The sequence below is a fragment of the Lagopus leucura genome, unplaced genomic scaffold (genome assembly GCF_019238085.1).
Source record: "Lagopus leucura isolate 7727_CA_CO unplaced genomic scaffold, USGS_WTPT01 Super-Scaffold_100029, whole genome shotgun sequence".
Classification (NCBI taxonomy): Eukaryota; Metazoa; Chordata; class Aves; order Galliformes; family Phasianidae; genus Lagopus; species Lagopus leucura.
Genome location: NW_024962280.1, coordinates 6,099,205 through 6,360,122, shown reverse-complemented (window position 1 = coordinate 6,360,122; position 260,918 = coordinate 6,099,205). Strand labels below are relative to the sequence as shown.

The 260,918-nt window shown below is 42.3% G+C and overlaps 5 protein-coding genes across 13 annotated transcripts in view; 1 reads left to right on the top strand and 4 right to left on the bottom strand.

Moving 5' to 3' along the window:
- The window catches only part of MFN1 (mitofusin 1), a 20,409-nt gene extending 15,750 nt beyond the window's left edge, over window positions 1–4,659 (bottom strand). Inside the window, exons 1-3 of one of the 3 annotated variants that reach the window (XM_042881086.1) lie at window positions 4,641–4,659; window positions 3,189–3,310; window positions 2,172–2,307 (exon numbers count right to left, since the gene is read on the bottom strand). In XM_042881086.1, the coding sequence (XP_042737020.1) occupies window positions 2,172–2,307; window positions 3,189–3,303 (251 nt within the window). In that variant the 5' untranslated portion in view covers window positions 3,304–3,310; window positions 4,641–4,659. Of the gene's footprint in view, window positions 1–2,171; window positions 2,308–3,188; window positions 3,311–3,574; window positions 3,591–3,750; window positions 3,793–4,640 lie in introns of those variants that run through there. The other 2 variants (XM_042881085.1, XM_042881083.1) reach the window with 2 other exon arrangements.
- A 1,031-nt stretch (window positions 4,660–5,690) lies between these two features.
- Window positions 5,691–10,924, bottom strand: ZNF639 (zinc finger protein 639). Of its 2 annotated transcripts, none has more exons than XM_042881087.1 (6): window positions 10,857–10,924; window positions 9,851–9,950; window positions 9,424–9,491; window positions 8,743–8,850; window positions 8,420–8,554; window positions 5,691–8,131 (listed from the first exon to the last, which is right to left on the bottom strand). In XM_042881087.1, the coding sequence occupies exons 3-6, from the start codon at window positions 9,479–9,481 to the stop codon at window positions 6,984–6,986; spliced, it is 1,449 nt and encodes a 482-aa protein (XP_042737021.1). In that variant the 5' UTR covers window positions 9,482–9,491; window positions 9,851–9,950; window positions 10,857–10,924; the 3' UTR covers window positions 5,691–6,983. The 2 variants fall into 2 exon arrangements, with proteins under 2 accessions (XP_042737021.1, XP_042737022.1); XM_042881088.1 differs by lacking the exon at window positions 10,857–10,924 and adding an exon at window positions 10,369–10,485.
- Window positions 10,925–13,239: 2,315 nt separating this feature from the next.
- PIK3CA (phosphatidylinositol-4,5-bisphosphate 3-kinase catalytic subunit alpha) lies at window positions 13,240–53,608 on the bottom strand. 2 transcript variants are annotated; one of them, XM_042881081.1, is made up of 24 exons: window positions 53,564–53,608; window positions 43,837–43,977; window positions 43,533–43,739; window positions 42,626–42,774; window positions 38,939–39,353; window positions 37,248–37,457; window positions 36,376–36,626; window positions 34,531–34,776; window positions 33,608–33,693; window positions 31,412–31,517; window positions 30,300–30,452; window positions 30,064–30,198; window positions 27,637–27,761; window positions 27,478–27,559; window positions 26,832–26,996; window positions 26,168–26,271; window positions 24,738–24,909; window positions 24,297–24,403; window positions 23,715–23,836; window positions 23,380–23,458; window positions 21,709–21,879; window positions 21,104–21,221; window positions 20,793–20,944; window positions 13,240–20,176 (listed from the first exon to the last, which is right to left on the bottom strand). In XM_042881081.1, exons 5-24 carry the CDS (start codon window positions 39,288–39,290, stop codon window positions 19,906–19,908), a joined length of 3,207 nt encoding a protein of 1,068 aa, XP_042737015.1. In that variant the 5' UTR covers window positions 39,291–39,353; window positions 42,626–42,774; window positions 43,533–43,739; window positions 43,837–43,977; window positions 53,564–53,608; the 3' UTR covers window positions 13,240–19,905. The 2 variants fall into 2 exon arrangements, with proteins under 2 accessions (XP_042737015.1, XP_042737016.1); XM_042881082.1 differs by lacking the exon at window positions 42,626–42,774.
- A 414-nt stretch (window positions 53,609–54,022) lies between these two features.
- Window positions 54,023–67,544, top strand: ZMAT3 (zinc finger matrin-type 3). 2 transcript variants are annotated; one of them, XM_042881090.1, is made up of 6 exons: window positions 54,023–54,101; window positions 57,350–57,675; window positions 59,496–59,615; window positions 61,368–61,534; window positions 61,647–61,747; window positions 62,603–67,544. In XM_042881090.1, exons 2-6 carry the CDS (start codon window positions 57,406–57,408, stop codon window positions 62,812–62,814), a joined length of 870 nt encoding a protein of 289 aa, XP_042737024.1. In that variant the 5' UTR covers window positions 54,023–54,101; window positions 57,350–57,405; the 3' UTR covers window positions 62,815–67,544. The 2 variants fall into 2 exon arrangements, with proteins under 2 accessions (XP_042737024.1, XP_042737025.1); XM_042881091.1 differs by having other exon boundaries at window positions 54,043–54,105.
- A 23,396-nt stretch (window positions 67,545–90,940) lies between these two features.
- On the bottom strand, window positions 90,941–206,497 carry LOC122185370 (calcium-activated potassium channel subunit beta-2). 4 transcript variants are annotated; one of them, XM_042881096.1, is made up of 5 exons: window positions 206,383–206,497; window positions 104,965–105,075; window positions 99,915–100,064; window positions 97,980–98,175; window positions 90,941–93,093 (listed from the first exon to the last, which is right to left on the bottom strand). In XM_042881096.1, the coding sequence occupies exons 1-5, from the start codon at window positions 206,418–206,420 to the stop codon at window positions 92,809–92,811; spliced, it is 780 nt and encodes a 259-aa protein (XP_042737030.1). In that variant the 5' UTR covers window positions 206,421–206,497; the 3' UTR covers window positions 90,941–92,808. The 4 variants fall into 4 exon arrangements, with proteins under 4 accessions (XP_042737030.1, XP_042737029.1, XP_042737033.1 ...); XM_042881095.1 differs by having other exon boundaries at window positions 99,915–100,085; window positions 206,383–206,495; XM_042881099.1 differs by lacking the exon at window positions 206,383–206,497 and adding an exon at window positions 169,448–169,581 and having other exon boundaries at window positions 99,915–100,085.
- Window positions 206,498–260,918: the final 54,421 nt, after the last annotated feature.

Sequence of the window (260,918 nt, the reverse complement as noted above, 5' to 3'; positions counted from 1 at the left end):
GAAAAAGAATAGAAAGTGCAGGAAAAAGAATAGAAAGTGCAGGAAAAGTTCATCAGAATAGCAGTTACAGCACCCTTTCTTGATATCAACATCTCCTGTCCAATCAAGAAAGCCAATTTCCATGTGCATAACTCATGCCATCCAAACAAGCCCAGCCTGTATCCAATCCAATTCTGCTGCACCAGAAAAAGCATCTAGCCTAAAACAATGCCTTAGATCAATGCAAAGCAGTTGCTAAATACCACCACCCTGTCCCTCAGAAGGGGCAGCCTGCCCTCTGCCTTGTGCCAGTGCTGGAATTCCCAGAGAAAAGAACTGATGGAAAACCTGTGTAATATTTCAGATAGAATGTTTTGATCGGGTAACAATTCAACATTCCTGTGTGCAGCAAAGCTAAGGGAGTAATTCCAGAGATGCTGGAGAAGGACATGAGGAAAAGGTTGCATTACAGGGACAGAAGAGGACTTAGTAGCCTCTGTGATGGCATCAACAGCGACTACTTAAAATGCCTGTGAAATTACCATCTCTGTAACTTAACACACTGCCCTCAGAAAACATCGATCTGTGCCAGTCAGGAAGGAACCAGTGCTTCTGATACAGCCTCTAAAGCATTAGATGTGGTGCAAAAGGAGCACTGTATCAACGTCCTGAGATATGCCTCCAAGTACTGCTGTCTGGGAATTCTCGTTACAGCCAACTCCAAACAATTTAATCAACAATAATCTCAACTTAATCAACATCTCCAAAGGAAGATGTAAAGCGGTGTGCAAAAAGATAATCAAATTTATTTCTTGCATGCAATCCTTATAATGCAAATGCTGTTTTTAATCATGGAACTTAGTCTTGTCCTTATTTCAGAAAGAAAAAGTAGCTCAATTAAATCAGTGTTCTCTTGACTCAATGCAACTGCTCACCAACTCAGCACCTCCACAAGGACGTGAAGTTCTCAGCAATGCCCCATTCTGCAGTAACCCTCACCCAGTAAGATTTGAGACTTAACTCTTACACAATGGCGTGAAGTAAACACGGGCTGTAATTTGTTAACTGAGCTACTTCCTCTAGCAGAAGGTTCAGGACTCACTACACAATACTTAACAAATTCATTCAGAACGTCAGAGGGAGAGTTCAGGTTAAGGTTTAATTCATCATCTCCTGCACTGAACTTACAAAAGCAACATTCACCATGTAGCACAGCTAGTAAATGCATTCAGCTTTTAACTTCATGAAATGCCAAGGTTCAGATACAGTTTACTTATCCCAGCTCCTCTCATCTTTTTTCTTTAAATAATGGAGCAACTGCTAGCAGAGTGAGTGCAGCCACATACAACACTCAGTGCTGTATGTACTTTTTTCAATACCAGCACAATTTTTTCAATTAAAAAAAGTCATATTCCAGAAAATACACGTAACCATTTAAATAATCTATAACTTTGAAAACGCTAACTATCACAGAATCACAGAATCACCCGGGTTGGAAGGGACCCCAAGGATCATGTAGTTCCAACCCCCCTGCCTAGCAGGGCCACCAAACTAAATATGCAAAGTATTTGATACTCATTCTGTAAAAAGACAGTGAATTCAGATTTTTCCTTGTTAAGGGATTCCAGGGCAGCAGAAATTCATGTCGTGTTCAGATTTATCTGCAAGCCATGTAATGCATTGTTACTATTTTCCCTAATAAGCACCACGCAGACCTATGGAACTAATGGCACAACCAGCACAGCAAGGGCCTCTAACACTGCCTATTTTTCTTCAGTTGCTTATATGTGGAAATGAACAGCTCCAATTTTTGTTTTTCAGCACTTACAATACACACCAACAGAAGTTCTTAAAAACAGTAGTTCAGTACAACAAACACTCTGAACAAACAAAGCCACCAAGTTAAACAAACAGAACATTCAGGAGAAGGCAACTAACTCTCATCTTCCTAAGTCAAATAATAGACCTACACAAAAAAAAACATTTTATGTAACCTACCCATAAAAATATGTAGCAAGACATACATAATTAAACTACACAAATAGAACAAGATGGTGTCACAGAAATGTTTAGCACCCATTAGGGGAGGAGTGAGCACGTTCAAAGAATAATCACATAATGAACTAATTCTGGTGCAGGTAAGTTACAAACACGGATGTTAAGTTCTGAAAGAGATCAAATTCATTCATTACCTGCCAAAAAATGCCACTTTCATGTGTCTCCGTGAAAGCACTTCACCGATGACTGCTAACTTCTTTTTATATGCCTGTATTTCTGCTAATTCATCTTCTGTTGCTATATGTTCAAGCTCTGGGTTCCTGTATGTTGCTACACATAGAAAAAAAAAACAACAAAAGCTATCACATACAGAATGCACACTCCGGGATACAAGACCTACATTATCAATACTTCGCATGACAAAGATATGTCTAAATTTTAATTATGCAGCAGTAGGAAAGCAAAAATAACTCCATGATGTGAGCCCATCATTTGAGAGTTCCACAGAGCACTCGGGAAATCATGTTAAATCACTACAGATGAATCAACAAACTCACTACTAAAGTTAAAAACGATCTATGTTTAAAGAGAATGCAGAGATCTCAGAATATGAACGGCCCTCTCCAGCACACCAGGCTGCATCCACGGGCTTACTGCCCGGCCTTTGTGACACTGCCTCCTTCAGAAAGCCAAACAAGGACTGCCATGGACACCAGAGCCAGGCTGGGCTGCCCTCTCAGCACAGAGCTCAGTGGAGTGATGAGCAACCAAGCTGTGTGGCAACGTGCATCTCCACACTGCTGAAACCTGTGGTGTTGTAACCACAGGTTTTTTACATCATATCTTTATGATCCACTTTCCTATCAGACAGATCAACCTGCTTAACAGGTAGCAGAGCGTGTCAATACTTTTCTTTGTGCAATGAACTGAAACGGGGCTGTAAGTGGCCCCAACCCAAATGAGGTAGCTCAGCTTCCACCATCACAGAAAGCAGCCAATGCCACACGATGCAGCCAGCTATTATTAGGCACAACCATCCCAGGTATGGCTACTAGCACAGCATTTCACTTTCCTCAAGCAAAAAGCACAGCGATGTCTGAAGGCATACATTCACACAAGCAGCACACAGATGTGTACCATAACACATGCTGCACTACCACGAAGTCACTTCAAAGCAATGGATCAGGCCTTACATCAAGTCAAAAACTGACCTTCCACAAAAGCAGCCCCCTCAGTGACGTAGTCCAGCAGCTGCTCAAAGATGGCAGTGATGGTCTTTTTGGCCAGCACGAAGTGCTTCAACGGGGACACGGCGGCTTCTGCCATTATGTAACTGTGAGGAAAGTTGCACGAAGTGACCGAAACACGCAGAGAGCCAGCGTCAGTGAAAATCAACGTGCTCTCAGCACACTGGGTAATTAAAACAAATCAGCTCTCAGGTAATTAAAATAAACAACAACATAACCGATGGAAGTAAGGCGTTATGCTGGCAAACCCTTCACCCTCCCCACCACTCACGCTGACAGCTGCTCACAAAGCACAGCTTCAGCACCGATTTCGTACGGCTCCGTACGGCTCGTTCCCAAGCACGCCTCACCCCCAGTCCTCCATTTAACCCCGCTCCCGCCCGGAGGTCACAGCCTTCTCCCTCGGCCAGGCCCGGGCATCACGGACGGGGCCAAACGAGGCCAGGCCGCAGCTCCCCGCGCAGCCCCGCAGGTCGGATAGCGCTGCGGGCCGAGGCCCCCGTTCCTCCTCAGGCCCCGCCGTTACCAGGCAACCGCCGCGCCGCCGGCGGGGCACCGCGCTGCCGCCGCCGCCGCCTCCTGCCCCGCCGCCGGGCCGCACACTGACGCCACTTCCACTTCCGCCTCCTCCCCCTCCACCTCCCGGCTCCGCCCGCGGGACGGAGCGGCGGCCGCCATGTTTAGTGAGGGGTCGCGGGGCGGCGGCCGCCATCTGCAAGGAGGGCGGAGGGGACGGCCGCGTGTGAAATGGAGACGGGGCGCTGAGGGGAAGTAGCCCCTCTCTGCCCTTTACAACTGCCAGGGCTATGGTTAATTTTTAAAATAGATATATATTTTTTGCCATAGCTTCTTCCCCAGACAGCAGTTTAGGTGCAGCCCAGTGCCAGCGGGAACATCTGCACATGAAAGCTGTCTCCAGCCCAGGCCATCCCGTAACCCCTCACAGCCCTCGGGAAGCCCAAGGAAAGCGCGGGAGGCAGGGCTGCGTGCCGGCAGCACCGCCCTTCAGTCAGACGCCGGTAGCTGAGGTGACGAACGCTTGTGGGCTTCATAAGCACCCGTCGCTTGTACGTTTGGGACTTCTGCATGAAACAGGAGGAGAAAGGCAGCACAAAGGACTGTGGCAATCCATAAGCACTGGGGAGAGAGTAGAGAAGCAGTAGGGCTCTGTGCTGCGGGTTCTTGCACTAAGAAATGGGATTTTAATCTTAATTCTTCCATATAAAGACATTCTCTCATTTGGTAGCCATTGTGCTCCCAGAAGCTGTGGTACTCGATGCCGATATTATAAGCCATAGGCTCAGATGCCTAAACACTAAGTGAACCACTTCCCAAAGCGACCCTGAGATTGAGCAGAGCTTCTTGTCACTGCAGCAGAGGAGCCCTGCAAGAAACAGCTGAAATGGAAAGGCTTACCGAAAAACTCCTGATCACTGCAGTTGATAGCTGTAACCCAGGACTGATCAATTAATGCTAAAGATGAATTCAGGGCCCAGCAGCACTAGGCATGCTCCGAGCTCAGCCTGGCTTTCCACCCAGCCCTGAATTCCCAGTGACTGCACAGTGCCCTCCCGGGGAACAACAGGCTGTCCCCACACATACAGTCATTCCTTCCAGCACTCCAATTTCTAAACACGTTCCACTCATGACCTATTTTTTCTTCCACTACATACCTTTCTTGTTTAGGCAGGCTGGTCATGCCTAAAATAAGCCTAAGTAACTTATTTCTGCTCCCTCTGTGGTGAGATGAGACCAACTGGTCACATACATTTCCATTTACTTTCTAATTACTTTCCATTTACTTTCTAACACCGCACTGCTGTATTTGTGAAATCCTATCTAAGTAAAACCTGAATGTATTTCTTATCCAGACACTGTGGTGTGCATTTTAGATTAGAATTTGCTTTCATACCACTCCTATAGCATATTCTTTTAATCCCCATTTTAAAGATTAGAAATTGACATATGTCAACAGGAAGCCACTCTGGAATCCTGAGTCACCAAGAGCAGGGTGGAAGAGAAGCTCAAGCATCCCCCCCCCCTCCACTCTGTTATACCCATATGAGCAAAATCAGCCTTCCACATATAGAACAATTCTTATTAGTACTCCATAACCTACATTATTACTACCATATTAAGCCAGGCAATATGAAATTAGTGATACTAGTGCAGACATTGCCATTCCCTATACAACAAACTAAAAAAAAAAAATACAATCAGGATATGATTGGGTTGTCCTTTTCAAAGATTACATGTAAGATTTGGTACTAAACCAGCATTTCAATACAACAAAAATAAGTCCTGCCTCCTGCTAAACCAGTATTAAATGGCTCCTTTTCAGATGTTCTGGAAATACTTCTCTAGACATCAGAAATTCCATAAACTCACTATATTCAGCCAATGTTTATAGCTGTAAAACTCCAGTGCTAAGTCCCTTGCACACTTGGGAGCTGATAACACTAAGTCTCACCAATCAGGAAATGTTTTATACATTAATTATGCCTATATAATACTTACATTAGACAATCTTACAAATTTACAATCAGTACAGAAACAAACTCCACCATTTTATGGATTACTTCACCCTGATAGCTAAACAGTCTAAATGATCTCACCCTTAATTACTGTACAACTATCAGTCACTGAGAAACACAGCTATGGACTGAAGCTTAAAAATTCACTTAGTAAGATTGTAATGCCCAAAGAACACTATCTATCTAATCAGAATAGCTGTACTAAACCACTTTTAAATGATTATTTTTTTTAAACCATACCAGTGTTTGAACCAGTACATTTATCACATACAGATTTAAAATCACTTCCCTCAAATTACTAGTCATAGAAAGCTAATTATAAATCTACAGAATAATTATGAACTAGTTTACTTACAGAGGCTTTCTCCAAATGAGGTTGGTGACATATTTCAGAGCTAAACTAAGATTTTAAATATGAAAGTTACACTATATATTCTCAGCTGGATCACTTCACACATCCCCTTAGAATTGCCGCTTAAAACCCAACCCAGACTGCACACAAGCAGTACATATGTCTCCTTTGTGCATCAAAACAAAGACAGCAACTGAAGGTAAATAAAAGAAATGGAAGTGATGTTGGCAGTCCCTATTAAATGTGTGGATGAAAGCATTGTTGGGACAGGATTTGAAGTTGAACACTGACCAAAGACTCAAACAAACGATGAGGTAGGATAGGTAACCTTGAGAGAAAGACGCACCAATTTTAAAAGCTTATCAAGAATACAAGGTGGTCAATACAGGCTGACATATGAATTTTGACATTCTCATGCTCAGGAATTTTTGGAACGCAGTTATCTTCAGCAAGCTGGTGCCATTTTCTAAAAGCGAGCAGTGCCCTGCTGCTGTGGAGGATAACATGAGTAGGAGATGCAGCTGAGATCAGTATGGTATTACTTCAGCATGGACGGAGAAGCTGGCTTTCCCTCTGTCATATCAAACTCCAAAGAGCTGCTGTTGTACCTTTCATGTGAAAGTGTGGGATAACAGTTGGAACTATTACGACATGCAACTATTCCCTGTCCCTCCCCCCAGAATGCGATCCATCCCACTGTACGTGTGATTATACCTACGGAAGCTCCTAGGAAAGGAAATTCCTAACACCAAGCCATTACACATGCTTCGTTGACATAAAAACATTATAATTGTACAAGTGCTATTAAAACTGTATTTAATATCGTGTTTTTAATTCCAATCCTAACAAGCTTATTGCAGGGAAAGAAAATAATCAAGCTGTCTCATGTATCTGAAGATGACTTAGAAGATCTTTTTCATTTCCAAATCTCATTAAACAATCAGTACATTTATGTGGCAAGTCTGTGGAATGCCTGAAATCCAAATGGGTTTTAAGGTCTTCAATCTGTCCTGTTGAATACTCACAGTACTGACACAAATAAATCCCTTCAGATAAATGAGAGCTTAAATGCTTGCAATACTCCAACATACCTGAAAAGCCCTTTCCACAGTCATCACAAACATGAGGGAATATTTTGGTGTGTTCAATAGCTACGTGCCTGTTGACGTTTGTATGCAGCCTGCTCCTAAAGCCACACACTTGGCATACAAAGAAGTTTTTGCATTTGTCAAAACTGATTTTGTTTATGAGGCTGTACTGTCCACGCTCCTTGTTATGATAGCTGTCGCTGAGCTCTATCAGTCGGCACGCGTGTTCATTCACCACGTGGCTGTGCAGATCTTCTGGATCGTTTGTTTCATGCTCACAGAATTGACACAAATACTGCTCGTCACAGCTGTGCTCCTGGAAGTGCAGGTACAGCTCGCTGCTGGAGGAGAACTGCATATCGCACTGCTCGCACCAATAAAGGTGGTCATTGAAGTGAGTGTCTGCTATGTGCTGACTCAGATTCTCAAATATCACCGTTTTGTAATCACAGTATTTACAGATGTATGGGTCCTCCTCGTGCAGTTTCACATGTTCAATGAGCTGCACTTTGCTGGAGAAGTTTTCTTTACAAACTTTACAGACATGAGTGTCCGCACACGTCTTATGCTTCAGGATCATGTGCTGCTTTAAATCAGAGAAGTACTTGCTGTTAAACTCACAGAGCTCACACTTGTACAGGCCGCTGCTGTTGGCTCTCAGCAAAGGCCATTTCTGCTGAGCTGTGATATTCAAAGCCTGGTTCTTCTCAAAGATTTTACAGGTTTCAAGAGGGATCTCCTCTAGGTCCTCAGCTTCTAGCTTCTCAGGTGACACAGTTTGTGTTTCTATATCATGGACTTCTACAGCATTAACTTCTGTTGTAGAAATTTCTACGGTTTGAATATCAAGAGGTTTTTCTTCTTCTGTAGGGCTGTCACTGAATATAGGTGAGTCACATATGTCTTTGCACATTCCATTATTAGCAGCTTTATCTGTAGGAGCAAGTAGATAATAAAGGTCAGTTTAAAAAACAAAATAAAACAAAAACAAACAACCCTGCAAAGAAGCTAGGTGTGTATTTAGTTGGTTGTAGAAGCCTATAAGTGCAAAAAGCAAATATTATCATTCAGGCACTGAGACTACAACTAACAAATAAATAATGTAAGCTAAAAAACCTTGATCTCTTCTGTCAAACCAGGAAAGTAAAGCACTTGTTACATTAAACACCAGTATACGTGGCTTCCAGCCTCCCAGTATGTAAGCTGCAAATGCACACTTACCTTTATCCTTCTTTTTAGGGTCTGTATAGTGCAACCCTACGTTTGAATGTGACCCACTCCACTGAGAAGTCCCAGCATGCACTGGACTCCCATCATCATCTGTGTCTATGCCCTGCACCGGACTATGGTATCTACCTGCAAAGATAAAAGAAGGATTTTTTTACTTAATGTAATTGATATAACATTCAGTCTAAGGGACATCAAATCAGAACAATACTCAGGAGACAACCACTATCTGTTTTGTTTTCTATTTATTTCTACAAATCAGAGCACAACACACTTAGTCAAGCATTACATAGCAAGACCCCAAAATGCACTCTTACCTCTGTTTTCAGAATACTTTATGTCTGGTTGTTTCATAGAACAAACACTGTAGCAGTGGTCAGAAAAAATCCCACTATTGTCTATATATTTAGGGGCACCTGAAGAATCTGTATGACAAAAAAAAAATAGAAAAAAAAAAGATTAACACTAACAAACTGATGTAGCTACATATGGATTCATTGTGCACTAAAATTCTCACTGGCTACGTTTTTACTTCTTGCTTTATGAGAACTCTGTGCTGGTCTGCTAAAGTTCCTGTTCTGATTTATAGCTTTCTGCTGCTGTCCCAGTGTTCAGAGCATCACATACGGTCGTTGCTGAACTTCTTCCTCTGAAACAGTAAAAGGAGCACAGCTAACGCAGTGCTGAATGCTTATGGACTGCAATGCTTACTGACCCCTTAATCCCAACTTCCAGGGAATTTTTCCCCTTGTTTGTCAGTAGAATCATCTCCACTTCATGGTCTGTGCAAGCTTTCCAACACGCAGGGAGTAGAGAACAAACCTGCTCAGATGCACAGACTGAAAGTGGCCTAAGAACAGAGCACACATGGTGGGCACCCTGCATGTTCAGTAGAAGGCATCTTAACCCACCTCTTGTATGTTACTTATTTTCCAGGTACAAACATAACAAGGCTATTATTCTGAGAAAAATTAAATGAATTGGAGCTCTAGGCTGACCTGAATATCGAGAAGGGTGCTGTGTCTTCCGTTTCCTCTTCTTAGGATGCTCATTCATTTTGAACAGTCTATGTTAATCATAAAATGAAAACATTCAAAAATTGGCTAAACTTGTATTTATCAGCTTATACTTTTCATGAAACAATACAAGTATTCTGAAACCCCAAACACCACACAAAGAGTTTTTCTTACATCCCCCTATTTATTCTGTTACAATTAAGAAAATATTAAAAGCACACAAATAACAAATAGTTCTGTATTCCTGCCCCAGGAGTAAGAAGGCTCACCATACAGACTGCAGCTGCTGCATAGTATGTTACAAGCAGCTCTCCTGCATGCTGCCTTCTGTCAGAGATTAGATACCCTGGGGCAGTGACCTTCAGAGACTTTCAGGCTGGAAATTAAAACAGAAGTGATGCCATCTTACCAAAATCCCACACTTTTCAGCGTCAGCAAGCAGAGCAGCTCGGAGGCTGACAGCTGCACTGCACCCAGGTACAGCAAGTACAGCAGCACGAGGCCTTCATCTGCAGAAGGACAGCATTTAATATAGTCTAATCATAAAATAAAGAAGAAACAGTCCCCCAGATAATCACATCAGAAACAAACACACAACTATTACTAACTGTAAGGCTGAAAAATACCACATGGAGTCGAAAGCAGTGCTCGGTTGGGAGCATCAGCGCTGCTGAGCGCACAGCCTGGGCTGTCCTTTGTCTGCGGCTCCCGAAGGGAAAGGAGATGACACCAAACCGGCTGGGCTGATGCATCGGCCCAAAGAACTGCAGTGCTGCAAACGGAACCCGAGGCGTTCCGCAGCATTAGGGCGCTCACAGGCCCAGCTTCAGAACCGAGAGAAAAAAACCACATCTCCTATCACGTTACCGACGTTCTCGTGAGATAGAACAATCGGTACGAAGCACGGCTTTATTGTAACGGGCCAACCTCAGGGCGAACCGCTTCAGTGCTGTATCGGAGGCATCGAACGCCGCCATCGCTTCGGTCGAGAGGGAAGAGCCCACAACGCACCGAGACCGCGGCAGGGCGAGGCCGCCAGCCCCGCCGCCCCTCCCCGAGCCGCGGCCTAGCGGGACCGGAGGGGCGGGGGCAGAGCGAGGCAGCAGCGCGGGCTCCGTGAGGGAGGGCCCAGCCACCAGCCGGCACCGGGAGCGCGGGACCGAGCGTGAGTCACGGCTGCGGCCGGCGGGATGCGGCCGACGGAGGGGGGAGGCGAGGAGGCACCGAGCCGCGGCTTCGCACTTCAAATGGCGCCGGGGACAGGGCTTAAAATGGGGGCGGGCGGGAGAAGGCGTTGAGCGGCCCCGCGCGGCGAACGGCCGGAGGGAGGCGGGCGCCCGCGGGTGCCACGCCGATCCCCAGGGCTCCGGGCGACGCCGCGGCCGCCCCTCCCGTGCCTCGCCGCCGGGACTCACCTTCCTCTCCGCGCCCAGCCCGCACCGCAGCCGCCTCCGGACGCGGCGCACCCCGCGGGGGAAGGGGCGGGGCGGGCCGAGCGGCGGCCGCCATCGCGGCGCCCCCTGGAGGGCGCGGTGCGGAGAGGAGGCCGCCTCCCGGCTCCGCTACAGCGGTCGGGCGGGGGGGTGGCGAGGGGCTTTTCCTCCGCCCCGTTATTATACGAGGAGCTGCTTCTCGGCTTTGGAGGCTGGCTGAGGGCCGGTTCTTCCGCACCAAAGGCTGGCGTCGTTGTGCTGGGCTTAGTTTATAAAATCCTACCTTCAGCCTTTTCTGACTTCCCAGACAGAGCTCTAGGGGCAGCTGATTAGGTTACCAACCGTGCTTTTACCATATGGTCACGCACGATGAAGGCAAGCAGCACGAATACAAGCACTGTGGTCCTTTTCAAAGCACATTTCTGAGGGCTCAGAAAATAACGCGATTCATCTCTCTGCTCTTGAGAATTACCAATCAAACAAGATTTTAGCATCACTGTCTGGTTTGTTCTGCACTGTTTATCTCAGTTATAGGAGCCTGGGTTTCCTCCAAGACTGGTTTGGATGAAGTCCCCATAAATTAGCTACAGCCATCCAGTTGGGTGGACGCTCACATATTTCTGTTCATGGCAAAGTTTCCTACGTAAATACCGTGAATATGAAAAAAAAAAACACTTTCCCTAGTGCCCAGTGGAGGGCAGCAACACAATCCGAAACCAACCCCTCCTCCAAAATAAAAAAAAAAACACCAAACCCAAACAAAACAAAAACCAAGAAAACCAAACCCACCCAGCCCTTTTCTTTTAATCCAGTCCTCAGTGAGACACAATCATGGTAGCCAAGCCACTTTCACATAAAGCACAATGTATTCTTTGTGTTTTGGCTGAATTTCTCTTCCACAAAGAACAGCACAGCCCAACCACACAACTAAAAAGGCAAGACAATGAAAGAACAAAACGTGAGGATCGCCTTTGAAGTCATAGATACAGTTCAAAGCTGTAGGCACCAAAAGGTTTCATCAATGCTTTAGAAAGAAAATTCATCTCGCTTTTGAAACTGCCACATTCCTGAGATCTTCAAACAGATCAGGGTCAGATTTAATCATGCTGAACTTGCTCTAACTGGAAACAGAAGGAAGCCCAGGTGGAAGTAACCTCCTGGTTTAAACAGGCAACACAGGTCATGTTCTTTTCAATCAGCCGAAGTAAGAATGGGGTAAAGTGTTTAATTAAACACATAGCACATGGTAACTTTTACCTACCTGTGGCAGCAGAGGCAGACTGCTGTTGGGATGGGAGGCACTTCAGCTTTGAGCTTGCAAGCTGCTGAGCTAGAATATCTTGTTGTGCAGCCAAGAGGTGACAAATCTAGGCATCTTAGCTCCTTGTAGGAGGACTTGTTCTTTCCTTTCTGGAAGGCCCCAACCTGACTCACATTTCACAGAGAAAGCAAGGGAGCTGTGGAGCATATGGGTTTCAGGGCATCCCTTAAGGTTTGCACCCAGCAGACAACACCACTGATCAGAGAAAGACAGCACTTCTTTATATTCTGCCACCTCAGTCAGTTATTGGATACGTGAGGAGTACAGAACAGATGTCAGGCACCTCTTTCAACATCAGGTTTTGCTGAGAATAGACTGGGTGAAGTCTGGGAGATAAATGCTCTCTCAGGCCGCCTTTCACTTTTATTGACAAAGGCCTCTCCATATAGAGCTCCATTTGTGCTCTGAAATAACTGAGTGAACCAAAGACACGTAGTGGTGACCTGATTGCATCCTGATGCATTCCTCATGCCTCCAAAAAGTCAAATCCTCAGCAAGAGAACTCAAATGCCTCCCACAGTAACAGTTTGTTGGACATTGAAGGCTAAAATAAAACACAGAACTTTTGCAATTCTATTACAAGCCCACATTCTCACACTTGTCAATGTATAATTTCCGAAATACGCTTCTCACTTTTTAAAAGTAAGCAACAGATACAAAAATGCAACCTAGTTTTTATTTTTAAATATAGTTTTGGTGATGAAATATCTTCATAGTTCTCAAAATTAAAACTGATCAACTTCAGAGAGGCTTTGCTGCCATTCTGCTGAAAGGCTTCCACACTGCCTGCTCTCCTCTCACAGCTTTGGGACAATATCTGAACTAAGTCACTTATTCAGTGTATGCAACAGTGAACACCATGTGCAGTTAAGACCTCTCACATAGCTATTTCCATAAATAAGGCTAATTTCAGTATTTTTCCCCACCTAAGATAACAGATGTAAGCATTTTCTACCTCTCTTCAAGCCTTTCCAAGAAGGCCCAAAATACCAAATCACACCTCCACAACTCGAGCTGCTATAAATTCTCATTTCAGAACAAGTGTACCAACCATATTATTTTAATTTAGTTTTTAGTATATACAGTAACACTCAAAAGTGTGATAAAAACCCCAAGTAGTATTTTTTTAATTAACAGCATGTGATACAGACAATGGAGATAAATAAAAAGACTTTTTACAGTTCCCCATGAACATGAACTACAATTAAATGGCACAGGCCAAAGTTTGCTTGTTACTTGAATAGCACAGCAGAAGGGATTTTTTTTTTTTTTTAAATGTGCTGCAAGACTTTCTCAGTACAACAATACATGCATTTTACTGCATATCTTAAACTTGCTTTGGCCCATAATTACTAAAAATGTCTTGTTTTCTAGCTATTATACCACAGGACCTGTATTACAGAATGACATACACATCCCAACATTCTCCCCCCACCCCCAATAGTGGTTATTTCAAAGATAACTGTCTGGTTTTGAAAAGGTATTCAACACTGGTGGGTGTTTATACTCTCTTTTTTGATGCAGACATGAACTGCCTCTAGCTTCAATAAAGCAGCATAAGCATCAAGAGAATACATGCTTCTGGGCTCTGTCTATGCAAAATGCCAGCAGAATCCCGGTCAAGGGAGGTGATCCCTGATCCTCTGCTCAACACTGGGGACACCAAACCAGCAGTGCTGGACTCCCCAGTAGAAGCGATGTGAACATACTGGAGCTGGTCCAGTAAAGAGCCATAAAGACATGGGATACCTACAGTGAGAGACTGAGGACCGGGATTGTTTAGACTGCTGAAGAAAAAGCTCAAGGGCACCTACACATACCTGCCAGAGGGCGTAAAGAAGACAGGCGAGGCTCTTCTTGGTGCCCTACATAAGGAGGTTAGGCAATGAAATAGAAGGAAATTCATTCGAACATCAAGAAAAAGCTTTTAGTGGGAATCCTCCTCTCCGGGGTGGACAGGACAGCCCGCTCTAGCTGACCCTGCATCAAACAGGGCAGTCAGACTGGATGATCTCCAAAGCAGGCAAAGGGATTTCGGTAGTGTATGTGGCTATTCAATTAAAACTCGTAGAGATGGAATGGGGAAAGGAAAGAGAAGATGATACTCCCAGATGATGAAGTTACACATTTATATTCACACACATGCTCAAAAAATAAAAAAAATATAAATGTACACCACAGTGGCTGTAAGACAAGAAGAATTCATCTCTTTCTTCCCTTCCTCTCCCTCTTGCCCCAAACAAAACAGTAAGACAACTCAGGACAGCCTGGTACAGTTGATAATTTAGACTTTAAAACACTATTACTAAATCCTGGGAATTGAGCAATATATTTAGACCAATAAACAAAGCAGAATTAGAGCTCAGCTGTAAACATACACATCTTGGACCTCATGGATTGAACTGCAGCAGACGTAAGAGCCTCAGGAGACAGAGATTCTGCTTGAATCAGGCTTTCAGTAACTTCAGCAATATAGTTGTCAAGTTTAACTGGGAGTAATTCTAATACTGGAACAGGTTCCTAATTAAATTGATTTGAACTAAACGGTTCCTAAACTATTTTACAGCTACTGGGGAATTGGCACCAGAACTTCAGGAGTCAAGATAGTATATTTTCTGGCCTCCCTCATGCTGAAAAAAAATTGTATCACATACAGAAATGACAGCAAGGACACTTAAGACATTAATGCGAATCAACGGGAAAGCTAACAGCATTGCTTAAATTAATCTTCTTTTGCAAATATTTTAAGTTGTTCTTAGACTATGGGCATGTCCATTTTCACAGAGAGGGGTGTTGGAGAAGGAAGGGGCCCACCTCTGTACTGTGATCTTGTACTTTTGATTTCTATCTCAGAAAGCTCAGAAGTAAAGAATGCTGTACTCTAAATACTGCATTAACAACAACTGTATTTCTCCCGAGTGTGGGTTCACAAGTAGGAAGAAGAAACTAAGAGGTTTTTTTTTTTTTTTTTTTAAGGTAAAAAGCAATAAACCTCAAAGTCCCACAGATAAAAGCCACTACAGACAAAATTACCACAGTTATGAATTAGAGCTAAAAATGCTAGTTAATAAAGAAAGACTATTTCCAAATAAAACAGTCAAGGATTTAATCAGGCAGCTAGTACCCATTCCTATCATAAAGCAGCACCCTTCATACTGAATCATATGAACAAGTAGTCTGGGACTTCAATATACACAGAGCCTAATTCTGATTTCATTTACTGTTGTGAATCTAGAGTGTTTCTAATGACATCTGTGTTCTATCTGCACACAGAAATCAGAACCTCCCGAAGACCAGGGCACCTAGACTTGGTTAGTGTATGCAAACTGAAAACTTCTATATGCAGTTTCTAGTTGGCTTCTTTCAAGAACACAGATTAAAAACCAACCCACACACTGTCAACTGCAGGGCTGAGTGGTGAGCTACCCATCAGTTTGGACAGAGAACTTTACCCTAAACTGAGACAACTTTCAGCACAAAAAAGATAAAAATTCATTATTTGTATGAAATGTATATTACAAAATTAAAATGGGGATTCAACAAACTGCAATGATATCTACAGCTACATAGTATTAAAAAAACAAACGAAAGCCATATAAAACCAACAATGAAAGTGTGGTTCTTCTTTCAAGTAAAACAAAAATTGAAAAGAAACCATGGAAATTAAAAAAAAGATCTCAGAAGCAGCAAATTACAATTCTCTCTGCAATACCACACCATTTTCATTACCTTGTAATATTTTAAAAATGTTAAAGACATCAATAGAACACTAATTTCAGTGGCTTCATTTTCATGTTTTTTTTGAATGGGCCCAGCCCACATCTGCAACCTGTACAGACATGCAGAACAGGAGGAACTCACAATTATCATTTAGAACAGGTGCTGGAACGTGCCATTATTAAAGGACAAATTACATGCCAGTCGTAGAATGACAAAGAAAATGCCTCAAGTTGTCAACAAACACATGCTACTGACTGCTAAAGGGCTTTTAACATTTTACATGGAAAGGGAAGCTGAAAAACCAAACCAATCCTCCAGAAGACCAGCAGCAGGGTCAGCACATACAGAGTTCTATACGAGCTCAGTAATTTCTAAATTGTCTTTAATATGCAGGCTTATCTTCACCACAAGATACCAAAGCATTGACAGTTTTGGTTTTATTTAAATGCTTAAATGCCTTCTCTCCCCTCCCCCCAATTTATACTGAAATTATGTCTGAAAAAACCTGCAAATGCACTCCTTCTGAACAGAAATTGTGCATAAGTCAGAGGTGCTTTTTGAGCTGCCTCCAGGAAAGCAAAGAATGCATTTCCGAAAAAAAACTAATCAGCAGCAACCTGCTTGATTTGTCATTAAATCAAACATGACCAGCTTCACAATTGATGAGGCTAGTCTTTAAAGTGATATTTCACTAATTTCTTCCTAATGCTTTGCAATAACACGTACTGCCCAGACCTGGGCTCCTTGCTCCAGCAGTTTTCTTACAAAGTTTTGCAGGAACAATGTGTTCAGATTTAACTCAAGCCCAGAACAAGCTGCTTAGTGTTTTGTGCGTTTGATACTCAGAATAAAGGGAACATTTTCCAATGTCCATGAAGTGGGAATAATTAAAGAAAATAAAAATTCCAATTCCAAGCAATCCAAAACAATCTAGAGCTCAGTTACAGGTGTTTTCACAGTCAATAAGCAGATCTTATTTCAGATATTGAGAACAGATGACATCACCCTATTTACATCAACCTAAGTCAACAGTAAATCCATTATCTTCAGTGAATTTATATCAGAAAAGTGGTGTAACAAGGTAAGGTAATTAGTATTAAATGCTTTGAAGCTGGAAAACCTTTTTTCCCCCCTGAAACACCAGCAGAATGTTTTCCAAATGCCCATCTTGGTTACAGTAGGAACAATAGCTTTACGCCCATGATCTTCCCCATTAAAAAAAAGACCAACTATAATTACCCCACGTCACAGTATGTCTATATCACTATGTTTCCTTTCTTTTATTACTTGATGCCCATATGAACTTCCACAGCTCATGCACAGCATTTAGTTGCAGTAAGTTTTGGAAACAGAGCCTGATTCCTCATACCTTTCTGTTTGTGCAAAAAGGGTGCAAAACACTGTATGCTTGAACTGAAAGACATTTATACCCATATTTACACAAGTATATCATTAAGAAGGGGTAAAGTACAAAAGAAGGTGGGCTCATAGGATGCAAAAGATTTGAGTTCTCTTTCCATCCTGGTTGGAAAAGTCCAACCATCCTCCTATATAAAAAAAAAAAAAAGTAAAACATTGTTTCATTAATAGATAAATAATGATCATGTAGCACCTAATGTGGCATTTGTGCAACAATTTTACTCTGTTAAATTAAGAGTTATAGCCAACAGGGTTTCAGATTTTGCAAACAAGACAGTTTAAACTCATTGAAACAAAGCCATGTTTTCAAAGAGCTACACCATTAGTGTTGACTGCAAAGTAATATGTACAAAAGTAATTTTGCTCTAGAAAGTATGCCCAAGGTTAGCAGGAGTAAAAATATTCATATGAAGAAAAAGGAGTATGTAACAGTCAATACAGAATAATGGGAAGTCTGTTGGACTACTCCAAAGGGTTTAGTAGAACTAAGGAAAAAACTTCACATTTCCCACACTAGTCCTGGAACTTCGGTAGTTTTCACAAAGACACCTTTCCCCCCCACAACATCGTCAAATATCTACGTGTACAGTAATTAACTGCAAGAGCTCGACTATGAAAGGATCTTCAAAAACCAAAATCCTGGCTTTGCAATCCCCAAAGTCTTTCATAACGTAATTGATTGCACATTTTTAAAATATATTACAATTTGCTAAATTAAGCCAACCACTCATTACCTCATCAGTACAGCCTGCACAAAGTACAGTTTATTTATATACTTATATTCTAATCTAACACCAGCTGTCAGCATATTTTATATTACATGTGGTATTGCACTTTTTGAGTGGCACCTCAGTGTGTGTCTGGAAGTGAGTGAGTTGAAACCCCGAAAGCCCCAGACCTTTGGAATTCACTTCAAGTGCTGCCAATCTAGCAAGCTTAAAATGTTAGGGCAAACGTCACCCTCAGAATCATGGGTTTCACTAATTAAAAAAACAAAAAAACAAAAACACAACCTTTTTAGTAGTTAGAAAAACATTCCTACCTGAAGCTGTGCATGAGGGCAATCTGACATCCGTTTTACTCTGAACAGTTTCAAAAAAGTGGTGCCAATTTAATTGATTGCACACATCATAATTGTGTTGGAGGACAACTAGATTTACAAATATATATTACACACACACAAAACAGACAAAGCTATAAAATGCTTGGTAGCTCCACATGCTTTGAGCTAGCCAACATATCTGCTGCATGTTGAACTGCTTATTATTGATCATATTGAAAATTTAAACAGCTATTTCTGATGTATCAGTTACTGGATTAAACAACCACTTCCAGAGCGGAGGAAGAAAGAGGAGAAATGATGGACCCAAAAGTTGAGGGTTTAAACATACGTTCCTTGAATAGCCAGCATATCACTTCAGTAATGTGAAGAGTGTTGCCCCAGTTTTTACTTATTGTTAAAGAGTCTTAGGCCAAGTTCACCTCTGGCATTAGTGGGAGTGCCTCCCACCATTTCAATGGCACTTGTGTCCTCTCTCACCAGGGCTGAATTTGGTCCTGTAACTGGTCACCTTCAGTAACATTAAGGGAAGTGGGACAGATAGAACTGGGCTGCAAAATTAAAAGAGTGAATATTGGACAAATCATGTAAATAAAGAATATATATTAATAATAGTTCCTATTATATAAATAGCCTTTATAAAAAAATAATCTTTCAATAATTTTAATAACTCACCTTTTTTAGGTTCTTGGAAAACATGTATGAAAAAAATCTATTCAGTTCAAGTTAGATTAAAGCAAACCTAAGATGAACACTACAACTCTTTGTTGCACTAAACCCAATTCCGACCATTCAGTTTCCAGGTTAGTCAGTTTTGGGGGATGATAAGAAAAGTTTCTTTGTGAAGGCATGAATTGCACCCCTAGAAATACTGAGCAGAAGAAACACCATACTGAATGGGCCTATTTCCTACTGTTTTCTGAAACTGTGCAGATGACAGACCCAGAAATCAAAGGATCATCTAAACCCTATGTATGTTAATGCCTCTGAGCACATTTAAAAGGCACTGTCCTCTCACTATTTTTTAGATCTTTGAGCTTAAACTCCTTCCCTTCAAACTACACTGCATTTAAATATTAACTACCACTTGAACTTTCTTTCAATGCTTCTCATTCCAGCAGTTTCTACCTGCTGTACCAGACCTAAGGTAATATGTGATGGACTCTATATTCATGCTGGCACTATTTTCTTTTTCCTTCTAATTTATCCTATCAAATGAAAAAAGGAAACATTCTTCCCAAGTTTACCTTTTTGGGCTTAAGGCATAACATGAAGTCACACATCATACTAAAGCTTAATTTTTGAAGTGTACAATTTTAGTGCTATCTGAAACCCTGTTTTACATTGTTTTTCAACAGTTGTCTGAATAGTTCGTCTTTTTTCTTGCCATAAGTTCTAATATCATTCATGGTTTGTGCAATTCCTATGCAACCAGTCTCTGCTGCTAACAGGTATTAACAGTGTAGTACCCACAAAGCGGGCTATTAGTTCTCGTGTTCTTCACTTTCATTTCAGTTCAAAGCATGTTGCTTTATTGTGTGGAAGATCCAGTCCATTTTTGTTGTCCAGCCACCATGGTGAGCATCATTCATTTGCTTCATGAAGTACTCAAGAGCTTCCTGCTCAGTTTTGTCCAATGCAAGGGTCTTTCGAATGTACGCAATATCATCAAAGGACTGCAGTTCTGGCATTCCTGAGCCAAGCATCATGGAGAAGAGATTTATGAACAGATTGGCATGCTGCCGAATTGCTAGATAAGCCTTGTAACACATCTCTTGAAACCTGCAAGAGATAGAAAAGAAAAACCACACCCACAAAGAGACAACACTCAGTATATTGCCTTGTTAGATGCATTTTCTTTTTCACCTCTAAAAAGATTTTCAAGCAACTATATACAGATAAAAGGTTGACATTCATAGTTTAACAAAATCCAACAAATGTTAAGAAAGACATTCTTATCTTCTTTTTTAGATTATTTTAACTGCTGTAAGACTTAGTATTGGTCAGACTGGTACAAGAGTCAAAATTTCCAGCCTCAATTTTCAATTTATGCAAATGTTCAACAACTCTAAAGGGGTACACAGAGCCTTTTACTTATTTGTGGCAACGTTTCAGATCATAAAGCAAGTTTCCTGATCAATTGCTGTGAACAGTGCTTCCCTGGTGATCATCAAGGAGAGATACACTTCTGTCCCACACTTCTATGAAGTTACTGTTCATCCTTAGCTACTCTTCAGAATGCACTGAATACAGGAGCATTTGCTCTCTTACAGCATTGAGTGTGAAATGTCTGTTTATGTGAAACAATTAAAGGTCACCAGAATTGCATTTTATGTTATTGCATGTTTATTGCACGTTACGTGTTATAGAATTTAAATGGTTTTAGAAAGGTACTTACCTTTCAAACTCCCTTGTTTTGGTGCATTCTTGGGCTCCTTTACTAATCACTATTAAAAAGTCCTGTGTTAAGACAAAGGGCACACGCTCTCTTTTGTAGCCAAATTTCTTCTTCTTGTGGTCAAGGAAGTGGCCAAAGTCAATGTGAAACAGCTTGGAAAGACAAAAAGGTGTTTTAAGATTAGTAATTCCTCATTTAAAGGATGTAATTGTAAAATTGCTCATCCCTCATATTTCAGTTTTTTTTTTAAACAAACATCAAATTTAAAGGTTATACTGGGCTATCTATGTACTTGCAAAAATAGATCTTACTTGTCCATCATCTTTCACCATGATGTTACTGTTGTGGCGATCACCAATGCCCAGTATAAAGGTAGCAACACAGTAGCCAGCACAAGAACGTGTAAACAAGTCAATAGCTGCATCATACCTATGGAAAACAAAGAAAACATATTGCTACATACACTCTAATAATACAAAATTATCAATTCATTTATTTAAAAGGTATGAACCAATTTTACCATTTTCACTCAATGCAGTAGACTAAATTCTAGACTTTACTGAAGGAAAAAATTCAGCATACACTAGACATAGAAGTACTTACAGTTAAGCATATGGAACAATAAACAAGCTGTTAAAATGACAGCCTGTCTTCTAAAGACAGGGACGAGCTTTCACTTGGAGGAACTACAGTTAAGCCACGTCACCTTAATTCTGCCTTCACCTTGCTTTACTGTTGAGAAGTCATACGACTACTCAAACTCATTAAATACAATGAAAATACAAATAGGACTATTAGGCAAATGAGAGCAGGGAAAAATACAGGCTATTTCCCATTTAGATACATTTTAGTTCTCTTGAAGCTTCCATCAAAAAGAGCAAGTGAACAAGGAAAACCCAGCAACAAGAAATCTCACATTTCTCCTTTGTTCTTGTCCTTGAGCCACTGATGCAAGGTATGGCTGTTGAACTGCAATGCTCCCTTTAAGCCTCCTTTACACTGAATCTGCATGATCGTATGAGAACTTCTCACTACCTCAATGAGTCCCACGCAGTCACCAATAGACAAACAACCGTAAGGCAACATCCTGTAAGAGAAAGGATTTTTTTTTCCAATAAAACATTTTAAGACAGCGAGCAAAAGGCGTTGCTTTATGATCTTGACTACTCAAGTGTTATGTTATTGACTTTAGGATATGAAAATCTGATTTAATGTTTTACAGGTGTGTTATATATTGTCACTGGTCCTGTGAAAAAAGCATAATGGGCATTAGTCCTGTAACATGTATCCACTGTATCCAAACCCTGTATCTACCAGTGTTACTCTTCAGTTTTGTATCAGGATAGAATTTTTCCTTAAACTTTTATTAATGCATTTTTGGAAGCCTTGAGAATCCACTGGAGAAGCCTCTTAAGAAAGCATGCAGGATAATTTGACAATATCTATTCAACTATATTAAAACTGAAATACTGGAGTCAGAACCTAAGCATTCAGAAAGTGAATTTTAGGACTTATGAAGTCCTTTGCAGAAGTAGCAGGTAATACATTGTGTTGCCAGCATGGAATGTTCAAAATGCGTTTTCAAGTAGCACCTGCACATAATACAAAATTGTAATTGGAATCTATAGTCAGCACCGTTATTGTTCATCCAGATATTAATGGACTAACTATACCCAGAAAGCCATTTACTCATGTGCTCTTCAGAGTTCATAAAGTACTCCGTAATCTGTAAGTGAAACTCAAAGGATAGACTCAGTAACTTATTTCTTTTAACAAGTAGATATTACTTGTTATCTCCCCCTTTCTCCCCTCCCCACAGTTCTCTGCCCCATCACCAAATCTGCATTTCTTGTCAGTTTCATTTGAAACATTTTTTCTGAGAGAAGTCAAAGCAGTCTTATTCAAACACTAAAAGTAACAACCATTATCATGTTTAACACCCTCTCTTAAAAGATTTCAGAGTCATGCTTCTAAGGAAACCCTTTTCTCTCCTGAACTTTCTTTCCTTATGAGGGTAAAAGTATCTCTCACTAATAGAGGAAAACAGCCTTCTAGCTACACTGGAACATCAGTTTTTTGTGATAAAAAAAAAACACACAACAGCAACACAAATCAGCAACAGTTAGTTTGATCTAAGAAACTGGAACACCAGTGCAGTGAGCAACCAAACCAGCAGCAGAGCTAACCACTGGTGTTGCCATGGAGGTAAGCTTCTCTGCTCTGGTTTATAAGTTGTTTATTTGCTGAAGACTGTAAGTTTGATAACCTATTCAAAGCAAATGCGACAGATACTATCAGCAGACTACAGGGTGGCTTGTTTGTGTGATTGTAGCCATTCCTGATATGTAGATCCCTCACAGCAACTTAAATGAGACAAACATTTTTCAAACCAGATTGGTAACTTCACAGAACCCAGTTGTTTAGCTAACTGAAAGTTATAAAAAATCCTCTTTAAAATATACAAAAGCATTTGTACTTATTGCATTTTACTTACTACCTTTGAGTAGTAGAGAAGTATTCTCTAGTAACAAACCAAAGCATAAACCATTAAGAACAGAATTGCTTAAGAATGACCTCTAATGCTTACCGAAGATCAAGACCTTGGTTTTGCCAAATGTTTTCCATAATTCTAATTATCTGAAGTGTCAGCATGTCTTGACGTAAGTCTAGAATAATCAAATAGATAAGACAGCAAGTTTCATAACACAGGATACTGTCACATCTTACTTCTTTTAGAAATAACCACTTTTGAGTGGTAAAGTGTAATAAGGTTCATATAGATGAATGGAGGTTTTATTCTCTCAAGAAAAGAATGGCTGGTAGGTAGGTGAGAATGAACATGAACTTGTGGTGGCAATTTTAAAGCTGTTTAAAAATACATAATATTAAAACATAACAATGGAATTGTCGTGTGACCCTTACCATCTCCATTTTTAAAGATTATCTCATTGTTCTGAAATAGCAATTCAGACATAATATCTGGGTTTTCCCAGTTTAACCACAGGGGTCTCTTTGCAGATGACATTATTCTGCACTCCTCAAGCCTATAAAAAAAGATATATATGAAATAAGGATATTTAGATTCTCATATTGTGTTTCCATGATACTATTACAATCTCCATTTTCTTCAAAATATTTGAACTGGTATCAAATTAAGTAATGCACGGAGAACTGAAGATCTACCACTGTTTTCATCTTGAAATTTACATTAGTAACTGCAGTGCTAGTCATTGGCTAGCCACAAGTGAAGAGTTAGCTACACTCATTTTTCCTTTGGCAGCAAGTGTTCCTTACACATGGAAAAAGGGCCACAGCTCTTACCATCTAACAGGAACAGCAAGCTATCATGTTGTTCTCTAATTTATTACATCATTGCACTGAAACTACTTCACTTAAATAAACCCAATATTTAGTATGTTAGCATTTAACTGTGATGTTGTTGATGTTAACCTTACTAAGCATTTACTTAGTTATCTGGGTACATTTCAGAACTGAAGACAATACCGAAGATTTCCTAGTTGATGAGCAGGATTAAGAGGAGAGATAAAGCCTTGTAAAGCATCCATAAAATCTGGACGTCTCATTTGTTCAACAAGAAACTTCATCTGCACCTAAAAAAAATTACATTCAGATTGTAAGAACACTGACTAAATGTAAAAGATGATAAGAATCAGGTTTCAGCTTTTGTTTTAAGCATGGTTTTGCACAATTCCACTATCAGCAACCCTGCTTTGCCACAGGTTACACAAATAAAAGCTCTCAACTCAGGTTCCATTAGCTTAAGAGACAGACAATAGCAAGGTGCACACAGAATACTACAGCTTCAAAGATACTACCTACTGAAGTTAGTAGTATAAATACGTTTCTAATTAATCCAGTAAAATAGTTCTAGTGATTCCTACGACTAAGTCACAAAAGTTTTGATGTGTGGACAGCTTAAAATACCTTCTGGGTCTCATCTTTCTTTTCCTGCTTGAGAATATCTGTGAGGTTAATCAACTTCTCCATAGCCTCCACCTGCCTGCTCAGATGCTTTAGGTACATTCCACACGCTCGACAATAGGACTCCAGAAGTAAACCAAACCTCTGACTTACAGTTTTATTGTGCATTTCAGACCTACACAGAGAGGAAGAACAGTTACAGCTTTAAGACAAGACCACTTACAGGTGCCAAAAAATGAAACTATACTGTAACACCTTTCTGAAGGCTGCCTATGGGTCCTTCCCAGTTACGTAACTTGTGTTGGCCTCCCACAACTCATCTCATTTTGACTTAACTGATCAGCAGAGTTCCTTACTTTTTACAACTAACCCAGCAGCTTTCACCCTTCCTTTTCTCTTGACCCCATTCCCCTTCTTGCTACATCCTGTCCTTCTCTGTTAACTTTATTCAAAATCCATGCTTGTCAAAAAAAAAAAACAACCAACCAACCACTAAGCCTCCAGTTTCAATTCAAGTTCCACCTTTCTAAGCAGTTTAATCTTCTCCTTCTGTTATTAATCCCAGGCTAGTTACTTTGTTCTTAACTACTCTCAAACTTCACATCATTCTACATCCCCTCATATAAATTAGTCAGCCAAGATATTCCATTATCCTTCGTCATTATTAAAACAGGTAGAAAAAGATTTCTTATTTCTATGTCTTATCTTCAGTGTTTCATCTTAGAACAGCATTTTCAGATGAGATCTGGATACAACTCAGAATGCTGAAATCTGAGTTCTATTCAGCCTTCTCAACAATAGAACTTACGAGAACCCCTGCTATACTTAATATAGAAGAACAGGGATATTTTGGCTATCAATCTCTGTGGTCTTTATAAGAATTTACGAACCATAATTTTTCAAAGGTTTATCTGGTCTAGTTGTGTGACTTGCTTTGGGCCTCAGCTATTTGTAAATGCACAAAGATGTTACAGCCTTCTAAAGACAAGTCTGCAGAGATAGGGATTTTTCAGGAACATTTTCCCATGGCTTTCTGGCTTAACTTCAGAAGTAGCTCAGTTTTGGAAAAAACTGCTCAGAAAGACTGGTGGAAGGTTCTAGAACAGAGATCTGTTGTAAGTTGTAAGCAGCTAATAATACAGGAAGCTTCCAGCCATCTTAGACACCCCTGCTTTTAGAGTAACTGCTATTAGAGGAAAGAATCAAAATGAAGCAGATGATATAAAGATTCCTAATCTATTACTAATTTGCTTTAAAAACTGCAAGGAATGCATTCTATTATCAAACTATGCATTCAAACTCTTAAAATAAAGTTTGCTTTTTAATTGTCGAGTAGTAATATTTCCCAAAAGAAAAGCATGTAGCATATGGAACTTTTTTTTTTTTTAAAGCTTGTAGGAATCTTGTCACTACTCAAGATTTATTAAGCTTACTTTAAATGCCAGAAGAAGAAGTGTCCTATCCGTTGATTGGTCAGTGCCTTCTTAAGTAAAAATCTCACCAGCTGATTATCTAAGTACTGTTCATATTTCAGAACCTAGTTAAGGACAAAGAAAATTCGGAAGAAAATTAGCTGCAGTTATTTTTGCTGAAGAGCATATAGATTAAGACAGTTAAATAAAACACAATTCAAGTTTGATATAAAAAATTTTTAGGCTGCCTGACCTTGGTATTTTGATACACACATTAGCATTTAAAGAATATCTGCTAACAGAGCGCACAGACTGCTTTTATTTCAAAAACTTACCATCTGATGCTTCCCATACTGTTACCAAATATTTTAGCTTCAGCATGCTTAACACTGTAAAAAAGATGCTTCTGTTTGTGTGTCACCATATGCAAGACAGCTGAAACAGTTGCCTGTTCCAGTTGGTAGAACAGTTCTGCATCTCTGCAGAATTTCAACATTTCATACCAACACCAGAAACCAGAGCACAACAGAAAAGTAACTTTCATATTTCAGAGCTCCTCCTTATGTAATTTGCACTGAAAACAGGATTCTTACATTTTCCACAATGTCTTAACTTTTCTTGTATTTTGAACTTGCATAATTATCAAATGTACATAAGGCATCAAGAATACCTAAGTGTTATATACCTGTACTAGCTGGATTAAGTACTGAGACAGCTTGTCATCTGTTAAGTACTTCTCCAGACACCGAACTGCAAAGGCTCGCACCATTGGATCTGGATAATTGCAATCCAAAAGCTCCATTGCTTGCTCTGGCTTGATTGGAGGCCAATCTTTCACCAAGCAGTACATCTGTGGACAATGAAGTCCAAGGACATTATATACATTCACATTGAAGAGGAAGATGTTGTAATACACACCCAATAGACAGTATAACCACACAAGCTGCTGCTGAATATAAGCTGTTTGTCACTCACTTCTAAAAAATAGTTTGGTATTAGTGCCAGTTTGACTTATTTTATCCACTCTAAAACTACAAAAACAAAATCTCATATTGAAATAATACTCAGCATCATAGCAAGGATTCCAGTAATGCCACCAGAAAAAAGCAAAGACTCAGATTGAACTTAAGAATGAGAACACAAAACCTTTCCTGGAACAGACAAATGGATTGCATACAGCAAATACAAAACAATCAACTAGTTAAAGAGGCAACTCAAATTATCTGTTTTCATTCAACATATCATAAAAACTTATGTTATTTTACAAAAAAAATCCAGATTTTAAAGCTTCTTCAGAACTTAAAACTTCTTCAGTGACATTCGTTTGTTACCTGAGCCACTTCATCTCTAGAATTCCATTTAACAGACAGAAGTAATTTGGGCAGAATTTCCGGGGTATTTACGCAATAGTGTCTGAAAAAGAGAATGAAGGTTGTTTGTACAAAATGTCATTTTTGTTTTGTGCATTCGCTTTTGTTTTTCCTCAGTACCTGTGGCTCCAGAGGAAGTCCTTCTCTTGCTCAGTGATTTCAGACAAAGGATCCCGTGTACATATGGCTCGCAGTTGCTCCTTGTCACTTTCTCTTAATTCATTGTCTCTAGCTATTCTATTACTCTGCAGAGAGAAAGTGGTCCATTAACCCTCCTCATTCTACAGTCATACAACGTAGAAGTACTCTCACAGCACAGGAACATTTATACGACACATTATACCACTTTGTTGTTTCCTTCTACTATAAGTGAGGACTTACAAGCTTAAAATAGAGAAATTGAAGACTAGGCCTTTGATTTTCTATAACTGCTTTTATTCACTGCTGGGACAGGAAGTACAGTTCACCAGTCAGCTTTGTGGAGAAATAGTAGTTGGCATGTGATGAACAACAGCAGCCTAGCATGGCACAAAATGAAACAGGTCACTTCTGTCTCCAGTTTTGAGATTTCTAAGAACTGCTGAATGGGCTGAAAGAATCAGAATTGAAAAAGCAGAGTACAGGAGGGTAAGGCTAGGTAAGTAAAGGTAGAACACTGTAGGAAAGCTTGCATAACAGAATGACGAGAAAACATTAGCCAGAACTGGTGTAAAATACTCCCTAAAGAGCAGAACTAGCTAAAATTTCAGCATGTACTAAGACTTCCTACTAGAACCAGCTAAGACCAATGACAGATATTGATACTACAGCTTAAATATTTCATAGCCAAGTTCAGTTTTCTTCTACATCTCCGATTTCTTACTTCATATTTATTTTTTGCAAAGCAACATTGAAATGATGCAATCTCTAACATCTCCATGACAGAATCAATTAAAAGGGAAAAAAGCTTAGGCTGCATTACTGTGTTTATACATAATAAAACTGTAACAAACAAGTCTGACACTTAAGATGAAGTATCCAAAAAGTTTCCAAAAATTACATGCAGATTGAACAGTGTTATTAAAATGAACTCATTTTGACTTCTGTACAATACTGACTTCTACAAAAAAAGAAAAAAGGAAGAACAATCAATTTTATTAATGTTCAAAATGTCTGAACTGTAGAATGCTTCAAGAATAGAGAGAAAAAACACACAGTAATGATCTCCTGTTCTACATTTTTCTTATTTCCACTAAAAATATACAAAGCAAGAATGAGCTGGGCTTTCTCAGCTAGTTTTATTGATGGTGATTTTCAGCTGACTGAACTGGTACTTTGGAAAAGAGCCATCTGCCTGGCTTTTATAGAAAGTCAAATAAACACCAAACAGAAACTGAAGAAAGGAACAATCTGAAGTTTTCAGACAAGAGACCAAGGCACCTCTTAAGAGGTGAAGTGTATTATTTCTAAGAATACAAGCAATACAGCAACAGTTGTCAGATTACAGCAACATGGCATATACTACAGACTCAGTTCTCTGTATTCACGTTCTCGTGACATGTTCAGTCCTATCACACAGGACAAAAATATTCCTGCCTTCAAGCTTCCATCTAACGCTATTACTTCAGAGCTTTTAGCACCTTTACCTGCTAGCACTGTGATAGTTGGCATCTCAGTGCACCAACATGCTCATTTATTAGCATTCTGAAGCACATGGACAGGACTCAAAAAAAAAAGAGGGATTCAAGACTGCTGTGTTGCCACATGAAAGTTTCCAGAACGTATTCTAAAATATGTTTATATATGCAGTGCAAGTAGCAAAGCTGGAGGCATTCAGTAAGGATTGTTTCATGTCCAAAGTAATAATGAACTTATATAAATTACACCTTATGCAGAGTGCAGTAATTGATTTTAAATGCAGTATAATGCACTTCATGGTAACCAAAAAGTATAGTTATGTTCTCTGCATTATCACAAACATCTGTATAGAAATCATACTTCAGTGACTGCTTGGCTAATTTTGACCGTTTCAAGCAAGCATTCTACAGCTTTCAGATAAGGCTGGGCAATGCTCAGTACTCTAGTATCTGATTTGAAATATATACTGTATTGCCTCTTACCTCCCTAACTAAAGGGAGCGCTAAGAGTAGCCATAAAAACACACAATACTTGAATATAGAAAGCCTGGGCCCTCAAACCTGAAGATACCGCAAATTTAAAGGGAACAATCACAGTACAGTTCAAACCTACCAAACATTTAAGAATTGGGAAAGGATGAGTAATGAAAGAATTTTCTGCAGATGAGCCTACAAAAAATGGAATTGCAATAAAGAAAACAGTATCAATGAATGAAAATTACAACTTTTCAGAAGTTAAACTGAGTAGTTCAGACACCTGAATCAATTATTTAAATATACCAAAAACATGCTTACAGTTAGCATGGTAGGACAGTTTCTTTTCTAAGAATTCTAAGATTAAGATAATCTATCACTAGCATACTGTGGAAAAAAAAAGCAGCAAATACTTTGATATTTTAGTAACTATTCTTGGAAAGCAAGTTCTTCTTACCAGTCCCGCATAGCTGTAATTAAAGCCCAGTTCACGTGAAATTGTCCAATTGGCATGTTCTTCAATCACTGTCATATCTGGAAACTTCACAGGATTGCTAAACCAATCAAATTCCAGCTCTAAACATGGAGTTTCCTATGTAAAGGGAATTTAGATTACTTCTGTTGAATTTTACTAACTAGAATATAGCATATTTTGAATATACATTCCTGAGGAGGCAGTTCACATGCACATACCTTATTCGGATTTGATCCAGTAACACCAATAGGATTCAACAAATCCTCCAGTCCATGGGGTACTGCCCAAAGATTCAAAGCCATTTTCCCAGATACAAGAGTGTCTGTGTAGTCAAACATGTTTATATTTCCCCAAGCCAATGGACAGTGCTCCTTAAAGAGGTTAAAAGGCAATTTTTCAGTTTCTACTTCTAATTATCAGATATACATTTTCAAAAAAGAAACATTAAAAAAAATAATAGGGATTCACCACAGCTTTAAATACTTACTAGGTCCCTCCCAACCAAATATTTCTTATTTCCATCTGTGCAGTAGAGAGATGTTATCAAAACCAAGTTATTCTGATCTATCGTAAAATAAACAGCAGGCTGCTTTCCACGCCTTTAAACTCTAGCTGATAGTAAACCAGCAGGTCAAGTAAAAAAGATAAAATTACGTTAACAACGAACGGCATGCTTTGAGTGGACTCCTTTGCTACTTCAAGCAGTTTAGGATGGGGAAGGACAGAAACAGAAACTGGACTTCAGAAAACAGTGAAGTACATAACCTTGCTATCATGAATACCACTTTGCATGGGCAATTGAAGCTGGCAGTAAGCAAACAACTAAAGTAGTATCATTATATCAGAAATTGCTTTGTGTTTCTTTTGGCAACACTTGTTCAGGTCCACTTTTGTCTGATAAGCCACATATCTAGCACACCACTTCATTGTTGTGGAACCACTGAAATTGATCTCTGACATCAAATCTCTGATTGTGAGTCACAAGAAACAACATTCTTATCTACGAGCAACTTGTTACATTTCCAGATTAGCAGAATGAAAGTTACAGAAGTTGTATTATTCCTATGTATTCAGACCTCAAAAGACTACCACTGAGTTTTCCGACCAGCAACACAGTACTGATATGATTTAGTGTTGAATGGGCAAGCTTCTTTCTGTGGTTTAAAATAACACTGACAAATGAATGATACATAAGAAAAATCCCTATTTTAATCAGATTCAAATCAAACATTGCATTGAGACTAATTACCAGAACAGCAATTGCCAAATATCTTCCCAAACTTTGCGTAACCTCTGCTTGTTAGTTTACTAAAGCTATGAAGCACTTTACCTCTTTAGCACCCTTCCGGCCTTTGACAGAACAGATAGAAAGGCAGAGCCGAGCAGCACGTGGAAGATCAGGAATGTACATGTCATACAACAGCCATTCATTCCATCTGCAACATTTAAAAAGCAGATTAAAACCAGCTGAAAGACACTGTGTTAGATAACTGCATGCAATCAACTGTTATACTAAAAACAATGTTATACCCCTAAAAATAATACTGTTAATTCCTAAAAGTAAAACAAGATAAAATGTAACAGAAATCTAATATTTCTGATGTCTGGCCACATTTCTCTTGTGCACAATAAGCACTATAAAGAATAACAATTTTATTTTTGCTAATATATTATGCTTGGTATAATTAGAACTTGACTGTAGAAAAATGTTTTAGAACTGCAATTTACAGAGCTAAGCAATAAAATGACACATTGCTAACACTTCTCCTAAATTTAAGGGGAATTGTTGAATATATGGATGACATTCCTCAGCAACAGTGATACAAAACAACACTGCTATAGCTGCATAAAGAAAGGAAAACCAAAATTGCTAGCAGCAATTGGACACTTTCCAAAAGCTTGCTTAATTCTACTTGACTGTATTAACTATGTTGCTTTTAAAATGGTAAATAAATGCAATACGAAGCAATTAGCAGTCAAAAGGCAAGGAACTGCAAAATCACAGCAGACTGAAACATGTTACCGCTTTAAATGACTGCCTATTGTATCACTAATTGGAATACAGTCTCATTTAGTTGTGAAAGTAAAGGTTTCCTCAAATCCTTTTTACATAATGACAGGTTTGCTATCCCACAAGCTTGTAATGCATTAGCAAAACAGTACTCCATAGAAGGAAATAAGCATTTTTTCACTGCACTTATTCCTTAAGCACTCCAGAGCCTGATACGCAGTCACTGTTTCTCCTACTTCATTACCATATAGTCCCTCCATCGTTATGTAGTAGTTTGAACATGAATAATCAAACTAGCGCTTTCATTCTGCTCTTGGCTCTGTAGTTCTATGATAAGACTGTTGAAATAACTCAGATATCACTCTATTTATCATAGTAATAAGAGCAGAGATTAGTTCTAGAGGAATATATGTTCATGAACTTCTTTAAGAAGTTCTTTAAGAAGAAACTTCTTTAAGAGGAAGGACTTCTCCCTCAACATGCACAACTGTGCTTTTGAACTGCTAAATACAGTTATTTTCTCAGTTGGAAGTAGCAGCAGCTTCCAAGGACACCATTAATTTTTTCTTACGTGTTACTTTCAAATATTATGTATCTGTGTTTAACAGCATCCATGTTTTCCAACCATGTCCTTGACCATCTTTCCCATAAAATTCTCCCTCAAAAACAGCTATGCTTGAACAAGAAGTTTAACCATCTGTGGGATAAGCAGGAGGATTAAGCTATTTTTTCTAAAAACCTGCATGTATCATTGTGCCCTCTAATGTTAATACCTAATCATATTTACAGTAAACACTCTGAAACCTCCAAAGACTTGAAGGCAGACAGAAAATGCAAGTCAGAACTTATTTTTGAACACACATATCACATCTAATCCTAGCGGATGCTAACATTTCACACCTCTTTATTCAGAGTTACAGGCAAAAATTCAACCTCTTAAATATTTGTTCTCTGTATGCTTACATACACTCATATAAAGCTTCTTTTTGCGCACTAATAGCACTTTAAAGTTCATGGGATTTATTTATTATTTTTTTTTAATGATAAAATTCACAGCAGGTCAAATCTTCTGGAAACAATCAGCCCAGACCTGGCAGTCACTTTCACATTACCAAATGATTCCCATCAGTGCTTCTGCTTTAGCACATGCTCTGCAACCACACTGGAACAAATGTGTGGATTGCATTACATCACATGGCCTCTTGCTGATGTTGGAATCTGAACCTGCAACTGGAACACCAGCTGTAGATCCAAAGTAAAAAACAGAGCTAGACTGCCCAGAGCTATGCTGATTTCATGGTACTAAACAGTAATTACATAGGAGTTTCAGAGGCAATCATGAATGTTTATGTAAAACAGACCTGGTCAATACAGGGACTATAAATGTTCTTCAGCTAAAGGATTGCCAGCAATGAGATATACCTGAATAATGTTACGCAGTGCCTTCACTTCTTCAATACTATAATTCATAGTGCCCCAAAAGTCAGGTTCTCTACAGTTTTTCTAGTATCTTACCTGGGATTAGAACAAGGTACCCTCTGAGTATTCACATTGTCACATAAAGGTTCTCCTCCATGGTAGATACCTGTTCTAACGTAGATCTGAAAGTAATGTTAATATCAGTACTATTTTTGAAACTCCACTATAAACAAAGTTTTCATTCCTATCAACATACAGTATGATTACAATACATTGCTTTCTCCTTTCTATTAAAGAAAACACCCATCAATACTTCACCTCAACAAACAAATAAGAACAGTTTCACCACCACTCCTCAACCCAAATTTATTCATGCTCTTCAAGTATGTAAGTATACTCCTATGGAAAAAAGAAAAAGGTTTTGATCTTTTTCCTCACTACTGTTGTAGAAGTACTTCTTAAAAATACACTAATGAACTTGAAAGGAACTTCGAAAAACAAATTGGAATGACGAATTCTTTATGAGCCAAACCACAGAGAGAAAAAAGACCAAATAAATTCTGGGTGAGGTAGAGACTTGCCATATGACTTCAGCAGGACTAAGCTGCACACGCCTTTTCTCACTGATCTTCTCATACCTCCCCTTCTAAGAACAAAGCTAGCAGCATGCTATCCAGCATCTTCTCGTCAGATGTATTCTCACTTACTGTACAATATGCTTGAATATGTTCATAGTTCAAAATGTGGAAGATAGCACATCTATTATGAACTCAGCTGAAATAAACTAGAGCACTCCTTTAGCTGTGTATCACGATCCATGCATTTTTCAGAAGTATACAAAAACATGTGGATTTTAGAACATGGCTCTGTTTTTCAGAATAGAGGGCTGAAATTTAAATAACAAAGTGGTCTAATCTTCTAGCATTAGAAATAACACCTCTTTTCTAATGTAATTATGGAAAAGAGAGAAACCGTGTGTGTCAAAAGCTACATATAATGCTATACAGCATTTGCCTTACCTTGTCAATGTCTCTAATGTTCACATTCACATAGGTTGCACAGAGGATTCTTATTCTGAGAGCACTGTTTATAGTCCAGAGCGATTTGGCTGTAGCTTCTCCATTCATGTAGGGTGTAGCTGTAGAGATACGCCTGGAGTAAGATGGCATTGTAAAGGTATCCAGTGGCAGCTGGGTATATAGACTTTCTTTAGCCATCAGCATCAGATTGGGCATGCGACCAAGCATTATACAACTTCTTATGTACTGTAAGAAAACAAAACCAAAATTTAGTATATTTTCTAAGCGCATGGTCCTGGTAATCATTACCTAAAAGCATTCAGAATAACATAAAAATAAAAGCATACTTAAAGAGCTCAGGTCTGTTCCTTTACGTAAATCCTTCAGTGTTTTTTGTTGCAACATTCAACAGTTTAAATACATGATGGGGTAAAATGGCACAGCAGTACTTCAAACAGATTTTTGGAGGCATGAACGATGCCTACAACAGTTGAAGGCTTAACTGCAGATACAGAACAGAGCTGGCAAAGACAAGTGTCTCGTAGGGCTCTTAAGCTCAGGCACAGTGCAGAGAACAGTTCCAGATTAGGGATGTTCCCAGAAGCAGGTTAGCTATCGTCTGCCTTGCATACTGCTGTTATAATGTACTGTACCAACCTAGCACATGTGCCTCTAACACTCCTAGCCACAGTTAGAAAAAGAACAGGGAACATGCAGAACTGTTCATTTTTTGTTCAGAAACTTTTCAGCTTTACCTCTTTACACTGATCTTGCCGCACTCAAGCCTGTATTGTGTCTGCTAAGGAGTGACTGCTGAAAGTATTTCATCTGGCAACAGTACTACAAAGTGTTAAGATAGGGTCAGCTCTGGACTGTAATTAGTAAGCTCTTCCGTGGCACAGAAAGGCATACCAGATACTTTTGAAGCAGCCACACTAGATCAAATAGGTTTAGTGTTTGATCTCATGACTGCACAAAATTAGTCACATATGCCTGCACTTCTTCCCCAGCTTGCATAATATTAAGTTCCTTTTCCCAGTATAAGGATCCCCCACCCCCCTTATCTCCTCCATAGCTCTGAAGAGCAGACTGTCAACCATTTTAGATAGAGGAATGGGAGCTGTTATTACAACAGTAGGTTTCTCAGAGAGATAGCAACAGCAGTCTGTCAGGAAATATACAGGGTAACATTGTCTACTTCAGAAAGGACTGCTCTCAGGCTCTTCTGCCAGTTCTGCTACAGGTACAACACTAAGAGAACAAAGGCACTGAAGGATGGGTAGCAACAAGGAAGATTTAACTGATAAATATGGTATTGGAAGTTTACCACTCCCCTTTCATGAGATCAAGAAGTTTACTGATGTAATCAACAGTAAGCCAAGAGAGCTTGCTTATTTTTTTTCCCCAACCCCTAAAGCAGGGAGGGAGAAGATTCACAGAGTAATGATTGCCTCATAACTCAACATCCAATTTAATTTCTTTTTGCATTGCATCAGCCCCATTCAAATGTTATTCATCTCTTGCCATCAGAAATGTAGTATACTTCTCAGAGAACCTACCACTGATTTATTGCTCACGTTAGAGCAAAGCTGCTACTGCATTTTTTTTTTTAAAGTTGAATGAATGACGTAAATTCTACTTTAAATTACCTTCCCTGGCCACATACTGAAGCACATACAGCAACAAATACACTCTTGAGTCAGATACATATAAGCCAATTACCCTAAAGAAACAGATTTTTACTTTCTTTGTTTTTGACTAGATATAATGAGACTGATCACTTTTCTCCCACACACATTAGGATTTTTTCAGTGTACTTTAAAATGAGTTCATTATGTTACTCACCTTATACTGGCTCAGAGGATATTTTTCTAGCAGGTATTCATCACAGCCGCACACTTTCAAAATATACTTCCCCTGGTACTCCAACACGCAGAGCTTCAGTTGTTCAGATGACAGCAACATACTTCGTGTTTTCTTCCTAATTGCTTCAGCAATAACTTGCTCAGGCACACAGTCATGATTGATTTTTAAGGTGTACTTCTGCTTATCATTGTTAGGTGAAACTATTACCCATATCACCACTATTATTTGCCCTAAAATAAATACAAAATGTTAGGCCTATCATTTTCAGCAAACCATCACCCCTTCACACCCTAAAGAAACAAAGCCACATAGAAATACTACTACAAGATGACAAAAACAAGATTCATAGCCCAATCCAAGAGAGGATTGATAACTTCTGCGAGGAACTAGATGCCTTAAGCTTATTTATGATTCAAGTGTAAATTCAAACTTTTATACCTTAGGATTAAGAATTTTACATCAAATACTACAAATGTTACATCAAATACTACTGACAATTCATAGAATCACAGAATCATAAAATGTCTGGGTTGGAAGGGACCTCAGGGACCAACCTCCAACCCCATTGCTACAGGCAGGGCCACCAACCTCCATATCTAACATTCAGCCTTCAAAAGAAAACAGTAGTAACTGTTCCATGAAATTACTAGAATAGCAAAAAAGTTACTTTAAAGTTTTGCTGCCTGCCTTTTGAACCTACATTCTATTAAGCAAGTTTTTCTGAACAACTCAGGGTTATGATACAGCTGCAGTGTATCAGATATACTACACAAATTTGCTTAAGTCACCAGTTGTGGTTTTTGATTTCAATCACAGAAAAATATTGTGCCTACAGTAAATATTTATCTTACCTTTATCTAGTTTATTGTATATGTGCTTGGGTAGCTCAGGTGAAGACTCTACATTTGGAGGACAGACATACAATGCTCTACTGTGCGGAGCATTGGCATCTCGAAGATCTACTGCTTCTTTACAAACATTAAGAATATTTCTTCTGAAATCTTGTACTTCAGGATCCTTAACCATGTCAAACTCACAGATGGGCATGCCAATAGCAAAACCTACAATGTTGCAGAAGCATGGAAAAATAATTACAACAGATAACTAAATTAAACTAAAGATTCCTTCTACCACTGCTTGAAAAAAATACATTTAAAGCAAAATACAACCTACAATATTTGTGTTAACCACTGGCTTCCACTTCATATACAAATTGATTTTATGTCATTCAAGAACAAAGCAGTAATCACAAAAAAGGTTAGAAGCCTGATACATTTTCACTGAAAATCCTGCAAACCTCAAATTACCACTTTCATTGCTAATAACTCTCAGGGAGGAAAAGAATCAGTAATCAACTTTTTTGAAGTCAGCAAATAAAGTTTTTTGAGTGGACCACAAGAGCTGTGGTGCCTGATTTTCTCTAAAACTCTGACAGGATCACTGATAACTATTAGAGCCATAATCAGCTTTGCTTACAACTCAATGACAGGTCTTCACATTTTTTTGTGAGCTCCCATAGCAGCCTAAGAAATAATGAACTTAACTCTTGGGCAAAGATTTGCGTATTCCTCTCAACTCTTCAGTCTCAAGTCTAACTACATTTGTTTTCATTAGATTACATTCCTAATGAGTGATTCATGCATGAATGCTCAAATTTGAAAACTTTCACTTTTATCTCCACACATAGTCAGGTAGCCACTACTCTCCCTGAGTTCTGACCAGGCTATGTTTCACAAAACAGAAATCTACCCATGATGCATTTACAATTATTAGATAATTTAACAATTAGGAGCACCCCAGAACAAGTATTTCCAGTTGATAAGTCTCTACCACTGCAGCATACACCTGTTAGAAACTAAGAAAGGCAGTATCCTTGCACTAACTGAATGTAGATACTTAACCTAGATACCAAAACACATGCTAGTTCTCCTGTGCCTCCTGGATAATGGACAAGTTCTGGGCTTCCCCAGAAATGATTCAAAACAATGTACTCAGGTGTTTTTATCATGATCCTTCCCACACCTACTAATGCTCTGTCTGAAAGGGAAAGGGGGAAGAAAAACACCTTGTTTCTCAGATTTTGCACTCTAAGCAAGACAAAGCAGTATTAAAAACTGTACCACTGCAAATGTAGCTAAATATTTGCAGTCAAACCCTCCTGTACCTTTCCTTAGTTATCACTGTTCCGTAGAATTCAAAACAAATCAAGATCTGCTTCCCAAATAAAACAAGTACAAAAAGGCTTTGCTCTGTACTAATATGAAATCCTGCTAACTGGTGACTACCAAAAATATGCACTGCTAACCTATATACAATTGTATATATATAAATATACATGTGTGAATGAAATAAAGAATAGTTTTACAAATATTGGCTTAACTATGATCAACATGTTGGGACATTTGGTGCAACAACTCTGAAATGTAATCTTTGATAGACGAAGCAAAAGGTAACAAATACAGCACATTGATTCTAGTGTTCTATTTTGAAGAGGAGAAACCAGTTAAGCAGATTAGCTATGTTTAAATACAGATAATCTCACCTATTTCTCTGTTAAGTATCTTTTCTTCTCTGTTACCTACTGGTTCAATGACTTTTAGGAAAGGCTGAAATAGCCGCAGGTCACAAAGTCTCCGTGTTTCATCAAAAAATTCTTCTCTTTCTGCTTCTTGTGTAACACTTACAAAAATGTAAGAAGATTCATCTTGAAGGAGCTGATAGAGAGGGTATTTTCTTGCTTCTTTAAAAAGTTCATGTTTGATAGTTAGTAATGTAGCCTCACGGAGGCATTCTAGAGTCACTATCATTCCGTTTGGGAGAAGACACTCCACAAGGATCCTCGGGGGCATCAAGTGGATGCCCCATAGTTCACCAGATGATGGTCGGGGCGGCATTTTTAAGTCTTTCAATAATTCTGTACTTGAAGTTTTTCAAGCAGTGATTCGTATGAGTTAAACCTACATAAAAATCAGAGATTTAAACATTAGTATTTTAAATACAAACATCAGAATGAATTTCAGATCAAAGCTTTTCAAACATTTCTTATAGTCACAGACATATACTTTGAGGTCATCATATGTTACTCAGATCTCAAACAGTGCATTACTAATAATCTCATTAAATTCAGCATTTGTATTATGAAAAATTCCTTATAAGAAAAGGCAATACCAGACTCCTAAATAACAGTCCATTATGCTCCCTCCCTTAGCCAAGTGTCCTGACAGCACAGGGCTAGGAAACTACTAGGCTATTATTCCAAAAGCCACACGCTACATATGTATGCACATAAAAAATAATCACGACCCCCCTATTCTTCAGTACTTCTTTTCTGAAATGTTTTCTCCTGAATTATGGCCACTTTTACCGCACTGCAGTTCTTAAGATGCAGAAGAACAAGAATATTTTCCCAAATGCACTGCTTCCTAAGTAACACTCAGCAGGAATAGGGTTTCTTTTTCCTTCCTTCCCCTCCTTTGTAGTTGCAGTTTGGACTTTTAAAATTATCAGCAAAGCATACTAAAGGGACACTGCAGGTTTAGAAAAATGCTTTTCCACTAACACTTCATACGTATTTAAAAGGACTAAGGGACTATGCTACTGACTTCTTAAAGAAGCTGTTTTCCTTGTCATTGTAATGGTCTCAGCAAAGCAGATGCTGAAATGGAAAGTTCTAAGCACACTCACAGTGTATTTGAAGAGTCAAACCAGGAAAGCTTTCAATTACAAAACATTACAAATGAACCCTGATAGAACCATTCAGAGCAACTTGAAAAACCATGAATTACTGCTAACTCAGCCTACAAATAAAAAGAAATACTGAGAAGGTTCAATGGCATCTTGTTTTTTTAATCAGGTAAAGCATAAGCAAGACACTATCTAAAATAATATGTTTTTATCTACACTTCTTAATTACAAGCATAGGTAAAAAGCACATTACCGTTAAGGTATATACCAGCATTAAAATACCAAGCAAGAATATGCAGTCGTAAGAACTTTTCTGTCCACATACACAAACAACAATAATATAGGTGGACCACAATCAAGTTAAGTATTCACAACACAGGCTGAGTTTCTACCAGCAGGTCTTTTAAGTTTGGTGCCACAACCCTGGTTGGGCCTTTCTGAACTGATGGTCACAAGGGCCCATCTATTCGCTGCCCAAGGCAGGTGTTCTCATTCTACATCATGCTGGCACCCACACTCCCCAAGCCGGCTCCTTGCAGGCTCAGCTGGATTAAAATGGCAAAGAACTACTCACTCTGCCCCTCTTGGTTTAGTTTCCACTGTTTGAACTGCCTTACTGAGAGACAGAGGTGAACACCGGGATCTATGCAGGGCAGAAAGCACTACTGCAGCAGTGCTGAGCTAACTCTCCTTCAGAAGTGATGGTTTCATTGCCAACCTTCCCTCCCTCCCCACCAATAATTGCCAACAAAGAAACTGAGGCAAAACTGTGAAACACACGCACATATTGAATCCTTCTGTACATCATGTTTTCAAAAGAAATGTAAACTTTTGGCTTTTGAGAAGATTATAAAGTGAAGTGCCAGCTCAAGATCGTTTCTTTTAAAAGCTTGAAAATGGACCAAAAAGCACAGCCCAAATATCTACACTGCCTTTAAGAGCAACTGCCCCAGAAGAGCAGCTTTTGTTTTAAATTGGGTAACAGACGTGCTGGGTCTGTGTGTAGTCGCTGTGTGCACATTCACTTGTGCATGTAAGCACGCCTCCAGGGTTTGGATTTGGAAAGCAAAAACATAAACAGAAACAGTTTTGAAGTACAGTTGGCAGCTTGCATTGCTGTGTACACTCCATATCTGGAAGGCTGCCTGGAATAAAGAGAATCAATTATGTTCTTCGACAGTCAAAGTATAATTTTCAGAGAATTCTGAAGTGATGTTATTTAGATCCAAGTAAGGCTCCATGCAAGCACTTCAAATGAACACTGCACCACCACACCTGCAATCCAAAAATACCTAAAACCTTGCTCCTGAGCCAAAAGCTTTGTCAGAAAAGAAAAGCTTGAAGGCATCAGCAGATCAGACCGCGGCCTTTTGAACTCATTACCGCCTTCCTGATGTGTTAAGCATCTTCTCCATCGCTAACCTTGCTAAGCTACTGACCTAACAGATTGAATTTTAAAACTCAATTCAAAAATAATCACTATATATGGAGGAAGGAAGAGGGAAGTTCATCAGCAGATTTCCCAAAATACTTATTTATACTCGCTTGATACATTTATCATGCTGATTTATATGATCTACTTTCTTATATGATACAGTGGAACTACAAAATTTAGTTAAAGGAATTCTAAGACACAGGCCTTCAAAATATGTTTCGGATGAACTCCAGTATGGTGGAGTTTTACCACCACACAATAGTGAATCATGCAGAACTGAGACAGCACAGTTAACTGAACTTCATTCTGTTGACTGTTTTATTCAGTTGCAGGCTACAGTTAGCTTTCTAATGCCTTCTCCATGACATACAAGTATGTTAACTCTGAAAATATTTACCAGACACTGAAGTTTGCTGCTACTACTTCTGAGAATTCCTTCCCTCTGAGGAATGGAGGTCAGTGGAGGAAAAATTCAGTAAGAGCTGTACCACACCCCAGTTAACAGAGGTTCCTAACCATAACACGTTCTGTGTTCGTAACATATACAGACTTAGCTTGGGACAAATGAACTCTAGTCAAAAATGCCCATATATTTTTCCTAAAGACATCTGAGCCTACTGCAGCTGTTACAGCCACACTATCACATAAAAACCTCGTGCATCTACAGCCCAGTAGGACACCCTGGCAGTGCTTTTTCCACTGCAAGCATTTTTGCACACAGCATTTTGTCAGAAGACTCTCAAGAGTCTTCTGCTGGTCTCAGTTCTATGCTAAAAAGGACTGTTATCCTTCAGTACAAATGGAATCCACATCATAAAAAACAGCAAATGACAACAGAGAAGTGATCTTGCATGAACTCCTCTATTAGAAAATCCAGACAACCTTCTTGCTAGGAGAACACTGATTTTTACAGATTAGATTAATTTTCACTGCAGAGACTGTCCACAGATATTCTACTAACTTCAGGTGGATGACAATATTTGGCTATTAAGTAACATGGGTTAACACCATTTTCTTCCCTGTTTTGTAAATTTCCTGTGGAATGGCTCTCTAAAGAGAGGAGCATCACCTAACATTAACACGTGTTTTATAAAGCAGATAAAGACTCACCATGCAAGTCTGTGGGCCAGTCCAGCAAAAAAATCTAAATCATTTTATTCACTTTAGGAGACTTATTCTGTCATCCACCAGCACCTTGTACTACTCTTCAGGCTTTGCAAGTAGGAAGTTCTCCTATTACGTACCACCTAATAAAAAAGCTAGCAAATACAGAGGGAAGAATCAAAAATGAGCTGTACAGAAACACCACATCAAAGGCATAAAACATGTGAGGCTTATGCAAAAAGATATGCATTCCAGTAACTGAAAGAGGACTGAATAATTTTGCATTGCTGTAAACATCAGCTAGTGTTTCAAAATCAATTCAGAAAGGCAGACTAAACACTCAATACAATTTTATCAGTCCGTACTTGAGACTGAATTAATCATTCTGACTTCTACACTTCAGTTGAAGACCACTGGTAAGACAAACCTCATTACATGGCTGTCATAAACAGGATGCAGTAATGTTTTATAATAATTTGCACTATCATCAGTATCAAAAAGTTGTTCAATAAGATGGCTATGTAAATTTTATTTCTTTGCCAGCTGGAAGTATCTTCTAGACTTTTTTTTCCCCCTTTTGTCATCTAAGGAAAAAAAGGAATCTGCTCATTAAGCAATCCAACTATGTTTATAGATTCCAATTTACTACACAGTTGTGAGTTCTATGTTCTGTTCCAAACCAGTAGAAGAACAAAGCTTTAGCTATTTCCCCACAGTTTTTCTGTTTGTTTTTTAGAAAAAAAGATTCTATGGAATCCCCAAAACTAACATCATGAAAAAGAAGTTGTGTGGCAAAAGTAACATTTTCGAGAACACCAACAAATCTACGTTCCATTTTGTTCCCAAAATCTCAAACTTTCAAGACCAAAATATTTTATTCTCATCTTTAGAGAACAGCTACTCCAGTGCTTACCATGAAGAAAACTGGGCCGGGCTGCTTGCCTAATTCTGCTGCTGTCCCAACCTGATGTGTGGTGATGGTGAGGCTGCCTCCGACGAGATATTTTCAGTCCCGTCCTTTTGTTCTTCCTGCTTGCCAAGCTGGCACTTCTCCAAAATCCAGGAAGACAAAGATGTCTGAAACTCCTCTATGACAACACTGTTACACACAGTAGCAGCGCTGCTTTGTTCATAACAGAAAGCAAGAGAAGACTGATGTAATGCAAGTAAATGAGTGTGAATTTCTTCTGTATTATTTACGTATGTGAATTTCTTACGTATTATTTTTGTCTTTATCCTTCCACAGAAGAGGCGCAAATACGCAGAATTTCTTATCTGATCACAAACAGCAGCTCAAGGGAAACAACGTGCAGAGGGATCTAACAACCAAAAACATCTTCCCAGCGTTTTGTTTCCTTCTGAAACAGAGAAGCAACGATATCAGTGTTAGCTGCAATTACCTACTTCTCTCCCCTTACCCCCAAGCAGCACCTCTGCATTGTTCTACACCAAGCTAGAAAAATTAACATTACTGCTGGTATTTGTAGAATTACAGCACAGAAGAAATACAAGGTCATTCTCTACTGTGAAGAGGAAATCTCACTAAGACTCTGCTTTAGTTTAGTTACATATGAGAAGATAGGCTTTATTAGATGTTTCTTTAAAGTTCTCTTGCATGCAGCTATCTTTTCATTTCTGAATCTAATATCCTTGGGTTCTGGTTGTAGTGACATTCAGACACTGTAAGTAATACCAATGATGAGATCATCCAGGAAAAAAAAGGAACTCACTACAAAGCATTGCTGGGCCATTCTGAAAAATTACTCGAGAATGATATAGGATCAGATATCAGAAGAAAGAACCCAAGATGAACAGTTGTTTTTTCATTTGCCTGGTTTTAAAAAAGCCCAAAGTATTACTACTTTTTTTTTTTCCTGTAAGAAAAATAAAACACCTTCATAAATCCTAGGGTTTTGGCATCACATTATTTCTATCCCCCCTTGAGCAGCCTCCCCCAGCCATGCATGCACACTGTTTACAGCATCACTATCTGGGAGCCATGAAAACAAGATGACAGGAAAGAAGCATTTGCAAGTTGCTGGTGACCTCTGCAACTCCCACCATGACAGTGCTTTTTCCCTAGGGAGCCTGTGACATACCAAGAGCACAGCATCTGTCCTAGAACATTTTCTTCCAGTTTAAGGCAGATTTCTTTTCCTTTGTTAAAGAAAGCCTGGAATTAAGACTTTTTAGTTCCAAGTCATTCAAGAATTCCATTTCTAGCTTTACCTCAAAGGATCTTGTATTTATAGAGGACCCACGGTCACACAGCAGTGAAGAACTAGTGAGGCAATGCATCTTCTCTTTCTGCTTCCTTCATGTACTTATTACTCACTGCTTCATGGCTGGGGGAGCAGTGGGATGGGAAGAACTCCCATCTGAGTGCTGGGATCAGAGCCGTGCTGTCAGGGTCAGCTGTGTGCTGGAGCCCAGGGAGCAGCACCCATGCTCTTCTGAGCTGTTTAAGCCAAAAGCCTTGAAGTTAGGCAGTAAAAAACAGAGCAACGAGTCACTTTGTACCACCAGTAGAAATAAGGCTTTCCTTTACTGTTTAAAAATAATCTATTTTGTGTGGGTGACAAGCATTCCTTACAAGAACTTCAGAGAGAATGCAAAGTAAAAGCACCTCTCTGTTCCTTGCTACAAACACCCAGAGCTTCAATTTCAGTTTATGTATGCAGAAGTCTTTTTTTTTTTGGAAATCAGTACAGAGCAACATCAAGAGAACTGGACAGACTCTTCCGAGTCACTGGGCTACATAGTAACAAATACTAGCACATATATGTACACACAGAAATACAAAATTCCACCTTAAATAATGCTGTTTGCTTTTCTTTCTGCTTCTTCCCATCCTCCCACCTTCCCGGGCTATTTGGAACCCAGACAGTAAACAGAATCCGTACAAACAGGAAGTGCTGGCACACAGACAAGGACAAGGAGCAGCAGAGCGAGCCCAGGTGCTGCACACTCCCTCCAGCCGAGCCCTCACCTAACGCCTGACTTTTAGAAGTAATTCCCTTTGCTGCAGCAAGATGAACCTCTAGTTCTGTTGAAAAAGAACTGCCCCCGCCTAGAAGGGCAGCGAAAGAAATAGTGACACTGGAGGCACCGCAGTCCTCAGACCTGCCATTCTGCTACAAGCAAAAGTAACAGCGGAGTCAGTCAGCAACTCACCCTATCAGCTCATTTGGAAATGCATGTTCCTACAAAAACTGGGCTGAGATAAGAACTTCTGTTTATGAATTTTAATTTACCTTTTCTCAGCAGAGGCACCCCATCAGCCCTTCCTCTCTAAGTAGAAGCTGAAAAAGCCAAACTCAATGTTGAGTTGTGACATATCATATACTATTCACATAACATTTCTTAGAACCAAGGCTGAAAGCAACAGTAAATAGAGATAAAAGGTTTCTGCTACACTGAAAGAATTGCTCCAGACCCCGAACACAGCTCATGTGTAAAATAAATAGGTTTTGAGGTGGCAGTGTTTCTGCAAACCGTGCAGATTTTCTGAAGTTAAATATAGGGGAATGAATGGGAGCACAGAAGCTTCTGTTTTGTAATCCAAATATAAGTTAGGTTTCCTCTTCTTCTACCTTCACCACCACAGCCACGCACTTGCAGAAGCATAGGCTTAGTTTCTGTAGACTTAATGGCTTCCTTTAACAACAAGCATTGTTTGCAAGTAACAAATCAACAGAAGATGGGATGAAGCTTTACTTCTGAGAGAGCTTTTACAAAGAACTGTGTGCCTCAGCAAAAGCCACTGGAGTTCTTGTTGTTGTTGTTGCTTTAAGCTTCTATACTAAAAACAAAACCTCCGCACATTTTCCACTGAGTTATTTCCTAACTTTTTAAAGCCATTTGTGGAAAGTTCATGACGGAATTAACACAAAGGCACAGCTCCCTAAGTGAGACATCTCAATTCTGCAGCTAAACTTTCTTGCTCTACAAAGGGCAGACAGTAACACAGTCCTCAGCACACTGTCCTACACAGACACAGAGCTGTAGAATAAGACAGCAGGCAAACCTATGCAGATCCTTGAGAACCCTTCCCTGCAGAAACTGCTGCCTGCTTCTTCACCAGCTACCACCCCAGAAGAGTACAATGGCTTTTTGAGAATCAGTTGAAAATAATAAACACTACTGACCGGTTTTGTATCACAAACAAGTTCATTGGAGAGTAACTAAATATTTGTTTAGCCATAAACAACAGCTCTGCTAATAGGTAAGGAGCAGGAACTTTCTGTAGAGGATTACTGATGGATCTTTGCTCACCACACCAGCAGATGGGGACTATTGGTACTTACCCACACACAGAGTGGCACAGCAAGACGCTGTTCAGCTGTGAAACATTTTAACACCAATCTCTTCTCCTGTGGGGCTTCACCTGTGCCCCTAAAGCTCATAGGTTGCTTAGGTGCACTGCACCTACATGTGTCAGAAGATGGAGGAGGGAGTCTCTATCTGAGGCAACTCTTTTGACATAATTACTGATTTTGTAAGTACATTTGCTTGCTTTATTTAAGCTGGAAATAAACCCAAAGTTTCTGTGAAGCCTGAAGGAGCACAGGTTCATCCTTGTTCAAACCATCAATGATGCTTGAATAAGACTTCTCTCTGCACTTCCACATTGAGCTCCAAGGTAACAATTATGATTCCTCAGACAGTAACATATTTGCATTTGTTTGTTTGCTCTTCCTGAACATATGACTCATGTTGACTATGTTGTCATTAGTCCTTGCCTGCTTCAGCCTGAAGTATGAGAACAGCTATGGTTAACTGCAACAAAGGGTTCTTCAGCCTGTTTTGATCAAATTTTCATCATTTCTGTATGCATCTGTAAGAAACATCTGCTTTGCAAACCTTGTGTTCTGCAAAGAAGCACTGCTGAGACACTGCGCTTGTTAGTGCATCTCCTTCTCCTATGCACCAAGCTGCTACCCGCATTGTTTCTCTAATGAGGTCAGGATACCACCCATTCATGTTTACTACATCTGAAAGAAACTGCTAATATTTGCCTCAATAGATACGTACAAATAACAGGAACTTTCCCAAGAAGTGACATGAACTCAGAGGCATTTGAACAGTAAATACCACCAACTTCTCTGCAACAATTTCAAGACTTCTCAACTCTCCTGCTTGGAAGGTCACTTTCACATCCATAACAGATTAAATGCTTTGACACTACAGCATGTGTTGCCTATCAGTACAATCAGAACTCTGTTAAAAGGGATACATTACAGTGACAGAACTTCCTTTTAGAAAAAAAAAAAAAAAAAAAAAAAAAAACCTAGTGAAGATTAAGCTTGTGTGATGTCCTGTTCTACCCCAAGGTTAAGTATCCTACATTTAATTTCAGTCCACAAAAAAACACCAATTAGGGAAGAGGAACCATATTGCAAGTTACCTAAATCATGGCTCACACACCAGGGCATCAAGACAACATGAAGCTGTTGTAATGATGGTTACACATCTCAAATCACCTTGCAATTGCTTGTGATATCATTCTGTCTGCTGATATACAGTAAAGGGTTTGGAAAAGAGGTGGTGAAAGAAGAGCTGAAGAGCTGGGTTGCAAAATAATTTGACAACGCATTTAAGCAAAGCCTCCAGAGTCAGGAATAGGTTTTGCTCTCCTCTTCAGGTAGTTTTCTTGCCTCCCAGTTCACATTTACATCCTTTACCTCTAGTTAGCAGTTATGCCATCTTCCTCAACACGTCAAAACATTCCAAGCTGGAGACCTAAATCAAGGGAGCACTGCTGAGCAGTGATAACTACCTGAGTGCTTCATCCTCCATTTCAGAGCAAGATGAAGAGGAATATAACTTAAGAGAATTTTACTAAAAAGCAGAATAATTAAACTTCACCTACTCAATTAAAATGCTGGTGTCCACTTTAAATGCTTCATTTTAGCTAAATACCATGTAAAAAAGAAATCACAACTGGTTAAGTGTATCCTCTACAGCAACAGCATCTCAGATAGATGCTAAAAGTTTTCTTGGGAAAACCACTTTGATTCTACAAAAAGTGCTCTTCAGTAGTACCTGACATTGAAATGGAAGATTGTACAGAATTGACAGAACAAAATGCAGTAAATTAATTGCTTTCCTTCCACCAGTGAAGACTGTCTTCACAAACTGGCAAGCAGAACTGGATGTTCAGCATCTGCATCAACTCAGAACCCAGTAGTTTTCACTCTCCATTATTAAAATCCAGCAGTAGCATTTGCTGGTAACTGCGTTCAGATTGGGAACATAAACACAAAAATGAAGAATAAGTGGTATATTTTATAGTCTAAGCATTTTAATGACCACAACGTACTTATTTTAGAATACTATTTGGAATGGAAGTATTTACTTCCTTTCCCAAAGGGAGGTTTATCTAGAAACTTCTTAAGTTAATATAATCAACATTAATTTTTTTATTTTTTTTTAAGCTATGCCTGTAGTCAAGAGTTCAGTTAATGCTTTCCAGCCTTAATAAAAAGTTACTTAATAGCACAAGCACCAAAGCTGCCTAACAACATATCTCACCACAGAAAGTATTTTCATAAAATCTGAGAATCAATTTATTACCACTTTACTTGCGTGGTAAAGCAGTCCTTACTCCCTGCTCATTATTCCTTTCTTTGTGCCTGTACCTGCAGATGTTTTGTGCTTAGCTTGCCTGCATCTCTGCAGCAATCAGCATCATTGCTTTTCTAGAAAGGCAGAGGCTTAAGTCCCAGGGCACAGAAATTTTGTTCTGTTATACTTGAATTAGAAAACAGGCAGGTATTTCTATTTGTGGTTAATTCATCTCAGATGAAATGCTGACTCTCAAACATTTCAGACCTGCTCAAGGCTTCTTGCATTTTGAAGATGTTCAAGAACTGCCTTTTTTTTTTTTTTTTAATTGACTACTAGTATTTTGAAGACCAACCTAGGTTGCTCTGTTGAAGAAAACCAGCAGAGCTATTGCCCATCACAAGGGCTCTCTGCTAAGCAGTCAAGACATTTGCCAGACAACTGGGATCCTAACAGGTACCCTGTGCTTCTGAAAGGATCACAATTCAAGTAAACAGTGCGAGTTAAAATCTGGGAAGAGTCTTTGGAAGAGTACGAGGTATTATCTCCATTAGCTACCTCAAGTACTAGCACAAGACTGACTAGCCTGCACATTAAACGATTAGTATGGAAAAAAGTTGAGTTTTAGCACATATGTATATCTTTTGAAATACAGTGCAGTCTAGGAGGCAACCTTCCAGTCCCTTTTCCTTTCTTTTCTGCTTGGACTTGTAAAGAAACATGTTGTATGTGTATTATTTTTCATCTCTTTGCCTTAGAAAAGGGCCATAATGTACAGCCAATAATGTGACTCAGCCGTCTCAGTTTCAGAGAACTTTACCGTAAGTCTTGGCCAATTCAGTAAACCCCTTGTATCCAACAAACACGCTTCATGGTTCACAATCCTCAAAAAGCTCAATTTGTCAGCATTTATTTTACTCGTAATTTCCAATTAAATTAAAACTGCCAAATGCATCCTATGTAAAACCCACAAGGATAAAGTTAATATAAGGAAACTTATCAAAAAGCAGACTAAAAGATTTCTTTGACATGTACCTAACCTACTACTGGTGAAAAAGCAACAGGGCACAAAAGAAAAACACAAACACCAAAAGTTCTTCACTTGACTCAACTGCTTTTAAACTACACTTCAGCAGTACTAATTTACTTCTACTGCTAAATTAACAACATGCCAAAGAGGTGAAGGCTACACTAAACCATCATCATTCTCCCTCCTATTTTGCAAAGGTAAGTTGGTTTCTTTGAACTTTGTTTCCACACTTCTAGAGTTCAGGTACTCAGACATAACCTCTCTAGAACAGACCATAAACATTCCCAGCGAGTGTACTTGCTCAGTCATGCCTGCCAAGTGCTTTTATTCCCCACTTTATTAGCTTTGAGAAAAGTACACTGTTACTAGAGAACAAGTGATTATTTCCACTGTCTCTCACACTTCTTCTTTGAAGTGCACATGGTTTCTACACTGCCTTTCACAAAGGGAGATCCAAAATTAACTAGGAAAATACCTCCTATGCAAGCTATATAAAATAAAAACGCTTGGTTGAAAACCACTGCTTAGAGATAACAGATTCAACCTCACATAGGCAGTACTCAATCTGCAACATTTCCATTTGCCCACAGGTTTGCTTATATATCTGAAGTCCAATCTTTTAAACAGTTTAGCTATCCTTAACCTGCTCAACCCCACTCTTTTTTTTTTTTTTTAAACTGTAGCAACACAACATGGAAAACAAACAGTTAACACTTCAGAATATTACTTCTGGTTCATATAATATTCCATTTACCATTCAAAAGTATGTTTACAGAATAATTCAAATTGGAAGGGACCTCTGGAGGCTATCCGAGCTCATCCAGAACTCAGAACAACTCACATATGATTGGCATCTGAACAAACACCAAGAGAAACAAATCTGTTCTCTCTGCACCGCTCCCACTTGGATGAAGGCACGGGGAAGAGAGATTTGTAACAATTATTCGCCAGGACACATTCAACTCAAAGTAAAAGAAAATTCCACCCAGTTCTACCACAAATAATTTTGTTGCCTCTTGTCCCCTTAGTTACAATTTCAGGCAAGTATCATCACTTGGAGGAACCAGAGGTCTTTCTTTTTTCCAAAGGAAGAGACCGAACTCCTAAAAGCACAGAACGTGATGACCAAAAAGGTATAAAAACAACTCCTACCTTAACTGACACCTCAAGCCATCAGCCTGTTCCTTCAGTTTGTGGAAGTACAAACACTTCCTCTCTCTAACGCTCCTCCTCCACCTCATTTACATGCACAGAACACATGTGGCCCATTTTTCCTCATCTGGGAGATTTAATAAGTCTCACGTGTTTACCAATAGTTACAAAATTATAAAACTGACTTTTGCTTTATTACTTACAATGTTTTAAAATCCTCTTTGCATTATTTCAATTCATATTCCTTCTCTGGTTATATTCCACAAGAGAAAAAATATCATCAGTTTTGACTGTTTCCTCTTCAGTATCAAAGTTAAAAATAAATGGAAAGCTTTAGCTCCATTCATCCAGAGGTAACAGACCATGCATCTCTTTTTGAGTGTAATGTTATGGCTATTGATGTTGTTTAAAACTTTATGACACGTGAGCAAGCACAGTATGTATTTAAACACAGGGAACAACTGCGATCAGAAAGAAGCTCATTCTTCACATGATAACACTTTTCAGAGGTATTATTTTTTTTTTCCAATACCTGGAAAGCTCTTACAGACTACTTGGTTTTGTGAAGCAGCATGATGGTTAAAGTACAAAACTTTTGCTTTTCATCAATCCTATTCCAAATCCTCCAGCAACTTCTTACAACAGCTGTCCAGAAACAACTATTCCCCACTTACTTCCAGAGAGCAATTAACTTTGACTGGCACAGAAATAGTTAACTAGGTCCTGGACTGCTTTATGACTTCCAATAAAGCACAACTGCTTTGTAAACAGCTCAGCTACACCACCTTTTCCAAAGAATACTCCAGAAAAGAAAACAAAGTGAAACCAAAACACTCAGTTTCATTATCAGTAGAAGCAAGCTGTAACAAAAAGCAATACATTTCTGCCATTCAAACTGAATGAGCATTGGAGGCAGCAGAATAGCTAAAACATCTGGGTGTGGGTCTGTAGGCTGGGCTTAGTGCTCTGAAAAACAAGTAACATTGTCTCCAAGTTGATAAGAATGGCATCAAGTTCACACCCCTGAAATTCAGGGCACCTGCCCCAGCAGAACTCCAGCTAAGCCTCTGAAGCTGCTATGTTTATTGTCTTAATGACAAAGACAACACTTCCCAGATCACAGGCAGCACTGTGTGGTTTCACCAATTCCCCTGCAAACACTATGAGCTTTGTTGATCTGGGGTTTCACAGTGACGCTGTTAAAATATGCTTCCAAATTGCTGCTCTGCAAGAGCTTGCTGTTGGAGAACAACGTTACTTATTGTGAAATTTTCTCCTCACAAAGAACATTATTTCAGAACAAATTATCCAGTGAGTTCCCTGCAGTGTATAAACCATTAAAGCCGTCATCCTGAGGACTGGAATATTCCTGGTCACACATGTTGTTTACACACAGTGAGAGCTGGACTTTGATTATTGCACTGCATTATAGAATTGGGGCATAGAAGGAACTGAAGCAAAAGTTATGAGAACATCCCCGTAAGTTAATTGTGAGGAGGATAAATTAAAGAACTCAGGTAATGCTGGCAAAAGCAAAGAACTTCCCCAGCACAATGAATTTGGAAACTTGTTAGCACTCAAAGCTAGGAATGTATGTGTACATATAGGTGACAGGCCAGGACTCGGCATTCTCCATTAAAGCAGTGAGAAATTCAGCTCCCAAAGCCAGTCCAGCACCCCCGGCTCCCTGCAGAAAGGCCTCACGCCCCGCAGCCGCACAACCCGCTTGTAAACACAGCTCACGTGTGTGCGCTGCGAGCACGCGGTGCTGCGGGGCTACGGCTGTGCAGCAGATCCTTAAAGCCTTCAAGAATAGATAAAACTGACTGAGGAAAAGAACTCTGAGCAACACCAGCAGCGGCTCCGATACCTCAGTAACGCGAGGCACGCCCACAACAGCACCAGAGCCCCGCGGGGAAAACGAGCACGCCGTTTGCGTTAGGCCAGTCGAAGCCTATAAATACCCGAGCTCCAACAAGAAGTCGCCTTCTCGCGTTCATCACCGGCGACGAGCGGACCCCGGGTCTGCGCGCAGAGGCGAAGCTCCCGCCCAGGAACGCGACACAAAGCGCTCGGCTCCTCCGCTTCCCAAGCCGCGGCCGCACGCCGCAGCACCCGCCCCGCCATCCGCAGCGCAGCGCCCCGCCTGGGGGTCGCACTTCCCCCCCCGCGGGCCCCGCCGCCGCCTCGCTCACCTCGCGGGCGCGGTCTCCCCCGCCGCTCCTCGCGGCCCCCGGGCGCCGCCCCGCGGGACCCTGGAGCGGGCGGACCGCCTCCCCCCGGGCGCTGGCGGAAGCGGCGCCGCAGTCCGCGCGGCACCCCCGGGCGAGCCGCCTCCCGCAGCGGGAATAACAGGAAGGCGGCGGGGCCTGACCCCGGACGGGGAAGGCGCCGCCCGCCGGAAGTGGAACCGCGGGGGCGTGGGGGAGAGAAAGGCGGGGGAGGCGGGCGGCGCGCCTGCGCCGCCGAGGGAGAGCGGAGCGGGAGGGTCGCGGCGTGACGTCATCGCGAGACGTCACGACGAACGGCGCGGCCTCGGCGCGTTCTGCGGCGCGCTGCCGGCGCCGTGCTGCCACCTAGCGCGGGGCCTCCGCCGTGGCATGGGATGCGGAGCTCCGCGCCGCGCACGCGTGGTGCCCGCCCCGTCCCGCCTCACTTCCTGCAGCTGGGCCCCGCCGTGCCCGGCGCCGGCTTTCCGAGGCCCGGCTTGCGCGAGGAGGCGGTTCCGGCCCGGTAGGTGCGTGCGAGGGGACGGCGCGGGCCCGAGGCGGTTCCACATGGCGCGCGGTGCCGCGGGGCTTCCCGCGCGTGGGAGGGCCGTGCGGTTCGGGTGTCCGTAGGCGCCTTTGGTCTGAACCAGCTTTATGTGCGTCCTTGCCCGGATTGAGTAGTAGAATCTTAGCGTAGAGGGGCCCGGCCCTCGGTGCGAATGGCTGCGATGTCTGCTGTGTGCGCTGTGCGTGACACGCTGCGTTTCGGTGAGGCTCTGTGGAGCTGCGGCCGAAGGGGCTCTCTGAGGAGGATGGCAGCGTGCTGGGAAACCGACCGGCTTGGGAGGATACCTCTGCAGTTCTGGGAAGACAACCCACGGCTTTTTCATCGCTTATATAAACCCGTATTGCTGTTCTAAATTGCCCCCGTGCATATAGAAACTGATTCCTCTCAGAGCGCTGCTTGTCATGTAGGCTGTGAGCTCTGCCCGCGGCTGAGGAAGGTCGTGGGCTGGCCGTACACACTGCTGGCTGCGATGCCCACAGTTAAGGCCGAGGCCTAGCTCGCTCACAAAAGAGGTTCTTTACTCATTTGCTATTCTGTGAGCATAACAAATTTTACAGCTTATTGTGTGAGTGGAAAGGAGGAGTCCAGGTGTCCTGTGAACTTCTGGATGGGTATCTGTAGTAACCAGCAGTGTGATGTTAGAGGAACACGTAAATAAGATGAAACAGAATGGTTTTCTTTCTTTTAAATAGTGTCTGAAAGGAGAAAAATGATGTAATTAGAGCAGTTTTAGTGACAGCCCACCTTTAGAAGAACACTAGAGTTGTGTGTGCAAAGCCATGGAGTTCTAATTTTAAAATTGCCCATGCAGCCTTAACTCTATCTTCAGAGTGCTGTTTACTTTGAGGAACAGCGAATGACCTCATAAATAATGATTTCTCTAGGAGTATTGCTTTATGCCTTTTCCCCAGTGGATGCAGATCCTTTAAGCAGTGTCTTGCCTTGTGCTTGATATCCCAGCCTTACCCATTGAGTATGGAAGATGTGGCACAGCAAGCACTCATGCAAAATTAAGCAGATGGATCCTGATTGCCGTTTACTGTAGGTTGCTTTATATCGCTCTCTGAAGTATTTATCTATAATTGACTCTGTTTTTAAAGTAAGAGGCCCATTATGATGTTGAAGTAAAACTGAAGTTTAATGGCATGTTTAGCTACTTGCATAGCTGATGTCAAGTGTCTTGAGAGGTCTGTGGTGTGATGTGTGTAACTATTGTGAATACAAGCTGGTTCCATCATCAGCACCACTGAAATTGGTTACACTGTCTACAAGGCACTAGTTGCAGAAAGTGAAGCTAGCAGAAACTTTTTCCATAGTTCCGTTAATCTAGCAGAACCTGTGCCAGAAGTTGGAGAGAAGCTGGGTGGCAGTACAGAAGTTGGCCTGCTGATGGGTGGTTTACACCATGCTCATTCTTCGTTTATTCTTTGTACAGCATATTGTTTTGTTATGTTTCACTTAGTTTTCATGAAGCTGTTTTTGACTTTGTTTTTGTGGTCACGTTTTGATTCATGTTAGGTTCATGCCCTCCTGGAATTTCAGAAAGTCTTGACAGTGGAGAGCAATTTAAAACAAAAACCTGCTCTGTTACTGATTCAAAAGCTTGTTCCCAAGGCAATGCATGCTCTTCTTTCTTGCTGTTTTTTTGTTTCTAATTCTAGTTTTAGCAGTAGTTGAACTTTCTCCAATCTTACATTGTTTAGATGTAACAATTCCAGAAGTGCTTATGTCACCTGAGAGTTTTAATCCCATGTTTTCTTTTTTCCTAATGGAACATAAACCTTTATGGGGTCAGACTTTCAAAGGTAATAGAGGATCTAAAAATGCAATCATCAGCTGGGATTTTCCAGAGCTTGAATGCAACACAGTATTTATCTCCTGCTAATTTTAGCAGATTGAAAATCCCAGAAGTTATCCCAGATAAATGCTGTCTCCTCCAGGTTCCTAAATGCCTTTGAAGTCAAAATCTATTTTCAAATGCGATTCAGAACCAAAGTTCCTATGTGGCATTTAATTTACCTTTCCCTCAATCTTCCAGAAGTCTCCCATTTTAAGATGCAGACGTGGCTTGCTATTTGCTTAAACAGGGGAAGCCCACAGCACAGACATGGTTGCTACCAATGCAGCCTTAGCTAGAAGTCATCAGCAGACACCACAGATAATGCAGCTGTCTACCACAATGTAACAGTGAATGGGATTTGTTATGATAAGAAGCTAAGAAGACATTAACAAAAGTAGCTGTGCCTCGATTCATAATATCACTGCTCAGCATTATTCTGGGATTGTTCATCCCGGGCTTTAGATGTGATTTATAAACTTTAATTAAATAAGCCTCTCAGAACCCCTTGTTGGAAATGTAACGTTAGTTCTAAGAACTCAAATTAACTGAGAAATAATAGAATAAAGGTTAATATGGGATAAGCACTCCATTTTTGTAGAAGAAGATACGGCTGCTGCATAGGTTGTGCGTAGAGAAGGAAACGCAGAGAAGTAGCTCAAGGTCATTCCACAAGACTGGGAGATCTGGGAAAGGGGCGCTTGAGAAATGATTGTGTACAAGATCTGCTCACATTGTTTCCCACTCCTCTGCTTGTTGATGACTCAGATGAGAAAAGTTAACCTTGGGATATTTTTTCTTGAAGATTTTTGTGATTATTTGGGTGATGTAGATGTGTGTAGATGTATTTTATAGTAATGTAAAATAAACACGCTTTGAAATATTTCTGTTCTTTCTAAGTTCTCCTCTAGTATCGTGTAGTAGTTATGAATTGTAGTATTTGTTTATGTTTTAGATAGTGAGCTTCTGCTTAGGCTGTCAGAAGAGGATGTGGCTAACGGTCGTGTCCCTCATTCCTGTTAACACAGCTTTAGGTGCTGTGTGTTGGAGGTCACATCTAGCAGTCATGGAGCGTTGGGGTGTGTATGGCAGGATCTGCTTCTGGGTCGGGTACTGTGAGGGATCTGCATGTGTCTGCAAAGGTGCCCTGGGGTGCTAATGGCTGTGTTTCAGATCACTGTCTGTTCCTTATACCCATGTATTTTTAATATCTTGCCATGGTTAAGTTGTCCTGCTGTTCTTACAAGCTGATTTTATACCTGCTTGGAATTGTAAAAAGGCATAAAGCAGAGGCAATACAGTTGCAGAAGTTGTCCCCTCAGTTGTTAGCGTGACTTATTTGAGCATTTGTGTCTTTTTGGTCTAGATTGGAAGAGGACTCCTCATCCTTCAGAAATAGTATGCCCACAGTTGTCTTGGCCAATGATTCTTCTACAGCAAGCAGGACTTCTTCCTCATCCTGAGAAACCTTCATCTCTTCCTATGTCAGTGGCTACAAGGCCCAGAGCCACCTCGCCACTCTCCCCACCAAAATCACTTGGACTGGGGCCTTCCTTTTATCACGCACAAGACGAAGAGCTTGCAAAAGTGGTGGAGCAGGACCCTATGCTGGAGGAACTATGTAAGCCTCTGTGCTGTAAGCTCTGCAATGTCACTCTGAATTCAGCTCAGCAAGCCCAGGCTCATTACCAGGTAAGCAGAGTAGTAGTGGGCATGGATTCCAGGACTGTTGCATCTCCATTAGGAGGAGTGCTGTGTTGAAGTGGCTACGCAGTAGCAGCATCATTTGAGTTAACCCATCTGAAGCTACCTTTGCTACATCTGGGGGACTGGAAGCTGTGTCTAGAACTACTGTATGCACGTAGCTTCACCTTGGTTGAATTTGCTGGTCATTCAGATAAGCTGCAGAGCTTTCTTTTAAGGTATGATGACAGGATCAAATCACAAAATATTTTTCTGTGCGGACAGAGAAATCCTACTAAGATGGCATGAGTGGAAAGGAAAATACCTACTTTTTCTTTGTTTTCCACCTCTACATCTTCCCACTGAAACTGAACCTCTCATTCCACAAACATGATGTTTGTAAGGCCTGGACAGATGTTTTCTGTGGAACTAGCTGTGCCCTTAGGAGAGTAGTCTGCTACCATGTGCTTATCACTGCCTCCTTCCTGAGGCTATGCACACCACTGCTTTGCTGGAGGCCGTATTTATGCAAAATCTCATGTGCTTTGAACAGTGTATGGGAATGTTGAGTCATGGCCTGAACCACTGATTGAGCACCTGGGTAAAAGACCTGGTCAGCCCTGGGAGCACAGGTGAAGGCAACTCATCTGTGTGATTGGAAGGGGTGGAGCCTGGCTGCACCTCTTAGACCTCATTTAAGGGCTGACTGCTGCTGGGGAAGGATGTCTTTTTGGAGATCCCTCCTTGGTGATGCTTTTTCCTGGGATCTAGAATCTTCTGATGGGGTGAGTGATTTTGTTCCTTTTCTTTATAGTGCCTTTTTATTGTGCTGGTCCTTCTGTTATCACATCTTTGTTGTAATACCTTTCCCATTGTATTGGTCTGTCCAATTGCTACAGGAAATATCAGCTGGATCAGCTCAAACCAAGTTCTGTTTGCTCAGTCTGTCTAGTTGGTTTCTTTGGAATTGGTTAGGAACAATTTGTGTATTTCTTTGCTGGCGTTAAATCTTAGTCTTATGTTGTCCCCTATGCCAGTAGCTTGCCTTCCTAGTGCTGAATTTGTGAGAGATATGGATATGGTAACTTTCTTCACCACCCAGTGCAAGAGGGTGGTTCTCTGTGTCTTCAGGATACCAGGCTCCAACCTCACGTTTGCTGTTGATTCTTAAAAAAAAAAAAAAAAAAAAAAAAAAAAAAAAAAAAAAAGTTTTCCTGACTGTAAGGGAATAAGTTATAGCTTAGCATAGGATTTCTGTAGTGTTTCTGTCACGGTAAGACGGAAGTGCATTTGTAGTTAAAAATGTATGACTCTTATTTGTTTCACGTATGTTCTTTAATATATATCCACTGTACATACACTTGCTCTCATATGCTTCTCTCAGTTTGCAAGGCACCAGTAAAAACTTCAGTATATATTTTCCAAGAGAAAATAAAATACAAAGCTGAGCTTTTTAGAAGTTTGTTTTTTTGCATTATCTTATACCCACAGCCTCTTGAAAATGGATGTGTGTACTCAGGCTTATCAAAAGGCAGTTAATGTCTTATGTCTAAAACACAAAATGCTGGTTTTAAGTGAAATAGATTAAAGAACTAATTGTAACCTTACTTGTTTCAGGAAACTGTTGGAAGATTAGGCTTAACGTGAGCATTTTGGAGCGAAGGGGGGCTGTCTGCATCTCTCAATGTATTCTATATTTTTTGAGTGATGGTTCCTTTACCTGAGGTGCTGGCTTCCTGGCTGTTTCTTTCTTTTTATCTCTGTCTTGTTTTGCATTCGCTGTGAGATGCTGTTATTGGGACAGTGATTAAATTGAGTTCTCTCTGCAGGGTAAAAACCACAGTAAGAAACTCCGGAATTACTATGCTGCCAATAGCTGCCCGGCACCCGCCAGGATGAGTAACTCGGTTGAGCCTGTGCCACCTCAGGTTGTTTCCCTTCCAGCTCAGGTAAGGCATGGGGAGGTGACAGAGATTGTGATGTTTGCTTGCAACCTAACCCTCGTTAAGAATAACTAGGTCTCATGCTTTGAGGGTTACTGCAAGAGTTTGGAAAGAATTTTCCTTGTGATGACGCAGGAAGGTGGATGTAGACAGTTGTGAGCTGTTCGCTTTCTTTTGAAGGAGCAGATACCAATCTGCTGTTGCAGCAGAATTTTGAACTTGAAATAGTCTATTTCTGCGTGGCAAATACTTTGTTTCCTACGTAAGTCTGATGTGCTGCTGATTAAGACTGTTTAAAGAAAACTTAAAAGAAAATAGCTATAGCTGGATTTAAGCACGAGGGTGTGGATCTGCTCTGCAAAATCATGCCTCCGTTGTGTGAGTGGAGCTTATGTGGAAAAAAAATGCTTAGATGCACCTGCACCCATTGTCCAGTGTTATTATGTAATTCTCCTTGTTCATTCTGCAGTGGTTATTCCTGGGTACAGGGTGAGTGGAGGGATGGGTCACTGATTCAAACCCGTTTGCTCTCAGGCATGTTAAAGGCAAAGGAGATAATGTTTACTTTGTTCTTCTAGTCTTTTGATTGTCATGGGGCTTAGCAGCTAAACTGTCTCTTGTGTGTGAAAGTGCAGAGAGTTATAGCTGAGCAGCAAGGATAGAAGTTATCCTGTCACCTCCAAAAGTTTTAAGCCTCTGTCAGTACAAAAGCAGAAAGCATTTGCTCTAAGCAGGTTTTTACATGTGCTGTCAGAGCCACCAGAGGGAGACTTAGCCCTGTGTAAAATGGCTTTGTGGCTCACAGAGCTGAATCAGAGTCTTAAGAGGGCACTGAGTCCTGTCCTTGGTAATGGCACATGGGTGCTGTACTTGCTGGGGTGTCTGGTGCTGTTTTTGATGGAGGGAATGGTCCAGGGCAATAAAAAGGCCATTCTGGTGCCATGTGAGGATTTATGTTATAACTCATGGGTTAGAATTGTATATAAGCCTGTAAGCTTGCAAGAGATGTAAAAGAAGCTGGACTTTACAAGTGCTGCAGTGACATGGCTGTATCAATCTCTTGCTGCTGCAGTTTACAGAGCACTCTTCTCTGGATGATGCACAAACACTGAGGAAACCTTGTTGCTGCCCCAGTCAGCGTGCCTGTCTGATGAGACAGGCAAGGTATTGTTTCCAATGGCAGGAGCTCCTCATGTGAGGCTGGATCTTCCCTCTGAGGCTTTGGTTCAGGTGTCCCTGCAACTGAAGGGCAAGGCTAAGAAATTTGGTAGCTCTGTTATTGCTTTTATCTCTCAGTATCATCAGGATACTGTGGAGAGATTGGCTGCACTGGAAACACAAGTGGGGAGTGCTGTTACATTTCAATGAGTCTTCCTCAGTATGAAAGTCATGATTTGTTGGCTCCCAGGAGTCAGGAATAGAGGTGTTAAATCACTGCTGTTAAGTAAACAAGCCTCTGTGGCTGTTGACAAAATACAGGGAGTTTATTCAGATTGTTCTCCATCTGAAGCATGGAATTTATATAGATCTCATGTGATGCGAATGTGGAATGTGAAGATGTTGTGGAAAGCTGAGGCAAAGAAAACTAAGTTGTCCTTGTAGAAGCAGTTGGGTAGGGGGCTGGAATGTCCTAAGCCAGTGTTTTAATTCTAGTGCTCTTGCTTGCTCGCAAAGGCCATAGTGGTCTCAGACACTGTGTTTCAAGTATTGCAACAGTTTAACTTTGTTTCACATTGTGTTTTTTCCCTTTGCTGCTAGATGGGATCCAGTAAACCAGGTGGCCGAGTGATCTTAGCCACAGAGAATGATTACTGCAAGCTTTGTGATGCCTCATTTAGTTCTCCAGCTGTGGCACAGGCTCACTACCAGGGGAAAAATCATGCCAAACGGCTGCGTCTTGCAGAAGCACAGAATAACTCATTCTCGTAGGTATTGTTCAACTTCATGCTCAGGCTGAAAGCATGTGGCAGTATCTCTGGAAGTCTTTTTTGTTAGAAAACTCGGACTTGCAACTGTTTGTATTTGTTTAATCTTCAGGGATACATCAGAACTAGGCAAACGGAGGACAAGGAAAGAAGGGAATGAATATAAAATGATGCAGAACAGAAGAAATATGTACACAGTTCAAAACAACACAGGTAATCATGAGTTTGCACCTGCTCTATTGTATATTTAGAATAATAATGAATGTTCAGTAGACTTGTTTTTCTTCTATTTCTGAGCTCTGTTCTAGCAGGGACAGGTTGTTAAAGGAGCTGGTTCCAGCTCTGTTGATTCTTCTTGTCTGTGTATATTTTCCCAGCTGCTGTAGTTACTTTGTTTTGTCAGCCTGCTTGTTATTCTGCTTTCTTGGTTTGTAACTTAATTTACCATCTGCCCTACCCGTCTGTAGGGCTGCTCTAAGTGATGACAATTTTCCTGCTTTATTTTCTTGGCAAGTGACCAGATGCTTTGACTCCTACTGTAGCACAGCAACCTCTATGTGCTCTCCTCTGTCCAGAATGAGAAAGATAAGAAAGTGTGTTAGCCTCCCTGTAAGACCATCTGTTCCTAGAACCCCTTCTCAGGTGTTAGTTGTTAACTTTTCCTCTTTATTGTTGAAGTGTTTTAGAGTGTCCAGCCCAGCATCTGTTTCTCTTTTTCATTTTAAGTTGTGTTATGTGCACGTATTGGCAGAAACCCTGCTTCCTGGTGAAGCTTGGTTTAATATCATCATTTCAGTTGTTATCCTTTGGAAGACGTTTGTTTTAACATTCTATCAAATGTCGTTCTGGGATGATTTTGAATTGGGTTAGACAGCTTATTCTAATCAAAAGACTGCTCTAATTCTTGAGTTGGGTGATTTAAAAAAAAAAATTGATTAATCACTTAAATGATCAATTAAAGATGCTAATCTGTGGCTTCCTTTCATGCATTTGTTGGACTTGAAGTTGTCAGTGAGGTGCCTCAAGCTTTTTTAAATAGATAAATAGACTTTTCTGTTGTTTCCTCAGGTCCCTACTTCAATCCCCGCTCTCGTCAGAGGATTCCTCGGGATCTGGCAATGTGTGTCACCCCCAGTGGCCAGTTCTACTGCTCCATGTGCAACGCTGGGGCCAGTGAGGAGATGGAGTTCAGGCAGCACTTAGAAAGCAAACAGCATAAAAGCAAGGTGTCTGAACAGCGGTACAGAAATGAGATGGAGAACTTAGGCTACGTACAATGACGCGCCACCCTTGGTAGTAGTCTGCAAATAGAGCAGCTTGTCTCTCGCCTGCTGTTTGCCACATGCCCTGCTTTGTGCTCCATTTGATAGGAGTATGCTCTTGAGCTATACATGTAACACCTGCAAACTCAGTGGTATGGTTAAATTTTTTTTCTATCATAGTTGGCAGGATGACACTGTGCAGGACATGAAGTGTTTTTGATGTTTGTTTGCTAGTTATCTAAGGCTCCTCATTGTGTTGAGTGACTGAGGGGACTTTGTTTTCTCCTCGGCCTTTTGCATGAATATGCAAAGCCCAAGAAGTGCTGGAAACTTCTGTGGTTCTACTGCATGGGTGAGACCACATGCAAAGCCTGTTCCCCTCTTTGCACGCCACAGAGTAGTGCTCCAGAATGTATTTCTCCAGCAGAGTCAATCTCTGAACAGCTTGTAAAAGAGGAGCAGGAATGGGACCTGTAAATGTGTGAGTTAGGGGTGTACTTGTCCACAAATTGCTAATTGTGGCTCTTCTTACAGCCTACAGTAAATTCTTTTCATGTGCCTGTAGAAAGGCTGTGCACACCTCTCTACCTTGGAGGGTCTTGCCTCTTACTCCTTTCTCTGTGATGCAGATTTCTCTCTGAACATCCGACGTTAGGTATCAGCTGATTAGCCACATCCAGAAATATTTTTCTACCAAACAGTTAACAATGAAAAAGGGTTCTTGGTACTGTTGACTGAGTACTTGAATGCACTGCGGGTAGCTCAACTCTCTGTGGCTTAATGAAGTGAATTGGAAAGCAAACCTGCTTGGGTGGGATGTGCTGTGCTCTGATTCCATGTTAGATAGGGTAGGGTTAAGGATAGGTTGGAAGGAGCTGTCAGCTGTAATTTCTTTGCATACTAATGTAGAAGAGAGCGTTGGTGCCTGCCTAGCCTGCAGCTTTGTTGCTCTGGGAGAGCAGGGCTTCCTTGGCCTTGGGAAGTAGATGTCAGTGTATCCCACCTCCACATAATTCCCTGGAAAAAGCCAAAGGGATGTTAAAGATAAGAGGTGAAATGCTACCCAGATTAGATGAACTTTCTTCCCCCTCTTCCTTTTCTCATCTCAAACTGGGTTTTAATTCCATTTCTTGATGTGAATTTCACCATTAGGGACCATAGAAATCTAAGGTTAGTTAGGGCGTGAATGTCAACAGTGATTGAGCAACAACTTTATGGTGATGCAGAAGTATTCACAAAACTTTTCAAGCATCTTTTTAAATGTCAATGAAGAGTATGTGTCTGTTTTAATTTTCCTTAGCAAAAGTGGAAAGGGGATAAAGAGCAGAAGTAGGGCTGGCACTCTTCTACCCATTTAGGTAGATGTGAGGAGCTGTGATTGGAACTTGGCTCATGATGTTTCTGTCACTTTAGCTTTAGTGGCAAGTGCAGCATGTGGCTAAACCCTGTTGGACCTTATTCACTACAGCACTGCTACAGCTGTAGGTTGGTGGCTGATGCAGAGACGGGGTAAAGGAGGGACCAGCCTTCTCTCTTACTCCTCCACGGGTAGCTTGAATTAAGTGCAGCTCCATCAGTTTCAGTAGCCTTTTACCAGGGATAAACTTTATCTGATGCATGATGGTGAAGGTAACCAATCCTGCCTTTTTTTTGCTATTCTAATCCCTGCCTCTTGCATTCCAGAAGGATTATCTGCTTGCCTTAAAAAATGAAAAATGACTAAACAAAAAATCTAGGTAGTTTTTATTAGTCTTTTTAATCCACTTCGGAAAGGCTTGTCTCACTTGGCTGCTCAAAAATGAATGCTTTTCTCAGAAACTGAGTATTGTCTCTAGCTGAGCACCAGGTAGCCATGCAACCTTAGCACTGCTTTCCTATATCCTGGCAGGGTGAGCTCTTGCAAAGTAGCTGAAAGCAATCTACATCATTCCAGGCTGATCCTTACTGTGCAGATACAGGCAGGGCAGCAGACATCCTCTTGAGTGGGATTCCTTCTCCTCCTTTCTGCAAAGCCCTATTAAATACACTTTGTGCACAGGAGTGTATTAGGAGGTAAAACAGGAGCCCAGACTGAAGAGCACTAACTAGACAGTTTTGACAGGCTGTTTGTTTTTCCTGTGCTGTACAGCCCACGGTTCACCTTTGCAGCCCTGAAGAAGGTTCCCCTTAGAAAAATCTCCTGTCAACATTCTCCCCTCATTTTTTGCTGTTGAAGGGCTGGTTTCCTCTTAGTGCTATCTTTTGTTTTCCTAGTCTGACGCCACTGTGCAGGGCCAGAAGGAGCTGGATCAACTGTACCTTAAGTATTTCACCAGTATATTCATGCTTTGTACTTAAACATCCCTCTTGCTGTAAATTAAGCATGGTATTTCCCACAGGCTGCAATTAATAGCAGAAAACCAACACTTTTTAAAATAAGAGCTGTGGGTGCTGTAGGTACTTATAATGAGGACCAAGAAGGCTTTTTTGGTCTGCTTTCATATAGCTTAAAATCAACTGTTCACCTCTTTGCTTGGGTTACTGCTCCTGCTCCCAGCCCAACAGTCTGCTTCTCATTTGGCATTTCCAGTGACTGTTCATGTCCTGTGACTGCGTGGCTGCTGGAAGTGTCAAGACTCGTTTTGCTCCATGTGCCTGGTACCTCCTGGTACAAATGTGCTATGTCCCACTCTCTTTAGCACAGGAAACTGTTGATTACAAACACCTCACTGTCATCATTAGGGTTCAAGCCAATCCAAACTCATGCTTTCCAGTGTGAGAAGCAGGATGGATTGTGGTTTTATTTTTTTGGGAAAGCTGTTCTCCAGATCATTGTTCAGAACGCGTGTTGTGGGATGAGAAGGATACCATACAGCTGCAATACTATTTTCCAGACCCAGCAAATTATATTCTCTAGTTAATCAAAGTATCAAAATCGAGAAGTAGAACTTTTGTGAAACTGCCACATTGGCCAGTAGGTTAATGACCTTTGCTGCTAGAAATGGAATACAAAACAATGTCTTCATATTTATTTTACTGTGCTGACCACTAATTGACTTGTTAGTATTTAAGGCACTACGTAGGTTGTTTTTGTTTTAGTGAACTCTACATCGCATCGCACTTTGCTTTTGGATCAGAAATGATATTTAATATATTTGTGAAAATGTTTTGCCTCTCACGGATGTGTTGTTTTCTTTCCCTTGATGCAAAAAGCTCCACCCTCTCTCCCCATTCCCCCCCAGAAACCCCCCACACAAGAGAAAACAGCAGTGCAGCCAATGGATATTCTTTGTTTATTTTCACAACAAGCGAAACTAGGATTTCCTTTCAGCTCTTACTTAAATGTCCTTTTTAGGTGGTGGGTTTTTGTTTTTTTTTTTGGTCTGGTTGTTTTGGTTTTTCCTTCCAATGATTCCTTTGGTAACTTGGTGATATCTGTGGGGAATTTTTAAGCATTTCTTTTAAGGTAAGGAAGCAAACTGTGGAATCCATGTACTTGTGAGAAGTATGGAAGTGGTAATGTTTTGCTTGCATTTAAGCATTAGTTGTTATTTTGTGTTCTGCACTGATGGTTAAATGCACTGTAATCTTGCTGAACACTGGTCTCCTTTTGATGTTTTGCTTTTTTGGTATTTCTCAAAAGGAACCCTGAAAACTTCTGTGGAGTTGCTTAAGATGTTCATTAGCGCAACAAAATGCGTTTTTTCTATAAAGCTTATTGTCCTTTTTCCTTTCCTAGATGCTCATTACAGGGTATTAGAAGGGAAAGCTATTACCATAGCATGGATTTATATTTTGGCTTATTAATGCATGAGGTCCTTTTGCTTCATTATTTAAGTAATACTCTCACAGTAACAGATGGAAATCTTGGCCAAGTCTGGAGTAAATGAAGTACTCTAGCCAAATAACATTGTGTTGGCTAGGGCCAGGGGAATTCTATTGCTAAAACTTATGGTTTTTACTTCTACATTTGGGTTTCAACACTCTTCAGGTTATGAGGTGGTTTGTTTTTTGTTTTCTTTTTGAGGAATGTGTCTCTTACTCTGTAAAGATTTGCTCCTGCTCCAGCTAAAGTAGTTTGAAATCCATGGACTTTGGGTAGGAGCAGGCCTTGAAACCTTTCAGGAATTTCATGCTGCTGGTATTTTCTCATAGATACACTTCTTTAAAAATTTTTAAATTTTATGACCTTGTATACAAGGATGCTCTGGATGAGAAAGACACCTATTGCCAATTATGGAAAAACAAGCACCAGGATTTCTAAGGGATTAACAGTGAATGAAAAAGTATTGATTTGCTCAACTTGATTTCTTTGAAGCTAGTAGCTGAGCTTCTATTTTTGTGAGCTGAGCCTTTTTCTTTACCATCTGCACGAAGTTGGAAGCGAAAATAAAATACACTTTCAAATAAATGTGGTCAAATAGTAGTTCTGGGAATTTCTTCTTTTTTAAAAATATCCCAGTTAAAACATATATCTTTTTATCTGAAATATCTACAGGTAAAGGCAAGACAGAACTTTTTTTTCTTTTAATAAAATCAGTTTTTCAGTCTGTATTTTGCAGGAGAAGAATGATTTAATTTCCTTCTGCATCTGTCCAGCAAGATCATTTGCAAGTGCTTTGAATGTGTTTCATCTAGAGCCTTCTTGTCAGGTTGGTTTTGTACATTTGTCCTTCTTTCCTTTATGTTCTACTGACCCCCCTGAGGGAATAGTTGATGAAAATGATTTTTTTCTTCAATCTATAATAAATCATCTTCCTCTTACCATTTTACAGCCTTAGTGTCTGGTTTTGCTGCTGCTTGTGTTACGATGCCAGACAGTGCATAACTGAATTGATTTTAGCCTGGCATTGAGTGGGGCTGCGTGAGTATTATGTTTTAATACAGCGATAAAGGGGTAAAGCCATTGTAGGATTTGTTACTGTGGGTGATCAGAGCTCTTTGAACTGTTACTGAAAGCCAGCAGGTGGCTGAGTTCTCCCTCTGAGCTGTATTGGCTTCAGGAGGAGTTAAGATGGAACCCAAAGGTATGGGAAGAGGTTTTTTTTTTTTTCTTTTTTAATACAGTACTTGTTCCTAGAGTAGACATCACAAGTTCTGGAACAGCCCCAGGCTGAACCACAGACTTGCAATTCTAACTGCAAAAATGTTGGGATGAGCTGAGCCTGATACATATATTTGCATTTTTTTTGCCAGTGTGCTCTTTTGCCCTTTTGTGACTTGAGAGCTCTAGAAGAGCATATGCTTATGCAGCAGAAATGACTTTCCAAACAGAAAGTACATCCTGAACTGGAGCATTAACACCAAGAAAATCTGAGGTTTGCCAGGTTGAATTCAGGTGAGAGAAAAGCTTTGGTTATCCTTGGTGCTGAGAGCAGAACGAGCTGCTGATCTGAAGGGCAGTATCCTGGCACCTAAGGCACCTTGGGTTTTGTGACAACTCTTGTGGCACAGCTCTAATCTAGATGCAATTGTCTGAACACAGTCACAGCCTGAACCAGTGACTGAGCACCTGGTGGGAAGGCAGGGCAACCCAGGGGAGCTTGGGTGCATGCAGTGTACCTGAGTGACCAGAAGGTGTGGAGCCAGGATGCACCCTTTCCCAGACCTCATTTAAGGCTTGGCAGCGGAGGCAAGGCAGTCTTGCTGGAGATCCCTACATAACAGGCCTTCCAAAGGTAAGCAGTTTTTTTCCTTTGTTTCTGTGGCTGCTGCATTTGGGCATTTTATCATTTGTTGTAGCCTAGGATTGTGCCCCTCTGCTATTATTGCTGTGCTTTCCATCACACTGTAGCATTACAGCATGTATCCCTGCACTCCCATGCCCTTTGTGTTTCAGGGGATGGGGGCACTGCAGTGAGTAGTGACACCATGGTGGGATTATTTTGTGGGACTAGGAGCTGCCTAAGTACTTAGGTGCCTTCTCCTATTGTAAGAGTCAAATGCAGTGTTTTAACGTATTCTTGTTTATAATTAATAGGTCACTAAAAAAAAAAATTAGAGCTTTATTAAATTGGACCCCAGCCCCTCGCTGTCTTGTTGGGCTGTGTTCCTTACAGTTGTAGGAATGGAAACCTGTGTGGAGCAGCATCTTCCTGTTATGGGATGTTTGACTACTGTCTGACATTATAAGATGCTTTTTAATACTTACAACTGAAAATTGTATTCTGTGTTAATTCCATACCAATTTAGTGCAGTTAAACCTTTGTGATACATAGCGATATCTGAGCAACCTAATTTGGGTTCACAGGTATTTGTTAAATTATGCAGCAAATACAATAGTACAGAAGGAAAATCTTAAACTAACTGTGTAATTCAAAAGCATAAATAGCCCTCCTTCTGTTTCTCCAATTAGCCTGGTGTGTGAAGAGCTTTTTTAGTTTTGTGACATTTTACAGCTGAGGAAGTGAAGGAAAAAATACGTGATTCATTCAGAAAGGCTGTGACTAAAAAGAAAGATTGAACTTGAGGCCTTTAAATACCAGGGTTCTGACCCTGCCCCTTTTCCATGAATCCTCCCTGCTCCCTGCCTGACGAAAACTACAAAATTTTTAAAACAGTTTGCTTAATAGCTCTTAGCTTTTCATTTTTATCTATGATGACTTTACCTTGTATGAGGAAATGGTCTTTAGCAAATGACTTAAAAAATAAGTGATGAAGCTTGAAAGAGTTTTCCACAGAGATTTTTGTTGCAGAAGCAATACAAAGTGGTGAGAAAAGACCAACAGAAGAATTTTAGAAGAGCTGTAGATGCTCTATGCTTGTGAAGTACAGGTCTGGAATGCTCTTGTGTTCATTTATGTCCAGTTCATATAAATTCTCTCTATTCCAATTGCTAGTTCTCTCAAAGTGTTTGAATGGGATGCTGCCTGTCCTTTTAGGAGTTCTAATGAACTGCTGTAACAGATAATACCTACAATGCAGTTGGCCTAATCCCTCTCTGAATGACGCTTGTTCTCTTGGCCTTATTCTGCTGGGCTTGCTTCACTTCTCTACCTGCATAAAACAAGAGCAGATATGCTTAAAGTTGTTGGAATTACACAGATGTAGAGAAAATGGGAGATTATCTACTGTATATTAGCTGAGAGTAGAGTTTGCTTTTTGGTGGATGTTTGCATAACACATAAAGGAAAAGTATGAATTTAAGCACAGTGTCTCGCTATCAAGGGCCATCTTTTTTAACAAGGCGATACTATGAATGAAAGAGTAAGGAGTGTAGAATTGTAAGAAAAGGACATTGTTGCATATAGGGCTAAATATGCTGCATTCACTGTGTCTGTAGCATTTTATGCATGAATGCAGCATTTACCTGAGGAGGCCTGGCTATGTACTTTGCTAAATGCAATGAGATCATGTGTGAAAAACAGCACCTTAGCTTGTCTATTGCCCTGAGTATTAAAAGATTAAATGTAGGTATGAAAAACCTGTGAAAAATCAAATGACAAAACTCCCATGCACCAGAAGATGAAGACATATGGGCTATCATCTGCTATTCTGGGGAGGCTATAAAGGGTATTTCAGACTTAAGAGACTTGCAAAAACAATAACATAATGACAAAAATCTTCTGATTGCAGCCAGCTAGAGAGTTTGGGAACTAACTGCTGTCATTTGTGGCAGTGGCTCATTATTGCTCTATGTGAACTTGTGCAGATGGGATTAATCCAGCAAAGGCTGGAAGTTGTGTGAGGCAGGGCAGCATGAGCTCAGTAGCTATGGGACTCATCCTTCTCTGCTTTGACCTGCTGTGTATGTGCATGTGTGCACAAATGAAACAATTCTTGTAAGCACTCTTCCACCTTGGTATTATCCACTGTTCATGAGAGGAGAATGTAAATAAAAAAATAAGATGTTTCAAGGTTGTAGTGACCCCAGGATGAATGCAACAACACACAAAACCGAGGAGGTAGAAATTCATCAATTTGTCTTCTGCCAATCCCACTGTCAGAAGACACATGCTGGATAGTCAGCTCTTATATTTGCAGTTATACTCTTGAAATAATGTGGTAAGATCTGAGTAATACTGCTGACCATATGAATTAGCTTCCCTTGAGGCTGATCAACTACTGTTCAGGGCAAAAACCAACATTTAGGAGGCTTGAGTGTCATAATGCTTGACTGAATGCACTGAGCCTTCCTCTGTACTCTTTTCCCACTAGGCAAAATGCAGCAGGGCTGGGCAGAGTGTTAGCCCAATACCAGCAAGCATGGAAGACATAACAACTGTTAAAACGTAAGATGTAGCCACATACCTGAGGCTCTGAAGGTAGTATTGGAGGTTGTAGGTGAACAGAGTATGAAGAGGTATCAAAAGTTCTGGCTAGGTGCAGATGCTTGGAGTGTTAGCTCTGAACAGGTTTCTCAGTTTAGAGACAGTTATCAGCCTAGAGACCCTCTGTGCATAGCTTAGTATCTGGTACATGAGACAGATTTATGAAGGCACAAAGTTAATCTAGATTAGCATGGATCTCCATACAGCTTCTCACAGCTGCTGAGAAACTTAGGGATGGATCATACCACACCTAGAAGTATGTATGTGCTGGATGTTTATTAGAAGATAATAAGCTTCTGGGAAGATGTTTCTAATTTGGGTGCAGACTAAAAATGCTAATTATATGACAATGGTCTTGAAATAAGCATGCACACTTTCAATTTGCATTTCTGATTGCGTAACAAAGTTGGCATTGCTTTCTTCTCTCACTAACTTCGAAGGCATTGACTCGATGTAAGAAATGGTGTCCTAGAGCCATTCTGTGAAAGTGAGGCTGTATTTCTGTAACTGTCAGCTTGCCCACATAACAAACTGCATGGTAAATGTCTGAGCAGCCAAGCTCTCTGAAATGGTTTGTGAAAGCTTTGAAGTTACAGATGCTAGCTGATGTTTATTGTCACTGGTATATGACACCATATTCACACAGTGAATACAGTGCAGGTCTTCCAAATGGAACTAGATGTAATCACCAAAATATTAGGTCTGAAAGTTGTATATTGAGCCTGGATCATAGGCTGTAATACTTAGAAAAGAATATAACATATGTCTCAGAGGTAAGTAATCAGAAGGAAAAAAACACAAATAGGAACATAAACAACTTCATAGGTTTTTTTTGTATCTGCAGTGTTCCTTCCAGCCATCAGACACAGATGGAAGTTTCACAGGACCTGCTGAGATTGCAGGTATTGTAAATTACTGTAGGATTTTGGTGAAACTGACTCTAAGTCTTGTGAAAACAAGGCTTAGAAACCAAACTGAGTTAGTCTTGGCAAAATCCAGCTCTACAAGGAGAGTTGCTAGCATCCAATTGTGCAAATGCATTTGGGGGCAGCTGTAGACTAGAGATATCAGAATAATTCCCTGGGATTGCTGGAGCTGCCTACATGAAAATTAAAGACTGCATTGCCCTGTACCCATGAGGATGTGACACTGTTTACCAGTCTCAAGGTAGATGTTCCGTATAGAAGCCCATCATCTTAATGCTGCAGTACCTCAGTCAAATTAAAAATATCTGAGTGTTTTCATGGATACTGGTCAGGGTCACCCTGTGCTCACTGGACCTTCTGAAGATGAGTTTGGTTTATTCCAGAAGGAAATGAAGCTGTGTCACATCACGCAGGAGCATCACTTACATTTGGTATTTGTGATAAAACAGTGTTCTACAATTAGAGCATCAGATGGCTGGCAGCAGTTTTGCCAGATGAATACTGCACATCTTTCCCAGAAGGATTCAGTCTTTAGTATTGTTTTGATGCTGGAGGCTTTTTCAATTTCTGTTTATTAGAAATGATTTATTTTTGTTGGAAGTGCTGTCTTTAACCCAATATTCCTGGTGCCATCTACAGTGCTGTGGAAGAATTGTGGCTGCAGTGCTTTGCTTTCATGGAGGGGCTGTGTGACCAAAGCAATGGTCACCTTAACAAAATGAAGCCTCTAAGGGCTGCTCAAGGCCAGGTTGGATGTGGCTTGGGTAACCTGATCTAGTGCTTGATCTAGTGGTCAGCAGCCCTGCCTGCAGCCAAAGGGTTGGAACTGGATGACTTTTGAAATTCCTTGTAAGCCAACCTATGGTAAGAACTAAGAGGTATAGCTGCGAGGCAGGGACAAGCCACTACGTCCTGAGGGTTTTAGAGTCACCTGCAGATGTGCTCCAGTTTTCTCCTTTCATAAAAATATACGTAAAGGCAATTTTTTGTTAGTTCGCTATTTGCTTAGTGAGAGGAACAGTGAATGCATACTGGGTCTGTACTCAGAAAGAATGGATTTTGCTGGTTGAAAAAGTTGTGATTCTGTGTGAATTGAGTTTGCTAACGTAACACAGCCCTCAGCGTTCCTTCCCAGAACATTTATCCTCATTGCTCCCTCTGTGTTGTTAATAAAGCCTGTGAAAGTCAGTTACTGATCAGGTGGAGCAGAGACTTGGAAATAGCTGCTTGCTCGTTCTTAACCAATTCCAATCACTGTATTTTCGTTGATGTGACCTTGGGGAAGCTGTGACATTTCTCTGTTTCAAGGGAACCTTTCCTATCTCTCTGGAGAGAGTAAATGTGAGGTGAGGGGATTCATAGATATTTCATAAGAGTATAAATAATAGACAAGGTGTAATACACGAGAGAGAACTCTGGCTGTGCTGAATATTCATGGCAGTGCAGTGATGTGCTTGATCCTTCTGAGGGCTTTCTCTGAGCAACTCAGGCATTTTCCTGACACACTGGAGGAGGAGGAAGAGGCAGGCAAACAACCGTGTGGTGAGATCAGAACTCACCCCCTAAGATGCTCTAACCAGCGCTTGATTCTTCTTCCCTGGAGCACTGGCTGTAGTAACTGAGAAGTCAAAAATAGCACAGAGCTGTGACCAGTTTTGGAGGAAATGGGTCACAGTAATTCATAACTCCAGAAGAAACCCTGTCACTTCTACAGGCTGTTTTCCACATTGATCCTGCAGGCGGTGTGCTGTTTAGTGAGCACCAGCCCCCCTCAGACTCATTGCAGGTACAGGAGGAGGTTTTCTGCTGGCTGACCAAAATCAAGGTGAACAGAGTATGATTTCCAGAAGTCCTGCAGCCTCTTGGAAAACTACATTTTATGTGTATCTTCTGGCTGCAGAAGTCCTATCTGCCAGGTTGAGGAGCCCTGGCACCATGGCCACGCTGGCTCTGATGGGTGCCTGGAGCAGTGCAACATGTGCAGCATGCCTGTCCCCATGTCTGTGCATCAGTGTCAGCCTGAGGCTCAGCTCTCACACACTGTGCTCACACCTCCTGATGGCAGTGCAGACTGTGCTTTTAGAAAGGACTGTTACCTCCTTACACCCATGTTTCAGGTTTTTATTCAATGTTGCCCCATTTTCAGAGGTTTTTAGAGATGTGACAGTGTGTTATGGATGCTGGCTCGTTGTTTTGAAACGGGCAAAGGGGAAGGTATTTTATTTTGATTTCAACAGCTCGCACAAGCAAGATTTGTAGGAGCAAAAAGCAGGATTTTGGAAGTGGTAATATCCCATGGAAACAGAAGATGGAGCTGTTTTTTGAGGAACGAAGAGCGCATTGAGTTTTTGAGAATGAAATAGCAGCCACTCTGATCTCAGCAAAAGGGCTTTTTCTCATGAATGAATAAAAATAGTGCAGTATTCCAGGGCCCGTAGTAGTGTAATTAGTGTATGAAATAATGAGACCCCATCACCTTCTGCTCAGTCCCTGGGCTTTGTCTGGCAAAATTAGATTCTTTGCAATTTTATTGCAATGTAATTAAAATGTAACAAGGGAGTACAGAACTCAGTCTTCAGAGATGTTCATCATCAGACAGAAAAGAATCAGAATGAGAAGGATTCAGCAACTTGCTGGCTTTGCAGCTGGTTTATTTGCTTACTGCTGAAACTGCTGAAGAAAATTTTAAAAACTGTGAAATGTACCTATTGAAAGCTATGGAAAAAGAATCAGATTTAATAAAATGTTGTTCAAACCTTTAAATAGATATTTTTAATTGAAAGTTGTTTTTGATTTGTACTTGACAACAAATGGATGAATTCCAAAACAAAACATCCTTCTTGTGTGGAATTTTTCTTCTAATCCAAATGAAGTATTTTGTGACTTCTTACTTTTCAAAGTTTTGATTTCCAGTGAAAATAATTATGTGAATTTGCCACTGTGTTCGGTTCATCTGAGTCTGTATGCCCTGGGCTCAGTCCATTGTTATGCACCTGTTTATATGCTTAAAGCTACAGCAGCCAACCAAGGGAGATGGTGCTGGAGCACTGAAGGCTAAATACCTGCGTGAGACTTCCACCTCCCCGTGCCTTTGTTCTGTCCAGTAGGAAATTTGGAAAATTCATCAGAAATCCCTTCCAGTGCCCTCCTACTGTCTCTGTGCCTTTCTGGCTCTGAACACAAATGGGAGTTTTTGTATTTGGCTCCAATGAGAAATGCGTGGAAAGCAAGATGTCTTTCTTTTTAAATTGCTCTGAGGCAGAAACAATTAGAGACCCACAGTAATGAAACAGTACTGACTGAAAAGGCTAACCCAGAAAGACTACTCTTCTGATGCAGAAAATAATGAGGACTACCCTAAACTTTTAATCAGGACCTCAACTTTTATTTGCAGCTCCTGACAAGGACTGCATCCCTTAATAACATTTCTGTCAGTTCCAAACTCCTGAAATTAATAGGAGAGCAATGAGGATTTAGTGGAAGTGCTAATTACAGATGCTGGAATTATTCTGCTGCGATTCAAAACCTCTGGAGTGGAGAAACTCTTAGCACGGATGGGCTGCCATCTAATTTCTATGAAGTTGTGCTGTGGAAGGTGACTCTGGCTTTAGGCACTTTCATTCTGCAAAACATGAGCATCCTTCTTTCCCGTTGACTTTACACCTTGTGAAGAATTAGGATGCAGATAATAACCTCTTCTTGCTCTGGAAACTGTACTACTCATGCCCCTATTGCATGCTATTCCTTCTGTTTCCACACTCATTTATCCTAATGTCCTGGCCAAATGGATATCAATGGTCTGGGGCAGCTTCCCATTATTATTCATGCTCTGAGCCTGGTGCCGGCCCAACAAGGTGCTCTGGGCGCCTGGGAGAACCCTGTCAGCACCCCTCAAAGGGTTTTATCATTCTTGTAGAAACTGGGTACACAACTGCAAGGCCACACTGCCCTCAATGCAAATCCTCAATACGCTTTGTCATTTGGTAGTTCAGCAATTAGGGAACCAAGAATTAAGTTTGAAGGGTTTAAGGCTTCTATTTCGGATTGCTAGTTAGGATCATAGAATGGCTTGTGTTGGAAGAGACCTCAAAGATGATCTAGTTCCAACCCCCTGCTGTGGGCTGGCTGCCCCACCAGCTCGGGCTGCCCAGGGCCCATCCAACCTGGTCTTTGCACTGCAGTGGAATTGCCAGGTCACAGCCAGAACCAATAGCTGAGCTCCAGGTAAGAAGGCATGGCCAATCTAGGGAGCTCAGGTGCAAGCAATGCTCCTAAGTGACCAGAAGAAGTGGAGCCTGGATGCACTCCTACTCATCCTCATTTAAGGGTTGGCAGCTGAGGATGCAGCATCTCTCTTTAGATAAAGATTGTGTTCCTCTGGAATTGTCCCTGGTTGTTGGACAGGGTAAGCTGATTTTCCTTCTTTATTATCTGTTGTTGTTCTGCGTGCCTGTATCCCATTTGAAGGTCTTGTCATTTTTTGCTAACAGACATTCCTGGGATGGGGCACCCGCAACTCTCTGGGCAGCTAGAGTGTCACGGACCTGGGCTCTGGCTGTGGATCTTTCCTCAAAAGGCAACAATTTTTGTGTGATTCTTCTCCGCCTGTTTTGCAGCCAGCTCTGAAGCTTGAACCTTAATATTAGTTCCATTCCAAGTGTTGAATAGCATTAGATGATTCATCTCTTCTATTAACACAAAAAGTAATACTGCTTTCTGCTTTGCGCGTAATGCCTTTTGAGAAATAGATGAAGACATAAGGGATGTCAAAGAATTATTTAATCTAAGCCTTTTTCTCTAGCCCTGCATTTTTCTCCCTTTATTGAATGATTATGTGCTGGTCCCTTCCCTTGCCCCATTGTGCTGGAGATGATGCATGCTGACAGTGGCAATCTCTTGTGAGGGAAGGCTGTGATAAGAGTTGCACAAAGGCACAAATGCCCCTGGGTGGAACAGAATGAAGAGGAAGGGGAAGAGACTAGCTATGTTTTCTGTGCTGTGTTAGTAAGCCACTATTGTCACTATCACAAAAATACCAGCCCAAACTTTGAAAGTCAAAGTGAAGCCTGAATGATTGGGCTGAAACCTCCTTCAGTGAAGAGGCAGTATGGAGATTTTCTGCACTGATCAGTGTCTGTAGAGTCATATATGTTCATAATCCCAGCAAACATTCTGGGGAGCCAGTGTGCTCCATGGCAATATAGACGGAGAAGTTTTTGTTGTTGGGATGATGGTTGATAAGTGAGGTGGGTTTTGCAGCTGGGAGGTGAGGGCCTGTTGTATGGATTTGGAGCTCTCATTACATGGTGAGGACCTGGACAGAGGGGATACTGCACACTCCTTCCCTTTCTCTCCCCTCTCTGCCATTAAGAAAGGGGGATATAGATCAAATAGGAAATGTTAGAAGTAAAAATGAGAGTCAAGAGGAATCTTATAGCATTAGGTTTTGGGGAAGGATACTTGTAAACCCAATACTCGGTTTCAAATAAAAATGTCCTGTCTCTTCCAGACAGGTTCTTGCTATCGTCAAAGGTAGCAGCTCTACCAAAACAAAGCTGCATTTTTTCAGCACATCATTATTATGGTTATTTCCCCAGCACTGACAGCATCCTCACTGCTTTCTCACTGTTTAATAGACGTGTAAGAACCTGGTCCATCTCCCATTGCAGTCAATAATGATCTTTCTTAATGAGCACTCAAATCACTACCAGTCTCTTAATGTAGAGATGCAGCTCCTGCTCTGTTCTCGGAGCTCTCCATGACCAGATCCAGGGCTTTAGATGGCACCCAGTGGCCATCAGAGGCTCTCTAACATGCTGCTGGAGGAAGAGGACTCCAAAATGGCAGACCCAGCAGTGGACCAAAGGATGTGGTGGCTGTGCCTGCAGAGGGGCAGCTTTGTTGCCCTGCTCCACTCCAGCAAATAGCCTGTGAGTGTCAGAACTGCAATTTTATTCACAGAAAAAGGAGCCTTTCCTCCTTTTCCCTCTGAGCTGGATCCCTGAGGGCTGCAGTGACCTTGGCGCTCCCACCAAGAGCTGGGCTGGGGCCCAGGAATTAAGACATGCAGGTTTCTAAGGCCAATTACAGCACCTGGGAGTGAATGATAACTGGCTCGAGCTCCGCAGCCTGGAAAGCTGCTGCGTACCAGTGCCAAGTTCACTGCAGTGGGCACAGTGCAATTGATGTAGATACTGAGGAGGTGCAAAGGGAGGTGGGCCCATTCAGCAATGGGTGCTGAGACTGCAGCGTGTGTTTGCTGTGCGAGGTTCTTTATTCAGATTGTGATCTAAAGTGTTTGCAGTACTTCAGTCAAAAGGAGAAGGAAAAAAAAAAAAAAAGGCAAAAAAGAATGTGCTTTGATGAACTTAAAGAGTAGAGCAAACCTGGCTCCCTGCTGACTGTACCACCGTTTGCTGAAATTTAGCTTATCAGCACATGGTGATATTTGCTAGCAAAACAGACTAAATGATCTAAACCAAAGCACCTGGGGCCATTATAAACTTCCAGTGCCTTAGAATAGAAAATTGTCTTGTACGGGGGCTCTCAGGCTTCTCTCATATCATCCCTCCCAGAGGCATCTGGAGACATCTGTCCTCAGCTAGGATTGCGAGGGCTGCCATCTATTTTCTTCTCACTGCAAAGCCTATTTTACGTTTGCATTATTTACACTCTTGACTGCTGATTTTTCACAACTACTGGGTACAACTGAATTAATTCTGTATATGGGATACGCAAGCAGAAATACGTGCTTTGCCCTGGGTTCCATAGGAGATTAATGCCAGAGCTTTGACCACTTTTACTTAAATCCCAGACCCACATACTTTGCCCCCTCCTTCCTCTTTCTTTGAGTTGATAACAAGACCCTCCTGACAAGGACAGCACCTGAAGTGACCTATTAATGTATGCTGCTGGCTTGGGTGCAGGGTACTTATTTGTGAGTACACAGGTATTTATGTGTCAGTAAATAAGTGCAAATATCAAGAAATACTGATGGGACTGGGATTTTTCTTGTGGGGTGGAGCACATCAACTAGTGATAGGACGTGAGATAATGGCCTCAAGTCGTGCCAGGGGAAATTCAGATTGGATATTAGGAAAAGAGCAGTGGTGCATTGGCACAAGCTGCCCAGAGAGTTGTGGAGTCAGCGCCCCTGGAGGTGTTCAGAACTGTGCAGATATGATACTGAGGGATGTGGCCAGCGGACATGATGGGCTTGGTTGATGGTTGGACTTTGTGATCTTAGAGGTCTTTTCTAACCTTAATGATTCTATGACTAGCTGCAGCAGATTGGGTGCGTGGGGAGCAGGGCTCCTTGCTGGGGCACCATGGGCTGCCCTAGCTCCAACATATTCTTTGTTCACTCGCATCTCACAGTGAGGATTCATTTATCTATATGTGCTAGCTCAACAAAACATCCATTTAACTGCTATGATAGTCTCACCTCTGCTGCCTTTTGAAAATAGAAAAATCTGTGCAGTAAAATGGAGTGTTTTGATGAGTATCTTCATGCTTTTTCAGCTTTCTTTGCTTCACATCATAGTAAACTTCAGAACCTCACTTTGGCACCTGCAAGACTGCCTTCAATTTACATTAATTTCAGATGCCACAAAGTGAATCCCTAATAATTTCCTGAGCAATGTTAACACTTTTTTTTTCTTTTTTCTTTTTTTTTTTTTTTTTTTAATAGAGAGAGAATGAAAAGAGTCTGAAAGAAATCCATATACCACACATAGTAACAATTTGCTGCAAAGCAAATACCCTTAATGTCCCAGTGAAAGCTCTTGCAATAAAATATATACAGTTCTCTCTCTTTGGCTGTTGATTCCAATTTCATAATGTTATCCCAAGCCTTTCAATTTTTGGAGCAAAAAGAAAATAAGATCTCAGTTCTTCATACTCGGGAGCAATACAGCCTCATGGCTGGGAGCTGAGATGATTCCTGGACTTGCCTGGGTACAGTGCTGAGAGGGAAATCCCCTTCCCCTCCCTCCTGATGCTTTTCCAGCCTGGAAGGAGAACTTTAAAGAGCAGTCATTTAAAATTATGATATACATTCCATCAAAAAGGGTTCTGGCTTATTCCTAAAGCACAGAAAACTGAAAAATGACTTTGTTTAAGCAATTTACTTATCTCCATTGGAATGTGAATGAAGATTAATCCTTGGTCATGTTGGAAGAGACACAGGTCCAGTGATTTAAAATTAACATATACAGCAGAGTGAGTTCTTTTCCTCTGAGTTTGTTCACTATGGGCACTTTCTACCTCAATTTAATTGACTGCCATTTAATGTTAAGCAGTCATACATTTTTAAGTCTGGTATAAACACTTTCTCATCTTAACCTCCATGTTATCTAAGATACCTACCCCACCAACTCCAGAGACTGTTTTGTCTGTGAGATATATGATATACAAGAACAATATATGATACGTGATGTTGAAAAGAATAACTGCATCTTCATTTAAGATAGCCAGGTTTTGCACCCTCCTACAGCCCTTCACAAGGAGCCAGGCTACATAAGGCAGGAGAATGAGCAGCTTTCTATAAATGCCAGAAGTGTGCATCTCGTCTAATCTTGTTCTGAGAGCAAGTACAACCACCTGCTGATGGCTGCTAATGATGAGAGTGGGGCTGCATGCAGCCATGGCTGAGCTAAGCCAGTGTTTGAGAGGGAAAATTGCTGGCAGAACCGTTTGCTTTCTGGTGGTGAGGACCTCATGTCCCAGAGTGCCAGTGAGTCATTCTTAAATCTCAAACAACAAATGTGTTGCCCAGTGCTATCATGACAGATGCAGCAGAAACCATCAGGGACTCTTTTCTTTGCCTAATGAAAGCAAAGTATTTAATCAAGAGAGACCAAATGGATTATTAGAACTATTTCTTCCAGGACATGTGCTGAACAACTTTCATCACGACTTGCACCAGCACTTCAATGGCTGGGTCTGTGAACCCACAAAGTCCCCAAACCACAGCAAATGCCTCAGAACTGGAGTGCTATGGGCAGCAATGCCACAGGCTGGGCTGGGCAGACTTCCTAATTCAACCACACCAAACACAGATTGGCCATACCAGGGGAGTACATCATGGGAAACTGGTGCCTTGATACAGGCAACAAGGACATTAATTCCCCCCCTCGCACACAGAGTGACAACAAAAGGCCATCACCCTTGGTTTCCAAGATGAACTTTGCCTTTGCAATTCAGCCTCAAGCAGATCTGTAGTTAACCCTATAGCCTGAGGAACAGGAGCTTCTGCAAATGCGGCTGAAAGAAGCCCCCATAAAAAACACTGAGTGGGTCTTAAGCAAGCTCAGTAACGGTGCCACAGTGAATTGAGCTTTAAGGAAGAAAATACCTTTTATTCTTAATTATTATTTAAAGAAAGGTGGATAGTTCCTATTGATTTTCTTTAGTCAGAATTTTTGGACTGATTCCATGAAGCAACTTTCACTGCAGTGTTCCTGAAAATAAATGGACCACATATTATGCTCATTCATTTAAACCCACCAGATCTATTTAAAAAGAATAGGAGCTGATTGTGTTAGCTTTCTGTAATTGAAAAGGGGCTGGCTGCACCACTTTTCTCACAAAGTAATTTGTCTGCTTGGGAGCTGGATCATCAGCTGCAGTTAAAAATCCTGCTGCTTTTAGGATTCTTGTTTTGTGTCTCACTCTGTTGGGTTTTTTTCCCAAGCTTTCCCAAAGCTTGGCTTTGTAACCTACAGAAACCATGGTGAATGAAACCAAAGCCTGTCTCCTCACTGACCTTTTTCCCCCCTGCCGCTTGCATGGTGGTTTTCCTACTGCCTGACTGCTTCCCTTTGATGTCCTCCCTCTCACACAGAGGCTAACACAAAGAAAAAAAATCATCCCCAAGGAACCTCTCTCCTTCCCACCCTTGTTATTTTGGAAGCAAGGAAGCAGGAAATGCTTGAGCTGTAGGATCCCACATTAGGATCTCATAGAAGAGTCGCTGCATAGGTGTGCTGCCAGGGCCTGACAGCTTTCCTCCTGATTTGTGACCCCGTGGGAGGAAAAGCAGTCAGAAATCAATGTTAGTGTATTTTAAATGAACTCCTAAATTATCTCACCTTCGGTCATAGTGGATTAACTCCAGAATGATTCCTAAAAATTATATTGGTTTTAAATGCATAGTGGGTACAGCATTATATATCCTACTACCAGTGGGAGGTGAAATAATAAAAGAAAATACTAGAAAAAAACAATAACATTTTTTCTGTTAGATTCCACGTAAAGACCTCTAGATATACCTCCCAGAGAGCTACTGATGAAAATATCACAATGCAATAACATTCATGGAGCAAGAACCCCTGCACTGCTGCTGCATGTGGCATAGAGACCATAAAGATAATATATATCAAATAAAGAGATTTTTTTAAGTATATGAATAGAGGGTCATCTGCAAGTTGTTTTTCTTACTGGCTTTGGAACCAGGTGTCAGTAGGTTTAATCAATGTACACTTATTTGTTAGTGTGATACTAGTGAGTCTTTATTATAGTGGAAGAGAAACACCTGTGACAGAAAAAAAAAAAAGCACTGTAAGTACTCCATCATTTCAGCCACAGCTGCTCCGTGGCACTTGTGCTGAATTGTAAGAGATAGTAAAACCCATAATCATTTTCTTCTTCTGTAGCTTCTAGCCAAAACACAATTAGAGTGAAACGCTGAGCTTTGCAGAACGGAAGAGGTGAAACCGTGACTCCCAGCGCCATCCCCAGGGTGGGATGGGGATGAGATTGAGGATGGCAGCCCCCTGAGTGAGGAATGTGGAGGACAACATCGGGCCCAGGAGCACACACACAGATGGGAGGATGGAGCTCCAGCACAGCTGCTGGGGTCAGGGGGGTGGGGGCCACAGGTGGCTCTGGTTGGGATGGTTAAGGCCAGTTTGGGCCTTCAGTCCTAGGCTTTAAAAGTGCTTAAAGCAGCACTTGTAGGTTCTTTGGGAGGTTTTAGGTTTGCGTGCAGCATGTTGGCTTGTTTCCTGGCTCCCAGCAGCGCTCCCCAGGTATGTATCATGCTATAGATGAATCTGTATGGGCTTGGAGACCTAAATATACTTATTGTTTTTGATGCTGTTATGCTGTAAGTGGGACTAGAACAGGTTATTGGTGGAAATAGTTTTCTAGGACTATAGTCCATTTCTTCACCAGCTGTAGTTCTAGGCTGTAAGCAAGGGGTGCAGCTCCTTCAGCAATTGGGTGTGTAAGCACATAGATGTCAATGGGCGACCACACGGAGGAGCCCTTGGAGGAGTTCTATCACTTGTTTCTAAAATCTGGCTGTGAACTGTGCCCTTGGGTTAGTACTGTGAAGATGCGGCACCAGTAAATGCTGTTGTGAGTGTTGGGCTGTGGACAGCTTCTGAGGGGACATCACTGGCCCCATCCTGACCTTGCCACGTGCTCAGCCCTTTGCGTTGCTCTCTGGCATTCCCTCCCCTTTCTGTGGAGCAGATGGCTTCCCCTACTGAACATCAGAAACTTCTGGTCATAAGAAGTCATACCCAAGTACTTTTTTCCTTAAGGTGTCCTAAGAAGAAAAAAAAAAAAAAAAAAAGGAGAGAGAAAGAAATCAAACCAAACTCGATTTCTGGTGCACACATTTTTATCTACTAATTAAAGGCTCTTATCACATCAAGCTCTACTTGAAAAATAGTTCATAGTTCTACGGACTGTAGAGGAAAAAGATTTTCTTAAGCAACACGTGGTAGAGAAACTCATGCACTTCCTATTGCTTCTGCCTCTGGAGGGGCAAAGTTGGGAAGGGGAGAGGGAGACAGCAGTGAAATATATATCTCTTTCTTAAGTAACAATAGCTTGAACTGTACTTACTTATCCTCTCAACTGGCTGGAGATGGAAAGGCCAGTGCAGAAAGAAGCATAAGGAAAAGGAGATGATGTCCTGCTTGACTTGAAGCAATCCACTGTGGAGGGCCTGAAGGTTTGGTAGTGTCACCAGGGCTTGTTCCTTTCCTTCTGGAATTGGTGGTGGTTGTTTCTGGAGTTCCTTGCTCCAGTGGCACCAGGAGGGCTACTAGTTTTCCTGTATACTGTAGGTAGGGTAGATGTGGCACTTAAGAACATGGTTGGTGATTATGTGGAGGTGGAGGTGGGCTGATTGTTGGACTCAGTGATTTTAGTGGTCTTCCAAGAGTAATAATTCTATGATGTTTAGCTGAGAGAAGAACAGTTGATGTGCTGAATGAGGAAATCTAGGTGGATTTTGGAACAAAAGAAACCTGCCTTCCACCTTACCCTCTGCAAACCAGAGCATACTCTGAGGATTTTGTGAGTGTTGTCATTGTCAGCACCTGAAAAATATCAACACTGGTGTGTGGAGCATCTGTAATGCTCCACTTAGAAACCCAATCCTAAAAGGTGACCAAAGAACAGAAATAGGGATGTGTTATTCTCCTATCTCTTCAGCCTGATGTTGTGACAAGGACGAGGTGGCCCCACACTCTGGTGGTATTGGGGGGATGTGTGGCTGAGCAGTACCAGGCCTGCACTCGGTGTGGAGACCCCTCCTCTTTGCCACACACATCACATCACCCGATTTACATGCACAGCTGTTCCAGCACCAATTAGTCATGTGATATTTGAAACATCAAATATTCTTTCCCTGCTTATCAACACTGTAATTATGGCCTGTCAGGGCTTTATGCTCTTCTTAAAATAAGCACCCAAATGCTGGTGTTAACCCTTCAGCACTGTGCCTTGGCCAACTTGTGACTTGATTTAAATCTCCAAGATAAACGGAGTTGTAATTTAATTATTTGCCTGCCAAAGTATGCATGAAAGGGCTGCAGTTCGATGAGCCCCCCATGGCATTCAGTCCAGGAGAGCGGTGGCCCTTTTGTGGGTGTTGCAGGACTTTAACCCAAATCAGGGACGCATTGAACTCGGCACAGTTTATTGCTCATTTTTTCAGCTGCATCCTGACTAAATGCAAACCTCTTCTGCTGGCCAGGCCTATATTTTGCTGACTTGAACCACTTCAGAGCTAAAAGTCCCCAGATTTGTGTGAGGACAGTGCGCTCACAGGTACCAACAGGTACAGCTAAGGGCTCTACTTCTGCAAGCAAACACAATGATTTGTGAGGTTGTCCCTGTGCCAGCACTTCTACCCAGAGGCCATCTGAATGCACAGATGTGGAGCTACAGCTCTGGAGCACTGCTTCGAGCTCTGCTGATTCCTGATCCTTGCGCTTGCTGCCTCCATGGAAGTGCAGTCAGAGGAGTGCTTTGTCTGAGTCTCACCCCTTTAGACTGGACATAGCCCTGGAGACTGCAGAGGTCAGCATGGCAGATAGGGCTGTTCCTTGCAGTACTTGCTCTTCTTGCAGCCTCAGTGCCTCTTGGGCCTGCAACAGTCCTGCAACCTGTGAACCTACTGTCAGAATCTGTGCTCTTGAGACATGCCAAGCTAATGGGCAGCGAGGTTCAGGTCTGAACTGAAACTCATAGTTCTGAGGGCACGTCCAAGCTTTGAATGTCTGCACAGTCCTTGTCTCAGTGCATTGCCTTATTTGCCAGGGAACCCTGTCATGCTGAGTTGGCAGATGTAATTCTTTTTTTTTTCTGTTTATAATGCTTGATGTTTCACAATGTGCATATGCTTATTTGCTTCCTGAGGAACAGGAGATACTACATGGTGCAAGTATGCTATACATTGAGATTGTGTTAATTTTTTACATTTCCTATGCTGGAGATATCTTGGAGTCAGTGAGCATGAACTCTAACAGATTCAGACCAAAGGCATAATAATAATAAAAAGCTGGAGATATTATAAGTAAACACGTGAGTGATATAGACTCTGACACAGTCTCTGCTGCCTGTGAAGCATTAGTCACCATGGGGAAAAACATTTAGAAAAAAAATCCAGGTAAATCAATTAGTTTTACTTCATTTCCTCCTCATTTCTTTCACTGCCTTATCGTGTTTCACCACATTTTGCTGTGACATGGCGATGTGCACCATGGCTGAGAACTGATTGCACATCATGGTGGGGACAGTCACGGCTTGTGGAGAGCCCTCAGTCTGTGTGCAGAGCTGATGGCTGCGGTTGACCAGCTCCCATCTTTCCATGCACGCAACCGCCCTTCTCTGTGACCTGTCCTATAGACAATGTCCAGATGAACTGGGGGAACATGGCCTCCAGTAGCTGTTGAGTCCGTGTTGGTAGATTTATATTTCACTTGAGGAATAGACAGACTTATGACTTTAGGGGAAGTCTGTGTGCTGGTCTCATTCTCTTTGATCTGTTCTGGTAGACCTCTATGGGAGAGGTGACAGGAACTGGTGGATGGGATTTCTGGCACAGCTCAGCTTAGAGCAGAGCCCAGCAGTCTTATTTTGCACCAGCCTGGCCATTGGCAGAGTCAAGCAGGAGAAGGATCTGTGGGATTCTGGGGGCAGAGAGGCTCTCCATCAGCCTCTCTTCATCCTCACCATATCCTCTGCTGAAGGACATCAGATGTCTTCTGACTCTGCGCTGGGTGCAGAAGCTGTCTTTACGTGATACTGTGCCACAAAAAATAGCTCAATCTGCATGCTTCTGGTGCCCACCTCTGAGCTAGACTGCTCAGGTCTGGCATGGCTGTCTTTGGAGAGAGCCTTGAGCCTCAGAGAAGGAGATATAGGGTTCTGCTGGATGAGCAGCAATTGACAGTATCTCTGTCACGCACTGAAGGCACACAGAACAAAAAGGATTAAAAAGAAGTAGAGCAATGACTTATAAACTCAGTTTCTTCCACTTGGCTCAGGGCCGGGTGTCCAGTGGAGAAGTGGTATATCACTGTATAGGTAAAGTCTGTATCATAATGCATATATACAAACAGTGCTGCATGAAAACTGTTCAGGCAGCTCTATTTCTGGCATTTTGAAACTTCAGAGTGCTTGCTTTTGCAACCTGAATAATGTTCTTTTACGTGTATGGTTTGGGTTGTTTTTTTTTTTTGTGTGTGTGTAATTATAATCTTGTTCTACATAATTTAACAGCATCAGAACAGGAGATTTTTTTATCCAAGGCTGGAAGTAATTGTTGCTCAAGCTTATTGCTCAGCTGAGGTGACATGAGGAAAGGTCTAAGTGCTACTGTCAGCCATACAACAGAGCATAGGATGAGCCCATCCCTGGCTGTGCAGGCACAGAAGGATGACTCTGGGCTTGGAGCGGTGATTAAATCTTTGCCAAGCTCTGGATCCTTGGGGTGGTAGCAGTGGGTCCGTAGTAAGCTGCTGGGGGGCAGTCAGCTCCCAAGACAGAGGGCTGGTGACACCAAGGCTTCCTTGGGCAGGCATCTGGATTTTGATCAGTGCTGACTCCAGCGACATAGCACTCTGATGGGAAGCAGATGGCTCTTGGGCTTTGCTTCTCCTGCTGTTCTATGCGTGTAGATCAGCATGGCCACCTCGTCACAGGGAGAGAGGCCAGAAGGGGTGGGAGGGGACTCGGAAAGGATATGAGAGAGCAACACATTTCCCAGATCATTAATCTGCTATTTGTGGCCAGGATGATGTTGGCTGAAGATGAAGGACTGCCAGAGATGGCAGCAGAAATCTGGGACTGCAGATGTTCTCCCTCCTTCAGGTGACTGCTCAGCAGCACGGAGCTAATGCAGGGACATCAGAAGCATCATGTGCCTTGTGAATTTCTGCTAGCTGACTGTACTGTTGTGCACAAGTGTAAAGCAAGGCATTGATGACTTAACTCTGGTTCAATTTCCTTAACTTCAGGAAGAATTGTGATGGAATAAAGGCCTCCCAGTTTTGACAGAAGAGTATCTGAATTCCTTTTAATGGCAGTTCTAATTTTGATACTCCTTAGCATGGGGAAAGCCTTTTGGTTAGCTCTGCCTGTGTCCCTAATAGGATGTGTTGGAGTTAAGAGTGAAAAATGGAGTGTGATAGTGTTAGCAGAAAATCAGGCTTTGAGTGAGGTTGATCAAATTGCTCACTTGCAGCAAAGTCCATCACAGCCCCAAACATGGCTCCTTCTTGCTGGATATATCCTGTGCTATGGAGCCTGGCAGCTCTCTCATTCTGCATCTGGTTTGGCAGTGCTTGTGTTCTTTCCTTGCTCGGCACCTACCTGGGAGCACCCAGCTCTGTGGCCATGCTGAGTGGGGATCTGAGCACTTCAGTGTTTGGCCCCCAGGGAGCAAAACATCTTGGGTTTATCAAACTGAAGGCAAGCCTGGTGTCAGTTTACCTGGCAGCATTTCCAATTAAAGTGGAGCTCTCTAGGCTGCTGGGGACATTGGCACTGGGAGCTGCCACCAGCTGCACCACTGCTACCCTGGTGATGGTGGATAAATGTTACTTTTCTCCTTCCCCTCCTGGTGCTGTGGTGCTGTAGGCTCTGATGCTTTGCTTTACTCATGGCTGTGATCAGTGATGTCTCTGGGGTTTGTTAGGAGGACTGCTGGTGGCTGTGTCCCCGTGACCGATCCCATGCTCCTCTGATGGTTGAGGAGAATGGAAGAGAAGAAACGTGTCACCAGTCAGCCTCTAAAAATAAATTCTTCAAAACATTCACTGAACCAAGCAATTGCCGATAGCTTTGTTTCGCACCAGAGGAACTATTATATTTATTTCTCAAGCATCCCTAGTAGGAAAGCTGCTCCTCTCCTGGATTTCAGCAGGCAGCAGTGGGTCAAACTGAGAAATGGAAACATTGTGTTTTCCAAACATTTCAAACTAAGTAGTTTATACTTTTTCCCCAGATAACCCAAACCACCTCAGAAGAGTCTGTATGCAGTTGTGAAATGTTTGGGTACATCACAAACAGCGATTTCCTCCTGGACTCCGAGTGCTGGGGAGTGACAAGCTCAGGTTGCTCAGTGAAGCAAGAAAGTGTTCTTTTCCCTGGGTCTATGATAGATGACAAGCAGTGCAGCAGCTAATGGAGAGCTGATGCTATCATGCTCAGGTTCTGAGACTGCAAGGTTGCATTACTGCAGAAATATTGGTTCAGTCCCCTTGGAAAGCTGAAGCTCTATTAGTATGGGCATTATTGGATGAGAAGGGGAATTAGCTGTCCAGTTCTTAAGGTGCGGTAAGTTGCAGTTTCCACTAGAGGTTTCACTGCATTGCTGTAGGGCTGCAGTTTCTGTAACACAGGTGCTGGAGCCTGCCTGACCAGGTCAACAGCAGGCACAGCTTTGAGTCATTTCACTGAGCTGCACTGTACCTTGTGGCATGCCAGCTGCCTCTGCTGGGCACTGCTTTTGGGATGCATGCTTCAATGTGAGCAAATGCTGCTGTGCTGCCCAAGAACCCCACTTTGCACACACAAGGCTTGCCTTTGGCTAACAGTGCTCTCTTTTTGATGTGGCCATGATGAAGGACCAGTGAGTCCCCAAGGTGGGGACAGTGGCCGTGTCCCCAGCCTGCCTTGGGACTTTGTGCCAGATCTGCGACTGTGGCACTGTGTCTTCTCAAGGTGTGCAGCTCTCTCATTTCCCGAGCCCCCTTTCTGTATTTAGCTCCAACTTCTACTGATTGTTTTCTGGGTACGTTTTGAGATAAAAGAGATGTCTGCTCAAACAGACGAGCTAAACCCAACTGTGCTCTCTGTTGTCCTAGCTGGTGATATTTAGTAAGTCTGCAGGAAAGTGCCAAGTTGCAGAGAACTGCAGCAGGGTTGGTCACACTTCTAGTTCACAGTGGTTTCAGAACAGAAATAAGACCTGAAGTAAATAATCTAATTAAGAAAATACCTATTAAAAGGCTGTGTGAATGTGGCATCTGCAATATTACACATACCCTAAGTTTCATGAGCGGGCCCCAGTGTGTCCAGGCACTGTGCTGACATTTTCCTGTGACGCTTTTCCATTGGGAGTTTTGCAGCCCCAGTTGCTCCTTCCTGCCCCAGTTGGATGTGGGGTGAGATGGTTGTGCCAAGAAGCATATGCATTTAGTTGGCGTGGTGATTATGAGGTAATGGTTGATGTAGGTGATTTTAGTGACCTTTTCCAATGTGGTGGGTTTGTGTGAATACTCAAGTTCACCCTTAGAGCAGTGTGTGGATAGGGGATGTTTCTCATTCATTTGTGCTGCCTACAAGAATATCAGTTTTACTCAAAATGATATTGAAATGGTGGTAGAGAAAAGGAGCAGCACATCTCCACCAAAGCACTCCTCTTTGAGGCAGCAGGAACTGTCGACATTGTGTTTGCAGTGCTAACGCTTCTGTGGGGGGTTAACTGTGCCAGGCAGTTAATTCCCTTTAAAATTACTGTTTTACCTCGCTCCATCCAATTACTCAAGTTATTTTGCTATCGCACGGATCTCTCTGTTAATGTCAACAAAATGATTACAGAAAGCAGCAGCATCAAGGTGTGTCACCCACAGGGAGCACTGACAGCAAGTGCAGCGTGCAGTGTGTTTCAGGAGCTCCATCAGCACCAAACAGCACTGACATGGGCAGCCTGGTTGTCATGCATGGACCTGGGGTGATGTTGGATTTGTGAGCTGAGGTTGGCAGCGTGGCTCTCCCTTTGGCATGGGTGGTAGCAGAGGGGTAAATGGGGGACAGCTGAGCACCAGCACGGGGCAAGCCCCTCTGCTTGAAGGGAAAGCAATGTTGTAAAGGAAGAAAACTGGGAGCCATGTTGCTATATTGGTCCTGAATTTGTCCCAAAAGGGTCAGCTTTGGCTGAGGACGGAGTGTTTTTGCTCAACAAAGATTTTGCCACACCGGTCCTGCTGATGGTGGGAGCGCCCAGATCTGCTGTGATCCATGTGAATTGCACAAATTGATCCGGAAAATGTTCTACACAGAAATCTTCATCAATTCCCTGTTGCATCAGCACTCCTCATTTCTTAGCTGCAGGAGCTATAAAGGAAAGTCTAATGAAACAAGCCAAATCTGAATGCAGAAGATATTGAAATCTAGAAGATTTAATTTAATATTTTTATTACATATCTTTGGAACCCTGATTATCCTTCCCCCCGCCCTTCAGGCATTTATTTACCTAAGGAAAATTATACTACTGATTACAAGATTGCAGCTCCATTTTCACTGCTTAGAACTTTTTTTTTTTTTTTTAACAGCTCGTGTTACACCTGCGTGACTTGTAAAGTTTCATAATATCTTGAAATTTTTTATGCTATGTTGCAGAAAGGTACTTACATAGAGATGAAGGAGGCAGAAGATTTGCTTTGCAGTCTTTTTGAGGGGAAAAATGTTAGTTTCTTGGCTTGGATAGGCCTGTGAATGATTCCTTTGAATCACTGGGCAGTGAGTTCACGCCCTGCATTTGTCCTTCAGGCTAAGTGCAAGGTGAGAAACTATGAGAGGTACCTTTAAACACAGCATAAAAAGGAATGTTTTCTATGCGGGGAATAAAAATAAATTATGCAGAAACCGTGACTGTTGTGTGTGTGTGTGTGTGTGTGTGTGTGTGAAATCAGACCTGCAATATTCCTGTGGTAAATAAATGACAGATAGGACAGCATATTAGAAAAAAACATGAATATTTCCAATAAATCCTTGCACCTGGGCATTTTAAATCAGAAATCACTTCAGCCAGAACTGCACACTGAGTTGAGGTCAGGAGAGATTTCCAGAAGTATTATGATTATTACCTAACAATTCAGTTAATAAGAGCTGTGGAATTGGATTAGATTTTTGTCATTTCGGATGTTACAACAATAGGGACCTTTGCCTGACACAACATCATGAATATTGGATGGGATCCTGCGGTGCTGCTCCTCCACGTTATGATATTATCCAAGGCTGAAGGTTATGAATACGAGTTACATTGTTCACTTCTCAGTTGGTAAAAACAAAAAAGCCACCATCCCATAATCAAGTTCTGATACACAACTAGATATAATATAGCTTTTCTTTATATATATATATATATATATCTGTATATATATATCAAGTAAAAAAATCTAAAATAGTTGGAAGTAAAAAATGAAAAAATAGCTGATTGTGTTACTTTTTCTTTACAGTGATATGGTAGCAAATACATGACAAATGAGTAATAAACCTTTACATAAGGTGTTCTGGTGCCATCTCCATCAGCAGGGCTCACACTGAAGTACAAAATGGAACAAGGTGATTTTTGTTGGTTTTCTTTTTTTTTTCTTTTTTTTTTTTTTTTTGGCTACAGCTTCTGCAGATGACAAAGATGCTGTTGGTAAGACAGAAGGAAAATACAGCATAAAATAAATAAAACTCCAAAGTGTTTGCAAAAGACTGTACATACCACTGGGTAAAATTTACTTCTGAACTGGGGGAGCTAACACATAGCATCGCCAAGTCCTACTTAGGCAGAAAACACTCATACTCATCCTGGCCTCACAGTAGTCCGTGTGGTGCCACCTGCTCACAAAAAACCTGTTTTGTTTCCCTACTTTTTTTCCCCTGCAACCAATAATAACAAGGCAAAACCAGAAACCCATTGGCAGGGCTGAGCCAGAGGTGAGACCTCAGTGATGCACAAGTCATTTGCTGCCTTTTCTCCAGGCGTAAATTTCCCCAGAATCCTTTACATTGAGAAAGTCAATTGGCTGAGTATGGCAAATGGTCACATTGAGCCCAATTCTGGCTGTAGAAAGGGAAGAAGTACAGGTCTCAGCATCAAACAAGATCGTCAACACAAACAGTAATTTTTTCGGTTGTCTGCATAATAATAACATCATGTTTGCATATAGAACAGCTTTTGCATTATTGCTCTACTTATAAGAATATAGTAAGGAACTTACAACAGACTTGCACGTTACAAACTTAAGGTTCTTTGGTGAAGAATGAGAAAACAGTATTTTATCTGTAATTAACTCTTGGAGGAGTTTTCATCCTTATCTGTTGATCCTTTGGATTCTCTCACAGAGGAGAGAAAGGTATTGAGTCAGCTTTACCATCGCGACGATGGCAACGCCGCCGATCATCATGCATGTGGGCCAGAAGAGCGAGTGGAACAGCACGTTGGAGCTGTACAGTTTGGTCAATATCACGTTCTTCTGAGTGCCCTCAGGATCATAGAAGCAGGAGAAGCGTTGATACTTTCGGAAGTTTTCCATCACAACGTTCACCATCGACATGGATTCCTCGTAATTCTTGCCGCACTTGGGTATGTACGAACACTGGGGAGAAATCAGAGGGAGAAAAATGCAACTCCAAACCAGATACCGTGTCTGTTTTCAGGTGGCAAGCAGGAAAATCTCAAGATGATTGTGCTTTTCATAATAACAGCGCAATATCATTAAGCTAATAATAAATTTATCTCAGACAAAACTCAATATTTTGTACATCTACAGAATTTCCCATTGGAGAGCCTACAAGTGCTGTACAAATATTAATGCTTTAATTTGCACAGCAGCCTCGTGAGATAGGTGAATACATTATTATTGCTAATTTACACATGCAAAAATGAAGCTGATGAAGCACCTCTTCATCTTAAGTGGCATACATACCCTTGCAGCAAGGTGGGTAATTGACTTGCTGTAAATACATATCTGGCAGCTCAGATCTGGCTTGTATGGGATCAAAATGATCTCAGTAGTCATGGGTGTTCACTCACAGAAGAAAAGGCCAACAGGAAAACTTAATACAAACCTTCCATCAGGGGCAGTGCCTCAATTAAGGACAAATAGAAAGTCAAAGAGAAAATGCAGATTTTCCTAGTGACTTCACCTCTTGCTGGAGCTCAGCCCTGGCTCCTGGGCTGTTGCTTAACTTGCTCTTTGGTCCTGCCATGCTCCCCTGCTTGCACTGCTGATCTTGCTTGTAGGGGGTGATAGTTAAATTTAGGTAACTTAACCATGGCAAGAGAGTTTCTCAAAGGAAAAGAGTCATCTTTATTAAATTAATGCAACCCATAGCTTTTTATTATTGTTGTTTTAAGTTATAAACTTTATAAATGTCCCTCTGTTCTTTCTCATGACTGCACTGTGACTTTTCATAACGTACTGAGAAAAATCTCTAGTCCTAATAACAATTCAAGGATTAACCTCATAACAGGATTTGATTGATTCATTGGCAAGTTTATTAGCCCAGAATGTGATTTGAAGCACGGCAGGAAGATTGTCTGCAGTTAGCCGACTGCAGCATTAAGGGTAGAGCATGTCGGCCTGCCGTAATGAATATTTCATAGAGCTCTAGAAATTAAAGATGGAAAATATCAGGTCAGTAATATCTCATCCATCTTCCTGCTGGTGCAGGGCTGCTCCCCCCAGGATATTCTCTTGCACTCTGCCCAGCTTTGTCTTAAATGTCCAAAGCTGCAAGCCCTCTTCCAGTGTCTGTGACTCCTTAATAGATCATAATCTACTCAGTACGGGAAAATTGTCAGTGAAGCTGTACCTAATTTTCTTTTACTGAATCATGCTATCGTGGTCCTAACAGTAATATTTCCAGCTCTGATGCTTTGTTGTGTTTTTTATTGCAAGTTTGGAGTCAGATTTTTTTGTTCCTTGAAGCAGCTGCTACTGTCCTGAGAGAGGAGACTGAATGAGGACTTGACTGCTGTTGCACAGTCCTGTCCTCTTGACAGAAAACAGCAGGCATGTAAAAGCCCCAATGATGACAGGTTCCTGGAATCAGAGTCTACAGAATTGTCCCCAGAGTGCAGTGGGGAAGTTCTGCAGATCCTGGCTTCCTGCAGGCTTGAGTATTCTGCAAGCACTTTTGAAGCAGACCTGATGCAGAAGCAAAACTCGAGCTGTTGCCTCCTACACGGAGCCACCAGCCGTGTCGGGCTGGTTGGGCTGCCTGAGCCAACCGGGTTTGAAGTGATGAAGCCATGGAAGGCAGTCATGCAAGGGAGCTTGATATGCTTTGCATCACAGCCAGGCTCCTTGTGCCAAAATCATCTCTTCTCATGCTTCAAGATAACGGGTGCCCTTCGCTCCATGTGCTAATGTCCTTGTTTCAGTTCTGAGCATTGCGTAGGTGATGGGCAGGCAGGCAGATGCTGATAATGGGATGCTTGCAGTGTTTTCTTTGGTTTGATTGTCATTTAGTTTTCTCAAGTGCTTGGCAGGAAATTTTATATCTGCCATTCTTATGCTGTGTCTATGAATGTAAACTACTAAAGCTGCGCTGCTTTATTACAATTCTGCATTGCCAAACACCTGGAAGTCTGCAAGAATGGAAGTAAACTTTGTCTGGACCTCTGTCTCAAGTAAGAATTCTGTGATAAAACATGGGGTAAGTGGCTCTTGTGTTACTAGCAATCTGATCACTAAGAGCACATGCTAGGTAGTTATAAAGAGGACTTGCTAGATTTCCAGCCCTACCTTTCTAATTTAAAGGATTGGGCAATCTGTACAGGCTATCTGCCTCTCAACTTGTCCAACCCAAAGCCCTGCTCAGTGAAGGGTCACTTGGCCAGTCAAGCTGTGAGGATCTCCATGGTTGGAGACTGCACAGCAACTCTGGGCAAGCACGTAACTGGTTCTGATGATCAAATCTGCTTGCTTACCTCACTTACAAAGCATGGATATAAACCAGTGGTGACATGAAAGGAATCAAGATGATGTAGCATGGAATGGAATCGGGGCTTTTGGAACTGCTCTAAGCTGCTCAGTCCTTCCTTGGCATGGCAGACATCTCTGGGTGCAGGCTACACTGCCCAATGTACCTCCCCTGTCGACTCTTGCAGTGTATGGCAACCAAGTAAGAAAAGTATAGCTGTGAAAGTATGTAAGCTGCCACGATTGTAGTATTGGCAAGGAGTTGGTCTTGCCTTAAGGCTAGAGATAGAGTGCAGACAGTGAGCGCAATGACAAGCCATGAAAAACTGTGGATGCTTTTCTGGGATAGGCTTGAGCAGCTCAGCTGGCATCCATTTACTTCCCATTGAGACTGGCAGCGGCATGCCGTATGTCTCAATATAAATGGCACCTGTTTCTCACCACGCCATGTGGGACAGCAGCTCCGTTAGGTAGCAAGTCTCCTAGATTAATCATTATTTAAAATCAAAGTGCATTCTGCTCATTTTGCTGCTGGCAAGAGGGGCGAAATGGGCTGCAGGTGCTGCTTGGCATGCGTGGCGGTGCTCAACGAGGCAGGGGGACCTCTTGGAGGTCATGTGTGCTGGTGTATAACACGTCTGCGCATCTTCATCTCTGTCAGGGCTCAGTGAGCCAGGCCAGACTTCTCTCTGGCTTGCTTAGCAAGGAGGAAGATGGGGAATGCAAACCTGCAAGGCAGAGGTGGGTAGAGAAAGAGGGGGAAATAATGCAAATGGTCCAATGGCTGCTTAGGGTGAAGAGCTTGCTGGGACATGGATGCAGGGGGTGAGGGTGGGTTTGCTGAGAAGGTGTGATGAAGCAGGAGGAAGGTGGTGAGTGCTGAGCATGGGTTGAGCAGGTGTGGGGATTTTGGCATTTCCTCTGTCTTTTGGTAAAATACCTCACTTTCTAGTCTGTAGCCATGCATTCTGCTGAAGCTGTGATAACCCTTGAGACTGAAATGGAACATCCTTTTCCTAATCCTCAAAGATCTGCAGTAGGAATTGTCCCAGTGCTTCTACCACGTAATGCAGATCTTAGAAAAGGTTTGGGAGGAGGTGGTCCCTACAGAAATGGGCTGCACTGGCCTGAAGCCTGGAGGCTCTGCTGATCCCAGCCAGTTATTTTACAGACATGGCGAGCGTCCATTAAAAACTGTGTTCGGATTCAGGTCACATAGCCAGCAGCACATGAGGAAAACCTAGGAATCCTCTTGAGAGTAGAGCTTAACCTGTAAAACAACCTTGGGCTGGAGGAGTATTAACTGTGCCCACATTAAATTAAGAGGTGGAGGTGTTCAGGAGAATTTCAAAATCTGTTCTCATCGAACAAAAATCAGTAGCAGAATGTGGAGATTTATGCTAAACCTCCTGATTTACTTGAATCCAGTAGAGTGCAGAAACTGATCTGATCTGTTTTAATCGAATCACTGGATTTTACTTCTGTCTCAGCGGAGAGTCGGATCTGCCCTAGCTTGTGGGTGCTGGGAAATGGACTGCAGGTGCCTCTTTTCTGCACTGTTGGGGGTGGAATGGGGACACTGCTGTATTTCACACCTCAACTCCAAAGGACTTCGTTTCTCAGCCACAGGAGCTAATTATCCAGCAGAATAACCACCCTGTGCAACCACTCGGTGCTTTGACTCATTTTAATATCACTTCATCTTAATATACAGAAGTAATTTGGTCTCCTGAACTGCTGCCATAAATAGAAATACAATAGGTTAGGCTGTCAGCTGCTCGAACATGGGCTCTGCCATTGCGGACTGCAGCACGTCTGTAGTTTGGGGTTCAGTGACCTTGGATAACTAAGAATTTAAAGCCTCGTGACTGAGCTGCATCCCATCTTGCTGCAGCCTGTGGTCTTTGGCACCCAGTGCTGGCGATGTGCAGAAGGGGAGATGAGAGAGGCGCGTGTCAGAGCCCCATACGCAGCATCGTAGAGGCGGCTCGCAGCCACCTGTGAGCAGGCGCTGCTCGGAGCGGCGCTGCCTGCGTGCCCGCTGCCTGCATCGCAGCCTGCAGGCAGGAGCTGTCTCTGTCCCACCTGGACTGAGTCGTGCTGGGTGTCACACTTGCTGAAGCAGAGAGGAGTTCTTCTGTTAAAAATATTTCTGTTTTCAAAGTCTGGAATTGGGGAAATGGTGTGAGAAAATGGGCCAGCATCTTAGTCTGCCTTTTATTTTTTTTATCTCCATCTTTCGTCTTGACAGTCTCTTTTATGTAAACCTTCAGCATCTTTGCACTGTGACCCCAGCACGGGGGGGGGGGGAGGGAGGGATGAGAAGAGGCTCCAGCCCCAGGTGTGGCACTTCAGAATGTGCTGTCTGCATGGGGTGGAGGAGAATGTTCCCCTTCAGAGATGGAAGCTCTGTCTGGGCACTGCTCTCTGCTCTGCATTTACCAGGGAAGTAGGAGCTGCAAGCCTTATATCACGTTTAAACAGGGAACGGCTATAACACAGTGAGCAGCCCTCCAGAAATCCATTTAGGAAGAAATTTCATTCCGTGCTCCTACCTCAGAATTAATTTTCATTGTTTCTTCGGTGTGGTAGAGCAGAAGCTTCTGGCCAGAAGAAGTGAGATTGACGTACACCTGCAGGCAGGGGTACTGAGAGATTTTCCAGCAGTCTGGGCCGCAGCTAAACGAGCAGTTGAAGGTTTCAGTGATGGATGCGTTGAGAAGCGAGCACTGAGCTTCTTCTGTCCAGACACTAAAGCAGAAAAAAGGAGATGTCAGAGCATGGCTAGAATGGGTGATAAGCACCGACTGCAGCTCAGAATTTCCATTGGGGATATATGAGGGGAATCTTGAAGGGCTTTGAGCCCTTTGAAAGGGCTGGACTTTCTTGTGTTATTCTGCAGTGCCTAATGTTTGGGAAGATATCTCTATTCACTAATTTATGTATGTAGATGAAAAGGGAACTGGGTCTCAGTCTGAAGAAGGTCTATAAAGATCAAAAGGAATCAGCAGAGAAGGATACAGAGCAGTGTGCTCCAGGGAGAGCGCATAACAAGTGGGGCTGTGAAGGGATGCCATGAGCTGAGCCTCAACCATTAACCATGGCATCCAGCTCAGCTCAAGAAGGACAACCTCTCATTGCTGGGATATGGGCATTCACTAGCAGAGACCTGCAGAAACCCTTCTTTTACTCACTTTTCCCTTTGACTGCTGTTTTATGCACAGGTGGGGGTAGTACTGTAACACCTATCCATGGGAGACTTGTGAAGTTGGAATATTTGATACTTCATAGGTGCTTCAGGCATTTTTTCACATAGTTTGTTATATAAATCAGCTTTCCACACGAGCAATTTTGACCTTAGCAGCCTCTGCAATTGACCCTGATACTGCTGAAAGGTCTGTGAGGACAGTTTGGAAATGCAAATGCTCTGAGATACTTAAAAGGCTTCGATCCCTGTCTCCAGAAATCTAAACTTTGCTTGGACTTAAGAAGGGGTAAATACTTTTATTGCACAAATAAGATGCTGGCTGGCATTCAGTTCATCCTCATGTGTAATGGTTCTTTTTCCTTATCATGGCAGGGTTGAGGAATGATTTTCAATTTTTGCAGTGATATAATTGAGGATATTCGTACCAGTTAACTTCAGGCACTTATTGTGAATATCTTAATACAGACTCTGTTGTTGATAAGCCAACGTGTGCCAAGTTTTGGGCTTGCAGACCGCCATTTTGATCCACAATTACATGTTTTTCATCCCCATAACTTTGCTGGTTGGAGTGGAAAAACCATTGTTGACACTCTTATTTCTGTATGGGATGGATTTTAAATAGGGCTGGTGCTTGAAATCTGCTTTCAAATACTGTTAATGAATCACAGGCCAAAATTTCTGCTCTGTTGCACAGAAAGAAGCCAGAGAAGGCCTTGGAAAAATTAAGTACAATGCAATAAAGATGAAAGACGATATTTCACTTTCACAAATTGCTGTGTTCTGGGAGGATTTCACTTGTTAAATGTGAAAGCAGTAACCCACATGGAAAACAACATGCTCTAAAGCAGCTGGATTTCTTTCCAAATTAATTCTCCATTTTTCATTTGAAAGTGCATTGTTTCTCAAGGCCGCTAAATACTTTTGCTCTCTCCGGATTTTGTCTGGGCTTTGTCGCAAAGCACTGGGGGTCTGACAGGTTTCAGCAGGCAGCAGAACAGTTGATGTGGATATTATGGTTGTGTTAAACTGCAGCAAGGCTAAAGCCTATGGATCAGATTTCGTCAAACAGGGATCTAAATTTTCCCTCACTCATGCCTGCACTGCTCAGCTTGCTCTCACTGTCGTTATGCCTAATTTATTTTACGGAAATGAAATGCAGAGTATGATCTTTGTTGACCAAAAGAGAAGTTATGCAACTTTAATAAAACCAGACATGAGAACAAGCTGTGATAAGTCCGCTGGAGCAGGGTGTGTGAGGTCAGGGTAACCACACCAAAATTACCTTTGCATGTAGGACCGCAGCAGGGTGATTCCCAGGAGGAAGTACATCATGATAGAGCACACCATCATGGCCAGCCCGAGGAGTATGGCCCGGTCTTCTCCAGCTTTTAGGGCTGTGACTGTTTTCCTTTTGTCCAGTAGATCATGATCCCTGATTTTTTGGTAAATATTTCTGAGGTTGAAAATAATATATTTTTATGTGAAGTTCATTTAGTCAATGAATCCTCTTTAGGGTGGGCAGTTCCACCTCCATACCCATCTTGTGGGAGAGAAAGGCTTAAGGGTCCTCAGGTGTCCTTATTCAGTGGATTCACTCTGACCTGGTGGAAATTAATTCATCTCCAAAACAAATTACAGCCATTTCTGAGAAGGTAAAAAACCTCTTATTGCAAATATAAAGATTAGACACTTGTGCCAGCTCAGTAGGTCCTTCTTTGGTGCAGCTTCATTGGCTCAGAATATTTATGATATAGATGAATTTGATTTCTCAGTGCCAATTTAGGGTACTATAACACATTTGGGTATGTAAGGTGTCTTGTCTTCAGTCAAATATGGTAACAAGACTTATGTTCCTGTATGCAGGATATAACTTGCAGAAGTAGTCACTGACATTTTGTGAAGGGACAGCTTTCTTTTCTGATTCCCTACAGGTTAGTGGTTTGGGAAGAGTTCAGCCCTGATTGCAGCTCAAGGCTCATGAAACACTTTGGGGATTTTGCAGTTGATTTCTCTGGGTTTATTTGATTGAGAGCTTATTTGCTTTATTTAAAAAATATCTTTCTGGAAGCTCCGTTACTCATTACATTGAAAACTCTGGCAGAAAATTATTCACTAAAGCTATTTGTTCTGGGATTAAAAAAAGCAGATACAACAGACCATTCCCCCTTCAGCAGAGTCCTTTCCATTTTCTAACCGTAAGTCCTCCTTTCATCTCTGAGCCTTTGATGATTCGATGGGTCATGAGGACACAATGGTGAAGAAGAAAATATTTGAGTACATTTCAAACACACTCAAACTTTGTGGGTTTAAAATGTACTTACAGACCTGAGGCTGGTCAAAATCTCCTGTGTTTTCTGTTACGGTTCTTTAGAATCATCCAGGCAGCACTCGAAGCGTGAGAACCGCACACCTCTGAGCCCTGGCACCACCATAACATGGACATGATAGTACACGTGGAAGAGGTTCCTCTTCTACTGTCTGCAAAATGGCAGGTGAGCAACATCAACATCACTGCAAACCCTCCATTCCTTTAAACTGAACCACCAACTTTCACTCAACCTTGGAAAAAAGCACTGTGTGACGAAAGACCAACTGTATCACTTACATCCACCAAAAGGGACACAGTCGAGACAGATGGAAAATCATACAAAAGCATAGTAAAATCAAGAAAAAAAAACACGTTTAATCACGAACTCCTTAAAAGTGGAATTGAATTTGTGTTTAGGTGATGAGTCATAGTCATGCAAAGCACAGGAGGTGTGGGGTTTTACAGTAAGAATTGTGCTTAGATGTTACTGCCATCAATCCCCCATAACTAAGACCTCTTGAGGTTTCTTCATCCTCCTGTAATTTACTCCTTTGGCTGCCTGTGGTTTCTCTTCCAAACCGTCCTTTGAAGCTTGTCAGTGTTTTTCTAGTTGGGAATGAAATGGTAATTCTGCCTGTCAAAATTTTCCCTGGTGCTGGGGAGAAAGATGTATTGTGAAGTGGTGGATGCCATTGCCTTCAAATAAGTGACGTAGAGTAATAATCTGATGCTACTTTTTTATGATTATTTGTCAATCTGTGTTTAACTCTGAGAGCTGCTATTACAATTTGCATTGCTTTCAAATGGAAGCAGGCAGGAAGGCAGAAATTGTCATGCAGTTCCAGAACATTACCCCATCACACAGCATAACTTATGTCAGCGCGTAGACATAAAACACAGAGCCATCGCTCACCGGTGTCACCAGAGCAGCTAGGACATAAAAGGGATACAAATGGACAATTTAAAAACAAATAGCTAATTGAGAATGGTTGCAAATGCTTCCTATGTGGCCTTGAGCCAAGAGCGTGAGTTAGAAAAAGATGGGCTAAAAGGCGAGTAGAATATTTTGCTGCAGCCTGAGCATCGCCTTAGCAGCTGTGTTACCCTGCCTGTGAGTTTGCTGCTGTGTAGAATGGGTTTTAAGCATGTATGAACTTTTGGTACATATGAACTTTTGGCACTTACTGACTGGGAGAGCTAGAGGGGTGCTGTGCTTGGCCGGCTGATGCTGCACCCCAGGGCTGTCAGCACACGGATCACTGCTTATCTCACAGACTCCATCTAATAATTGTGATTACCTGTGGCAACTCCCCAAATATGATAGTGGTGTAGAAGTGGGTGTATTTTGTTTTTAAAGATGTCACAGCTGTCAAAACACAAGGTCTTTCCACCTCCTGTAAAGACATTTAATAGAAAGCAAACCTCCAAGGACAAAAGGTCTTTGCTCTCATCATCATTTTCAAGCTGAAATGTTCCCTTTGCCAAATTGCTCACAGGATATGGGCTGGCTACTCTCCCCTGATTCAACTGCCAGAGAGGAAACCTCAGCTGTGGCCATGCCTGTGTGGGACAGAGCAGAGTGGTCCCTCTGTGGATGTGGCAGCAAAGCAGGGATCCCACTGCAGGGTGGTCAGCAGCTCCTTATGAAGCCATCAGATGAAGGGAGAGGAGGGTGTGTGTTACGTTAGTTGGCCTGAATGCTACAGCCAAGGAGAAATACAGTGCCTAATCACCTTCGTAAAGAAGTTCCCTATCTTCTGCAGAGCTGCTCCCATTTGCTGCAGCCAAGACTTTTCTCTGCCATTGTTGGGGACAGATATTTTAGTAGTAGGTAATGAGAAGGACAAGGCTTGTCGCTTGCTTCCCACCTGCTCTGTGGGCTGCGGGGCTGTTGAGATTCCTGTCTGCTGGGAATATTCAGAGTGACTTTGAACCTACGTTTTCTTCTCTGATATCACGGTTATTATGCAGAAGTCATACTTCTGATATCTACTGATAGCAGAAGTCCTTGAAGAAAAAGGTCAAAAACCTCTAATATATTAACCACTGAATTTCTACTGCTCAGGGGCTTTTCTACTCAGAATCCACTTTATTTACATTTTTCCTTACTGGGGATGCTTTGTTGCATCAATTCTTATTATCTGAAGTACTGCAAGAGGATATGTCCCTGGAACTCGTACATGAACCTCTCTGGTGGTTCCTATCACTAAGAATGGACTTCACTCAATTCCCTACCTTGTCACCTCCAAAAGAGGCCGAACTGAATTGTGCTTTGGTTTTCCAAGCTTATAGCACTGTGGAAAAGATAATGAACAGCTGAGAAGTAATGAGGTCTTGGCTAGGTTTCCAAAGCCTAGGAAGTGGCAGTTGGGGAGCAGCAGATTTCTCAAACATAGCAATGAATGCACTTCTTGGCCTTGGCGCTACCAAAGCAGATGCCCGAGAGACACTCCCCACCCTGGAGGAGGCAATTATCCCCCAGCAAGTGACCCACTGCTGCAGCAGACTGTTGTTTGCTGGCATAAGTTTGCTGCTCCAGCTGACAGCCTTTCTGTCTGAAGCTTAATGAGCACAGGATTCCTAGGAAGGGGTCATTTAGGGGATGTTATCTGTCTGAAATGAACTGACTGTGCGACGTGGTGCTGCTGCCAGTGACCTTACGCGTGTTAAAATTGCCATCAGACAGCTATGGGTGAGTTCCTCCCGTCGTGAGCACTTGTTCCATGTTCACACCTCTCTTCTGCAGTCCTGAGGCTGCAGTCAGCACTCTCCTGTTCTCATTTTCTCTTCCTTCAATCCCTTTTGATGGCTTGAAAAGGCACCTGGAATTGCCACGGCTGGTACATAGGGGTAGAGGAACATAAGCTTGGGGAAAACTCAATTACAGAAGAGACTTGCAGAAGTACAGGAAGCAGTTAGATGTCCAGCTCCAACTGAATGTGCATGGAAACCTGCTGCCAAGCTCAAGTCCTCAAAGTACCTATTTGGGATTGGATTATCCAAAGAGCTGAGCACCCTTGTGGAATTTGCAACAGAGTTCAGTGAATTAGCCAGTCCTCCAAAGAAACCCAACTTCCCGCGGGCAGCTCTAGTACCTGGACTCAAAACCCATTTTCCTAGGCAGATGCCAGCAGTAACGTCTCATTAGAGTGTGTTTTGCTAATTGGCACTGTAGCTCCACTGACCTCTGGTTTTGTTTCACTTGAGTCTGATGTTTTGTGATTGCAGTTAATAGTGACTGCAAGGAGAGCTGAAGGAGAGGAGACAAGGGAGAAGGGGGAAAGAAAGGAAGGGGAAATGTGTTTGGTGGTGACAAGATGAGCTGCCCAGCAAATCTCACTACAAAGCAGAGAGATTTTGGAAGGATGAGCCTGAGCATTACTGACAATTGTTCTCTCAGAAATGATATTTAACTTCTCTCATTCCCAATTGAGTGCTGCCTTTGTAGACTTAAAACCTCTCCTTCCCTTTCCTTCTCTTCTGTGCAATTCCCTGTCTGTGTGAGACTCAGTATTCCCCTGTCCATCAGCCTATTTCCTGCAGCAGTACTGCTGAACTGGGCTGGACCAGAAGCCAGCAACTTTTCCAGCTGTTTGCCATCACCCAGCTGCTGTGCAGTGTCATGCACATATGCTTCCCACATGTGCATGCATAGAAACAGGAAGCATCTCTGGCAGCTGGATGCATCACGCAGATGTGTAAAAGGCACAGGTGACTGGAGGAGAGGTAGAGGTGGCTGGAAAAGAGGAGGCTGTGAGCTGTGCCTGGAGCAGGGCGTGTGTGTGCTGTGGGCAGGGAGCAGGACACCTGTGAAGGGCTTGGAGCTGTGACTGCAAATCTGTGCTGGGGATAAGTGTGCTGTGTGCTGTGGTAACCTCGGAGCTGGCCTTCAGAGAGCAGCTGAGGGAACAAGGGGCTTTCTATCCCTCCTCCCTCCCCCAGTGCCACTGCTATAGAGCAGTGACAGGTCATGGTCCTAGAGATTCCAAACCCATCAGAGACAATCATTATTGATGCCATTTACCTTTTCTCATCGTGTCTGTAAGATGTAGAGCTCCGGCCACTGGTCCAAATAAACATTTTAGAGGGTTGCCCAGAGTTGGCTTTGCTTGCTGCAGTGGGGCGATGGAAGGACCTAGGGGAAGAGTGATAGTTTTTGTCACTGCCCACCCAGTGCAGCAGACCAAGTTACACCCAGATCTGCCGTGGCTGTGCCCGGGAGGGATTATTTGATAAACTTGAGCTGAGATGTAAAGTAGTGAGAATGGCAAATTGGCAGAGGGAATGAAGGATAAATTTTGTTTGCCCCCCTGGTAAAATATGCTCCACAGTTTGCAGGCTTTGCACCATGAACAAGAAATCATTGGCAGTTTAAGAAAAGGTAATAGCTGCATCCAATGTTATGGCGGCATTTTGTTGGGAGAAAGTGGCTGTTTAAGCAAATGCATGCTTATTGCAATTTATTGGCTACACAATGGCCCTCAGTGAGATGAGGTTTTCAGGAAAGGTGTCTGAATGAGGCAGAAGTATGAGACATAAATGCAGTGTTTTATGGAATTGTATCTGATGTGACAAAGATGTCTTTTCCCACAGAAAAATTACTGTCTCAAAACCATTTGGCCAGATCGGGTAGAGCTTTCTCTGAAGCTAAAGAAGTATGATTTGCTTGATATTTCAACCTGGGCTTCAGGGATTTTTCTTCCAATATCACTTTTCAAGAGATTTCTCTAACATCCCACAGAATAAGCTCCTGCCTGGGGCTTCTGTGTTTCACAGGGGCATCAGACAGGTGATGCCTTCTCCAGTCTCAGAGGTTTCATTTCAACTTTAACCCTTTACTGCAATTAGATCTCACAAATGTGAAGTACAGCACCACATGGACCTCAGGAAGTATTTCTCTTTTGTCTGGACCTGCAGAACTGCCCTGATTTAAGGCATATTTGCTATATCTAGTCCTAGAAGATTGTGGATACCGTGGATTAATTGAATATGAATAACTATCCTTACGGATTGCAGTTAAATAATTGCATAAATAATATGGATATTGCCAGTGGAGCTTCCATTCCCCTCACAACTTCTCCAAATCTGCTCATCTGAGTGCAGTGAAGTTGGCTATAATCTCCATTTCTGGAGATCGGGCCATACAGATTCACTGTATTTCACGTTACTTCTTTCTCACATTACTTTGTGCTTTCAGGTGTTTGTGAGAAAAGTTTAAGAAAAAAATGAAATATGAGGGATTTTGAATGCTTTAATGCAGGAGTTCATACACTGGAACTCACTGAAAAATACACCCAGCTGTTGATGCTGCCATCAGAGAAGGCACTTGAACTCCTCAGTGCTCCTTTCCTGGAAAAGTCTGTAATGCCACTATGTACGTAAACACGCTGATTTCAATATTTGCATAGCAATGAACCTTGGGAGAATACTGAAATCCAGCTGAGGTGGCTGCAGGGAAAGACAGGCATGGCAGGGAGCCAGAATCCATATGTACACAGATGGGCTGCTGGGTGACATGGCTGAGTACTATCTGGCATGGCTTTGTGCTGCATTCATGCACAGTAAACTGGACAAGAAAGTGGTTCCAAAGAAGGGAGGCAATGGAAATGGACTCTTCTCTAGTCTTTTCCTCATGTACATGGTCATCGCTGCAGGTCTTTGTGCCAGCAAAACCTCTTTTCTTTCTTACAACCACAGTAGGTAAGTACTGGGGAATCAACAACAAGAAGAAGTCTTTCCTTCCTGTAATAACTGCAGTTTTGAAGGTGAAATAGCATCTATCAGCCACCAGCTAAGAAGTGTTTTTATAGGGATCACGGACATAAATTTGTGTTGTGAGATATTGGGTCTAATCCTACTCTGGTGTTTCTGCACTGAGCAGTTCAGGAGAGTGCAGAGCATCTACCTGGAGGCCATAATGGCGTCTGGTCTGAGACCTCTGCCAGGCTCAGTCCTGGGGCTCCTTACTGCTGGAAAATAAAACGATGTTTGTATTTACCACTGCTGCCTTGAGGGTACAGGATGGAAAGCCTGGCTGGCTGGACTACTATGTCCTGATTGCTCCCAGAGTTGGTGGTGAGTGCTATCAGAGTCTGTTCCTAATTAGGAAAACCCTGGGCACTCGTTAGAAGAGATCAGCAGCTTCTGCTGCCTGCTTGAGTCTTTGTCCTTCCTGGGCAAGGAGTAGACCCACAAGCTCCAGAGCACATCACAAGAGAGCCAGAGGGTGATGGCTGGCAGTAAGGGGCTGCCCCACTGGGGTGATGCCAGAAGAGAAGAGAGGTGTCCTTCCTCCTCTAACATCAGAGAGATTTCAGAGTCCCTCCTGGCACCGGTGCCTAGAAGCTGACCATATGTGATGGTGTTAATGCTGCCTGCTTCATTAGCTGGGCAATCTGAGCTAACGGTCACTGTTTAACACACAATTGCACACTTAATCTTGTGTAAAATCCTAACTCTGATGACATCATGGAAGCTACTCCAGAAGTCAGATGGAAGTCGCTAAATTTGTGTCTCCTTTAGGCAAAGGTTAGCTCTACGGTGCAACATCTGCTGTTTCCTACTCACAGCTATGCAGTTAACTGCTAAGCTGAGATTCTCCTGTCTGCATCCAGAGATGACCCTGGGGAGTTTGCTAATCCTGGTATGGAAGTAATGTAAGAGCTAGAATCAGAACAAAAACAGAGCCTGAAACATCCAGCTCCCAGGTATGGCCCATTGCAATGTGAAGGGGTAGATGGAAGTGGGGTTGCACCAGGGAGAGCTTGGGGAAAAATCCAGTGGGGTTGTTAAAATTGAGCAGATCAGCACCAAACTGGCAATTCTCACGTTGTGACACTATTCATGGAGCAATGTTTCCTCAAAATACTTCTTTTCCCTGCAGGGCCCAGTGCCTGCTTGCCTGAATTCCACTTATCTGTGGCCAGAGCAGAAGAACAGCCAGCATGGACTAAGAGGAAAAGCAATAAGTTAACTTATAAAAGAAATGCATTCACATTAGTGGAAGACAGTTACCACTTAGGGAACATTTAACGCCCTGCCAGCAGCAACACTAAATCGTGAAGCAGCAACAGCGATATCAAACGGTGTATTTCTGCCTCGTGACCAGACCTTGCTGTACTGTGAGCTAATGAGCACGGTGTGGGACAGAATGACATAAATAACTGCTCTTGTTGGAGTATCCCAGGAGCTCCGGCTGCACTCAGTGACTAATCCAGCCAGTAAACGACCTTGAATTTGGGGTTCCTCATTACGGCAAGGGAAAACTGGACAATGGGGAGCTGGTGCTAATGTACTAATGAGTTCAGGAAGACTGATCGCTAATGATGCTGCATTAATGATTTCACCTCTATTTCTGGCCTTTCTCCTAAATCTCCCTTGAGCTGAGGGCTGAGCATCCCACTTGGTTTTTGAGTTAAAGGAGGATCGTGCCTGGGACAGATCTCACTGCACTCCACTGGCACAAATGTGGCTAAGATGCTCCATGTCCCAAGGAGAAAGATGAGACTGCTAGATACGACTGAAGCCATCACATGGGTGTAACTTAGCTATGTGCAGAATACAGGGGCTTATGGTTTGTTTTCGAAGACAAACTTCTTTTAACTTCAGGTCATCCCTTATAATTATTAAATCCTTCTGCCCAGTATTACACATTAGTCAAAGGGATGTTCAGAAAATTTGAGTCATAATTCTTTACTACATGATGACATCCAGTACATACTCACTTCTAAATTAAATATTCCAAGGTAACCTCTAAATCATCCAGATTTGCATGTCATGATCTTTTTTTCTCCAGTACTGATTTTATGTTTTGTGGAAAAAATTTCAAGCCTTATTGTTCAATTTTTTCTTTAAGCCCTCAGGTTCTTTCCTACCTGGCTCCAAGAGCTACCTGCCTGTTATGAGTCTAGGTAGTCCACTACCTATAGAGCAGACTTTATACTTCTGCTTATCTTTTTGACTTCCTTCTTTTTCCCCAAAGCCTCTTCCTATCCATTTCTATCTCCATGATAACTTGTTTCATCCCAGGTGACTTAGCTGATCAAAATGACCACTTTTTGAAGAAATTCTTGCATACGCAGATCAGCTACAAGAGAGGGAGCTGCTGCTTGTTGCTGCAAATAAGAGTCACATCCTTTCTTCTTTGGTGACCTTCTGGGCCACCTCCAAGAGCCCTGAGAATGTGGCTCAGCTTCCCCATTCACCCAAAGGCTGTGCCAGTCCCCCTGCTCTACCTGGCAGAGGCCACCTTCAGCTGGCAGAGTGAAAAACCAGAAAAGCTTCTCCCATGTTTTGGTGCTGCTGGGTTTGTAATCAAAGCACGAGGCAATGCCTCTCTTGGCACATTGCAGTTGCTGGGGATAATTGTCCCCTTTGCCTGTCAGGGCTCTGCAGACATTTTTAGCTTTCTGTGCTTCGTCAGTTGTAAATTAATTTGAATCTATGTAGAAAGTGACACGTTGGACAAGTACTGTATCATCTCTGTTGTTCACCTGTAACATGGACTGGCTTTGGGAGGATGTGCAGCAAGGTCAAGTGCTGGGTCACAAACCCCACGTTGGAGAGCAGAGGCAGTGGCAGGTCCCATCAGCAGGGACGTCCCCTCCAGCTCTGTGCAGCTATGCCTCAGTGTCACACTCTTCCAGAAAAAAATCTGGTCTGAGAAGTGCATGGTTTTTAAACATCCCTGAAGAGATCTTTCAATTGAGGAAGGCAGCACTAAAACCCTGTTAAAACCCTCCCTGTGTGGGAACACAAAGAATGGGTGACAGGGAGGGCACCAGCTGCCACAAAGGAAGAGTGGGTTGGAGAGTGCTGTGGTTGGGAAGAGGGGTGAAAGCAGGGAGAGATGAATAACCATAAGGCAGCACCCCAAGGAAAAGCAGAAACAGCTAGAGCAGATAGGTTGAGAGTGGCTTTTCTCTCACCTAAATCCTTGAGTGGCTCAATCATTTTTATCTCCTTTGAGTCCAACCCTGTGCCATCGAGAGCACCACTCAGAATAAAGCGAAGGCAGAGGCAATGCTGAAAGGACAGCCCAGTGGGAGCTGAATGCTCTGTCACTATTTATTTTTGAGTCCACATTTGGATTAGCTGTAAAGAGCTGTGTGGATAAGCAAGCAGGCAATTACAGCTGGGACATGCTGCTCATGAATGGAAATGGCTCCAATCTGCTCGGGACATATTGAAATTCTAATTCAGTTAGATTCCTTTAGTTACAGCGTGCATCACAAGCACTAAAAGCGATCGGATTAAAAAATAAATACAAGTCGTATGCTGTCTTTGGTCTGCCTTCACTGTTCTCCTTTCTCCCCCTTTCCTCCCCTATGTTAGCTGTTGTTTGACTTTATTTTCTGTGGCAAAATAGAGTGGTCTGCATTGAATAGCTTGTTAATTTTTATGAGAGTCTGGCAGTCTGCAGCTGGCTGAATGTGCTCACTGCTAACGGGTAGACAAATCCAGAGAATAACTGAGGTTTCACGTGTCGTGTCTTGCTAAAGGCCATTACTCAGTGGTGTTTGCATTACTGCAAAAGTGCAGGTGCAAAACCGAGGTACAGAGCAAGGAGACTGTTTGTACAACTAAGGAATGGCCTTGATGGGGAAAGGGAGATTTAATAATTCCGGGATACAGACACAACTGAGGCATGGAGCTGTGAAGTAAGCATCTCTATGGCAAAGCCAAACACCCAGTTCTGATCTCACAAGCAACCTTCCTAGTTTTCTTAGTACAAGAGGGTAAATTCTTGCAGGATAAATACTCTGTTATTTCTCATCTTTTCAGAACACATACCTCACCACCCGTAGCCATTTGTTACTTGAATACAATCAGCTGTTGCAATCAGCTTCACCAAGTAGAATTTTGCATGCAAACACCACAGAAGGATACTGGAAATAATTTTTCATGCATTAATTTCATATAATTTCCACTTTATGTGTCTATATTCTATATTCCACAGAGGAATTCTATAGAGGAAGCTGCCTATTGGCTTTGGAGCCTAAGTCATGGGCAACACAGCTTCATCTCCATAGACTGCTGAACTTCTTTTATGTTTGCTTTGCCCACTGGTAGGGGTCTCCAGGTCCCTTGATACAGACAGAAACCTCCTGTCTAAGTGGAAGAAACAAAGTAAAATCCTAATTTTTGCAGGAAAGGTGCATGAGCCAGAGAACAATTTCCAGAAGAAGAACAGGGAAGCATTTCTGATGGATTCATTTTCACATACCAAATCCAGCCTGGGGAAAAAGACTGAGAGAAAGTTACACATGAAATGGGATACAATAAGACGGAAGACTAGAAAGACAGGGAATGTAACATGAGGTAAGAACAACGTGCTCACAAAGAAGAGAGTAGAAATGTCTACGTGTTCCACAAAAGTAGTCACAAAACCTACTGAAGTAGTGGAATGAAATGGACAGGAAAGCTGGTGGAGTGAAGTGAGTCAAATGACTACTGAGATGAGGCTGATGAGCTGTGTTTGGTGCCGTAAAAATCACTGTAAGAACCAAATCACCTGCTTTGTGGGTGAGTTCGGAGCATGATATGCTGGATGGTACAAATGCAGACATAGCCTCCTTAAAACACCAATAGATTGGGAGCTTATGAGTCTCTGTATAGATGTGTTCTTGTAATATACTTTTTAGCATAAAACCAATTTTTCTTGAGAGTCAGGAAAAAAAGATGATGAGAAAGAACAAAAGCAAAGTCTCTATAAGAGGGAACAGTGTGCCTATGCCCTCTATGCAGTTTTGAAACAACAAAGAGAACAAAATCTCTGCAGTCCTCTGAGGCCAGCAGTGCTCTGAACAGTGAAAGGGCCACGTCCCCAAAACAAAAGCCCAATGTATTTTGGTCTAGAAGTGAAAACAATGGCAAGAACAGGCACAGATGCTTCTGTTCCTCATATGGCAATAATCTATATTAATTACAGCAAGCGTCCAGCTTCGAGCAATGTCACTGCAGTGCTATTAATGTTCGAGAGTATTGAGTTTCTAAGGAAGTGAATGTCTTTTTCTCTCCCTAATCATGATTACTTGGTTTAGTACTTGAGCTAAGCTGTTATTTAACCAAGATAAATGGGTATTTCCAAAACCAGCCTGTTAACACTATGCATCACATTATTACTCTTCTCTAGAATTTCTTGTCTTGTTTGCTGTTTTACATAGCTGCTAAACACAAATAACAATAAGGAGGAACTGTGCAGAATTTCTTAAGGATTAAAGATTAAAAAAAAATTAATAAATCTGATTTTGACTCATTACTTCCATCTATAGTGATAATATCTCTCCTCAACCAGCCTAACATAATGTTTTCCCTTCTACCATTTCGCTCCCTTGAAACATGAGCGTTCACATCACTTTTCTGCAGACACCGCCAGCCTGGCTGACTAATATTTGTTGCTTTCTATTTGGAATCTCTCTGTCATTTAAGCTTATGTGCCAACACTGTAGGTTAACATTCAGAAGACCAGATGGGGAATTAGAGGCACAACTTCTGTCAGAAATAATGGGGCTTCTGTGCTTCGTTTCCCTTAGGGCATGGGGAATGTTTCTCTTTTCAATAGCTCTTAAGTGTGCATCCAAGGCATGTTAGAGGCCTGCCCAGAGTGCCACACAGCTGGCATAATTCCCCAGTTTTCTTTGGTGGGACCTCCATCGCTTAGCCAGGTCTCACCCAGCTTCTCCCACACACCTGAATGCCTCTGCTGAGCCTCTGCTGAAGGAAACAGCGCTGTAAACCGAGATGTGCTTTCCCTACTTTCTAGGGAAACTTCAAAACTGCTTCTTTATTTTCACCCTTTTTGAAGATTTTATTAAATTTCCTGCCTTTGTCTCTCCTAAGAATCCCTGAAGCCCGGTAATCAAATGGATTGCATTCAAATAAAAATGAAAAAAAGCTGTATTTTACATCACAGCAGCACAGCACCTTTTTTTTTAAAATTATTTCATTATTATTATTATTATTTTGAACTCATGACCAAGAATGCAACTAAGGTAGGTTTAATCCAAGATGTTTCTCATAAACGGGTTCTCATCAGATTCTGCTTGTTTCTAAAAGCTAGTATTTGAATTCCTCAAACTATGTAGGTCAGTTTAAGCAAAGATACCTGTGGGAAAGGTCACTGAGCCATTAGCTAGCACCCTGCAGCTGGCCCTGCTGCAACACTGATGTGCCTCACTGTAATACAGCATAGGAAGTAAATAAAAGCTGATCATCTCCCTCCTAATGTGTTCAGAGGGCTTTTCTCCTGTATTAATTTGATAGTAGTAATCCAATTACAGCAAACGTCTTCAGAGGCTGTTGTAATGTGGACTGCAGTTTTACTTCATAAGATGTAACTCTCACTCCCAGCTGCTCCTCTCTCTTACATTGGAAATACTGTTGTGAATTTCCCATTTCAATGTTTTTATTCTTTGAAAGCTGGTGTAAAAACTTAATGAAGCCTATCAGTTCAGTTCAGTGCTCCTTGGTATGTACTTCAGAAGAGACTGGGTACGCGATTCTCCTCCTACATCAGTGAGATCAGGAGCTGAATGCAGAAGGAATCAAGGAGTAGGGCAATGGCACAGAACTTGTCAGCACCAGAGCAAATGCATTTCTTCAATTTGTTTTGTTCTTTTGGGACCACAGCCTTGGTCCAATCCCCAGCTGGACTAACACTGGAAGTTTTTGTGGAATAACACCTTAAGCTGGAAGGAGGTTCTAGAATCTAAACAGAATCCTTGCTGAAAGAGTGCTCAAAAACTCAGTTTTGACCTTTATGCAAGCCAAAAAAGAGTGTCTGTAAGGATTCAAAAATCGATGTAGAATATTTTGTCCTGTAGTAAGTTTGTGATTTCTTCACAGTGTTTGTATTTCTACCTTTTGCCACACTGGAAATTTGAGTCAAATGTTCAATCAAAGTTGAGCATTTTATCACCCTTCTGCTCAAATACCTGCTTAAAAGGTAAAAACAGCAGCTCTATAAGTGGTAGATGTATTAAGACAAGGAAAATCAATCTTTTGCACTGTATATAAGGTAATATTTTTAAATTATATATCTATTTTAATATCCTGGTGGAGCCATGTGCTATGAGAACACGTTACCATCAAAAATGGTCTGCCATCAACACCTCACAGCTGTAGGAAAACACGGCTACTTGAGTACTTTGGCTGCCATAGTGCTCCACAGTGAGATCTGTCTGCTGGTGGGAGGTTCGGAGCTCACAGCAGGAGCTTTGCTATCAAACCCATTTGCCAAGTGGGAACTGGCAATTCAGTTCCTCTCCCTTGGGTGCAGAGAACAGCAGTATCTATTTAATCTGGAGTTTAGAAAGCTGGAACAGAATTGGAGAGATCGTTGCCCAGAACCTTTCCATCTTCCATTTATACCTCGAGGAATGTTTTTCTTCACCATTGCATTCAAAGCTCTCACTTCACTCACTGCTGCTGCAGCAATGTGTTTTTGGTAGCCAGCTCCTTCTGGAGTTTTCAGGCTGGCCCTGCTGTGAAAATCAACAGAGTGTGGCAGAAATGCTCATCCAAACCATTGCTACCATCGGCCCTACCCTAGGATACACCACCAGTGTTAAGAATTATTAGGAATACACCTGGTTCTGGTTCTGCAGGTTTTGATGCTCAGAATTAAATCCCTGAGGTATGCAAGCACTGAGCACTGGCCACTGAGCAATGATATCTGTGTGCATGTTAGAATCATAGAATCACTAAGGTTGGAAAAGACCACTAACATTAACTAGTCCAGCCACCCACCTACAACAATACTGCCCACTAACCATGCTCCTATGTACCACATCTCCATGGTTCTTGAACACCTCCAGGGATGTTGTTTCCACCTCCTCCCTGGGCAGCCTGTTCTAGTGCCTGAGCACTCTTTTGGAGAACAAATTTTTCCTAACTGTTCTCACTCCACATCATTTGCAGTAAACGCAAAGCAGTCAACCGAGCTGGAACGTCAGGCTGGCTCCAGAACTGCCCTGTCCTTGGTCACCCCCCAAAGAGCATAATTCCAAACATTGCCCTGCAGTAACAGATTATTTCCTGTGGCATCTGCACTGCCACTTCCATGAAAAACACAGAGCTGATCTAGGAATAGTTAATTTGGGTGTTGTAATACAATCAAGGTGAAAAGCAGCACTGGAAGACTGCCTGTGGATTTCAGAGTCCCCATAGTTAAATTAAATGTCATCATACTACATGTGGCTGCTGATTTCAGGTTTGCTAATTTGTAAAACAATGTGAAGAACATGCTGCAATTGAGAGCGGAGCAGCTGAATTATAGGTACTTATACAGCACAGTAGGGATATGAATTCTCTTTATTGCACAAACCTGTCTCTAATTAATAGAAATAGTAACATTTTCTTGCTCTGCTTTCATTAATTCAGACCTATAGCTTTGGAAGACTGGATTGGGCTAGGAATTGTTTTGGGTTTTTTTTGGAAGAACAGGACAGAACCACAGGACTTCCTTGACTTTTCAGCATGAGTCCTGATCTCCTCCAATGTGCAAGGAGCAAAATTACTAGCAGAGCCCTGCTGTGTGTAACAAACCATCTGTCACCATAATTGTAGCTTTATTTTTTTCCCCCATACTTCTGGGAGAAAAGACCTAAACTTCCCCAGCTGTCTGAACTGAGCATTATGAAATGTATTTTAGAACTTTGAGAAACAGCCACAGCACGTCCAAAGCCTGCTTAAACCCCAGCAGCCCTCCACTGGCGCTGGCACCTGCTGATAAAAACTGGCTTCGGGCTTTACCTAACAAGCTGCAAACGATCTGAACAGCCATGACTCCTTCAAAGGGAGTTTTATAGGCCTTTCCTCTTCTCTGAGGAAGCATAAACATATCAAGCCCTCACATTATGCTTTATTTATCTCAGCGGAATGGCATGATATTGTTCCCACAGAAGCACTGGTAATACTTTACCAAAGCAGACCGGAGGGAATGGCACGAGGAGCTGAGGCATGAGTTGGTTTAGCCATTGGTGGTGAACACTGAAATATAGCATTGGCTTCAGCCTGGGTGTATTTTATTATTTTGGGTGTTTCAAGGACTAAAAGCAAGGGCTCTCTAGAAGGGTGATGGAAAATTGTGAAAGCTAAATAGCTACATGAGGGGCAAAGGACTTCACTTTGCCTGGCAGAATGCTTTGCCCCAGTGGGGACAGCAGCCATGTCCCTCTCAGGGTCAGAGGCATGGAAATGTATGGCAGGCAGGACTTTCTTCCCAATGGCTCATTGAAAAAATATTAATCTTCATAGCTTTCTTACATGAAGTACATACTGACCATTGAACTGCTCTAAGAAGGGCCTTTCATTGATATGACTCCTTAGCCAAGCGTAATGCAATTAAACGATTGGATTTCATTAAGCATATTGACAGGGTGTCAGTGACGATTTCCATTCCTCCCATTATTTCTATAAATAAAGTCATCTGCCATAATCAGAAAATATAACGTGCTAAGACCTCCATTAATTCTTCCCCATACTAATCTGAGAGCTGGGCAGATGTTTATTAATACCTTGTTACACCGCATTCATCAGCTGTTTCCAAAAATAGAAAGGCTGAGACCTGATCTCTTGCTGAAGGTTAAATGAGAACAGATCTGCCTAAATCTAGACTTCTGATAAACTTTTTGGCAATATTTTTGTTATTTATCAAAATATTTCTTAAACTTCTACCCTTTCCCTCTTTTCAGTGTGCTTTGGACTACATGTGAAGCTCAACGGTGCTCCAATCCCTCCAGCATGGAATTCCTTTAGCAGAGGTCTTGAAGTTTCTTTGGATTTCCATGGAGCTGAATGACATCAGCCTGTGACCTTCCCAGGTATTTAGAGAGAAGAAGTGTCCAGGTCCACTCCATTTAGTTCTGGGCCCTTGCTGGAAACTGCCAGTGGGTTCTTGTGGATCGGTGTGAGAAACAGAAAGAAAGGGTGGATATGCACTGAGCTGTGAGGGTGCTGGGGCTTACCTGTGGGTTGCCATGCATCCCTCTGGGTTCCTAGAGGCAGGTTTTGGAGCTGATTAAACTTCAGCTCCAAGTCATTTCCCACTGTCACCTGTGCTGGCTCTTCTACTCCACAGTTTACTTTGTGAAAGTACTTTTGTCCTGTTCTTTAGAATTTTGTGCTCAATAACCTTAGGTCACTTTCTGATCTTCCTCTCCTTTCCTATTTGTCTAGCTCTTTCTTTCTCTGTCCCCACTCTATTTTCCTCAATATCACCTGGGGCTGATCCATTTACTGACAGGGTTGGTGCAAGCCAATGCGTTTCCATCCAAGTTATATCAGCAAAAAAACTGTCCTGTGACCTCTGTGACCACTGCAGATGCTTATCTTTTGTGCACAGTGCCCATGGCTACAGGCTTGTATCAAGAGAGCTCTGAGGTTCAGGCTGAAGCCAGCCCCCTGCTTGGTCACGCTCCCAGTGTGCTCAGGCTGCCTACAGGGACTGGAGGCACCTGATTTCTGGGCTGAGCCAAATCAGGTACAAACAATGCTGATTCACATCAGCTGTTCATAGAAACAGAACATAAGATATATGTCTGTCTTACTGCACTGAGACTGCAGTTGGGCCATTTTCATTATTTTGTGAAAAGCTGAATCTTGCTGACAGAACTTTGTGAACTTCTCCCGAAGGACCTAGCCTCTCAGGTTAAAATGGAGTTGCTTTTTTTTTTTCCCCACTTAAATGATAATTATTGTAAATTTCTTTTTTTTTTTGCAAACTCTTAATATTTTCAAGTACACTAATAAGGCTGAGATGAAACTGTGTATGTCTTATGACCTTTTCTTCTCTGAATACTGAGCAGTTTCACTTCCATATTTAAAGCCAGACAATGTGTGGCTCTTCTCATGACTGAGATTTACTTTCAATGATAAGATGTAATGCTCTGAAATGGGTTCGGTAGCTCTTGGTTGGAACCTGTTTTGGTGTGTTTTGGCCACCCTTGAAACAAAACTAGAGTGTGTTGAGAGTTGCTCAGGGCTGGGGCTGGCCTCTTCTTGCTGCTACATCCAGCAGCAACAGCTGGTGGGGCTCTTGGTCTTCATCATGCCTTAAAGAATAATTTGAATAACAATAATTTCAAGAGAGGTCAGCACACTACAATGGTGGATAGGCATGACCCAAAGCCTAACAGGTGGCCATCAGTCCAAATCCTAGATTGATGAACTGGCTGATGGGAATTTTGAAGTACAAGTGGTGTTGGCCAGCACAACCTATCGTGCCACTACCTCACCCCTTGCCATCCCAGTGTCAGAGATAGCAAGGCAGATGAAAAATGGCTCATCAAACCAACAAACAGGATCTGCATCAAAACTTTTCTGGATCTCAGGAAAAAGGAAGTGGGTGCAAAACTATACTGCTTGAACCTTGAACAGATGTAGGTGACTATTCATGCTGCTGCTGTTCTCTCTCCTGACTTGATTTCAATAGTACTCAAACCTTTAATTTGACAAATTCATTTGAAAGTTCTGTAAGAAAAATCAAATAAAAAATCTTATTCTGCTTCCACTGCTTTCTAGCTCCTGCTCTCCTCCTTAGAGCTGGATGCTACTTATTTTGTCTGTCATCTCTAAAATTATCCACTTACTTTTAGCACTCTCTTCCCCTTTCCTGGTACTGCTTTTGCAGAAATGAACGTAAGCACCTATTCTTTGGGTCAGCATTTCAATTAGTTTTAAATTGCACATTTCTATTTCCTAGGTCCTTACTTATTTATTATTATTTCTATTGAGTCTTTTTCTGAGTGTTTGCATTGATTCTGATAAATCTGTTGGATGCTTGTCTCTATAAACAGATCAATATCTTTTGGACTGCGCTTTCTGAAGCAGTAGATCGAGAGGCTTGCTTCTAACTTGAAAGCCTCTGTATGTAATTTATTAATATATCCATCCGTTACAAATGTAAGATTCGTAAAATAACTTCAACCCAGTTAAAAATAAGTGGATTTCTTCATGGACAGTCCTATTTAGCAGTTGCCAGTCTTACACCTTTTTACTTTACAGACTCCCTCAGTCCATTAAGGGAACTGATACTACGTGTGTCGTGACAAAGTTCTTTCCAGAGCTGACGGGGTTGGGATAATTACTGGCCTTGTTAATTATGGGTCCCAGCAGACAAGAAGCATTGTGGGCACCTCCAAGGGATACAGCTAACCCCTTGGGATCTAAAAGAAGTAATTTGACTGGAACAGATCTCCCATCTCAAATGGTAAATGCTCCCTTCTCCTAAACTACAGGAGAAAAAACAACAAAACAACTCTACATCCTTTAAACTGATACTGAATTGAAACTGGGCACAAGCCAAGAGTTTCATTTTTTTTCCTAGCTTGTTCAAAAAAGACCTGTTTGCACTGTCTTTCTCTAAGCCTATTTTGGGCTAAATAAGAAAATGCAGTTCCACAAAATCTCTGTGTGAAGCCAGCAGAAACACCGTAAGATAATAGTGCTGCAAGATAAGGGGGATTAAGATTACCTCTGGGCTTTTTTAAGAAATAAAGGGTGAAAAAGTTAATGGAATGCTCAAATGGGAGATGTTGCTGGGACCTGCAAAAAGTGATAGACTGAGATAGCTTGGCGCACAGTAGGTGCTTTGTGTGGAAGACTGTTACATGGCCAGCCTTTTCCGTGTGGATTGAATTCCACACGGATTATGGCATGGTGCCTTTAGAAGCTATGGGTAACGAAGGTGATAATTTCCAGCTGATGTACACAGTAAAGTGGCTGAAGCACAATGATTTGGCCATTGGCATAATGAGAAATACAATGGCTGGCAATACAATGGCACAACCGTTGCAAGGTGGGCAGTATGTCTCCTGTTGGCTAGAGGATCCCTTGGAGGTTGTGCTGTTTGTTAGCACGGTGGAAGGCTCTGTCTATTGATTACACCTCATTTAGGAAAGTCTAATGGTTGCCTCCCATCCACTTATGATTTTTCTGTGCCAATTTTTTTCTTGCTTAATGCAGGAAAAGGCTCTGGTGCAAACGCAACAGTTCCTCCTGCATTCTGCTTTCTGTTGTGGAAATTAAAGTTGCCTTAATGACTGTGGTGAGTCTGAGTGGAATATTCTACAGAGACAGTAAAGGCCACTGACAATCCAAATGCAGTGGAAGCCTGGTCTGGCTGGAATTGAAGCTGAAGTAATATTTCTATTGTACTTAATGGACATCAGCCTCAGCCTCAGAAGAGTGCACTTCAGATTGAACTTCTCTGCTTTTGCAGAGATCCTATTAGATTTGCAGAGTTGATATTAGATTTGCTGTGTGCTATGAGAACATTATTATTCAGTTAAATTACTTTTTCATTTAATAATACATTCTTTTCTACAAGGATTTTTTTTTAAGTCCTTTCTACCTGTTTGCCTTCAGCTGGTTAGGGAACTCATGCTGGCTTTCTGTCTTGAATTATTGCACAGTGTTGCTCTGCAGAATTAAACAGCTCTCGCCCACTTCTCAAATGAGTGTCTCTGTGCTAAACTTCTTGTCTCCTGGGCAGAGTGTCTCTGTTTTACTGCTGGGATCAAACCAGGAAGACCTTGAGTTACTGGGAAACTTAAATCAAAAGAAAGTCTTGAACCTAAGCGTTTCCTCATACCTGAGCCTTTTCTATTACAGCACGCAGGGAGGCTTTGTGGGCCCATTTCCAATGAAACAGATCTCTGAGCTCCAAACTCTATTATATTATTTGTAGTATTTACATTTGTAATGCTGGCAGTGTACTTAGTGCTTTGTAGAGACACTGGAAGACAAAGTCCCTACCCAAAGAGCTTAATATTCATATTTTATTCAAAATGAAAAGTATTCCTACTTTGAGTCTGTAAGACACCGGATTAAAAAGGCTTTTCTCTGTATGCCTGTATATAGAAATACAGCCCCAAGGGGAGCAAAGGAGGCAGCTGTGAAGGGAAGGGGAGCCAGCACTGCAGTGCACAAAGCAACCAGGAGATATGCTCCCAGGCTGGGATCCTCATGGAACCTTTGTCCCTGTGAGCCCATCTGGGATCAGAAATAAGAATATAATGCACAGTTCCCTAGCCCTGACTGCACAGACTGCACTGTTCCTGATATTTTGTCGCATCATTATTACTTGCTATTTCTATGTAAGCACATGATAGTGATGAAATTATTTCTAAAAATACATTAATTCATTAATAATAGCATTTGAAGAAATCTTTGAGAAAAGCTATGTTCCTCCATGCGGTATACTTGAAGTTCAGTGGAAGAATCATAGAATCATTAAGGCTGGAAAAGACTATTAAGATCACCAAGTCCAACCCCAAACACACCCCACCAGTCCCACTGACCACGTCCCTCAGTGCCACATGTCCATGCTTCTTGAACACCTCCAGAGATGGTGACCCCACCACCTTCCTGGGCAACCTGTTCCAATGAAGTGAAACTAGGCTAACTTTGCCATAACAAACAACAGGAAGAGTGAAGTGGAACAGTGTTCAGGAAGGGAACAGGGAGTGCATCTAATACATATCTGAGCAGAATGCAAATCTACCACTACACACAGGGAGAAGCAGAGCCAAGAGTTTTGGAGCCGTAAGTTCTCCAGCTAGCTGCAGAAGTTCAACGTGTTTCCATGAGTTATATTTGTAAAAACAAGATTGGGATTAGCAAACGAGTAAATTAAACTGGATTTGAGCAAAGAGATTTGAAGGTAGATTTAAGCATTCCAGTCATTGCTGGCTTTGCCTCCAACAATTTTTTTCCTTTGTAAACAGTCCATGAATTGTTACTGGATCTGAAGTTGTTTCCGCTATATGCACTAGAGAGTTTGCAGGGAAATCTGCTGGTGTTATGGAACAGCAGCAAGAACAACCTCTGAAGAGGCATTATGGTTCTGACTTAATGATCTCCCTTTTGTGAAGCACTCATTACAGATACAATTTTTGGGCTTCGCTCCTGGCCACAACACGAGGACCAACACACTCAATGCAAACCTTGCTGAAAATGTCTGTAATAGCCTAAACCCCAATCTGTCCTTCCAGAGTTAATTACTTCCAAAACCTAAGCGAGACGCAAAGAAAACTGCAGGTACCAGCAGGACAAGTGACTCTGGCTATTGGCTGCACAGCAGGAACGTCACCCCATGGCAGCAGGCAGGGAACAAATGTGGGGGACCCTGACGTGCACAACATGCCCAACACCTGCGCTGAGCTCCCTGCCAAATATACTAAGCTAAATCCACCCCCAAACAATGTTATGTTGGTTAATGCAGGAGCTGGGATGCTGACACCAACACGAACCAGAAAGCTCAAAAATGGAGAAAGCACTTAGCATTGGTAAAAGGAAACAGCACATTGTGATGATTTTGTCAGTGTTCTGTCTGTTCCAGAAAGACCCAGACCTGACGTTTTATTGTACTGGGTCTCAAGGAACACTGCAAGGGTGTTAGAGATAGGAAAACAGGTACTGTGCAGTTGACTACTCACCGTGATCGTACCTACTGAGTCACAATTACATCCAAGGCTTCCCTCTCCAGTTTGTGAGGTTAGATCACATTGATTTCATCAACAAGGTCATTTTAGCACCCACACTTAATCCAAAATCTAGGTTGATACTTGTTTAGGTGATTTGCGTAATCTCTTTAAGACAATTAACAAGTGTTGATGTCCTAAGGAGCAATCTCTCCGCCCTCTGTCTGGAGTACGAGGATTTGAGGTCAGAGTTAGGTGAAGGGTCTTTTCAAAGCACTCTGGAAACAAATCAAGTTCTCGAGACCAAGCACTTACAGAGAGAAGATCACAAGTAATTTTGTGTCGCTTTTTGGGTTCAGCCATTTGGCTGCTGTGGAGGCAATCAGAACATGTGGCGCTGGTGCTGGAGCTCTGGTAAGTCAGGAGCTTTTGCTGCGGTGAGTTTTCCTGTTCTCACAGTCACCTGCAGTCCCTGACCAAGCAGCACGTGAATGCTCTGATGCCCTTCCAACATTGCCACATGCTGCCTCTTGGCCTGCCAGAGCACTGGCACTGGGGCCGTGTGATGGGACCTAATTTCTAGTTAAGGGAGAGGATGGGAAAATTCACTCAGACACTGATGCTCAAATGCCAAGCTGCTAATCTTCAGTAAGTCCTAATTCAGAAATCAGTCTTCTTTTATTGGAAATACTTACAAAGATAATCTGTGGATAAAAGGTCAAATGTTCATTTCAGGCTTTCAGGTTAAATTTTAAGAAGGGTTTTGAGGAAGAGGCTTTGAATCCTTGCAGCCAAAGCTACTCTGTATATTTTGGGTGTTGGATGGATCTGGAATAAGCCATTTCTACATGCTTTTGGCTGAGAATACGTGGCTGACATCTCCTAAGATTAACCCATATCTTGCTGATTGGTCCAAGAAAAATAACAAATCCCACAACAGTGGTGATTCCATGAGGTTGCTATCAAGTCATCCAGAATTGCCAGTGTGCAGCTCATGGCACTGTTGTGCTATTAACACCTACAGTCTTCTTCTCCCTTAAAAAGATTGATGAAATTCTGGTTACAGAAACTAACAGGGCATAAAGTCCCACAGGGGTGGGTGCTGCGGATGCTCATCTCAGGCACCCTGCTGCCTCACAGCTTGCTGCAACACATAAATGTACCCATGCTCTGAGCCAAGGCTCACCAGATGGAATTGCATCCCATGTAGCCTCATGAGCAGAGGTCGCTCAAGTATCAACTCAGCTTATAAGCTTTGGACTGAGAGAGAGTTCAGAGCATAACTGGGGATCCTGAGGCCAAATATCCCAAATCTGGGAGCACATCATGCAGCTGCTACCCCTGGAAGTGGTACTACAGCTCACCTAGTGAGGTTTTACAGAGATGCTTGCCATCCAAGCCTTTGGAAGCTTGTTACTTTGTCTGGCTGACAAACTGCAACAGTGATGATTTTACTCTAAAAAGCAAACAAACCTCCTATTAGATCAGTGAGAAAGCAATATTAAATCTCATTCTTCTACATTCAGGAGACATTTATATAGGGTCCCAGGAATATTTTGATATTGGAAAAATGGCAGCTTATATGAGAAAATGGAAGCACTTAACATACATATCGCAATCTTCTTGGCATGGCGTACGATACTGAAGGCAAAAGGTATATGGCAGACACTGACTGAAATAAAACAATATTTACACACAACACAGCCAGGGAATACGGTAAATGAAAGAATAATTGTTGATGAATTCTGCACATTCTTGGCAGGCCATTCAGACCAAGCTGGAGTAGGGAAGACCCTTGTTTTGAAGTTGTCTGCTGCATATTTTGCAAGCCACTGTTAAATCACATCCCTGTATCCTGCTGTAGAGCTGGGCAGAGCACATGGCAAGACTTCTCAGCCCAGGGACCTGCCTGTAACATGGGTCCCAATCCTTATGCACTTTCTTTTTTTAATGCCAGACTGAAAATCTTAAAATCTGAAAGCATAATGAGAAGACACTGAAGTCATGCAGATTTACACAAGTCATTTAGTGCTCATTTCCCGATCTATCATTTGTTTCAGCCAAAACTTTATCAGCTCCATGGGATCCATTCCAGGTTTATTCTAGGGCAACGCTGAACTAAGGATCTTGTGAAGCTGCTAAAGGAAAACACCAAGGTCAATAATAGCATCTGCTACAGCCCAGCTCCAAGGCCTGAATGGAATTTCAAGGAGCAGATCTGGTCCGCATTCAGAGTCCCGATTGCCAAGTCTGCTCACAATCAGTCAAAAGCCTTTCTATAGACTTCTGTGTTCAAAATGTTGGTAGCCTAAAAACACCTGGTCCTATATCAAACTCATCTCTATTTTCTGAAATAAAATCGACGTTCAAAAAACCTGTAACAAACTTTAAGAGCTGGAACAAGAGCTATTTCTTTGGTAACTTCTCAGAGGCAAGGTGCATGAGGATGTAGAGGATATACGTAATTGCTGAATAGGTATCACACTCAAGTGCTGTTACCTTTCTGCCTGTAAGCACACATAGCTGCCCTGGTGGAGGCCAACAGCCATTATCTCCTTCATTTTCAACCACCCTGGCTACAGACCAAAGCCTGTTGTTACCAGTTCAGCCATGTTACCAGCACAGCTCTCCCAAACTGCTCTTTCTGGTGGCAATCAGAGAGTTGGGGTGGTCTGGTAGCTCAGGGTGCAGCTGTATCATCAGAGGAAGCACTGATGTTGACTGTTGTGTCATCATGCCATTTTTAACATTGTGTATCCTAATGTTGATACCCAACGTTGCTAGGAGTGGTCAGAGCAAACTTTTAATTTTTGCTGTGTTAATTTCAATGGGTGGAAACAGTTCTTAACACACAGCTGAAGTTACTGAGAGCATGGCAAGTGAGAGCAATCAGCCCTGGAGCTGCTGGTGGATGCTGGCTCCAGGTGCCCACAATCAAGGTCAGATTGGGAGTAGATAAATAGCTCACCCAGGAGTTTTGCTGGCTCATTTGTGGAGTTTCCTGCTGAGGTGTTTTGAAGAAGGCAGCTCTGGGAGGCATTGTCTAGCAGAGTGAGGAGCAGTTTGACATGAAGGAAGAAGCGTGCATCCAAGGTACAGTATCAAAAGCACAAAGATATTCTCTTTCTGTCTATATGTTGTTTCTTTGTGCTTTGTGCCCTTAGTTATTGTAGCCTTCTGGGTAGAAAACCATATGTTTTGTTGTGCCAAGGTCCTGATTTTTGTGTGTTTACTTTAAAGCTTAGCAAAACTCAGCGTGTGTGCTTTCCTCTTTGTGTAGGAATGTGGCTATGGAAGTGGAGTGTAGAAAAGCATCTATTGATTTATATTTCTTGGTGCTTGACAGGAGCAGGTTCAGTTCAGCTGTTGGAATGTACTAAATGCAGCCTGGTTCTGCCACTATATGCAAGTTACCTTTGATGCAGCCAAGTTGCTTTGGAAGTATTGTGAAAGGTGAAACAAAGCCAGCTTTATAGGCAATAAAAGCAGAATGGTATTATTTAGTTTTTAGTTATTATTTAGAGTCAATATTTGGAAAATTCCACTGTTAACAATGAGACCTTGCCTGAGGGAGGCTGATTGGTGCTGCCTGCAATGAACCTGCACCAGATGGGAGAGCAGCACAGCAGCATGAGGCAGAGCAGCAGTGATCCTGTAGCTGCGGGGAGGCAGTGCTGGGGTGCAGCTTGAGGGTGTGAGGGCTTGACCAGGAGAAAGGGCAGATGGGCTCCAGGTGGTCTGGAACATGGAGAAGCACAGCTTTAGCTGCATGGTGATACAGGATGAGTGGTGGGGGCCCTATGCCTGGTGGAAGGGGATGTGAGCCTAGTTACTGAAGCATAGGGTGAGCAAAATGTAGCCTCAGGTTTTAATGGGTGAAGGAAAAATTCAGCTTGGGTAAGGTGTGAAATAGGGATGTGAACTACCTGGAAGCTTGTCCCTGGTTGTGCTTGAAGCTGACTGTCTTATGCTGATGCTTGTCCTACAAAACCAACAGCAATAATGAATGATAGCCTGTACTTCTGTAGCCTCAGCACACTTAACAAAGTGCCATTGACACCAATTTCGAGGGCTGGATTGCAGCCAGGTTTTTAAAGTGGCAGTAGCTTGGCTGTGGCCCTGCAGTGGGGAGAGCTACTGTGTACTGCTTGTGATCTGGGTGGGATGTGGTGCTTGCTTTTCTCTTCAATACTTCCCTCCCCATGCAAACAAATCTTCCTTACACCAATGCTGTGTGTCCAGGATTGTCTAGAAGGCATTAAGAATGTCACCTGCTCAACCTGAGCACCTAGGTAGTCTCAGTGGAAGATTCAAATTAGAGAGCTACCTCCTCTATTTACGCAAGTGTGTGTGTTAATCAGCTTTCTCAAATTGGAGCAGGTGTCTGTGGTACCAGACAGCAGGTAAAATGATGTTGCTGGATGAGTTCTGGGACAAACTATTGCAGTAAATTATTTAATACAACTTCAATGGAGCCAGTTTTGTTTTGGAGAGGTACAAACCTGTGAGAAACAAATCTTCTTTCTATCACTGGTCCATTGTGCAGGTCAGAACATTTCTAGTTTTCTGGTTTTAGAAGGCTGAATCTGTTATTACCATTGTTTTCTGAGTTGTGAATGGAAATTTCAACCTTCAGGCTTGTGGTCTTTCTCCATGAAAGGAGAAAGGAGCTGCAAAGCATCCTTTGCATGCAGAGGATGCTGATATGGTTGAGGTATGAATAACTTTAAAGACTCCTTCAAATTTTGGAGTGTGGGTCTGCATAAACCATCTCATGCAGAGTGCAGCTTGCACAAGCTGTGTTCTTATGTAATTAGGGAGAAGTTCATGGGGCTTGAGAACTTGATGGTGACAGAGGTGACTGCCTGATCTCTGGTTACATCCTTAATCCCTGAGTGGGAGGGAGCTGGCACCTGTTCTGCATGGAGGAGTGGTGGGTCTGTGCTGGGCTGTAACTGCAGGCTCAGAGCTGAGCAGTGATTGCTGTATCAACAGCACCTGTGCTTGTTTGCTGGGCTTAGTGCTTATTTTCATGCATCAGGAGGTTGCAATCAATTCCAAAAATATCAAGAGTACAGTTTTAGCCCATTAGTCAGATCAGGAGTGGATGCATGCTTTGAAGAAATTGCTTAAGGGGTAGAAAAGTATTTAAAAGTATCGATCCTATGATCACTGTGAAGAATTGACATCAGCAAGGCTTTTCCTGCTCAGTGAAACAAAACGAGTCAAAATTTCCAGACTTCTGGCTTTCCCACTGATGTCTGAAAGCAAGCAACAACCTTCTTGTGGGCACAAAGATAGAGCTGCGCTGAGAGCAGAGGTGTCCTGTGACTTTAAGACTGGGCAGCAATGGAGAGCTTTGGTGGATGCTACTTCAGAGATATGGAATGATTAATGCAGGCATCTGAGAACACTTAACTTAGCTTTTGGTGTTGTATCTGTTATTTCACTTATGGAGCTGTTAATATCTCATCAGGCCATATCTCAATGATTAAGAAGAGTCTGTTTTATCAGTAACTAGGGAGAAATGCAGTTATCTTTAAGTGGTGGAACTCCTGTACTAACTGGATGTATTAGATGGCTTTAATATCTCAGCTGAAGGCTGGCTGGGAGGTGCTGAAGCTCTGGAGCCTGGTGTAGGGTTAATACAGGACCAATGTGGTGAGGGCAGAGAGATGGGGGGTGGCAGAGCTATGGGACAGCAGCATAGGCATGAGTGGGAGAGACAGGCTGCAGATGAGGAAAGAAAAAATCTGGTCCTCCCACACTAAGCCCCTGAGCTGGTAGCAAATTCTGTCCAGGAGCAACCAGTGTCATCTCTTGTGGGCCTGCAAGTAGTAGAGTCCTGCAGGCCTGCAGCAGTGGGATGGGTGCTCCTTTCCTCTCCCTGCAGCTGAAACTTCCAGTGTTTGTCAGCACCACGCACCATTGCTCAGAATGAATTAAGTCGCTTGCATAGACAGACTTCAGTTTTAAGCAGAATAAACCCAGCCATGCCCTACCCTCATGTTCATGACTGGGCTTATTCTATTTGAGATCTTTATTCATTCTTCCATCATGCAAGGCGTTTTCTCTCCCTATCAGCACTTCTACACCAGCAGTAGAGCTGAGAATTAGAAGCAGAGTGGAGTGGAAAAAAAGACAGTTGTTAAAGCTTGCTACATCTCCAGTGAGGAGGGCTGCTGTTCAATTCAAACAAGCCTGGTAAGGGAGCTAATTGCTGAGAACAGTGGGATCTTCCAAAGCTCTAATTAGAGGTGATTTTAGATCTCTGCAAGAGCAGGAAACCTCTGTTGCTCACATACCAGTGAGCAAGACCACCTTACAGCTGCGAGTGCAGCTGGCCTCTTCTAGCAATGGGCATGGCTCTGCTGAGCAAATGAGGAGTTCAATGGACAGGAACTGGGTAAAAACTTGGCTGTGATTCCTTCTGCACCCCTGCAGTGTGGCTGGGATATTTCTGAGCGTGAAGTGGCACAAAGCTTGAGCACAGTGCTGGATAAAGTCAGCAGGATTGAAACCCAGCCCAGAACATCGGTGTGTGCTTGAAGCACAGGGTTACAGTCTGGCTGCATTGGGGAATATTGGTAGTTCAATATCCAGAATAAGCTTTATCTGAACAACTTAATTTTTAACTCTGTGCTTTCTATCTTGCTTCATTTCTGGTGAGATGCCTACTGAAAGCAGCCAAACACTATACCTAGCACCGTTTGCCTGCGAGTGGGCACAAACAAATGAGTCTGTGGCCATGTGGGAGCCAGAGGGAGTTCTACCACAGAGTTTAACTGGCACTAAAAGAATCCCTGTAGAATTGCATTTCTGCTATTGCACTGTAATCTCTCTGCTGTAGACCTCTAGTTTAAATGCACATTAAAGACTGGGGTCAGGCCACCTGGCAGTGAGTTAATGGGCTGTGGAGTGGCTGCTGCTGTGCTGCCTCCCCTCCATTAAGAGGCAATGTTGCTGAAAGTGGTTGGTGTGCCCCAATTAATGGGGCTTATGGCTTGCCCCTGCACAAGGGAGGATGCTTGTTGCATTTCAACAAGATATTAACCCAAGAGGCACTGCAGAGCTTCTATATCCAAAAAGGAGACTGAATTGGAATGGGAAATCCTGGTGTGCCCTTATGGATTGCTTTGGGGAATTGTGGACCCCTGTCCCATTTCTTCATGGGACTCTGCTCCTGCCTTACCCTAGAGAGTATTACAGACATCAGTACGCACATCTGTAACCTCTGGAGGAACATGCAAAACCCAGGAAGCTCCTTTTTACCAACACCCTTATGCTGGCAAAGCATGCACCATCTGGTTGCTGGTATAACTATATACCAAACAATTCTTAATACAAAGAAGAAAAATGTTGAGTCTCTGAACACATGCATTACTCCAGCCTGCTTAGTTACTTCCGGCTTTTGTAGCAGCCTGCAAGGCTCGGTGCTATCCAGCACCCTGATGCTTGGCATGCAAAGAGGCACAGAGAGAGTGATTTCTCTGGCTCACTGAAAAGAGTAAAAAAGATGGAAATTAGAGACATTTACCAGCTGTAGTAGTGGGAAGGGTGCTGAGGCCTTCTGCTTTCCTTTCCCATCGTTGTGCTGCTTTTCTCTCTGGGGCCCCATGTTGCAAATCCTACACTCCCATCTGGAGAGCACTGGCTGCAAGCTCCCTCCAGAGCCCGTTGACGCAATCTGGGTCATTCAGGGAAGGTTGTTGGAAAGGATCCTGCGCATCCCTGTGGTGCTGGTGCTGGGATTTGCCTTCCATGATGTGTGAGGAGCTGGGCTGGTCCCATCCCAAACCCAGCTCTCTCAGCCTGCTGCAGCTCTGGACTCCCACAGTGCCCACTGGGAGGCCAGCTGAGAAGTGGAAGTGATGACCCCACTCCAGAGACATAGAGGTACCTTGTGAGATCCACCTAAGTGCTTTTTTTTGGATGGAGAGAAGTCAATGGCTGAAGCTACTGCAGTAGCACTGAGGAGCGGAGCCTGGTGTCCCTGCCCAGGAGCTACCAGTGAATAAGGGGATTTCTAAAAGGCAGTGACTCCCTCCTAGGGAAAGCAGGATTTCTTGAGGTGGGACTGAGTGGATTACTATTACTGCTAGGAGCTAATCTGTACGGCTGCTTTGTGGGATTCCCTAGTGCCTGCATTTGGTACTTGGCAACAGAGGATAAATGTGCAGAGAATTTCTGATTTCAGAAAGGCTATGCAAAAGCTTGTGCGTGCAGAGGTGCACAGCAAGAGACATCAGTTTGTCTTCTAGCTGTGCGTGCAACAATCTTGCGTTCCAACCACTGGTTTAGCACTGAGGGACCAAACAAGCACCACAGCTCAGTGGTACCTTACTGTGTTTTTACATATTAAGTTAGTGTACCCAATATTGTTTGCAATGTACTGCTTGCAACAGATCTAACTCCAGAGCTGTTGCTGAGATGCTTGTCAGCCTCCTGCTCACCACCCACATTCCCTCGCAGAGGCAGCTGCTCCTCCAGCTCCACGCAGTCCCCAGCCCACATTCAGTCCCCGTTCTCTGAGCAGCTTGAGGGTCACCACTGCTGGTGCTGCTCCACTATCCCGTGTGCTGCTTCCAGCCTCAGTGCATTCAGGAGTATTTTGCTTATTATGTGAGAGGCCCAGAGCGTTTTCTAGCAATAATGTTACAACATGCATTGCTAAAATATTACCATAAACCTTTACATCATGAATGCTAACAGCTGCAGCTTCCTCAGCTGAACAAGTGCAACTTGCATCTTTTAGCAGCTCTTGAACTAGTTTGCATATAAACATCCTTCAGTCCCTTGACCACCCGGCTCGTGCCTCTGCCTGGCAGGCAAAAGTGCTCTAGGAAATCCTTTTTGGGAGCCTCACTTAACAACCAAGCCTGAGTTCACTCTAGCTTTAACTACCCCCATGTGGCTCTGCCCAGTATCCTGCCTGCCTGCCTGGTCCCCACCTCTGATACCCCACAGCAGTCACTTGGCTGTGCCCACCTTTACCTTGCCAGCAGCAGTGCCTAAAATGCAGATCTCAATGTGGTTGGAAGACTTTCCTCATCATCTATGTGCTCCTGTGATTTCCACCCCTTCCACGGAGCACTTGGTGTGTATCCAGTTACTTCTCCCTGCTCTTGCTGTTCCTGGGTTGTTTGAAATGCTTTGTATTTCAGAAGTAACACCAGTGTTCAGTGATTTCTCAGCATCAATCCATCAGAAGGAAGCAGGTGAGCAGACTGTCTGGATGAACCCAGCCTTGGGAAGCAGTTTCTTCTGCCGATGCTCCTTGGTACTCCTGTGCTTACAGGTATTCCTCTTTCCACCTGCTCTGCTTGGGCTCCTTGTATGCCCCCAGGGCATGGTGCTCACTGCAGGCAGTGCCTTTGCTCTCACTTCTTTCTTGAAAGAAAACTGCAGGAATTGGGCAGAAAATCCAGTTTGCAGCAGCGTCTGGTGGTGGGGCAGCCCTGTTCCTGCCCTGATATCTTCTTGTGGTTCCACTTTTTCTCTCAGAAATGCCAGGGCTGTGATGGAGCTGCTGTGTGGCTTCCACTCCCGTGCTTGCTCAACCCTATGTATTCTTCCCTGTGTGACACTGGGGGCTTTCCAGCCCTCCCCTCTGTCACCTCCATCCGGACTGCTCTGCCTTTGGATGGTGTTTGCTTTTCTGAGCCAGGTGAGCGCCAGAGCAGCTCACTCACCTCGCGCTGCTCTCCCTCTCGATGCACTTGCTGTTTGCTCCCACAACAGGAATGAAAGCTGCTTTTCTTGGCAGAAGGAATGCACGATCTGCAGTTGAGATAGAATCTTTTTCCCTCTGTTTGTTACACGAGGTCTCATGAATTAAGAAGCTCCAGCCCGTCTAGACCTCATACCAGTCAGTCTGATTCATCAGCGAATCTCCTTGGAAACTCGCTGTTCCTCTCTGATTTGTTACAAACATCTCTCCCAATTTAAAGATGAAATACAGTAAAAGCAGAAAGAGGAGCTGTACCATGTAGATACCTCATACAGAACCACATGCTTTGTGCACAGCTGCACTGATGTATGTGGGAAGCAGCCTCTCCATGCTGTGGCACAGGTGGGAAGGGACTGCCCTGTCCTTGTTGGGAATCTTTCTCTCAGGACAGGGTGGCTGTGCAGGAAGATGGTCCTAAATGAGTGCCACCAGACTGCCTCCAGTCCCTTTTGCAGGGTAAATCGGGACTCAAAACAAACTCCTTTTGTTTCTGTGAGACAGATCTGTAGCATCTCTCATGTCTGGGGAGAAGTGCCCCAGGAGCATGCCCTCTGTTCCAGCCATGCTCAGATTTGTCTGAAGTCTTGGCTATGAACGCACTGCCCCTGTGAGCCCTGTCTCAAGTACTCAAAGCTTGATTTGCTGAGTAATCTGGGCTGCAGTGAGCAGCTGCTGATAAATGAGGGTTCAGGCAATCAAGCTCATTTCCAATGCAATTAATCCATGTCAGGAACATGACCTCTTTCTGGCTAATTGAAGTTTTTGCAGATAGTCTAAGTGATGGTAATAAAGGGCTGACTCCCAGAATGGGGGAGCCCTTGGGCGGGGGGTGACACCTATTTGCCCTGCTCCCATGAGGCTGAAATGATACAGGAGGCTGGGCATCCCACTGTGTCCCTGGTTTGTCACCTAGCCCAAAGTGAAATACAGGGGGAAGCCTTTCCTCCAACTCCTTTCCACCTTTTCACTTTCTATGGGGAGCTTAAAGGAAAGAGCAAAGCTGTGATGCTGTCAGATCTCAGTGCTGGTGTCTGTTGGCAGGAGGGAGGAGAAACAGAAGGGGCAGCATCAGCAGGGTGTGCTGTGGTAGAAGGAACCAGCATGGGAACTGTGCTCTGTTCTGCACAGCCTCAGCAACTAATTTTTATGAATTAGACCTTTTGAGATGAAGGCTTTGTTACTGCCAAACAATGAGCTCTCCACACTCTCAGTACTACCAATTGGCTTCATTTGTACTGGGAAGATACAGGCTTACTGTTTTTAGTCTGTTTCTGTAGCACCAAAAATTATTAATGTGATAATCAGTGTAAATGAGAGTACAGAGACTTGCAGTGCTCTCAACAGGTGATGGTGACAGCTGTAATGCTGCTGGAGGTCTGTGGGCTGTGCACAGGTGATAAGAAGGTGTAGGAGTGACACCTGCAGCCCTGGCCCAGCCCTTCCTTGTGCATTTCTCTGTGCCCAACACTGCTTTGTCACATTAGCAGAGGGCTTCTCCCTCTTGCAGCCTCTCACAAGTTGCTGCCGAGCAGTTTGGCTATTAAATGAAGTTGCTTTAACATATGCAATCTGCACAACCTACATTTGTGTGCTGCAATCAAGGGTTTCTGTGCCTGGGGAGGGGGCTGGAGGCAGGGCTGTAGTGATGTGTTGCTCTGTGGTGTTCACGCATCAGGAAATTGCTTACATTACAAAGCAATTATCATGGTTTAAAATTCCAATAGTGTTTTGAAGGTGTTTGTGCCATGGGGCTTCCATTTGCGGAGAGGTTTTTATTGCACCAACTTGCCTAATGACTTCACTGTTTGAACCAGATTGAGGTGTTTTAGAAGCCAGTTTGTGATCTTTGTTGGAAAAACGCTTCATTGCAGGCTGCTATACTGAAGTCCCTTTATGCTCTGTGCAGGCTTAATTGGGTAGAGCCCCATACGTTGTTTTCTACTCCCCTTCTTAATTGTTGGCAGCATGGCACTCAGAGCACAGCACATCACTGCTCTATGACCAAGCCCAGCAGCCTCTCCAGGAGCAGCAGTCACTTCTGCAGGACATTTTCTCCCACTGGCTTGAGTGGGAGGGGTGAATGATGTCCATAAGCTGCTCCTGCTGTTGGATGTGCTGATGGAGATGCTGGTGTTTGGGGGTACTGTGCAAGGTGAAGGCACTGCTGCTCCCTAGGACCCATTGGCAGTGCTGAGAGTGGGTCCCAGTTACTGTCCCAGCTCCAGTGTAGCCCAGGAGGGCTGAGAAGTGAATTGTGAGGGGGTGGTTCAGACATCATTCAGTAAGGCAGGAAATTCCTATAGAGAGCAATCATAGAATCATTAAGGCTGGAAAAGACCACTAAGATAATCTAGTCCAATGGCCAACCCACCCTCACCATGCCTCCTAACTGTGTCACTCAGGGCCGCATTTCCACAGTTCATGAGCACCTCCAGACCCGGCAGTGCAACACTTTGTAGGACAGCTATAGTTCCCTTAAACAAGATCATGAGATTTATCATGACACAATTTATTGTGTACAGAACACATATCAAAGTGCCCATAATTACCATAGTAACCACGATCACAGCTTTCCTATGTAGGATTTCTACTGTTGGATCATCACATCAGTGATAGTATCCCATCCATACATGTCCTAGCATAAAGGCCACACTCTTCTGGCAGTCAGTTTTGTTTCTAGATGTCACTTCTTGACATATAAACACTCACCAAACCTTGATTAATCTTGTAACATATTCTTCACTATACATATGATTCTGTGATGTCGTTAAGGTCATGTGGAATTCTGTTTGCAATCCCTTTTATAAATAATAATACAAAACACTTGCTGCTAAATCTAGCTGTCAGAAAACAAATGCCAAGGAGCAAAATGATTATTACTGTTATTTGCTCTATTCCAAAATCCATTAATTTGCTTGTTGTGATGTTAAGTAATGAACACTTCTGCAGCAAGGTCACCATTCTGTTTACATCACCACTATCTCATCTCTTGTCCAATAATCAGAGCCTATTTCTTGCACAGGGCAATATATTTTATCAAAATTTTCCTTTGTTTTCTTACAGATTGTCTATATGACTATAAAGATTGCCTGTGTGACATCTCTTTTTAAATTCAGTGCATAATTATAAAATAAAAAATGGAAAATCATATATTGCTACCTTTAGTACACCTCATTTTCTTTGGACAGAAGGACATGCTGCTGTTATTTATATGACAACACAGGCTTATCTGAGCTTTGTGGAATTTTGCAGTCTCTGACATGGATACAGGCAGTGCAACGATGGAAATAATGTGAAAGAAAATGATTTGGTTCAAGTCAAAAAGACCAATGCAAGTAGTAAAACCAAGAAGAGATGAAAGCAAGAATTACTGAAATAAATATCTGAGATGGAACCTGCAGGAAAGGTTCACTGCAGTTGCAGGTGTGCAGCTGAGTGTCAGCTGGGTTAATTTGCAAGGTAGGTGTCTTAAGAACAAGTGATGCTGAGGGAAAGATCTCGTGTCCTTGGGCTGGGTCTGCTTATGGAGCTGAGCCCCCCAGGTACCCTTGGAGCATTCCTGATTTAGTGCAGCAGTGACTTTGGCATCTGTGTTTAAGGGTCGTTACACAAACCTGGCCCCCCAGCTGGTAGCACAAGTGCAGCTTGGACTGAATGGCTGTGCAGTGCTTCATCTGCTTGAGCAGCTCTGGCCTCACCACTGGCACTTCCTCTGGGCCACATTCTCCCCATGTTGACTGTCCCCACCTTTCTTGGTGGGCTTCTCAGCCCTCCTGCCCAGAGGCCAGGAGGTAAGCGCTGCTCTTCCATGCAGATAGAAAACCTGGGTGATGCAAAGTGCTTGGCTCAAGGTCATTATGTGCAGCTTTGAAATCACTTGATAAACACTTCATTCCAGCAAATAACATGCTTTGGGCTGTGATCTTATCCTGTAAATAAATCTGAGATATGTTCCTCCTCTTTCGTTCTAGTCTGGTAGTGTATTTTGCCCACACTAAATAAGAAGTAGAAAATCATTAACTTTCCCTTCTGATATATGTTTTTAATTTCTTCATTTGTAATGAGTTCATTGCTGCAGCAGCGAGGGTGAAATACATTGTACTACTGGAATTCCTTTGCAATTCAGCGTTAATTAATGTCCACTTCTAATACAGTGTTAACAGTAATGAGTCTAATCTTTCAGAGACCCTGTGAGAAATTCTGCCTTTTTTTTTTTTTTTTTTAGTCAGTTGTCAGAAATACAGTGAAAATTGTGTCTTAGCCTTTCTTTAAAGCTTCTTAGGGATTTTGAAAGGCTGCAGGATAGTTAAGCACAGTGGCCTTGTTCTCTGACCCTATGCTGTGTAATGAGATTCTGGTCTATCTTGCCAGAATTAACTCCATCCTGGTGCACGATACCACTGAACTTGTGTGCAACCTCAGTTCTGGAGGTTTTCTTGGACTGCTGGACAAGCTGCTGTGGGAGCCCAGTGGAAACAGCAGTATGTGCTGTATTGCAGGGGGCTGAGCCAGTCTTATGGTTTCGGGGGAGGGCTGTGCATCGATCCTGTTTCTCTGACCTTCCATCAGTAAAGTTTCTTGCTTTTGTTTCTGTATCCAACTTGGAACATGTGTAGAAATTTCAGTCAGTTAAAACATGAACAATGGAAAAATAGGAATTACTGCACCCTGGGGGCAATGATGTAACCCTCTGTATATGGGATTGAACTTGCTAGGACTGAGAAGGACTAAGTGCAAACTCAGTGGGCAGCACTGGTGCCACGACACTGAGTTAATAGCACACCATAGTACTTTAAAATGGACTTTGTGGAAAACTTGAAACCTCTTTGCTATACTCACAGACAATTGTAGCCCTCTTTAATTTTTTTTTTTTCACCAAAGCTCCCATTGCATCTGTCTGTGCTGAATTAATATGCAGAAGTTTATATGAAATGATTTGCTTTGAGGCCTTAATGAATTTGGTTATCAGAGAGGCCTTTCTAATAAAGATAATAGACGTCAGCAGAGCTGGCAGCATTTTTACTGAGGCAATTTTTCATTGAGTCTGGAGTAAATGTTCTCTGATAAATCTTGTCAGTGCTGTCACTCTCAGTCTAATGGCAGAAATAGCCTTTTAGCTCACACAACAGCAGAGCTATTCAATGGCTTGTGGGTTCTGGCACATTTGTGTGTTCTCCAGCCTTTCCTGTCTTGCTAATCCCTACTGCTACTAATTCATCAACTTACTTAGAACATAAGAGAGTTTTAAGTAAGGGAGTCTCAGCCTCTGCTGTTCAGACTTCTATGACAGATGCTGCCAGCTTTCCATGTAGAATGTGGTGGGCATGCTGTACCTCACCTGGCTGCCTTGTCATAGAAGCATAGGCAGAATTCATGCTCTGTTCTTAAAGCACCTGAACAGTCTGTTTTCTGTCTTTCTCTCCTCTTCAAAAAACTTTTGAATCAGATTTCTTCTGGCCTTCACAGCCAGGTGTACTCCTGAATCTAAGTGAGGTCTAAAAGAGAAACTATGCTTTGTATTTCTTGCAAATAGCTTCATAGAGCAGGCTCGTTCATCATCAGGGATGCTGAGCTGTCAGCCAGCTGTGTATCTCTTGAGCATTGCAGTCTGTCTCACTGAGGCACCCACAGCCTGGGGCTGAGTCTGCAGCTGTGATGGCTGTGTGCTATCATGATGATAATGACCTTGTTTTCTCAGCTAGGTGTGAAGTTGCCACCGTCTAATGTAGGATGTGTACCTTGCACGCTGGGACAAGAGAGGAGTTTGGAAAAAGCCTTTGCCTGGTGCCAGGAGTGCCCTATTAAGTGTAGGATCCAAGTCCACTATGTGAGCCCTCTGACAGGTGGTGGGAGGTTTGTTTGCTTTAAAATTCTTTTAAACTCTTGCTGCTGATCTTATAAGCCACCAAGCTCCAGTGTTTGTAGCACAGAAGATCTAATCATGGAATCATTAAGGTTGGAAAGGTTAGAAAAGATCTCTCAGATCATCTAGTCCAACTGTTTGCATACCACCAATATTGCCAATTGACCACATCCCTCAGTGCCATGTCTCCACAGCTTTGGAACACCTCCATGGATGGTGATTCCATCACTCCCTGAGCAGCCTGTGGCAGTGTATTACTGCTACTTCAGGGGGGAATTTTTTCCTAATGCCTAAAATGGAACCTCTCAATGAGTTGGTTAGCATTTGTGAAGTTCTGAAAGAAAGAAACTGAAGACTGAATAAATGTTGTACAGCTGAGAGAGAGCTCTGTATCAACCAGATCTAACAGTGACTTTGGAGAAGTCCTTGGATGATGTGAGCTGGCTCTTACTGCGAGTGGAGAAAATAAAGCTGAAGCAGTTTATACCAGCTGAATACCTGGTCATTATATCTAATGTTGTAAAAGCTGCTGTGGAAGCACAGGCTAAAATGGCTATTCATCTTTGATCCTTCAGCAGTACAGGAATCTCAAGTAATCTCTAAGAGCTGGGTTAGAGTGAGCTCAATTTTATCTACAGTCCCTAACCACAGTTTGCAAAATGCTTCAGCTCAAAGGGGACAGAATGGCATGGGGAGCCATGCACGGAAGTGTCCTTTGTGCAGACACCAGGACCCCTCTGCTTCCCTGACTGCTAGGAGAAAAAGCACAAAGGTGAATGCTGTGGTTTGCCTACCAAAGCCTTGCTCTTTGGGAGTCCGCTCTGATTCTGATCTCGTGTATAATATTGGAAAAGGATGGATTCAGAGGAGGTTGGGGTGCTTTTATGGTGGATGGAAAGCTATTTTCTTCCTTCTCAACTCATAGTAATAATTACATGTATTTTCAGAAGTCCTGTAGAAAAACTATTTGCCTCTCTCCCAAGTACTTAGTGCACTGGTTATCTTGGAGACTGCAGGAAATGTTTGCTCTGTCTTGCTTGTCCTTTTCCCAACAATGCACACGCACAAAAGCCAATTTGGAAACGTTTATGCATTTTGATTGACAATAGAAATTTTTGCTTTGAATTTTGGCAAAGAGTTTATGCTCCCCAGAATGCTTTTCAGTTAACTCATTTCATTTGCATGACTAAACAGTGGTTCTGCATTGCTTCATTACAAAAGATTTGCAGAGCTCCAAATGTGTTTCAATGCTGGGGGAAAAAATACCAGCAAATCAAACTGCAGTGTATGGTTAAATTGCTCCAAAATAAAAAAAAATTCAATAGCAACAGTTCTTCTTATCCCTTCAAATTTAGCCCTGGGCGATATGAAATGAGGAAGCTTCAAGGCCCTGAAGAATCTGGGTGTGGATGGTGGAAACGAGAGATGTTGTCTTTTAAGAAATAATCCTGGTTTCTGCCAGCACAATAATGCAAAATGCTGATGATTCACTGCTGGGATTCGCTACCACATCAAATGTATTGCCATGAATTATTTAGCAAATCTAATTGAATGTTAATTTTGCTATTGGAGATAAGTAGCCATTGAGCTTAGAGTGAAAAATCAATTTGTATGTGTCATAGTTCTGATATCCCTTGAACTTGGGCATATCCACAGTGCTGCCTCTTTGTGCTGCAGCTTTATGCACCATGGCATTGGTTTGGCTGGGGAAGTCCAGCAGCCCTAAGCCTCTGAAATTCTACATCCAGGAGGCTGTAGAAGTCTCTGGCCTTGCAGGCTGGGGAATATCTCCACTATTTTTTGTCCTTTTTGGAGCACTCAAGTGCTTCTGAGCAGTGGCTCAGGAGGGTTGGGGTTTGCTGCTGAGCTGTGGCATAAAGGAGCCAGAGCACCCTGGGGCTGGAAATGCTCTGCAAATGTGCTTGGAAACAGCATAAAGAGGCTGTGCAGGCTAGATTTGGACTATCAAGGTCAGCATTGCCCACTGGAGGATTAGGTAGGATCAAGTAATTAAGGAAAAGGATAATTTGTACCAGATTTCCCTGCAGGCAGAGTAGATGACAGTTTTCTGTTGCCAATACTTCCATGTCTGGCTTTTTGTGCGGAAGCACAGAAAGGGGAAGAACAGGTAACAGGTTGCTCAAGCACAGTGCTGCTGTGTCATGGGGATGATGATGATGTTGCTGAACCACCTTGCTGCTGAATTTATTTGTGACAATCTGAGCCTCCTCTGCTTGAGTTGAATAACTTAAAAGTAGCAGAACAAGTGGCATCCTTAGGGATGTTCGAGCTTGGGTCTCAGCTCTGTGGTCTGACCTAGTTGACTCCACAGCTCACGTAACCCAAGTGTTTGTGTGGTTGGAGCTGCAGGCTGGTGGGTCCTGCTGCTCTGTGGGAAGAGCTGAATCATAGAATCACTCAGGTTGAAAAACACCTCTGAGATCATCTAGTCCAATTGTCCACCTACCAGCAATACCGCTGGTGTTCCCTGTTCTGTTTGCTCTTGAGAGCTAGAATGTGTCTTTCCCTTGGAATATACATCTGGATGACAAATAATTGCAGCCAAAGGTAAATTGACCAATCAAGGATTATTTGCTACAAAATTATCCACTTGGTCCATGAACAAATGGATCTGTGAATCGTTTTGGCTGGAGAAAGGAGGAGGAAGGCTTCTGTCAGGGAAGCTGACATCCCATTCCTCTGTTTTGAAGTGAACAAAGTGCTGTTTCAGTTCTTTTAAAATTAAACTCTTGGACTGTTCTGAAATGGTTTTCTTATTCAAAAATGTGCCTAACTTTTAAAAAGCTAGATTTTAATACTCTAAAACGATTTGAAATAAAGTGCTAGTTTCATCATTTACATGAAAGTTGTCCTTTTCAGATCAACCTCAAATATATTTTTTTTCTCTCTGGTCTTTTCCAGCCATCAGACTGGAAATGTCAGTGTTTGCCAGTCTCCATAAGAGATGCTAGATGCTCAACAAATGGAAACATTGGTCTCCTAAAATAAGTGTGGCTGCTGCTGGAACAGTTTGCACCAGGGAACCTTGCTGGGCTTTGGGGTACAGAGTGTTGTACTTGAACGCACAACCACATTGCTCTTCCTGACACAGCAGCTCTGATGCCAAAGAAGCAGAGCCTGAGTGCACTGATGCTTGTGGTTGCAATATAGATATCAAAGGATGATTCCCTCATTGTTCTTGCTTTTATTGCTGACGCTGCAAGTTGCTCAACTGCAGCATCTGGAGTCCTTTAGCTGTGTGCAAGAGAAGATTTGTGGGTGTATACCAAAGGGCTGTGTGTCGGTGCGCTTTCCTCGCTGTTCCCGTGCTCATTTTGCACAGCATGGATGCTTGCTGTCTCCCCTGCTGTATAAGCATTGTCTCTTAAAATTTTTTTCTGTAGGTTCAAGTTTGCCTTTCCCTCTTTTGGAAAGGCAGGATGCACCCTCACAACCTTTGAAATCTGCACCTGAAAGACAGAAGCAGCTTATCCGATTGCATTTGATTTGGTCTCCACTAAGCAGCTCGTTGTCCCTCTGCTGTGGCATGTTGCTCAGAAATAATGTTATCAGATTAGCATAATCAAAGTGGGAATGGCTCCTAAAGCCCTGGTGGAGATAAAGCAGTGTAATCAGATGCAGCATGCCTGTCTTCTGGCACATGGGATGGGCTGTGATAGATGGTCACCCCAGCACAGGCAGATAAGAAACACTTGAGGTAAAGGGAAGAAAATAGGAAGATATGTCCCACTGCCTGTTTGTAGTAGTTCGTATAGTGCTGCAAATTAAACTCTATATTATTTTTTTAGCCTGTGTTGTGGCCAGCCATATGATTCAAAAGCAGTTATGACTTAGCACTGTTTTTATGCACTCCCTTTCTTGTTTTTCATGCCACTTTACAGCTGTATGAGTCTTTGAGATTGCAGCTGAGTGAGGAAGATGCCAGCGGGACTGTGGGTGTGGGAAATGCCATGGCATCTCTTCCATCCTAGCTGGATTTCCATTTTGAATGTTTCTTGCAAACATATGCATGGACAGCAAACAGGCCAACTTGCACCATCGCTGCTCAGCACTGGCTGCATGTCTGTCCTTCTGCTCTGCAGTTTGTCCTGGAACCCCTGTTTGGAGAAAGTGTGCCCTCTGTTATGATAAATAACAGATGGCTGAGGTTTTGAATGTACCTTGGGCATGCTGGAATAAACTGGTCTGTGTACACGTGTTCCATGTGCAGAAATGACCCCAAGAGACAATCTGATCCCAGCACTGGGGATTACAGCTGTGTATCCATGCAGTGCCACACAGACTACTGCTGCACTTCATTGTGGGGAACCTTCTGTAACGATCAGTGGGGCAGCCAGAGGCACGCTGGCTGTGCTCTTATTAATTTTACATAGTAAAGAACTGACACGGAATGGTGGTAAAGCTGATCTTGAGGTGAGAGTAGTAGCACTATAGAGCAGGTCAGAAGCTTTGGGAGCTGCATACAGGCATCCAAAAGCAGAATCAAATAGTATTGCCAGCTGGCATAGAACATGACATGGGTTAGATCAGCAAAATGCTGCTAGGAAGAAGGCCAAGTACAGCTGGGTCCTGTGCCATCAGCCAGTGGCCACAGCACCTTCTGCCATCCTTAGGTGGAAGGGTTTCCTCCTGCCCACCCAGGAGGAGAGCACTGCTTTGTGTTGTTGCTTTCCCTGTGCTGTACTCTCTCCCACTAGCATGAGTGCTGGAGGCAAACTTTAACTGTACAAAAGCATAATAGCTATTGAGCAGTACACAGTGTCTTTGCATCCATTAGTGGCACTGTTGATGTAACACTGCTTAGCTCTCCTGTGATTACAGCAGATTCAGCGAGACAATGATGTTCTGACTGGCAACGCAGCCTTTTTGAGATGTGGTTCAAAAGGTTATCAGTGGAAGGAGAGGGAATGCATGTATAAGTGAGGGTGCAGTTCTTTCCACTGCCTGGTGTGGCATGGTGAAGCAGAAATGCTAAATTGAGTGGGGAAGTATTTTTCTGCACATCTGGAGTGTGAGATCTCCAGGAAAGGACCAAGGAGAGCAGAACTGGAAAAGGAGAGTCAAAAAACTGCAAGCAGAGCCTGGTTCCCAGGTCTTGTAGATCCAGGTGATCAGAGTTGAGCTGAAGAGCCAGTCTGGAGCTGGAGCTCCAGGAAATCAGTCCACAGGAGTTTGTGTATTGATCTGTTTGGAAGCGTTAACCTGAGGAATTTCTCCATCTACACTTGTTTTCATTTGGATGCATGTTCACAGGGATTGATTTTCTTAAGATCTGAGTGTTGAATTAGATGTTTTTCTGGATGTACTGTTTCAAAGTCCGCTTTTGTAAGAAGGCATCAGCCAGGATTTCACCTAATTTGACTTCGTTATTGAGATTCTCAGGCAGTAGGCAGGAGGTTTGTGACTGCACTTTTCCCTGTAGCCCTTGAAAGAGCAGAGAGCTCCACTATCTGTAAGGCTTAATCATGTTCTCACCCTTGTGCAATGGGAAAAGGATGGGGAGGAAATTTTGATAACGCTGTGCAGTAGTAGGGTCATCTGACTCAACATGGGGTGAATTCCTGCCACAGTGAAATATGGTGACTTCTTAACAGGCGAAGACACTCAAGACTCATCTTTCTTTAAGAAAAGTCACATGCATAGATAAGTGAAGTATCTGTGTGTTTATATGCATATATGTCATACCCAGACCGTGTTTCTGTCGTTTGGCTGTGGAGAATGGAGTCTTAAATAGAAGGGAAACTAAGTGGCACTGTATTGTGCCATTTGGGTTGGGGAAAAAAAACATTTTCTGGGGGAGAGAAGGAAGTCAAGGGCTATAGCAGAGGACTGCAGGAAGGCTTCCCTATTGTGACTGCTCAGTGATGATGCAGCCCATTTCCCAGCTGGCCCTGTCTGGGTGCAGCTCTGCCTGCCCCTTGCTGTGCCAAAAGCCCCTGGAATGAACAGAATGGGCACTCATAAAGCAGGTATTAATAGTGTTCTGCTTCTCTGCTGGTCTGAGTTCAGGCACAGTGTGTCACCAAAAGCTGATAATAAATAGATGTGTAACACCTTTGAAATGCTAACTTCCCCTGAAAAGTCTGTTTCGTGACTATTTCTAAGCAACACAAAGAACCTTCCTAGACAGTCTGCTCCCTTCTCTCTTTTTTAATAAGCAAGAAGCATAGCATATGGCTGGAAAGAATGTGACAAATACCTTCATATCCACACAGCTTAGGAAAGCAGGGACATGGCAGAACTTCAAGGAAGCTCAATTTCTAAGTACAGAGATGCTCAGAGAAGGGAAAGTTGGGAGCAGCTGGGTCTCAGGCAGGGGACTGCCTCTCCCTCCTGCTCCCATCTTTTCCCCATGGGCTGGAATTGGCTGTGCCTTTCCGGGGGATGTTTTATTTCTAAAATGGTTGTGAGAGCAGCTGAAAGCCCAGGTTTCTGCTGTGCCAAGCTCTGTTTAACACAATGTGCATTTGCTTTCCCCAGCTGCATTTTCCCTGTGCTCTTCTGAAGTCGGGTTTGCTGCTGAACTCCTTGTGTGGGTACACTGTGACCCATTTCAGTTCAAATGAACTAGGTTAGCTAAAGCGATGCAAAATGTAGGTCCTTGGCTGTTTTGCTTTGCTTTGAGTGAAATCCATTGGCCACAGATCCCTCGGCTGATGCAAGTCAGTGCACCCCCTTTGACTTTGGAGGTTTGTGTCTTCATTCCAGCTGCAGATCTTGCATGGCATCTGCTACGATTTATCCTGCGTGGTGTTTATTTTAATAGCCTGATAAAACTGTTATCCTCAAGGGGAAATGGAGGCTGGTAGCTGTATGCTTAGCACAAATCTGCACCCATGTAGATTCCATAAGTATTTGCTTCGAAGATGTAAACACCACATTACCCAATTAAAGGAGTGTCCTTAATAATTTATCAGGCAATTAAAGTATTCATTGCCCTTTATCCCAGGGAGCTCCACCAGTGATATACAATCTGAACTTGAGTTAAAATGTGATAATAAATGAACAACTATGCAGTGTATCAACCATAATGAGAACATTAAGGTAATGAAGGGTGGTTTGTAAAAAATAAAAATAACATAACACAGCGGAGCTAACTTAATTTCTAGAAATACCACTCATCTTGGATTGGGGCATGGAGGGAGATGGTTGTGGAAATCTCAGAAAAACATTCCAGGGAAAATTTACTCGCTGTGAAGTCAGAAATGGAAAAGGTCTGTCTCCCTAGTTGTTATTGATAAGCCTCTTGAGCCCGGGACGAGGAAGGGAAATGAGCTGCTGAACGAGGGATCATAGCAGGAGCTGTGTTTCAGCTGAGCTCTGGCTGCTCATCATAGCACGGTATCGCTTTGTCCCTCTGTAATGAAAAACATGAAAGCAAAGGGGAAAGGAAAAGAAAAAAAAGCAAATGCTTTTGTGACTAATTCTGGCCTAAACTGTTTGAAAATGACTCAAGAGGTTAGAAGTCTAACTCGAAGAGTTCTAATCAGATGCAGACACTTCAATGCTCTTCTGGAAAACCTAATCACTGCTATAAAAATGCCAGGACTGCCCCAAGGCTCTTGTTGGTGCTGTTAGTCCTGCTGCTGGTGGTACTTGGGGCTGTGAATGTACACCCAAAGGTGAAATTCATACACAGTTGAGAAGTGTTGAACTGGGCGTGAAGAAGGGATGATATCTTCATCTTCCGTGTTTAAATCATATCTTCAGGCGGGTGAGGTGACTCAGGGCCCTTGCTACTACTTTTGAAGGATAGTTCTTGTGCTGTCCAATTCTAGGTATGAAGAAGGATGACATGGAAATGAATGCAGATCAGAATATATTGATTCCCCAGTTAGGCAGCCAAAGCAATTTGCTTTAATGGAAAAACCCAAACAAGACTTGTGTTCCAAATTCAGATGGACTTCACAGATACAATTATTTTGACTGTATGCATGAATGTGGCATGCTTTGGAAATGGGTCCTACAATATCTCTTTTAGTGGGTGAATTCATGATTGTTTTATGGTGACACAAATTGTTTCCTGGTTAAGAAAGAACTACAGTATTTCAAGAAATGCTACATGCTTTCTGATTTATTTGTTGTCCTTTATAGACCTGTTTAATACCTGTGGAAACTTCAGTCATTAATACTGAAGATTTAGCATAGCCCATTATCTGAAATCACGTATCTTACATCAAAAGAAGTCAAATGGCCAAAGGTATGTTTCAGAGACATTTGCAAGGGCAAGAAGTACATGGGCTGTATTCCTGCACTGTTACCAAACTGCTGTGCGACACTGGACACTTTGTGCTATTATTATTTTTCCTTTGCTCATTTGGTTTCTTGTGAACTCTTTGGAGAATGAACAGCTGCTTGCAGCGAGATTGTGCAGTGCTTAGCACTATATGGCAGCTCGTAACAATAGTAGAGTGATTGGATAGTCAGTATTATATTAACTAATTTGGAGTGGATTATATTGACTAGAACAGTGTACTTGAATGCAAGGCTCATTTTCTCCCCACTACTTGCAGTACATTAGCTCTGTTTATTTATATTGCTATGCTTTCCCCTTCACATAATGTGAAGGAGAGTCGGAGTCCTGCTGTGAACTCACCAAAGGTTTTGGAGTGAGGATCTGCGCTTTACCAGATATGAGAAAGCTTTTGTAGTTATTGACAGCCTCTAAAAGAAGTTTCTTCAGACCTGCGTGCGGCTCTGCCACCTTCCCAGTAGCACTGGGGCCTGTGTGCTGCACTCCCTTTCCTGATGGAGCAGACCGGGGAGCTGTGCACTTCTTCACAAACTCTTGTCCTAAGCACTCCTATAGGGGTAAAATATCTTGGTTTGCCAGGTCACTTCAGAATCAAATTTTTCACTGAATGAATTTAAGGACAAAAGAATACACTTTAGATAAGAGCACGAGCCATAAAAAATAAAAGCAAAATATGCCTTTAATGTGAAACTTAAAGATTTTTTTGTTGTTGTTGGTTTAACTCAGCCAGCTTTTTAAGTTATTTGTTCTAAGCTAAAGCAGGCATCTCCCTCCTCTATCTTAAGAAAGGCACAGAGAATATCCTTATTTCTTTCATTTGTGTAGCCTGCATGTCCTTGCCTTTCCCTCTTACCTTCTGCACTTGTTCCTTTTCTTTCACAACTGAGCACTTGGATGCTATTCAGCCCACTGGGGGACTACAGCTGTTCTTTTGCTCTTCATCATTCTGGTCATTTGGCTGACATTTCAATTGCATACTTAAACTTCCTCATTCCTGGATTCGGTCTGATTTCTTTGCAACCTTTTGTAGGCAGAGCAGTACAACCTTTTGTATCATTATGAGACAAAAGCAAATGTCTGTGCTTCTTAGAACAGTCATAACTACTTTTTCTTGACCTATTAAGATAGTTAAATGAGAAACAGCTTGTGTGGTTTTCTGATGCCCTGCTGCTGTAAAGGTTATGGGAGCTGCTGAAGGTCCCTCTGCAGCTATATACCGCCACTGTTTTCTTTATATGAATGCTATTGCTTGGCATAAAATTTAGAAGAAGACCTGAAACAAAGCCAAAGACCCAATCTCCCGTCCTCAGCAACTTAGGAGAAATGTGCAGTTCTAAATGTACTGTGAAAATACTTGATTTGTGACTAATTTCTAGGAAAAAATTTACTGCCTTGCAAGAATTGCAAGAATTTCAGTATCATATAAGATGCATTGCTTTTGGTAACCATTTGAATCCTTCTTGTGTCATATAATTTATGTTAATTAAATGCTGATAGTATCTGAAGAAGCATATTGATGGAAGATGTATTTGAGATACTATTATTAATTCATCACTCAGTAGCTAGTGCATGAAATAATATGTTCTGAGACTTTGATTTAAGACATTTCACTTTTGATATTACTGAGCTGTCTCTTTCCAACAGAAATAACCCTTTGCCATTTTTCTGGAAAACAAAACAAAATCAAAGATCTCCTTGAAATCAGTTGAGTTGAATAATAATTGTGCACTTCCAGGCCTATCATGCATGCTGATCACAGTTGTCCAGGCAGATGGACAATAAATTGTTGATTTTAAAATAACACCATTCAGGTGTGGAGGAGAACTTCTTAAACTGAACAGCATGTGCCATATTGCAGCCCTAGCTGAAGTTTCAGCAAGTGTAAGGACATGACAGTCTTCCTGGAAGTTCAGCAAAACTAAGCTTTGTGCCTAAATCCTCACCAGGCCTCAGGTGACAAGAGAGCCTGTAGGTGGTCTTGGACAGTGGAAAATACTTGGGAAACCACGGGGGATGGTTTCCCACAATTTCATGATGTTCAGGCAGTGTTGGAGTCGGTTTTATTCACTGGACACTTACAGATGACCTATACTTTATTAGTGTGTGTGGGGAACCAGCAGTGCCCCAAAACTTAGCTGTTTCCAATATGCTGAACTTCATTGGCAGAGGGGAGAGAGTGTGATATCCACAACTTGCTGTTTTTCATTAAAGGTTTTCCCTGCCACTTGCAGCTGTAACCATTAGGTTTGCTGTCACCAAGAGGAAGGGCTGACACCTTGATAATTCTTCAGCTGTGGAACAGGGGAGGTTGAATATCAGATGTGGGAAGAAGATGATGAAAGGCTCTAATGTACAGTTCTCACTGACTCCGTAATTCCTCTAAAAGAGATTTGTCGTTCTCCAGGGAATACGTAACATTAGGTCCTGAATAGCCTGTGCAGGTTTAAAGGTGCTCACCAAGGCTTACTGCCTACTTACTGCCTGATGCTCTGTAAGAGCATCATTGATTCAGGAGCTGGGAAACACTGCTGTTGACAAACCCAGTGTTAATGCATGGGGACTTCCATGCGTTCCCCTTCACTGCCTGGAGCCCTAGGCATGAGTTGGAAACAGTGGAGAAACCTAATGATGAGCTTCTCTCCGGCAATTACAAATGTAATGGGGAAGGGAGTGGAGTAAGCAATGAAAATAGAGGTGAAATTCATGACTGACTGAAGCTGAGCCAGCTGTGGGAATTTGCTGAAGCTGCCCCATCCTCTATTCCCAGATGCGTGGCTTTTGTTCCACAAGTAACACCATGTGGGTGACAAGCTGAATTGTTCATAAGGTTATGGGGTTAGTTTTCAGGTGCAGCAGTGAGCTGAAGTTAGAAGGAGATGCTTTTGCTGAAGATGAAGAAAAACTGTATCATTGCCAAACTGAGCTGTACAATTGAAGGTATAATGCGACGTGACAGCAGAATATGTGTGCACAGGTGCCAGCTCCAGCATGCCTCTTTGACAGGACTGATTCAAGCCCTGATGGATCACTTGTGATTTTCTTTCATCTGTTCAGATGCTTCAACAGATTTGTTAAAAATTGCATCTGTTTGACCCATTAATGGAAAATTAGGTACAAGGATCAGCTCTGTGCCAATGCTATTGAATTCTGTGAATCGAAAATAGAGAAATGCCCTAGGAGCCAAACTGGACTTTCAGCTTAGACTTGTTTCCTAATCTCCAGATCTGCAAAGAACAGGCCTGCTCTGATTGTTACCGAAGAAGATTGTTTTTAGCTCAGAGATGTGCAGTGCTTCTTGGTGTTGCCAGCCTTTAAGTTACAACAGTGTCCTACTGCTCTTGTTCCCTTAAGGAGTGTGGAAAGTCTATAGGAAGATGCTCAGTCTCAACAGCAGGATAGCTTCAGAAGAATTAATTGGCTCCCCGTGTGTGCAGACTGTTGAGATGAAAGCACTCAGATTCTGTTTTTTTCTTTTTGTTCCTCCCATCCTTGTCAATCTTCTGCTAATTTTCAAAAGATGAAAAAGGTAAGAAGTCAAACCAGTGCAGTGCTGAACCAAAGGAGGCAGCAGGGATGTGCCAGCAGGGCAAGAGGATGTGGTCACTTGTTGCTCCAGTTCTTCATGACTTGTCATGCTGTAGGTTGGGAGCATAGACTAATGTGACTGCTAGGCTGCACTGGGGAATTGTTGGCTTTGCAGTGCTCATAGGCAGCTGGAAGAATTCAGTATTTGGTCTTAGCCTCTGGGGATACTTATACTGCACCATCAAGAGAAATTAAGATCTGGGAAATGGTTTCTTAAAGCATCTGCATGGAAAGGATGGAGATGCTCCAGATTGCAAACAGTCACTTTGCTCACCAAGACTAAACTCCAGAGTCATTCTGAGTTTGTTCATAAATATTCAGGCTGCTGGATTCTTTATTTAAATGTAATTCCTGCAGCTTCTTTGGATTCCTCACATCCCTAGGTTTTCAGAGCATGGTGCAACATCAGGAGGTGTGGGGTCTGCGGTACAAAGCATAAGAAACTTCTGGCTTCTGCATCACACGTACATAAACCAACAGAAATGCAAGAACAGAGGATGTACGACCACCGGCCTGGGGACTTATCTTGTTTGTTATCTATCATTTTAATTATTATCTGTGAAGGTGCCAAAGACACTGGGGCATTGAGACAATTGCATTATTCATTAATTATTCATTACTGCTAACAACTTGCTAGTAGAGAGCTGCACTGAGTGAATCCTTCCTCGTGGTAGCAAGGTAGCAGCGTTATTTGCTAAACTTTCCTCGGTTGATGGTAAGATTGCTAAAAGAACTGGGGGAGGGTTTTCATGTTAGTGATAACTTGTTCTGATGTGAATCTGTAAAACCTGACTCTAAAATCAGCAGAAGGAATCTAGGTTCCCTAATCTACCTTTGCACGCTACAACCTATGGCTGACTTGTATCCAGAGAGCTAGAGAGGGTTTTCCAAGGTGGGGTAAGAGGGCTTTCACTGCCCTCACTCCCACTCAGGAGATGTATCCTCCTTTCATAGATCCACTCAGGTGTGAAACTCTGGGTTACCTCTGAAGTTCAGTGCAAAACCATGATGATCTTCATTGCATTTAATTTTAAACACAAATGTTAAAAATAGAAATATCACAGAGCTGAAATAATTCTCACTTCCTAGCTGACTGCCTTGCTCACCAGGGTTCACTTACATTTTGCCTGCAATTGTCAGACTGGAGCTCCCCACTGCTAATCCTAGTGGTGGTTTTCTCACAGAGATACTTGGTCTTAATTTGCCATGGACTTTTATTAATTTTTCATTCCTTTGCAATCTGATTTCCACCATTCCCTGTACTATTATAAAAGTAGTGTAATTATAGATGTCATTACTCCAGTTTTTGAGGCAAAAGAAGCATACTCCTGGCTCAAATTCAGTGCTACTTTCAACCTGCCTTGCTTTGTAACACTGCAATTCGTGTTGCTTGGTACTAGGGAATATATATGGCTGCAAAAGAGGCTTTTAGTGTAGGTAGAGGTCTGAGTGCTGGTCCCAAATGGAGCATGCATGGCTATGGTTAAGCCAGGTGCCACCATGTATTGCTCCCCAGTGTCACTGCTGCTGGGTTACGCCTTGCTTCTGAGCTGGCTATGTGCAACTCTGATGAGCTTTAGCTTTAAACAAGGTTCTTTGAAACTTCAGGGAAGATTTAACAGGCTGTGTGAGATTTATTTTTGGGGTTTAGTTTGAAATAACTAATAATAGCTTAACAGCTGATGTTTGGCTTGAGAGGAAAAGACCTTAATTAGTTGGTAATGAGTTAGGTTGAAACTCCTCAAGTGGATTCATCAGATTTTCCTAGGCATAGCAGAACAGGATTGGTGGCAGAGTTGTGCAATATCTATATATTTTGTCCTCTTGAAAGAACTTTTTAGAGACAGCTTCAGCCTGCATTGCTGTGTGCCCTTCTGGAAATAAAGTCAATGCAGGCTGGTGGGCACTGTCACAGTGAGCAGATCCCATGAGACTGTCAGGAGAATTTCTTAGTGTGTTGAGGGTGCTTCTGGGAGCTCTGAGACTGAGAGGAAAAACTTCTCTGGTTTCATGGGCTTATAAAAAAATCCTCCTGGGATTCTCTGGTCACCGTGACTGCCTGCTCAAGAGATTTCTGCATCTGCTTGATTAGCATGTTGGATTGCTTTGGTAATCAAGGAAATTAAGTCTTTAGTGCTATGGACAGATTTTCTGACAGTTCTAGAGAGTGTTGGAAGAGAACTTGGGTGAAAACTCCTGGCACTGGAAGGGTAAATGTAGAGCTTGGCATTGTCATTATCTGTTTCATGGAAGACAGCTCAATCACTGGCGCGATCGATCCCTATAGATTGAGCTCATGGCTATTATCAACTTTTCCTACGCCCTTCCTGCTTGTAATTTTAACTCCAACTGTCAATTACTTTAAGTGAAAAGCACAGCACTGATGCAGAGAAAGAAAACATAGTGCTTCCCCACCACGTTTTGTTGTGTGCACCTTTCTCTGCATGAAGCTTAACGTCTGCCCATTGCCTGTGTGGGCTGTGCCATGGTTCAGCCGGCTCAGCGCTCTGTGGCTGTTGTTGAGCAGTCACAGTGCGATGCAGACGGATGTGCCTGTCTCTGTCCCTCGACAGTTACACACTCCTGTTGTAAACACTTTAAAGAAAAGGCTCTCAGGAGAGCACAGCCCATTACACGCAGTTGTGAGAGTCTCTAGCAGAGATGCATATATTAAATGGTTAGTGTCCTATGTTCTGCAAGGCAATTTTCCCTCTATTGCTCTCTCCAGCTCTCCTACTGCTCTTGGACTCAAATATTTTCACAGTCTCTTGCTGATCTGCCTGAAGACGTTTAGAAGACGAGGTGGGAAAACGCTGGAGAAGTGACTGTCAGTAATGCTGCACTCACCAGCAGCCTCAGGGCTGTGCTTCCGTCTGCTACCTCCGTTTCAGAGGGCCTCACAACCCAACACTGAGAGCACCCCAGTGCTTGGCTGAATGCTGCTGGCCCTATTTGGCGATGAGATGGCCTGGAGCTGGTTTGAGGAGCAGCAGGAAAAGCCTTCTAATGTGAGCTCCCAATTTGGCTGCAGGCGCACAGAGTAATTTTAGCTCTCGCTCACTGCTCAATAGCAAGGCGTTAATTTTGCAGCACCCCGATCTGTTTGCCTACAACTGTCTGTCTCACACAGACTGCTTCGCGTTGAGCCTGGGCATGAAGCCAATGGCTAGAGGCATTGGATATGGCAGCAACAGGAACATCTCATGCCAAAACCTCCTCCTAGGCCTAGGCTAATAGAAAACAGCTCAGATGCTTACTCCATTTGAAAAAAGAAATGTCAACACGTCCTGGCTACCAAAGGCCTTCGTGTGTAATTGTGTAGAGACAAAAACTGCAGAAAGGGATGAACTCTGATAATGTCTCATCACCTACAGGAGTGAATACCCCATATATTTTTATCTGATAGCATATGAATTATTGCCTTCTCTATACCTACAATCCCCCATAAAACTACTCCTGGTTGTGTGAGGAGCAGTGAGGATCCTAGCATTTCTCACTGAGCCTCATACAACAGCAGTGTGCCATCATCCTGACAGCTGCCCTGCTTGGTGCCCCACTGCCTGGAGCACATCCGAAGCCATCCCTGCACCTGCAAGGAGAGCAGAGCCCATCTGACACTGTATCTGCCTGCCCTGTCCCAGGCTCCTCTGGAACACAGGGATGGCTCAGGCTAACCTCTGCAGGAGCCTTGGTGCCACAGAGATTTCAATTCTTGCTCAAAGGAGAGAGCAACAGAAGTGAGGAAAATTTTGTTTTCGCTATGACAACTTCTGTGCCAAGAGTGTGGCAAGGTAGAAGTTGGTCCTTAAAGCAAGCACATTGATTATAAGAAAAAACTAATACAGAGGAGATCTCCCAATCCTTCCTGTCTTTGTCTAGAAGATGTATATGCCTATGTGCTCAATGCCAGAGCTATCAGCAGAAAGACATCACCAGTGAATGAAGAATTCTGCTGTTGGAAAGCTGCAGGTATCACTCATAAAGAAACCCTTTTGCTGCCTGTTACAATCTTCTAATGAGCAGAAAAAGGTACAGAAAGCCAACAGCTTCTTGCCAGCAGGTCATCTTCAAATATGTAATTAATATCACGTTGTGATGTTACCAAAGCTAGCAAAAATTGTAACTGATGATGAGAAAGCAGCATTTTCTGGAGGTTATTCTCCCTGGTTAAGTTAATTTAGCTGACCAAGTGCTACAGCAGCTCTCCTGCCCCCGGAGTGCCTGCAGCTACCCTCCACAGTCCCCTCCTATCACTGTCTGGGAGCTGCTTTCATCCCAGACATATTCTTGGGCACAGGGGCACATGGGTATGGGAAGAGAGATGCAGAGATGCTGCGTGGAAGGTCTTGGGAATCCTTTCAACAGAAAAACAAAGCAGGGTGTATCCTCAGGTCTCTTTCCTGTATGAAGGCAGTTTTTGTTGAGTCTGTTTGCCTCAAGAGGGACTGTGATAACTGGTCTGTGGAGATGGTGCTTTGCTTGCAGTAATTACAAGATCCAGGATGATCTTTCCTTCCATTCTCCCAGTGATCACCTCATTTCCAGGTTCCCCGATTTCACTTCCTTTTGCCTTGAGAGATCTCAGAGGAGGTGAAGGGGAGATGCTGTGATTTGACCTACGTCTGCTGAACTGAATGCACCTTTTCTCATTCCTCCACAAATACACAGGAAATTTCTGATTGAAAGTAATACATTTTTTATGCTAAGAAAAATATTACCCAACAGTATCTGGGGATATTTAAATGGCAGAGATGAAATGTGCTTGTCCACCCCTCCCTGCCCTCTGTCAGTCACCTCACGGTTGCACAACTTGATAGTGGGCTGTTATCTGAGGAAATGAAATTAAGCAAAAAAATATATATATATATTTTTTATAAAGGCAATCTGCTTCCTGGGAGAGGCAGGGGGAACATTACAGCTGCAGTATTTAATATAATTTAAAAGCTGATTACCCTGCATGTGAAATAACTACTCCTCATAAGGCTTTCAACTATGTATTGTACACGCCCTAATTCATATTAACAGCTCCTTAGGAGCCATCCTAGTTTATCAAGAAAGTAATATGCATTTTAAAAGCACTCAAATAGAGATTTACATGATAAACCTTAATGACTCCAGAATGCCTTATTAGCTATCCCTACACTCCCAGCACCAGTCACTCACTTTGGGCAAATTAGATAATTCAAGAAGCCCGTGGAAAACTTCAGCCCAGAGCAAAGCCGTTGCTCGCCCACTAGCTAGGATTTATTTCCTGCGTGAAGGAATGCTTTTACCTCTGCCTTTGTATGGAAAGTGCTGATTTTTGTGGACAGGAGCATCGCTATGATCTCTTCTAAAGAAAACACCCCGTTAAATGTTAAGGCTCATTATTTGTCTTATAATGGCCTTATATCTCTGGCAATATTTCCCTGCAATTGTCCTGTCAGCCAGATGCTAAGTTCGATATCAGTATAAACTGGTTTCACAATATCTGTGAAATATTGCAGGAAGATAACAACATTACGGAGATGATGTTTTTAAATCATGCCAAGAGCAAGCCACTAAATTAAGCGATAGCTTCTGTAAAGCCAATGGAAAAATTATTACCGTGAAGAAGTGGGGTTAGCAACTGCATTTCCCCCAGCAAGATGAGATCAAAGCAACTGTGGAAAAGAAAGCTCAGTGACTCTTAATTGTGCTGGAGACTGGGACCCCCATAATACAAAGACTTGCATGGAACGAGGGAAACTGCATCCTAAGGAATAACGTGCTCCAAGTGAAAGGATTCACTGACCTTCCTGTGCGCTTGTCCAGACAGCTTCACTTTAAATGTCCCTCTTAGTAAGACTAGTCACGTCATTACAAATGAATGGTGCTTTACGTTTTTTTCCACTGACTTCTGAGCTGACACTTTCATGCTGTCATTTCTTTATTTTTCAGCTATTCTGTATTTGCAATTATTGTTATGGGAAAATACCAGTGCAGAAAAGCCTGCTGGCATAACTGCCCTGTGTCTACCTCCGCATGGGTAAGGAAGGGTCAATGGCTTTGGCAGGAAGTGCTCACTTTGTGCTGTGTCCAACCTTGTGCTCTGTTTAGCATGAGATGCTTCGTGGCCAAAAGGGAAAAGGGCTCCAATGGCCCCAGCTCCTCAAGCGCTGCCCAACTCTGCCTCACTGCTCCTGGAAAAAATGGGTCCCTAGCTACATTAAAAATAATATATATTTAAAAAAAAGAAAAGGTTATTAAAAATATCATTATTTTCCTTCCATGTTGTTCTTTGAAAATCTGTGAGAATACTGATTTATTGATTTGCTTTGTAAAGTAAGAAAAAGCAACTTTATGGTCTTGTGTGTGTCCCTCCTGCCCAGGCTGCTTTCAGGCTATGCATGAGTTAGTTGCAATGAGAGCCCTGCTGTGCAGGAGGAAGGATCCTGGCTTACCCCCAGCTGACCTAAGTTCATTACCTGTTTATAAAAAGGCTCAATGTCCATGAACGCTGTGCAAATCTGGAAAACTGGGCTGCCTCCAAATGAGCTCTGCTTGTGTGAATGGCACACAGCTTAGTCTTGTGTTGGGGCTGGAAAGGAGGAGGTTTAGGAAGAATTGTGCTGTCTGAAATCTGGGTAGTGTGGCTGGGAGCCAAGCTTGCCTTCCCTTAGATGGGGCAGTTCTGAGAGAGCAGTATGCTTCCCCTGTTCTCACCTAATGAAACTGTTTCAGATCCTGCTGGTCTGGTAACTACTTCACACATATGCATTTTCAAATGTTATTTCCCCGTATACTTATTTTGCTGTATCTCCTTCAGCTGCCTGATGCTGCTGATCCCACCTTGAGCACTATGTGATTTTCTGGCAGTGGGAAAATGAGCCTTGAGAAGAGGCTTTGTTTCTGTAGGAACACAATGAAGTTTTCCTTTCCTCCTACCATGAGTGCTCATCTTTGCTTTTCGGGCTTGAATTGTGGGTATGTTGGGTATCTATTTATACAAAATGGAGAGTTTAGTTGTGAGAGGATAGAAGCAAATCTGGCTTTATTGATTCTCTTCCCTGTTTAAGTGATCATAGAAGCAGCAGCCGTAGCACAAACGCTTGGACACGCTCATTTCTCCTTTGACATTTCCTCTTGGTAGCCTAAGTCCGACTTTGAAATGAATTTTCTGCAAATTTGTTTCTACGTATGAAGCTTGGCACAAGGCAGATTTAAAACTTGGCACAGCAACACTGAAAGGAAAACTGTTCTGAAACACAGGGAAACAATCCTGGCAGCACTTCAGCGCTATTTACCTTCCTCTGGAAGCCTTCCTTGTAAACACTGGAGCCTGCTAAAGGTGCTCTGTGCTCCTCTCCTCCTTTGCAACCTGCATGCTCCCATTAACAGCCAGGTCTATTGGCTGGTGTGATCCCCTAGGCTGTCACAAAAGACTGCGCTAATTAAATAGGTAAATGGCCATCTCAGCGTGGGAGTGCGGCTCCTGAGTGGACATTTGTGTGGGTAATGCAAGAGCTTTGTGTAATGGCATTTAACGTTAATAAATGAGATTTTGGAGCAGCAATAAGAATCTATGCTTCAGGGCTCAGTCTCCGTCATGATAAGACCATCGCTGGCATAGATGATCCTGCATTTATCAATGAAAGATTGCTTGGTTTCTGACCAGGTTGTCCCCAGGCAGAGGTGGCAGCTCTTAGCTGAGGGGATAAGACAAAAATAGCAGTACCCTTAAAAATTATGCGAGTAGAAAATATGGGAATTAACCAGCGTGCTGGGATCTGGGAAACTGCTGACTTTGATTTAGTCTTTCTCCGTGTTTTTGGACAATGCACATAATTTTTCTGCAGCTTTGCTCATCTGCTTTAAAATAAGAAAATAGCATTTTCCCCCATTTTTGCAGTCAAAACACCAGCCTGTGGCTGGGTAGAAATCTGCTCTTGCTGTGGGCTTCTACAGTAAGTGCCGGCACCATGCAATCATGGAGCCTTGATTGAATTTGAGGATTTTGATTTTTAGCTGTGATGCTGCCACTCCCAACAATAAGCATGACAGCTGCAGCCCTGCATTTTCTGAAGTTTATTGGTTTCAGCGTTTGTTTTTATGTTTCATTTTCTTGAGGTAAAAGCTGCTTTTCACACATAACAGCCTGCTTATTCGATTTTTAAATTGTGTGGATGGATAGTAAAGGCAGTCAGGAGTTAGCAGAAGGTGAAGTAATTCCACAGTATTACCAGAATCTGAATGAAGAAATCAGGCTTAATTTATGATAAAATGATGTCTTTGCAACATATGTTTTGTCCTATTCATCCAGATTTAGCAAAGAAAGATAACATGGAGCAAGGCACGTCTGAAATCTCTGGAGCTGGGAGATGCTGCCGTGTATAATTTGTTACCATTTTCTCATGTCTCAGTATAAAATACTATAGGTGAAAAAGATGAGTTAGGGAGGCAAGGGAACTCTCTTTGGATAAACAATGTTCCCTAGTTATGTTCAGGTGAAAGCCAGAAATATCACATGTGGTATTATGTGTGAGAAGGAATGGAAAAAATGCTGTTCTGCGCAATTTGTATCTGAGAATCTGAATGGCAAATACCGCTTTAAAGGGGGAAGGCTTGTTTTTGTGGTTACTATGAATCCTCATGAATGAAAAATGTCACTTTTCTCGATTTATGATATAATACAGTGCAATTTAGTGGCTGGCTATGAGCTCTCTGAGGGGAGAGCGGATGGCCCAGTTCCAGAGATGCTGTAAATACAGCCTTTTCCATCCAAAAAATGGCCATACACAAAGAGTGGGAAGAGAATGCGGTCTCTGTCTGCCCCTCCACCTTCCTCTTCCCCAGCCCAGGACTGTTCTGCTCCCACACGCCCGGGATCTCAGCTGTTGTGCAGCCTCAGAGAGCTACAAAATGAACCTTCTGTACTCGCACTGTGGCACTTCATTTGCAGCTGCTGCTATCCCAATCTTTCATCACTCTCTGCTGCCCACACTAAACAGTTCAGAAATATGAATGAGGTTCTTCAGGAAAGGAAAGCTGGGATCCTTCCTCATCCTTCCTGAGAAATGCAAAGCAGGCTCCTTGCTCAGCACTCTCCTGGGCTATAGGTAATACTGCGTGACTGGCAGCTGCAGGATGACCAATAGCCTGCCGGAGCAAGGGCCCCATGTGAAGTGGCCAGAGGTTGTTGCTTTGGTACCTGCATACTATATTTTGTTCAGAGCCTGTGTGGATTCACATGTGGCGTACTGCTGGTTCTGCACAGTCAGTATTGTGCGTTTGGGGAGCACAGAGCAGCCAGCAGAATGATGCCAATGGCATGTCGAACACAGACAGCTAATTACTGCCCTGCTCCACACTGTGCCCCTCTGAGACATTGTAAAGAAACTTACATTCAGGTGCAAAACTTATATGGCAAATGCGCATCCACTTGGGTTTTCATTTATTTTTTACAAGCTATACCCAGGGCTGTCCAACTACTGCAATCTTGTTTCAGGGAGTAGGAAAAAGGGCAGAGAGAGGCTGGGAGCGAGGATACCAAGCTCTGGGTGCATCAGGGATGGCTCTGGCTGTATCAGGAATGTCAGCGCTGCTGAAATGCTCACAGGCTCAGCCCTGCAGGGTTTGTTTCCCAGCAGTTCCCCTCGGTGATCCCCAAAGCAACCTGTGTGCTCACGTGGGTGGCAACAGTGGGCTGTTTCCTCCCCCTGTGGGGAATCCCAATGGTATCCAATGCCTTATACAAGCATTGTGTTTGTGTGCCTCCTTTAACACATTTAATTTATCTTTATGGCCACGTGTTTGTCTACCACCTGGCACAGCCTGAATCTTTCAGCAGCCTCCACGTCAGACACATTAATAATAAATATGCCAATTAGGTATAATCAGTCTGATAACTACTTTGTGTTTTGCATCATGCATGAAGGTGCACAGAAATTGCCATACGTTCGGTGTGCTGTCTCACAAACCAAACACATGGGTACACATCCAAATCCCATAGCAGAGACTCGCTCCTGTGCCTCAGCTTGAAGCAGTAACAGTAATCCTGTGCTTCATCACAAAAAAAAAAAAAAATAGAGACTTTCAGTGTTAGGTGATGCTATTGCAAACTGTTTCTAACCTGTAGGAAAGATGTGATGGCTGTGAGTTGTTTCATATGGGCACACTGAAAATGGAAGACAAATGGCCTTGTTGTCCATTTTCTAGGGAAGTCTGGAGGAACTCGTCATGCCAAGGGCTTTTGAAAAGCCATTCTTTAATTTTGACAGGGCTCTTTGAAGAAAAGCGTTGTTATTGCTGGTGTTTTCAGCTTTTGGCAGATCCCAAATTTGTGATACTGTATTTCTATCTCTGACCAGCCAGCATAAGGCAGTGCACAGCCGCACTGTAATGAATAGAAGAAGGACAAGTGGCTTTGTCAGACCTCTGATGAAGTGTTCGCATTTGATTTTCTCAACTTCAAGACAAGAATCAGGCTGATTTTTTTTGTCCAAGCCTGTTTGTTCATTTTTAGTTGTCAAACAGCAGTAGAATAGGTTTCTGGTTATCCCTGGCACTGTGCTGAATAATCCCTTCTATTGGGTTATCAAGTGCCATCATCAGCCCTCCATCAGGATCTTTTGCTGACATCTCTGAAGGACACTTCTATATTCCGATCCCTCCAGGATAAAGCAGTTTCACACCTAATACAGTTCTCAAGGCAGAATGTGTTACGAAGGTGCGATTCTGCAATAGCATTTATTCTGTGATTGCATTTATAAACTCCCAGTGCATCTTAGCATTTTTATATTTCTGACATATGCACAAGAGATGAAAGTTATCAGTGTGAAGAAATGCAAAAATCATTAAGGATACTGTCACAGGTGACTGTAATATTTATTCATGCACATCTGGGGGACTTCTAAGGCTTCTGGTATAGACCAATAGAAATTACAGGGTTGATGGGTTTTTTAGCATTAATAGTTGTTAAATATGTCAAAGCTGCTGACGGCAGAGGAGCTTCACATAGAAAAATGTATGAGCAGCATGGCAGTTGGTGAAACTCACTGATGAATGCTAGTAAGATTGGTTGGAAAGAGTTATCTCAAATTCTCACATGTTGGGGGGGTTTAAATTAATTATGTTTTAACCACTTTGGAAACAGACTTGAGAACAAATTCTTGGAGCCCAAGTGGGCATGGCTGTTTGACAAACAGGAGAGGAATAGAAAGGTAATCAACATTTTAGCTGTGTACGAAATGAAAAAGAAAGAAACCACAGAAAATATTATTATAATGCCATTAACATAAATCAATTGCATGCTCTCCCCTCAGAATCCTTTTTTATTTCTAGTCATCCTATCTCATAAATTCTCTAATAGATGTGAAAAGAGTGCAGAGGCTGATAGTGAAAATGATCAGAGAAATGTGGAGATTTGTGCACTGGTGGAGGCAGTGAACTGGGACCACTTAGAGAAGCTTTAGCTTTCATTTGGGGTGTACCTGAAAGCCAAACACTATCTAGCTTTCTCCTTGGCTAAAAGGAGAGAAAAAAAGAAGTATTTCTGAGTGAGATGTAAATAATGTTCAATGACCAGGTCTTGGGTTGTAAAGGAGCATGTGCACATAATTTTGGTGGTTGATTTTAAGCCGAATCCAGCTGGCTTCACTGAGGCAATTAGCCTGATTATTGCCAGAGGGATTCTCACACAATTAACGTGAGCAACGTTTGATCCTTCTTACAGAAACAACTTGTCTGCACAGAAGTGGCTGATAGAGGAGTGCTGTTAGGGCAGAACAATGATGGGTGCTGACAGAAACCTTCAAACCCTGATGAAAGCATGGCTTCTTCCAAAGAAATTGGGCAGGCTTATGAACTGTCTCGGGGAAGCTAAAATCTAACAGCAAGAGGTGCATTTTCACATAGAACTGAACTGTTGCTGCTTCCAGAGCTTCCCTAAAGGAAGAAACAGTTAATAAGCTCTACTATTGCTATTTATCTAAAAGAGCATCTGAAGTCTTCCAGTGTTTTGGTTTTTTTTTTGTTTTGTTTTGTTTTGTTTTGTTTTTTCTCCTCTCCCTGCTATTTCTAAGGCACCTTTCAATGTGGTATATAAGTACCATCTGGATATCTGGCTATTGACCAGCAGGCTATGATATGGGAGGCTTTTTAAGTACAGGCAAGCAGAACAGGGAGTAGAAAGAGTAGACAAACAGTGAACAGTTTAATGAAGACTGAAGAGGATATTGATGAAATCATTGAGAAAGAGGGTACAGAAATCCATTTGTTGTTCAACATTTGCTGCTTAAAGAACAGGCTAAGCACTTCTGTGAACCTCCACAGCATATTTAAGATTCCTGGAAAGTGTACTTTGCAGGATAGAATCAAAATAATTAAGGTTGGAGAAGACCACTAAGATCATCTCATCCAACTGTTGATCCATCATCACTGTGCTCACTAAACCATGTCTACTGCACTCACTCCAGAAAAGAAGGGAAGGCACAGTGCTCAGCACAGATATGCTGGATTTCTATTAAGGAAGGGAACAGCTTGGAGATCAAGCCAGACCTTCTCCCTCACCCTAAATTCAAGAAATTTAGTTTTTATCTGGTTCATAAGAAATGAAGAAACGTTACAAAATGTGAATGTCTTTTTTAATTGACCTTAAGAGTTTCTGAATACACTACTGCAGGGTTTTAGTGTGAACAAACCGATGTTTACTTATTCAAGCTCACTCAGGCCAGTGGACTTCACTGCGTATGGTAGTGCTGTTTCCCATGTGGGTGTCCATGTGTGTGCAGATGATGATGTTGCAGCCTGGCGGAGTAACACTGCTAAAAAAAGCTCCTATTGTCAATTGCTGGGAGTTTTCTTTCAACTCTGATAATTGTGGGGGTGAATTATGGCTTGTGGAGTTGCAACAGTATCTTACAAGTGATGGCTTTTGACAGCCCGGTCCCAGCAGGAAAAGACTCCTTGCTTGAAATCTATCAAACTCTTCATCACACAGGAGAAATGAAAAAGAACCTGCCTAGAAGCTCAAACCAAGTTTGAAAGGGGATCCTCTCCAACTGAACTGAGTCACTGCAGACATCTTTACATGACAAGCATATTCATTTGGGGAAACATCTAAGGGCAGGTGCACCTAACAAAGACATCTTGTTCATGCTTAATGCACCAGATAAATTGTCTTAAATGTGGAGTTATTTTATGAGTTCTTGAATAAGTGCTCTCACATATGCATCTCTGAAGAGATTTTTAATTAATTGCTTTCAGTCTTTTTCTTTTTGAAAAATTAGAACAATGAAGGAATAGACTGGCTGTGGAGTTTGGCTGAGGAAAGATCCACTAATCCACTTAAAATATGACTAAAACAGCAAGCAAGAAGAGATAAAAGCTTTTTTTTCAAAACTCGTTTACCTGTGACAAAATCCCTCCATATCAGCTGCATACAAATTGTTGGATTGTCTTAATTAAGCTCTACTAAAAAAAGATTTTGCTGCGGACTTCTTGGACTTTGCAACCAGAAAGTCCTGTGATGATCTTTGCAAGGTGGGAAAATGCACGTTTCATGCAATTAATAGGAGAGCAGAAGAGCTTTCAAAGAACAGAGTTGTCAGTGAGATCAGTGTCTTATATGGAAGTAAATGAAGACAGAGAAGTTTTCAGAAGTTTATGCTATGTGCCAGTGCTTCATTAAAATGGGTTTTCAAAAGACAGGACACTCATCTTCCGCAAGATCCTCTGGTTAATAAAATGCTGTGGTTCCAAATGAACTTCCTTTGTTCCCTGCCTGGATTAGTGCTCCTTGAAGTATATGTGCTTTGTTGGAGGGTTTGAAAGATGGCCTAGTTGCATTGATGTTTTCCACTCAGGCTCTCTACCTGAAATGTGCATTTCCTGGATCAGTAAACTTGGCCAAATTACAACAGACATCCTTACATCGGCTCTACAAGGGCTATTTTTCACAGCCATTGATTCTTGCCCTATCACCACGACAGTAGCTCTGGAATTCAACATATGAGCTCAAAAACTACTTGTCAATAGATAGAAGGGCCTCAGCAATCAAAGAATGCAGGCAAATTCTCGGGTCTTTTTGCTCTTCAGTTCTTTCATAACTCTTAGGCTCTGCAATATGTTGCTATGGTCAAGATGTGGTTATCTGAAGCCTGTTTCTGCAGCAGGCTCATTGAGTCCTTAGGGCATAGGAGTTTGGGGGTGTTTAGCTAGAAAATGTACTGTGCTGATGCTGTTCCCCACATCTCTCACTCCTGACTCTGCTTTCCTCCTGCTTTTATTGCACCAGCTCTGATGCTTGCTGAGTCCCAGCTGGCATCCCAAAACCAAAGCATATTTTCCTGGATCATTTGTGAGCTGATTTTGTTTGCCAGGAGGAGTAGAGGGATGGAAGGGGGAGGCAGCAGGAGAACAGGGAGTAATACAAGAGCAGCCTGGCTACTGAGTCTCTGGGGCTGTGCTCCCAAACCCATGGCTTCTAAGGTCAGCGCCAGTCTGTCTGGCAGCAGCTCTGAAGAGTGTGCCTGCTTCCATGGATGGAAACAGGCATAGGTCTCCAATGGATTTTATATTCCTTTGTTTCCTCTGACTTTGATTTAACCAGACTGTGATGCTTTAAGTACCAGATATTAATTAGAAGTGGTAGGGAGTGTGTCCCAGAGGGACCATACTAGTAGCCTTCTCACCATTCTGAGTTTGACTTATTTCAAGTTATTGCTCTGAAATATTATTTATTCTCTCAGGAGCCTGACGTTTATAGGGCCCATCTAAATTTGCAAATAACTAATGGCTGTCAGAAAGGAGTACCACTCTGCTGAGGTGGAAAATAGGCTGTCTGCAAGTACAGCCAAATATACTGAATGTTTTCTGCAACACTTCTTTAAGGCAGTGATGTTATCCCAGCCCTCCTCTGGTACTGGGCCTTGGAGGCACTAAAGGCTGTGCCATGCAGGGGCTCCTGCTGGGACAGTGACAATGGGAGGTGGACCATGTTGGGCTTACACATAAACTTCAGTTTCACTCTGATCTCTGATCCAGACAGGGAAGCGGGGAAATGGGACAAATAGTCTTTTGTCTCCTCTGGTCTTCAAAATACTTGTGGTGGTTGATTTAGGGCAACTCAGTGGCATGCTAGCAAGAGGAACACTGAATGTTCCTGAACAACAAAATGACCAGGTACTTGGGGGTGGCTGGGGCTGGTCCTAGCTGTCACATGCCCATCGCATCCACTGCCTGGAGATCTAGTCATAACCCCCATTAGTGTTTTAAGGTCATCTAACATCTCCAGCTGTTTTCCTCCTTTCACCTGAAGGATACCTTCTCTGTTGCTTTTGTATCTCTCAGTTTCCTGGGGAGTTTGCGGGCAGCCCAATGCCAAGGGGCCAGCAGGCAAGACTGAAGGTTTTAGTGAGGTTTTGGCCAAGCTGTGATGCAAATGGTTACCTAAAGAACTTGTGTGTTTACTGCAGTAGTTTTGAAAGACTATTGAGTGCCTCAGAGCTGACAAGTTACTCCTGCAGAGCTACAGAAATGGATGATAAACAGTGGGGAACTTCTGTTCACTAACAGCCATGTTGCTGCCTCTACCCTTTCCGGGATGTTGGCAGAAGGTGCTACAGCTCCAGGATTGTTGCTGGGTGTCCCTGCAGAATTTGCCATGGGAACAGATGATGCAAACATGGTACCCAGCAATGAGGGCAGAACAAGGTGGGATTTATCTGTTTTCTCTTTAAAAATGAACTACTGCTTTATAAATGGTCTATAGAAAATTATCCTGCCTGGAACAAGCACAGATATGGGCTAACCGTGGCCAATAGGTCAGCTTTATACTAAGAAAGCAAAAGCAGTATTTGAAGAAAGAGACATAGAAAGAGTTTTAGCACTATCTAAGGGGAGTTTTAAGTTGGAATTTCACCACAGACATGAAATCAATTTTTTTTGTAGCAAAGATCCTCTTTGTTTTCTTTGTTTTTGGCTTCCCTAGTTCTTCTAGTTCTATTACTCTCCCCAAGCAGCACTAATCTGGCACTGTGTGTGCCCTGACAACATAACTGCACAGGTACTGCCCACAGTGACTGTTGGTGCATGGCTTGTTTGCTGTGTGCTGTTCAGGCTTGTTTCTACTTTTAAAACAAATAAGGATATTAGGATCATTGAGGTTCAAAATCACTGAAAGGGTGGAAAGAGCCAACAAAATAGGCTGTCACACTGCTGGTCGGCTCAGTGCTGGCACAGCAGTCCCAACCATTCAGCAGGCACCTGGCTTGTTCTATATACAGTGGGGAAGTAGTTGAACTATACAAACACTCAAGAAGAGACCTGAGGTTTCCTATTTTACAAAAGTAGAGTACAAAATCAGTTCAAAAGGCTAACACATCTCTGTTCTATAACCTTCTCCTCCTCATTTGTTTCTGAGTCAAAAGAGCTTGGTGTTTTGACAGCTGCTTTTTTTTCTGTCTGAGAAAAAACCACTTGACTGAAACTCTTCGCCCAACTGCTTTTCCCTGCTTTTCAGCCATACACCAGATGTTAGTTTCCTTTCTGTCTGCTGCTTCGCAGCTCCTCCACATCTCCCTGGCATGCCGTCAGCGCCCTGCATGACAACACCGAGCCACGTCACCCCTGTCCCCGCAGTCAGCACCCGCAGGGGGGACAGCTCCGGGTCCCGCCCTCGCCCGCGCTCGCTGCGATCGCGAACCTGGGGGCAGCGACCTCCGCTCAGCAGCTTCATCGCTACGCATCGTCAGGGCACGTTCACTTGCCCATGCTGTGCCAGACCCTGTCTCATAATGTTCACGCTCCGCAAGCGCTGCGAGAGAGTGGCCCATGCCGTGCGCACTGGATGATGCTGACTGTTCCTTTTAGCAAAGCTGCGAGAATTCAAACATTTGCCATGAATATTCATATGAATCTGAAAGCTGTTAACCCGGCTCTCACATCTGCCTGGTGGGAGCCCTGCATGTGTTGCTCCTATGACTCCTCGCAAGACAGGAACTTGAAACCTGACTGCTCAGATAGTGATGGGAATCCAAGATGAAATTGTTCGCTTGCTTGTAAAATCTGCTATTCACTTGGTTAGTTAGTTACACAAATCATCCACCCGAGGAACACCGCATGACTAAAATAGGCAACACAGTATGAATTTGCAAGCACTTGCCGTTCCCAAAAGATCTGCCAGCCAAGTGTTACTCACTGATGAAATTCCCAAATAATATCAAATAAATAAATTAGAAAATTGCATGAGCCCCACAGGCAATTCATAAAGCAGAAGGACAAGTGAGATTCAAAGCATAAAGTACTCATTCAGCTTTTGAAGAAAACAGCAAAATTGTTTCTCAGCACAGTGAATCAATCTGATGCGGGTTACTTCATTATCTGCTGCGCATTGGTGGAGCATAGGGAGCACGAAGAGATTTGGAGTCGCTTCTGACAGGCTCTCAGGCAAATGGATATTTGCTACTGGCAGGCGTTTTTGTAAGTGGCAAATTCGTCTGGAATAGTTCTGAAAGCAGATTTAGTTTTCAATCATGGGATTTGCAATATGTCTTATTTACAGCCGAAAACACCTGAAATATGAACCTACTCCTGCAACAAAAGTTTGCTTTGCACATTTTCCCTTTTCTTGAACTCTACGTGCAGCCTTGTTCCCTAAGCACCACCAGCTACATGTTCACTGGTACACTGTCCCACAGTCTAGAACAACTGCCCATGGTGCAGTGAGGCTGGGGATTGCCCAAGGCCCTGCAGGATGGAAAGTAAAAAAAAGTAAAATTGCCAAAGCCTCTGGATAAAAGGCAGATGGAGAAGAAAAGATGGGTGCTTGATTTCTGCTTGCTCATTTCTGACACAGGTTTAATATCTCTGCATAACATCTCTTTAAGCCATATTGCAAACTCCTGGGAACATTTTCTTGAGAGAAATTTTCCCCTATTATCATTTTGTCCTACATAGTAGTGTAGATAGCATGGGTTGAAATGATTTTTTCCCCAGTCTGCAATGCAAAGCAATGTGCTTGACTGAAAAGTTGTTGCTCGGACGCTGAATATTTGTAAGTTGTGTTTCTTAGGGGGAATTCTCGCTGTTTCCAAGCCAATATTGCTTCCCTTTGGCACAAACTGTATTTGCTGTGACTGTAGGCATGTGGCACTTTTGTTGTTAAATTGTCATCAGTATATCGTTTTCAAATGAGTGACACCATGACCCACGTGAAGTTTGCTTGCTATAATCATTGAAATTCTCCTTAAACGGAACATTTGTTAGGATGAGTAAATTCAGATTCCTCTGTGAGTCCCTACTACATTGGAAATCTTTTTTTTTTAATGAAGCTGTAATGAAAACACTCAATCTACCAGAATTCTCTAAGTTGTGAGCATTTAACAACAGCATTGTAAAGTATGCCTGTAGACACCCACACTGAAGTTGGTTTAAAATGATATCACAGCCTTCATTTTTATACTTAGCAGAGTGAGCAGTACTATATCCCTTGCTGCAAGACATGACTCGCAGCTCCTTTGAGTGCATTTTTAATAGCTCCTGTGAGAGGCATTTCCGCAAGCAGAGCATTTTATTGTTGCTAAATACCTCTCACTCTGAAGTCTCTCTGTTGTTTGGGAATTTGAAACTTTAATACGTAAGCAGAAACAATTCATCAGCCCAGGGAAAGTCACACTCACATCACACACCCCAAATAATACTGATGCTGCATGTGCACCTATGTAAGGTTTTTGTTCATTAAGTTCCTGCTACTTATCCTGGTGATGCACACAAATGCAAATACATAAACTTGCAGCCCAGCACTGAGGAAGGCCACACACAGACCTGTTCTGCTGTACAGACCTGACTCTGGGGTTTGGACATTTTTTGGTCTAGCAAAGCCAAATGGACGCATTGCTAAAAAGTCCACGAGGCTCCCAACTTTGCATATCTCCTCCAGGACTTTGGTTGAGATGAAACCAGCCTTGTCCAGAGGCTGTTCCTGTAGCACTGCTGAGCATTTCTCCAGTCCCAGCCCTGGCTGCAGCCCTTTGGGTACCCAGCAGAGCACTGAACACCTCTCTCCCCACACCGCTGTTTTGTGGAGGGGGGGTGGCAGGGATTGGCAGCAGCACAGCAGGGAGCCCTCCCTCCTTCTGTCTGAAACTACAGTTCTCATCCAGCAAAACAATGTCAACAGTGCAGAGGAAGCTTTGATTACGCAAAATGGTTGGACACGCTATATTTTGTGGTTTCTTTTTTTGCAGTAAGTTATAGCCCAAGGAGTTTCTCCACCGGAAAATCCAGCCCCTTTTCATTTTCCCCTTTCCAAATGACAGCAGTGGCACACCAGACACATTTTCCATGTTAACAGCAGTCTCCTCCAGCTGACAGGTCTGTTGCTTTCCCCTTGCCCTTTTATTTTAGGGCACCCTCCCCTCTCCACCCCAGAAGCAGCTCGGTAGGTGAGGGGCGAAGTGTTTCCCGCATGACCTCTATGCATTCCGCTCACGGGAGCGCACACGCAGCGGGAACGACTCCGGAGCCGCTTTGTCCCCGAGACATTTCTGCCAGAAGCCCCAGCGCTGGCGGCAGCGCTCCCCGCAGCCCGGCCCTCCCGGCCCCCACCTGGCTGCACAACCCGGAGCACCCAGCAGCAACAGCTCCCTTTGTCTCGCATGCAAATCCTACCTCCGACAGCTGTCACATCTTCCTCCGAGGCGAAGCCTAATTGTTAATAAACAGAGCTCCAGCCGTATCCTCCAAAGTGCCACCAGTTGTTAAGCGCTGTCATCGTCCCCTCCCGGTGCTCCAACCCCTTTGGACCATCGGTGTCACAACCCCTACTAACTCATAGCTGGGTGCTCCCCGCTCAAAATGTCTGAGATAGTTTGGAAGGACAATGGGAATGACAGGCACACTAGACAGCCATGCTTGAAATTAGTTATCTCCGGCGCACTTAAGGCTGCTTGCAGCGCTTTAAGGCATTGCTTTCGGGAGGGTTTGTTCACCCAGGCTGGGCACACAGCTCCTGCCGCGATTCAGTGCTGGGAGAGGGCGGCTGCTGGAAACGCAGCGATCGCTCTCACCCCACGCATCCCCCCGCGGCTTTTAAACCTCCCCGGGAGAGGAAATAGCTTCAGTCATCCTTAAACTCACTGAGGCTCCTGTGCCTGCAGAACTGGGCTTCACACATTGTTTGGAAACTAAGAGGAAAGCCGCTCCGGGGAAGGGAAGGAAACGACTGGAGCTCCTGAAACCGATGCAAGCAGCAAAATGAGGGCAGCAGCACCTTAGTGGGGCTGAGCTGGGAGGTGGGGAGCTGAGAGCTCTTGGAGCTCCGTGGGGCAGGTGAGGCAGGGGGGGAGAAAGAGGATGGAGGGACTGTGCCAATGGCTGGAATTACATGGGACAGAAGCAGGCTGTGCTTCCCAAAAGGTAAAATACCGTTTGCAGAGAGGATCTTGCAACCTAAATTTGCAAGTTGACATGATGCAGGATAGTGATGAACGGAAGAATCATAAACAATGTGGTATTTATGGTGTGCGGAAGAGGGGTTGTAACAGGATGCTACCACACTGCTGTCTTCAGTACATCTGTGTGCATCCCTAGATCCCAGGTCAGAAATATTACTGCCCTGCTGAACTCTTTGCTCCTTGGCTGCTACTTCATAACCAGCCTGGTGAGGACAAATCAAAACTCGTTGGATAACATCTGCCGTCAGTCCGGAGTTGCTGGTCCCAGTGTGGTCCCTAGTGGACAAAAGGAAAAGCCACCGGTGCAGCTGCACCTCCAGCAGCAGTGGCCAGAGGCTGGAGGCAGCCTGAGGCATTTGGCACTCTGCTTCCCAGCAGCACCTGCCTGAATTTTTGGTACCATTCAGTTCATGTCCCTAAGATTAAAACAAACGTACTGTGCACGGTGACAATTCCTGCTTTGTGATCATTTAAAGAAATCTTCCTCTACCACCTATTCAGCATCTTCCTAAGCGCTAAACTTGCCCTTAAGGGAGAAGAAAAAGGGAAGGAAAGAAAAGTTCTCCTTGTCCTGAGCAATGCACACCTGTCTCACTGTGGGGCTCACTGTGTCATTGGTCTGTGAGTGGGATGGCACAGCAGTACAAGAGGCATCAGACGTTCCTGCTGGGATTGCACAGACCTGGGGGTTCTGACTTTGTTGGTGACCCTTTGAGAGCTTCCAGTGCTGAAGTGGAGACAATTTCATTTACTGGCAGGCTGTAGCACAGGATCATTGCCATCTATTTGCACTGTTTCCAACCTGTGTAATGCAAGGTGGCTCATAAAGAATGGATGGTTCTCAGCTCCCCTCACATGGTCAATAAAGAATCCCTGGACTTCCCTGCTACAGTGATTCCAAAGGAGACCCTTTGTGATAATTTAAAGTCACTCTGACAACAGGTGCAACTGTCAGAGGGAGCTGCATATCAACGGTCATGGTCTGCAGCAAACCCTCTCTGGGAAAGCTTGCAAAGGAATTGCAACAATTTAAAAATGCTTTTGTCTACCCGACCAATATACGTGTAGGAAACAACCAACGAGGGGTGGAGAGGAAGAATTCAGGAGATTTGGATTTTGCATGCTGATTTTAAGTCAAACAATATAACAAATGGAACAAATAATGCATAATTTCATTATGAGTCATCCCAATTATATCAAGAATTTGACAGAAACGTAACTAGGAAGTGTAACTCTCTGTTACACATTTCTAATTGCACAAGGGAAGTACACAATATAATTAGAGCTGCAGGTTACACATACAATAACCTTTTCTTTTCCTGTGGTGATAAGTTCTCTAGGAACATTACAAATTTGTTTTGAAATTGCATACCTATCAGACAGCACTCTTTCTACTTGCTGCGTGCTTTTCAAAACATGTCTGCATTTGAAACAGCAGCAGGGAGACTCGTTAATCCATAGGCACTTGGTGTGAGCCACGTGCTGAAGACATTGGAGCAATGATGATGGCTCTTCCATGCTGGGTCAGCACAGCTTTAGACTGGCAGGCTGCAGATGCGACATGCACAGCAGGTAACACTGTGCATTAAAAATGTATAATTACAGCATAAATGAATCATAGAATCACTAAGATTGGAAAAGACCTCTAAGATCATCTAGTCCAATGGTTCATCTATCACCAGTACCGCCCACTGACCATGTACCTCAGTGGTACATCTCCATGTTTCTTGATCACCTCCAGGGATGGTGACTCCACTGCTCCCTGGGCAGCCTAATGCCAAAACCTCACCACTCTTTCAGAGAGTAAATTTTTCCTAATATCCAACTGAACTTTCTCTAGTGCAACTTAAAGCTATTACCCCTCATCCTATCACTAGTTACCTGGGAAAAGAGGTTAACATCCAACTTGCTATAACCTCCTTTCAGGGAGTTTTGGAGAGTAAAGATAGTTTTAGCCAGAATAATCCTTTAAAAGAGGCCAAGTTCTGTCATGCACATCCAGATATTCTTGGGCTTCATGGAGCCTGAAGTCAGAACTGAGCTTTGCTGATGGCAGATATTCCAAAGAAAGGGTGAGTCTAGCATGGGAAAGATAAAATCCCCATGTTGATCTTGGCTACACATTTTAATCCCACCCATGGCTTTTTGATGAAAGAATTACTAAGAAAGTCAGCTGATGTCAGTGCCTTCATTTACAGTTCTAGCTGCTCTCCATTCTCTTTCCTATGGTACAATTGTCAACACCTGTGTCTGCTGCAGCTTTAGAGGGCACACACAGCCAGGCTGCCGGGTGACTGGTCATAATGTACAGCACTAGTGCAAAGCCAGAAATGGTTTGTGTCCTGATGGCGAATTGCAGCCCTGTGTTTGGCCCCAGTCCTGCAGTCTCTGTTGTGCTGAGCACCACAGACAGCCAGGTGTCCTGCAGCTCTGTCCATTAACTGAGTTACCTTTCACAGAGTGGTTAATCACTTCCACATGCTGCTTGATTGTCCCCTTGCCATGCCGACTGGCTCTTTCTCACATTGCTCTTTTTGAGCCTCTTGCCTCAGAGAAAATGACTACATCTGGAGCACTGTTAAATGACCCAGAAGTCTCTGCCTTGCAGGCTGACACTATTTGATGCAAATAGATGGCTTCTTGCTGTGAAAATCTCCTCGGTTGACAATCCATTGGGTACTTCTGATGGTAGTTATCTGAGGAGTTAAAGCACGGGCTCCTCTCTCTGCATATTGACGCTCTCACCCTCACCCAACTGCAGGTATTAAATCCTTCCCGTGCAGTTTCGGAGGAGGCCTTCCTCCTCCCCGTTTGTTCGACAGCTGCTGGTGCACGTTGCTGCTTCTCCTTGCCTTCAGCTTTTGCCATCTGCCATCATTAAGTTGCCCAGGTGTCGGAAATCTTCTTGCTCTTCTCTTGTAAACATTATTCTGCCTTCTCCTTCAGTAACTCAGCCTTCATTTATGTAAAGGCTGATAGATCAGGCTAGCTGTTCACAAACATCTGCTACATTTTGTACTTTACGGGGGTGGATGGGGAACAGAGAATGTATACTTGCTGGCAAAAATAAAGGCAGCTTAACCCTTCCATTACTTTCTATCTCCCAGAGCTTGCTGCCTTCCTGTGCTTCCAGATTAATATTTGCCAGTTGCATGTTACACTAATCAAATATACCATAAAGCACAGCTAATTTTCAGAAACATCAAAGCATCCACGTGTTGTTATAATGTCTATAGCCTCAATGGTACTGAGGAACAGCAGAGATGGGAAATGTCCGAGACAGCTATCAGCAAAGACATCGGAATAATCCTTTTCCCCTCTCCTGCTGGTGCAAACAGGGGCTTTGCTATTTTTTCTGCTCAGATACAAGTCAGGCATCCTTTTATGATTACCCGGAGGGGACATTCAGATTCAAACAGCATCTTTCACAATGGCGGGTAGTGTAAACTATTGAATTCCTTGGGCAGAGATGATGAAATAAAATGATTTCTGGTGTGCCCAATCCTCCTCAGTAAATCACTGAAGATTGACTGTGAGTTTGAGCAGCAACAAAACAGAATCCAACAAAACAGGCTGCTTGCACAATGCTGCTTGCTGGGCCCAGTGGATGTTTACTGCTTAAAGGGCAGTAAAATATGTATCTGAGGAAGCACACCCAGTTGCTGGGGCCAGTCTCCAAGGTGCATGGAGAGTAATTCCAGAATTTCATGCTCCGGTGATTTTACTCTGCTCTGTTTGGGGCTCAGCAGCAGTGCTCTCAGAGCCTGATTTTGTGCGCAGCCATTGGGCAGGGATACTTTCCTGCTCTGAACAGTTCTGCTGAGCAGCAATTGCTGCCTGCTGCTTTCCCATTTGTTAAGCAATGGATTACTGCTCAAACATTTACAGCACATGTTGGCCTAAGCTCTGCGTGCAGTTCTCCCAATTTACTCCTCTCCTGGAATGCCATGATCAGAGGGGTTTCTTCTTTGTTCAGCTATTTCCAGAAGCAGTGTCCCAATCATCTCTGCTGCAATTTCCATGCTTTGTGATGGGTAATTCGTTGTGTTATTCACCTTCCACTGAAAAAAACAAATAGGCCGCTTAGATGCTCTCTGATTTTATATATAGCATCTGGCTGTTTCTTTACCACCTCGTGCTGGCTTTCTCTATCCACATTATCCTATTGCTACAGTAATTTTACTTCTCCAGCAACTTCATCAAGATATTACTTGAGAATTGATCCCTCACCCTTTTTTTCCATCCCCTGCAAATCATTTGCTATGCAATGCTCTCCTTTCTTCGGGACTCAAGTATCTCCTTTAATCTCTTCTTGCTTTTATTCTTTATTCAGCTGCTGCTTTGCTTTGGTGGAATAGTCACTTCTCTGATGAAGCTCATGCTTCTATTTTCATTCTCTCTCTTTTTGAAAGGTCTTTTGCATCAGCGAAATATTTCTGTTTTAGTGCCTTTGATGAGTTGGTGCTGTGTGCTCAGCTCTGCACTCCAGGTACTAAGAATCAAGTCGTGGAGAGAAGATGCAATGCAGGAGGGAAAGTGACTGTTTTGTTGAATGAGGCCATTTCCATTGAAGCAATGATGTGGTATGGGGGCAGAGGAATAAATGCCCTGGGAGCTGGGAGCTGGGAGCTGGGAGCTGTACTGTGAAGGAGCTGTTCTGTAGTGCCGTGCCTCAGCTTCCCCACCTATAAGGCTGAAATAATGGCACTGCTCTGCTTTACAAAGTGGTTTTTGAGCTTTGGCTAGAAACTAAAACATATGTGGATATGTGGTTATCAAAAATTCTCCAAGGGTCCAAAATTCTCAGTGGTCCTCTATAAATCAGGAGTGACTAGTGGGATTTCACTGTGCTTACTGCAGTAGAGTCATTAGAGATTTATACCACTGTGGTCAGTGTTCGGTTTGAAATGTACATCTCCAAAGATATATGGGCTGTATATGAATTTATCTCCCATATGTGAAAAATTTACAGCACCTGCACAAAGCTGCCTCATATTCCCTGCCATCACAACTGCTGAGGACATGGGACGAACTTATGGATAAAGGACTTGGTCAAAAAAAAAAAAAAAAAAAAAAAGGTTAAAAAGGTTGGGAACCAAACTGATGCTTTCTAAGAGAAAATATAGAACGATAAAGCTTTGCCTTTATCACAGGCCAGAGGGGTACTCCTTTAGCATAAACACACTTTTTCCATTGATAAAAGAAATCTGTGCTTTTCATCCTCACTGATAGGTTTTTCAATCCCGCGTATAAAATATTAATGTATCATCAAAGGCTGCAGTGAACAGGACTCCAGAGGAATTTAGCCAGTGAGTTATCTCAGTTTTTAATTACCTAACACTATTTGTTTACATCTGCTTGAAATTATTTTGCACTCATTATGCCTACTGAGGTAATGTTTCATTATTTCTCTACTTACGTGATATTAAAAACAGAACAAAGTAAAAGGAACAACTTGTCCATCAATTCACCTGTAACCTGACCTTTCCTCTGCTCTGGGAAGTTTTGAGATTCTCTAAATTCTTGTGTCTGTACTTGCTCTATTTTGGGACTCTTACAAATAACCTTGGTAGGCAAAGAAGACACTCTGCAAGCTGTGGAACACGTCCCTACTGTTGTGAGGGGCTAAATGCCTAAAATATACATTGCCTATGGATTCATCCAACAGGACCCAAGTCCTGTGCTTCTATTGCAGGGCTCCCAGCCTTAGCCCATAGCCAACGCCTACGTCTTAGTGGAGGGACAATAGAAACAATCTGAAAAACAGCCCCAGAAAGTCTTTACTCCCTCAAATAATGCTCAGTGGCAGTGAGAGCAGCCAGATCTTACAGGATTTCCTTTAGTTAGCTTTCATGCTTATATTTCTAATAACCCTTGGAGCAGCAAACCAGTGTGAAAACAGAATGTGGCCATGCCTAACCTGGGATAATGTGAGGATCATTGATCTGGTGCCAATAGGTGCTACTGAACTGGCAGTAGGTGATGCTTTTCCCACACACCAAGGTGAGGAACACAGCTTTGAGTCCCAGCACTGAAGATGTGCTTATTCTTCCCTCTCTCACAAATAAATCAACCACAGGTATAAATTGTTCTGGACAGCTCAGTCCTTGCAGGATTTCCTGCCAGGCACTGCACTGTTGTGTCAGGAGCCGTGCAATCACTGAACAAAAAGACACTGCCCACAATTACTGGTGCACTTTATTTCAGTGGCCCCTTGGTATTTTAGCTACTGGAACATTCCTTGGCCTGTATGAAAAGTTTGAGATACTCTGTCGATATTTCATGTCATTAATTTTAATATAGCCATCTTTAATGAAATAAAGGAACAAGATTCTACATCTAAATATTTGCTATGAAATATATGTGGTATATTCGCTACTCTGCTCTAGTTCCCGACTCTAGATGGACAAACGTTTTACTCTTAAAAACTTAAAACCCAAAGTGGGATTTTGCTCCAGAGATCTTTCATTCATCGAATGACCCTCAGTGATGTTTGAGCACGATGAGAGAGCCACCTAAATGTATGTCTCAGTTCCTTTGCTGAGTTTTACAAAGGAATTCTTTAACTTTCCTGAAGCCCTTCTGATTTCAGTGGGCTGACAGGAATATAAACGAGAAGGAAATTTCCCCCTTTGCTGGCATCTGATTTCTAAATTGGATTAATCATGACAAGAGCTTCTTTTTATCCAGCAAAATCAGATTTGCTAAAATTTCCTTTCTAGATTCATAAAAATGTTTTGTGAAACGTTTAAAATTAAGTGTGGTTCTTCTCTGCAGTTGGGTTCAAATTTAGCTGAACTTTCAGCTGGACTCTGGTATTCTTTCAGGGTCTGTCTTTGTTAATAACCATATTTCAGTTTCATTACTTTCTCTAATTCCAGCCACTGACCATTCATTTCATTTTTGTAATAGGAGCAGGAGATTAATTGTCCATGCAAGGCTGTTTGAAACAATCCTAGTGCAGCTCGAGTGAAATGCCCTCATTTTTCTTAATTTTCATTAACTCGTCAACTTTACTGTTTGCATGTAGCACAAACAAGTAGTAAAATGCCATATTGCATTCCTGTATGACACGGCTTGGAGGTCTGCCTCATGAGTGATTGAAATGGCCTGAGTGCTCCTGCATCCTGCCCTGGGAGCTGAAAATGACTATTTGAATAACTTGCTGACATAAAGTCAGCACACAGGCACCTATCAGGTCCACAGATCTATGTCCTTTTCCAGGAGTGACCAAAGGAAATAGAGCTGCTTAAGAATTAGATCCCCAGCCAGAAGGCTGTGGATACCTAACAGCCTGTTAGCTGCACCATCCAGAAGCCTTTGGAACAAACCCAAGTAAAACACATGTAATATTCTCAATTCTCTGATATGTTTTAGGGAACAGATTCCCTAATTGCCATGGGAAGGTATATTGTATTTTGTTTCCACTGGTCGTGTGGAAATACAAGTCTTACATTGGTTTTCTAGAACTTTGTTTGTTTCCTACACCCTGATTCTGTACTTTGGCACTGCAAAAGCCTGATTGTAAACTGCTTTTGAAGTAACAAATGTAGAACACTCCAAACATTTAAAAAAAGAAAGCCACCAGCAAAGTAGATAATAGAGGTTAGCTGCTTTTTTGATCTGTCTTTGCTGGAGTCAACATTTAGGGAATCTATCTCCAGACAGGGCTTGGATCCCACTACCATTCTGTGTAATACCTGCTTTGCATATTATAAGAGAAATGTATGATCAATATGACTAAAGGCTTGTTTGTCCAACCTCAATGTTATAAAAACCTTTACGAAAGAAATTGACTGCTTTTTGATGGAAGGAATGCAACATTGTTTTAGCAAAGGCATATTGGGTCACATGAATTTGATTCTTTTGTTTGATAATTTATTTTCTTGATAAAAGAGTGCAGTAGATTTAATCTCTCTGGACTTCAGTACATGACAGTGAAAAGCTTGGTCAAACTGGAGGGAACAGAGATTAGTGGAATTGTGCTGAAAGTCACTGATGGGCTCAGGGAAAATGTAGAATGGACTGGGGAAAGTTTGGGATGCAGTGGCTGCCCCTGGACTCCTTTTAGGATTGCTGTGAGAGGTTGATGGCATTTATGATTCTCACAGGAGTTTATACTCCTCATGAGAATCACGTCATGCATTACTGATGTGAAATTCAGCACTGAGCGTTGCTGAACCAGGGCTGAAGAGGCCCCACCTGGAGTAGAAGGCAGTCCTGGCACAACCCATTCAGAGAAGGTGTGCTAAAGTAGGATCAGCTGCAGAGAAATGCAGCAGGCGCAGCCTTTGTCTGGCATGGAGTGATGTGATTGCTGTCTATAAATGTAAAGTTAACACTGGAGAACGAGGAGAGAGATTTAAACTCGAGGCCAGCTTTGGCACAGGAACAAATAGGTATAAATGGGTCATGGATATACTTAGGAGATGGAAATTCTGAGGTTTCCAGCCATCAGAAGAATCAGGCACCAGATTGGTCCTTTTGAAAAAGAAGTGGAGGTAAAAACAAACTAGCTTCAAGACAGCTTCACTGCTGGTTGAAAGAGATCTTGTGACATGGTGACTTGTGACTGGGCTCAGTGACGCAGAACCCCCTCCCAGTCTGCTGCTTTTCTCATCCTGCCATGAGGGCTTCTGATTCACAGTAATTGTGCAAAACCCTGCAGGGCAGGGGCTGAGGAGAACTTGAAGGAGGTCTCAGAGGAGAAACTTTGTGCCAGTCTGGTGCAAAATTACCAACCGAAGGCCAGCTCTGCGAGTCCATGTGAGAATATCCCCAGTGTGCACGTTTGTGAGTGTCAGCATCTTTCTGTCCCCGAGGCTTGCTCGATGCAGGGTACTCCAGCCAGGCAGCTTGGCTGCACTCCTGCTCCTGCCCCACAGGAAAAAAAGGAGTCAGGCTTCCTTGCAGCTGAAAGATTCATGACCTGTGTCCAGAATTTTTATCTAAATCCTGAAAATAGAACTGGTCTGAGCTTCAACTCCCAGGCAAACAGCAGCAGCAGAAGGTGGAGCAGTGGCAGTCCTTCCCCCTCCTTGTTCCTTGGGCTTTTGCTAAGTGACCTCCAGCTGCTGCTGCTCCTGCTGCTCTGGTTTGGGAGCAGCCCTGAGTCAGGCAGCATCATGGAGCTGTGGCACCTGCAGAAGATACACACTGCTGCAGATGGCTGCTGCTCTGCTGCAGTGCTGCTTGCAGGCCACTGCTCTCAGGGTATTTAGGCACAGCCTCCTGTGCACCCAACCCTGCATGGCTATGGCTTGTGTGGTTGTAGCCTCCTGCTGATCACAGCACCATGGCACAAGGATGCAAAGCGCACTCAGGGCAGCGCTGATGCTCTGCACATCTCGGGGCTTTGCACTTCAACCAAGCTTGCTCATGTCTGCTGGTAAAGGTCTTAGCTCCATGTCACGGCAATGCATCCCAAAGGGTAGCAGGGCTACAGCAGAGTAACAGAAGCCTTATGGAGCACAGTGAAAAGTTCTCCTTCTGCTGGCACAAAGTAGATGTCTCCTTAGCTCATGTAAGAAAGGCGACCTGAGCAACAGCATGGTTGAGATGCCATGTACTCACAGAAGTACCTCTTGACACACTTTCTTAAGAGTGACTGAAGCAACAAGGATGCCCCTCAAATACTTGTTCTTATCCAAGCAAATGCGTTTTCAACTCATGCCCCAGCAGGTCCTGTCTTCGTGGCATAAAGGTACTCACAGAGTCCATCAAATTGCTGTCATGATTAAGTCAGGAAGGAAAGGGGACTGGCTGTTCCTGGAAGTGTCTGTATGCTTTCTTTTAACAAGGCCATGCAGTATCCAGACAGTGTTGTCTGAAATGGAAATAAAAGTGGGTAAGTTAGAGTGCAGGTACTATCAGCGCTTGAGAAGTACTGGCACTTCAGGAGAGCAAGCACTTGAATTTGGGAAGCTTCTGTATGTGATAGGTTAAAGATAGGAAAATAAGCCTAGTTTTGTGATCACTGCAGAAAATACAGTTTCTGAGAGGTGAAGAGCTTGTGTCAAGTACCCCTTCCTTAGGTGCTGGGTGACACCTACCAGCACTTCTCTAGCAGAGAGAGCATCACAGAATTGCTTCTATGGTCCTTTGTCAGTGACAGTGCAGCTTCTCTTTTGCAGAGGAACTGAAAAAATTGTGTCAAAGAGAGGGCATAAATCTTGCCTTTTGACAAAAATAGCAGATAGAAGAACTAAAAAGACAGAAGACAGAAACTGGGTACTTAAAAGTAGGAAAGAAAGACCCAGGCCCATTTTCCAGCGTGAATAATTTTGGGCTTATATTTTCAAGCACTTTCTACATGAGATCCAAGAGCTCAGGTGCAACACTGGGTCTGCAATCATCATCCCAGTACAGATGTCTTGGGGTGACCCTGCACCTCTAGGTTATGGAAGGAAGGAACCTGTTCTCCTGACCCTACTGCAGGCTTTCTTCCAAGAAAGAGCTGCTCTAGAGAAAGAAAACACTTCAGAAATTGATCATTAAGCGTTCACGGATATTGGGAACACCACTTGGGATTACTCTGGTGATGGAGGATGCATTGCCATCCTTTGTCACTGTGTAATATGTGTGAATGTGGACACTGACACTTTTGCTTGGCTTGGCCTCAAGGAGACTGTAGGAATTGGCAGTCACTGTTTCTGCAGTCACCGATCGTTCTGTTGACTTACTGAGCAAAACTTTTTTTCAAGTGTTTCAGTTTGCTTATTTGTATAGCAAATATTTTTCTGTTGCTGAAGATATTTGTAAAGCCAAGCAGTGTCTGTGGAGTGCTTTGAGATCCCCAGCAGTCCAGAATTACTCTACTCCACTGGAGTGGGCAGGGGGTGCTGCTCAAACCCAAGGTTGTGCTGACCTTGGCTGCTGGACGTGACTGAGCTGCCTTTTTTGTTGCTGTTAAAAGTAGATGCAATGAAAACAGTTCACTCTCTTTTGCTGTTTTGGCAGATTCTCTTTGTGAGAGCTTGCTTCAAGTCAAATGGTCAAATTGTAAAAGGTTTCTGTCCATCTGGTAGATGCCTCAGAATGAGAGGAAGCCAGCAAAGATGACATCACAGCATATATCAGCTGCCTGAACTCAGCTATTACAGAAGACTTTTCCCATCACCTCATCTGAGTATTAAATAGCTGAGGAGTAATTATGTCTAATATTTCCTGATCTCTTCCCTCTTTGCACATGGTAGGCTGTTCTGTTTCTGAAACACTGGCCTCATGTTCATGGCATTTGGCCTGCAGCAGTGAGGTTGACTCCAGCCTCAGAACGTCTAAAGCATTTTCTTCTAATAGATTGCTCACCGTAAGCTAGAAGTGCGTCACACACCAGCCAGTTATTTCCACATCATAAACTCCTAATGCTTCTTCAGACTGATGGGGTTTCATATTTGCTAAGACCTGGAAATATGCCAAATATTCTTCCATGCATGATCCTTCTTTTATTTTAGCCACTGCTGAGCTAATTGTTGGGTATTTCTGGTGCTTGAAAGCTCCTCCATTTGTTTCTGAGAATTAGCTTATAGCACCATCCACTCTCAGCTTAGCAGCACCCAGCATAGCAGGGACAGGAAACAGTTGTGCTGCGATGTCACATCTCAGCAAGGCCAGCAGGTTTGCATTGCGGACATTCTCAGGGCTTCAGGGAATTCCTGGGGCTGTGAGCTGAGCTGTCCTCACGTCCAGGATCCCGCTTGGTGTACTTCCAAACATTTTCTTGGAGCTCTGTGTGCTGCTGTTTCTCTTCTTCCACGTCTCTTCCTTTTTTCCTCCTCTGCTTGCCTTCCCCACCCAAAACCAAGTTAAGCAGCCTGGCTGGGAATTTTGAATTATCAGTGTTTGCTGGAAGGTGCTTGAGAGGGTGGTTAGAAAGTGTGGGCACTGAGTGCAGATTTTTTTCAGTGGTGGCTTGACTTCTGCCCTCAGATCTCCAGTGTTCCTGCTGGGATGCAATTGATTTCTGGTCCCAAGAACCAAAATTCAACTCTAGTTCATTAATCGCTTTGCAACCTGGTTTCTTATGGTCTTACCAGCATGTTTTACCTTCCACAAGCTGTCCCACCTTTGAAGTGCTTCCTCTGCTCACTTCTCCTTTTAATATACTCCATTTATGGCAACACTTCAGTACCTGTTAGCTGAATTTGCCGTTTTCCCCACTTACTCCAATCCTGATGTGCTTCCCAGAGTCTCCTGCTAATCAACACTGGTTAAGACTGTGCCAACTTGCCAGCAACAAACCCTTCTTTATTTTTTTTCGTGTGTGTACAAAGCTTCAAGCATAACAATCTGCCTCAGTCCTGAAGCTAGGCAGACAGCATCTCAGGCTGAGCAACTATCTTTGGCAGCTTAAAAACAAAGATAATACATTTGGCCATTTATCAGTAATGAAAGGTAATCATTGGTGTGATGCAAGAGTTTATGAGTTTATTTAACTAAAAATGAGTTTGATTTTGCACAAGAATTTTGCAAGGGACTCACACTCAGCATAGCTTTATTGCAGTGTTTTAAATCCCTCCTCTTTCCTTTTTTAAGGTTAATGCAGTTGCATTCACACAAAGGTAAGAATGCATGTATTCTGCTACAGTGTACTTTGTTCTCCAGAAGCTAGGTGTTAATTACATTCACAGACTTGCTTGCATATGCACATGCATGCAAATACACACCGGCGCATGCACGCCTGGTTTGTTTTCTCTTTGCCCTTTCTAAAAGCTCTGACCTTGTACCAACTCTTCTCCTGGTGCTACAGGAACGGCTCCTTCCAGCTCTGCAGAGCTGTTCTCCACAAACAAAAGATTTTTCTCCTCAGTGCACGGCACGAAGTACCTGCAAGCCTCCACTCCTACATCCTGGCTGCCCGGGCTGACAACAGTCCTCACTGTAGACAGAGAACCCTTCAAATATCAGCTCCCCTAGGAAATACATATCAAAGGACGGCAATAACAGTAATACATTCCACTTCTACCACACTTCTCATCACAGGACAGAAAAGCACTAGATCAGTGCTAGGTTCTGACTACATGCTTGGAAAATAACTGCAGAAGAAGGGTGCACTGGTATCTTAAAGCCTAGAAGAAAATATCTTGACTGCAAACATCACCCTAATGCATGCTGTGGCCATGGCCAGAGGCAGGATGGGAGCTCTGGACATGGCAGGCAGGCAGGCAGGCATCAGAGCATAGAAGGAAAGAAGGAGGGAAAGAAGGAAGGAAGAAGGAGCAAGGCAGCTGCAGTGATGAGATCCTGCTTTTACTGCGTTCTGACTGTGTGAGTCAAACTGGTTCAGCCGAAAGCATCTGTAACTCACAGCAAGCTGTGTAAATCACTGTAAACAAAAGCCAGCAAATCCCCTCCCCTCTACCTGCATACCTGCTGATGTATATTCTTACAGCATCCCTACTTACACAGCAGTGTAAAGATGGGCCAAATCTCACACCGTAAGATAGATGAAACCTCTAAACATTTTATGATGTTTAGAAAATAGATTAAACAATGCAGTAAGTTTACCGTGACTCATAATGCACAACAATTAATAACAGGAGCACAGTTACTGCCCAAATCCCTATAAGCACAAAACAAAAGCCTTCCTGTAATAAACACAGCGTTGTGCTATACTGCTTAATTCCACCCCAAAACAATTCAAATCCCCTCTGCCACCGGAGGGCTTTGCAGTTATCAGAAATCCAATAGATGAAACCGAAAAGGCATCGCAGAACCGAGACTGTCCAAGTTAAATCCCAAGTTTCTCTGTAAATCCATAAACAGAACATAAAAATCATTAATTTATCTCCTGTCTTCACATCCTCCTGACAACTTTGTATCCTAATGTATTACTGGTGGCTTTTCCCAGCAGCTGGTGACAGTCAGAAGAAAATCAGGAAAGAAAGGGCATGTGGCTACCAGCACAGACCCGGGCATCATGCATCCTATACCCTCATGGTCAAAATACTTAACCTTTTTACGCCCCATCTCCCTCTCTGTCCTGGATAACAACTGCTGATTTACTTCACAGGGCTTTTGTGAAGCTCCATTTGTCAGTGCCTGTGATGTATTATTTATTGTCAAAGCCATAAACAGTTGCATCCTGAAGATGCTGAGCACATCAGCTGCATCTTGATTTCTGCCAAAACCTGTCTCATTTAGGACAAATCCTTTCTTCTCCTTCACTACTGTAATAGTATTTTATTAAATGATGATCAAATTTAATAAACTAATCTGCATGTTTGGAGCCACAAAATCAGCTCCCAATTAAAGACCTGCTCTAATAGGGGAAGTTCCAGGCAAAGCCTTTGGATCTGCGATGCAGTGGTGGCAAAAATCTTTCCCAGTTTGCAGGACTCTTTGGAAAATGCTTGCAATGGGTGTCCTGCAGGGTGTCTCCAGCAAGGTGGTACCTGTGTCTGAAGGACAGCTTCTAGGGTATGTCCTGCATAGATGCTTAAAGAGGATAAACATGTGAGGAAGGAGCTGAGCAGAGCCCAAAAGAAGCATGTATCTCTCAGTTAATTCTACAAAGGGTAAATGTGTAGAAAATATGAAAGTACATTTTCTATGAATCTTGGTGGGAAATATTAAATTAATTATTTATATTTATTAATTATTTATATTTAATAATTATTAAAACCAGGCTTGGTTTTAATAATTATTTCTTTCTTCTGGAGATTCTGGTCTATCAGACTCCCTTGTTCCTGTTACAAAACCCAATGACAAACTAGGCAGCAGCTAGATTTAACATCCTGACTGACCTTATCTAACTGACCTTGCACCAAAGCAGCACAGCGTGCTGCCAAATTTCCCAATTCTCTTCAGTATCTGAAGTCTCAGGGGCAACATTTCCTAAACAATTTTGCATCTGCTGACCTTATCACATCAGCCAGAAACAAAGTTGCTGGGCATTCAGGGGGCATACGAGCACACTGCAAAGAAGGAGGTCTGGGTGCAAAGCTCTCCTCTAGTTGTGCCAAAGCACGGGCCGGCCTGGCTGATGCAAAGGGCTGAGGGCAGCAAGGGCTCTTGCTGTCATTAATCTGGCCTCCAAATTTCCAGGGAGGTGATGGAGTCACCATCTCTGGAGGTTTTCAAGTAAAAGTTAGATGCGGCACTGAGGGACATGGTCAGTGGGCATGGGGAGGGGGAAGGGGGAGGATTTACGGTTGGACTGGGTGATCTTAGAGGTCATTTCCAACCTTAATGATTCTATGATTCTATGAAATTCATCCGAATATCAGTATTTGACCCAAATCCTGTCACACTGCGGATGTCTGAAGATGGTTTCAGTGATACAAAGTACTGTGTTTCCAAAGAGTTCCAGTTTAAGGCAGAGCTCTATCCAACAGTTACAATTAGAAAGAAAAAGAGAATGTCAGAAACCTCTGTCATGGCTCTTCAGAAGAGTTTTATCTTGTCGCTTGTTATGCGAGCAAAAAGTGGGCTTAATGCAAAATGCCACTGGCTTTTCAATCATTAATGACACAATCAACTAAAACACATAATCTGTTGCAGTGAGTACAGTGTTTGTAAACACGTGCAATTAAAGTGGAATAAGATTCAATTATAATGGGTTATGTGTGCATAATAATGCAGATCATGCAATTCTTATTAGTCGGGCTGTAGTCTGAGCTCAGTTTGGGAGGAAATTATATTGAAATGTACTATAATGAAGAAGAAATTTTAATGAGAAGACAAGGTTGAAAAAACATTACTCAAAGCAAGAGAAATGAAAGCATCTGGAGGCAGAATGCAAATGACTGCACAGAGCCATCTGACTACATTGCTGGTGCTGTGCCAACATCACAAATGTACACTTAGCCACTGCCAGGACCTGGGCAGAAGTGGGCATTGCACAGGAGCAGGGTCCATGCTCCCTACCGCTGCCTTTTTCTGGTCATCTGCTTTTTGGGTGGGGGCAAACGGTACTCCCAAAGATGTTTAACTTCATTTTTCTCCATGTTTTCTTCAGATAAGCACATGGTTAAAGTCCAAGGTAGATGTTATACGTTTCCTTTCCCTTTGTTTTATCACCCACAGGAGTTGATTTACTCCACATGAATTGCTTTAATTAACTGTTGTGAGGAGGGGAGCAGGACCAGACTACTCAAAAAAAGCACAGAAAATCACTGGTAAGCAGCACGTAGCTGGTACTGAGCACAGGAGAGCTGATCTCAGCTGAAACATGCAGACCTTGTCTAATTCTGGAACAGACAGCTCACCAACTACTTGATAAAAACCAGTTATAATGGGTACATATGTATAACAATGCAAACAGTGCTGCTCTGATTAGAACAAGGCGTTGAATTGACTTAATCAATATCTGAGAAGTGAAAGCAATACAGCGTATGAAGTTAAACAAAATAGATGAGAACAACAAGGTGCTGTGTTGCATTAGTTACACAGTTCTTAGGAAATTGAAATCCTGAGGAATTACTGGCATCAGCTAGGCAGGGCATTAAGGATATCTGCCCTGAACTTGTTGCTGTCAGCTCAAGCAGCTTCACTGAAGAACATAGAGAGGAATTTCTGTGGAGTAGCAACAAGTGACTGCAAGTGTGGGAAATTAAATGGGAAATACAGATGCAAACCAGAGGAAAACTATGTGCATGCATCTTGCTCCCAGTGTAGCATGAACCGTAAATGCACTCAGACAATCAAAAAAAAAAAACATTCCAGGGACCAGAATCCCAACTCTTCATTCTGAGCAAAAGCTCACAAGAGGAAATTTGAAATTCTGGGAAGGAAATGATGCTGTCACTACAGCTCGCAGTGAGCGGAAGCCTCACACAGACGAGGCTATGTGGCCTCCCTTGTCAGGAAATGCTTATGGCTCGTCAGTCTGTATTTCCTTTTTCTCACTTTGGACTCCCCGTACTTCTTTATACACCCTTCCACGCTGCTGAATTTTCCCCTGTTTGGTGTTTCTGCACTAGGCTATAATGTCTCTCCACAGCCATTTCTCTGAGTGGCAGTGTATTACAAATTCAGCTCTTCCAGTACTGATTTAGCTCCTTTAATCTTATAAATGAGTCTCTCCATCCCCTTGATAATTTTTGTTGCTCTTCTCTGAACTCACTACAATTTTTCAATATCTCCTTTCTAATAAGTTCCCCAGAATTGAACACAGTGTTCCAGGTGCAGAAGCAGCAGAGCAGCATCCAGGTGGGCAGGAGCCGGGCTGCCCCACATGCGCTGCCCTCCCCAATGCCCTGTCTCATTCCCAACTTATCCTCACAGGTTTTGAATCTCCTTTCCTCCTGCCAATGAAAATTGATTGGTTTCTTCTCTTCCAGTGCAGGGAAATCTGGTTAAATTCTCCTGTGCTGTACCCAACCCTGAATGCATTTTGTAATGCCCTTATCCAGCTGCTTCTGCCTATGGATCTTTTGTGGAGGTTTTTAGTTCCTCCTAATGTCATCTCATCTTATTAACATGTCACTTTCTCCCCTATTTCTATATAAACAGGCAAGACCTTAAATAAAACTTCTAAAACTTTGTGGTTCTTCTAAGGATTCCTCATCTTCTATGCTTTGTCGCTCTCTGTTAACCCCTCTTTATAGCTTTCTAGCCTGTTTTCAATCAAGAAGGGAATGTTCATCTCCAATCTGATTTAAATTAATTTTTCTAGAAAGATTTCATGAGGCACAGTATCAAACACTCTACTCAGATGCAAATATATTACAGCTCCAGTGTTCCCTTCATCTCTTAATTTTCTGTTCCTATCAAAAAAGCAATCAGGTTTGTCTGGTGAGATTTATTTCCACTAGACCAATGCAGTCTGGGGCTTTGTGCTGCTGAAGCTGCTGAACTCTCATGGCCAGAATTGCCTCCATGGCAGCTGGATGTGTAGGCACCTCCAAAAATCAGTGTTGGGGTCATTGTTATGTTCATCCTACACTGGAGTTCTGCTAATTGAGAGTTCTGTCTTAATTATAATTACTGCCAAGACTTTGACGGGGTGCAGCATCCCTGTAGGGCGTCCCAGGGTTGTGGTCCCTCCACCTGCTAAGAGCACAGCCCTTGTCCTGCAGCAAGGTCACCCCACACTGCTCAGGAAGCCCTGCAGCAGCACGCCTCGCTTAACACCATCTGCAAAGCACCCGCTTCCCTGCCAGGGCTCTCAGCAGTGGCATGGTGCCTGGCCAGGATGGGGACCTCCTGCCTGCAGTCTCTTGACAGATTGAGGAGCAGTGAGCTCCAGGCAGTGGTGGCCTTTGTCATGAGGGACTGCAGCCACCCGGGGATAAGTGTGGGACCTCTGGATGGACCAGGTTTCACCTGGCTGCATTCCAAAGCAATACGGATTTATTTCAGAAAGGTAGAGTTTTCAGCAAGACGTGTTTTGGGATCATTTATTTCCCCTTCTAAGTGTCTGTACGTGCTTTTCTTTAGTCGCCTCTCAGTCTTCCGTTTACAATTCAGGAGGGCACAGTATGATACAGGCAGTATGATATTTTTGCCACTTCCCCCCGTATCCTGGGCTCATCTATATCAGCTGATTTGCATGTACGATTATTTTCCCTCAAGTATTTTCTCACATGTTGACTAGGAAGAGATATTTTATTGGCTTTTCCTCATTTCTAAATTGTTCACATTTCTTTCATCTGTCTCATTAAAGATAGATTCTAGCAATCATTAGCTTCATACCCACCCTAATTTACTAATTAATGGACATTCTCTCTCATTCCCCTGACACTCATGTAATAAGTGTCTTCCGTATTCCCTTTAAATTCTTTGGCAGCATTAATTCACTCTGAATTTTTTTGCTGTCCTCATCCATCCCCTGCTGAGCATTAAATGAATCTGTATTCTTGTTTGATTTCTTCCTCACCATTTCCTATTTTCAGTACAGGTTTTTTTAACCTCCCATCTCTGAGCGTTCCTCATGCAGTCTCTGTAATTGCAGCACATAGCAATTTTTTCATGCACACATATTAGTCATGCAGATTTGTGGACACTCAGCTGCCATAGAAATTGGATGGGGTAAATGTGGAAATGGCCCTTTGTGAAGAGTGGGTGTGGGACTGGTCAGGATGGGGACCACTGCCATTGGTCCTCTAAAGCTGACTGCCTTCCCTCATGCCTTCTTGCTCAGAAAGAGCAATAAACATCTTTCCCTCAGTAATGAGTTCCTTTAATAATTAGTTAATATTTGTATAGTGCTTTGAAGATGCTAAGTGCTCAGTAAGTGCACACATTATTTTTGGCATTTCAGAGCCTTTTCAGACTGTACGGGCAGCACCTAGTTCTCAGCATTAATGAGTTACATAGACATTGCTTAGGGGGAGATGTGTTTAGCAGGATGAGTTGCTATCTCTCTGCTATTTTGTAGGAGAAGGAATACCTAGCTCCACTGACCCCAGGGCAGCTGAGAGCTTTATCCTGCTGCAAAGGGTTTCTTCTGGGTGGGAAACACAGCCTGACCTTGTCCAAGGCTGCTCCCAACACAGTCCAGTTGCAAGTCCTTTCTCATATGGGGATCTGGTGGGATGAGGGGAAAAAGGTAAATCCTCTCCTTCTGGACCAGCTAAATTGTTGGTTTTTTGATTTCAGCATGGACATTGGTGACGTTATGCTTGGTGCTGAGCTATGTAGTTACTTGATAGGATATATCAAAAGCAAATGGAAGTGTTGGCGTTATGGGTTATATTGTTCTTACAAACATACTTAAAGCTCCTAGATAAGTCATTATTCTGGGAACCTAATGCAAGGCAGCAGGTGCTACAGTTCCCCCGCCGAGTCTATTTTCAATATTAATTATCTTGCTGTGCATTAAGTAGTTTTTGTTTTTGCATTAAAAGATTTATGAAGATTAGATGATTAAAGTGACAAAAACTAATTTTCTCAAGCACAGCCCCTTGGCAGCAGCCAATTGCAAAGAGAAAAATACAGGCATTTAGGTGGTGTGGAAGGGTGGTACAATGAGTAAGTTATTGTATGGAGAAGAAGGACCAGTGGGAAATGCTGTTCTATCACCAACGTAGCTGCTGTCCTGCTGGCCATACACTTGTGCTGTGTTGATGTGGCAGCCATTCATTTTAATTCCCAATAAAGCAGATTTTTGTCTGAGAAATCAATTTCTCCATATGAAAACCAGTGACAGGAATGGCTATCACTTGCAGACATGACATCTGCTGCAAAGCTAAGCTCAGTGTGACAGCAGGATATGCCTTGCTTGCTCTTTGAGGAGGAGGGGAGCTCTGCGGCCGGGTCTGGTTTCATGGCACTAAGCTGGGCTGCCAGGTGAGTGCCTCTCACAGGGGCAGCTGTCACTGGAAGGAGATCTTATGGCTGAAGGAATCCCTTGTGTAATAGCAGGGTTTGTACCTTAGCTCCCTTGCTGCCAGCTGATGAGGAAATTCTGAAGGAGAAGTCGCAGCTCTGCATTCTGGAGTCTGTACAGAGTATGCTTTTCCTTTTCTTTCCCCTGGTTATAAACATGGTGACATATAGGCAGCATAAGTTGTTTTGCTGTAACAATCTTTCCTTCTTGTCAGGTAGATGAACATACATAGTACTTGCTAATGCTAAAGCCATAGGCATTAAAATCACTGCTGCCATTAGCATGGTCATCCCCCATTGCACAAATGAAAGTGAAAAAGCAAAAGGTGCTCTGTGGAGTACAGAGCTAAGAAGCTGAGGACATGTAGGAGAATTGTACTGATTATTTTGTGTATTGCATGGATCACTTTATGCAGTCTTTATGATTTCTGTATTTTGGAACACTTCCCTTCATTGACTAGCACTCTGAATAGATGATTTTTGTATGAGTTTGCTGTCATTAGTGTCACGAATTTTTTTTTGTTAGTATCATAAAGTCTTTTCAGTGCCTTAGAATTTATTACAGGTTTTAGAAATGCCTACATTTATCCATTTTACACCTTCATTATCTGATCTAGCCTCATCATTGCACCAAATACATACAATGGGATTATCACTGCTGTCTCATTTCATTATATTTCCCATTTCTTAGAAATAAAAGCACTAAAAAATTTATAAGAAGAAATGCCTTAGCATAATCAGCCCCAATATTATTTACATCTGAATCTTGGGTATTGACAGAATACGTCCGTGACTCAGGGGTGACACAGTGTGTATTTTAGGCCAATGCTGGTAGATTGGGCCCAAGAGAATGACAATGCAGGATCCCAAAAAGCCTCTGAAAAGCCTGAAATACCCACAGTGAGCCTTCTGCTTTCTCAACATCCACAGTGAAGGTTTCTCACAGCGCTAAGTATAATATCTGTCCTCAGAAGATGAATTTGTCTTACTAATCATGTCTGATGTGATCATTTTCCCTAGTTCTTCTAAACTGAACTTCATGCTTTGTGAGGCTCCAGAGCCAGCTGCAGGGAGTGGAAAGAAGGGAGAAGGTACAGGGGAAAGGAAGGTGCAACTGTCTTGAAGATGGGCATTAACAACACCCTCTGATGGTGGCAACTGTTGTTCAATTCTTATGTTGAGAGGGATTTTTAAGGATCAACTAAATAGAAAGTAAATCCAAGATCAGAGGAAAGAGGACAGAAAGACAGCTTCAAAGTGCGTGACATGAGGTGACTCTTGATTAAGAAAACAGCCTGTCCACAACGGGAAGAGAAAGTGCACTTGGAGACTAGGACAGCTCGATGAATATCCCTCTTGAGAGAAAGCATTGTAAAAGCTGACCTGAATCCATTTTTAGCAGTGACTGTTCTTCCAGCTGGAAGTGTTTTCCAGCTACACTAAACTCGCAGTTCATAATCAGGATTTGCTATGCTGGACTCTGCAGTGCTGGTTCTCAGCCACCGACACTTGGAGGAGGACAGCCTCGTCCTCTGGCAGCATGATGTAGCTCATGCCACTCTTTGACCACAAGCAATATGGAGTTACAGGAAGTCTTGCAAACTGCTGCAATAAAAGCAGGTAATTATCTCTGTATTTTAGGGAAGCTTACAACAAGTCAGTGTTAGTAGTCCCAAACACAGTGCATCAGCCATGTTAAAGGCTGAAGGGAAAAGCTCCAGTTTCTCAGTTTGCAATGTAGTGTTAATAAATCAACCTACAGAGAAAATATTGGAAGTATTTTGGAACAAATGATGTGATAGAAAAGGCACATTTCATCCAACAAGTCAATTACTACACCCACTGATATTTGTTAAGATTCAATTTGGTGAAAAAAGAAATGTGTGCTTCTGCTACAAACTCTGGCCCACTTCCCATAGATACTAATCCTCAGTTTTTAGCCAAAATTTGCTGATGCATTGTCTGACACAGAAAAGGGCCTCCGAGCTCCGACATAAAACATAATTACAGGAGGTATAGTAAAAAAAGGGCAAGAGATGATGAGGGGGAATGGTTTTAAGCTCAAGGAGGGAAGGTTTAGTTTGGATGTCAGGGGGAAGTTCTTCACAGAGAGAGTGGTGAGGTGCTGGAACAGGCTGCCCAGAGAGGATGTGGACGCCCCATTCCTGGAGTTGCTCAAGGCCAGACTGGATGGGGCCGTGGGCAGCCTGGTCCAGTATTAAATAGAGAGGTTGGTAGCAGGGGATTGGAACATTGTGATCCTCGAGGTGTCTTCCAAGCCATTCTTGTAGTGCTGAAGACATGCATGGTGCTTGCTCTTTTCCAGCAGCAGAATACCCAGTACCAGTATCACTACATTAGATGCAGAACATGCACGCAGACACATGCATATGCCTGTACTAAAAAGCATAAACTGCCTCCTCTTTGCTCAAAGTCCAACTGCCTGCAGCAATATCAACAAATGCCATAGAGATGAGAAATAACTCTCCAATTCCCAGTGCAAGAAAGCTGTGGTGTGTGCATGTCCACAGAAGGGAAACGTGAGGATTTGGCTAATAGGTAAGAAGTCAGAATTGATTCCACACAAAAACGTCTTATGAAAGCTTGTCTATTCATTGGGACCTGCCTTGTGTCTGGGCAATGGTGGCAGCTGGGTGAGTCCCCAAGATATGCTGGGGCTTGCATCTCTGTGGGCACCAGTGCCTCCAGCATCAGGATGGATTCCCCAGGTGCCTTTCTGTTCTTAGCACTTGGGAAGCTGCACTTTGCTGACACGTTTTCCTAGAGGCTGTGTATCCACACAGACAGGAAGAGTTTGCTCTATGAAGCAGCAGAGGAATGAAAGTGGCTGGCAAAAGGCAGGTTTACAGCATGATAACAGCATTTTCCAGCTGCTCCCATTGCTACACCCCACCATCGCTCTTCTCTGCCATCCATCTCATTTTCACCACATATCTGAGACCTTGTTCTGAGCAGCACAGTGTAATCCTAACACATCAGCATGCCAGGCAGCAGCTGCCAGAGCTCACGTATAGGCCTCAAATGCATTTGTTGAGAGCAGGGTTCCCAGATGGGCACAATTAAACAGTCATTCTCTGAGATGTGCCTGATCATGCACCATTCCTTTGCTAAATGAGGATTAACATTTCAAAGGATGCACAGTCTCTATGGCCACTTCCTTCAGGCAACAGCCTCGTGTGTTTCTGCTCTCCTTCCCAGGGACAAATCATAGAATCACAGAGTCAGGAAGGCTTGAAAAGAGCACTAAGATCATCTAGTCCAACCACTGACCCATCCCCACCATGCCTACTAAAACACGTCTCTTGGTGCCCATCTACACATTCCTGGAACAACTCCAGGGACAGTTAAACCACCTGTGCACGTTCTTGACCTAATGGGGTTAAGTCCTATCATAATGATAGCAGGAGCTCAGTTTAACTCCTTCTTTTTCCCTTAGTAGCACAAAAAACTAAACTATAGCTACAGATAAAACATGCTGGAGATCGTGATCTCGGGTCTTCCCTCTGCAGTCCCCGCAGAAAGCAGCACAGCCGGCTGCACTGCTGGTGCACACGACGGCGACCGAGATGCTTCCGAAAAGCACTCAGTGGGGGTGCGGAGCTCTGCGGCATCCCCCCGCCGCGCCTCCCCGCCGCTCCCAGCCCATTGCTGGGGGAAGAGCAGCACCTAGAGGCCCCGGGCGGCCCTGCCCTGGGCTCCGCAGGCACAGGAGTCCCCAGGGCTCCGGGACTTGGGAGCAATTTGCACTTCTGGCGGCTGGGAGATTTAGAGATGAAACCAGAACCAACCCAACCTCTCTGAATCCCAGACCCGCTCCTTCCGCGTTCAGCCCTGCCAGCCTCTGCGTGGAGGTCTGGCAGAGAGAAAGAGTCCTCCAATGCTTCACTTAAAGGTTGGAGGTTGGGGTGCGATGGCCGTGTGCCACCTATCTGTGCTGAGCCGTTCGTGGTGCTCTGCCTGCTGGACCGGACCCACGTGGTCAGTGTTCTGTGAGAAGCTGCTGCAGACCAATGGCTTTCCTATAGCCCTCCTCTGATCCCAGCTTCTGCTTTAAAAATGTCACTGCAGTAATGGGTTTCTGTAGGATTACTGTAATTCAAAAGGTCGCGTAGGCAGTAATTATCCCATGTGTTTAGCTTAAGGATCTCAGAAATACAATGTTAATTCTAATTCTGTCATCCCAGATGGAATAATTAACTTCTGCTTGCAGGTGACTATAAACACTGGGCCTAATTTTTGGGAGAGATTTCACCAAAAATGTAGATCTATGCCTTCAATGTATACCAAGATTACTTCAGATGTTGAATACACTTTTAGCAATGCAAAGTTAATAGGATTATGTTTAAAATCTCTGAATAAGTGTTTCACAAGCAGCAAGAGCGTAGGATAAACAGTAATTTGCTCTTCATTAAAGAGTCCAAAGGGCAAATTTTGAAACCACCCCCTTGACTTTAGAAACCTGAAAATTAATAAAGATGAATTTTGCCCAGTGTTTGGATAGAGGAGCCCAGAAGTCACACTGACCTCATTTTGTGTGCAGCTTTTGAGCTGTGTCCATCTACGTATTTTGTCTAATTAAAATCTTTTATTCCTATAGGCTTGAAATGATGGTATGACTGCATCCTTCATGCTGGAGTCTGTTCTGAATTGACACGATCCAAAGATTTGCATCCTTTGCTATCAGCATTTAGCCACATTAAATGCACTGTCAGGAGTTTGGTGGTGAAACCTGAAGCCCTAATTCTCACCTACACACAGCTGAGTTAAATCTTTATTTCAGCTCCTAAACTTTAGGTGAGAAGGCAAGCTGTAAATGTCCACTGATTCCTGGGCCCTGCTGGTACCCAGGTTGTGGGATAGCAGTCTGTTCCTGCCCCCCCTGCACTCCATATGACTTCTGCAGCACTGAGAGCACAACTGTTGGGTTGAAGAAATGTCATGTTCAAATGTTATAGTCAGACAAATGTGGGTTTCTTTCAGCAGATCTTTTTTAGTTCAAGTTAATCCAGGTAAAATCTTTAAATGAGGGCTGAGGATGGAACCCTGCAGTGGAGGACGAAAATGAATACTAACACAACATTGTCCTTTTCTAAACAGACCGGGGTAAGAGTATAAGGAAGAAACAGTCCATTTAGTGGGAGAGCTGATGAGTACATGGAGACCTCACCTTGCCTCTGCCTATCGCTGCTTGGGCCGGTGGTGGATTCATCCTAACCCTGTGGGCTGAGCTATTCCTGAGATGTACAGCCCTTGCAGTTGCTGACAACGATGGCTATGACAAAAGCTGAGCTCATGGAAAGGCTGCGCACGGGACAGATGAGCAATACAAATGTAGACCAATACAAATTGGAGCAGAAGAGCATTCTGTGTGAAGATGTGCTTTTCCAGCCCTTCCCATTGATCTTAATTTAAGGTAGGCCCAATCCTAGCATAGACAGAACAACACTAGGGACATAAACATCCCTTAAGACATGGCCTCAGTTCTGTATTAAAGCCTTTTAATACATAATCTGTATTAGCCTTTACACAAGAACTTTGACAAACATATAAATATATATTAGAAGACAGTCCTGGAAAAAAAAATGGGCAAACAGTGGATAGAGACATAACCAGAGAAAAAGGAGAAGGGAAATTACTTTCACAAGAGAGGCAAGTCCCTTTGCCAGAGACACTTTGCTCTTTATACACTCTTTAGAGCCAAACAGTTTATTTAATCTTGTTTTGCTTCCCTTCATTTCTCATTAACCTTCAACTTATGCAAGCTATGGTTATATTCTATTCAAAAGCTTTTATGCAAGACAGGTGTTGTGGTAACTTAGTGCTTTCACCATGCCCTGCTAACCATCAAGCTAGCAAGATAACTCATCACTGCTCTCCCTGTGCCTGGCAAGCTGGAAGGCAGTGCCTTTGGATGTTGGTGCTTGCAATGGTATCTGCATTTTCATTTGTGGGGTTTATAATATGCTGGTCACCACTTCCAGCTAATTAGTAATGGTATATAGAGAGTCCAGACCTGGGAGTAACTGTACGTTTAGTAATAAATCAATATGACTGTGTGTGTTGGAATTGCTGAGACATGGCCTGATTGAGCACCTGGGGAAAGGACACAGCCCTGGGAGCACAGGTGAAGGCAATTCATGTGTGTGACCAGAAGGGGTGGAGGCTGGCTGCACCTCTCTTAGACCTCATTTAAGGGCTGACTGCCACTGTTTTTTTGTTTGTTTGTTTTGTTTTTTGAGATCTTTCCTTTGTAGAGCTTCCTCTGCAAGCCTGGAATCTCAGAGATGGGCGAGAGATCCTTTCCCTTCTTCTGTAACATCTTCTCATTGCTATGATCCTTTTGCCCTTTATACTTTGTAGCATCTTCCCATTGTGCTGGCCTTTCTGTCATTATACTGTGCATAAGATCAAAACCTGTGAAAATCAGTAAGGCACAAGAGCGGGTTGGTGTATGTCAGTGTAACTGCAGGATTTCTTTATGCTGGTTGGTCAGACACCAGCTCTAGGCTGCTGGAGCGTTTCCTTAGAACAGCATTTGGAGCAGGATTTTGCAGGCACACCAGGGCAGCTGTAGGGCAGGGCAGTGTGAGGCAGCAGAACAGGTTGCCTGCATGCATCTCTTGGCGTTAATTACAATTGTTGGACTTCCGTGTGTTCCTTCACCACCTGTGTTTCAGGTGCAGCTAAATCAGGCATAGCACTATAAATGTTTTGAACTGTGGCAGTGATGCTGGTCTGGAAACTATGCTAACAGGAAAATCTACAAAGCACCTTAGGTTATTGTCCAGACTGTAAGTAACCTTGCTTGATTTTATAGTAGGTATTAGGCCTGATGGTGTTCTGTTTGTTTGAGTGAAAGGGGCAAAAGTAATTGCTGTCTTACTCAGTGTTGTGAATAACTGAAGTCAGCAAGGTCAGTATTGGCTATGAGGCCCATTTCTCTTGTTGAATTAATTTTGGTGTACAAGATTACATCAGGTAACAAGAAAGCACTCATTGACTGAGTACTGCAAAGCTTTTCATAATTGCAGTTATTCCTTTTTGTCCTTTATTAATAAACTGAATCTGTACTAGAACTGTGTATGTAATAATGTATTTAAAGACAGAAATAAGTTCCTTTTCAATCTCAAAAACAAGAATTATCCAGCTTCCTGAGAGGGAAAGGTTGAGTTTCCCACAGTAGAAAAGGAAATTTGAAGCCCAGTCCTTGGCTAGGATCTCTCATTACCTGTAAAAGAGCCAGGAAATGAAGTTGGACCTCTCATACTTCAGCTGCTCTGTAACTAGGGCTATTCTCCAGTCCCTTTTTTGTGCAAGTCATCAGACTACAAACATGATAATTAGACTGGTAGAAAAGTGCTTAACATTGAATATTTTTAGGATGTAATCATTCCAGCCGCAACTAGTAGTAAAAGCATTGCTCTTAATGTCAAAGACAGGGAAACTGGGCCACAACACTTCAAGCTTGTGTGACTGTTAGAATCAGAGTCCACCAGCTCCAGACTGTGACCCTGGGTCAGTCCTATGAACTATGTTGACTGTCAGTGCTAGGGACTGCCAGTAAATTAAATAATTGCTTAGTGGAAGAAGAAAATGAAGCAGTACTGACAAGGGAGACAAGATATGCTTTTCAATGACACCTGAAAATTGAGACAGAGTTGATTAGGCTCATATCACCGTGTAGTCTGGAGATACTAAGCAACCAGCTCCCTGCATTTACATCAGTGGGAATATTGACCAGGTGGAAATTTCAGGCTCCTCCTGAAATGCAGAAACCTCTCAGTGCTCTATGGGGGAGGAAGGAGAGCTATTTTGGAATGGGAGAAATAAAAACTTTCTCTGACTCCCTCAGAGAAACCTGCATATGGCAGCAAGGTACCTAAATCCTTCTGGAGTTTATTTTGCAAAGATAGTGTCAGAGAACAATCTGCTGGAAGAGTGACAGTCTGTAGGTAAATATCCTGCTATTACCAGTACAGTGAGTACATCTAGACAGTGAGGTCACATCTATGTTGGGATGGGATGAACAACAGGAAAGTGATGTCTGAGTATGCTGAGCCCCAGGATGAGTGCCCCTGTTCCTGGCACAGGTTTTGCCTTGGCAACAGTTCAGTTGTATTGGATGGTGGACAGACCAGTAGGTGAAGCAAATGCCCTGCACTGCCTTATCAGGCCTTGTAGATGAATGAAGCTGGGACAGATATTGGAGTGGGAGAGATTAGGGACTATTTACAACCTATGGTTTTGTAAAGCTTTTCAGTGAGGTTTTTTGGTTGCAGAAATGTCTCTCTCAAAACACTCTGCCTTTCTGGTGGACTGCTCTGCCCTTAGTGCTATTGTAAACTTATTTGCCTCTTGATGATGGATCCGTGGGCTGCAGAAGAGTTCCCTGATCTGCCTGCTGGCTGCCAGAGATGCTCCTGCTGACTGAGGGAGAAATGTGCTCTAGGGCTCCTGGCAATAGTTCTGCTTGAGACCTTGCATGGCCAAGGGGGATGTAGCATGTGCTATTGGAGGCAGTCAGGGTACCCAAGGCTTTCTGGAAAATGAGCAGTATTTCTGGCTGACTGGGCCCAGTGGTGAATTTACAGAGCTCTTTTGCCTCAAAAAGGAGCAGCAGAGGTGAGGAGGGATGGATCAGCATTGATTAAGCTGCCAGTTCTGCTAATGTCACTGTGGACACAGTCACTTTTCTTTGCCAGCAGCAACTTAAATAATAAGATGCAGAGGGAAAAGGAGGGAGTGTCAGTGCTGAACTACTCATAGTGCTGTTGGCAGTATTTAGATGAGAAACTGGTGGTGTGATGGATGGCCATGATGCAAAGATACATGGTGATCAGCTCTTGAAACAGGCAGTCTAAGGATTGCACCTGACTAGTCTGAAGGTGACTTCACCAAGAGCTGGTACGACATACTACTCAGTTTTGTCCCACACAAATATTATTTGTACTGAACTCAGCAGTAGGTTCAACAATTCATGCAAATACGTTGGCAAGGGCTGCTTTCACATGTTGGTCTGGGTCTGCACACCATGCTGCTTGCAGCTGGTCAGGCCCTAGGGTTCACAAGCAGAGATGAGCTTGTTTGGTCCTGAGCAGAGCTGTGAGGGGTGGTGCAGCATTTCTGTCTCCATTCCCCTGGCCCTGCTCCCTGTGTCCCTGCTGATCAGCGACTGTGTGTGTTCTCTGAACAGGCAATCACACCACAGTATGAAGGTGAGTTCACTTTTCAAACCTTACAGAAATATTTTTCCAAATTCAAACTTCCTTCTGTCAGGCAGAGATTATCTATACATCTCTATTTAAGCACCCCTAGCTTCATGACCTAGAACGAAGTAGATTTCGTATTTCACACACTGGCTTTTTATGTTGTACTGCTGGACTTAAAGTAGGCCTCTTGCCTTTCATTTTCATGACCATGGTATCCCATGGTCAGATATAATTAAATTTGTTTTGTGATTTTTTTTTTTTAAGCTTGACATGCACTATATATAACAAACCCTGATAAGCATCTCTGAGAAGAACCTACTGCATAAATACCCAGACATTGGTGTTTGGGTCCAGATTTTGCTGGTCATTGTGAAAAGGTGATTTTTTGACGTCTTTCCAAACAGTACATCAAGCCATTTTGAAGGAGATTTCTCCTTAGAAATGAGTATAATGCTTTAGTTCTAATTTCGTAGGAGTTAAATTGAATGTTAATAACATCTCCAACATTTGACTTAATGTATGAACATTACGAGTATCTATCTAGTGTTTCCAATTAACCAGGGATGCTGCCTTTCCTATCTGTTTCATCCAAGGACAAAAGTAATTTGTTTGGATAGCAAATTCCATTCCTGCACATTAGCATTATAGTATCCCTGCAAAAATAATCCATGCTATCTGGATTATGGCACTGAAATTGCTACAAGTGAAAGCTGTTTTCTGGACTAATATTTGGAGAAGATGAGAGAGAAAGAGAGACATGAGGGGCATCGTTAATTATTTTTTGGTATTTCTTGTTTTGAAGGGTTTCTACTGAAAAGGAGAGTACATCTATCTTGCAGGGGGTTTCCTCAGAGGGTTTAAATGAAGACTGAAGCTTTAAGAACAAAGTGAAAATGGAAGAAGAAATATACTGCCATGGGTAGCTCAGAAATGAGGCACTGGGGGTTTCACAGAGTTTTCATTAATCCTCTCCTGCCCTGAGGGTGTTCCTGTGTGACCATCAAAATGACACACGTGCAGCTGTCTGGTGCTTTGCCACATCTCTAGGTTTGATGTACTTTGCTCTGGGGATGGTTAAACCTCCAGCTGTTCAGAATGGCAGTTTGTTTCCTTCAACAAACATGCTTGGATGTTTATCTGAACTATTTAAATCCGAAGAATTGGATTATAAATTGTTTCAAATGGTTTTTCAACACATTTTCCTTGCCAGATCCTTGTAATCAACACCTGAAAACCTGTCTTCCTTGAGCACTGCTTTACTGTTACTTCAGGAGCTGGACTGGTGGCTGTGCCTGGGGTGTCCTAGCAAGAGCCACTTTGCTAATACAGCAGGGAGTAAACCAAGCACTTGTCTACCTGACTTGGTGATAGGACTGCAAAGCTCATGTACACCCAACATATCAAAAAGCAGTCTCTAGGTGCTTCCCTGTGGCAGTACATCTCGTGCAGTTGCATGGCAGCATATGCTTGGGCAAAAGGAGGCACTGGGTGAGTCAAACACATTTGGTGGAGGAGCACCAGCTGGGGAAGAGGGCAAGCAAGCGAGGACTCCTGGGAAGGCACAGTGCTTCTGCACACCTGGCTAAGCCAGCAGTGGTGAAGTGATTTGGTTCTGATCATCTCATCAGCTTGGGCATTCTAGAGATTTAGAGCATTGAGAACCAGTTTAATAATAACTGACAAGATATTAGCATTGATTTTTAACATGCTGTAAGGGTATGATAAAAGAGTAGGTACGTGATGGATGACAACTATATGAACTACTTGTTTGGCTCAGCTCAGTTGGTGCTGACTGAAAAAGATGAGAGAGGAAAAAAAGATCTCAGCCTGCCATGAATCTTAGCAGAGGAAGGTTCAGGCCACCAAGGTTATAACAAATTTCAGAGCTTCTCTTAACATCCTATGTAACAATGTACTGATACAGAGATTGTTTCCGAGACAATATCTGATGCCTAGAGACAAAATGTTTATTTGCTTATATTAAAAAAAAAAAAAAAAAGCAGGAAGTATGGCTCAGGAGTGTGAACTGGGGAAGAGGACAGATATTTCCAAAGCTGCTGCCAATCCCCTTACATGGACACGATGAGACTATTGTACTGTACTGGAAAAGGATTCATGACTCAACACGTGAATCTGCACTGAACTGCATTCACAGGTTTAAATTTATTATGAGGCTTAAGGTCCAAATATAGGAGCTTTTCAAATAGTGTGTTTTAGAAAGATTTTAGAGTGTGATTAAAAATAATAGCATTAAACCTCACCTCTGAAATAATGGGAGCGGTTATACATACCTCTTGGCAGTGAAAGAACTAAAATCCAGGCATTTTCTGACTCAGATAAATCTTAAGTTTCCCATGTGTGCATTTGCAATTGTAAATTTGAGAAGGACTACTGCAGTAAGATGAAAAGTGCTCTTGCCACAGGAGGACCTGGCCCTTCTTGCTCAAATGACGATGTTTCCAAGATAATTCAGTTTGTGATATATAGGCAGTACTAAATTCAGATCTTTCAATCTCTTAACTGAATATTCCTGAAAATATTAAATTCATGTATAATATGCAGGATTCAGGGAAACTAACACCAGTTGTTTGGCCTCCTAACACACAGATGAGGTGCATTTCCCCACTTAAAAATCAGAACAACTTTATCAGTACAGTGGAGGAATATGTCACTCAGATGGTATTGCAGGCTGATATAGGCAACTAGGTATGTTCTACATAGCTGTCTAAGGGCAGTGTTTGCATGCACAGCCTTTCTGTTCCTGGGAAGGGATCTAGCTTTTCAGGTGTCTGACAACACAAAGACCAGCTGTGTGCATAACCTGTTAGCTCCCCTCCAGAGCAGGACTGTGCTCTTAGAGCAAAAGTAAATACATCAAGCTGGCTTCATCTAAACCATCCTGCATCGCTTCTGTTACTCGTCTACTAATGCAGGCCAGCTGTTTAGTCAGTGAAACAGAAGCATCAAATTACAGAAATAATAGAAAATGGAGAGTGAGAGGCCCCTTAAAGGACATCTCGTCTGTCTGCTCCCTTGGGCGTGTTCAGATTTACCTACACCACTATTCCATGAACTGGTCTGTTGAACTGGTTTTCAGAAGTCATCAGTGATGGAGATTCCAGATTTACCCACAACCAAACAAAAAGTAAAAGCCATGTTAACAGCTGAACAGCTGAATGGGTTCTGTCCGTTGGTCTTACAAAGAAAAGATCCGCTGCTGAGATATCTGTGTGCTTTACTAATGCTTCAAGGAAACATGCTAATCCTTTGGAGACGTGCAGACCTTAGCACTGGAAAATGGGAAATGCATGCTGATTGTGCCTGTAAGATGGTGAGCAGTAATCTGCATGGATGCCTTTTGGCAAGATGGGATTTTAGGACTATTGTATTTATGTGTGATTGCCTTTTAGACTATAATTGTAACAAACGTGATTAGTCCACAGTTCTCCAAGAGTGACTGCACTGTGACAGGGTTGGGAGGGTTCGCTTTCAACCAACGCAGGCCAGGCAGCACTTATTCCAAGGATGAGCTGCATTTTTGTTTTTTTTTAAGACAATGCTGAATTGCTGGCCTAGAGCTGGCTATTTTTTCTTCCTGTGACCATTCTCCTGTTTGGTAATAGTTACTGTTTGAGTGGATTTGGTTGAGTGCATCTTTTGTCTTGTTTCATTGTTGCTTTTTTTTAAATATATGTTTTTTGAATGAGGCCCCAGAAGAAGAGGCAGGGAAGCAGAAATCAAAAGCAGAACTTTCTGGGGCAGAGAAGTTGATGTAAAACCCCAATCTTTCAGATGCTTTTTAATGTTTGCGGATGTATCCAGGGGAATAAAATATATATTGGAGAGTTAATTTTGTAAATAGTTCTTAATAACTCACTAGAAGTTTTGGATGTGTAATTAGATATTCCTTCCATTTCCTTAAACACAGAGGCACAATAAGGAATAAACAGATAACTGTTGGTTGCAACCTAGCTTCTTACTGCCCAGGACATACAGTGTCAGAAAAATATTTTATCTAAAAGCAGGAATGTCATTAAGAAACAACAGCTGAAACACTGTCTTTGTTAATTTGCAGTTCAAACTCGCTTGCTTTTCAAAATCTCTGCTTTGATTTCTGTCAGATGCAGAGGCATGGTACACGACATGGCATACATCAATTAACTCTCTGCATAAAAAGGTGTGATGATTTTTTCTCTAGCTGAGGGGATGGGAAGGCAAGTTTTTTTTTTAATGATCTTGTGAAATGATTTTAAATGGCTGTCAAACATCTGGCGTCGATTAGTAGCCAAGTCAACTGACTGGAAGGTTTTCATTTTCTGTAATTGCCTGTTCCCAGTGCTTTGTTTCTAAGAGTATTTTACTTTCTGATGTTTCTGTTGTTACTTATAGAATGCTTTCCTCCATTTTTAAGACATATTCAAATTTGCCTGATGACTTCAGTATGCCATTCTGATAATTTCCTTTGGGATCAGTCAGTTCTTTTCCTATGGTATATTCCATGTGAGAGGTTTTTTGATCTTCACGTGACTATCAAGTATTGTCCATGAGCTTTTTTGGTTTTGCTTTTGTTTCCTCCTCCTTGTTGGCTACTCCAGTGCATTTCACTCTTACGTCCCTACTGACTCCCAGCATGTTATTTAACAGGTGAACATTGTTCTGTGTGCTTTGCACATTATTTTTCTCAGACTCTGCATTCAACAGTTGGCAAGATTGCACCTTTTTAGTTTAGAAACTCATTTTGGGGCAAAATGTGAGGAACAGAGAACTTCTATCTGAACTGCTCACCGCAGAAAGCCAAGCTCTGTGCTCCAGATTAGAGCTCAGGAGAGAAGGGGTGGCTGGTCACACCTCACCCTGTCTTCTCAGGACACCATTCTGATAGTTTGGAAATGTGGCTGTCACTGTTTCTGTCTCAGTGCCACTTCTGAAAAGCAAACATCTGCAGCAGGAAGCCTATTGGAGGTCTTAGTGGAGGAGGATGTACTCTGAAAAAGCAAATGTTCCAATGAGCCATAGCTGCTGCTTTGGGCGGTGTGACTCAGCTCTCTGGGCATGGTTTTGCCAACATAAACGCAGTTTAACTCAGTGTTTCCCTGAAACTGACGAGTAAACTTAATTTGGGGTCTGGTTCTGCCACGTCAAACTTCCATCAACTTTTTGCTATGAGAAGGGATGAATCAAGTCAGCACGTTCTAGTTATTACCTGTGCTATATAACCACGAAGCAGACACTCAGAAGCAGCGTGTGAACACCCAATAAATGAAAGTCCCTCCCCCAAGGAATTTGTGTCTGCTTGGGAGAGGAGATTGGGCAGGAAGTGAACAGGAGCGGCCAGAGGTGATGTGGCTGACAGAAAGATGATTCAGATGCTGCAAAATATTTCGGGGAAGCGTTCATTCTTTTTCATATATGAGCCAACTTTGTGCTGTCTGACCTGCACTTTTTTCTGTCAAAAGTCCTAAGCAGACAAAAGATTGAATGAACAGAAAGCAGAAAATAACGGTGAATTATTGGATTCTTTTTTTCTTCTTCTTTTCTTTTTTTTTTTTTTCCTGGGAACTGAAAAGTCATGAGAATGCAATTGGAAACAAACAAAAACATACCATAGGCGTGCATGTAAAACTTTAAGTGATTTGGGGTTTGATACTAGAAACAGTCTGCAGAAAGAAGAAATGATTTTTTTTTTTTTCAGAATTATATGAAGAGAAGTAGGGGAAAAAAACCCTGCATCTCAGTAATTTTCAAGATGATTTAGAAGATGGAAAGAAGAGCTGTCTAGAAGTTTTACATTTTTATTGGCTGCTCTTGACACACATGAGCAGTGTTGTTTGGATAGGTAGCCCTTTCTCCTCACAAACCTTGTCCATGTTTCTACAGCACAATATACCAGACTATTTTCATCCACCCAAGTGCCAAATATGACACCCTGTGGGTAGAAGATCTGCATGTCATCAAATCCTGTACTGAATGGTTTTCCTTTAGAGACACCATTTTCAATTTATCTCAAAGTCCAGCTTAGCTCAGAGTCTCTCTTTTATGCTGGTACCACCAAACTGTATCAACATTACAGGATTATGAAGTGGGATCACTTACCCTGTCAGCTCTGTGCTAGCATTATGGCTTCACATTGATACTTCCAGCAGAGCAAGTGCTATATTTTATTAGTTACAGAGATTCATTGTGCAACCAGAAACTGTCCTCTGCACCCTGCTTTTATAACAGGATTCAGAACAGCTGAGCAAATACAACCTCTGTAATATATATGAAATACAAGAAGATAATAGTAGCAGGGCAAACTCTCTGATTTGCTATATGGTGTGCACAGTGAATTGGGAATACAGAGATACTTTGCAAGATGGAGGGGAAATATGTTTAAGGTCTGCCACGAAGGCCTAGCAAAACCCACTTAAAGGATTCCTATCCTAACCAACTCTCCATAATTTCTAACAAAGGCCTGAATGCAATTATTTCTACACCGTATTTCCAAGCCAGGCTTTAGTTACGTTCTTAAAATTGCAGTCAAACTGCAGGAGAAAACAAACCCGAATAAATACAATGTACTAGTTGTTATCAGCCTCCGAATAATGAGCTGAAAGCTCAATATTATTATCCCCATCCCAAACAGCTCGAGCCATTTGTTTCTACTTACCTCCATTTGTCTCTCGGATATTTAAAGCAAAGACTCATTTTGTCCTGCAGATTCGGTGCTGCCGCTCAGTATTATCTTGCCTGATTGTAAAAAGGCTCCTGACCAAAAGGAACAGGAAAGCAGTAAGTAAAACAAACACAGAAGCCCAAGAGGAAAGCTACACCCTAAAGACCGGCACTAATAGCAACTGAGAGACAGGGAAAGAGAGAACACTCCCAGTTACTAACTTTTTCCATTGATACATCTGTTACAAAACAATTTTGCTGCAAACTTCTCTTCCTTCTTGCAGGCAATGCTTTGCTGTATGTGTAGACCTCAGATAAACCACACAGTGAGTGTGGGATTGGGCTTTTTTCTTTTTTCTTTTCTTTTTTTTTTTTTTTCTGTACCAAGTAATCAAATTAGTGAAATATAAGCAAGGAGCTCAGTTGACTACTCTAAAAGCATAGTTCTGGGCAGCAGTTATCACAAGGTGCATTTGTCCATACTTGAGTTGTTGTTATAATCCAAAATTCTTCAGTAGAAAGAGGTGATATTTGAAACAGCCACCTATGGGGCTTTCTGGCCAGAGAGCCTTGGTGCAGCAGAAGCGAATGTTTAGATGATTAATAACTTAATTTTCTAAGGGCTTGATGGGCAGGCAGAGAAAATACGCCAGACTGCCATTGCCACAAAGGGGTTTTTCAGTGCCAAAAAAGAAAAAAGACATTAAGAATGAGAGTTAATGATTTCACCTCTAAACATTTTAGGATGAGGGGAATGTGCAGGGGGCAAAGTGGGATTTACTGCAACAGCAGAAGGCACGGGGCTCAGTGTGTTCACACTGTCCCTCAGTGGGTTTTGGCTTCTCCAGGGCTGTTCTTTAGTGCAGGTCAAAGAGTAGCAATGCGTGCCCACAATGGCTGCACGGAAACTTTTCTCGCTGACATTTAATATGTGGCTTGGAACAAATAACAAACAATTTGGTTTGAATTAAAAAGTTTTGACAGTTCCATTTTGCCAAGCATTAGTCAGAAAGGAAAATTGATGGATGTGCCACGTTTGAAAATTCCCAGGGTGTAGTAAACTCATTTGTTTTAAAAAAGTTAGGAGCAGATTCTCCCCTCGTTACAGAACAAATCTGGCCCTATTTCAGGGAGGCTGATCAAGCTGTGGTGACAGAAATTAAGGTCATGTCATTTACTAGGGTAAGTGAAACCTGCTTTGAGCCCACAGCTGGGAAATGCTGCATACAGCATCGGAGGTGGGAAAGAACCACTGCAGACAGTAAAGCTGACACTGGGCCTATGCAGTCAGCATCTTCTTTGAGTCTTGTTTTCTGAAGGAGTGTGTGTGATGGGGAGCCATGCACAGCTGGGGATGCTCAGAAGGGTCAGGGCACCGACAGCCCCTGCTCTGCAGTCTGCTCCTGGTGTGCTGGCAATATGGGTTCGTTTTCACGCCTGCTGGCCGTGCTGCAGGGCAGTTTGGTGTAGCTGAGGACAGCTCTCAGCCAGCAGTGCTCCAGTCAAGCTTTAATTCTTCAAGACAAGGTCATTACCGATTTGCTGCGCTTGCCTCGCTGACATGTTTTGCTGATCAACTTATTCACTGAGTGTGGCCCTCTGCACAGCAGGGTGCTGCTACAGTGGGAAAGAGGGTTCTCTGTGAAGCTTTAAGTAAGATTTGTTTTCCTTTTTTTGTGTGCGTCTGGAAGAAGATCTGTGCTGACTTGTCAACATGATTTTCTTCCATCTGTATATGTTTATCCTTGAATTAGAGTATCTCAGAAGCTGAAGAAGGAAATCATTTTAGTCCATCTAATTTATCCGAGAGGTCAAATATACAATTGGCTGCTATTACAGATTTTCCAGAGGTAATATTCCAGTTGATATGTTGCTTCTATTACTTTGCATAGAGGAATTTTTTATCTCAGTAGATCTTTCTAAAGGTTTGCAGTGGCCTTTGTCTCACTACCCTCCTGGTAGCTGCAGTGCCACTGTGCCACCCTCATTCATCTCTGCATTTATGGATGCTTTCAAAATCGGCTTATGTTAAACATTGACCACACCAGTCAAGTCCTTCTAGTTTGTCCATGCTTCATGTCAGACCCTCTAATCGCATCTTTTTTCTTTTTTTCTTTTTTTTTTATTTTTGTGGGGGGGTTTGTGTGTATGTGTGGCTTTTTTTTTTTTTTTTTTCTCTTTGGGACACAGCTTTGAAGCTGAAAATGCCATAGGTTTGGCTGTTCAGTATGACTCTGCAATCCCCATATGTGCCTCTGTGGAGCACGAGTGGTTTGCAGACTGCAGTTTGATGGCTGATCTCTGTTTCCGTGCCACGCTTTTGTCAAGCTTAAAGCATTAAGTACTTTTCTCTCTGACAAGTGTTGGAAGGCGTTTCCACAACGGTGGTGTTTGATGGCTAAGTCTCATTATCACCTCTCCTGGTGGTGCAGGAGGTACAAGGCAGGATTTCCAGTTCATAAGACAGGGCAATTCAACCTTAATGGACCGATTTTCAAAAGAGCCCAACATTGTGAGCATTTGCACATCTTTGGCCTGAAGCAATTGGCTTGGAGTCATTAGTGAAGATGCCTTGCTGTCAGACGGAACCTGCAAACTTGAAGAGAGTGCACGTCTCACAGTGCTACACAGAATCACAGAATGCAGGGATTGGAAGGGACTTCTAGAGATTGAGTTCAACCCCCTGCTAAAGCAGGTTCCATACAGCAGTTACACAGGTGGGCATCCAGACAGGTCTTGGATATCTCTAGGGAAAGAGACTCCATAGCTCTCTGGACAGCCTGTTCCAGTGCTCCATCACTCTGACAGTGACAAAGTTCTGCTTCACTCTGCGATTCGGTGCTATAGATTTCAGTGTTACAAACTTGGTTTTCTGCAGAGTTCAGGCTACAGGTGATGTGACAGCGGAGGAGGCACTTTCCAAGTCCAATTTCCAAATTTATGCACTCAGACTTTGTCTTTCAGCTCTCAAAGCACTTCACAGACACTGTACATACTGATCTGGTCAGTTGCTTTATGTAACATAAATGCATGTCGGGCGAGATGCCCACTGCATCGAGGCACTAATGAACTCTGCAGGGCAGGGGAGCCGACTGCAGTCAGCTTTGTTTGGGAGCTGAGATCGATGCAAATTAAGTTTGTTCTCCAAGAGCAGCTGGAGCGCTGGGAAAGCGGAGGAGCTGGAAAAGGGCATTTTGTGAAAGATGTTAAAAAGTGATTTACAGGACATTGAAGGGAGATGTAAAATACTGGCAATCAGAAAAAGCCTGGAGGCTGCTCTGTAATTCTTTGAAGCGGGAAAATCTAGTCCTGGGAAGCAAAAGAAGAATACCGGAAGCAGAAGAATCAACCTGTACTCGGAGTACAGACTGTAAATTCACAGCAATGGGTTGCAAGGCATCTCAGCGGTGCAGCAACGGTGATTTGGGTCCGTGCTGCCCCTTTCTGGCTGCACTATTGACCTTTCAGAGGCAACCCGTGCCAGCACTCGATCTCTCGGGGCTCCCGTTGCACGAGGAGCTGCTCGGGGCGGCTCGCGGCTCAGCGCACCGAACGGGGCCTCAGAGCCTTCGGGCGGCACGGCCACGCGCCGGGGCTGGCGGCGGATTCCCGCCCAAGGGCCCGCCTGCGGAGCCGCTGCATCGCCACAAGATGGCGCTGTCGTCACGGCAAAAAGCGCTCCTGCAAAGGTACCGGCGCTTTTGGAGGCCTTCCGAGACGGTGTGCTAAATACACCTCGAAAACAAACAAACATAAATACATTAATTTCGTGGGCAGCAACGTGGCAAAGCGTGCAGGAGAAAAAAAAAAAAAAAAAAAGGGCTTTGGAAGAATAATCTGTAATCTCCGAATTTGCACATTGGCCCCAAGCATGGAAAGCAAACGTACATGTGGAGACAACCTGGGTGCAACTGCAGTTCTGAAGAAAAACAGGTATGTGTGTAGGGCCGACAGAATGCCCACATCTGGCGTGTAGGGCTGTACAGAGGGCCTTTCCAGTGCAGGACCAAGCTCACGTCCTGCTTCCAGCAAAGAACCCTGAGGGAAGAAGTTCCACCTTTCATGATGCTCATTTCTTAAAGGTTACTGCTCCTCCTTCATTCTATTCCCCTATTAAATGCACCTGGATATTCTTATTGGCAGAAACAACTGAATCTTCTTTAATTCCTGCTACTTTGGCATCAGAGCAATTCTCAGCACACACTCCATGAGCTGATTACACATTCTGGGAAACAAGATTTCCCATCTCTTCTACTGGCCGGTGCCATTTGCTGGCATAGTGGCACCTCTTGTCAGTGTAACACAAGGCACTGTGAGCCTTCACAGGCTCCTGCTGACAGGAGCTCCACAAGGCTGATGGCAATTTTGGATTGAGGAGCCCTGAGAACTCTGAGTGCCTTGGAAAACCTTCCCTGTAGGAAAAACTTCTCAGGATGGCTCTACCTGTTTGGCTTTATAAACTTAAGAAAGATCTGATCAGAATCTTAAGTAACCTTATGGATACAGTCTGAATTGAGAATGTGATCTTCAGTCTGCTGAAATAAATGCAAGCAGATAGCTGAGGGTAGTCAAATGCAGATGTAGAATAAGCTGCAAAATCCTAACAGGATAATTTGCTGTCAGAACAACTCTTTGGAGGCTTTGGTGGATATCCATCCCTAGGAGTTTTAATGTGATTTACCTAAAAATCCTGTAATTTAACATAGTTCTGCTACATTTCCTGAGCCTCTTTGGTAACAAAAGGAACCAGAGCCAGAACTCTAAAGCCATGCTTTATTTCTGTAAGACCAGCAAAAGCAGCCAGACAAGGAGTTTCAAGTAATACTGCAAGAAAAGGGACGGTCTTTCACATGGAAATTATTTTTAGAACAGCTGAGATTAAAGAGGCGATTCTGACCCAGAGGCTATTCCGAGATATTGGATGATTCCTTTTGCAGCCAAATTCCCTGGGAGGTTGTAAGCAGTGGTTGGTGGGCAGAAGGTGCAGTATCATTTCCTCCGGATATAAACCTCGCTAAGATCCTTTCAGGTTACAGGTGTGCATGCTGGCAATGAAAAGCGAAGGCTTATTTGCAGTCCCAATCACTACTTTGCTGCAATTCCCTATGATGATACAAACACACTCTGCAATTTTATGTTCAAATGTGGATAACTGAACAAGCATCTGTGCCCTTTCCCTCCCAGCCCTATCTCATTGTTCCAGTCATGTAAGTTGGCCTCAGGCAAAAAAATCTCAGCCTCTCCTATGTCTGAGTGCCAGACCAGAGTACGAGTTCTGGTAATGAGCTCATACACATGATGTTTCTGAGATGAAAAGTGGAAGTATCCTGATGGCTTGTACTCACCTTGTTCATGCAACTGTCTGGGAGTGCCTATCTGTGTAAGTTTTACACTTTGTCTTGCAAAATTTTGATTTTTCTTGCTGGGCAAAGGTCTCTCTCCTTGCAGTTGTCACCCAAGAAGGGCTGCATCATTAGGGCAGAACAGGGTTGAAGATTCTTTTCTTGCTACTAGCATAGGAAAACCTGAACAGACTTGACCTAAATCCTTTCTGAAATAACTATACATTATTTTCCAATTCCTTGTGGTTCCTCAGCATAGATGCAACTGAGTAGGTGGTGGTTGCCAATGTAACATTTTGGAGAGGAAATAAAAGACCCATTAATCCCTTGAAAAATCCACGTGTACTTTGCCTTGGGGTTCTACACTCAGCGTGACCTGAGTTTGCTGTGTTACTCACACAGAAATTTGCTTGTCTTTAGTCCTGTTGCCAAAAGTTCCTTTCTCTGCTGGGCTCTGCTGTGAGCATTCAGCTAGCCCTTGCCAAGAGCGCTTTCATTCACTGTGCCTTACTTTGGCATGCTGTCTTGGGAACTACGGATTTGCAGCTTACTGAGGAGTAGACATGTCTTCTACAATGCATTTTTTTTCTCCCTATTTCTCTTAACTTTGTGTTGACTCAAAGCTTGATTAGTTTGATTCTATTCCCCACTTTGAATGTGATGCTCACCTAGTGTTTTTCTGCCAAGCAGTATTGCTGTTTAACGATCCGAGCTTCTGTTTTCAGTTTTATTTTGCTCTGTCCCATTGCATCTTGCAATTCTCTAATGTTTGTTTAGTCCTGAAGTATTATTTCCAGTGAGCCTGCTGCCTCTAAGCCTTGTTCTCACAGATGCTGCTCATTTGCTCCAAGGAAATCTTTTGCAAAAGCTCTGTCCACGGCATCTGTGCAGTGCATGGATGTGAGGTGGGTCATGGAGGGCATCCGCATGGCTGCAGTCAGGGGGGGAGCATCAATAAAATTCACACTTGCAGTTCCTGCAGCCTTGGCCACTGCAATGGCTCCTGTTGAGAATGTCAGAATTGACCTTTTCTGGGACGGAAAATGATGCTGAGAGATTTCATCGTAGCTCCCATAAATGCCATGAAAGCTTTAATGTAACTAACACACTGAAAAGTCACAAATGTCTGATACGTCCAAGATGTGGGCACTTAGCCAAAATAGTAATTCTGTCAGTGCACTTTCTTTTTTGGAGGGGTGATAATGAGGGATTTCCTTTAATATCTATAAAGGACACCTGGGCCTGCAATGTTCTTTTTAGAAAGGTTATTCCAGCAACAGGTAGATATTTTCTTGTCATTATACATGGTACAGTGTCTGCTCCCAGAGTCAGTGCTTTACTACAGAGCCATTTTATTGAAGCATTACTCACTGATAATGGTCATATTCGTGCCATGTGTTGCCAAATGAATGTAATAATAAACGAGCAAATATTACTGCATGTGCACATCCGAGAACTTACAGCCATTGAGGATTACCAGTGCAAACCATAAAATAGCCAGACGAGGGCTTAATCCTGCAAAGTGCCCCGCTTGCTGCAAGGAGTCCTTATCTGTGATGGTCCCAGCACATGTATTTGTCCACGGTCAGCTTTCAGCCTCCAAGCCCGGTGCTATGTATAGAAATCTCAGACTTGTTTTGTAAATAGCTGTGCTTGCAGTTAGGAGACACGTAAAGTACGTTGTTTGTTTGTCAGAGCAGCCCAAGAGATGGTTATAGACAATTATCATTTTTAATCTGTTAAACACAAATTGTATGGTAAAACACTTTGCCAAAAACATAGCGCTGCTTTGGCTTGTCCTCTGTGAACAGGCCACTTAGGTTGAAAAGCTACATGAACCCTGCTTGTACTGCCATGAGAGGATCTGGATGCAGAAGTCTCAGCTAGTGCCAAGCAAGAGATTCCTCAGGAAATGTGAACCCTGGAGGAATTCAGTTTGCTTTAGTGACCTCGATCAGTTATGAGATGAATAAACTTTATGTGCAATTGGACTTCATGTCCAGTGTGCACCTAGTCAGTTATGCTGGCTCTGTGACTAGGGAGCCTTCCTGCTGCTATCACAAGTATGGATTCTCAATTCGTTTCAAATTTTATTCATTTCAATGAGTCTGACTAATCTCTAAGTAAAGGTTGTCCCTTAGTGACTCTCACACTGGATGTGAGCAGGGTCATCGGGTATTTAAGAAGGGTCATCAGCTTTTTGGACTCGTGTTCTGCTGCCCTTGCCAAGATTTGCTGCTGGTGTTATTGATTCTGTGGTTGAAAGAGGTTCTGGAGGGCACTGCTGAGCCCAGTCCTGGGGCTGCCCAGATCAATTGTGAAAGACAGATCCTGCTCAGAGAAGGCAGGATCACGTGTGGGCATTGATCAGGTTATAGATCTTCTATGCTTCATATTACTGGGGCATACAAAAACATATTCTTCTTCAGCAGTATTTTCTCTCTCTCATAAGTGTCTCCCAAGAGAAGTGTAATGTATCATTAATTCTGAAAAAGGGAATATTGGAAAGATCAAAGCCTTACGAACGGCAACATATTTTTCCCCTCAAGAAAGCATTAAAAACAACAAAAGTAGATTAGGAAAATGTTATTAGTCTCCCACCTTAGGAAAAAAAACTGTAATTATTTTGGCAATTACTTATTTCCAAAAGATTAGAAGGTATCAAAAACTAGCCTGTTCCATTTTGTAATTTAAAGCAATTAGAAAAGCCTGATTTTGCAGAATTCTGAGCTCTGGTAAAGGACTTTGATATTAAGGGTCCCTCTGGGTTGTACCCATTCTGGTGAGTTCCCTTCAGCAAAGCAGCAGGTTTGTGTTCACAGCTTAGCTTCTCTTCTGCTATTGTCTTTCAGTCTGCCATGTGGGTGGCTTTGGGGTGTTCCCATTGCCTTTTTAGATGGTGGTTCAGATACTCGAGGAACTTGTGCACTGACATGAGCTTTTTTTTTTCTTTTTCTTTTTTTTTTTTCCCCTCAGCTTTCTGCTGACTGAAGAGGAAGAAGGAAAACAAGAGCCTTGCAACAACCCCCTATCACTGTTGTGCAATCCAGATTCAAGCCTTTGGCTCTGGGAAAGTGGCAGGAGTTCTGCTTGACACCATTAACCTTGACCGTCAGGGTAAGCCTGTGGGAGGAAGAGGCTCTACACCTTATTGCTTTGACCCTATAACATACCAGCTTAGTCCTAGTTTAATTCCAGTAAATTCAGTAAGGTTCCATCAGGGATCAATTTGTTCTGAAGTTTTTATCAGTGCTTTCAAGCGTAGAAGTGTCAGGTATTATTAGCAACAGAAGTCTATCTTGTGAGATAGTTTTGAGAACCTGATACAAGTGTGATTTTGTTTCATACTGGCAGAGAATATAGGAAATGCTGTTTGACTCCCTTCACAGCATGGATTAGCAAAATTAGACTTGTCTCCTTTGCACTAACAAGCCCCAGAACAGACTGTGAGCTATTAAATAAAGGAAACTCCTTTCAGACACACACACGTACACACAAAAGCTGTGGGAAAATAAATCACATAGGCTTCTAGGTGGATAGATTATTAGAGAGTTCATATCTGTAGGGCATCTCCACTGCAGGATTTTTCTGTGCACAGTGATATGACTTTATGGTTTTATTTACATTTTCTTAACAGTTCACATGACTTGTTTCTGCGGGGAATGCTGCAGTTGCCCGGAATACCCTTTTATATTTACATCACACACACACACAGTTCTGCCTACACACTGACTTGGTGCCGCGTGACTGATCAGCAAGTAACTATGATGGACCTGTTAATTTAACAGTTCAAGTTGAGTTTTAATCTCATCAGAGTATTGCTAGATCTTCATTTTATTTTACTATTTGCTTATTTTTCCTTTCTTTGATTTTTTCATGAGTAATACTTTTGGAACCCAGTCAAATCTGGAAGCGGGTAAATCCTGTTCTCTGAAGCTGCATGTAATATTACTTGCCCTAGGCAAGATTTGCAGAGAAGCTCATTTCTATTAAAACATCGAAAAAATTGACTGGAATCTACCTTGACCTTCAGGAATGGTCAGAGCCTGGATGCCAGTTATGTCCTAGTCAGGAGCTTGAGATTTGGGGTAACATCGCCCTGAACAGGCATTGTGAACACTTGAAATTTTCTCTGAATCTTTTGAAAATCTGCCCTTGAGGTTAAGCCCTGAGCTGATTTTGTGGAACAGGGCGACTTCATTCATTTGGTCCTGTGGGCCTTCAATCTGGCTCCAGCTAGTTTCGCTTACAAATAAAGCTCAGCTTTCAGCTGAGGTTCAGTGAGGACAATAAGTGTGAGTTAAAATAAACATAATCTGTGTTTGCCTTTCCAAAGCATTTCTCTGTGGAAGTTTTATATACTCTGCTCACACAATAATGTTTCAAAGTATTCCTGGAAATTTTCTCCCATTTCTGTCATCTTAAGTGCATACCATCCTCTGTTTGGTTTTGCAGAGGACTTTGTTAGGGAAGTCTTGGATTCAGAGCTCACACCTCAGGCAAAAAAAGCCTCAGTGTGTGATGAGAAAATTGCAGTTTCTTCCTCAATAGATTCTTCTGAGCAGCAAAGAAGCATGCCTTTCATGACATTTCCCCTCTTCATTGCCTTTCCCTTCAGCCCCTTAGAATATCAGAGCTCCTTTAAACTCTTCAAAGTACCAGACTGCCACGTGTCAGACAGGAGCATAACACCACAAAATGTTAGAGCTTCATAAGGTACCAGAGAGCCAGTCAAATGCCACAAAAACATTGCTCGTGTTGAAATGACATTATTTTGGTTCTGAATGACTGTGCCTTCTGTCCACAACCACTTTCCTCCTTATTAATTAATCTCATTTGTTCACACTAGGCTACTTTTGCTCACGTGCATGTTAAAGGAATGACTGTATTTTCAGAGGATTTGAATAATTGGACATTTGTTTCGGTATAGATCATTAAGTACGTGCCACATATTAGCTGTTATTTCATTAATTATTTGTCACTTATAATTTTAATTTAAGAAGTTCTAGTTATCCAGTCATCCAAGAGTGCTGTCATGCAACTTGTGACGTAATTTCATAATCATTTTATGCTACAAAAATCTGTCACTGCTTCTGGAAGATGGTGTCACCTGCCCATTTTTCCCCCTCGTTCTACACGGTCCCATTTTTCAGCACAAGAATTCACTTGGTCTTTCAGAGGAGGCCAAGAACCTGACCTGGGTTAAAACTAACAGCACAAAGGGCAGACAAGCACTTGTACTGGTGTACAAAGGAACTGGCAGGAGTTTCTGGAGGAGAATTCATCGCCTGTGTAAACTGGAATTGATTGAGAAAGAAGATTGTAAGATGTCTGTTACCCTTGCCTGAGGGAGAAACGGAACACAGCCAAAGCAACAAGTTTCTGACTGCCCTAGATGGCAAACGTGTTTTAAGTTCTCCTAGATGTGGGTGCCTCCTCTTGCAAAGGTGAAGAAACCTCCTAGGTGCCCTTGGGAGGCCTGTGGTACCAGTAGTCTCCACAGCACCATTGCTAAACATGCAGGTAGGAGTGACAGCATGGTCTCATATAAAGGCACCAGGCAGTGGTTCTCTATCCCCACTGGAAAAGTTGGCCTAACTTTATCAAAAGAAAAAGATTTAAACCAAATGGCCACTTTGTATTATGTTAAGCTTTCTGTTCAGTTTAAGAAATTTCTGCCTGTATCCCCAGTGCTGTCACCATGCTGCATTTCCTTGTGTGTTTACAACCCAGTCTAATTGCTTGGACCGGTAGCCAATCTGTGCCACTGCAGGGAGAGGAAGACTAGTGTTTTAGAATGCTGGTTACTGGCTAAAGATCAGCATGGTATAGTTGCAAACCCAGCACACTTCGGAGCTCTTACATGTAACAAAACTGAAATGCAATGTCCAATTCATTACCCTTTCTGTCTGAAAGAGTGCTTCTGCAGCTCAGCCAAGGTGTTCTTGAAACAGATAACGTGCATCTGCGCTTTTCACAGGATAGTAAAAATGAAGATTAACCCTTGACCAGTGTATTTGTCCTGTGCAGGAATTTTCCTTCAACTCTGCCCCAGACCGGCTCATTTTACAGGTGGAGCTCAGCTGCTGGAAGAGCTGGGCTCCTGCTCTTGGCATAACTTATCCTTCCACTTTCCCTTTTGCTTTTCATAGTGTCTTATGGATTGTTGACTCTTGGTTAATATACTTCTCCCCTGGCCCTGAATAACGTGTCTTTTCTTCTGTTTCTCTTGACTTTGGAACTGAGAAACAAAGCAGCATATCTCAGCAATGCACGTTGTTTTTTGACCTTGATAAATTGTTTTTGAGTTTGATTTTTTCCTTTCCTCCTTCAGTGTCTCCAGCAACCTCGAGTCTCTTGAGCTCTCATCTTCTCTCCACAGTCTCTTCCTACTGCGTGTTTCCAGAACTGTTTGTCATGCAGATAAAGAGAAGCATCAATTTACTAGAAAGGGAGTTGTACCTTTAAACATCATCAGTCTGACACATACTTAACTTTATTTTAAGAGGTAACATGTAAAACAAATAAAATGCAAGTTTCTGGGACTTTCTGCTTGGTCAGGCCGCAGCCCCTCCATCACTGATGCCTAATAACAGACTGTACAACTCATCTCCACACACTGACCCACCTGCAGACTTTCTCTGAGGATTTCATTTGTGCTGGATTATTTACATTACAGCCCTGTGTATTTGCACTTCTTTAACTCCAAAGTGGTACAGAGATAAACCTTCAGCCCTCTATTCTGCTTTGCGTCTGAGTCAGACCCTTTTCAGTGGTTTTATGGAAAGCATATCATGTCACTGCTTAAGCTACCTTTGAGCCCGCAAGCTGAAGGTGACCCCACGCTCCAAGCACAGCTGCCATACTCAGTTTGTTACCCTGTACCACGGCTGCTCATCAGATACCAGCCTGAAACGTGCGATAGCTTGGCTTGGAAATGGGAAACTGAAGCATCCAGGTGTGGAAACACCCTGGCATTGCCGAGTTGTTCATACAGTGTTACAAAATGAGTGTTAAAGTAGACTCTAAGAAGGCTCAAAGACAGCCCCCTGCTTCAGGGGTATGCATTGCTTCAGCTACTGGGCCCCTTAGGGAAACAATAGGAAGTTTAAGGCCTTTCAGGTGGAGATACGCCACAGCTGTAGGGCTGATGACCCATTTACTTCCACTAGAAAGTCATTAGGATTAATCCAAAGCACCTGCAACCCGCAAAGCAGGTTAGAAAGACGTTTGCAGCATCTCAGAGCTCAGTTTTCTCTGCAGCATAAGGGCAGAAATATGTCTAGTGGCCCTCTGAGATCTGTAAGGGACTAAGGATTTGTAGTTCCAAACGTGTTCTTAGTGATGAGAATTTGGTGAGTGTGAAGGATCGCAGTCCTCTGACTGATCTGTCCTGCTTCTGAGGATAACCAAGCTGCAAGCAGCACTGCACGGGGAGGTAAGTATTTGTGTGTGCCTTCTCTAGGAGCCATTGCAGTTGTGTGCTTGCTCAGCCCTGTGTTTCTGTCTTTGTCCAGGTCTCTACCCAGTGTAGGAGGGTCTCAGTTGGAACTTACTGAGCACTTTCCTGACTTTTTTGCTGTCTGCCACGTACTTCCATCCATAAGTTTGTTATGTTGGCTGCTCTGGGTAAAGTAGCCCTTTTTGTAGAAGTCTGCTGTATCTTTCCTTGTGTTAACTTTGTGCCCTGAGTTTTAATGCCACGTTGTTTGTGTTCCCTGCCATTTCACTTGCCATTTGTGCTAAAAAAACTGGCCTGTATTTATTGATGATTGAGCTTTTCATGGATTGGTGAAGGAGCATGTGTTGCTTTTGATCATGGAGGGAATTAATGCAGGAAACCACTACAGGTTGCTGACCTTTTGAAATCTTAAGCATGAAGCTTTCTTTTGATTTGAGATTTTATTGGAGGTTATTGTCAAAACATAGACAAGCTTTTCATAGTGCAATGTACAACTCAAAAAGGTTTTTTAAGCATCCATGTAATTTTTAAAGAGGACAGGATGTGTACCAGAAAAAGCTTTAACACAGTGTTTAAATTTACTGTAAGCTGTGCTAAAGTTAGACAGAAAACCAAACAAATGAATTACTGTCTTCCAGCCAGCTGAAGTTCACAGGTTTTACCTGTGACCATATCTGTTGTGACAGATTGGTTTGGTTTTCCATGAGGGTAAGCGATAGCAGGAATAGCTGATATACTTAAGAAGAAAGAAAGAACCTCATTGAATGTGATGAGCTACCATGTGGTGTTAAAGACAATTGCAATGTAAAGCACGAAACCATCTTTGATTGCAAGACAGCTTTAAGGGCCTGAAAAACTTTGTGCTTAATGTGCAAAATGAAAATGTATAGTACTTAGCTGGCAATGTAACTTAGCTTGCTAATTCTGTTGGTAGCTCATGGAACTGACAGGTGTTGTCCGTGTTGCTCTTACAGGCTGTCTGGGTTGGAAGTGGGAGGGTGCATCTCCTAGTGGATCTGATACTTAGTAAGACATTGTGTATTTTTATTTCGTGACTGTATACTGGCAGTCCAGTCAACGTGGTGTAAAGCACTTTTCTTATGCTGTCATTCTAAGAGTGACATATATATGACATATGACAGATAGATATGACAATACAAGAGCTGTATTTTGGTAATTTACTGGTAAGAGGCTGTAATGGAGAAATCTAAGTGACACTATAAGACTTTTCTCTTGAGCTGAGTCTTCTGGTGATGTGCTTTTGAAACCTTGAAGTTCTCATGAAAATCACACTTGTTTTTAGGAAGTATTTTAACTAATGTTTTAAGTGCTTAGACAAAGAAAAAACAGATAAAGGAAATTGATATTATTAAAGAAAACTATGAACGTAAGTTGCAAGCATTCCAGTAAACAGTACAAAATGGAGGATATATAACTGAGCTCTTACAAGCTGCAGCCTCCAGGTTACTTTGAAAAGTGAAAATGAGAGCAAATACTAGATTTTTTTTATAAGGAGCATTGTCAATCTGCATGAGCAACAGCATGCACCTTAAATTTTCTGTTCTCCACAATGTAAATTGAACACTAAGGTACGAAGTGTTGCGTGGTGGTGGTGTGAGACTCTTGGAGCTGCTCATGGAGACCATGGCATGGCCGGACTTTCGTTGCATTCTATCGGTGGCCAAGGTCCAGCCCAGCCTTGAGGGCTCTGTGCTGCCCCAGAGCCTTCTTCCCAGCACAGTCCCTGAGTGCAGGCAGCTCATTGTAGTCATAGCCCGATTTTTTTTGCTTCTCTCATTCAATTTATCAGGAGTGCAGCACTTCTTACTCTAGAGGTCAGTATAATGTTAAGAATGGAAGTGGTGCGAACTCGATTCTCGTTCCCTGATGAGATGTTTCAGAGTGAACTCTAAATTACACTCTTTCCAATTTAAGATGGAAGAGAAATTTCATACTAGGGAAATGTACTTGTAAAAGCACAACAGCCAATATGGGAAGCTCAGAGGGCGTTAAAGAAAACAATCATTGAGCCTCTTTGTTGAATGGAAGTTATGAATACGCTAGTAGTAATTTTCTGAAGCCATAGACAATAACATAATGTGAGTGGGTGATGGAAGAAATTACATAGGGTGAAATTTAGAGAGCTGACAGCAGCCCATGCATCGCTTAAGACCTATTTCTGAGGGCTTAATTGCAGCTTAAATAGCATACAGGACTTGTGTTCATCTTCTGAGCACTGAAACAAATTCCACTGAGAAAGAGCACCGTGAGCAGAACGTGGAAATCGTAATCTGATCAGCTGTAAAACTCCTGCTTTGGGGAAAGGGTGTTCTGTACTGAGAACAGATGTTGGCAGTGTAGATTTATGTTGTAGTACGTACATTATAAATGTCTAATGCTGTGTTTCACCATAGGATGCAATGATCTTAGTCCAAAGAGATGCCAAGAGAATATCAATCTTTAAACAAATGGTAAAATCAAGTAATGAGCAACACTGCAGGACGTTGTGATTATCTACTTCATTCGTGAGCTATGTGGCCGATAACACTGAAAGCAGTCTCACGAGTGCTTTTGAGGCATTTATGTTACTTTTGGGCTGACAGTCCACAAATACTCGTTCTTAGTGGTCTGAAGGCTTATAAAAAATAAATTTTCAGTTTTGTTGTATGGCTGTGCAAGAGAAATCAGAACTGGAGAGTCGTGTATTTGCTACAAAATGGTTGCAAGCTACTTCAGTAGAAGAAGAGCCAGAGAAATATCAAGGTGGAAAACCACTTTGCATAGTGAATATTAAATGCTTAGGTTTTCAGTCAGTTCCCAGAATGTTTAGAAAAAGGTACAGTGGTAAAGCCAAACCCACTGAACTTGTCCTTATCTTTACATGCTTGGATTTCTTGTAATATTTAACTTTTTCTTTGCATTTCCTGGACTTAGGATTCTTAGTTCTATGACAATCAATATTCCCTTGTAATGTATTTTGACATATGTTCCCAATAAGCATTTACCACTTTAAGTCCTAACAAAGGTTATTTTGGTCAGAAAAGAAAAAGTAAATGGAAATAGTCTTCCACTGGCTCTTTTGAAAGCAGAAAGAGACAAAATATTAGGACTACACTAACGGCACTTTTCAAAGTACGAAGCTCTGTGGTTTTAACTGCTTTATTTTTAATTGAGAAGCAACCTGCAAATCATTGCTGTTCTCTGAAGAGATCTGTTATTCAGATGTCTGTTAAATAGTTTGCATGCATTCTATTCTGGTTCAGGGTTTGTTCACAAACCGTTCACAAATTGTCTACTTTTATGATTCACAGTGTGTGATTGGGCATGTGGTATATTTTCTGCTCTCTGATTTAATGACTGAAACATTTTGACAGGGAATAACAAATGGTGAATGGCAACTAGTAAACAACATACAACTTGGGGCATTTGCAAGCACTTTCAAGAATATTAGCAATAGGAAGAACGTTACTGAAGTCTGGGTAGCCTGACCCCTGTGAATGACAATGATTCATATCTCAGCCATCTAGCTACAGTTGTATTTAAGTTGTTTACCATTGTTTACCAAAATCTACAAAGCCTGCATGGAGAATCACTTACTATGAATGAAGCAATTTTTTCTCAATTCAGCCCTTACGCTACTGGTAAGCAGTCTAATTGTGAAACTTGCTCACAAAGGAGCAAATTCTCTGTTAAATACATGTATAATTAATGAAAAAACACACTGTCCTCTAGAAGGCCTGTTGACATGGATAAGTGCCATATGCTTGTATGAGGTATGAGCATGGTGCTACAGCTAGTGTATCTGACTTTGGAAATGCTGCGCCTCTGAGATAGAAAACTAACATGTTCATTTAAAGATACCCTGTTACTTTTCCCCAGGTATAAAAATCAGCCCAGCTTTAGTTGATAAACTTAAGTCTCAGTTTCCACACATTTCTTCACTTCTTTAGCTTGGCAATTGAAAAATGACCCCATTCCAATCCAGAAGGCTTTGAAATGGTGTATGATGTGATTCTCACATGGAATATTTTTAACCTTTTCTTTTTTTTTGCTATGTCCTAAGATCCTTGAACTGTATAAATGATTAAGGTTTCATAACACTGCAGGCAAAATTCTTTCCCTTGATCTGAGCTGCAGATATCCTTTGCATTTTCTGCACACATGGTACTTTCATTTCCATCAATGGGAATTCCACGTGCTGAATAAGGAAGAAATATTTGCATTCTGGATAAGGGCCTTATTTGGACACTTTTTCTTGCTTGCTTGTGCAAAACTCCTACTGACTTTGATCTTGTTGGCGAGCTGCCTGTTGGATGAGAATCCCTGGTTTGAGGGGTTGGTAAATGGCGTTTTAATGACAAGGGTCACTGATGATTGCCGTGCCATTTTTCTTGCTTTCCCCACCACAAACCTATCATCTGAAGTAAGGCACTGCAGTTCTTTTCAGAAGATTAATAGTTCTCTGCTAGTAACAGATTTTCCACTAGCCAGAAAGCAGTACACCCACTGATGAGTTTATCATTTGAACTTTGAATCCAGTCGGGAAGTTGAGATGTAAACTCTTCTGTGATGGTGATTTGTGGTATATTTCCAGTTTTCAGGGTCAGGTTATTAACCAGTGTAACAGTGATATAAGCACATGTCGTTGAGAACATGAATCAGAGGAAGCATCTGACAAAGACCTCACTGTGCAAGCAGCTTTCCTTGGAGGCTGTGCAAGTCTGATGTGTGTCACGAGGCTCCAGGTGTCAGGCTTGAATATACCACAAGTATTAACAACCTGTGTGTGTATATAAAACTGTTCTTGGCTGCGTTTTTTGGTGCTCAGGATTTTATGCAGTGCCCTAAGGAAGGATTGTCATTTTGCTCCAAGTTCTTAGTATTTCGTTGCTTTTCTCTATTGATATTGGATAGTCTTTAACTTTTTATGTAGAATGAATACTTGTAAATGGATTACTTGTATTTGGTAATCTGGTTATGTGTTCCTGTTAAAATGAAGGTACTGAAAGAGTATAATCATCTCCAAATTTTGAATGTGTGTCCTGTCATCCTGGAAGTTCTAAAATGTATTAAGAAAACTGGGGAAAAAAACTGGTGGTGTAACAAGAAGTATTTGAGCTGTACAAAAGTGAAACCATGACCTGTAGAAAACTTTGATTTTTCTGACAAGTTTCTGTCCTCAGCTGGAATAAAAATTGAAAATCCTTGTGAACAAGAAGTTCTTAAAACAGTACCGTGTAGAAACACTTAGCCTTTTGTTTCGAACCAGTATAATGTGACATGTCTTGGGAACACGTTATGAGAATTGCAGGTTAGGTGTCCCTTGCCTCCATTTGACTGTGGGGATTAGATGGTCTGCCTCATGACACGCTCCATTTTATGGCTCTCACAAAATACTAAACAGAGAAGAAATCAGAAAGTACATCCTGTCTTCAATCTTACAAAATCTGGTTTTGGTGTATTATTTTTTCCCCCATTACAAATTGCTTTGAGGGAAACCTCCTGACTAGCTCTGAATAATGAGTTCAGCTTCTTATTTAACAGATATACTCAGTTATGCTATGGCAACTTCTCTTTTCTGAACTGGTTGGTCTGAACAAATCTTTGGAGCACAGATAGAAAAAGCCTGTCCTTTCACAGCACTTGAAATAACGTTGCATCTCTCTTCTGTACTGACTCCTACTCAAAGAGCTGCAGACTTGGGTGTGATTTAAACGCAATGAAGTCACACAAGTTTTGCGGTCTAGGTAAATAGCATGTGAGATTTAGTAGTACGTGGGCTGGACTTGAGAGAAGAAACATTTCTGTTCCATTGCAGTGGCCCAGAGTTGAAGCCTGTTACATGCAGCTCTGCCAATGACTTGTCTCTTTGCTTCCTCTGCAAAGGGATTCCTCTGCTTTCCCTGGGGAGAGAACGTAGTTTCTATTCAGCAGCTGTTGTCATATATTTACATATCACTGACATGCAAACACTAGTTCTCTAAGTAAAATATGCATAATAAAAATTCTGCATATTGCATGCACTTAATTCTGCACGTTGAAAATGTGGGAGGCTGAAATGCCAGCAGAAGGAGCCCCTCCTTACAGTGTCCTGCCTCCTGTGAACACTTTGCTGTTGCCGTGAGGTGGTGCAGCAGGCTCTGCTTGGGTCACATGAAGTCCTGCTGCCTTTGTGGATGGAGAAGCTCAAAGGCTGGCATGTAAATTAAGAATGAGTAATTGGAGAAGGTCCCCACTTCTCTCGAAGCAATACACAGACTAGATAATAGGCCTTGGAAAACTAACGAGATGATAGGGTTTCTAACTTTGCATTTTCTAATTGCTTCAAATGAAACCCTATTAGAAACAGCTGGTCTGATTCTCAACTGATATAAATTGTCATGTATTTTTCAGATTTAAATAGCACTCCGCTGGCCTCACCCAGATGTAAACTCTGGCCTAGATTATGCGATAGCTATTGGCTTTGAATGGAAACTTTAGTGCTACTTTTATAGGCAGATTTATTTTGATGTGTTATCAGGAAAGTCTAGCACACTTCCAGGTATCATGTGTCTGAAAAAGTAATCACCAATGCCAGTCTGCTAAGAAGGCGGAATAAAAGCAATGCATGTGTGTCCATGTTGTTGCTGCTTGGAGCAGCAAGCCGAAACAGAAATCCACGCTGTGTGCTGGGGACTGGTAAGGTAGGGCTGGGTGCACTGAGCCAAGGCTGTCCTCAGCTTCCTGGCTGACAAAAGAGAAAGGCATTGCACTTCAGGGGTGCCAAGATCCTTGTAGAATTGCCAGGACATTAAGATACATGAAAGTAGCTTTCTAGCAAGAGTAAAATGATTGATTTAAACAGATCTATCTGATGTGATGCTGTGTTCTTCTCTAAAGGGAAACAAGCAAATGTTTTCTTTTTCATTCTGGGATAGATTCTCACTTATTTAACGTTCAGAAGAAATCACAAATCTGGCCCTTACTTGGGATTTGGATTAGTGTTGAGCAGTCCATTGCTATGGCCTTTTTCACCAGTGTTCTACGGATATTTTTTTTTCTGACCCATGCTGAGGGAATTCTTACTCATGGATCTAAAGCCCAAGGGAATTGGGTTGTGGCATCTGAAGTTGACAGTGATGTAAAATTACAAGAAGGCTGCAGGAGTCCAATTAGCTTCCTTCTCCTTTTCCATAGTGCGTTTATTTCATAAAGTGTGTGTGGGGGTAGGGGGGAGAATTAGGACCAGATTGAAGTGGGAGAAACTGTAGAATTTTTTTCCCAATAACCATAAGCTAACTACTTACCTATAAAAGACCTATTGCCTATAAAAATGATTTCTGTTTCTGACCTAATTTAAACTAATTTCAGAGCAGTCGATGCCACTATACATTGCTTTAGAAGAAAAATTTCGAATGAGCTCACTCAAGGAATGAAACATCACAGAAGTTTGTAGATATTTGCAGCTGTGGGACTCATTTTAGGGAATAAATTGTCTGAAAGAATTGAATTCCAAATTACTTCGTAAATTAATGACAGTTTTCCTGCATGCTTCTAGTTTTACACAGTTCCATAATCAAGCAATATGGAGTCACGTGAGTAATTAAGGTTGTAAACCCAAAGCCCTGTAGTACAGGCATCAATATAAATATACTCAGCAATAACGGATTGTTATGTTAATGTGTGTATTGATCAGTTACAAAATTATTAAAAGGCCTCTGTTGAAAAGCACAAGGTTTATAATAGGACATCAGTTAGAATTCTTACATCACAGACAGCAAATCTTTTCTCTGATAAAACAGCAAGTTCACAAAATGAAGCGGATTAAAAAACTACAATGAACTTGTTCTTTTCATGTTTCCCAATACAGAAGATGTAAATAACTATTTGTGTTATTACTACTTACATATTATTCCAAATCATGTTTCATGTTAGCCTTGTGACAGTTGATCACAGCTGCTCCCAGTTGGGGTTAAAGGATATCAGATAAATTTAAAGTTGATCTTAGAATTTTAAAGGACTTGTTCTACCAAAATGGCAGTTTGAAAATGTATTTTATTTGATGATACCATTCTGAAAAAATGGACTCAGTACATTGGGGATAAAACCTAAGTAGAAAAATACAAACTGAATGACTGGCTTAAAAGCAGTATGAATTAATAGGCCTCTGTGAGTATTAGACTCTATATTTCAGTATTTTAATTATCTTCAATATCTCATGCTTTTCTGTCCAGTCTTAATGACTAAAATTTACTGGAGGGTTCTGCCCCCCTTCCTGGGCAGTCCTCTGAGCTTTTTTTTCACCTGCAGCTTATGTTGTTCTGTTTGTTGATGGCCACATTTCTCAATGTGGATACATTTAAATATTCAGAAATCATCTGTCATGTTCACCTTTCTTCCCTATGATCTCTTCCTCCATTTTTTTTCTCTTATGCCGATGAGCACTGCTGCTTTTAGAAGTTTCATCAGTTGAGTGCTGCTATAGGTAAAATGTTTCTTCATGTGCCAAAAAGCTGATGTTCATGTTCGTTGGGTTAGAACACTTCAGCTGATAGAAACTGATCCTCACTGGGCTGAAAGCATAAGGTGTTCTGCTGATACACACCAGAGTTTGTGGGGCTGGAGATCCTCTAGATAGACAGCAGTGTTTTTTATGTGAAAGCAGGGAATGAGTAGAGGAAGGACAAGCAAATACAGTGCAAAACATCATTCCCTTCTTCACATTTTGTTTCCTTCTGCTGTTCTCAGTAGGCTGTCATCTTCCCTGTCATGGATGAGAAAGACAAGCACTGTTTGCACCAGAATCTGGCAGTAAATCTTCTGCTTGCTTACATGGTTGCTCCCATCTCTCTTTCTGGATAAATTTGCAGAGTAGCTGCCAGTGCCATTTATCAGTGAGTAGGTCTGAAGAGGGAGCGTTTCAATGAGACACCTGCTTAGAGGCAAGCATGGAGCCTCTTAAATCACAGACCTTGTGCTGGTCTTTATTTTAGGACTAAAAGAGGAATATGCATCTCAGTTTTTACTGCCTTTTTATTAGGAGAGGCTGCTTGCCATCGCTTACAGATTTTACTCATTTTAATAAGGCCACATCTTAATCATCTGGGCTGAAATTAGGAAATACGCTTGAGATCTTATCCACTGAAGGAAAATGAAAAGACTGGATTTGCTCCTTAGCTAGCTGAGAGCATCAAGCTGACAGAGACTTGCACGAATAAGCAATCCAAGTGACAGTGCAAAGACAACATGGCTTGACTTGTCTTCCCAACCAGAAGAAGGCTTTCTCATTTTGGGAACACCAAATGTCTGTGCCTGAGTCCTTCACTCCTCTCTCTCTCTACATCCTTTGTGCTGAGTGAGGACCATGGGACACCCCTTGAGGATGTTTTCCCAGTCTGCCTGGTACCTGAAGTGAGAACATGCCAGGACTTCCCACACGCGTTTAAACCCACTCGTGGAGGTTGGTCCCTTCCCCTATGCATCTGGTGTTCAGCCTTGCTGATGGGTCGGAGGTTTTGGCAGGACTTGAGCTGCCAAGGTCGAAGATTGTTAAGATGCTGGGACTTGTGCCACTAGGCACCAAAAAACTCAGCTTTAAAGGCCCTGTCACAATTTTATGTGTGGAAAGTAATAATCTTAAAAATGTGGAAGAACAAAGGGATTTTTTTTTCCCCTTTTAATCCCCTTACATCTCAGTTTTGCATCTGTGAAAAGAGAACAATATAGCTTCACTTTTATGAGCAGCAGTGTGTGTTGTATTCCTCATGAATCATGCAAATGCTGTGTGATGTCCCATATTCTTGTAAAGTGTACAAGGAAACAAATAATGCTATTGTCAGAGCACAGCAGCAGCAGAGGTGGGAGGGAAAAGGCTGAGAGATTTTTCCAAGCGAGGAAATGCCAGTAAAGCACCAAGTAGTTGCTCTTCCTGTAAATGTCTTCCACTATTTTCGCTGAATGAAGCAGAGGTTCCTGAAGGAAGGTGATGTGAGACATACAAAATCAAAGTTTCTGTGTATAGCAGGATGGAATTAAGCAGTGACAATGCTGATGTTTCTGTGCTTTCAGTACCAAATTAGATCTTTTCAGCTGATGGCAAGCCTTGATGAAACAGTACAGTGAAATAAGTGTTAGCAGTGTTTGGGGATCCCCTGACTAATGGACCTGATTTATCATAAAATTGCCTTTTCTGATGGCCCACTTGTGGCAGGACCTGCACTTGCAGGCTGTTCACTTGGGCTCCTGGTCCTGGCTAGTGATGGAGGACAGCACTTCTCTATAACTGTTTTACCCTTCCAATGAGCTCAATGACACTTCACAGTGCAAGAAGCATCCCTCTGGCTGTTCATATTGGTCCTATGCTCTCCTACACTTCCACATCACATAATCAGTTTCATAAATGTTCATAAATCCAGAGTGCTCAGTAGGTGAGTTGCCAGACACATTGCTTGTCTGATGCTGAAATATTTTAATTCCATCTCCCTCTTGAATATTTTCACACATAATGGAACATTCTGGCAGTGTAGATATCCGAGAGCCTGCTCAAGTGTGGATGTTCCCGTTCTGCTGCTATGAAGGCCGCAGATGAGAAGAGGTGGTATGACTCAGTCTTATTAGAAGGTATTAAAGTACTTCATCTTTTATCCCTACAAGCAAAACCCGAGAAAGGCTGTGGGTGGCTATAATGTCAGTGTCTCAATTTTTTTTTTCTTTGTATTTCTGTTGCTCAATAAACATTAATGCACTGTAGGAGAGTTAGAGATTTTATTTAGCTGGAGCTGTAAAAGTGCTTGTTCCTCTCTAATTTCATCTCATTTTTTCCCTTTTACCGCTGATGACTGGCATCATCTGTTTGTCTCCTGGAGGGTTTTGAACTCAATTATGATGATTGTCTCTTGCTACCCTTGTTTTCTGTGCACAACTATATTCCCATTGTCTTAGATTAAATTTGCCTATATCCAATCCCTATCCTTAGGAAATTTAAGCCTCAATGTGGGAAAGAATGATCCTAATTTTTAATATGGGAATTCTTGCTGTATTGGGAACACTGTGAGCTTTCCAAAGCAACAATGTTGTTTTCCTTAAAACCTCTATAGATGTTCTTATGCTTTCTGCTGTTCTCGTAGCCTCCTCAGCCCAAGACACACAGCTTATGGTTTGGCACCTTGGTTTCACGGTTCATTAAAAAATTGCCTTGTCCCTGGAGTTTTCACTCATGAAAATTCTATTTAATTTAAATACACTCTTAAATTAGGACCAGGTCTTAAAACATTGGGGTCTTATGACTGCATAACAGAACTGCTTTTGCCAAAGTATGGAGCTCCTTTCCACACAACCCTCCAAAATTAATATTGTGTAAAATTAAACTTCAGTCCAAGATGCAGGAGGGGAGGATATTTTTAATGAAGATTTGCTGTTAGGATATCTTATGCCATATGTAAATGAAATAATTTTTAAACAAATCAGAAATATCAGACTTGTCTCAAGCTACAAGATTACAATATGTACAGAGGTGTTTTTTTTTTTTTTTAAGCTTGTGTTCCCTTCTTTTTAAACCTTTGAGGCAATTCAATGATTTGATCTGGATTTACAAATAATTGCAGCTGAGAAAGATCTTCCTCAGAGGAAAATTTTATTCACAAAAATACTTGTTTGGCTCTAGCCAAGTAGCATATGGGACTGTATAATTCCTCTCTGCAGGACGTGTTTAACCCCAGGTGATGAGCATACTGTCAGTGCTTAATAATTTTCAGTGCAGAATGTGTCAGAAATCATGTTGTTCCTAGGACCTCAACTTATTTTATGCTTACCTGTAATGGATCCTTACCTGAGGATGCTGGGCTGCCTTCCACCAGTTCCTTTTTGTGCTCTTCAGTTGATGGCACATGAAACACCTGCCAAGAAGAACTGTGCAGCAGAAATGATCTTCAAACCTCAGGCTACCATAAACTGAGCAATAAGTATGTTCTTTGTTGCTGAACCAGGCTGCTTCTTAAAATTCCTTACTGCCTTATTGCTTACTACACTCCCATAGAAATCAAGGGTAGGGGGATGATATAACGTTTGGTAGTAAATTGGAGAAATTATGACCACGGGGTTCCACACTCCCTAAGAACATTTCTGCTGTGCTGTGGTGGAAGAAACTTTAAACCATAGGTCCACTCTTACTTCAGAGTACACTAATATATTCATTTAAATGACTGGAGAAAGGAAGAATACTTGGATAACTGAAGTTCTGATACAATATATAAGACTGAATGAAAAATAAATTGATTTAAAATGGTTTGCAGACTTACAAAAGGTTTATTCACTGCATGTAACATGCTCAGTAAAATAATATCCTTTAATGTGCTGAACTCTCCATGCTTTTCATGAAGCTGCATCTAATTGTACTGCTCAGAGTTGACTAATTCTGCTACTGCTTTCCTTTGAGAGAAATTGAGCATTTCAAGACGTGACTAACACTCTAAGTAGTCATTAATTGTTAATTCAGAATGAAAATGAAACTTTTATACTATATATATCAAACTGAATACCATACAGATACGTGCAGCCAGTTCATTAATTTTGACGTTAATGTTGGTTAATATTAAATGTTAAGGGGAAGATGAAAAAATACCCTTAAAAATAATAGCAACAGCCAAACAATTTACCAATATAAATATTGGTTTTATTGACATCCACATGTTAATGTATTATAACAAGGCTTTGTTTGTACTGCATGATAAACCCCACTGTCTGGGAGTATTTTACATTTTGAACATTAAGAATGAGCTTACAATCATACCAGTGTGAGTGATCCACTACTACTGATATAAATGTCAAGAATATTGAATCTGACAGTCCTTATTTTTGGTTTGCCTCAGTAAAAGAAGGTAGAGATGTCTGTATGTCATTCTCCAAATAGACTTTTCTCTTGACAGTTCCAGGTAGGAATCCTATTTTATGGGTCTTGTGGGCTCTGCAAGAGAGAGCCCATCAGACACACTGGCACTATAGTTGTGTTTTGTTACTTCTGTGGTTATGGACATAATAACCATAGGTGCCATAATAACATAGGTTAGCAGTGATCTATTTAGAACAGGTCAGCTTGACACGGTGTGCTCCTGATCAAGCTGGATCCAGCTGTGTCAGGGATGTGGTGGATGAGTACATTTCATAGTCCTAAGGAGAAGAGATTCACTAAATTGTGCTTCTGTGTGTTATCCCTGGGTCCACTTGACTGGTAAAAGTATTTGTCTGGATTTAGTATGATTTTTCTGCAGCAACAATGTGCCTATGGTCATGAAGAGGCACTTAAACACAATACACGCATACAGGTACCTTCCTCCAATGAATGTACTGACTCAGAATCTTATCTGTATTTTATTCAGAATAATGGCTATAAAGAGCAGGTATATCAAGAATACAGGGTGAATATGAATAGGAATACATGTATAATTGTAATTAGATATATATGTGAAAGTTTGTGCCAGAACCAATGATGGGACATCCTGATGATTGCTTGTAAAGAAAATTTAAGTTTAGCATCCCTTTATGCCTTTGATCTTTGCATTAGAACTGATAAGTAATAGATTCTGGAAGAGGCTCTCTGGGCATTTTATGAGCAGCAGATTATAAAAGGAAGAAGCGTCTTTGAAGGAAGGCATGAGTTCACTACAAATTGTTTATTAACATAGGGAGGGGGTAAATTAGTTTAATTCATTTGATATGTAATATAGTGAGAAATGCCATGAAAACCCAATGGAAGTGATGAAGACAAATCATCCTGATTGATGGTGGGGATTGTGCCAGGAGAGGTGGAGCATGGGGTCTTCAGGCTTGCTTATGTAGAAGATGAGAATAAAGAAATCATTTAGAGAACAGGCTAATAAAAGTTCAAAGGCCCTCTGAAGACATGATCAAAAATATTCCTTCTGAAGATCTGGAAATGAACCCAAAGACTACTGGTATATTTTAATGTGTGGGAGATGGTATTCATCTTAAAAACCATCCCTTTGCAGCCCCTGAGCATTGGACTGAGCAGCCTTCTTTTTTTTTTTTCTTTTCTTTTAGTCCTCTTTTTGCAGGACCTGGCATTGTATACCTCTTGGGCAGCAGTCATTGGCAATAGGCTTACCTGATTCCTTGTGATAAGTGGAGATGAGCAGTGTCCTAAAACTAAACCTAATGAAGAGCTCAGGATGGGAATTTTGCCTGTTCAAAGGCCTTTCCACCTTTCTATTTCTTAGAAACAGTGCTGCACAGAAACCACCAGCTGTTTGACTGCCAGCCTGGTGACAATACAATTCTTTCCAAGCTCCTGACCAATTTTTTTTTTTCATCCCTGCCTTTTGCATTCAGTCTGTTAGAATAAAGGTAATGAACTTCAAACAATAATTTCAGTGCAGCTCTAGCTTCTGTGCTGGTAATCAAGACACAATGTACTGCTGAGGATGCGCTCTGTATTATGCAACTCATTCACCCTGTAATTATCCTTGATTTCCCCCCCCCCGTGTTGTAGCTGAACAGCTACAGATGCTGACGTGACCATTCTGTGTGGCTCCTGCTGTTTGTTAACTGCTGAGATTACAGCCAAATTGGTGGTGGTGAGCTGGGAGTCAGGGCTGCAGAGATTTTACAAATTCAAGTTCATTTGTTGTCAGGGTTCTTGTGAATATGTCCAATAGCTGAAGCTTACAGCTCAGATGCAGCATTTGTATGGTCAGGATCTTATAATATTTCCTGGCTGAAGTGCTAAAATACTATAAACCTGCCCCTTCCTCTTGGTTCTTCAGCAGAAGCTGGCCTGGGAGGTTGCTTGAAACATTAAGTGATTCCAATACTGCTTCAATTTAGAGTTTTTCAGAGACCAACTGAGTGATGGATTAAAGGAGAGGAAAAAAAAAAAAATCTATCTGAAGCTGCCCACAAGAAGTGTGGAAAAAGAAGTGCAGCAGGTATAGCCAGAACAACTTAATTGACTTAGAAGAGAAGATCCCATGCAGAGATCATCACTTTAGCCTGTCCATGGCTCTCACCCTGATGGCTGTGCCCTCTCTCTGCCCTGCTGTCTGCCAGCAGCTTGCTCCAGCAGCGTACCATGCTCTGATACTGTTTGTGCAGCTGTTGGCACAACCAGCTGGGGTCAAACAATCAGAGATGCTAGGCTGTGACCTCCTTTGTCCTTCTTCCTGTACCCTATACTTCTTCCTGTACACCCTTCTTCCTGTACACTTGCCCTACTCTCTGATGTCCTACTGTATTCCATGCTGTAAATGTGCCAAATTCATCAGTCTATTTCTTTGGAAATAACTCTTCCTTTCAAACCTACTGTGGGTGCTGGTGTCAAGTGGAAGCCTTGTGTTCCTTGAGGGGCTTTGGATCAGTTCACTGATGTTGGATGTTAAGCGTGGGCTTCCTGGAACGATTAAATAAGCGAAATTGGTACAGACTTCCAGAGGAGAATGGGAAAAAAAGTACTGATATGGATAAATGCACCCCTGTGTAATGCAGTTTCTATTAAATTCAGCATTTTTTTTCAGGATTCTGAAATATTCACCGTTATTGATTTCCATTTCTCCTGCTGGATTTCCAAATTGTAAAACAGAAGCCATTGCCAAATTCTGCCGCTTCAGTCAGTGCTACTGTAAGGTTTTGTTCTTGTGTTTTTGCTGGGCAATGTTGCCCCTCCTCAGAATGCTGTTCTCCAGGCAGTGACGCCTTCTCCCATGAGCCAGGAGGTCAGCTTTAGACTTGCAGATGTTTGCCCACCAACATTGTATGGCAATATTCTTCAGTGCATATCCTCACCAGGGCAGTGGTGAGCTGGGCAAGTGCACAGGTGATCAACAAGCTGTAGCTCCCCAATATTTCTAGATTTTTTTTTTTTTCTGGATGAACTAAACAATATATAAGGCAACAGCGGGCATTTGAAGCATGATCTCTTCTTATGGATCACAAAACTTGTAACCTTGAGTTAGATTCTTTCTTGTACATTTGTTTAAATTTTGTGTAATAACAGTCGCTATAGTGATAGCAGTTGCCAGCTAATTCCCTGCTGAATGCAATTGGAGTTACATGAGCCAGGATGCTCTCAATGAGCCTTTTACTTTTTTTTTTTTTTTTATATATACTTACTCAAGCATTTTTGCACTGTGAATGTCAGGAACACTGGCTGGCACTGTGATATTATGAGTAAATGAAACATGAAATAATTCTTACCTTAATTTGTGTTTTTGAAAAAGACCTGAAGCACAGCTCTATTAGACAGTTCAGCTTAGTGAAAGAATTACAACTTAAAATTTTCATACGTTTACTCTTGTAAACTCTGCTTCTTGTAACTAAACATGTCAAGGCTAGAAGGAAGAAAACAAATGTAACAAGAATTTTGCTGTACAGTAAAGCTTCATCGAAACACAAATGTAATTAACAGAAGTTGTTAACCAGAATGTATCTGTTTCAGTGGAGAAATAATTATTTTCAGGTAACCAAGTAAGTTAAGCAAATGACTGTAACATTAAATCATGACAAATGCCAATAACGTACAGCTTTAAAATTAAATGACAGGAGGAAACAACAACGAGAAATAGTTGAAGTATACTTGTCTGTTCCAGAAATAGCTTATTTTGGGATCAAGATTTGGGCAGAATTGCTGGTCTTGGAAAATGAGAAAAAAATCATTTACGTCCTTTTGTTTCTCGGATGCAACCCATGCCTTTGGCTTTATGGGATTAACTTTATGTGCAAACACAACCTTATCCAAAATTTCACAAATTCACTGAAACGTTTTCATTGATTTCCAAGAAATTCTTGACTTGAATTTAATTAAAGCGTAGTTGTTGAACTGTAGCCAGTGATATTTGATTGCTGATGGGAAAGGTGAGTTTCCCCCTTCATCATTCCAAACTTGAGTCTCTGTGAGATTATTATCAAAGTGTGCTGTTAGAGGGATTTCTAAAATAACTGAGACAAAAGCTGACAACCTAGACTTGGCTGCATTGCTTTGAAAATGTACAATGTCAAAAAGGGTGAAGTAAGTCTGAATGACAGAAGCATTGCTGTGCTTAAAAAAAAAAAAAAAAGCCCCATAGAAACCCAAGTTACAAGGAGTGTATACCTATGAGCCCTGTGGGGCTCCCATTCATGCTCTCCTCCTGTGGGTGTAATTATGGTATTTGACTTTTAAATCTCGGCATGTGCCAGCATGGTGATGAATGGGATAATAATAATTGACAAGTTTGATGTTACCTAGCAATGATGCAGTTTATGCTTTAACACTGTGTTTTAATGCTGTGCTTCGTAAAAGATGACAAGACTTGCTTTAGGTCTTAATCTGTCACTAACACTATAATCTAGTCAGGTGAGCTGTACTTTCCTTCTTGCACATAGCAAGATAGCATAAAAACTGGATAATTCCGAGGAACTTGGAAAGTAAAGTTCAGGGAACAATTTCACTTGCTTTTGTCCTTTATACCTGGCCTAGCTCCAAAAATGCTTCTTCACTGAGGAATTTCAGGCTGTCAAAATTAGATTTTTGTTTGAAGAGGGAAGTTGCCTTTTCCTCTCTGTGCTGGGAGGGAAGCTCATGCTGGAGACCAGCTGTGGCTTCCATTGACGTATTTGATCTCTGTGTGGGCACACTTGCAGGGATGAGATGCAGGATGTGCTGCTTTATCCCCGTTCCTTACTATTTAGATTGTAAACCCTTCTGGCCAAGGGTCTCCCTCTCCTGTGTGAAAAATACCAGCAGCCAGGACTTCATACATGACGGTCACTTATTTCTAGTTGAGAGTGACAGGGTACTGAATGGATATGATAAATGACTGCTGCCCTGAAACGCTGATTGCCTTTGAGTAGAGACAGCTCAGGGCCTCTTTGCAGCCTTGAATGTTGCTGCTTAAAAGCAAGCAGAGGGAAGGGAAGAATGCAGTGTGCTGAGGAAGGGATGCATGTGGTGCTCCCTGAAGAGCTCTTGCTCGTCTTCCGTCACAAGCGATGAGTTGAAGTTCTCTGTCCTGTTCCACACTGCTGCAGCGGTAGCATGAAACTCAGTTTCAGGCACAGAGATACATATCCACAGCTGCAAATCTGGTACAGGGCATAAGTCTGCCCTCCTTTCCTCGAAAAACTATTGCACTGCTTGGACAGCCATGAACAACTGGGGGAACTGCATCTGTGCTTATCCATGCCCTAGTTTCTTAAAGCTATGGGCAGTGTCTTCACTGCCCGGTCACTGCAGAGTTCCAGCTTCTGCTATTGGTTCCCACAACTGAAGATTTAATTTCAGAGATACATGTAAAAGGTGAATTAATTTTCCCAAATGTTAAGCCTGAAATGTCTGTTTGTTTGACCTTCCAGCTCAGTCAGAACTGGCAAGGACTCAACCTCCTGCTAAATGAATGCCTCCTATTGATTTCAGACAGTCTTACACCAGTTTGAATATGTTTAAGAGGCATTCCTTCAGCTTTCCAAGGGTTATAAATCAAAGTATTGTGAAGCTGTTGGGGGTGGGCTACCTGGACAAGATACTCCAAACAGGCATCTTTTGTGTGGGTGTTTCTTAACAGATCACATTTTTCACGTGGTAAGGCCAGGTTAGAAGTCTAATATCCAGAACAATTGGGGCTGTCATAATATTTTTTGTTAATAAGTTTTAATCTTCATTTCTGCGTCTCTGTTGGAGTGGAGCTGGTAGAAACTTTTAGACTAAAAAGGAAATCTGCTTCAGTCTCCCAGTAGGGAAAATTAAGTTTTCTTTTGTGTTTTCTTTATGCGAGAAAAAAAAAAAAAAAGTTTTCTGACACTCTTTAGAATATAGGATCTTTGCATGGCAATTCAGACTTTCCTGGAAGTGGCTGCATTTCAATGGCAAAAGATATATTAAGCATTCAGGGTACTCTGGGTTGTAGTACTCCTCATATATAGTTACTGGAGCTGACAGATTAGGTTAAAGTGAGTGGAATGAAGGCCAGTGTGTGGTGAGAATGTGACCCAAAAGTTGTGGAGCACAACTTCTTTTTCACTTTCTTGGAGAGAAAAAAACAAACTGAATTCAATGAGGTTTCTAACTATGATGTGATAGCAGTAGTTACTTACCTACCCTATATAATCTTGTATTTCTGATATAATTCTACTCTTTTAAATACATCCACAAAAGGTACTTATTCTCCTTTTCCCTTTTAATATGTGGTTTTGATTTTAATCTTTCCCTCAGTGATTTAGAACAAGATAACTATGTATTTATTTTGTGCCTTTGGTAAATTTGGAAGCCTCAAAAAGAATTAAATTTTGTGCTTCTGATGATTATGGAATATTTTTATCTTATTTTTAATCCATCATTGTATGGTCAGTCATTCTTTACAGCTCTTACTACCTCCCTTTCTCGTCAATTTGTTTTAAGCATGAGGTGGCTTACTTGATTGTCCCTCTTCCAATTTAAGTTTTCTCATCCACATGATCAAGACAAGCTGATCAGCAGATGGGAAATGCCTTCTGCACAGACTTTTCTCTTTGACTGTTCAGTACCTGGAAAGCTGTAACTAAAGGAGTGTGAAATCCTATTTCTAACTGATAATAACTTTGTTTAACCTTTGTCATTTTCAGGTATTTATGTTCTCCCCTGGCAACACAGATGAACTGGTCATGAAACACCTACAAATGACATCCTGGAACTGTCTAGCCTTGAAAATGCCTGGAACCTCCACACCTTGACAATTTTCAGCACTGTTTTCCAGAACATTCAAGTAGGTCTGCTTGACTTTTTTTTTTCTTAATGTTATGTTTCTGGTATCTTTTAATCATTTATTCTACTTGCCGTCTTTCATACATGAAAATAAAATGTGTGCTCATCCTTAGAATTACGGATCTCAAAGAAATGCTTCAGTTCTATTTAATAAGGCATTCATTGAACAGTATGTTTTCCAAATGCTACGAGATTATTTAAAAAGCATAATGACGTTTGTTGGCCAAGTAATTAGTGCATTATGCTGTAGGAGATCTGTAAAATTTGTAGTCAATGTCAGTTACTATATGACAACCAAGAACTGTTGTTATCAAACTGCTGGGATTTGTACTGTTTGTAGGCGAGCAAAGACTGTGTGACAGGAAATGTGGCAGTCATGGTTTAGTGCATGTAATGAGCTATTGGAAATGTTCAGAGATGACATTAAACACCTTTCTAAAATGCAGTAGTAGACCGGTGAGCTTGAGAGGTGTGGATTTGTTTCAGAATAAGACTTTTTGCAAAAGATACTGTGGACTTAATATTCTTTTATTTTGGTTGAATACAGTTGGATGCTCAAGGAAGAGGCAATGTAATAGTGAGGATCTTCTGGGAGCTGCATGTCAGCTGTTTCATTTTGGAAGAAATATGATTTTGGGACATGAGCAAAAGATTAGATCACCTAATTAAACATTAAATTAGGTAGACTGATTTAAACAGTAAATCAGTAGACCGATAACTGTAGAAATGTTTTGCATCATTGTGAGTTAGTAGGATGCTGTAAGTGTTCAAAGTTGCACTCTGAACACTTATTTAGAATTTGCTTAAATTTGAACTGTGGCCTGGCAGAATGAACAGGAGGATGTGACTGGTATGGCTTTGGTATGGTATTGTGTTTGGGGACAAAGAGGTGTTTTCCAAAACAGTACTCAGAATCATTCATCTCTCTGTAAAAGAATACTTAAGCCCATGATCTCTAAGTATATGGACTTCTAAATGAAGCCTGATTTCTAAGTGCTTGAAGACCAGCTTTGCAAAGGAATTCAGATGCTGATCTTAAGTTCAGGAATATGTCACTGACCACAAGGACTATTTTCTGCGGATTTCATATCTTTCTAAATTATTTTTGCTGTTCTCCTTAGATTTTATACTATGTAGTAGACAACTTTACCATTTTGGCTAAATTTCCTTCTGGGGTAAGGCACTTACTTAGTATGAGTTGTACCCAAGAAAGATTTGGTATTTGCTCTCTGTTTCTAGAAAAGAAAAACCAGCCACCCTTAGCTTGCTTGTTTGGTCATCCTTACCTTTTTAATCTGAGCATTTTAAGAGATGCAGAGAGTAAAAGATACTTTAAAGTCCTCATTCCTCATTATTCTGTGTTTGTCAGCGTTAGACAACATTTGCTATTAGCTTCTAAATAACCAAAGTCTTACTATAACTGACAGGAGCATTCCTCATTCACTGTTCACAATCAATTTATAAGCACTCCTCAATTTGCTTCCTGTTCTGATCCTTTTTGTACACTTGGACGATTTTCTCCCTCTTTTCTGCTCCCTGCAATATTTACTACTGACCTTGAAACAGTGTGGTATCTTTATTTAAAACAACCTAATTCTCAGTTGCGAATATGTGCAATCTTTATTGCACTGTTGTACAACTAAGTGATACGTGGCTGCTCCAGAAATGCAGCTTTCTGCCTCCGAACCATTGATCTCTGTGGCACAAATGAAGTAGTATACTTCTAGCAACAGTCACCGTGCTGCTTTGTGGGCACTGCGCTGCTGGCTGCCTTCTAGTACTTTCACAGCATCTGAGGTTTTGCATTGCTGTGGTGTTACTGCCATTTGCATTAGGAATAGAAAGTCTTACAGGAGCTAAACAGAGACAAGCCTCTGCTTCACAGAGCTGGGGATGAAGGTAACAAGGGATTGTGGCAGGAGGGAGAGTGGAAGTGCGGAAGACAGCGAAGCCAAAAGGCAGAATTGACAGCTTTTCAGCTGCCTTCTGCTTAATTAACAGGAAGACAATGATCTGTACCTATTATAGAAGAATACTTTCAATGATTTTCCTTATTTCTGTTAGCATAAGTTCTGTTGAAAGTGCTAACCATGGTTCTCCAAAGGCAGGGCACCCTGCATGATAGTGTTTACTGTAATTTCTGATTATTTTGTACAAGGCTTTTACTTGTAAAATTGCGCAGCAGAAACTACAGCAAAAAAACAAAAATCAGCTTTTTTTATTTTAAAAAACAAAGTTTAAAAAAAAAAAAGTTGAGTGCATGTATTGCTGTAATAGCCTGCAGGATAATTCATCTGCAGGATGGATGTATATGGTACACCAAGCTGTGAGCAGTGGCACTATCCATTAATTGCTCAGTGAACACAGTTTCTTGACAACTTTCTGATTAAGCTTTTCTCCTCCTCCCCTTTAAGACCAATTTAATTCAAAGTATCAACAGAAACAATTTTTGTGAGGAAAATGGAGAAGTTGATAGGGTAGTTGAAGTTGCATACCCTTAATGCTTCGGAGTGTTCATTCAATTCATCTATTATTTATTTTGCCCCTGAGGTGTAACATGAATAACATTTCTAAGGTACTAACACTAGACTTCTCACATATGGTGAAGTAGTATTTAAAACCAGGCCAAGTTTCACACAGCAGTTTACCATAAGAAGTTCACTATTATAATTGTACACAGACAAAATCTGTTACAATAGGCATGTGTTTCTCTTATGGAAGTGTTCTCAGAGGATAAATCCATTTTTTCAGCTGTAACGGAGTTGTTCTTTGACCTTGGGCTTTAGCTGTCTCTGCCTATATTTTCACTCTCATACTTTTCTCCTTTAATATTTTGGCTTGTGCTTACACCCACACAATGATCCCACTCCCTTCGGCCTTTGCTGTGACCTCTTGGCACAGTGCTAATAGGAGCAGCAAACACTCACGCCTTCCCTCTCAGTGGGGAATAAGCTGCATCCGCTGTCACGTCAGCATCTTGGTGAGATCAAGTCATCATCTAAGGTGTGAAGCAGTGTGCCCCCACCCCTGCTATCACCTTCAGGACTGGGTGTGTAAGACAGGCTGTAGTGGTTCCATGGGAATTAAACCCTGCACTTCTCAAAGAGAAGTCTGTCCTGCCCTCAGGGGCACAGAGTGATTCCTCAGGGCCAGCACAAAGCACCCCTCCCCCCTTTATTTCTCTTTTTTTTTTTTTTTTTTTTTCCTTTCCTGTTAATTATAGGTATGGCACAATCCCTAGGCTTAATAGCACTCGCAGTCATGCTAAGTATCTCTATCAGAGGCAGCAAGGTTATTCTAGATTTATGCCAGTGCTCCCAGGAGATGACTGATTTTCAATCATCTTTGAGAGCTGTCACTGCAATGCCACTGAGCTCATAAAAAGGATAAAATGTAAATATTATTGATGCCTAACATAGCACAGACATTAGGTGTGATATTAAAGGAGTTTTTATCAGTAGCCTCTCCAAAGATTTATATCTGTTGATCAATGCCTTTGCTAAATTAAATACATAAAATCTTTACTTGAGACATAACAAAAAGTCACGAACAATATCAGTATTCAGACAGTATTAGTGACATCCAGCATGACAAACTGTGTAGGAAGCTAGTTATCATAGCCTTGTGATAGTGAAAATGGCTCTGTTCACAGCACAAAGTTTTTACTTATCTTTCTTCAGGCTGAAAGGCTGCTCAGAAAAAAAAAATCCCTTGTATATTTTATATGTACATTAGAGTCATCAGCATACCAGCTTAGCTCTGGATGCTTCGTTTCTGTTGCTCTGGTTAGGTTGCATGAGAGCAGGTTGACCATTTCCCCCTCCAGGAAAACAGGCAGAAACCTGAGCAACTGTAACTGTTGTGTGGTTTGTTTGCTTTGGTTTTTGATTGTTTTGTTTCTTAATATGATGCCAAACACAAAGGAGAATTAAGTGTTAGTTCTAAGATAAATTTAGTATCTATCTTAAAATAAGCCATTTGTCATGGATCTAATGCATAAAAACATGCTCTGTCCAGATACTCAGACCTGAATGTGCATGTCTCTTCTATCTAAAACTGGCTGGGGAAAAAGGAAAGCCTGGGCATTTTGAGATGATATATAATAGAAGCAATAGACCCATAAATATTTTTTACTTCCTTTGGTATATTTGAAAATTAGGAAGTTTCTAAAGCACAGAAACCGATAAATGTAATAAGTTATTTTAAGGACCTAAGTGTATCAGTCTTCCATTACAATCAACAGAACTAAAACTTTTGAATCTATATACGTCAGGACTATGATGCTGCAAGATGTGTGCCTTGCCAAACAAGTGCTGTAGATGTGCAAGGCAGGTATGTTCCTGAGATGAGACACCCCTGTGATGCTGGGAGAAGGAAGGGATGTAATCAGCAGCATCTGGCACATCCCTGGTAGGACCTGCACTTGCTCAGGACTTGAGCTCTTCCGCAGAGCTGTGAGGTGTCATCAGCTTGGGCCCAAGGTCAGTTAGGGTTAAGCCTGAGCATGGCAAGCTGAGGGGCATGATTTCCTTGTGAACTTGGAGGCTACCTATGTACCAAGGTTAATGCAGGAGAAGATACAATACAGCCATTATTCTGAAACGTGATTCAGGAAGCGTGACACAAAGCTGCAGTGTGGAACATGCCTGGAACCAGATTCCTCCCCCAGTCCTCCTGGGTTGTTAGCGTCATCATGGCTTTTACTTCGTATTATCCCGTGTTGTTGCTCAGGGTCTGTGGAACATGCCCATTGAATAAGAAGAGAATAACAGGAGAAAGAGCACTGTGTGCTCTGCCAACCTGCAGCTGTGACCTTCCTGTTTACTATATATTTTTTTTAAACATTTGTTAGAGGAATGAAGCAGCAAATCACCAACAATAACAGAAAAATCAATACCCGCCTCTGCTTCTTTTGTGAGATCTGGAACATGGCCTCAATCTGTCAGACTGAATTACAGAGACTGTGGGTGTCAGCAAGGGCTCAAACAAATAGACCTGCCACTGCTCATTGATAAAAGGCTTAGGTCTATACGAGTGTCACTGTTCCTGCTGCCTCCACCAGGCATGGAGAAACACCAACCTTTCTGCTGAAAGGCAAGTTATGGAGCACTGGTTGTGTTCACTTGTACTTTGCACGTAGGATGTGAGATTGCACTACTCTGTGGAATAAAAAAGGTAAACAAACAATTTGACGAATACAAGAGACTGGGGCATTGCCTTGTTAATGAGTGTTAAATTAGATGGTTATAATTGAATGGAAGGTGATATATCAACACAGAAACATTGTTCTAAAATATGCCATTGATCCACTAGCTAAGAATCCAGTCTTTCACAGAGGTCAATACATCAGAGAGAGGAACAATCTCTTTCCAAACTCATCATTTTCCAAGGCAACAGTAAAAGCTGCATCACTATGAAGAGGAAAGCTGCTTCATGACTCCAGATGGTAATTAGTTTATATCCTGGAGCATCAAGATTAGCATCCTTTATCACTTTTAATTTAGCTAGCAGACCATAGGCTACTGCAATGAGCTTTTGAGTAATAAACCCTGCCACTTTTGTATTATAAGAAGGATCTGGTGTGGAAGTCCAGCGTGATCTTAGTTTTGTCCCACTGCCATTTCTGTGAAGAGACAAGATAGGACAGCTGCTTTTACCATCAGAGGAAGAGGATTGTCAGTTTGGGTCTAGAGAAAGTGAAAATTACCATTAGGGAATTATAGGCACAGAAATAAGCTTATGAGAGCAGCTGAATATAACTTTATTGTTACAATATGAGAGAAGCTCAGATCACCTTTGGTTTTCCTATTTAAAGATGCTTGACACCATGAAATAGGAAACAGCACTAAGCTCTGAGTAACAAAGGCTGCACTGATGGGTTTGCAGCAAACCATAATCCACAGAGCAGCGCACAGCTTTGGCTCTGCACTGTGCGAGCAGGCACTCTGCTCCAGAGCAGCCTACTTGTGCCCAGGCAGGCAGGAGTTCAGCACCCAGCCTGCCCACCTCCCTTGCCCAGGTTAGGGCAGGCAGTGCCAGCTTGGTGTTGCTTGTGCCGTTGCTCTTGATGCATCCCTTTTCAGTAAGATTTTTCTGACTTGTCCAGATATTCCTGTTGTGAGATAGAAAGAATTGGCTTTCCTACTCCAGAGATCAACCCCAGACTTCTGAAAGTCTGCAGCTGCTTGACTCTGCAACTCACTGCCTCCTTTGGTCTCTCCCTTTTCTTCATTATTTTTCCTCATTTCCATTTACTTCTCAAGCATCCTATTCTATGTGCCTTTCTTTTAAGGGCATTGTTAAGCCTAATCCAGCCAGAGCCTTGTAGACACCAGCAACTCCTGTTTCATCTTTTCTTTTAACTAAAATATTCCCTTGCTAATTTATTTCCAAATGTGCTTTGAAGATATGAATATTGCTAGATTCCTGTATTAAAAAAAAAATAATAAAGAAAACACAATTTCAATCTTCCTCAACTCTGAGCAGGCAGCAGTTAATTTCACAGAGTGCTTGGATCCTGTTCAGCAGGGAAGTCTTTCCTTTAATCCATATCAGCCTTTGCAGCCTTTCTAACTTCATGAAATTTCTCCTTATTCTTGTCCTATACTGTGGGTAGAATAGGAAAATCCAGAGGTTTCATTGCCTTCTTCATTATTTTGTGTGTCTTTGTCATTCTACATCTATCTATGCATCAGTGAAATACTGTTAATAAGGGATCAGAAACCTTTTGTTGAGAAGATATGGCTGATCACAAAAGGTGCATAACTAATAACGTGGTTAAGGCAGATCACACATTGGACCTAGGCTAACACCTGAGAAAGCAATGAGGAGCATACTGCTTTTCTTCATAAAAAGAGTCAGTACTATAAAAAGAGCAAAATAAAGGTGAAAAGGAAGAAAAAAAAATCCCCCTCTTTGAGACTGCATTCACTTCTGTACCCAATATCCCTTTTTTGTTGAGTTTCTTGTGTTGATTCTCAGTATAGCAGCAGTGCTCTGTGAAAGATTATTCTTGCAGTATCTCCACTTTCAAGACTGTTATGGTAATATTTGCTCTAGCAAAGTGCAAAAATCTTGATGATCTAGGCAAGTCTATGAACCCTTGTGTGGCTGAACCAGACCTAAATTTGCAGCCTTCATTAGGGACCTGATTCAGCTTCCTGTGAAGTCAGCTGGAATCTTTCCATGGAAGCCAGAACGACCACTTAGAGGCTAATAGGCTTGTGTAGGTTTGTACTGACTTGCTTTTTGGTAGCAGCATTAGAATCATTTATACACAGACCCAAGAGAGGCTATGACAAGCAACAGATATTTAAAGGGATATGTGACAATAAGGATCATGCAGCCTGCAGCTATTTTAATTTTCAGAGGAAGAAAAAAAAAACAAACAAGTGCTGTATTGAAAGAAATAAGAATGTGTAGTATCTTACCCACATTCCCAAATGGTGACCCAGCTGGTGCTGATGTGCAAGCCAGATTACCTTGCTCTCTGAAACCCCATGTAGTATGCCTTCAGTCAGATGTTAACCTTGTCTCCTCTGGAGATAGGAGCATCTACAGCAAAGATCTGGCTGTTGTTCTCAAACCCCACACAGGCTGCAATTCCTATCTGAAGCCTGCGTTTTAAAAAAGTAATGTAAATGTAAATAAAGAAAGCAGGCTACTATGAAGTGTTGGGGAAACTCCTGTATAACCAGCTACAAACTGATTTGTGAAAAAAGTGAAAGAAAATGGGATTTTGGAACGTGGGTAGTCACCAGTGCAGGTGGGCTGCTGACATCCAGTACACAAATTACTCAGTATGTTTCTGGTATACATTTTCTTGATTTGTCTGTTAGTAATCTTTCTGCAAATCAGTTTTATTTTAGTGAGCTGGCTCTCTGTTGGTTAAGCATACTTCCCAACTCTGTTTCAGAGATTGCTGCAGTGCAGATTTTAGGCAGTGGAGTTTTCTGCTGAGGTTATGTGTGATGAAACTAGAGGTCTATTTCAGGCAACTAAGAATGCTTCATGGAAACAAAAGCTGTTCTACTTGATCATTCCCTGCTACTCATTTGCAGAAGTCTTATCAACCATTATAATGTCAGCAGACAGCCAGGCGTGTACACAGCCTGTCATCTCAGAGATGCACTAAGGATCAGCTTTGGAAAGGGATTATGCTGAATTTTCTTTTCATCTGTATTTATGAGTTTTTTGGCTTGGTTATGCACTGTGCCAATCTTGTGATTGCCCAGAGGGAATGTGAACCACAGCCTTTTTCTTGCCAGCTATTTCCTGAATACCTGTGGTAACAATTTCCAAGGGGGTGTGTGTAACTTATTTTTTCATCTAAATGGAAAAGTATTGCAGCAGCCTCACAGCAAGCAGTAGGGAATTGAAAGAGAGTGAAGTTGCAGCAGATTGAAGAACAAGGACAAAATGACTTACCCTTGCTTGGAAAATAAGCCACAACACGCAGATGACCTTTTAAAATGAAACACACAAGTATGCAAGTGCCAGTGTGGCTGTATGCCTTTTGGAATTGTTTTGTGAGCACAGTTTCTGTTGGCAAAGGCATTCACACGGCATGAACCACAATCAATCAATTGGCTTTAGAGGTGTGAGCAGTTCTGCGGGGCTGGCAAGGTATACTTATTCAGTAGGCATGCATCCATTGCTGTTTCCTACACGGCACCCATGTAGCATCTCAGTAGTTCAAGAATAGTAAACAAAATTCATATTCATCTTGTATAGCACTGAATAATTCACAATCTTTTTGTCCTGCACATCAGGTAGGGTGGTAAACATAAACAGAAGGATCCTTTGCAGGAAAGCCAGCCATGTGTCAAGGATGTGTGAGCGAGAACACCAAGAAGGGTTACCTTGCATAGCAAAAACAATCTAAAAAGAGTTGCTCCTGTCACTCACCCACACAGGCTTTTGAAGTCAAGTGACTGTTCAGTACTGTGGTTGGTGGCTCTAAGAATAAATCTGTGGCACAGAGCTTGGGAGAGCTGTGGTTTTACTTGTGCTTCTGCTTGATTTTAAAGAGGTCACCTAGTTTGTTTTCTACCTTCTGTAGTTCAAATAGGAAACCTTTGTATACTTAATACTGACCTAGGGCTCATCTGTACCACGTTGTGTCTCCTCAGAAGGCTGGCGTAGTGCCTTTAGGCAAACTCTTCCATTTTGGGCTTGCCTGGCAAGGAAAGGTCTGCCACTGAGAGCCAGAGCTTGGCCCAGCACAGGAGCTGAGCTGCCTGCTGCAGCCAACTGGGGGGGGGGGGATGCGGGTGGGAGGGCTCAGAGGGTGCCTGTGGGAAAGGGAGTGTGGCCATGGGAAGGACTGTGTTGACATGAGCTGGATGATGCTATCTGTAGCAGCCTACTGTGTGCAGCTGTAGGGAAGCCTGTGTCACCTGTGTTTGGCTGATTTGAGAGCAGTGGGCTCATGTCTCATTGCATTTCCACTCGTGTGGAAATAGATTACCTGCAATATCAACCCAGGGCTGGAAACTTGTAGTTCATGGAGATATGGCAACATATGCACTCATCGATCCTGACGAAAATGAAAACATGAGTGTGAGAATTGAGTTTTTGCTGGCAGATGATCACTGTGACTTTTAATGGGTTTCTGCCCTACCTTGAGCTGCCCGTAGTTATAGTGCTTTTAGTGGCTCTGTACCAGAAATTGGGCTCCTGCAGAATGATTACATGCAGCAATGTTCTTTTCCCTTTCCTTCTTGTGACTATTTTAAAAGCAGCAAATGGCTTTTCTCTTGGTGCAGCTTAATGAAATCCCAGTCACCCGGCAACCAGACACTTAGCAGGTAAAGCTCTGGACACAACAGAAGTGAAGCAAGAAAACCTCCAGGCAAGCACCAAAGTTTTCAGTGCAACTGGTGAGGGTTCTGCAGCATGGTTTTGGGCTAGCTGTGCCCTGCTGCTTGCTGCAGGGTTTGTCAGACAGTAGGTAGCTAGACTGAATGTAAGCAGATGATGCACGAAAACCTCAGAAAGATGTTTTAGCAATTAGTTTTGCTCTCTCTGGGAGAAGAATTGTTCAGAGGCTTGGTGCAGCTGTGAGTGGTTTGAGGTGGTGGAGGGAGACAACCACTTCCTTACGCTGACTCAGACCTCCCCACCCAGCATGTGAAAGCCAGGTTTGTTCTTTAATATCCTTTGGGAAAAGCTTTTCTTCCTCTCTTCCTTTTTTCTCTCTTTTTTTTTTTTTTTCCTTCCCTAGAGGCTCCATGGACACAACTGTCTTTTGCAGTTGCTTTAACAAGATGAGTCAAATTTAGAGAATGGATTCCCACAAACTGATTACATGGATAAAACAGAGCTCTTCAGGAAGGCGTCTCCTGAAATGGCTGCCAGGATTATGGTGGTGCAGAAACCCAGAGCCACTTCTGTAATGATAGTGTTATGCTGGGTAGGAACCACAAAACTCATCTCAGGAAGCATGGCTTGTACCATGCCTAGCAGAATGTGCCTCCAGCATGCTACCAGAGCTTGGATGCATTGGTCTCAGCTGTTTAGGCTGTGAAACGTAAATGGTAAGAAGATTGCTGATGTGCAGGATTGACAAATAAAAGCAGAGCGTATCAGCTGTAGTGGGGCTGTGCCCCTGAGAACAGGCCCAGCTCATGTGCAGCATGGACTCTGCTTTAGTGAATTCTCAAGTCCTCCAAATAAAAACAGATGTTGGCTAGACACAGGATTTTGCATGAATAATGTTTAGTTTTTTCTCCCCTGTTTTGCAAGAAGAATGTGGTTTCTTGTGCCAATTCTGGTAGTGTTTGGTTGAAGCCTTGGAGAGATCACAAAGAGCTGAGGGCTTGCTACCCAGGTGATCTCACATTTGTGGTGCTTGCTTCAGTCTGGTCTCATTTAGAGAACTGAAGTGCATGTTTCTCATCTGGTTTTTATGTTGAACCAAAACTTCCAGATGGTGCTGATTTTCTTCCTGAGTGCTATCCCTGCTGTAACGGCAGGACAGCCTCACAGCTCTTCCTATTGCCATGGGAGAGGTCTTCTAAGAGTTCAAAGCACACGAGGAACACACGATATGAAAAAGGCTTTTGTAGTACAGATTCACTCTACAATAGTTCTGTGCTCAACAACAGGTTGTGGTTTGAAGAAATATTGCTTCTGTCAGCCTGGCATAATGGAAACAGTAATCAGCATCCATTAGGTCAGAATGTATTGTCAATCCACAGTGAAGCAGAAAGGACTACATCTCAGAAAACCTTTTCATTAAGCAGAGAAAATTGATACCAGTGCTTGGCTCAGCCTAACACTTTGTTCATGGAGTTGAGTGCGGATAATGGCTGTGTTTGTTTTCTTTTCATTTGTTTCTCTGTGCACAGTTATTTTGATTAGGAAATGTCCACCTTTCATTCTAGATGAACAATTCTAAGAACTTTCTCCCATCATTTATCATCGTAAGTACACAGTCAGTGCTTGTGTGAAAAACAAAGTTAGACATGAAGTCAGGACAAAATATTTTGGCTTACATGATTTTTCAACATTTTAGTTGAAAATTAATTCTTCCTATTTATCTGCCTAGGTAACTGTAATCTCTTTTTTTTCTTTGTGGATTGTCTCAGAATAGTACAGATGATGCTGGTGAGTAATAATGTGCTTATGAGCAGATCACTGCATATGCGTATTAACAGTGTTGTTATACAGGCTACATGGGGCCCTGTAGCTGCATTGCCAGTGTATGGAGGGACTGTGGGTTGAAGGGAGTAGGATGGTGTTTTTTGACGGAAGGGATAGCAAAAATTCTTTGTAGCAATATTCTGTGAGGGTAACAGACTAATTAATGCTCAGTCTGACTCGTTAAATAAAAATCATTTCTGTACTCTAGTCTTGCAGATACCACTATCACATTACCATGACGAACTGATGATGATGAAAAAGAGTTGATGGATGAGTGGTCTCTTGCATGCTGTTATCAAATGTAGTAACTGCAGAATGAATTGCTGCTAGTCACTCCTATTGCTACAGGATTTTCTCTCTCTACGCTCATCATGTTACCATTGAGCTGCTCTTAGTGGAGAGGAGGATGCTACCCAAGCATTCACACTCCTGCATTGCTGCAGAAGTTGCTGTGCAATGGATCAGGCTTGAATTAATGCACATAAATGTGGGGACTGAGTATGAATGTGAATAATTTGTGTAGGAAGGATTTGTACTGATATTAGGTATAGCATGATATATCCTTAATCCCAAATGTTTTTGTAGATGGAGAATGTCTCCCCAAACTTTTACATAAGCAAACTGTTGGAAATCCTGATTTTTGGCTTCTTTCTCTTGCACTGCAGTTCCCTGATGTTTGTTACTCTACCTGCTTGTCTGTCTCTGGATACAAATGGCTCTTTTCACCACAGTAACTGAACATCATGAATAAAATGAGATTGTAAATTCCTTTAGGGGACATCTAGCCCACACGTGAGTGCTATATAAATAATGATCCATCTAGGAGGAAGGTGCTACACAAATATGAGGCTGTTATGGTTACTTCCATAGTATGTAAACCTGATACTGGGTGCAACTGCCACAAAGCATTTAACAGGTCCCTTATTGCAGAGCCTAGAACAATTCCTCACCAGACTAGCTTTCTTCTGTCCTTATGTGTTTATCCCCGGACTTTTGGACCACAGTTGCACATTAAGATGTCAGTTTTATAGTTGTTTTTCACTCTCACACAGAAGAAGCGTTAAGCTCAGTCATAGAATTGCAGCTAAGGAGAAAAAAAAAAGGTGCATCTAGCATTGTTAGGCAAGCTTCATAATGCCAGCACCTATCTGTGCAGCATTTTCTGTGATTCCACACGCCTCTTATCACAAATCTGGGTTGCTGAGGAAGGATTTTTCTGATAGAGATTTTCATCCTTATCTGACGTATGTGTTCTGGGGAAAAGGTCTATCCACTATGTTATTTCCTCTTTTTTTTTTCTTTTTTTTTCCTTCTTCTTTTTCCCCATGCAAAGTATAAATCTGACTGTGATGCAGCAGTTTTGAGTAGGGAGCTTTACAATGGATTTGGCCCTGGGCTGTGGTGCAGGAAATTAAGGTCAATGAGGTCTTGTGTGAAGGAAAGGGCTGCAGTAACCCAAAATAAGAGGCATGGTGCAACGGAGCTGTGGTAGGTGCACATCTCTGATAGGCTAACAGCATCATGAAAGAGAAAGTTTTCCTGTAAATTTGTGACTAATATCTCAAGAGAATCAATCCAGAATGAGTACAGCATCTTGCTTTGGCTTTAAGTTCTTCTAAAATTTAAGTTGTTTGGCTTTTTGATGTTAAAAACAAAAAAAAACAAAAAAAAAAACAAAAAAAAAAACCAACAAAAAAAAAACAGACAACAGCAGCTAAAAACAAACTAACAAAAAACAAAAAACTCGCAGGTTTCAATGATGTTGATTCTCAACTAATATTCTCAGAACAATTTCTCCATTAATTTTCTAAAATTTGTCTTTTTGGAAATGTTTCTTTTGTCACTTTAGTTGAAATGCGACACAGACTAATGACCTTATTAATTTTTTTGTCAGTTTCCCTCATTTCAATATTTCAATTGTGGTTCTATCTGAAAATGATAATTTCAAAGCCTATTTCAATTATCATTTTAGAAAATCCTTAAAGCAGCATGTAAAATTGCAGCTTTTAGCTCAGAAATTCTACTGGAGACCAGTAGGAGCAGGTTTTTCTAAGTCTGACTCAAAACAAAACAAAAACAAACCAATGAAACAGAGGAATGGGAAAAAAAGATGTAAATAAATAGCAAATGTGATATTTGCTGACCACCTCAGTCTTGAAGAATGCAACTTGCCTGTTGTGTTTTGGCAGTTACATCATCTGGCACGTTTTCCACTGCCTGCAGGGATAACAAATACCAACAAGTCAGTACCTGGAGGCCTGAACCTTGCTTTAACTATTTAATGTTGCACAATGATTAGACCATGTCTCCAGGCCCATTTACTCCATCAGATTAATACATCAGGCAAGAACACATACTACGGAAAGAAGTATATCCTGACAGATATAATCAAACAGCATTTAAATCAAGGGAGACGACCGTGACATTAATCTACCCTGGTATAACAGCCCATTTAAATGAGTAGGAGGAGGGAGGTGGTACAAGTGAGGATAGATGGTGTGTTTAAGTAGAGAAATGAAATCTGTAGAATGACTTCAGCGGAGATAGTTTTGATTGAAGTCAAGTAGTAAAACGAACAAGTGAGAGAGATAAATTTCTTTAAGCTGGAGACACTTCAGGAAAAAGGAATGTGTGCATATCGGGGATCTGTAACCTGCTCAGACCATGCAGATCAATGGGCTTGATGCAGATAACATAAGCCAAATTTTCTATGCTGTTAATTTCCTTGTGGAGATCTAGAAGTTGTTTTCTTCCTTTTACAGAACAAACCACTCAGTGTGAGTTTGAGTTAGTAGATTAAGGTCAATTTGATCATAAATAAAAGGATTCTTTCAGCCCAGTATAAAATGGGAGTTGTGAAGCAGGAGAAATAAGGTAAGACAAGCTCAAAGATGAGAGAAGATTACTGAAGGCATATGCTGAAGATGATACTGAAAACTAGTGGTGTCACAATTAACTGGAGCAGCAATGAAAATGAATGCAATCAGGAAATCCAGATATGCAGCAGCATCAGTACCTGGCTTTGTGAATCTGGTATATTTAGCTCATGAAAGGGAATTTCTGGGGTATCAAACAAAATCATGGCTTGCTGTTAGTGCTCTGAAGGCACTGCTAGGGGCTGAGGGAGCACACGGGCTATTTCTGAGACCAGCTTGGCATGGAATTGATGCAAAGCACTCACTTGCGGGTGTATTTCTAGGCACGGTGCCTCAGCTTGGGTTTCTGCAATGTCTCATTTAGATCTTTTTACTTTTGGTGTGAAAGTGGTTTTGTCTCACTGGATGACTTAAGTGGGAGAATAACCTGTAAACAAGAGAGAACAAATTAAGTGTGCTTTTGTCCTTTCCCCATGGCTGATGCCCACCAGCTTCCCTGAAATTATGCTAGGTTTTTGCATCTGACATACAGGTATACTTACTCAAGAGCCTTGAAGAGGTGTTTGACCTCCTCTTGATTCCAGGCATATCAGGTTATTAAGAGACAAAGACGACATGAAATGTGAGTAGTCTTCAAAGTTGCATAGAAAGCTTGGAGAGCTCTGTTCTAACGCAATGCCATTATCAGCTACTACAGATTATGCAAAGGGAGATTAGGATTGGAAGGGACTTGCTATGCTGTTCTGGAATGGCTAATTAGATGATTCACATTCCATCTAAAGGGATACAGAGGAAACCAGACCAAGCAGGTAAGGTATGTATGCATATTGCTTAAGTCTCTCCAGGAAGAACACTAAGACTAGACTGTTCTTGCTAGAGAGAAATACTAGGAATTTTTGTCAAAATAATAATAAATAATCCTGAGATGACATCCTTTTTATAAAAACTTTTCAAATTCAGAAATGTGCCATGATCATATACCTCCATACATCTGTTACACCTCAAAAATAATTCCTTGGATCAGACAAAAATTAACAAAGGGGAGGCGTTTATAGGAAAGCGCTTTATAAACACAGATTTTTTTTGTTTTTTTTGTTTGTTTGAGCTTTTTTTTTTTTTTTTTTTTTCTTTAAAGGGTGTTGTTACCCACCACTTCCTTTGACCCACAAAGAAGCTGGGGTATGGAGTGCGCAGAGCTAAGGGCAAAGCGTTAACGAGCAGCAGATGAACCACATGTCTAGTCACTGTCATCCCGCCCCATTCAACAGCATTGCTTAAAGCTGGACTCATCTGGGCCTTTTCTTCCTATACTGCTCTTCTGTTTTTCTTTTCTCTATTTTAGGACAAGGGGACTGTATTAAGAAAAAAGCATATCTCAGTAGGTCTACTCTCTTGATTAGGGTTTTCTTTCTGTGAGGTTTTCACTTAGATTCACACTGCACTTTTTCCTAATACAATGACTATTTTGTCATGCTGAATAAGTTTTCCTACTCTTCATCTCCTATTTGGGAATGTGGGCTAAAACTCAGAACAAAAGATACGATAAAAGACAGGCATAGTGCTTTCATTAAGAGGACAGGGAGCTTTTGAAGTACACTCCTGAAGTCAGCAAACAAAAACTAGGCAGCAAAAAGACCTGCCTGTTACAAATGTGCTGCAGAGATGAGCCTAAGCCCAAATGAAATATTATGCTTTTTAGTCACTGGTCCTGCTTGAGAGTGATGAAAGGGATCTGATGACTTTCTCCTTAGTCAGAGCTTTCATTGCCCCTGAGGAAGGGATACACTGTTATATAAATGACAATTAATTGAAGTACCCCAGAGCCTGGGAAACTCCAGAGCAGAGAAACACAAGCCTTTGTAGGTGGCATGCAGAAACTATCAACCAGGAAAAGTGTAACTTTTTTTTTTCCTTCTAAGCTGCAATTGTTCCTGCTAATATATTTATTTCTGAAATCCTACATCCACCCCCTGAGGCTCAAAAATAATGTGCAATATCATTACAAAACCAAACTCTCACATTTGAAATGCACAGAGCATAATGAGGAAACCCTCATCAAACTAGAGCAACCACTCTTGCTATTTTGCCTTAAACTGTCTCTACATCCCAGATGAGAGCTCGTCCCCACGCACATCTTCTAAAGATGTAAGACCTACTTTAGAGAATGACATTTCCTAGTATGGAGGGCAGAGCTATGAGAAGCCCTCGGGATATTGGAGTGACTTCAGATTCCTCTCTCCGCCGAGTTTATTCAGCTGTGCTCTATCTACAGTCTATACGATTAATTAATGTGTGATAGATTAGTAACTCCCTAATAGGAAATCAAGCTTTAGCCGCAGGCAGTAGCAGAAGTGCACGGGGTCTTACTCTGACATTACTTGTGCTGATAAAACCTGAGAGCAAAGCTGCTGAGTCTAGCAGGCTGACAAAGTCAACCCAAGGAAGATGTGGCTGGCAGAGCTGCCAGCAAAGCCCCCCTTGCCCCGGTCTCTGAGGCAGTCACTGCAACTTTACGGATGCTGACATGCAGATGCTTCGTTTATTCTCAATCCTTTGGTTTAATGGGATGAAAAAGAAGTGTCCAATTGGTAGAAAATCATAAGCTCCCGGTGGTTACCCCTGAAAGATTTTCTGTCTGGGTTGTTAAATAAAACAAGTTATTCTGAGGATCAAATCAAAAGAGGGAGTTGTCTTTGTTGCCTATAAATACTACTGTTTTGCCTAAGATCTTAGGAAAATGCAACCCTAATTGCAAATCCACTCACTGTTAGTATTCAGTAAGCATAAAAGAAGTGTGGATGAACAATTGTTTGAGACACATCTGCAAACATCATATATTTAAACAAATTGCTCCTAACAAAATAGATTTTGTACCAAATCTGAAAATTGCAGTGAAGAAAAGTGTGATTTTTTTTCAGGTGAGTTTCCAGTAAGATGTTGCCTCAGTCAACATAAATCCTGGGGTGTGGCCTGCAGCACAGGCAGCCCATGATTTGGTTCTTTTACACCCAATCTTGGAGTAATGTCTCTAGCAGAGGGTAAAAACCTTGATTTCAGTGGTGTACCACCAGGCTTGTCTGTGCATATATGGTTTTGTTTGATTCCCCTTTGTATCAGCATCTTCAGAAGATATAGGAGCGCTTTATCAGTAAAAGCCCGTGCATTCCAATGTCATTTTTTCCTCTCTGTCTAGATCTCGCCTCGTTAATCTGTGCGTTGCAATGATTTCATCTGGTTGCAGTACATTACTGAAGTCAAAGTGACTTCAGCTGATATTCTGCTAACAGACCACCCAGCTATGCTTGCTATCATCTGCCATACTGAGAGCAAATGCTTTGGGAGAAAGTAACGTAGCCAGTCCTCCAGTCTGCGCTCACGGTATCTCATGTTGCTACATTTCATTTTGCTTGGATCATACGTTCTTCTCTTCCATTTCCTTTTGTCAGGTTTTCCTCTTTATGATGTTCTGAAGTCAGCTGCAGACAATCTCTTGCCATCTGACGCCTGAACATGAAAGGGCTCTTCTCTGCACAGCGCGTATTTAAAGTTCCCTTTCCATAAATGCACCTCAGGGTTCTTTGGCAACCTGTGCAGTCTAAAAACAATTATGCCAACAAACCTGTTTTGAGAATAGCTGTAGAAATTTGCATTCTGTCCCAGTTTCTGTCACAGACTTCCTTTCTAAGGATGGAAAATTGCTCAGTTCTTATCTGTCTCAATTCTCCAGCTCTAAGGCGGGAATAATAACATTTCCTTTCCCCAGTGCTTTCTCTGTATATTTAGATTAGAAGCACAAAGGCACGACGACTGTTTGTGTTCTGGAATAGCTGCTAAAGCACAGAACTGCTTGTCTTGGCTATTACTAATACACACTAAAATAATGCTTTCAAACACAGAGGAAAGCTGGTTTAAAATTTGAACCACTATTGATTTTCAAGATTTCCCAAAGCCTAATTAGTGATAAATGAGGAGCGTTGTTCCTTGGCTGTGCTGTGTCATATTAGTGCTGGTGCTGTCACCAAGCGCATCCTGCATCCCCAGCAGCTCTCCCAGGCTGCACCTGACACGCTGCAATGCTGCTACAGCCCTCGGGCCTCGAAATGAGTGCGGCCTTTCTGCTGTGACCACACATCTTTTAAACCTTTCCTTGTGGCTATTTAGAAAGAAGGTTTCACTGTAACTCACAGTTATGGCTGCAGACTGGACTGCTAAGTAGTCTGCTATTCCTCGAGAGTATTTGCGAACTGCTCATGTTTCTCTTTTGCTGTTATATTTATGTATTTGGAGTGGCGAGAACAGCTGGTTGGGAGGCTGAATTTCCTCCTGGTAGGGAAAAAAAAAACAAAACCAACCCTACAAACCTATTGCTTTAAAAATATCTTCGTCAGAGTGTTCTCTGAACAATTTTTCGATTTTTGCATTCATAAGAAGTATTGGTCATCGGAAACTGAATATTTTCTGACTTAAACATATTATTTTTCTGGGAAAATCCTTTTTGCTAAAAGTATAGTTTTCCTTCAGAAAGACAACGTGACCATTTCTGCAATAGTGAATGTGTCTATAATTGGTTTTGTCACACCTCCATAGTGGTGTTAATGCAGACAGAGCTCTGGGCTTCTTAGAATTGCTTTGCTGCCAAATACCATGCGTTGAGTGCAGGGCTGTGGGAACATCCATTTCTCAGGGAGTTTTGAAATACCTTCTTGTCTCTAGCAATAAATGAAGTGTTGGTAATTTGAAAAGTGGTCAGCAAGCCTCTTAGCCCAAGATTCATTCAGTTAGTTTCTGTATTAACGGGTGGAGTGTTTAGTTTCTGACGCAGTTCAGAGAAGTACTAAATTCTCTTCTGGTTTTGAAAGTGTGACAAGCAGCCACTTAATCTCCTTTATTCCTGTTAACCATCTGCAGTATATCTAATTTGCTGGGGTTTCCAAGATACTTGCTTTGTTTTTAACAAGCTTTGAGGTTTAGGTTAACTGATGTCTTTATAGAATATCTGACTACAACTGGCCGAGCTAAAATTTGTGGCTCACCTGTGTCTTTTCTTTTGGATCATAAGCAATTCACCATTTTTATGATTTTACCCCTACCCTGACCCTGGGGGAAAAAAAGCTCGTAGATCACCTTGCAGCCTGAGCCCTGTCCTTTGCACAAGTCTTCTTGTACTGTTAATTCTGATGTTAGGTTTGACAGTTGAGAGATAGCGGCTATAAAAGTCCATTTCCTACCAGTGGAGGGAAGAGTTAAGGGCAGGATCATAAAAGAATGAAAAGCAATTTCAAAAGCATTTCCTGCTCTTCTCACTGCGAGATGGCACGATTTCACCAATGTTCTGTGTCTGAAGAAGGGATCAGCTCCTATTTACCGAAATCCCTGCAGGGAAGGCAGGTGAGGGGCTGGCGGCTGTTTGGGCATGTTGCTTACTGAGATATTGCTTCAGAAACATCACACAACAACTTACAGTGGATGTGTGGTTACAAGCCAGCAACTCCTCGCAGAGTTGTGCAGTCATCCTGCATTGGGCTACTGCCTGCTAGCCATTCAGTTCTAGGTTCAGCTGAAATACATTTGGCCCTGCAGAATTCCCAGCAGAAATGTGAACAGCATCTCAGTATCCAGATACACTGCAGTATTTTGTGCTAGGAATCTGTGGAATTGCTGTGGTCTCTGTCGTTGTGCTCTGAGCCCCTTACCTTTTTGTGGTTTCCAAATCGAGTATCAATATCTCTTTAGGTTATTAACAGGAAGAGGCACAGCGGGGTTATAGAATTGTTCATCTGTGTGTCATAAGCATCAATCCATTAAAAGAAAAAAAGTGTAAATGCATTCTTAGCTCATAGAGATTTTGGAAGAGGTGAAGAAGTTTGTAACCAGAATTGGTGTAGAGAAAGTACTGAAACTCTGTCATTAGAGGATTCGAAGAATACTAATGGCAGTTTCTGCTCTTGTTTTATTAGAAAGTGGCAAAGCATTAGCATGAACACAAGTATGTTCCCACAAGTGATCTGCATGGGGAAGCTGTCCGATTTTTGACCTACTGAGATCTGACATTGCTTTGGATGTGCTCTGCCAAGTCTAAGCATACCGTTGGTTTCCCAGTGCTGGAGGTTACTCCCTTCTGTGATAAACGTTTTATCATTTACAAATGTGGCTCCCAGGTTCAGCTCCCAGGTCAACACAGGTATGCATCAAAGTCTTTCTGATTATGTTTAGATTTTTTAAAAACAAATTACTTCTTTCATTGCCCCTCAAGCACACCAGTCTTTGAAGTTAAATGTCCTCTCAAGCACAATTAGAGAGCTAGCTTCAAGCAGAGAGCTGATTTGGCTCTTGATCATCAAAAAGCCTTTGAAATGCTTCATTTAGCCTTCTTTAAGGAATCTGGACATCTTCAAATACTTTAAAGTATCTTAAGTATTTATTTGGTTTTGGTGTTCTGTTTTTCTTTCCAACAGAAGAAGTGGAGATGGAATGTATTTTTGGAAGCCGTTGGCTTTTATATTCAGTTAGGAAGACTGGAACATTTTGTCAGGGTTTGCTCCCACTTCTCTGGGTAGATGCTCTCTCCACAGGTTATTCTCTACAGAAAACTTGCTATGCTCTGGATCTATTTGCCTTAGCTTTCAGCAGGTAGCATATTATTAGTGGAGCTGAGAGATACAAAAAGATAATCTTGCAAATGCTCTCAGTAGGGCTGGAGCCTGCTATTTTCATATTTCTCCAAACTGGAGCTTGCCATGTGTTTATGGAAGAAAAATTCCCCATCTTGTTTCACTGTTTTTGTTTGTATAGAACTGGATGGGATTATTACGGAAAAACATACGCTCTGACCTTCAAAATGGGAATTTCACATGAAAACATTTCCTTGTGAAAGTGCTTTCCAAAATACATATTTTTTCGTTTTTCATTTTCCTTTTGCATCCACAGTCAACCCGTGCTCTGGTGGGTCTGCATGAGCATCACTGACTGTGACAGCTTTCTGCTCTGCTTCTTCCTCTCTTTCTGTATCTTGTTTAACTCCAGGAGTTACTTCTCTGGGGAAGGGAATGTCACTTGATCTTCAAAGCAGTCTCCTCTGAGACTTGAAGGAGTTGTTATAACTGAAAATAGTACTGTTGTGTGGATTTTCTCAGACCTGCAAGGGTTCGTTGCTTTTCCCAAAAAAAGGGAATGAAAAGCTTGATATTTTTCCCCCGGCGATATTCCACTTTGAACATGTATTTATCTGAATATTGATTCAAAAGCAGAGCATGAGATCTCCAAACCAAGCTATTCTGAACAACAGGGCTCCTGTGAACCACTTGGAGCTAAGCCCTTGGTGTTCTTCTCAGCCTTGTAGGAGAGGATGAGGAGGGCTGGCAAACTTGTTACATTCCTGTTGCTGCCTCTGGGTATAGCGGTGGTTTGCCTCAGCTGTCGGCTTATCTCAGTGGAACAAAGATCCTACAGATATTTTCTTCCTTCCTTCCTTCCTTCCTTCCTTCCTTCCTTCCTTCCTTCCTT

Coding starts and splice junctions, on each gene's coding strand:
- PIK3CA (XM_042881081.1), bottom strand. CDS start 39,290: ATGCCGCCCCGACCATCATCTGGTGAACTATGGGGCATCCACTTGATG. Junction 37,458..38,938: donor GATACTTAACAGAGAAATAG/GTGAGATTATCT, acceptor GCAACATTGTAG/GTTTTGCTATTGGCATGCCC. Junction 20,177..20,792: donor AAAACAAGGGAGTTTGAAAG/GTAAGTACCTTT, acceptor TATCTCTTGCAG/GTTTCAAGAGATGTGTTACA.
- ZMAT3 (XM_042881090.1), top strand. CDS start 57,406: ATGATTCTTCTACAGCAAGCAGGACTTCTTCCTCATCCTGAGAAACCT. Junction 59,616..61,367: donor TTGTTTCCCTTCCAGCTCAG/GTAAGGCATGGG, acceptor CTTTGCTGCTAG/ATGGGATCCAGTAAACCAGG. Junction 61,748..62,602: donor CACAGTTCAAAACAACACAG/GTAATCATGAGT, acceptor TTGTTTCCTCAG/GTCCCTACTTCAATCCCCGC.
- LOC122185370 (XM_042881095.1), bottom strand. CDS start 206,420: ATGAGTCTTTGCTTTAAATATCCGAGAGACAAATGGAG. Junction 105,076..206,382: donor TATCCGAGAGACAAATGGAG/GTAAGTAGAAAC, acceptor CTCTTCCCCTAG/GTCCTTCCATCGCCCCACTG. Junction 100,086..104,964: donor TACAGACACGATGAGAAAAG/GTAAATGGCATC, acceptor TTTCAACCTCAG/AAATATTTACCAAAAAATCA.
- ZNF639 (XM_042881087.1), bottom strand. CDS start 9,481: ATGAATGAGCATCCTAAGAAGAGGAAACGGAAGACACAGCACCCTTCT. Junction 8,851..9,423: donor GCACCCTTCTCGATATTCAG/GTCAGCCTAGAG, acceptor TTTGTCATACAG/ATTCTTCAGGTGCCCCTAAA. Junction 8,555..8,742: donor AAAGTATTCTGAAAACAGAG/GTAAGAGTGCAT, acceptor TTATCTTTGCAG/GTAGATACCATAGTCCGGTG.